The sequence below is a fragment of the Apteryx mantelli genome, chromosome 8 (assembly GCF_036417845.1).
Source record: "Apteryx mantelli isolate bAptMan1 chromosome 8, bAptMan1.hap1, whole genome shotgun sequence".
NCBI lineage: Eukaryota > Metazoa > Chordata > Aves > Apterygiformes > Apterygidae > Apteryx > Apteryx mantelli.
In genome coordinates, this window is record NC_089985.1 from 20,854,953 (window position 1) to 21,143,310 (window position 288,358).

Sequence of the window (288,358 nt, forward strand, 5' to 3'; positions counted from 1 at the left end):
CATGGTGTAATTTCTTCCAGGTTTTTCCTCTTCCCCTTTCTAAGACAGTAGAACATAGATTCAAATACTTGTTCTCTATTATTCAAATAAATAATCACAATTCCTCCAGGTTACTATCAACTGACTTTTATGTAGTAACATTTTGGTTAATACTCCAAGTCCTATTGCTGCTTATAATACATAACTGAGATGTTAGATACTGACTATATGGAGTTTTCCCTTACAGGGTAAAGCTATCAGAGCATAATGTTAGTATGTCATGTTTGGGATGTAACATGGTACATTTTTAAGCTCATCTTTAGGAGATTTAAAAAAAAAGACAAAAAAAAAAGATTTAAAAGCAGATTGCTTTAAGCATGGACTGTTTTTACTGTATGGAGGGAAAGAAGTGACATTTATGAAAAGTTACTTTGTATCAGCCTCCCATTAATATAAACTGCTGAGATGTTAATAGCAAAAATAAATACCAGGTTTTCATATTGTGATAGTGCTTTATTTTTTCTCACAATCAATTTCAGCAAAATGATTACAGAAGAAGAACAGAGATACAGATTTGATGGTGCACTTCATTCCACATACCCCAATACATAAAGGATCCCAAAGAATCAAACTTACATAGTCTTAAGGGGAAAGAACGTATCATCTAAGTGTTTTTTGGAAACTGAAGTAGTGATTTTTACTTTGGTGAATCTGAATTCCTAAAGCTTCTAATTGATGTTCTCAGCTGCCCAAACACATGCATTTTATTCTATTTGCTGTCCTGTCTGTACTCATTTTGCTGTTAACAGTAAAAGAAAAAAAAGTTTTCATTTTACACACCACAGATTCTCAGCATGCCAAAGGAAAGCTAGACATCATCCTTGAAGTTAAATCAAATCAATCAGATGTGACAGAAGGATCCTCCTGTTCACCAGCATATTACACATCCACTGAAATGTAGTGCAATACATCACTGAGGTATGTTGAGTTTTGCTTTTGTTAGCGTGTTTGTTTGGTTTTTTTAAACCCTACAAGTTTGAGTTTATCATCCCCATTCCTTGGCACTCAATGATGTAAGCATCTTTACTAGGATCTTCTTCTTCTGATTTTGTTACAGTAAATTTGGCCTAAAATGAACAGGATTAAAAATATATATCACTAAACATGTTATAGTATACATATAATATACACGTTATAATACACATATAATATACATAAATCTTCAATATCTGATGTCTGATAATCTATTTATAGTTTGTGCACGTGGAGAGATTTAACTGATTTCATTAAAAACATTTAAATGAAAGTGGTAAAGGTATCTAACCACTCTAAAGGCATTTAACTATAAAATATGTTCACTTTCTACTGGTAAACTCCCATATAAATATTGTAGCAACTATTTTATCAATTGTCCTCCATGAGGGAAAATTCAGTTCACAAATCCTGCTAAAATCAGAGTGAGTCTATACAACTCACACTTCCTAGTGTACAGGATGATAACAGATTGGTAAAACTTCCTCAAGTTTTCAACTCACCTTTGTTAGCTGCTCTGCAAAGTGTATAGCAGTTTGAGTATGAAGTGTAATTGGTCCACTTTTCACTCTGGACACCCCCTTTGCTAACGCCATAAAAATGATCAGCTGAAAGGGTAGATAAAGGCAATTATTAAATAACTATTTAGATCCTAGCAACTTACGGAGCAAGATCAAAAAAGAAAAGTGAAGCAAAAACATGCAAAACATCTGTAAATGAAAATATGGTTCCAAACTGCGAGTAGTCCACAACTGATGTAGGTCACTGCATTTGCCTTGCAGCGTTAAAATTTTATAAAAGTACATGGTGCTGAGTATTAAGAGTGATCCAAGATTCAAGAAGCTTGGGAAATTACTACTCTAATACATATCATAGAAGGGCTGCTACTTTTCCACAGTCGAATTTGCTGCTGAATTGCTGTTATTACATTTAACTTTGCCCCCACTCTAAATTTCACCAAACTCACTTCAGATTCCAGACTGGTAGATTACCTTGGGGAGGAGAGAAAACTCAGGAAGGGGGTTTTGCATTAGAACACTTAATGGTCAGGTATTCACCAGGTATTAAAAAATCTGATTTGATTTAAAAACATCACCATGACACACACTCTGTAAAGCTTCATATAACTCAGAGCAGTCCCCACACACACTGAATCTAGCTGTGCGATATTTCTACCAATTGTATTGCACATGCTCCAGAAAAAGCAGGATGGCTTCAACACCTAACTACTTCCTATTATTCTGCGTAATAGGAATGCGTGGCTGGGTGCTTACAAGCTAAGAGGTGAGGTAATGTAACCCTATCTAGGATAGTCCAAACTTTTTCAGGAACTGTCACTCAAAATACGATAGTATGTGGGGGGAAGGGTCTTTATTCTGAAATGTAGTTATGCAAGGAAGTCAAACAGGAACACCTCCTGGATATTTTCTCAACACACTGAAATACAAACCTCTCTCTTAATCTCGTCTTTAATACATGCGAAGAGAATGCTATTCTTCCTCTGCTATATGGCATGGGTTTAGAAATAGCAAGTGCCGAGTGGGAGGGAATTGCTACCTCTTTCTTCCAGACAGAGATACAGTCTAACTTAGAAATCTATATCCTGTTCTTTCACTGCTCAGATTTAAATTCTTTACAAGTAATACATATATCCATGTCCTTGCTATACTTCATCTAAACATATATAGGAGCCTTACTTGGTCTTGCAGAGAGTCATCCACAGCTCCACCATGTTTAAGATTTCTAAGCAGTATCTCCGCTGCTTCAATGCCAACTTTGTCAGAATTCTTTCCTAACAGAGAAATCCGGGAGATTAAGATGTGTCCAATTATTATTTAACACTTAAAAAACACAGAAAACCAAGAAATGACAAACAACTTTTTAAACCTTATTTCCATACTCTTGCCTCCAATGTCCACTTGAAAAAAACTCCTCTCTTATGATGAAGTATAGTTCATACTCCCTAAGCAGAGGGAAGCCTGTAGCCTTGCATACACTTAGAGAAACATTTTATTCAAACCAATTACAGCTAAAATCCCTTCTATACCTTTTAATCTAGATACACAACTAGATTCAGTGCTGAGCAAAAAACTCACAGGTAAACCACAGCAAAGATTGTATGTTCTTAAAATGCAGAATTCTTTTCAACTCAGTGACCTTAACAATCCATTCAGATAAAAGGTGAGTTTAAGAACTTTATAAATTTGACTATGCAGAAGCAGCTTAGAAATCTATCAAAGTGTAAAATTCTATTAACTAAAACCTGTTGATTTCCACTACCCTTTATTACTAAATAACATCCATTAAAAATTAAACTCAAAGCATCAGACCTTTGAACAGATAATACTTCAGATTCCTATTCATTAATCGTACATTAAGTTAAACCTGAAAGAGGTGTACTTCACACTACTCTTACCTCTCTTGCCAAGTGATGACCCAGCTAACAAACAACCTGTTGAAGTCTCTGCAACAATGCTAAACAGAAAAATCAGAATCCGTATTAAGTACAGAATTACTCACATTACATCTTATTTATCAGAAAAGTAATCAAGATTATTGTATTTTGTTTTTAAATACAGAATTTTAATGTCACCATCAGTATGGGGTTTGTATTTCAGTGTGTTGAGTGATCACACAGGAAATGTTTTCTCCTTTTGTCTTTTTTTCAGATATGAAGCAGGACTGTACTTATTACCCTCCCCGACAAAAAAGGAAAAAAATATTCCTCCTGCAAATTCCTCCATGCCAGGTCCCACTACTCTCCCCCTTTGTTGCAGCTCAAGAATTCAGTGAATGGCAGTGCTAGTGAGATAATATTAACAAAGCCAAAACCATTGTCTTTCACACCTTCCAAATTTAATCATTCAGATACTTATAAACAAGCGTTAAATGTATTTAACATGTAGTTAATACACATTTGTAGGAGAAAAGCTTCCCTCACCTATATAATATTTTTAAAGGTTTTTAAACATAACAGGGGTTTTGAAATATCCTAATATATATTCTTGCTTTTAAAAAAAGACTATCACTTTTTATGACTACTTGTGTGTCTTGAGAAGATGTAGCTAATCAGTTAGCAAGGTTACAAGACAGGTATTAATAGGAAGTTTTGGTTCATCTCACATTATTCCACTTCCAGTCCCAACAGCTTGATCATCAGGTTCTCGAACCGGCTGAATGTTAATGTAAAGATCCCTGATTTCTTTTCTGATGCATCTCACTGCTGCTGATGACATGTCTTTTGCCAGCTAGCAAGGTAAGAGAAAAAGGAGCAAAACGTTAATTAAATTATACTATTATAATAATACTTTTTCCTCATAAGCCTAATTATTACCGTGGATCCTTAAATAAAGGTCTTCCAAGCTAAAAAGAGACCAGTTTTATTAAGTAAAAAAAGCAAAGGACTGTTATAAACCACTACAAGCACTGAACAAGCACTCTTCTGAGAATTTTCTCACAAAATTAAAGTAATATTAAATACTAAACAACTGATAGATTATAGTGATGTACATAGAAGCTTCAATACCAATAGAAATTCAAGATTTTTTCCCCTACACATATATGGATAGAGATTTATTTTTAGTCTTGATTACTTCAAGATATTAGATTTTAAAAAATTAGTTATTATGTACAGGATATACTCTGTAAATCATAATGTATACAATAACAATTTTAGATCATAGGCAACTGAGGGCAAATTAAGTTTATCCTATCCTTGGGATCCAATAGGAAAAAAAGAAGATCATAGTCTGTATTCATAGGCTTGGAGATTTTAAGACCAAAACCAGCAGTCCGAGGCTCTTCAAAAAGTAACTCTATTTCTTCTCTCCCTTCCTCAAATGCTTCCTACCCTGTATGTGTGAGAAGGAGCCCTGAGGAGATCCTGCCACTCATTCTCTTGTAAACACAAACAGGACAGGAATAATGGAAAGGAGAGGTAAAAGGAAGCAAATTCATCTATGTTTTGTCTTTGCCTAATCTACCCTTAACTTGTTCGACTGATGCCCTTAAAAATGGTTGAAAAGTCTGATTTAGTCTGATATCTATACATTACTAGTGTACTATAGTTTACCCGTAAATCTATGAACAAAGGCCATCACTTCAGATTTAACATAATTCATGCATGTATGAATTATACCTTAAATCAGATTTAAAATTTCCCACAATCTATGCTAAAGTTTTCTGAACAGTCATATCAAGGACATCATTCTCATTTCCTATTTTAGGTGCTACCATATCGCTATGCAATAAATGCATTTTAGAAATAACCAAAATTCTATTTTATGGCCTGAAAATTTGAATCTATTTAATAAGGCTACTTTGGTTTCTATGTGAAAGAGTACATAAAACAGGAGCAACAGAGCTATGTTATACAGATTACATACAATTCAAATATTTGTTTTTTATATATATACACACACACACACACACACACACACACACACACACACACAGAGTAAAGTTGGATACTTCCAGAGCCATCACCAACACTCACTTTTATAGGCAGTGCTCCAGCAACAAATGCTCTTCCATATATCTTTGTCACAGTGCCGCGTTCTGTTAAATTTATTGGGCTCAACTCTTTGACTGGTGACATTTGGACTATAACTTCACCACCTCCTTGGGGATAGTAGCCCCTATTTAGAAATAGTAATCAGATGTAAGTAAATGCAAAGACCAGAAAGAACAAGAAGATAGCAAGAATGCTCTTCACACTATTTTATTATGCATCTTTTGTTCTCTGTTACTACACATACAAACTTTGTTGATGTGTGCCTTAGAAATATTTATAACAGAAATATGTTCTCTAACAGTATTAGCTCATAACACGCATTTTATTAACTGCCTAAAAATAGCTTAACACACATTTCTTCTTGTCTGTAACCTTACAGTTTGTTATTTGCGTTGAGACATACCTAAACACAGACAATAACCCCTGAGGCAGGAAATAAGTGTCCTGTATAGCTAGTGTCATAAAGGACATGTTGTGAGTGTGCTTAGTTTCCTAATGATTGGCATCCTATTCCCTATTACAACACCACCAGCCTCACTACCTCCCTCTTTCCCACAACAGACCTCAGTTCCCCATCCAATACTCCCAGCTCCTTCCCATGCCTACCAACTGCCATCTCCACAAGAAGCAGCCCACCTTCTGGCTGGTTCTGAGCTTGGCATGGACTCACTGACTGGTGTATTTGGCCTGCCATAAAGCCAGCTAATGAGACTGTACTTCAGCCTTTCCTTCATGATTGTGCTGCTTTGAATCTTTTGTTATCTTCTCATGTAGTAAAATTATAGAAATTTCAGGTCTTTGAGACTAGAAGCAGTACCCCTCTGTCAGGGTAATGCTGCTTCTAACAGGCTAAACTGGCCAAAAGTTTGGCCTGGAAGAGGTAGAAGGAAGAAAAGGACAGCTGGCTGGACAGAGTTCCATACCCCCAGTTTTACTTTGAAAATAAGATGAATAATGAACATGGTATCTCCTTTAAGATAATAATTAAGATAAAGCCTCCTTTCAAATGGGTAAAGTGCAGCTCAGATGTATCTAACAGACCTGATACAGTCTCTGCTGAAGCTGAAAGACAAATGACTGTCTCTAATAACCATGGCATCTAAAACTTTAGGTTCTGCGATGCTTTTTTTCTGGACTTTGAAAGGGAACCCAAAACACTTTGTTAGGTGCCTGGACTCTCTACAAGTCCAGGAGGATACGCATAACTAGCAACTCAGAACAAGCTCTGTAATGGACCGCTTGCTCACCATGCACTTCCCTCTGAGGTAGCCAATAGTAAATATTAAAACACAAGCTGGAGATGCAGCAATGAAAAAAGACAGGAAAGAACTATATCACATTCATCATGGGGTGACAATACACACAGGACAGCTAATACAGATTAGTTATTGTATTACAAATTCATCCCTTGTCTTGATTCAGGGCACCTTGTACATGTGCCTACGTGCTCGAACACTGGCTCAGTAAGGCTGCTTCTGCCATGTGATTCTACAACTCACCTCTTTCTTATGTCACAATTGAATGTGAAATTGAACTTTTCAACGATTGGCTTGAAAACCTGAAAAATAAGCATATATAAAAACACAGGATGAACGTATTTTGCATTTACCATTTCCCACCATTCTATTCAGTCTTCAAAAAGTAAAAAAAAAAACAAAAGAGATGTTCAACATGAAAATTTCAGTTACATGATAAAAAAAAGACAGCCAGTCTCATGCATACAGCTTATTTGAGGTTCTTCATACTTTATTCTGAATGGCACTTTGTGCTAAAGGATTCTTATATGGAAAGAGGAGGAGAAATCCCTAACAATTTCACAGCATTTCTAGAACAAAGAATCTATTTTAAGTGAAATTATCTTTAATAAATAAAACCAACAGACAAGTTGCTGTTTCAGGGAATTCTATGAAGCACTGGTTGCTCTCTAAATATAATACACTAATAGTGTAATATTCCCATGCCGAACAGGTTGGTGTTCATTTCAGTAGTTTACCAAGTAAACAGAGATATTTTTCCTTCATTTCATTTCACAGTTTAAAGTACAAATAAAATTGCAGTAAGAGCAACAGACGTATAGTAGCTACAGTGCATATATATGCATTAAAGATGCATCAAGTCAAAGAAATTGTTCCCTACCATGACTGTGTAGTCTATCTGAGGAGCCATCTCAGCATTAGTCCCACCTTTTAAATGAAGTTCTGATGGGGAAGCAGCAAACAGCACACAGGGCATTGCTACCTGCATCAGTAGGCACACGCTCCTAAAAATAATCACAAGATACTCAAATGTCATACAGCCATAATCCATGCAGAATCATTAGATATCAAAGGCAAATGGTTTTGCAGAGCATTTACATAAGTATCTAACTTTGAACATTATCTATTAAGTAAACTTATTACTCTTAAAAATACTAATTTAAAACTTTATGCTCTTAGCAAGCCTAAATATAAAATTTTTTTGTTCTACAGTAATTGCATCTTTCATATTCCTGTTTAAAATAAAAGCAATATAGTTTACTTAATATGCTGACAGTACTAAGAGAACTGTATGCTTAGTTAGCAGAGGGGAAAAGTAGAAAAGGCTTAGGCAGCAATTTTAACGTTTATTTAAGAATAAAATATTTAGAGAACTATAAAATTGCTTAGAAACTGCTCATTATCCTGCACAAGAAAATTCAGGGCATACAAAAAATGCTTTGATACATGATTCTGTTGTTGAATCCCTGCATATTCCATAGGTAATAAAAACCTCCCCAAAATATTTTTTCCAAAAATGAGTTAGTTCTGCAAACCAACTTGTAAAGTTACCTCACAGTTGTTTTAAGGATTATTTTGAATTGTGAAAATAATTAGTAATCACCACTAAACTGAGGAAAACTTGTTTTTGTTTTCTTAAATAACCTCTGAACATTTGTGAACCATATTGTTTTTCAAATTTTTTGCTTGTGTCCAATTACCAACCCTTCTGCAACGTTGCCTACTCGAACCTTTTTGTGTCATGTTTAGTAGCTTGTTTGTTTATGCTATTGCAGCTTATAAAAATAATTCCCTTAACTTAAAGAAAATTTCAGCTATGTCTAACGTAGCTTACGCTGCCAAGTGACCACTCACACCACTCTTGTAGAGCTAAACTGATTCTACTCAGTTTTGCAACAGATTCAAAGATTGAAGAACCCAACACAGAAATACAGAATGCAAAAACACAGAGACAGAAAATAGTGGATAGACTATGTCCCAAATTCCAAAAGATGAGTACCCCCTATTGCATCATTATGTCCCCAAGTTAAATCTCAAAATTGCCTTTATTATATAAATATGATTAATATTGAATATATTATCAATAAATATATTGGTATGTCAGTTGAACATTTTGTAATGTAGTATAATGTACAGATTTGTGAGACAAAGCTCAACCTAATTAGTTGCATTAGGCCTGATATCTAATGCACTAATGTGAGAAAATAGGGGACAAAATTGTAAATACATGGACAGCTGTCTTTTGCTTGACATTAATCAAAAGTGTTCAATTTATAAATCAATCATAGCTTTAAAACTATTGCACTTGCATGTACTTTATTAACACAGATCTTGCCTACATTAAGGCAAGAGAACTTAAAGTAGTAAGGTTCTTTGGCCAGATGTATCAAGCTCAAGCAGCACGGATTAAGGCTCATTACTCATGAATTAATGTTCTGTTTTTATTTTTTGTCATAATTTTAAAGTTACCAAAAGCAGTTAAGAGCAGTGACTAGCCAGTCATTATCCATGTACAAAGACATACCCTGCTGTTTTTGTATCTGCTACGTGGGTTCCACCTTTGATCTTCCCAGGAGTGAAGGTTATTTCTGTTGAACCGATTTCTCCGCCCTGCAACTTCCCTTCACATAAATCTCGAATCATCTCCAATCCAGACAGATGTTGAGGCCTTCAAGTCATAATACTACATTAAAGATACATGCAAGTAGACTACATATTCTTGTTACATTAAAAAAATTACTAAACATCAACTAATAAATACTATGATTGCAAAATTCAGGCCAAACAAGCATCAGAAATTCAATCTTGTTCCAACAGTATTCCTCCTAAGTTCATGGGAGCCAAAGGAACAGCATCCATTTATTAGTTTTTTTTATATGTGCAAGGAAACTAAAATGCAGGTGCATCCATGTCACCAGAATGATCTCAGTTTCACTACATTTTGATGATGATGCTATGTAAAGTATAAATTCATCTAGTAGCCTCCAACTTTCTCTGGCTTAAGGGCTATTAGTCAGCTAGTAATATTCTTTGCTCTATTAGGCAAATATTATTTTTTTTAATTTTCTTACATAAGAGCCATTGTGAAATAAGCTGGAAACCATTCCTTGGACTTCTTCCCGGGGGGTGAGGAAGTGCAGCTTAGAAAAGCAGCTCGGTTTCAGGGAGCCTAAACAAACTACCTGGGAGCTTCTGCCTCTCCTGGACATGTTTTAAAGCCCCAGAATAAAAAAGTTGAAAAATTACTATTACGTATAAATACTGAGGGACCAGTTTCCCTTACTTATAAGTTAATTTTGTCCCGAATTAAGTATAATACACACTTCTGACCTTTATATGTCTTGGTCTAACAAATGTGATGTCAGTAAGGGAGGGTGTCACAAATTAATGGAGTTAATGACGGAGCAGATTTCTACAGAGAAAGAACCTTAAATCGGGACGAGGAACACGAGTAACCTGCTTTTGAGGTGTCTGGTAGCTTTTTAGCTCACTGCGACGGCCCCGAGACACGCGGATCGCTACATGAGCCGTTCTAGCGCAATCCGCTCCCTGAGGGCTACGTGATCTCCGCTATATCTAATTTTCCTCCCACGCAGCCTGCTTCGCGCCTCGGAAGATACTGCCGGGACGCTGCGCGAACGGGGGCTCCCCGCGGGGCGGGGGCGGGGCCGGGGGCGGCCCCGGCCCGGCCCGGCCCTTACCTGAGGCCGGGCTGGCTCCTGCCGGCCCGGATCCTGCGCACCCGCAGCGGCAGCCCCAGGAGGCAGCTCAGCGCCGTGGAGACGCGCAGGATCTGCCCGCCCTGCAAGGAGAAACGGCGGCTCAGCAGGGGCGCGGGCGCCGCCCGCCCCCCGCCGCCCCCCGGCGCGGCCGCTGTCCCGGGCGGCTCGGCCGGCCCGCGCTCACCCCCTCCATGATGCCGCCGTCTATCTCCACCCGGTCCCCGGCCATGGCTGGCGGCGGCCGGAGGCGCCTCTCGCGGAAGCCGCCGCCGCGCGGGCAGGATCCCGGCCGGGCCCTGCGGACGGCGAGGCCCCGGCGGAGCAGCCCCTCGAGTGGCGGCGGCTGCCCCGGCGCTCGCTGCCGGTGCCGGGCGGCGGCGCTGGAGCAGGCGCAGAGCGAGCGCACAGCCGCCTCCCCGCCCGCCCAGGGGCGGCTCCGCGGCGTGAGGAGCCGCCGCCGGGTCCCAGCGCCCGGCAGCCTCGGGGCAGCGGAGCAGAGAGCCGCGCCCCCGCGTTAGCGACCCGGGCCCGGCCGGGAGCGGGGCGGAGGCGGCCCAGGGGAGCCCCTGCTTCGAGGCCGCAGGGCCAGAGCGGTGCCGAGCCTGAGCCCGCGCCACCTGAGCGCTGGCGAACCCGGCACCCGGCGGCCGCAGCCCCGCGGCGTCGCTGGGAGAGGCGCGGGGAAGCACAGGCGCGCTGGCCGAACCGACGCGCTCTGCAGTTTGTTATCGGCCTCTCAGGGAGGGCTGGGCCCTTGGCGCGGCCCCGCGCTGCGCAGCGGCCGCGTTAGCAGGGCTCCGGGGGGCGCCGGGGCGGGTGACTCCCGCCGCCTGCTCGCGGAGGCAGGACGCTCCTCCCGGGGCGCCGCTCGCGCTCCCCTGGGGGGGGGGGGCTCCCGCGCCTGCTGCCCCCCGCCGCCCATTGGCCCCCGCCGGGGGCGGGTGCCCGCCCCTGCCGGCGGCGGCCGGCGTGGCTGCGTCCTGATTGGCCGGCCGGGGGGAGGTGTGTGGGGCGTGGCGGGGCCTGGTCCTTCCCAGAGTAAGATGGCGGCTGCGGCCGCTTTGAGGAGCGGCTACCGGACCGCGGGCCGCCTGGTAAGGGGAGGGGGGCCCCGAGGGTGGCGGCGCGCCCGGTTAGCCCGTGAGGCAGCAGGCAGCGCGCGGCGCCCCCGCCTCGGCGGCGCCTGAAGCCCCGTCGCTTCCTCCTGCCCGGGCGAGAGCGGCAGCCCCTCAGTGCGGGCGCGACGCCCCCGCGGAGCGGCCGCCGCTCCCCGCCGCCCTTTCGCCGGCCCGGCGCCGCGGCGCAGTGGCGCAGCCCAGCGTGGCCCCGCGGCCCGTGAGCGGCGGCGGCCTGCGGTCTGCTCGCCGAGGGGACGCGCGGCCCCGGCCGGCCGGCGCCGGCCTCCCGGCCTCGCGTTCTCGCCGCCTGAGTGTTTTGCCGTTTGTGCGCGTTTTCTGTGAGAGAAGCCCGCGCCTCCGCGAGAACCGCCGGCGCCGCCTCCGCTGCTGTGCGCGGTGCCTCGCCTTGCCTCGCCTTCCCGCGCCCGCCCCGCGCCCCCTTGCGCGCCGCGTCCCCGCGGACGGCGACGGGTCACGGCACGCCCAGAAAAGGGACACGTGTAATCCCCGAACCCCGGGAGCTCCGGTGTTTGTAGGTTGGATGGTTGAGGCACATTACCACGCTTCGAGAGGTGAAGCCGCTTAATTGCTTTTAAAGACACGTGTAATCTCTTAAACATATATCATCACGAGCAGTTACTTCATGCTTTCCGCTGCCTTCTGTGCTGTAGGCTGGCTGCGGCATCGAAGTGTTGGTTTCCGATTATGTTACTGCTGTTCTGGGAATGTCACAAAAAGAAACATCTTTTGTGCCATAATCCGAGTGAAAGCAAAATTAAAATCATTATCCATTCTGGTTTCTTGTTGTTAGGTTTGCACTTAGTAGTAATACATACATTGTAAAAGTGTAGCAGTGAAGAATTTTTTTCAGTGATACTTTTGTAATTATCTAGTTTTAAGTTACATATGACTCATTCTGCTAATCAAAGAACCTTGGAAATAGCTGCTTTTTAGTCTTCCTTCTAACCAGACTGTCTACTTTCGAATCCAGAGGGAGGTTCTGATAAATTGAAAATGTTCATCCTATCTATGCTGAACGTCATCCTCGCATCCTTGCATGCCGAACTGTGTAATTTAGAATTGGCTATTTATAGCGTGCATTAGCTGCAAGCACATTTTAAATGTTACAAGAAACTAATTCTTCCTCTGACCATCATGGTAAAACAGTGTCAATATCCAAGAAATAAAGTTACTGTTATAATTTTAAAGTGTCATATTTTAATATTCTCAATGGTCTTGCAAAGCTGGCAAAGGGAAGGACAGCCTAATGGTGGTTGTCCATAGACATGGACATGGGCTAAAGATTGTGAAGAACAAAAGAAAGGAGTCTGGGATCCTCGTGTTAGATGGTGGGGAAAGGAGAGTCATGTAGAGACTAGGATATGGTGCCAATTTTTAAGGCTGACTAAAATACACTAGCAAGGATTTTATTGATTTAGTATATAGGCAACTATATATGTGGAGATACAGAATAGCTATGCAAAATGTATTAATAAATGTTCATTAAAATGACTCAATATGAGAGCAAGTCAAATGAGTTTCATTGAGGAGTATCCTTTAATGTGAAATCGTTACCTTTGAACACAATTTATTCAATTCAACTTTGAAACTGAGTGTTACTTCATCAGGTAATCAGTTGCCTGCAGGCTGAATAACAACATTTTGTTCTGAGGACAGCAGTAGATTTCCAGGATCAATGGTAATTTATAAAAGCGCGATAGGCTTCTTCTTAAGGAATGACCAAAATTAAACCAGACAGGATCAAGGCAATTCTCCCCCAAATAGTGTATGCTCCAGGGTTGTCTTTGTTCAAACTTTAAACCTTAAGAAATTTTGTTCATCATCAGTGGCTGATGAGTCTTCAGTATCAGTGAGAGACTGGAGAAGGCATAAGCCCCCCTAGTCTCTTCTCCCCGCAGTAACTCTGCACTCTCAAGACTTGTGTAGGAAAGGTGTTCTCTTACTGCAGCATCATTGCCTTATAGCGTAATAGTGGTGACATAAACATAACTGGTAGTACTGTGCTGGTTGGTTTTTGTTACCTTCTGATATTTAGCAGTTGCATGAACATGTACATCTCATATATACCTATATATCTACATATATATGAGTTGTATATATAATGGTATGGATATGTATATTGAATTTAGGATTAATTTTGTCTTTTATATGCTTTTGTTATTTCCTTACTTTGCTTTACACAGTTAATAGTATTGTGATGATTAAATGCTGAAATGAATAAATAAAGCCTCTTAGTTTATGGGTTTCAATTTTTCAGCTTTTAGAAAGGAACACGTTGTTATGTGGAGAGACTGGGCACTGTATTATTGCTTTAATATACTAACACACCAACTTTCTGGTAAAGATCAACTACAGACCAAAAAGACAGATTTAGTTTTACAAAATGCAGTAGTTTGGAATTATTCCTGCAAATATAAATTGAAACAGTTCTGAAACTCTTCTGTAACAAAACCAGTCTGTTTTTTTGGCAGTGACATTACTAATTCACTATCTCCATTGGTTGCCAAATGTTAAAATCACATGGAAAGCATTATGAAACTTCACATTTATAGATAGTTCAGAGGTTTGACATGCTGCTTGTGATCATCTTCACAGGTAAATATTGAATCTTTTCCATGTAGGGGCACATTAAGAGAAAAGAGTTTTATTTTAAGTTTGGAACAAAAAGATCTTGCTGGACAAAAGAAAGTAACCATGGACTCAGATAGAAAGAAATACACAATTAAAAATAGAAGAAATCTGCCTTGGGAAAACATACATTATGTGCCAGTTTTATAAATTAATGAAAATTTTAAATGCATCCATAAAATAAGATTTGTTATAGCTTACAATTGTCATTTTACCTGAATTTTTGTTGTGAAAATTGTTTGGAGGACTAATGAAAAGGGATTACTGTTTGTTCATGATAGGAATGAGAAAAATACTTATTCTAGATCAACAAATACGATCTTAGTAGCAGGTAGCTGAAAAGTAGCTCAACATGACTTTGCAGTGTCCTTTAAGGTAGAGTGTATTGTATAAATATTTGTTCCTAAAAGAAAGGTAATATTTAAATGTAATTTGCATGCTAGATCAAATAATATAGAAAATATGTATGTTTTCAATTCAGTATAGTACAGTCTTCTGGATAATCTGCATTTGAAATGTGCAATATAAACGTGCAAAATTTTCCATTGTTTTGGGGGTAGGGTAGGATAATCAGGAAGTTTCATATGCTTTGCAATTATTTGAAAGGATTATTAAAAAAAAAAAAAAGGAGTTAAAATGAACTTTCCCACACAGGTGTCCTGTTTTCTGGCTCTTCTGAGAAGATAATTTGTAAATTTTACAGTTTTGAGCTACCTGAGGTACATTGTAGCACCTGAATTTTTTTCATATCTCTAAATTAATTAGAGATTGTACCTGCAGATAATTGGGGTTTTTTGGTATTAATTTTATGTCACTCTAGGACAATGTAACACCAGAATTAGATTAAAGAAATCTTACTAAATAAGAAAGGGTCTGAACTAACTTCTAATGCGTTTAATGATAAAATGCCTGTTTATGTCAATGCAAGTGCCACTGGCTTTGCTGTTGACCAAAATCATGACTGCTGTGATTACATGATGCTTTAAAGCATAAAGTTTTGTATAGAGAACCTTTCAGAAAATTCTGTTGACCCTTGAAGTTGATTTCTGGATAAATATAATTGTAACCATGAAAAAAAAGCACCTCACACCCAAAAAGTCAATGAAGTTAATGTAAAATGATACTTACTTCAAGATGTTTGTCTTCTATATTTTAAAAGAAATGAAAGGGCAACTATGCCCTCCAGTGTGAAGTTCCTTTCTAATTAGTATTTCTGATCAACCTTTGCTTGGAATAAGAACCAACAGAGAAAAATATACTGATTTTTCCCACTGTCTAAGGGACCTTTCCAGCATTCATTCTGCATGAGACTGTTTCATGTGGCTGATGCAGTTATTGGGGTATATTCTTTTGTGTGTGTGTCCTGATTAAAATAATTGCTTAAAGAAACTATCTGTTGCCAGATTTTGTCATGATTTTTGTTAATTGATTGTGTTATTGTGGCTTTGATCTCCCCTGTGATGTATTATTAAAATTATTTAAGGACATGGCAAAGCTTATGCTAATTTAATGATCATTATACATTCCATACCCATTTAGTATAATTGTGTTTTCATAAGAACTTCTCTAAATAAATTAGAATTGAACTATTTTAGTTTAGTTACTGTTGCATCAAGAATATTAAATGAGCTCTGCCTTCCTCAGTGCAATATTTTAACACTTGAGACTTTTCTCCCCCAGGTTTGTGTTCACCACATTAGATCGTGCAGCAGCATTCAGTTTATAAAATCAAAATATGTGTGCCTGTTTGACAAATCTGCCCTCAAGTTTAGTCATCAACAGCGATTATTCAGAACATCTGCTGGTAATCTTTTTCATACTAAAATAATTTATTTTATATTGCTATTTTATGAGTGTTATGTTAGCAGTTTGTATATAACTGGTATATAGCATATTTTTGATGCATTCAAAATTTTCTGTGTGATATCATATATTTAATATTAAAACTTTTTATTTTTCCTCATTTTCTGTTTTAAGTTTCATGTGGCCAAATTGTTCAGTTTAAGCTTTCTGACATTGGAGAAGGGATTACAGAGGTGACTGTGAAAGAATGGTAAGCTCCACTTTCTTAGAAACATACTAAGAAATCAGCAACTAGTTTAACAGCTGTGTTATTCGTTAGTCACCTGAGAATACATTTTCTGGGTTACTGGTGAATTTTTTTACATTTTATTTTCCATATTTTGAAGCCCTGTATAGTCTGAGCTTTACATTTTGTTTATCTGCAATCTGGTTTATTTGGGAGGGGAAAAGATGGAGGGAATAGGATGTCCTAACTGCACCTGTAGGTAGACTTTCTTTCAGTGATTAATGTTTTTGGAGTGCAGGAGACCTAACTTTTAATTATACTTGTTGAGCTGAAATTTAGAAAAAAATGTACTTCTCTGGAGAAACCACAACAAAATTTTATCCTGCAGTACTTTTCCAATTACTTTAAAAAAAGATTTGAACATGTAAATTGTTCCTAAAAGGCCATTGATAAATAGATTAAACAAAATCAAAGTGTCCAGTGGGGGAGGGCAGTTTTGGAACGCTTTGTTCTTTGTATGAATAGTTGAAGATACCCTCTTTGCACTGGAGGCAGTGTTTCCCACTTCTAGTTTCATGTCTGAAACTGATCCTACACTGGTCCTGGCAATTTCAAATTGAGACCTTCCTTAGCTTCAAACTAAGCAAAGCTCATTCTTATTTTTAGACAGTTTATAATCCGTCAAGAAAACTCGGCTTTTTTTTAGCTAAAGTAACAGCAAAAATATAAATGTGATGATATTCTCAATCATTGCTACTTTTCACACAACCAAGAGTTCTGGAGTAGTCTGCCAAGATATACAGCAAATGTATCCATTATGTATAGTTTGGCTTCTTATCTAGAATACATTTTCACGTTGTGTGGATGTACGTAATGGAACTTATCAGAAGAATACACAGCGTAGATTTTTAAACTTAATATGTTTTATACCAGCCTGTGTCTTTTCTCTTAGGTATATTAAAGAAGGTGATAGTGTGTCTCAGTTTGATAGCATTTGTGAAGTTCAAAGTGATAAAGCTTCTGTTACTATTACTAGTCGTTATGATGGCATCATTAGAAAACTCCATTACAATTTAGATGAAATTGCTTATGTTGGAAAACCATTAGTGGACATTGAAATTGATGCTTCAAAAGGTATTGTAAACAGTTTTTTCTCTTGCATGTTTTGTATTTGTTGTCATAAAATCATCAGATTGTCAGTAGATTTTTTTCCCTTGAAAATGTTAAATCTGTTTTTTTTTCTTCTATAAAGTCAAGAAGAAAATTAAGTAGAAAATACTTTTATTAATTCTTCTGTGATATTTTATTATGATTTAAAATCTCAAAAGTTGGACATTTCCTATTGAAAATTTAGCTCAAGCAGCCTTTAGCACTGCTATGTTCCCATCCATAGTAGCTCAAAGTAAATATTAAAAGCTTTGGTTCTCACAGAGGAGAGAATTTTCAGGGAGGAATTAAAATACAGTGAAAGAGAATGGCGGAAATGTCCACCTACCAAGGTCTTGGAGGTACACAGTAATTTTTGCTGTGAATCAGTGATCTCGTGAAATTAGGGTTATGATTTTACTTCAAGACAAGAGAGTTCAATTCACTGCTGGAACCTGCGAGGTCTGTGAGGCTCGAATGAGCTTCTAGTCAAATAATGGTTCACATACAGTTTGGATATTTCAGAATATAATAAAAATAAGAATTATATTGCAATTTGAAGAACATTTCAGTGTGGCTTTCAGGGCCATGTTTGAGGACTCTCACTTCACTAAACTCCCTGTTCCCATTTCATCTCATCAAGGAGCCCAAAACTGTTCAGACCCATACCTTATACCATGACAGACGTTGCAGTGCGACGTGGTTGTAGGGTGACTGGACCTCTTGAAGTCCCTGCCCACACTGGGTGGAGGACCCCCTGCTTTGGTGAAATTCCTTCCATCATTTGCTCCACTCCTGGGATCATCTGAGCCATAAAGATCCTTGCATTTCTGCAGCAATTCTGTTCTGCCCTGGTGCTTTGGGGGGAAAGGAGGAACAATATTACCTGGGCAGATAACCTGGCACTGGCCGTAAGGCTAAGGGAGGAAAAGCAAAACCTGTGGTCCAGGGTGGAGCCTGACCAGTTCTTACAGAGTGGTGCAGTTCAATGGAAGGCTAATGCTGGCACCACTGCAACATGCACGCAATCATTTTAGCATTGTGTACATTTAGAGTCATGACGATATAGTACCTGACACTGTGATATGGACCAGTAGCTTCAGAAGAATGTCTTACTGCTTATTGCTAGGGTTAGAGTTGGAGGAGTCAGGAGTGAAGGGGCTAAAGAACCACACTTTTAACTCCACTACTTGTGAAGGAATAGGCAGCTGCTTTCCTCACACCCTCCAGGTATTTGGCTGCCACAACAGATGCAAGACACATTTTTGCATCAACAGATGCAAAATGCCTTTGGCTCTGCTCATCTCTCTGTTGGTCTAACAACTGAGTTACTTGCTAGAAAGGGAAGATTTTTCAAAGGATGACTAGAGAGATCGTGAGAGAGGAGAAAATGGAAAAGAAAGTAGAATTTTCTTAGGGATCTTGTGATTCCCAAAGTGCCACTCCTTAGTTGGGGAACCTCTGGTTTAAAAAGCTCTGCCTAGAGTTTGGATTTGTTTAAACCACCTGAATTTTAAATAATTTAAAAACAAATTTAATAAAATCATATATAGTTTTTTTCTGTCATAAAATAACTGTACCAAATAGTGACATGCTCTCCAAGACATTTTCTTCCTCTACGCTAATCTTTGGAGACTTTTGTGCCGTATCAAAATAAAAAGATTACAGATAGAAATAACTGTGCAATTTCTCTCTTTTCTCTTTATTTTAGTACTGGAGAGATATTTTCACTGGTATGTTTTTCAGGCTTTCAAAAATTAGAAAATCTGCAATTCTTTGAGATGAATTCTCTTACTTTAAAATTAATGTAATTTTTTAATTTGAATTAGTAATTCTGAATAAATTTTCAAGGTGTACTGTTTCTTTAACTTTTAGGCATAACAAAAGTAGTAATATACAGTTTATTACTGGTTTGCGAGTCTTTCTTCAAAGTGTTTTTTGCATACAGAAGAACAAGAAAGCATCCAAGTTTGAATAAGCTTGTTTAGAGAGAGGAAAATAGTCTTTAGAGTTCCAAGAAATTTAGCTTTTTGTTGCTTTGCCTATACCTGCTATGCCACTTCTGTAATATATGTTAATCAAATATTCCAAAATATACATCAAAAGAAAATAAACAACCCATGATCCAGGTGTCCATGAATTTGCTGGTCTTTGATTTCAGCTCTGTATTTGTAAGTATTTTTATGATTTTCCTTTCTCCTTTTTTTTCTCTCTGGCTCCTACGTGTGTATTTAACCATGTTTGTCTAGAAACACACAAGGTACCCAGTCACTGATAGATCACGATTAACCTTTGCTATTGCAATATCCAGTACTTTGAGAGGTAGCTAATACTTCCTTTGCTGGTTTCTTTTAAGATATTTGAGAATTTGTTCAGCTTTATTTTTTACTGTCCATTTAACTTTTGCTTAAAGTAGGAAATTTAAGTTTAAACTTAAGTTTAACTTAAACAAGTTCCCATACTTTACCCTCTATTTAGCCACTACAACAGATGCTTATAGAGAACTGTAATAAAGTTAATATTTTTCTTCCTGTTTGCAGGTGTTGCCCCAGAAGAAGATGTTGTTGAAACACCTGCTATGTCTCATGAAGAACACACTCACCAAGAGATAAAAGGTCATAAAACATTGGCAACCCCTGCAGTTCGTCGTCTTGCCATGGAAAACAATGTGAGTTCACTGAATCAGGTCCTGCTGAGTTTTATCTCTCTTCTACATACCAGTTTGACTAACCAGGAGAATGTTGGTCTAAAGGAAAGTGCAGTGAGGAAGACATGTTTTCAAATATATTTCAAATGTATAAAAACTGTCATAAAGATGAAGAGAATGATGTTTTCACTATGATTATGGTGGATATGAAAAGAATAACTGGGCTTAAGATGCAGCTAGGACACTTGAGTTTGGAGATAAAGAGAACCTTTTTAGAGGTAAAAATAAGGAAGCACCAGAATAGATTCTTGGGACAGAGGAGGGAGGAAGGGAAAATGGAATCTCAGCTTTAGCTGTTTTGTTCTTAAAGTCTTCACATTTGGATCAGAAATGACATAGGTGAGGTTAATCTTGCCTGCAGTAGAAAATGGATTAGGTGACCTTTTAAGGGCTTTTCTATTTCTGTTTTCTGTGAATCTGTGAATATTCTATTGTTTTGGAAAGCTTGTGGTGCATTTTTAGGAGAAAAGTAAGACAGTAAATAGAGAAAATTAAGTGACAGATGGCTTTCCTCAGATAAATTTTTCACTATTGAGCCTGTGAGGTAATTAAGAAGTAAGCCATATCCATTGTTCCTCCTTAAAGTATGCAATTAGATATCTAGAGGGACTTTTAGATGATTTGAATGGTGTTCATAGAAAGGGAATAAGTCATAGAAAAGGAAAGAAAATTGTAAGTATGTTAGATCAGTACCTGGAATAATTTTTAATTGTAATTCACTTACAATGTGGAATTTTTTTATATTGCTGTAAAGCAAAAATGTTATAGCTTACTATGTATCTTTCAGATTAAATTGAGTGAAGTTGTTGGGACAGGGAAAGATAACAGAATCCTTAAAGAAGACATACTCAATTATTTGGCCAAACAGACAGGAGCTATTTTACCTCCATCACCAAAGGCTGAAATTATCCCACCTTTGCCAAAATCCGAGACAGTGCCAGCTGCTCCAAAGGACAAAGCACGTAAAATTCCTGTACCTGTTTCCAGACCCATTGCATTTTCAGGAAAAGATAAAACTGAAGCTATAACAGGTAAACCATGAAATATAAAATCTTGAAATAATGTTCACAGTTACTAACAATAGATGTTACTCAGTGAACATTCGATTTCTTTTGATGGAAAGTCTGTTTTAGTTCATTATCCTGCAAGTCTGCTGAGACAGTGAGAAATAGGAAAATATGCTTTGCAGGCATGTGATGTTTGAAATTATTATTTTATGAAATAATTGTTCATGTTTTGGCTGGAGGGAGTTGGGCTGTAAATTGCACTTGCTCATTTTTAATCCATGTTTTCTCAAATATGTGGTGAAATGGGTAGGAATTCTGAAACACTTGAATATATTGCAGTATGAGTCATTATGTAATTAGTGTCAAGGCACAGCGAGTATAGGTGTTTATTAGAGCTTAAAAGTAATGAACTTCAGCATTCAGACTTGTTCTGGACAAGAGTGCACAACAGAAGGTGCTGATGTAAGAAAAATCACATTAAAAGAGGAAGAAATGAGGTTTATGCTTGCCTTCAGGCAGTGTCAGCATGGAGAGGGTAGAAAAAGCAGTGTAGATTACTATATTATAATTTCAAATACATACATACGTAGGAGAAGTATGGAATAATATAATCTGAAATATTGCAACTGTAAGAATTAAGTTTGCATGTGGTGACTAACTGTTGATCCTAAAGTGAACTTTACTATGTCTTTTTCTTTTTTCTTTTTCTAAGTTTTGTAATTTTTTAAATGAAACCAAATAATTGAAACTTCACGATAACTTCCCGGCAGTTCATTTTGTTGGTGTAAGAACTTAGTGAATATTTTTCAGGTTTTCACAAGGCAATGGTAAAGACTATGAGTGCAGCCTTAAAGATCCCTCACTTTGGTTATTGCGATGAGATTGATTTGACTCAGCTCATTCAGTTGCGAGAAGAGCTGAAACCTCTAGCACAAACTCGTGGAGTTAAGCTTTCCTTTATGCCCTTCTTCATAAAGGTGAGAAATGCAGCAGAGTGCTGTATAGACCTCTAATGCAGATTTTGTCAAAATTTTCTGATTGATTGACTGCTGTTGTAGCTTTGAAGTACATCTCTATCATTTGAGTAGTCACAAGTCACAAGAAAAGTCACAGCTTGTTTGTTGAGCCACTTATCAATTCACTATTGGGATTGTAGTAGGGTTATATAATATCTAGGAAAATTTTTGAAATATTAATGGTGAAGGATAGAACAGTTAAATCATTACTCAGTAAGGGTCTAAGCATCACTGAATATTTCAATTTGAACTAGCAGAAACAGATCTTGGAAACATCAGTATTTTTTATGAGCTCCATTATCACACTTGAAATGCAATTTCTTTTTTTATTTTATTTTGTTGGTAGTGAATCCCTCAGGTGAATGAGCGCATCTGCTTTGTTATTCGGAAGACCAGGCACTTGAATTCGTTTATTTGCCACAGTTCTATTTCCGGCCATTTCCAGCTGTTGACATCACTGAAGGCTGAACATATAGCTTAGTCTGAAACTTCTGATAATGCTATTTCAGTTAGAGGGCTAATTAAAGACTAATTCTGCTGCCTCTTTTTTCCCAGGGAATTAATATTACTTCCTCAAAATAATTGTTATTTAAGTGGAGAGCTAAGAATGACATTGCTGAATCTCATAAGTTTCATGCCAGGATATTTAATTTGAATTGTGAAGCAGGAAATACCAAATGCAAATTCAACTTTGATTGTAATTATAAAGAGTGATTATCCCTTTTCCATGTCTGGTACATATTTGTTTTTTGTAAATTGTCTTTTTCTTCCATTGTCCTAATCATGACAGACTATAACATACAAGGAGGGTTTAGGAGAGTTTAGACCAAATTTGATTCCATAGAGGAAATCCAAATCATTACTAATCGGAATTGTCTCCCACTGTTGCTTCCCTTCCATCCTTGAGTAAGAATATTAATGTAGCTGTTTTAGTTGCAAAGTATAAAAATCTATCTTTTTTCTTTTATATTTAACAGGCAGCTTCTCTGGGATTATTGCAGTATCCTATTCTTAATGCTTCTTTGGATGAAAGCTGTCAAAATATCACATATAAGGTTTGTAAAATCCTGAAAAAAGTTATGAGCAAAATCCCAAACTAAGAGCTAACAAGGGTACCTTTTCAGGATGTCTGAGCTAATTATAGGAACCTATAGCTTGTAACAAAATTATTATGTTGTGCTGGAAAATAATTTGCGTATCCAGATTCTGTCTAAGATTGAATTAGATTTAATACAGATCTGATTTCAGCAGTAATTTTTTAGTAATGGCACAGTGGTTCTACTGTTCCAGCTCTAACCCTTATGTATTAAAGTCATCTTTTAAACTCAGTTTGCTAAAATTTATTTAATTTTCATAAAATGTGCTGGACTGATACTTCTGGGCAATGAACATCTATTTTCTTAAGGGATGTTGCATATATAGAGCAGTGCAAATTCCTTTTATGTTGTTTTATCAATATCTCTTAGATGAATCCTTATATATTCCTTCCAGAAAATGCAAAGATAATTCAGTTTCCATTTTTTTTAAGTCTAGTAGTCTCTTTCAGACTGTTAGTCATTTTAGGACGTTTGTCTGGATAAGAAAATATAAAATATTTTCAGTGTGAAATTGAATCCAAAATTTTAGATTTCCTGGATGTGAAATTGCCAAAATCAATTTATGCTTACTTTCCAGATGTAGAAAGCTAATATTCTAAAACTTACCTCCCCTCCTCCCCTCAAAGTAGTATAGTGGAGTTGCTTAATACAGACAGTACTTCCTTGGTTAAAAAAAAAAAAAAAAAAGTCAAAAGCTTTCAAGTGCTTTCTTGTGTAAAATAAGTTTTATGTTGACTGCTTGTGTTAATGTCTGGTTAATGAAACTTATTGTAGGCTTCGCACAACATTGGAGTTGCTATGGACACAGAGCAAGGTTTAATTGTCCCAAATGTGAAAAATGTTCAAGTCTGTAGTGTATTTGAGATTGCTTCTGAATTAAATCGTCTACAATCCCTGGGCTCTGCAGGCCAACTGGGAACAAATGACCTCACTGGGGGAACATTCACCCTTTCAAATATTGGCACAGTAAGTACAGGAAAAATGAGAACTTACATCTGAAAATTGCTTCTGAAATGAATATCCTAATGAAAGTTTAATATGCAAAAAACAAAACCTGTAGCAATTCATGCAAGAAGCAATCTGCTTTTTCAAAAGAATGATATAATTATTCCCTAACTAATATCCCCAGCTTTTTTCCTTGTAGATTGGTGGCACTTACACCAAACCAGTGATACTACCTCCTGAAGTAGCTATTGGAGCGCTTGGAAAGATACAGGTATATTAATTTTATCTCAGTGATGTGGTCAATTAACTGTAGCAAACTGAGGTCCTCTTTAATGCATATGTAACACTGAGTGTCCCTTTGTATATTGTTCTTATTTAAACATTTCCTCTTTATGAAAGAGAAACTGCTTAGCTTGTGAATGGAGAGTTTTACAGTATTTTTAGATGTCTATGCAGACATGAAATATGTAAATAGAAATCTTTTACCCCAATGGTTCATATTTATTTTCTAGAATCCTATAATATTTCATTTACATCTCTATTTAGTCTCCTAGTTATTAAGAAACAACGTAAATATATTTTTACAAGTCTTGCAGCATGACTCTAGCATTTTTGTTATGATCAAAGAGAAAACTTGAAAGTAGAAAGGTATTCAGATAATCAGGCTTAGCTTCATAAGCCAGATAGCCAAACCTATTACAGAGCTTCAAATGGTAAAGGCAGTTCTTATTTTTTGAATTTCAGACTTAAATTCTTTAATACAGACATGGAAGGTCAACACTGGAAATAAAATTAGTATTAATTAAAAATACTTTTCCTGTGTTCTTCCTATAAGCCTTTTATTTAGGGAATGCTCTTGGGAAATTGTCACTTTGAGCACTAATAGTGCAATAAACTATTCAGGAAGAAACTTCAGTCAAGAAAGGTTTTCACTACTTCAGTATTTCCAAGATGGTAGAAATAGGATATGACTGTTTATAATGTAGGTTAGCAATATATTCAAATCTGCAATACAGACAATAATGGGAAAATCTTTGTTTCATGAATGGCACTACTGCTGTTTATTTAATTTAGCAAAATGTTAGTACATATTTGTTAATGAAAGTATTTAATATTTATTTTTCCATTTTATTCTATTCTCTGATTTTTAGGTTCTTCCTCGGTTTAATGGAAAAGGTGAAGTATTTAAAGCACAGATAATGAATGTGAGTTGGTCAGCTGATCACCGCATTATTGATGGAGCTACAATGGCCCGGTTTTCTAACTTGTGGAAATCTTATTTGGAGAATCCTGCTTCAATGCTGCTAGACCTTAAATAAAGGAAATTATGGCTAGAATATGCCTTTAAACTTTGCAAATTAGACTGAATGAAAGCTGGCGGTGCTAGCACATGCCTGTTGCTACTCACATTATATAATTGTTTTATGTGGTTAAAAGTTCTCAACAGCTGATACCAGTCTATCAATTAATTGTTACATTCTTTTAAATCAAATTACTAGTGCTGTAATTTCTTCTACAGCAGCCTGTCAAACTTAATAAGTCATGGTGTGACTCCTGAGTATGGTGATGGAAAGTCTTTATTTTGACTTTTAAAATATATACTGATGTTAGGCTGATGTAACTGAATGACAGTGATCTACATGTCTGCAATATTTTTAAATTGATTAACCTGTTTCAAAGGGAAATACTCACAATTCTTCCTTGTTGGACACACACCTTTATTTTAACAAAGACAGAAGGTTATATCCAAGTTCCTGAAGAAGTTATGCAAAAATCATGTACAAATAAAATGCCTTTTGTGCTTATGTTTTAAGATGTCCAGAGAGCTTTTTGTTGTTTAACTGAGTTAACCTCTCCTCTCATGTCTTTCTCTAGTCCACTTTTTCCTGGAGATGACTTGCACAGGTACTCTTTATCAGATGATAAAGGGAAATGGCATGTTTACTCAAATGTTTACTCAAAACGTTTACTGACAACCATCAGGGCCTTATAAATACTCTAGAATATCTTATATTTTTATAAGCTGAAAGTAGTTGAGGTCCTTAAATACTTTCCAGTTATTTTTGTTTCTTATAGAAAGCAGCTGTCTGTAAAAAAGGATGACTCCATTTGTTATTCCATCAATAGGTAAGCATGTCAGTAAACAGAATTTGTTCTAAAAGCCTGCATCACCTTGTATTATTGATGTTTGGATACTAGAATTTGACAGATTAATACAACAAAGAATTAATATTAGCAAAAATACTGTATGAGATAAGGACTTTTTAAATTCAGATACAAAGCAGATAATGAATAGGTTTCAAGCTAATGCCTTCTGAACAGACAACAGATATGCTGCTTTAAGGTAAACTAAACAGATGGTGAGGATTGCAGTGGTTATTTAAAAGGAGATGCAAAGAAAACTATTGGATATAAATACCTTCTATAAGTATAACTTGCAAACAGACATAGACAGACAGTTATGTGGCCTGAATAATTAATTTGGGAGGCCTTTTCTCCTTTCTTTAAATGTATCAAAAACTGTCTCTACAGTAGCATGCTCCCAAATTGTAGACCCAAGCAGTCTACAATAGTCTCTTGCTGTGAAGATGCAAGACATGAGCAACTGGAGATAGAATCTCTTCTGTCCTTGATGCTGAGACTGAGCAGGAGGAAAGCTGATAGTGTAAGGGGAGAGCATACATGTGCACTGCTATTTATATTTCTATTGTGATATAAAGGGCTTTTATATACATCAGTTCTTGCAAAGTTTGACTAATATATTGTGCTTATCACCTATTTAATTTTCATCAGACTTTTTTATTACTAATAAAAGTTTTCTAAAACCACAAAGAGTTGTAGTAATACTCTTTTTATTTGAATTTCATGCAGGTAATCCTGTACAGGTGACTCAGTCTTCTATTTGTTCTTATCTTAAAGAACGTACTGCACTTGAGACTGCCAAAAGGACAAAGCCTAATGGCTACTCTCCTACAAGTGTATTGTTGTGGTAAGGGCTTAGTCTGCCTAGTATATTTTTTAACCTTATGACCATGGGGGGAAAAAATGAGGAAGCATAAGTATATGATAGAAAATGATAAAGTGATTTTAAAATATTTCAGACAGAAGAATTTTGCTAGCAGAAAGAGTTTGAAATTTACATTGTATCTCAAAACTCCAATAAAAAGGAAGGGGTTTTTTTGGCCTAGCTCTAATTCTCTATCACTTTCAAGGAGGAATAAATTAAGTAGTTAGATTTTTAATTATGATTTTTCAGATTAACAAAAGCATTGTTTAAAAAGCACTGTGGGAATTAAACCAAAATCAAAAGAAGAAATAACTATACCAAAACCGAAAGAAGTAGAAGGTGTTGGATCCTGTTTGCTGTTGGATAACTTGTTTTTCAAAAAAAAGCTTAGAAGACTGAAATCTGAAGTAGTTAGTATCTTTTAAAATATGTATTGGTGTTCGATAGTTAATAATGGCCTGGAGAACTCTTTTTACTTTCCATTGTTAAGTTCTATGTAGTAATGCTAGAATCTAAGGTAGTACATATCTAAAATAGTAAGGTAAAAAGTGACTGAAAACTATTTCTACTAGATGAGAGTTTTACCTAATGAATGAAATTTTTAATTTCAGCTTCACATTTTACACTCTTAAGTGCATTCTTGGTTAGAACGATCCAGTTTTATGGCTTCTACCTCAAAGAGTGATCTGTGTTTATTGCTATCTCCCTGTTTTCATTCCAGTGAAGAAGAAGAGTCTAAACACCAGAAATAATAGCAAAGTTAAAAGGTATTAGTCTAAATGGTCCATCAAGTCACTTCTAATATTTATTGGTGGTTTATTCTAACGGAGTTATTTGTTCTATTTTACCTTCTTCAATGGCTCTTGAAGAAAACTAATGTAAAAAATGTTTCATGATTGGGAGCATGAAAAGGAGTGAGTAATAACCCCTCTGAACAGCTGATAAAGTTTAGTTTTCAATCTGGAAACTTTGATAATTTGCACTAAAATTCTTCAGGATTCCATAGGCAAAAGAAATGAGTAAAATGCTTAGCGATAAAATATTTTTCTAGTCTAATTAATCTATGTTGTTGTTTAATAGCACTTTTATAATACTGACTAAATATTTTTGTGAAGCTCAGTTATCTTGCAGAGGAATGTTAGAAGAGTAAAACAAGTAATTATCATTTTGAATTCAAAACTAGCTTTTTAAAATTTCATTATTGAGCATAGCAAGTATTCCATTGTTCTTTTTGTTCACAATTAGTAACTTTTGTTAATCCCATAAACAATTTATGGGGGTCCAGTCATGTTCAGCAAACTGGGAAGACGTTAAGAGTGGTAAAAGCTCAGGGGGCTTTGCCGAAATGCCTCATGTGATGCTTTCTATTCTCAGCATAGGTTAAAATTAGAACTAGGCTGATATTACATTGGCGTCCAACTGAGAGTTCTAAATGGTTGTAGTAGTACAGACAAGATTCATAACTCATCTCTGCTCTTGCCCAGAAAGCAATGAGTTATGGAAAATGTTTGAAAACCCCAAATAATTTAGGTAAGTTGTTCTTAAACTCTTTTGGATGATTGGTGGTGAAGTTGTTGAGAGATCTAGTTACATGGGAGTAAGTTTGCAGTTGTTTGAGAGCCACACTTGGGAATTTACTTCTGAATTGTTGGCATGGTTATTATTATTTTTTTATTTTCCTGACAAATCATAAGATATAAGAACAAGAAGGTTTTGATGATAGTCCTGTTATTATATAATTAAATCTCCTTGAAAACAGAAGCCTATCTATAAGGCCTCTTATATTTCATGATTCTAAAGCAGTGTTTATTAAATAAGCTGCTTTTCACTGCAAGAGAGCTGCCAAGTGTAAAATTTCATTAAAAAAAAAAATACTGTTTTGACTGTATAGTCCAATACTGTCTTTTGTGGTACAGGTATCAAAAAATATCTCTTTAAAGTTTGGCACCTCATTGTCTGTTTTCTGCACAATGTATATAAAAAGATTTTTTTTTTCTACCTTAAAAGGCTTATATTTAGGAAATGTCTATAAACAATGAGAAATGATAGAACAGGTAGATCAGTTAATCTCAGTAGAAGGTTACTCCTAAAAAATAAGCCAATTTAAATTGCAGCCCCTAATCAGAGCAGAAAGCTTCATACAGTGTTTTAAGTCATTCCTGCTGCATATTGGGATGAGGAATGGGAAAGATAATTACTGAGGACTGCTGATGGAGAAATTAATCCCTCAAAGTACAGCATGTAAATGTGATTACATTTATGTAGGGGAAGGAAAGAGGATGCAATCCATTCTTTACAGGAAAAACCTCAATCCCTTTTTAGGAATGCAAATGCCAGAGTGCATTGTGTCACGCTGTGGATGTCATTTGTGTCACCTGTCAAATCCTGCCACTTTCCCTTAACAAACAGAGAACAGTTAAGAACCATTGATATCAAAGGATTGGACTAGATGCTCCTTTATTCAAGCATTGTAATTTGATTTTATGCTGTCTTTATAATGGCAAGCAGTCTTTACAATTTATGTTTCTTATTATTTGCTTACCCATACCTTTTTAATTAAGTGATTCAGTATAATCAGGCTTTACAAATAACCACCTTCGCAAGAGAAGTGGTAAACATAAAACAGAATGCTTACCAGTTTGAACACAGAAATGTTCGTCAAGCTATTTGAATACCATGTTTGCTTATCCATGGCACTTGAAAGTATAATAGTATATTTATGGTGAAAAAATAGCTCTAAAAGACAGCCTTATAACAATTATTTCAGGGAAATATTTTATGGAAAGTCCTGAAATTCCACTTTCGTTGTTATCCACCTGCTTATCTGGAGGAAGGCTATCCTCACTTTTCAAGTTTGAATGCGTACGTAAGACAATGCTTTTCTTACTTATCCCCTTTATTAGTAAAAAGTTTGAAACAGAACATTTAAATCAACTGTGTTCACAGTACAGATGTGCATGGCTGCTGGCATGAAGTTTGGCCCTCCAAATTTAGCTGGATATGGATGTCTTAGCTCCAGTTCACTTCCAAACCCCTTGCTCCCCCCCATAAAAGGACTGACAGTATAATATTGGCAATAAGGACACTCCTTACAGGGGTGCAATCACTGAGATGACTGAGTATCCTACTTTGCTGCTGTTCAAGATATTATCTCACCAAGGAAGAGATGACTTCAGAACAGTAGCCTGATTTTTTTTTTTTTCAATTTGGATCCTGACATTCAGGAGAGTAGCATGAAGGTTCAAAGAGCAGTGTAAAAAGTTTAAAAAGCCTTCTTCTAAAGTAACATATTATTAAGTATAAAAGAAAAAATATGAAGAAAATTAATACAACTAAAATATGCTAACTTATTTCCAATGTAAACTGAAGGTTTTACTTCCTTATGCTTTCTAATTTATTTTATGCCATTGTTTATATTATTATCTAAACATCTTTGAATGATCCTAATATGTTGGTTTAGTGACCTCCCATGATGATAAATTCTTTAGCTAATTGTTCAATCATTTTATTGAAAACTGATTTTTAAAACTAATTAAACACCATTTTTTATTATGAGAAAATTTAACTCGATGCAATTATCTATTTTGTAAAGAGAAAGCAGTTGGTAAAATTCTGTCAGCTCTGTACAATAACTATATTTAATAATATAATCAGGTAGGAATGGCAGCTTTTTAATTTGCATGTCACTGTTCCCATCTGGTAGTTGATACATGCACTGATGCATTGAGCCTGAAGTTCACAATCAGACCCTGTGACTGAATCAGAACATGTAAGAATCATGACTGAAACTGCTGTTTGTGGTGGATCATTCACTGCTGTGAAGACACTTTGGGAAGTGAGAATACAGAAAATAAACGATGAATTACGTAAAGAAAAGGAATTCAGACAGAGGTCTGCAGGAAGGTAGGTAAATTGTAAATACTTAGTATGTGAAAAGCTAGACCATATGCTACATTACAGAAGAATATAGCTGGTGTTTTTAAACTCATGGAGAATCTAATTCTGTAATTCTTACTCCAGCAGAATTCCTACTGGTGAAAATCTAACAGTATGTTCAGATCAAACAAAGAATTGTGTTCTGTCATAAAAGAAAAAAACATACATACTAAATCCACCAGGATATATACTACGGAACAGTAGCTTCTCAATGCAGCTGCAGTAGCATAAAGAAATTTTTCATTTGTTTTTATAATCTGCAACTGATTATTTGAAATACTCTCCACTGAATGTTCAACGTATTAATTGATGAACCTAGTGTAAAAAAATACAGATTGTAAAATCCCTCTCCAGTGTAGACACCTTAACTAGTGGAGATGATTGAATTTTTTATGTTTTCTTCTCAGTGGAGGCATTAACGGGGTCACTTGGTCGTCTCTTTGGTCAGCTATTTTGTGAAATGTGAAGAAATTTAGCATCTTTGGAATCCTTCCTCATTTGTCAGGTGTGTTTGAAATGGAATAACAAAATCAAAAGTTACTCATGGAAAATGCAAGCAGAAAAAAAGAGAATTAGCATAACTGCATGAATTTCCTTTGGAAAACACACTAAAAAAACCCTAGCTGATTGTCTTTGAAAGCACTCTACATTTGGTGGAATTGGAGGCTTTCTGTTTAGGAGATTGCTTCAAAATGAATGTCTTTGGAACCATCATTTTGCATAACTCTGTATTTCTATTGCCCTGCTGAAATGTGATAAAACTGAATTAAGTCATGCCTTTCTTGTGACTGGGTGGATTTGAAGAACAATTATGCTGAGCTGCAAAATATTAGAATTCCTTTGAATTACTTCATTACTTTATATCCTGGCCTTCCCTCAATTAATAGTATATCTGGCATCCAGATAAAGTAAGTGCTTGTTTGACCTCCAAAAAGGCTATTGTTTCTTTGTTGTTCCCGAAAATAATGGATAGTAATTATTGACTGTATACATAGTTGCCCCACTGACAGATCTTCTTTCCCTTGTAGACTAGTCCTTGTCTGGGAAGAGAGAGCCACTTTAGCAAAGCTTAAAGAAAAAGTTATTAATGAAGATGGGAGAGCAATTTTAAGGATAGAGGAAGAAGAATGGAAGGTAGTGTTGATGGGAGTGAACGCTGCTTGGGTTGAATAATTGATGCATTAAAAAACCTGTAGTATTTACATCCTTACACTCACAGTTATACTGTTTTTAATCTATGAATTGCTCACAGTATGCTCTGCTAACAATGAACTGAGAGATGCACTGTTGCTGTGCCAGTGTAAAAGCAAGCTGATTTTTATTCTCAAATATTAAGTATTACTCTACAAAAATATAGCCCAAAAGGCTTTTCTGCATTAGAACTTAATTACATTTTAAATTATGAGTTTAATTAGGTAAATATTAATTTTATTAACACACTAGATCTACTGGAATATTTCAGTGTGAAAAACCTTTGTGTTAAGATAAAATGAAAAGATTTATTAGTGTTATTTTCTCTTTCTAAAAAGGAAAATAACCAGTAGATTCCCAGAATACTATTATTATTGTTTCTGATGCATGGGGGGAAACAGGTAACCGTAGATTCAATAACAGAGAGGAATCTAAAAATCTCTTCTAAGCTACAGACCTGGTAGCTTCACCAACACAGAAATGCAGAGGCCAGTTCCTATGCAATGAAGAGATTTAGATCATGTTGAGGCCAGTGAAAGAGTGATGGCCCATCCTGCAATACTCTGGTGATCCCTAGGCCAGTGTAGGGAAGCTCTGTTCCCTGTTAAGAACTTATTCCATACAAATGCTGTAGTTTTTCTATTCCTCTGTGCTCAAATGCTCACTGTTTTCCTTAACAGAACAGGAAATACCATTTAGATCACCTTTAAGAGCAAAAAGCTTTTTAGAGCTGTTTCATCTTCGGTTATATTTGCTGTGTATAAAAAAAAAGCAAAAAAAAAGGCTGAGGCTTTTCAAGTTATGACAGCAGTGCAGATATATAAATCCTGGGAGCAAAAAGTGGTCTGCTTAAATCTGTGGTCAGAATGACCCACACTGATGGAATACTTTTTAGAATGTTACAGTATGGCTTGAGAAGAAGGAAAGATTTATTATTTTTAGTACAATATTAAACGTTAATGTTTCCAAAAAAATCCTACTTTAAAGCCTATTCATATTATATGCTAAGACAAATTTCTTCTTATTCTTTTTTCTTGTCTTAGACACTACCTTCATGCTTACTGAAACTAAGCCATCTCGAGGAATGGCATCTCCACAGAACTAGTTTACAGAAAATACCTCAGTTCATTGGAAGATTTCGCAATCTTGTTGTTCTGGATCTATCGCGGAATTCAATTGAAAGTATACCTAAAGAAATTGGTGAGCTGTGCTTTCTTTTGTTTTAACCCACTTTTCTAAGAAAATTAAGCTTATGCAAACATGCTTTTTTTTGTGCACCTTTTCTCTCTAACCATCCTACTGAGTAGTTAGAAAACAGATGATGCAAATTTGATAGTGAGATAGCTATCTTGAAGCCACTGAGTTCCTAAAAATGTGAAAATACAGATGGAGGAGACAGATGTTATTAAAGCTCCCCATGAGAAAAAAGCTTGTAAACACACCAGATACTAGGCATGAGAGAACACAGTTAAGAAAATGATACTGAAAAACAGGCTTCATGTTACACAGAATCACAGAATGGTTGGGGTTGGAAGGGACCTCTGGAGATCATCTAGTCCAACCCCCCTGCTCAAGCAGGGTCACCTAGAGCACGTTGCACAGGATTGCATCCAGGCGGGTTTTGAATATCTCCAGAGAAGGAGACTCCACAACCTCTCTGGGCAACCTGTGCCAGTGCTCTGTCACCCTCACAGTGAAAAAGTATTTCCTCATGTTCAGATGGAAGTGTCTGTGTTTCAGTTTGTGCCCATTGCCTCGCGTCCTGTCGCTGGGCACCACTGAAAAGAGTCTGGTCCCATCCTCTCGACACCCTCCCTTCAGATACTTGTACACGTTGATAAGATCTCCTCTCAGTCTTCTCTTCTCCAAGCTAAACAGGCCCAGCTCTCTCAGCCTTTCCTCATAGGAGAGATGCTCCAGTCCCCTAATCATCTTTGTAGCCCTTCGCTGGACTTGCTCCAGTAGTGCCACATCCCTCTTGTACTGGGGAGCCCAGAACTGGACGCAGTACTCCAGATGTGTTCACAGCGTGAGTTGCCTACGCTTGTAACTTTCTGTAGTACTCAAGCGGAGTGCAGTTCTGTACTAAAAAGTCCCCAAATTCTACCACTTGAATTTCAGTGCATCTTTGCTGCAGTGAGAACACAGAGCACTTGTATTATGATACCAAGATAATACAAAACAATTAATCTTTTATTTCAGATGATACAATAAATATTCAGGTTCATTCTTTCTGATTTGTGCTCTCTGCAGGCCAGCTGACTAGCCTCCAAGAGCTGCTTCTCAGTTACAATAGAATTAAGTCTGTTCCTAAGGAAATAAGTAACTGCATCAGTCTGGAAAGATTGGAACTGGCTGTTAACAGGAGTATCTGTGATCTTCCTCCTCAGGTTTGGGAAAGACAGGGGTTTTTTTTTAAATGTGTATTTTGAATTTATCCAAAATGGATTCTCATTAAAAGTTGAACTCCATGTTTTCAGATTTGCTTTAATACCCTAATTTCACAACTACTCCACAGAAAAACATAATATGACCAATAGTTATATGAATAATCAAACTGAAGCCACATGACAAGGACATATATATACCTGAATATTTGCAGGGGCCAGTCTTTATTTTGTCCAGATAAATGGCTTGGTGTAGAGCATTTAAAGGATGGTGATACACTTGATATTAATTTGTTGAGGCTGAAGGTCTTTGGTGATTTACTCCAGTGGGGATCTGACCCTTTAGCACAGAAAAGTCCCCTTTTAAAGTTGAGAATACAAATTCATTCTGCCATTATACAATTATAGGTGTCTTTACCAGGGCTACTAGTTATGAAAAAAGTTTGTGTGATTTAGACAACCACATATGCACAAAAAGTTGATCTAACTTTGTTCTGAGAAGATGTTGAAAGCAATTAAGAAAGAATAAAAACCCTTGCTCACCTACTGTTGGGCTCTAATTTGGGCTGACCTAGATGTGAAGGAGACCTGCATCTTAGATAGAGAGGCCAAATATGTAAACCCCTTTACTCATCTGAATTTTTAAAAAAAATAGTGGTGATAATGGTTGATAACACTCAGCAGCCCACAAAACTGGGTCTAAACAATAAAACCTAACAACAAATCTTCATATAGAAGTATGTACTATTAATCAGAATCCAGTATTCACTAAATACATGTGGATACAGTTTACATGATATAATGTAGAGCAATAGCTGTTAAAATGGCAGCTAATACTTATTTCTGTCCTAGTGAGACTGTGGTGATGTGAATACCTGAGCTATATAGTTTAAATTTAGCCTTAATTGTATGTACTTGAGCTTGTACTCAGTGTTTAGACAGTTGGACCAGATTTGCAATAAAGCGTCATTGCATCACTTCAACAGTATAAAAGCACCTGAAAGCATGATTCACCAAAGGACTTGCGTGTTACAATACTGAATGTGATCCTTAATTTTTAGAATGTCTTGTCATAATCATAGACTTCACAGCACTGGAAGTATCTAGGCTCACTCTAAAAGTCCATAGTCCACATAGTCCATGCAATTTGATCTATAAAAAAATAAATGTTTGATTCATAAAAACTTGAATGGGGAATCACCAAAACTGTAGGAAACACTGAGGAATTTCTTTAAATTCCTTTTCTTCTCAAGGTTTGGGGTATACCCACACTGTAGTCATGACTTCGAGCTTCTCAGCAGTTAGGGAACTCACGACCAGGTGGGAGATAAAGTTCTTCTGCCTGAACAGTTTCAAACCTACCTTATCAGGTGAGTACTGCTATTGTTAGGTAACATCAGCTAATGTAACTCAGAAACCATTCAGTTACAAACTCCAGAAGGTCTTTTTTTTTTAATGCTTTTAAATTGTGTCTTTCTTTCAGTCAACATGATTAAATCACAGCAGTAATGGAACGTTTACACAAACCTACATTAAATCTTTCTTTCTTTTCAGCTCAGTGACTTAAAGAAGCTTTCACATGTAGACTTGTGCATGAATCAGTTTACTACCATCCCCTCAGCTCTTCTCAATATGCCAAGTCTAGAATGGTTAGATATGGGGGGAAATAAACTCCAGGAGCTTCCTGATACAGTTGACAGGTAAATAAAACTCACATTTTAGTCGGAATTCCATTGCATTGAAATTCTGATGATTAAATTTTATTTCAAAAAGTGACAAAATTTTAATGTTGACTTCACAACAAAATAAGATTCATCATCCCTAATGTGGTATTTCTGATAAGATGGAATAATCTATTCAATAAATAAATGATGAATTCAGTATTGGTTATCAAGTTAAATGATTTTTTGTTATAGAATTTTTCAGCAAGCAATTTAGATGATTATCTTGGATATGTTTTTTTCCTGAAAATTTCAGTATTCTTTTTGAGACCATTATGTGACTGTTAGAATTAATCAATTACTCTGTATTAATGATTGGTAAGATTAATTTTCTAAATCTTGATTGATTATGCAAATATCTATTACAGAATGGAAAATCTCCATACTTTATGGCTCCAAAGGAATGAGATAAACTCTTTGCCAAAAAACATTGGTAATATGAAAAACCTGAGTACACTTGTTCTCAGCAACAACAGACTTAAGGATATTCCTGCTTGTATGAAGCAGATGACAAATCTGAGGTAAGAAAAACCAACAAAACTCCAAATAAAAGTACTAGAAGCTAAGTTTTAAAGTCTCCCTTGAGTTGTAATGTCAGAGAGTGGTACCTAAAGAAGTGGAGATAGAAAACGCATGTCCTCAGTTGTACAGATGGGCACAAATCAGCACAGTTGCACAAATTCACAACAGTGGAGGATCCGGTCAATAAGGCTTTGAGTAGCACAACCCATTTAAAGAAATAAGCTGTGATCATTATGGTACTAAAGGTAAAAGGAGATTGTTTAATGTTTTCTCATCTCTGAAAGGTCCAAATTCCCACTTCTAATAGGTCATTTAAAATTCATTCTAAATCCAAGAGCCAGGAGAAATATTATGTGAAGAGCATAAAACTCTTGGCAAAAAAGCATGAAAAGCCAAGCATTCAGAATTAAACAAAAGGGATTAGCTATTAGGATATGGATGAAACTCTCCTGTACTAGGTTAGAAAAACTTAAAAAAATATATATATAAATTGTTAACTGATAGAATTAGAAAAAAACTTCTGTAGTGAAGAGATTTTGTATATTGTGACAGGAAATTTCCGGTTATTTGTATTTTCCTTTAAAGCAGAGAAAGAATACTAGTCTAAGTATATCACGTCTAATCCAGAAAGGCAGCTCCTCTGTTTTCAGACCATTTTGGAAGGGGATTCAGGCCAAGCAGCATCCCTTTTAACAAACATACACAAGCATAGCTGCCCCAGATGTAATGTCTAGTCTGTGGGGAGAGAAACAGAGAGAAAGGTTTACTTTTTGTGGCTACTATCTCAAATGGTGCTGGGTAACTGTTCCAAAATTAAATGTAGGTACGGGGGTGGTTTTCCTGAAGTAGGGACATGTCCCTCTCCTGAGGCTTATCTGGAGAAGTAGGAAAGGGGCAAAAACATTATCCTGGGCACTCTGTAGCAAAGAGCCTGAGGAGAGCACTCAGGCCCAGGTATGCGTGGAACAGCTAAAGGCAATGGTCCAAAACCAGAGGCAGACAAGACTGGCTATAGCCTTGCAAAGACGGGAAGACACAAGCATTTGCATTCTTGTTCTCAACCACTCATGTAGTTGTGGAAGCTCAGTAATGCTGACACTGGGGTGAGAACCTGCAGCCAAATTTATGAGGCCTGCAATGTTTTTCTCCACCAATCGGTTACTATTACTGTAAGAAGTCTTCTTAGCTTAGTTTACTTAATAGTACTAATATATTGGTGTTTTTAATAGAACGAAATAGTTGTAAGACTGCATCAGGAAAACTACCCTTAAAATTATTTTATTTTGCTCAAAATGCTATTTGATGGATCTTAATTCAGTTTCAAAAGTGTTGTTCTCTCTGGACAAAACCCATTGCAAGAGTAACTTTTTCTGATGAATTGTCAGATTTGTCAGCTTCAGAGACAACCCACTGGAGTTGGAGATAACACTCCCTCCATGTGAGGACACAGAAGAGGAGGAGGAACGTGAAATGTTTGGCATTGAATTCATGCACTTGTATATTCAGGAGTCACTCAAGAAAGCAGGTATGACATTTTTATTAATTCTAATCCCTCTAGAATAGAGTGAGGAACTGGATAAAAGAAAGGATACATATAAAAATGAAACATCAAGAATCTTCTTAATAAATACATTTTACAAAATCTGTGAACAGGTTTGTATTGAGGGCAGGGGCTCTTTTATCAGCCCCTGGCAAACAGGTCTTTTTAGGTCCGTCCCTGACAGAAAATGCAGTCAATAAAAAAAAAAAAAAGAAAAAAGAAAAAACGTCCAAATCACTATGACAAAAACAATGCTTCTAGTAATCTCCAAGGTAACAGCTAGATTAAATTTCTTTTCATGTTCAAAGGTTGCAATAACAGACCAAAATGAGCACTTTTGAACAGATGTGCAAGTAGGCAGCTTTGTTACTTGCAGAGAACTTCACTCATTGAAGACATAAAAAATTTTCTCTCATCTTCCCTCTCTAGATCATGGTTTAAAAAATGAATGACTAAAATGCTTTTGATTTTTAGAACTCTATCTAAACCAGTTTTTCTCCTAACAATATTTCATAAATGCAAATTAAAATTAGATTTAAATTTATTTTATTAGCATAAATTAGCATCTCTTATCAAGATGACAGCCAGTTTACAAATAAGTTTTCTTCCTTAACATATTCCCCTAGTAGCATGAGCTTATGAAATAAGTATCTAGCCACATATAAATAATTTAAAGAGGAAATGCACAGCTTTCCTGAACTTCAAATTGGAAGCAAATTAAGTATTTTAACTTCTCTTATTTTTAACCCATTTGTTTTTCAGAAAATCTGGAAAGTTGCACTTCTGATCCTTCTCCTACCATAAATGCTAATGAATAAAGAATGTGAGTTGGAAGAAAACATCAGATATACTTCTTCCTAACAAAGGGTTCTGCAACAAATTTCAAGTACTCTAAGGGATTTTATTTTCCCATTGACAAGAACTGGTTTGCATAGTTGCAATTCCCAGTGAAACTGGGAAATGTAAAACCTTTTCCTGGGTTCAGGAAAGACTTGATCAGGTTTTCTGTAAGCACTGAGTGTGTGAGTAGGTTTTTAATAATCTAGTAAATTTTGTAGGTTTTTTTCTATCAATTCCAAATCTATTTCCTGTCATGCAGTTGGCTCTGGTATCCAAGACTGCCTTGGGACAGCTGTCAACAGTATATTCTCCAAGGACACAGCAGACTCTGTATAATACTGTAGTGCGGCCTTATATCCTCTTTGTTGTAAATATTCAATCCGTCCATGGTCAATCAACAGTTTACAGAGGCAACCTATCTCCTTTCGCTCTTCAACAGTAAGTAGCCTAGTTTCAAAAAAAAAAAAGGGGGGGGGAGGGGAAAAAAGGACAGCATGTATTAGAGGAATAGTTTTATTAATTAACTTTAGTAGTTAAGCTTAGAAGAATGACTCAAATCATTGTAAGTGCATTTCAACTTAGGCAAACATGGCTGTCTAAATATTTTGAAATGTACATCCATTACAATTATGTTTTTAAAGTACAATGTTTCTATAAAACATGCTTCTATAAAATGAGTCATATAAATGTTTCTGTAAAATGAGTCATTCTGAGGACCCACAACTACTTTAGCGCTATATATAATTTTGCTTTTCTGCAAGATTTCACATGCTAGAAAAAAATCACGTACCCTTGCAGAGTGTCAGAACCACCCTCTGTTTTACTGTATGCTTGGTCATGTTCTTCTGTGTTGTTAGTTTGATCTTCACTCTCTTCATCATTCATAGAAGATTTGGTTATGCTTTCTCGCATGCCACAAGTGGCCCAGCTACTCATTCTCTGATAATAATGAAACTCCACTGGACCAAGTCCTACTGATTTAAAGAACTCCCTGCCTACATAATGTGTCCAATCACACCTGTGATGGCAACACAATGCAATAACGATTCCAGCTACAGGCTTAGAGTTTTCTAATGTATCCTCTTCGTTCCTTTCATTATCAGTAGAACTGTTAGAAGCCAGCTCTGTCTTATCACTCTTAGAGCGTTTCGGTACAGGCTCTTCATTTTCTCCATCACAGCAGGTTGTGTAACTTTCAACCAAACATCTCAAAGCAAGATCTGGGAAAAAAAAATAGATGTACTGAAAAAATCTAGTGAACACTGATGATGAACACTGTGCCATTATTTATACAGCCTGTATAATGGTTGGGAATGTTCTTCCCACAAAGAAGAAAACTTAAAAGATAACTTAAAAATTACAAGCATACATAAATGAATATTATGAGACCTCTGGAACAAGTAAGGGCTAATTACCTTGAATATTTGTTCTACCCAAGTCTATTAGATATATTTTGGTTAACAGAGTGACTTCATGTAAGAGAATCTCCTCCCTGTAGAACATGCATAGAAGTTTGACATCAAGAACACAATCTATTTAATACGCATATATACGTCTTAAATGCTTGATAGCACCATCTTTGTAATAGTACTTATATGTGCATGCAGCTATGTCATATTTGAGATGTCTTTTTCCACTTACTAGGGATATAACATTAGAAAAAAAATGCATTAGTTGAAAATTATCAGGACAGTACAATGTTCTTCTCATATCTTTACGTAGGATATGTGTTCAAATGGAGCCAATCAAATTTTAGAAAGAAAAATATTTCAGGATAGAGATAACAGTGTAAGAAAAGGATACTTTTAGTGGTTTACGAATACATGAAAAAAACCTCAGCTATTCTTTGTTTTACTCTATAAAATTAGTAAGGTTTTACTCCTGTCCAGAGTAGCCTTGTGACTACTATTATCCAATCAGTGTTCCACTGAAGTCAATAGATATTTAGAATATTAACAGCTACATTCACCAACAAAAGGCTAGAGGGAAAGAAAAGCATTAAAGAACTGTTTGGAAGATCATTCCAGTCAGATTATAAGATTTAGCATGCTAACTTTCTGTAGTTAATATATATATAATTCATACCTGTTGCAGCACCGCACAAATGCTTCCCAATTCCTACCAAGGGTAGTTTTTTTTCCTCTAAAATAGGTACCTTATCTGAAACAAACAAACAAAAAACAAGCCCAGAACTTTTATTATTACAGTTAAGGCAATATTTTTCTGGATAATATAATTTCAGCACACTCAGTACAAAAAAGAATAAATGTTTACCACTACTAAAAATAGAGTGGTCTGTATATTGAAAGGGCAGACATTTGTAAGCTATCAAAGGGAAAATTAATTTTCTCACACAAGTAAAAAGAATCATAAGCTGTGCCTGAGAAGCATATTCTTCTTGTTCTTAAAGAACTCAACATTATCCAAAGGCAAAGAATGTACTGTAATGCTGTTACGCATCGGAACAGTTTTGCTTCTGAGCAGCAACAATAATATGTAACAGTAAAATGATGCATCAGAGAACTTTGGACTGATTTTCCTTAACAGAATTATCTGTAATCCAGAGATTAGCTGCAGCTAAATAGTAATATAAATACTTTGCCTTTTATTAAAATACACTACTTGAAATACAGGATTTTGTATTTATGCTGATTAAGATAGTTACTTTTATCCAGTTAACCATGCTAGGCTTTCTATACTACCTATGAAACATAAGCATGACTTTAATGCATCTCCTGTTGCCAGGTGTTCCCACATATTCTTCACAGGTTCTGCAGTAATATTTGAGATTTGCTTCATTCTGCACAGCTAAAATAAACAACGCAAAGGTATATAATCCTGCAACTTCTAAAAACCTTTAAAAATGCTTTTTTTGGGTTGGTGTTTTTTACCCATAATTAAATCCTATAAACACCTCCGAGCAGAAATTTGTAAATCCTCCATTTAATAATTTAGAGATAGAAACATACCATTAACATGTCCAAGAAAACACTGAGAATAATCTTCAAAAACTGATAAATTTATGCATGCTACACAGAAATGGATCTTGGACTCTGGTATTCAAAATCCATAATTAAGCCTGTATCTCAGAATTATGCAAGCCAAGAATGAACTTACTTAAACATAAGTGTTGAATATCAACTTGAAGCCTTTCAAATATGGAATCTTTCCTTTTATGTTTTCCATCCACCTGCGTAAACAGAACTATGATTAAGTAGCACTGGCCACTAAAAATTATAACTCCGCTTCAGTTATCAATACTTGCCTTTGTCCCTTTCAAATACACATTTGCATGTTTTCAACATCAGACACCCGGATTTTTTTTTCTAATAAAATTACTTTGGCAAAGTATAGAATGTAGACAATCACACTTCCAAAAATCTTAATGTTTCAAAGGCTTTATTTGACCAAGGTAGGTCATTTCATTGTTATTTTTGAAGATAAAAAGCAAATGCTACTATCTTCAGTAAGAACAGTTTAAAAATTATATTCTGCTAATGCGACAGTATTCTGGCTTACCTTGAATCTTGCGGTTGCTCTTTCCACAAGCAAAAACTGAACATTTTCAGCATTTTGCAAGGCAATATCAACCCAATGAGACAGCTTTCCTCGCCCAGCTCCAAACTCAACAAAACATCTTCCTGGACCAAGCAAATGTAATTTTTCCATGTTACCTAAAATAGAAGCCTACAAACGTCAAAGAATTATTTATGAATCAACCAAATATATACTGTGTATGGTAATGTCTTCTAGAAAAATGATTATTCCACCAAACTGCAGAATGCTTCTTCAAGTTCTATTCTGTAATAACTCCTGACACCTCTTCCATGACGGTAAGGGAAAAGATCTTGTGTGTACAGAGGAAAGGGATGAGAAATTCTAGCTAATCAGCATCATGCTGCCCTTCTTCCACTTCCCACAAAACACCATCCAGAAGTTTTTAGAATGGATTTCTGGAATTGGGTACACGTCACAATAGTGTTCACTGCTGATTCTCAAAGTAGCCATCTAAAATATGGGTACTGCATGAGACATTTGTGAAGCATCACTGTCCTTAGAGCCCTGTCTATGCCTGCTACAGTTATGCATTTTTTAGTGCAATGGAAAGTAGAGGGCAGGAAAGAAGTACAGAAAAGAGACATTTCTCCTATTTTATATTTTTTTCTTCCCAAAACTTTCTATTTTCCTACAGTATGCCATCCATCTCCCTTAAAATTCCTACTATATACACAAAAAAGGTCAGAAGGCAAACTCAAACTAATTCTTTTTATGCATCTTTTATGCACTCATTTTTATGCATCTTCCCACAACTAGGGAATTTAGTCTCATGTCTTATAGAAAAAAATAAAAAAATTCCTGTTACTTCTTAGTAAATATAATATTTTACCTTTGTAGCTTGAATTTATTTTAAATCAACATAAAATAAGAATATATAAACAATAACTCAGAAGAACCCCAAAGAGTTTGTAATTTATTTCAGGATCATAATAAACTTTTGTTACTAACATTTAACAACAAAGCAGCTATTCATAGATTCTACCTACAGACTAATATTTGAAGAGCATATACGTATATCAGATTTCCTCTATATGAAGTGACTAGTATTATGCACTCACAACAGTTGGAATTTACAGCTGTATGTCTAAATTTTTTTTAGAGATATCTATAGCTATTAGTAAGACAATGACCATACCTGTTGTTTCAAGTGTTTGAAAGCAGATTCTCCATTCTTTGGGTCATTTAGGGCTTCTTGTAAAGCCTGATGGGACAGTATTTGTTCCTTAAGGTGAAGTTCCAAGCCTGCATGCAAATGCAAACCTTTTAGGTATAGGTTTCCAATTTAAAGGGTTTCTGTTTTTTTAAACACATATATTAAAATGTTCAGACATGAGCCTAATTTGTGGCACTAACAAAACACACTGTTGGGAGCATGAATCTATCATCAGATATTTATAGAAGAGCTGCAATGTTATCTCTAGTGATATTTGAGTGGAGAATCAACACAAACAAAAAAGGTAGGGAAATAAGCTATATGAATGAATGATCAATGTTTTACCATTCTCTCAATCTATTTTATTCTTCTGAGTAAAATCTAGCTATGAGGATTGCCTACATTTTGATGATAATTATTCCAGATGTGTTAAATGCCAAATGTATGCTTCTCTGTCAACCTTTTCTCTTCATCGATACTTAACAGCAAAAACAACAATGAAATATTTAATCAATTCTATTTAAAACATCTTATTTTCCATATTAAGTAAGCTCACCATTACTTGCTTTTTTCAACTTGGTAATTAAGTCCTCCAGCTCTTCTTTAGATAGAGAAGAGACAGGCATCTGTTTAAGAAAAAAAAACAAACAGATAAATACAAGACTTTTATATTTGCCAGTTTTTTAGTTATATGACAAATTGCAACATGTTATATAGGGATCAAGCTTTAGAACAAATAAATGCACTCACTTGTATTTCTGGTATTTCTGCTACATCTTTTAAACCTGCATTAATATCTTGAACAAAGTAGACCTTTAAAAGAAAGAAAATAAATCTGATTCTGTTTATTACCATGAAGCAAAAAGCTAAATTCTTCCATGTTTTTACCACACTGTACATGGCAATAGGAATCCACTGCAAAAGAATAAATTCCAAAGAAAATTCTGTTTTCCTAGGGAAAGGTCTGATCCTGAACCCCCAGTAGCAGTGACTACTCTGACACATTTTGACAAGATTGAACATGCTCATAAGAATTAAGCTGTTACTGCTTACTAGGCTGAATCCAGCGACAACTTAAAAGTTTCCCAGGTAATACTAAAGGTGCACTCCTGATAAAGCTGAGGGAAAAGAAGCCCTCTTCTGTCTGTTGAGACAGACATCCTATCCCTTCCTCAGCACCGGCTGCGAGGGCCAGCCTAGCTTTCCCCAAATCCCTGCTAGCTGGAGCAGGCGGGCAGGTGGCTAGGGCAGCCAGCTGCCAGAGGCAAGAAAACACCCGTAGCTTCCCTGCTCGATTTGCTTCCCGAGAACAAGCTCTCCCCGAGCCTCTAAAATGAAAGATTTGGAGGCGTTGTGAGAGCCTGTTCTCAGAGAACGTTTTTGAGAAAAAAGAATTCAGCATTTTTATCTATAGCTAAGAGAACTGAACAGTTACATTGAATTGCAATGGAAGAGGGCCTAGAAGACCAGGAGCACGGCCCATGAAGTCCACTTTAGCAAGCACTTATTCAGTTTCTGTAGCGTTTCCCACTGTAGCACTCGTTAAGATTGCTGTTTTCTTGCTCATGGCTGCCATCACCATCATAAATCTATGCAGTGCCGAAACGTTTGGAGTCTTAAATCTGAGATGAAGTGATGCTGGATTTATGCTGCACTTACTGGCTTTGGCTTTTCTCTTGAATTACATTTTTTTAAATGCTTTTGTAGTTGGTCTTCATATACAGTGCTAAAATACAAGTGGAAAGAAATGTAAGTGACAGTATTTACAATGGGAACATCGCTGATAAAAAAACAGGAATTGTATTTACATGTACTTACTGTTTTGGATCAAGAGGGCAGGGAATTCTTTTTCTGTCGTTTTCTTTCTAGTTTTAAGGGAAGAGCATTAGCACTTCAGCACGCAGCCAGCGCTGCCGTCTCAGCAAAGCCGCTGAGGGGCAGCGCACCCGCCCGCCCGCCGCAGCTGCCGGCGAGCCGGGGTTCCCCCGCCCGCCCGGCCTTCCCCGCCGCAGAAGGGGCCTGCGGCTCCGCCAGGCGAGCCCGGTACCTCCTGCTGCCCGTGCTCCCCGCAGAAGCGGCGCCCGGGAGCCGGCACCATCTTGCAGAACCGCTTCTTCCTCTCCACGAAGTGGGCGCACCGTCCCTTCTGCGGCGCGGCCATCTCAGTCCCAGCACCCTCTGCGGCCGCCGGCTCGGCCTCCATCTTGAGGCTCCTCCTCCGCGGGAGCCGAGCGCCAAACTCAAAGCGCAAGATGGCGGCGGAGAGTTTGTTCAACGGGCCGGTGTGCGTGCAAGTGCGGTGCCAGGGCTGCGAGGAGAGGTGAGGGGCTGGCTTGAATAGCGCCGTGGGCTCTGCCGCGCTCTCATTTCCGGCTGCAGGGAAGCTTTGCCTTCTTTGGGAGAGAGGCGACGGGCTCTTCCCCCCCGCTCTCTTCTTCTTGCCGCTCCCCGCCCTCCAGCTGCGAGGCGCTGCCCGCAGCGCGGGTGGGGAGCTGAGTTGCTGCTTGCGCCGCTCCTGGGCCTGTGTGTTGGAGGGAAGGAGGGTGGAAATCAGTGAGGGCCGGGGCGGCTCCTCGGTGGGCGCTTTGGGAGGGTGGGAGCATTGGTGGGGGCAGAGGAAAAGCGCCCGGTGTTTCTACAGCGACGCTGCGGGAGGAGGCGGCCTTCCCCACAGGCGGCCGCGGGCTCGGCTCCCAGCGGGCCCCGGCAGCGCTGCGGGCCCGGCCGCGGCCTGGGGTGCCCGGGGAGGCGTCTCCGCCGCGCCGCCTCGAAGCCCGCGGCCTCCTGCAGCGCGTCGCCCCCGTCGTTAGCGCCGGCGGGACTTAGGTCTCAAGCGGGTTTCGCCGAGAGGTGAGCGGCTGTCGGCGCTTCCGTGCGGCGGTGCAGGGGCCTCACGCAGCCTTAGCGGCCGCGCTGGGCAGCACCGGGCTGGGCGCCGGCGGTGGACAAAGCCCGGCGGTGCCGCCTGTGGACCCCATGTTCAAAACGTGGTGAAACTAAGAAATAGGGCCTTGCCCCGGCGGGCAACGTGCGCGAGTCCGCGGGCCGCTCGGGCTTGGCGGCGCCGCACTGCGCGCAGGCTGGCTGCCCGGGGGAGCTCTGTAACCAGGTAACTTCCCGGGTTGCTCAACAAGAAGCGAGTGGAAACCAAGGTAGCGCTGTTTAAATGATAAACATAGGCGGTGGGGGAAAAGCGTGTTGTTTTCATTAGAGTTAGGAAACTAAAACCAGAAATTCTATCGTGGATTATCACGTTGCTCTCCAAGTGTTTTCTTTTCCAGGAGGTTTGCAAATAGGGATGTGACAGACGTGTTGTGTTGCATTTCTAGTTTGGGACAGCTTTTCATGGAACAGCCAAAAGCTTTTTTTTTATCAAAAAAGTGCCTCCCTGCAAACTTCTCTCCCTGTGACCCCAAAGCATGGCAAAAGTGTTGGTATGACAATTTGTGAAAATGACGATTTCACTCTGGGAAATTGGAAAATTTCTGCTGAAACTTATTAACAAAAGTTTTAGTTTTGGACAAGTAAGAGCACTGGAAACTTCAGCCAATCAAAAAACCTGACCTGACTGAGGGGCTGTAATGCTAACTGAAATTGTGGGCCTTTCAGATTCCTTAATAGTAGTCATTGTTAGGAACTTTCTTGATATTTTTGCCTAAATTTTTATTTTCTAGATGTTGTCTGATTCATGTTATGTACCTAGGAATATATGTTATTTGAGGAATGTTTTCTTGATTTGTGAATATGTTGCCTTTTTTTGTACACAGGAGAGTAAATGTTCGAGTGAATATTGAGCTACTATCAATTTCTAATCCTGTTCATAAAAAGGTGCGTTAGTTATTTGTGTCATTCAGTCTTGTATATATTTCACTGTATAATAGGGAAAATGGGCAAAGGAAAAGCAGAATAAGATTTTAATATGTCTGTTACTTGACCTCATTTTATTTTTGGTAATGTTTATTGAATAATTCAGTTGGTTTGATATGAAGGCTTTTTTTTTTCTTGCCTTTTTAGCCTTCTTTCTTAATTTCACTGTTTCATTGATCTAACTAAACTTGAGTATTGGGTATTTGAAGACCCTGACAAGAAGCAGAGTTGAAGCATAAGAGCAGTTTTGCTTTAAATATGCTCAATTCTTATTGAAGACTGTAGAACAGCAGTTGTCTTTTTTCATTAGTTAGGAACAGAACTTCACAAAGACAACTCGCTTGTGGATGCAATATTTTGCTTTTTATCAATATAGATGTTAGCATCTTTGAACGTTTAGGGTTCATCCCAACATGATGGGATGGGGGTAAGAAAGAAGTAGTGAACTAAATTTGTAGTAAAAAGGATTTTTGTGAAATATTAGGGAAAAAGATCTTCTTTCTCTAGGAAAAACAGCATGAAATTGCTATTGGAGGTTATAAGATCTGTTTTATTGTATGTCTAACTTTAAGTCTGCCATGATGTTAAGATTGTTGATAGTCATTAGTTAGTGGTAGGGTTAATGAAGCAATATTTGTGTGTAAAGCAGTACGGCATTTTTAAAAGGTTCTGCTAAGTGTTATAATATGAATATTAAGTGTGAAGAAGTGTTCAGTTAAGGACCATGTACCTGGAAATCCAGTTGGGTTCATCATTTTTAGACTGATAACTTCCTACACTTGGATCAGTGCATGGGAAATAAAACCAAACAGGCTTTCTTACCGCACTTGATAATATGCACTGGGTTCCTTCTTGGGACACTTACTCTGGCTGTTTTGTGGTGGCAGGAGTTTTAACATAAACTAGCTACTTAGAAAAGTCCCTAAGTTTGCTTATACTACAAGAGTTACATCAGTGTTTCTGGTATCTGATTTACCTAAAATTGTTTCAATTCATGTGTACGTACATGTGCTACAGTCACACTTCACATTTATGTTAGAAGAGCTGATCAGGTTTCTAGTCTCTTTTCTTCCTCTCTGTTAGGAAATACTATATTCTTCACGTAGGTTTGAGCCGCGTTGCTAGAGAGCAGGTGCCTGGGCCTAATGCTCCAGGTGTTTTGCATAGCCCCAGCCTTGTAGTGCAAGACTGGTATTTACAGAGAAGGCAGCTTTTCCAAAACACTATTTTTGATCTCTAGTGATCAAATTGGCTTATTTTTAAAAGCTAAGCAGTGTAATGCTACAATTTTCCTGATAGGCTTACCGGACTTTAGCTGTATGTGATTTTCTTTTGCTTAGCTAAGCTCTGTGTTCAAATATATAAACTGTTTAGGAGGTATGTTCTCAAACTGCTGAAAGTATGTCTTAAAAAAACTTGTAGTTTTAGGGGAGGACGAGAGATGCATGTTGAGTAAGATTTTACTCCTTTTTAGATACCAGAAACAGACTGGGAACAATGCATTAGTGATTTACTGTAGCGGGCTACTTACTCAGAAGTGGGATATACACATTATTTCATGCTGGGGAAGCATAGTGAATAGTTTCCTTTCTGTTAATTAAAAAAATAATAATAATAATAAAAAGATTTTGAAATCTTTGCTGCTGAAAGCTAAAGGGTTTTCACCTGGTTTATTTTTGTGAGAAATAGTTTTGCTGTTTTTCCCATTGTAATATTTAAAAATTGAATTGTGTTAAATGTTAACTTTTTTCCCCTTCTAAATTATTTGTCACAACTGTAGCTTATTTTTGGTAAAAAGTAAAAATATTTAATATACTGTTTACAGTATTCATTTATGATATTTAAATGATCCTTACAGAATGGTTTATAGTATTTAAAATCATATTTAAATATCTTTCTCTTTAGGATTTAGCTGTCCGATTGACTGATGATTCTGATCCTTTTTTCCTTTATTATCTTGTCATATCTGAGGAAGATTTTCAAAGGTAAATGAAGTTATAATGTATCGTTTGTGAAACATTTAGAAATAGCAATAATGAAAGGATATTTTAATCTTAGAAAGGTCTACCTTAGAATTTAGGTTTTCAGCATTTTTCATCTGTAGACATTTTTTCTTTTTCAGTATTTTGGTAGTATTGTTCTCTTTGACCAGCCAGTGAAACAGTTGAAGTATAGGAAAGTGGTTGGCTCAGGCTTACACAGATGAATGAGAGAATCCTGGTGTTAAGTTCCCTGCGTAGCTACAGTACCACAGTTTTATCACACTACTTGCACCTTCTGTTTATCATCACTACCTCTTATAGATTGTTGTGTGTTTGTAAACTATTTACAGAACTAATTGCAAGAGGAAAGTCTATTTGCATGAACACAGATTTACAGAATTGGGCCTTTGCCTTATGTTTGTTTTGCATTCTAATTGCAATGGTGTGTCTCAGTTTATTGTAATTACTCAGAATTTGATCACTGGATTTGGGCACTGGGCATGAAGAGTTCAGTTAAAAAAAAAAAAAAAGATCAGCGTGTGGTCATGGTCAAAAGGCAGTGTTTGTAAAACATGTTCAGAAGAAATGTTTCATTATGTAAGATCTGACTTACACACACCCTGTTGAAAATCAGTTTCTGCCTTTGAGTTTAATACATCCATAGTGAGGGTGCACAAAATAAGCAAGTAGGCAGATAAAATCTTTGAATGATTGAATCTCCCCTAATCTGCAAAGCATTGTCCTTTGCTCCTTCCACATGCCCCTGCCTGATAGCCTCACCATACTGTGCTGTAAGGAAGATTCTTACTTAAAGGAATATATTTGTTCTGCCACAATAAACTCTTTTGGTGCAGCCTATTTGCAAGAATTCTTGAAGTTAAAAATAACCTCTGGTGATTATTATCCAAGACATGATCACATTTCTTCTGTATTCAGGGTTGAAAATAACATGCTAGCAAACTTTAATAGCATGATCAGGAAGAACTCCTTCTGCTAGTGTAAATAAAATATTTCATAAATAACACCTATATGTAATGTTAATGTTTGTTTCCTATCTCTTTACATAGTTTAAAATCCCAGCAGGGTCTCTTGGTAGACTTTTCTGCTTTCCCGCAAAAATTTATAGATCTACTTCAACAATGTATTCAGGAACAGAAAAAAGATATCCCAAGGTAGGTAATAAATGGGTTAGGTAATAAATGGGTTACCATATATTTGTGTGTGTGTGTGTGTGTGTGTTTCAAGGTCTTAAAATACATTTGTCAAACACTCGAAGACTGAGAATAGTCAGTAGAACAAGGATAACTTAACCTTACCCTGGAGGCGTCTAAATATCGATCAGTGGAGGTTGCTGACAAAGCCTGAGTCTCAGGAGGCCTGAGCAGTAGTATCGATGTTTAGTAACGGTCTCCCTATCTGAGCTGAAGATAAGCTGGCAGATGTGTGAGGATGCAGCACTAGGGTCTGCTGAACAGCCGAATGCTAGGAAGCTAATCTGAATTTGAAGGACTGAGGAGTAAAGCTTTCAATTTCACAGGAGCAGGCAAGGTTATAAGGTGTCCTGATAAGGGCTGTCTCTGTCACTTTACCTAAATTGAAAGACTGTTTCTGTTTTGTGTTTTTTGTCCTTAAGTGTCATCATGTGCCCAAATCTGTTGTGTTACCTGGTGTACAGGCTCGGAATTACCCCCTTCCCCCCCTCCCCCCAACAGTGCTTAATTCAAAAATAAAAACAATTATGTAGTGTAGTGTTCAGATATTAATATGGGAGGGGAAGACCTACAGTCTACTCTTTTCTATGGTAGCATTTTAGTATGTTATTTTCTGTGTGTGAATACTGAGAAAGCCCTGTCTAGATGGCCTATCTCTGGGAGTTACACCGCTTCCCAAAGTACGTATTATGTGCTGTGAATTTTCTTTGGTAATGGGATACATAAGTCAGGAATTTGTTTTCCTTGTGAATTTGGTTACGAATGCCTTATTTGATTTTTGGATTCCTAAGTCATTAGGTGGGCTCTTGAAAATTTTACAAATAACTTATCTGATTAATTTCGTACATTTGTAACAAAGTGCAAGCATTTTAGTTGTTACTTATTTGTAGTATCAACTACAACGTAGGCATTGAATTTATTTTTTTCAAAGAAAAACTGAACAGCCTTTTTATTACATGTATAAGAGTATACTTTATTTGAAAATAGCTTGTAGGATCTACAGGTAATTTCAGTAAAGAAATATGTACTGAATGTGTTGGGTTATTTTTGTTTTTCCCCTAGGTTTTTGCTGCAGTTAGTTTCTTCAGCATCTGTTCTAGATCACACACCTGTGTCTTTAAATGTGGTGGAGACAAACCCTTTCAAACATCTTACACATCTCTCTCTCAAATTCCTACCAGGAAATGATGCAGAAATAAAGAAGTTTTTAGCCAGCTGTTTGAAATGCCTTAAGGTAGAGTGAAGGTTTGTCATAGTTGCATCTAGGCCCTGATACTGTATGTCTTTAAGCATGTTTTCAGTCTTACTGCTTCAAAAGCGTGTACCAAATTGTGTGAATTGTGTTCTGGTTTATTTTTTGTTTTAGTTCACATATGACATTGCATGCAGTTATTTGGGTGTGTTATAAAACTAAATTGTTACTGTCACTGTAGCAATGAAAATATTACACGCGTACGAATGCTATAATTTGAACTGGCAGAAAATCAAGTATTTCATACATGCAGTGCATGTAGTATGCAGCTGTTGAATGCTTCAGCATTTCTTGCTTCATAGCCTTGTGCTGACTGTCAGTCCAACTGCAGAAGTGAAATACTGTGAACTTTGACTCTTAATTCTGCAGCTGGCTCAAAGGAAATGTGTGTGTATAAAATTCTAAAGCTTTATGGCCTTCAAAAGACTAGTCTCTGTAAACAACAAATGAAAATTGTAAAGTTGGTGCAGTTTGGTAGCATGCCAGGTTTTATTTAATAATTAATGATCTCACAGTTAGATTAAACCCTTTGGCTATTGTCTGTATTTAAGTTTCATAGATAGAATGGAATTTCTCTTTACTGTGCTGCAATGTTTATAGCCACCTGATAAGCTATTGTAACAAAATTTACAGTATTTCTGTTCATGTTTGTTCATGCAACTCCTTTGTAAATCTTTATGATAAGCTCCTGTTTTCTTATAGAAATTTGATAAGGGTTTAATTCGGGATTTTTACCTTGTGAGCTAATTTTTTTTTTTAACTTATGAATTATATCTTACTCTATGAAGTTTATTTAAAAAAAAAAAGTTTTGCCACAAATGCAATAGATATGTGGTTGCTTAGACAAGATATGTTGATACAATGGAAGCTGAGTACTTCTTGTATTTTAGAAGCTAAAATACAAGGATTTGAGTTGATGTCAATTTATATATAGGAAGACAAAGAGATATTGGAACAAAAGCTTAGGAAAACTGAAGAGGATTTTACCAGGCAGTTGAGCTACACTCAGCAGGTAATGTAAACTTTACCTTTCCTGTTGTAAATTGCTTGTACTTTACAGTTTAGATGAACTATGCTATATGTGAACCCACATCATAAACTGTAGAATTCCAGTAGGAAAACTTATATAATCAAAAAAAATCAAATTCGATCTTGTTTTTTTCTTTTTTTTAAACCCTGTGGAGAACATACTTCTGGTGGGCTGGCTGGCTGTGAGGATTAGCCCCTGCCTAGCCAAGACAGTGGACTTGGGAGTGAGGTGAAGGGAAAAGCACAAAAGCAGTCTATTGTCACTTTTCTTAAGGAAAAAGTGAAGCATACAACTGAACAACAACATTTAGTTCTTACTGTTGATTTTTGTACAACCGTAATTTATATAGCAGTGCGTGTGTGTCTGTCTGCACACACAAATATGTGTGTGTGTATATATATGCTAATGTAAAGGCACATATTCTCTACATATTCTGTGAATGGTTGGAAATCCTTGTATTTCCAAAAACTGTGAAGCTGTGATAGATAAATCAGAAGTCTTGATGTTACCTTACTGTGCCACTGTTTGATTTCATAGTGGACCCAGCAGTGACTTGACATTTGTGTTTAAAGAGGATGATAGCTACAGGTCAAGGTGATTTTTGACCACCATGAAACAGAAAAATTCCATTAATGCTCCTCTATTGTAGCTTTTTTGGGGGGGGGGGAGATGTTTATCTAACTCATTTTTTGCAGCTTCTATGCAATTGGAGCCACTAAATTGTATTTGCTGAATTGGAATGCAGCATCACAATTTTAAAAGAGAAAAGATGCTGCTATTTCTTTTTCTATCTGCTAGAGCACTTTTTATTTAAAACTTTTAGAATATATAATGCTGGAGACTGTTGGCAAACTGTTTTTTAGTCTTAAGTAATGATCAGAAGATGATAAAATTGGGAATGAAGATTATTTTATCCAGAATGTCAGAAAGATGCTGATTAGCTTCTCAGTGTCTTACTTTCCTGTTTGTAGAATGAACATACATTTTAGTGTCTGGTGTGGAGGTTCAGACTTTTTGTAATAGCCTCATGTCCTTTTAAGAAGCAACTGTAAAGGATCATTCAGTATTGATACTTAATTTTTCAAGACTCTTTATGCTTTGTCAAACAGAGCTTGTCAGAAAAGAGCCAAGAACTAGACAAACTGAAAAATGAATGGACAACATATACCACAGCTCTAACAAACACACACACACAGGAACTGACAAATGAAAAGGAAAGAGCTCTCCAGGTATGACAACAGAAAAGAATCAACAATAGTCTTATACACTACATTAGTAGTTTCTTGGTTTAATTTTCAGATTTACTGGACAACTACTTAGTTTGCTTTGCTTCTTATTACAGGCGCAAGCTCAGTACCAGCAACAGCATGAACAACAGAAAAAGGAGTTAGAAAGTTTGCATCAGAAGAGTATTCAGCAGTTACAGAACAGACTCTCAGAACTGGAGGTCATCAATAAAGATCTAACAGAAAGGAGATATAAAGGAGACTCCACAGTTAGAGAACTAAAAGCAAAGCTCTCTGGAGTAGATGATGTATGGCTTATTAATTTCCATAACCAAGCTTCTTATTTTTTAGAGCATTAACACTGCCTGCCTATGCATGTAATATATTGTCAGATCAACTGAAAATATAGCATATTTACTGTGTCTGTTCAGCTCCTCTATATCTGTTTAAATTACAGACTTCTATTTTTTTTCTTTTTTAAAAAAAGTTCTTCCCAACATTCTAGGAATGCCAAAGAGCAAAGCAGGAGGTGCTGTCACTGCGTCGGGAGAATACTACTCTGGATGCTGAATGTCATGAAAAAGAGAAGCTCATTAATCAGTTACAAACACGGGTTGCTGTTCTGGAACAAGAGATCAAAGATAAGGATCAACTGGTTTTTCGAACAAAAGAAGTACTGGATGCAACACAAGAACAAAAGGTTCCTTTAAGTTTCAAAAGAATTCTCTCTAAAGCTCTGTAGAGCCTTGTTATAGATTACCAAATGTTATGAATGTAGCAAGTTTCCAAATGCCATTTAAAGATGCTAAATTTTGGCATCAAAAATATGCTTCAATATTTTGTGCTACTTCAGTAAACTTACAGTGGTACATCTTGTAAACAAAAAAAATGGATGAATTGGGAGGTCCCTTTATCATTTGTTTGAGATACAAGGCTGAATTTGTTGTAAAGACTGGATTAATGCTGAAAGAATTACTGAAGTTCTGTTTAAAATCAGAAGTGATGTCTATCACGTATCTGTCATTAGCACTATAAAATCTTTTACATTCTTTTAAAGGTGATACTAGAAGAGAGTACAGAAAAGAAGCAAAGTCATATCGAAAAACTTGAGACAACAATTAAGTCGCTGTCAGCTGAACTTCTCAAGGTTTGTTGAGCATGTCACTATCCTTATGAAATGTCTTCCTTTATTTTTAGGTGTTACTTATTTTCAAAATATCTGATGGTTTTTATAGGCTAATGAAATTATCAAGAAATTACAAGGAGATTTGAAAACTCTAATGAGTAAATTGAAGTTGAAAAATACAGTAACAATTCAGCAAGAAAAACTGTTGGCAGAAAAAGAAGAGAGACTTCAAAAGCAGCAGAGAGAACTGCAGGAAACTGGACAATCTCTGCAAATGAAAGAGCAGGAGGTACTGTGATAGACTAACCCTCTGTCTTGTAAACACTATTGTGTGGAGTGTGTGGATTTTTTTAAAAAAACTTAAAATATTTTATAAACAAGAACAGTCTTAATTTTTTTGATTCCTCTCCAGTAGTTAACACACTTGTTTAAATGTATAATTAATTTTGCGTTTTTTCATGACAAACTGATTTGTAAAAGACATCCATCCATATGGAAGAAAACTAAAATTGCATTGCTCAGAGTACTAAATAACAGAATAACAAATGCCTCAACAGTCTTTAGAGGCCATATTCAGGTGAAAGCTGGTGAAGGGGGAAAGAACAGGAACAGAGTGAACTTGTCTTTCTCCCCTTAGATATTCCCCTGCTTAAGATCCTTTTATTATTTACCTGTAGAAAAGTTAAGGTTGGAAAGGTCTCTGGAGGTCACCTTGTCCAATCTCCTGCTGAAAGGGTTTATTTTAAAAGAATCATCATACTACTTCTATATAAAACAGGATTCAAACTTCTGTAAATAATCTTAGAGGAACTCTTTCAGATTCCTAACCTTTTAATTTATACTATAATTTTGCTTCAGTTTCTAATAAGTAGTATTCCTGATGGTGTTAAAATTAGTATGGGAACATTGCAGGTTTGCAAGCTACAAGAACAGCTAGAAACTACAATACAAAAACTGGAAGAAAGTAAGCAGTTATTAAAAACCAACGAAAATGGTAAGTTTACATCACTTCCTTTCTCCTTGTGTAGAACAATGTAATAGTTGTTACTGAAAATTAATGGAAGGCAAATATTGAGCTGTGAGTATTGTCAGTTTAGCAAATAAGTTTGTTTGCAGTGGGTGTGCAACAACCTAGAGCTGCAGGAATACTTGTTTGCAGCTGGTGGTTGTGGTTGCTTGGGGGTGACAGGCCACCTCTGGCAGTACGCTACCTTTAGCTTAGCTTAGCACGGACAGGAGGGAGCAGAATGGCATGTGGTGGGGAAACTGCTTGGATAAAAGCCTTTTCAGGAAACTAGGACTTCTAGTGATGCTGGAGCTTACAGAGGGGAAAAAAACAAAACAAAAAAACCCAAAAAACCAGACTGACTTGTCACTTTATTGAGGAACTGCTACTTGCTATTTTATTTGTAATAGGTAGGAAGCGAGCTTGTTGTTGTTGTTGATTTTTCTCCTCCCCTGTGCAGTAATCACATGGCTAAACAAACAGCTGAATGAAATTCAGATGGCAAAGAAGTCAGAGACTTCTAGCAGTCCACATGGTGGTGGTAGGACTGGCACTTCACCTCAAGGCATGGTAAGATGCAAGTATAAATAACATATGGTTACTATGTAGTCATTATTTCCTGGAATCTGTAGCATAAAAAAAGATGCTTTCATGTTCTTTTGGACCTGTAGCCTATTTTTATGAAATACACTTGTTAATTTTGGAATTTTGAATTGCTACAGAAAGTTATTTTAAGTTGTTGCTTGCTTCTCTAAACACTTATTTCTGTTTGTCTTGCAGCTTGACCGACCATCCTTTCCTAGCTCAGGAGTCAGTCATCCCATTTCTCCTTTATATGCACTCCAGAACTTTCCTGAACCAGCATGTAGGAAAAGCGCCAACCCACAGTGTCCGGGACCAAAGGCAGGCATTATGACTTTTTTTGTTTAGCTAAAATGTGAGAGCATAAAATTTCAAAGTGTAATGTTTGAATCTTTCCCAAAATGCATACTGACTGTATATCCTACTGCTGTTAGACTCCACCTTTCAAACACGCACTTTTATCACTGTTAGCTGGTAATAAATAGCAAATGCCTGTTTTAGGGCTTTTCTGCATGCTATACTGCACACAAGTGCTATGCAAGGTATAGAAACATTCATCCCTTGTGCACTGGGTGCACTGTCATACCTGGAGATGCTCAAGTTATCCTGTAACTCTTCCCTTTCTGCAGATTCAGTTTAACCCACAGCTTCCTAAAATGAATCAATGTGCAGATGCTCAGACAGTGACTGCTGCAACTGGTCATCCAGCAAATAAAGAGAAGTGAGTATCTATCTGTTGTGCTTTTTGTTTTCTATAAAGCCATGTCTTCTATGCCTGTCCAGACCTGAACAAAAAATGTGCACTGCCAAGCTAGTTCTGTGAGCTGCCTTTATCCAGCGACATGTTAATGAACTTACTCAGCCTGACTTATCGATGTCAAACTCAGGTCCATGCTTTCAGGAGTAGGTCCTGAGGAACAGCAGCTGTGTGTCCCTTCTGATGCTGTAGCTACAACTATCAGGTGATGGACCAGTCACAAAGCTCCAGTAGTTCTACACTGTTCTTATCTACTCAGTGATGGTTTATTTTTGTGTGTTAGAATCCATAGGAACTTAGTAGTTTCAGTTATGTGAAACTTTTTTTTTGAGTCTCTACCTGCACTTAATGCATTGCTAACTAACTACAGTTACTCTAGATTTTTAAGTGTTCTTTAATTATTTACTTATTTCTAGTGATAATTTTGGGCTGGAACCAAAGTATTTCAAGAAAAAAGATGACAGCATTCCTTTACGAGGGCTTAGTCAAAACGCACTTAATTCAGGTACGTGTGAAAACAGTAGAACAAAACCTTGTTTCAATGTATTTAGAGGGCAATAGTGATGGCTGTATGAACAGTATCTTATTTCTGATCTTTGACAGAGTATTTGAAAGCCTACTTATCAACAAAAGCACAACCATCACCAAAAGCTGCAGTAACAACAGCCTCTGCTTATTTTCCTGGATAGTAGACAGTGTTTTTAAAGTAAGAGTTCTTTAACCCATTCAGGGGATTTTTGGATGTCTTATAACTATTAAATAACTCACTTCTTACAGGTGTTGTATCAATGTGACCTGACTCTTTAGTAAGATCAAATCTGCTTTCTTTGAGAAAGTTAGTTATCTTGACTAATTTAGATGACTTTTCAAGTCAAAACAGAGGGGGGGAAAAAAAAAACTTATAAAGCAGTCTCAGCCTTAAAGGCAGCATCTCTCTAGTTAGTCCTGCACCGAATTTTGACTTGGTATTAGACAACCTATATAGTCTTCCTGAAAAAACATGACTTCTTGTTGTAGGAATTGGCAAGTGTGGCTCTGTAAGATGAAAGGTATACTCTGGCATTCCCTGATCAATAGGGAACATACTTTTGTATGAGTACTTTTCCTGACTTATTTCAGAGAGGGGATAAGGCAATATTTTCCAGCAGTTTCTGGAACATGTGCAATCCTTCCCTCCATTTTAATTCTGAAAATTATTTGCCTGATTTGGGAAACAGGTTATTTGAATAAGTGCACCTACACTTGCAAATAAGCTGGTTAATACTAAGGATCCTAAATAGTGGAATCATGTTATAACTTCATTCTATGCCTTTTGTTGCTTGGTGTCCCAATAAAGAACTGGCATGCGAGTATTTCTAACACCAAAATATGTATTTTTCAAAGACCGCTTACATACTTCTAGTTCCTAAGTATCAAACTAAAGGAAAAGGTATGAAATCTTTAAGTGCAAACAAATGATTGTATATTTAAGTGACTTGTCTTGCAGTGTAAAATGTGTATATTTGTTTATAATTATCATTCATGTTAATGTATATCCACTTGTTTGGAGATGTACACATTTCAGTGGAAATATTAAATGTTTTTTTATATCAACTCTGTTCCAATTAGTTACTCTAACAAACTAACATCATTTCCACTCTAGTGAAATACCAATATGAGGTAAGTCTCATAATAGTACTACTTAGTCACCTTATCTTTTCCTGGAGTTTCTTTCCCAGCTCATTCTTTTCCTCATGCAACACTGCATTGCTAGACCAGCACTGAGATGTACTGCCAGTACAGTCCCCAGCTGCCAACCACCCAGTTCTAAGGACAGTGCCTCTGCTACTATTTCTAGTTTCTTTAGCAGGTGGTAAATATAAACTAATGTGAATTTTGAAATAAATAAGCTGGTATCAAACAGCAATCTGGTAATTAAAATGTGATTATTTTCCATATCTCAGTCCTATTCTAATTTAGATTAGTATTAGGACTGGAAAGACCAACAACAAATTTCAGGATAAGGGGAGCAAAACTCTAGCATATTAAAGGTTAACTTTATTATTACTGACTAGTTTATGGAGACTTGTTTATAAATATATATGTATAAAAAACCCACTTTATTCCATTATAGATCCTTGAGGAAAAAGAAACAGCTGTAGTCAGTTTGTGCTGCTAAATAAAAGGGAAAGTCTCCATGTGATAGATTACAAGTTTGTACCTAACAGATAAAATAGAATACTGGCCTTAGACTCCAGGCTTTTTTCACACTGGCTAAAGTATAATGCACATACTAGATGATTTTGATTAAGGTTTCAAGAGCCATTAACAATTATTTAAAAATTCATTAAAATATTCAACTTTATTAACAGTATATTTACATATTTTTTTTCCTGCTCTTGGTCAACCATGGTGAATGTTCAAAGGTAAAAAAGCATTTAAGCAATAACCACAAGATGAAAACATTTTAAACCTATACAATACTTTATACACAAATTTATACAAAGAAACACTTAAATAATACAACTGGACACAAAAATATACACTTTTAGAGAAATTCACATCAGTAATTGTATAAAGCTCTTCTGTACTAAGGGTCCTGGAAATTTAGGACTAAAACATTAGCTCTGTAAAGTAAAAGGGTTATTGTGACAGTCCTCAAAGGCCACTATATATAGCACACTGACATATTCTCAAGGCTATCAATCAGCTTATATTTCAGTTTTGTATTCAAGTTTTGAGGTCCTTTATGATTACGCAAACATCAAAAATACAGTGGTATATAATAAACGGTACTTATGAAAGCAGAGTTTTAGAGCCAGTATTAAAATGTTGTAGGCTCAAAACACCCACTTAATATTTAAACAAATGTTTGATACTACCATTTATTCAAAAATAGAAAGAGTAATGCACTTACATAAAAAGAACTTTTACTGTTCAGCAAGCATGTTCACATGATTTTTTATATTAGTACAAACATAAAAAAATCTGTTTTTATGACTTTTAGAATAAATGATACCAATTCACCTTTTCGCTACTTGAGTACATTTACATTAAGGCTTTGAATCATCTGACCCAAGATTTTACAACATTAAAATGAATGGGTCCACATGGATGCTAGTATGTCTCATTGAGACTTAGCATGAATAGAATTAAAGCTCACCACCTTAAGAAAACAGGACACATGCTCATATGTTGACTAAATATATATATTTTTTTAGTCTCTGAACTAGGATGTAAAGTTTAATAGTAACAGTATTTCATGGCAAGAGACAAGTGCTTAACTTTTTTTTCTTTTTTAAAGCAAATTATTAATTTAATGGCAACATCTTTGGAGAAACTTCCAGTTTTCTTGTAATTCCTACAAATCTCATGCAGAAAGATATTTCTTAAGATTACCTTAAGAAATTATATTTTTGATGGAAGTGGAATGTGTATCCCAAACTGCTGATGAAAAATTTTAGAAAGTCTTCCTGGATTTTTTTTGTCATACATTTGTGTCTTGCAGTAATGGTTCTTTAGCTTCCCCAGGAGCTTGTGGACTGTGGGGATGGCTGTGACTGCCACAGTGTTTTTTCCAGTTGCTGGACCGTACATTTAGGTTTGTGTGTTCGGGAATAAACAAGGCAACAAGTAGAGCCAACAGCACAGAGCATGCTCCAAAGAGGAACGGGGGTCCAGGAATTATAGAATTCTGAAAAGAACAACAGGAGCTATTATGGAGCCATAGACGTGTGTTAACATATTAAGCTAATTGCACAAATTTCAAAAGTGGAAAGAACTTTTCCTGCTGCTCTTGACCTCTCTCTGTGTGGTCTCTTAGAGAAAGAAATCTGGAAAGAGTGTGTGTATAGCTTAAGATTGAGGAAAGGCAGCAACTGGTACTTAATGCTTATTAACTCTCTCTTCTAGTGCAGGTTTTATGAAGCAACACAGCTTCAGCAGTTGCTTGACTTCATATGCTTTTGTACCTTTCAAATCTGTGCTCCAGAGTCATGTGCTCCTTGTGCAACACTTAGATTCCAGTGTAGCACATTCCCTCTGCTAACTGTAAAAACCCAAAAGATTCTTTTCCCTCCTCCCCTCAAGGCACAGGAGGGATGGTAGCACATGCATGCGGCACAACTGTATGACAGTACTGCAGATTAGGTCTCTTGTAGCACAACAGATAGATAGGTGTTTTCAATCTTGTTCAATTTCACTGCTCTTGAAAGTGAGCTTTTTGAGAGATCACATTAAAAAGCTACCACACCGAATTCTACAATGAGGGTGAAAGAACAGATTCTTGCTTTTAAATCAATCGATCGGATGCAGCCAGACAACACTGAAATATTAGAGCAGAAGAAAAATGTCCCTTTGCCTTTACTGTCTATAGCAGGGGATATTCAGAGATGTACATGATTACAGCTTTTGCTTTCCTTAAGACATCATAAGTAATCTAGATTACTGTCTTCCTGGTTGGAGGAGTGAAATCATTCTAGATTTTCTTTTTTTAAATTAGACATTCATGTATTATGTCAGTCTAGAAAAGTAACTTTCTGTTAGAGTCTGCATTGTGAAATGACTTGCAGACCTGTTTCACAGAAACAGATGTAGTGGATACTTCTTTAAAAACAATAGATACTGTAGATAAATGTGATAATGAGACAGAAAAATGGGTATGCATACTTGTAAGTTAGCCAGTAAGAGTGATTCAGACCAAAGTATACTGATACAATTAGAAGTATTGTATATCAGGAATATGAAGAGTTTATATTCAACTGCAGGTAGGTGTTATTTTAAAATAATTAAGAGGTATTTAAATAACTTTTTTCCTGCTGAATTTCCATAACTAATAAATATTAGGAACTAAAAAATACAAAGCTTGTTCAAAAGACTAAGCACAACAAAACCAAAATGTACAGTACCTGAAAGGTAAATACAGTGACAGAGAACTGCTCAGTGAGGCAAAAGAACAGTGGGCTTCTGTCATTATTAGTCCATCCTTCCCTCACCCAGGTAAGTGTCTCAGTCTGTTCTTTTTACAGGGCTCAGCAGGAGTCTAATTATCAGCTACAACTCTTTGAAAGTCAGACTACATCCTTGTATCTAGTTAACAGCAAACAGATCAGCAAGCCTCCAAAGAGTGAAGCAAGAAGCCCTTTTTACATGCCTCACTGACAGCTAACATGACAAAACTTTAAAATAGTCTCAGGCTTAAGAAGGGACAGGAACATAATTTCTTTCTTGAATTTTTTTTTGTAATTAGTAAGTAAAAAAAAATACCTGTTGTAAGTGGTATTGTGTGGCCACACTACCTCCTGATGGTGTTTCAGGCAGTGGGAGTTCATTCAGTTCAACATGGAATATATAGAATATAAAACCATAAAGCGCCGGTCCCAAACCATTACACAGTCCTCGAATTCCTGTTATCATCCCTTGAACAACCCCTGGAAAGAGTAAAATATACTGTTATCTACCTATATTTATATATATGATTACAAGCAATCAGTAAGACTTTTATTCACTTCCCCTTCATACTTATGCAAACAGGAAAGTGTCTCCAAACGGGGTTGTACCATCAGTAAAAATAAACAAGGGGTTAAACTTTTAAGTAGTTTGGATTGTAACATTTTGTGACCTATACTCAAGGTATAGTGGCTACTTTGTACCAAGATTAAGGCTGACTCACTAGTGCTATCAGATACCCTGATATGTCTGGTTTCACAACATTCTTTTTGACTAGAATTCAAAATATTAGGACACAAACCTACCCTGTTGGTCAGCATCAGCAGTTCGGGAAACTAGTGCGCTTACAGCTGGGAAGGTAATACTGGACATGGCTGCAACAGCTCCAGCTGCCCACATCATCCTGCAAAAAACCAGACAGACTCAAGGTAACTGCTTTGCATGGAAAACATTCTGCATTCAGAGCTCAGAATTCATAGCATTAGCACAAAAATTAGAAAGGATTACTTCTGCAGGTCAGAACATTGCAAAAGCTAATTCAGTTACCCCTGTTGTGCTTTTTTTTTTTAAATTTAAAATCTTGTGAAATAATTTTAGTAAGCTACCAGTCTTACCAGGAGCTTAACCTTTACTCAGAAAGCCTTGATCATGATCTTTTGAACTTTTCTGGAGTAAACGGTACTCAGATTAAGAGGTATATCTGATGTAGCTTCTGCAGCATTAAAAATCATGCAGAAGACATCCAATTCAGGATGGGCAGTTCTCATCTGTGGCTAGCCTTCCACATGAAGAAGAAGGAGTTACAATACACAAAACCAAATTAAAAAGATGCTTTGACAATGTAAGACAGCCAATTAATCAAGAAAATCTGACTGGGAAATGACAAGGACAAAGCACTTTTTTGGAAACAGATACTGCCGCATTTGAAATTCAGAATCTTTTCAAATGAAAAATCTGTATACTTGGGAAGATTAAAGTAATTTTTTTGCTGCAGCACAGGGTATGCCTCTTAAAACACCTGGATGGTTGTCCTGACAGTGACTCCTTGCATACAGCCAATTAACTTAATGCATCTATTCAAAGAGAGCACAGTGTTAAGATTCTTTAGGTAGGCCAAACCTCCCTCTTGGCAATGGTAGTGCTGAGGAGAAAAAAAAACAATGAAAAAATTTTTTTTCAGTCATGAAGCTGATCATTTTTATATAATAGTTTTTCCCCCCTCTGTCTCCCTTGGACAAAGGACAAAATGCAGAAAGATATATTCAAACAGTAAAGGGAGATTTACATACCAAGGTTCCGAGCCAAAGCCATACCATGCAAGCTGCAATATTTGAAATCCTAGACCCAGTAGGATGGTGTTTTTATTTCCAATGGATCGCATAAGTAAACTCAACACTATTGTCTGTCAAGGACAGGGAAGAAGTACAAAACACAAAAATTAATATTTTATTGTAAATGTTAAATACATGCAAGTAAGTCAGTGAATTAAAAAAAGGAAACTGAAATTCTCCAGAAGCCATATCTGCAAAATAGGCAGGAGTTTCTACCAAAAAATTAAAATCATTTAACATGTTATATGAACAAATCATTACTCCTTCCTTGATGTACAAAAAGGATTTAGTTTTCCCAACACAATACACTTAATAAACTTAATAAACCAAAAGTCTGAAAAACTTTGGCAGGCTATTATTTTTCATCTAAATTAGTTAAAGGAAGAGTGCTAATCAACTCTTAGAGGCTTAGAAAAACAGCTATAGAAAATGTGAGGTACATTTCTGGAATTTCAGTATTATGGAAGTTCTCCATAGTGCTTAGTTCTCTTTTGAAGTTACCGAATCAATGAAATACATAGCAGTAATTCACCTGTGCAATAATGGAAAGAATCCCGAGGACTGCTATAAATGCTGCAACACTTTCAGATGAAAATCCCATTATCTATATTAAAAAAAAAAAGCAATTTGATTGTTGACAGTAAAATGTACATTGCGATGTCGCCGATGTCGGGGGAAACAAACAATACAGAAAAGTGATTCAACCGATACTATTCAAGTACTCCTGAACTTGTACAACAATTATTCTTTCACTAAAAAAGGAAAGAGAAAATAAAGGAACATAAATGGAAAGCAAGTTAACAGAATTCCCTCAACAATAAAGCACTGTAACATGGGGAACCTCCTAACCCAAGATGAATGCAAATGATTACAAAACATGAGAAAGTGTTTTATAATGCATTCATCTCACTCCTCTGTTTTCTTGTCTCTAAAAGGAGAGGAAAACAAAAACAGCAAGAGGACTAAAAACAACTACTGAAAACTTTTAAATAAAACTAGTTACTACATTAATTCAGCAATATCCAAAACTTAACTATAAATTCACATTTGTTCAAATCCATATCAAGATGTTAAATTACCTGTCTGAGGTATAGAAAGAAGCTGGAATATTGACCTGCCTCTGGGAGGTAGGAAAGAAAGACTGTTATGCAGATTAGCAGCACAATTGAATCCTGGCCAACTTTCTTCAGTGACTATGGCAAGAAAAACAAAGTGTTACAGAACATTTACTCCCCGTGTTCAGAAAAGTATACCTAATCAGAAACTGAAAAGCATGTAAATTAATGAAGCTAGCATGTGGCACCACCGAAACATTTCCTGCACATTTAGCAAGACTGTTGGCTAAAATATTAGCAGAAAACAGCAGCAGTGAGAGATCACCCTTAATGCTTGATAAGCATAAGCTGGGTTTTGTGTCTGTCTGTCACCCCCCCCCCCTGCTTTTTAAGAACTTGAAACATTGTAAATGCAATCTTTTTTGTCTCAAAAACTCAGTATCTACAAATGCCCAAATATCCCGTATTGAAGTAGCTTACTGCAAACGGGTCAGCCTGTTCCCAAGAAATAGGTGCTCCCCAGGATGCTGGCCTCATCTTCTCCGGCAGTGATTCTGGTACAGCAACAAGAATAAAACAAATGTCTAACAAGGCTATTGCTGTAGCCAGGACTACGACCAAGCTGTCTCCATAGACTCGACCAAGGTAGGCACCAATAGCAGGGCTGGTAACTAAACTTGCTGCAAAAGTTGCTGAAACCTAAAACAAATAACAGCTGGTAAGAATTACAGTGATAAATGAAAAGTATTATTTCCTAATTCTTTTCTGATTTTCAGAAGCCTAATCATTCTATTCAGGCAGTGATTAAAGGTAACTTTTTTCTGCAACTATGCAGGAGCAGCTATGTATTTCAGATGGCCAAAGTTTTGAAGAAACACAGGTTTTTGGACAAACTGGATAGTAATGTGAGGCTCACAGCACTCACATGTCCTGACATAATTAAGTTTAACTAACTATCCTGCTGTCTGCTGGTATCTTTGGAAGTAATAAGCTGTATTTCACCTGCATACTGGCAAAATATGCAATGCCTGCTGTTAATCAAAAAGACATTACCAGGAAAAACTGTCCATGTATCAAGGACACATTAATAAACTTAATATGCTGGTTAATTCAACTCATTACAATGGAACTTCAGAAAGTAGTTTTCGATTAACTACCAGGACTTGTTATGGAAGATGTTACCTTTAAACCTTTAAAGAAACCCTCTCAAAATACCTCAAATCCCTAATGTGCACAGGCAGAAAGAAACTAGTTAGTCCCACATCCATATAATAATAGACTGTAACTTGGATGTAACAAAGCTGCTAACCCTTAATGCATAGGGCAGGGGGTAGGAGGAGAGAAGGGAGAAATGGAGACGAGTTATATGAACTTTTAAGTTATTCAGCTATATTTGTTTTGAGTTAAAGCACAACACAGCAGTGTGTTTGGAAACATGAGCAGAATTAGTCAAGATATACAATGGCAGCTCCAAAATTATCCAGAAACAAAAGTTTAGATTTTGAAAAGGTGACAGTGGCTGAGTAGGACTGATGTGAGAAGTAATGGAGGAATGAACTAAAGCCCCTCCAATGACGCAGTTAATGCTGATAACTGTGAGAAAGGCAACATCTGAGAGATATTTTAACATGGCTGTATTATATTTAAGCTAGAAACAGAATATTCAAAAGGAGATACAGGCCTGGAATGACAAGGAAAATTAAACAGAAAAATCCTACTCCAAACTAAAACTTATTTGCCAAAGAAATCAATTTTGAAAAGCTTTACGAACAGAACTGTTTAGTTAGTAGTAAATACCACAGGAACAGAGCCAAAACCTAAATACATACCAACCCATAGGCCATACTTCTTTCATGTTCTTGGGTTATGTCTGCTACATATGCAAAAACCACAGAAAAAGTCACTGCAAAAACTCCAGAGACAGAAATAACAGCGAAGTACCACCTAAGAAGTAGTAATAAAAAAAATCAGAACAGCTAAATAGAGACAAAAAGTCTCTATTTACAATCCGAATACAGTTCAACAATAAATTATCTTGTCCAACTTTTCCTGACAAACAGTAAAATAAACTTTGGTATAGCCAATGTGAATATATCTTGAACAGTTGTGCAATTTCTCCTCCGTGCGTTAAGCACAAACAGCATACTTTTGTAACGTTTACAAAAAGCTGCTGTGATTAAGTGCTTGTAAAAAATCTACATCTTAGTAGACTAATTTTGACTGGATGCCTATGATGCAAAGCAAATCAGAAAGTTCATTTTTGAGAATTCAGGCTTTGAGATCTCTCAACATTAGTCTCATATTTACGCCCAGACACTAGCACTGATTTCATGCGAAACCTTCATTTACACTTAGAAGCAAGCTATTTCCCAGAAGAAGGGATGAAGAACGAATCCATGCGACCAGAGAGGAAACAGACGGCTCACCTAACTGCCTTTGCCCCGTGTCAGTGCTAACACCACAGTCTATTATTTCAGATACGCCCACAGGTACAGCGCAGGGGTGGTCTAACAAACACGGCGAATTCTGACTCGGGCACTGCCTGGGAATGTACGTGCCAATTAAGAGCTTACTAAACTTGCACAGAGTGCGAAAGCTGACAGATTTTAAAAATTGAGAAACCAAAGTATAATAAAATTTGAACAACGTTTTAGGTTATGAATGGTTACTTTTGTGCATTAGGTAAGGATAAATACACAATAAAGACCTGCATGAATTCACTGGACTGTATTCCAGTACATTTTTGCAAGTGCACTGAAGAAGTAAGGGGGCCTATAGCCCAGGGCTCTAAGTCAGCAGCTCTTAAATTTTGATCCAAGACGTTTGGTTATTATATAATGCTAATACTCTCTTATGTATTCTCTTGTATATTTGTACATTGTTTCTTATATATATTATAGAAAAGAATATATAGAAATATCATAGATGAAAAAATATATAAGAATACATAAGAAAGAGTAAAGTCTAGTTTGAAAAAATTTACTAACCATGGGCTGATCTTCATTAGTGGTATTGGTGCACAGGTGAAAAATACTGTTAGCAGCAAGAAGGACTTTCGTCCCCACACATCAGACAGGGCACCTATGAGTGGGGCACTGAGGAATGATAATAAGCCCTGTAAAGTAAAACACTAAGTTAGAACTGCATGGTAAGAAGCATGACAGCCAAATGTACTACAAACTGAGAGCAGACTGGGTTTCATTTTTACTGAAGTTGATTATTATGTAGTGCAATACATCAAAGGCAATATGGTCAAGCATTCTTGATCTTCTGTCCCATGCTTGGTTACCTAAAATTTGAGTTTTATTACACCAGAGTACCCAAAACTCAGAACAAAGATGATCCAGTCATATTAGCAGTTCCAGGAACTGTGTTTTATAATTTTATATCTTTAGAAGTCACATAGATGTAAGTAATTGACAACACACTACTTGAGCAACAAGCTCCAAATGAAAAAAATTCTCACATTTTAACACCATTTGTGTCTTCTGGGATTAGTCAACTGACTGTTTTTATTCTTTGGTGAACTCAAACACAAGGTACAGGCCAAACAATAACTTAGCGGAAGTAAAATGATGCATTTTTAGTTTTTTTGGCAACAGTTTATTCCCACATTCTATTTACAACTTTAAAGCTATACTGAAAGCCTCCTGAACATTTCACTTAACTGGCAGTCATTTCTATACTTCCCACCATTCATTTTAAACTGTACTTGCAATTACTTTAACTTTTGTCACCCTACCTTTACTCCTTGAATTAGACCATTCATTAGAAACGTATGTTTGGGGAAGGTTTCATGCAAAACCTAGAGAAGAAACACAAACATTACATACTGCGTTGTCATTTACACAATATTAACTGTAAGTGCTGTTCATGATGCATCCAGCATCTATGGTGGCATATGGTAGCGCAGAAAGTAGTTTTATATTTCCATGGATATATCTCCAAGGTTGAGAGAGAGAGGTTAAAAAGACTTGGAACTTTAAGACAGCTAAAGTTAGGCAAGATTAATCCACCCAAAACACTGAGAAAAAAAAAAAGGGGGGGGTTGAAAAAAGCAGGGTCTAAACCATTACTTAATGACCATTATTTTCAGGTTCACTATCCTATGGGGGTGGGGAGAGGCAGAGGATATGTACATGGTCTATTTCCCCACTCCTGCTTTGCAGAGAAAGAATATGAGGAAAAAAAATTGATAAAAGTACTTTTTTAAGACTTTTTGTAGATGTTTACTGTACTTACAAACTCAAGCTGAGTTTTTCTTTCTCATCATGTGGTATCTGACCAAATATCTAGATCTACATCTTTGGATAAACTCAACTCATATGGAATGCCTTAAACACAATACACATTTCTTGACCATCACGTTACAGAAAATGGCGAGTTAGTAACAAATAAAATATTCTTTTTAAATAAAAGCTTGCAGCCTCCCTTTCAACAGCTAGTACAGTTTACATGTATTCTTTTATTTTATTGGTAAGATACCAAAGTGCCCTTTTCAAAAAGTACACACCACTAATATGATATAAAGTTGTTGCTCTACCTATGACAGCATTGACATTTCAAGAAAGTACAGTAAAATGTCTTAATGCAGAACAGGAGTCAGCCCTGATACATGTACAATGCTGAAATCTGAAGGGGGGGGTGGGGGGGTGCCTGGGGAACCTCCTGAACTAAGTATGTGTATCTATCAGCTTTGTCATCTAAGTGTTTCCTCCCTCTCTTGTCTTAACTTTGCCTTTATAATTTCTACTCCAGCTTCTCTCCTTTTTCCTCAACTTTGGCTATTACCAGAAACACACCATAAATAATCCATGATGTAACTTTCATTCACATGGATGTTCCTTGCAGGTTTTAGCTTTGCTGGATAGAGGCCTCAGTTCTCTCAATGCTTTAGGAAGGATTAATTTCATCAAACTCCAAATTTCAGCATTGCTGAAGCTTAAATAGACTACCTAGAACCTAGAAAATTAGCTCAAACCAGACTCCCCCCAGGCTACTCTGTCCTCTGTCATGGGTGGGGGAGACATGGTCATTCTGAAGTGTCTCCCTCAATCCAGTGACTAGACCCTGGATGTGTAGGTTAAAAGAGGGACCTGTCTTCAGTCTGGCTAGTGTTATGAGAGAGGTATTGCATACAGAGACTGATTCACAGTTTATATCCAAGAGACTGCTCACATGCTTAACATCAAGTTACAGAACTGCAGCAAGATCTCATTTTAGATGGAGTTTTCTTGAAGATCTTTTAGTCTTTGCTCCACTTAAGTTTCTAAGTATGTGTCACATGCAAAGATCAAATTCAAACAGAGAGCAACCAACTATAGTGGAAAAAAATTTGGTACAAACATATTGATGTGAAAGTCTCAGTAATTATAGGAGGACTTCAGTGTTAAAAGGATCACTGTAAAACTTCTGTTTAAAGCACAGCTAGGTGAAAGAGCTCCCTACCTCTACACCACCACCTCCTGCTGGTGTAATTTTACCAAATTTCAAGTGTATTCTTGCCTTTAAATCTCTAATGTGCAAACTTTTTGCAGCATTTTGGATGGAAAAATACTTTACAGGTCTTACAAGTTTCACGTCAGAGAGCATTTATATGTAAGCTTCAGTGTTAACAGACATGCACATAAAGAGTTATGTCACATCATTACACAGTTTTAATGTAAGTAATTTTAAATGTTTGATTCCATATAATAATACAAAACTTTTCACTTGCAGAACAGAGCAGGTCAATGACATAAAAATTTCATTTAATTCAGAATTAAGATGTTCAGTGCCTTTGCAGTAATCTCCCACATAGCAAGAAAAAGTTTAAGCATGTCACTTACCACCAGAGTGGGTGCTGTTAAGAGTCCCCAAGCAAAAAACTCCAAAAATATCACTATAACAGCATGGTAGACACTAGGTGAACCTATTCCTTGAGGCTAAAACAAGACATAAAAAAAAAAAAAGCGATTACTACAACACCTATGACAAGCTGTCACACTCATAAGAAATGCATCTCAGCATTAGAAACAGGAAAGTTAAGAAACGAAGCAGGACTCTGAACCTCTGAGTCCTTGAGGTACTCAAGCTAACTGGCACAAAGGGAAATTGCCTTCTCAACCCTTTGCTGCAAAATGTCCTGAAGTGTCCTAATGATCTGCAGTGTATAAAGTGTATTCTCATTTCAAATTAAAAAATAAACCACTTATACTGCCACTCTGGGAAACAAGGATGCTGATGAAAGTGGGAACGGATTCTTCTTAGAGAATCTGTTTTTTTTTTTTTTTCTTGAGGAAAAACTGACACAATGCTGCATGGAAATCAAATTTTCATCATTTCAAAACACTGCAATGTTCACACTCAGTTACCCCAAAGTCTAATTACTTGGTATATCAGACAACTTTATAGTATTTCTGTTAGTAAAAGGCAGCACGGCTAAGCGCAAAACTTTCATAGTTCTAAATCAAGAAAGAAAAATTGAGATAAGGAAAGTCAGAAAGGAATCACAGGAACAGCACTGACAGTTTCCCAAATAGTTTCCCCAATACTGAGTAGCCGCAATATACTTCAAACGTAGCAAGAGATCCGCACAGATTTGAAATAAGAAAATTCCAATTCTTTGGTGATTTAGTATAATCAAAAGCAGCTTTTGAAGAGAATGGAGGAAGAGAAAGCAAGAGCAGGGGTAGGACAGCCTGCTCATTTCATATACTCTGTAAATACTACATGCATGCCACAGCTCATCATTTGCAAATTGAGGAAACATTGCAGAAAATATTTTCATATTAAAGTAGTAAGAACAACTCATTGGAAATCTCACATGCATTCTTTAATCTTAAAAGCCCTGCCTTAACATCTACTTTCCTGGCTCTGTGTGAAGATGAGTTACTAGTGCAGTGGCACTTGCTTCATTAGACCTCGCATTTATATTGAGTAAACACATGCAGGCTGAAATTCTCAGCTTCTTCTCAAGAAAGCTCAGGTGGGATCTTCTCAATGTGTATAAATAGCTGACAGGAAGGAGTAAAGAAGACTGAGTCAGACTGTTCTTGGAGGCATTCAGTGACAGGATGAGGTAGAAACAGAAATACTGGAAATTCCACTTAAACATATGGGGGGAGGCCTTATTTATTTATTCAGTTAAACTGTGAGGGCAGTCAGACACTGGCACAGGTTGCCCAGAGAGGCTGTGGAGTCTCCATCCTTGGAGATGTTCAAAACCTGCCTCGACATGGCCCTGAGCAACCTGCTCTAGTCAACCCTGTTTGGAGGAAGGGAGGGTTGGGGGACCAGAGGCCTTTGGAGGTGCCTTCCAACCTCAACTATTCCACAATACTAAGTCTAAGTTGGATAATACTCAAGTCTTTCTTTTATTACAAAATTTCTGCCACTCATGCCAGGCTTTTCTTTCAAGATTCTGATTATTTCCAACCCAGGAAAAATAAGCCTTTAGAACAAAAATATACTCTTGTACCAGATTCTGTAACTTCAAGAAGTTATTTTAAAACAAGTCAATTCTCAAAACATATTCTCATATTCAAAGGCAGAAAATATCCCAGCTAATGTTTTCATTACCTAACAACAGTCTAACAACTTCATAGCTTCATCTAGTGTTCATAATTCATTTTTTTTTTTAAATATAAAAATACCCAAGTTCTGTATAGTTTTCAGTGAAGTTTGCACTCTGTTTTTGAAACTGCTGGGAGACGCTGAATGCAGAAACACAAGCATCACCGGATACATCAGTATGACATCCTTTCTCCTCTCTTGGCAAATAAAAGTTAAAGTTTAAAGGGACACCTGGAAGCATATTCTGTCTAAACCAATGATTACTCCAGTGAGAAATTCTAAAGCACAATGTTACATGAGCAACAACAGTTAACCTGCTTCTATTATTCATCCTAAAATACATGCAAGTTTAACATTTGTAAAAGCAGAAAAATATACCCTGAAAAACATCAGCATCCATCAGTGGAACTAGTTTTGCTTCTTACCACTAAGTAATCCAGACAATCAGTCACCAGTTTGATGAACTGCTAAGGTGATTCCCCCCCCCCCCATTGTTCCAAAAAGACAAACTGAATGACTGCCAGGGCTTTAACTTGCCAAAATGTCTCTTTATTTAAGACTCTCTTGAAATAATGATACTCTATTTAATAAAATGCACATCTAAGCCACACAGTATTATACAGTGGAAAAAATACTATTGGCAATGAAAAACACGTCATAAGTAACACTACTCCTCGATTAAAAGAAAAAATAAAGTCAAGCTCCAATAGCCAGAACACTTCACAGCTTCCTTCTTTTCAAGGGGAAGCGAGGCAGCAGGAAGAAAGCCCAAAGCCCAACACACTTCTTGGCTCCCAGCTAACCTTTACGGGACCCCTCTGATGCAGAGGTGTCCCCGACTCGCCGACCTCTTTCCCGGGAGCGCGGAGGCCGAGGCGGAGAACAGCAGCCGGCGGGAGCCGGCGCTTCGCCCGCCCGCCGGGGCCGCGCCGTTCGCCCCAGCGGGGCCGCGTCCCGCTCTCCCGCGCAGGCACCGCCCGCCTCCGTCCTCCCCGGCTACCGCGAGGCCGGCGGCTGCCCCGAACAGCAGCTTCCTGGTGCCTTTTCCTTCGGCAAAGACTCACTTAAACCGTCTTCGAGCACACGCAGGGTGCTCTCGTCTAAGCGCGGGCGACCGCCACGACCCGTTCCTCGCTCCCGAGACGGCGCTTACCCGCACACTTGCTCCCCAACGCTGAACCTAACCGGGCGGCGAGCGACCGCCAAGGAGGCCCCGGCAGCGGCAACACACCCGCCCGGGGTGCCGGCGGCCAAGCTCCCGGGGCCGCGGCGACCCGCGGCACGAAAGAAACCGGAATCGCCCGCGAGCTCGGCCCCGGCGGTGCGGCCGGAAGGCGGCGCGGGGCGAACTGGCGCCGCCAGGCCGCGGCTGCGAGGCGGCCGCCCCGCCAGGCCCCGCGCCCCGCCGCCCCCGGCCTCACCGTCCCGCCGTCCTTAATGATGATCTTCTTGGCCAGCATGATGCTGCGGTTCACGGCGCGTTTCTTCTTCTTCCCCCCCTGGGTCATTTTACCATCCTACAGCCCCGGGGGGGAGCGGCGGGAGCGACGGCGGCGTTGGGCGCCCGCGGCGCCGGACCCTCCGCAGCAGCCGGGCCTTCGCCTCCCTCCGCGCCGCCACCCTCACGCACCCGGCGCCATCTTGGCGAGCAGCACCGGGGGCAGCCGCCGCCGCACATCACGCGATCGCCCCATTGGCTGGGCGCTGGCCACGTGCGCAGCACGCCCCGCCCAGACGAGGGCTCGCGGCGACGCCCCTCGCCGCTGGCTTCCGCCTCGAGGCGGCGGCGGCGGCAGCGCCCCCGCCCGGCCTGGCCCGGCCGCCATGGCGCGGAGGCCTGTTGCCCGCCCCGGTGCCGCCGCAGGACCCGGCGGGGCCGGCACTGAGCCACGGGGCGGTAGGGCCTCGCCGCCTAGTTTCCTTTCAAAGAATTACATGTTTACCGTTTTTTTTGAAAAAAAAAAAAATACACACACACAAACACACATACATATATGTGACCAGCGATAAAAGCTGTACAGTCTCAGCGAAATTCAGCACACAAAGAAACAAGCATTTTGTCATTTGTAACGTGGCCTACAACGATGACGTCCTGGCTCAGTGTGAATTCACCAGGGACCCTGACCCTGCCCAGGCGATTAAGAAAATCGCAGCCGACTGTACCTGCCTTTCTACATTTTCCCAAACTACCACCATCTTTTATCACACCGATCCTTCTTTCATACTGCTCAGGATACGTGACTCATACAATTTGTGCCTTACCTAGAGGACACTGAGTTTGTAGCATACGTTATCTAACACTTTCTCTACCCTGTTTCTTACGCCTACATGAGCGGCAACTCTCTGCCTTCGCGCTTGTCCCCTTCCAATCAAAGCCAAAGGATCATTTCCACCCTTTTTACTCCTTCTTCACAGCAGCCAAGGGACCTGAGAGAAAGGAGCAAAGAGAGGCAATTCTTACAGGATAAACCTGTTAGGTGTCCAAGCGCATTTCTAGAGCCAAAGTACACAACCATAGCTATGATTCATCTCAAAAATCCAGCTTGGAGACATTCTGCTTTCTCCCTCTCAAGTTCTGAAGTCAGTCAATGAAAGCTTTAGTAACTTTACACTGGCAGGCCGTTTCACAGATTCTGCTTTACCGCACTCAGGCTGCGGGTAATAAGATAACAAGGATTGCCTTTCACAAGAGATACCCAAAGTGGAGAAGGTCTTTTAGAAACATTTATTATTCTGTGGCTCGTAGTTCACATGTCTGGCAGCACTGAACACAGCGATACCTGCCTGTGCCCACTATAAACATTCACTGTCTCAGGCCCAGCTCTCCAGCCTGTATCCACACACCAGTCTTTTTGTACGCTCTTTTATGGCTCCATCTTCTTCACCGAGACTTGCCCCTTCCAGCCCTCCTACTGCATACTGCTATCTCCCCAGCACCTGCTACACCCCAATTTCTCCCCAGGCCTCAGCTGCCTGCTGCCCCCAGCTCCCCCTGTGCGAGCGTGGCTGCCCTCCCGAGCCTCGACCCGAACATGCGCACCTGAACTCGGGTTCGGCTACAGCACCAAAGGCGCTCGGTTAGCAAAGGGACATAGAGCTCTGAATGCAGGAACCAGCTACCAAGATTAACTGCTATTTCAAGTCAGGAGACTCGCAGTGACTACGTTTGGACAGCCGTTTGCCTCACGAGCAAGTCTGACTCACTCTCTCTCGCCTGCCAACAGCCGGGCTACCTTACTGTTACTATACCGCACGAAGGCTTTGCCTCCAGAGTGCCTGCAGACTGCATTACCTCACACAGACTTGCAGGTATCCCCATAGGCAGCTCATAAGAATTGAACAGGCAATGAGCTGAGCTTACATGAGTTTACATGAGCTTACATGAGCTTAAATTAAGCTATTAGCCTTAAGACCAAGCATCCCTGTTTCTCCATTATGATGCAGCTTTTAAGGAACTTAGAATTTCATGATGCATAACCCTATTTGGGTCAAAGGAGTTAATCTGGTCTCATGGTGAGACAAGGGCAGGCGGACTCTAGCTGAGGATACAAACTGTAGATTTACTGGGCTACCCATAGGGAAAAAGGTGTCACAGGCTTGCAGACAAGAGTGGGCCTCAAGGATAGCACAGCCCTTATACAGTAGCCATGGCTATTATCAGTCATTTGTTACAAGTCTTAATAAAATTATGCCAAGTATGCAATGTTTTTGTGGAAAAATCCCATGCTCCAGAATTTCTTACCCCTTTATTTGAAAAGGAAGGATGACCTAAAATATTGGTATGGTTTCAAGTCCATTCCTTGGAGAGAGTGTCATTTTATTTTGGTAGGAAAGTCACACACAGAGGTATATGACATGTAAGGAACTCAGGTTAAAAAAGTTAAACATAACTAGACCTCAGCAAGGAGATTTTGTAACTAGACAGATTAAAGGGCTGTTTTTTTCATCCATATATCAAACCGACCCTTGGTACTGATGTCATTATCCCAAAATAAATGCATCTTAAGAGAAATATCAAGTTTGCTCATGCAGGCTGAGCAAATGATTCAAGTAAAAATTCCTAAATTCGGAAAAACCTCTAGATAAACACAGAAATGTGTCTTGCTTTTGCTGACATGAATTTCAACCACCTGCACTTGTCTGGATTGAAATTTCAAACTTCACTTATCTAAATAAATCCTGAAATAATCCATTCTGCCTTTATTTAACTATGAGACAAATTCTTGGCAATCATTTTATTTCCTGAAGAGAAACAAAGCAGTTTTGTCTGTGACACCTAAACACCCATATTGTTCAACCTTCTATACAAAGTAACTGAATACTACTGTCTGTTAGATACTATCTTTTTGGAAGCAGAATGAAAACAGAGTAATTAGTTATATATCCAAGGAAAACCTTGCTTCTAAAGCACAGACAGACAATGGCTTCAACAGTTACTTAGACTGTAATTTCATTCTTGCCACCCAAAGGCGTAAAAAATTCAGTTTAAATCACACTGCATGTGATCACTACGATCAGAATGGATTTGACAAAAGCAACTGACGGAAATAAAGAGTTCTGAAAATTATTGATGCGTAACTGGTAAAAATGACCCAATTTTATTATAAATCTCTCTGGAAAGGACAGAATAACATGTTATTCACCATCAGTAATAATGTGTTTGTGAACTCTGCTCAGGTCTTCTGATATATTGTAAATTATAGCTAAACAAAACTCAGCTTTTAAATTGTAATATGAATCAAAGAATTCTGTTGTATTCTAGAGAGTATATTATGTACCAGCTTTCCACTGCTATCAAAATTATTTGAAACAGGAAAAAAAGCTACTGAATCACCAACTGCCCCTGGTAACTTGTGGCAAAACTCCTCTACTAAGGATTACAGTGTTTTACAATTGCACATCACACTTTGGTAGTTTACACCCAAAGCTCCTGAAAAATTTTACAAAGAATTTTCCGTATTGGAAATTTGATGCCCAGGGACTTTGCAAAGCGACTTGCAAAAGTCACATAAAGAGCTAAGGAAGATGCAAGCCTAGAGTGCACTAATCTGCTTTTCAGATATAAATCAGGAGTATTTCCCTTGGAGTAAAAACAGTGAAATAATATTCTCATTTATACCCATGAAGCCACGATTTCTCTTTTTGTGATCTGAGTCCAATTAAAAACATCTAAATTATCAGATTCCAAATAAAGCTTTGAAACAATACTTGTATTTTGGTAAAAGAAAATATAGCAGCATGTCAAGCCAACGAAAACCAGTATCACAGATATCAAAGTGGTCATCAAATCAGTTTAACTTTCTTGCTCATGGCTAAGTGTCTAAACTTAAAGAATTTAGCAGCTTTTAAGTTATTTACCTGAAAAACTTCAAGCTACTGTCACAAAGATTATTATTGTATATAATACCAAGAATTATTTTACAATAAATCTTCATGCAGAAGTTCTTCTACTTGCTGATTTAAGTCTTGAAGGTCACAATATGATTTTGTTAATATGGCTAATATTTGATACATTTTTATCACCATAAGGATGCTGTTTACAGTAAATCTAAGGCACAACAAATAAACCTTACTGTATCAGTGAGTTGTGTTAGCTAAACATCTACTTGCCATATGCAATACAACACATGACCAGTACAATACTGATCACTGCAAAGGAGTCAGGAGAGTGAGCAGACCACAACAAGACCTCTGCGTTGAAAAACTTCCTTAGGCAAATTTGCTCAGTACATTTGCAATTGTACGGAACTGCATGTGTTTATGCCACAAACATCATCCTCCCAGGAATCCTTTCACTAGTGGCAGCGTGACATTAGGCAATGCAGTCTTTGCACAAGTTACAGCATAAATTTTTGTTCAGAAGCCCCTTTACAGAGAGCTGTTTATCCTCTCACACTACCCAGCCTGTTTACTTAAATTACACAAAGTAATTCCCACTCCCTGCTATAATGCAGGGAACAAACCACGCACTTCAAGATCAATGATAGGAACAGCAAATTTGGCAACTCTCTGGCCTCGCGCCTACACTGTGGGAAATTAGATCAGATGTTCCCTACCATGACCAGCAGAGAAACCCTAGTCCCGAACAAGGAGATCAGGGTTTTCAGGCCAGAAGAGAGCGCAGAGACAGTCACAGAAATACTGCTGGAATATGATTCACAAGAAGTCATGATACAGTGGTCAAAAAGCCGCCTGTCTTGCCCCAAAATAAATTTTTGGCAAAATCCAGTAAGTTTTAAGTTAAAACATACCATTAACAAACATCTAACCATAGCCTTTTTGGAGTTTATAGAGAACTAACCAAAAAATTCTGTTCTGGAATAATAAAAGTTAAATAAAACATTGTTTCCAGGTTACCTAGGTTTTATTTTTTCTAAAACATGCAAAAAGGCAACCCTCTCAATTTATAAAGATCTCAAACAGTTTTATATCATATTCTCAGTAAAGCTTGTACTTAATTACAGCCAGTTTGTATATTACTGTAAGTGACCTTATCTGCACATAAAAAGAGAGATATACTATTTTACCCCATTATGGATAAAAGAAGACTGTAATAGATCATGTAAACTGCATTCTATGGTTCAGCAGTGTTATACTGAAAATAACCTGCTTCCAAATTGCTGGGAAGCACCATATATTAAAATTGTATATGGTGTAATCACACAGAAACATTAACATATAAAACTCCTATGAGTACCCCAAAAATTTTCAACAACATATGAATATATAATTTATATTTGGGCTCATATATTTAAAATATATTGACAATAAAGAAAAACTTAAAAAAAAACGTTACTCATGGCAGCACATATAGATACAGGTTTAGCACATAAGCAACTGTTACTCAGCTATAAAGTGCTAATGAAATCAATATGGCTAATTATTGGCAGAACAATGACGGAAGGTTCAAAGAAATAGTTAAAAATGTCATGGCCAAATTCTACTTTTGGATGCAAATGCACAGCAGTCATTCAAGAATGAGCACTGTACTGCACCTTGGGACAGATTTTTCTGCTTCTAAAAGAGTTATTAATTCACCTGAGCAAGAAATAACTAGAAAAAGTTATAAATTCAACTGAGGAGGAAATTTGGATTCACAGTAACTGGGGCAGAAGATATCACCTAATTAATACAATGTATTTTGTTGCATTTCCCCTTGCATTTTCCCCCCACAAAATATCTTCACTCTAGATATCTAAATATAATGAGCTCACCTGGACAGAGTGAAACTCTTTAGTTCTGGCATAACTTCCTGCAGAAAAAAATTAACATTAAAAAATGAACAGGACAATCAAAAAGTCAAGAAAACATTTCTTAGACTTACTTACAAGAACTGAACACTGTAGGTAATGTAATATAATGATACACTACCATATAAATGGTATAATACCATGAACACTACCTTTTAAAAACCACACAAAAAAGTTTTTTTTTTTATCTCATTATTACAAAAATATGCATTTAGGAGATTAAAAAAAAAAGTAATAATCTTCCTCATTCATGATATCTAGCAAGAAAAACTGTCAACAGGACAGAAATTAATAATGAGTTCAAATTTGAAAATGATTGCTTAAGTACAACAGAACATGAATGGCTGATAAGGAAATATAAGATGAAATTTACAGACAGCAAAGAAATTTATCAATTTTGAAACAGTTTAACAAAATCCATTACATTCTTCTGAATTACAGCCATAAAAATAAGTTAGGAACACAAAACAACTACATATTCTTAAAAATCAATGACAGGACTGCAGGAATGACTGAAACACAAGCATATACTACCAAAATAATATATATTTCTTGAGGAAAAATATGGCAATGTTTTTAAAAAGTTAGAGTAAAAACACACATTACTTTGTAGAAGCAGGAACTAGAACTTTAATCTACCCATCATTATTAAAGCAAACAAAAAAGGAGGAGCTGTGTCAATTTGCCTAAAACAAAGAAGTTTAATAGAACTATAAATTTATATATGAATTCTTTGAGAAAAAAAAAAAGATTAATGGGCACTTGTGGATAGCACAAAAATACAATGTTTAAGGAAAAGTTTACCTTACTTAATTACACTCAAGATTTTTTCACCATGAATTGCTGATTTATTTTGCTTTCAACATAGGTCTGACAGCTTACTGTTATTTCAACATTTACCATGTATCCCAGAGATTCTAGGGTAAAAGTACCAAATACCCAAGTATTCAATAAATACCAGTACTCCCATTATGCAAGTCTTAAAAACAAAACAAAACACAAAATTCAAGTTATTGCAAATAAATACCTTGCTATAACTTTATAAATATTTAAATAAAATTATGATAACTATAGGTTAGCCTCCTAAATATACAACTAAACTAACAAATCCATGGTCTTTTTTTTCTTTCAGAAAAGCAGTTCAGAAAGCCAGATTTATTTTTGGAAAGTTATGACTCCTACAGATTGCTTTTACGGTGAACTCAAAGCATACTATCCTCCGTTTCCAAATGTTTTGTACTAGCTATACATCTTTGGTTAGTTAATGAGTGGTAGAATTAAAACTGCCTCCCCCCCCCCCCCCCCCCGATCTGAAGGTATCCCTATGAGAAAATGCACATGGGCTCTCAAATTGCAAAGGTCATGAGGTTTATGAGATCAGGAAATTCTCCTCAAATCTTTTCTCTTCCCAGAAAGCATATATGCGCTTCCCTCTTTCTAGAGCATTGCTTTTCAACCTGAAGGGCCTAAGAGTATTTGTAAAGGGCTAAGGAGAGGCAGGTAAAATAATGCAAATTCATACATCCTTCACAGCAAGAATGCATACAAAGTGTTTAAAGGCATCCACACCTCCACTGGAAAATTTAATGAAACTGTAAATTGAAAAAGTGGAGTCACTGCTCTAAAGACAGGATTTACTGTTCCTTAGTACAGTAGGTATATTGTAAGCCATGAGATGACTTACTCTATTCAAAGGCAAAGAGAACAGATTTCTGTTGTTTCCTTTAAACTGATGCTTAAGTACATTGGTGCATATTAAAACTGGGTTATATTTAACAGCACTTCAGCAGTGTGGTGATTTTTAGCCCATTTGCTTCCTTACTGTGCAACTGGTTATAAAGTGTTCTCAACCTGCTTTTCTCTCTTTCTCTCTCTCTCTTTTTTTTTTAAGAAATTTCTCAGGTAACCAACCAATTAATATCACCTGAACATTTCCTCTACTGTGACTCATGAAATAAGTATTACTGTTCAGCCCAAACTCCAATTCAGACAATATCACTACCAACACTTCTCAAATCATTTCAGAGAATAACGCATTCTTCCCTTCCTGCACTAAACTTTCTGTGTAGTAACACTGTAAGCCACTATGGCATGCATACATTTTACCTCACACTGTATTTCAGTAAAGTGACTATACATAATTTGTGATAGATTTTGCCACATTGAGTGTTATAGGTGAAAGACTTAATATTAGAAGTAGAATGTCTATTTAATGTAATTTGGGAGAATTTTGACCACCTATTAACACTGCTCCTGCTACTATGGCATGCCAGGGTAGATTTACAGTTCAGAAAGCTTAACAAACCCTTGGCATAACTCGGAAAACTTTTTTTTTTTTTTTTTTTTTAACTCCAATACTACAAACAAGCATTTGATAACCCATGTTAGCACCAACAGAAGAAAGTAGCATTCTTACTTGGCTGATGTAAGTGGAATTTTTCCTTCTGCATTTACAATACTTCATTAAAAAAATAAATCTCAAAGCACTTTTATGAAATCCTCTCTTGTCAATCCATCACTAAGATGTTCTGGAAAGCTGGATGACGTACTTCAATAAACTTTTAAAAACATCTCTCATCACAATGTTTTCGTTAGCATAAGAAAGAAATGAAAAAGAGCATGAAGAGGGAAAAAAAAAGGAATTAAACATTTTCACCACTTGTCATTCTACAGTTAAGAGACTGTTGATATCTTTTCGTATAAAATCATACCTTTACAAGTGTAACCCATGGATGAGAAGTCACTTTATATTTGCCACATTTACATTAATACCCGTTGTGAAAAGGCCTCCTGAAAACAAATGATTAAGAAAGCTTTTTTTGTTCATTAGTTCTGCCATTTTTTGTGTTTGCTTCTGGCGATACGTAAATACTTTAACAAGCAAAGTATTCATAACAGCCTGATTGGTTCTAGGTTTTGGGGTTTGGGTTTTTTTGGGTTCAAAACAAAAGGACAGCATGCTTTTATATTAACCTATTGCACAATAAATTACATTTCCATTAAAGTAATTCCACCACTAGACTGAATAGCTCTAGAGAACCCATTTTGGTCTGTTGGCTCAAGGACTCTAAGCCAGTATGTACAAATGTACTGAAAAAGCCTTGGAGAGAAAGCCTTCATGAGTAAACAACGCTTTAAAAACAAACAAACAAACAAAAAAACCCCTCTGTAACAAAGTACAGTACAGCATACAGATGATATACTGTAATGGCTCCATATGGAGCTGTTACAGACAACAGTAATGCCTTTAAAATATTTATTATGGGCGTTTTTTTTAAAAACTGTAGTTAAAAAAAAATAAAAATCCCCATAGGATATTTAAAGCATAAAAACTACTTTAAAGGTTCTACCAACAAGTTGATTTATAATCAATAAAAATCAAGGAATGAACATTGCATCTGAGCAAGCACTCCATCCCAACCGTAACCATAGTGCGAGGTTACTGCAGCAACCTCTGGCCTGTGCTCACAGGGTTCCTGGGTCCGTGGGAGCACTAATGGCCATCCTGAGGAAGGCTGGAGCACTGCCACAGATTTCTAGCTTTCACTCTGAATTTCTCCCTTTGTGTACTTAGGTGAGAATGTTAACATTCTCACAATAGTTTTATATACGCAACAGAATGCAGACTTCTGTTATTAATCAGCCTTCTAAAAATATAAAAATATTTGATATTGTGAAAAGGTCTTTCAATCATACTTCAATTTTCACAGTTTTAATAAGGAATTCTAATTAGAACCATCACTTTAGGACTACGATGTATATTCAGTTGATTTCACGTAAATGGACAGTTAAAAACATATCTACTAAGATTAAATATAGTCAAATTGCAAAAACATACAATCTGACAATGTTGTCATGTGCTCTTTCAAAGAGTGCATAGGACGTATCTGCAGCAGTCAAAACAGTAATTTCTTTTGATGCAATCCCAGGCCGAAGCTGTAAACATTCCTAATTGCAGTTTCTTGGAAACTTTTTGTTCCCTTCAAGTTTTTATTAGTGAGTTGCACTGGGCTTTCCCCTGCCATTTTTTCCCATCAGTTACATACAGTATCATCATCCATCTTTAACTCCTCTGATTGTTCAAAACTACTCATAAGTACTTCTTCATTAGATTCAGCGTAGCAACCCTTCCCCTCCAGCGCACAATGCCAGCTCCCACACGCCACTGTCAGCGAGGCACCAACACATGATCTTGAGAAGCAGGCTGGTACAGAAGTCCACTATGCCTTAATGGGATTTCCTGCAGGCTTCGGATCATAACCGTACAGGAAAGTAGCTGCTATTACAAGAACGGCTCCGAAGAAAAAGACGCTAAATAGAATAGGGAAGAAAAGAAAAGGTTAGCTGTTTTTAGCTGATGAAATTTTATTAGGTAACACAATCCAAAATAAAGGATATTTTTTCTATGAGAATATAATCAAGATAAGTTATATCTGTCCAATTTATAATGAATGATTTGCCTTATTTTCTTGGAGAATGATATAGGAAAAAATTGAAAGGAATTAACAAAATTGCATCCATGAACAAGCAAAATAATGTAATATTTTACTGACATATTCTGAAAATTAAACAAAAATCCAGTTTCATGAAGCAACTGCCAAAGGAATAATCAAACCAATATTATATTTCTTTCTTTTGACCAAAGCGATATGCAAAATGCAAGCTGAAGCTAAAGAAGCGCAACTACTGTGGCTACCTAACCATTTTTAATGTTTTATGTGCATTGTGTCAGAGTTATGTTTCCTTAGAAGTCTGAAGTTTGTGTCAAAACAAACCACTGCTTCCCAAAAACCAGTCTGCAAGTCAGTAAATCTTATTTTTTTGGCTAATATGACAGATACATAAATATTTATACAACAGAGATAATAAAAGCATCTTCCGTATTGAAACATAAGGGCCTTTCATGGTATTTAGATAACTACAGGTTTGAAATAAAATATCCAAGGTCATTAGACAATAAATACACATTTTAGAAAAGAACCCTGTTAAAAAGACATGCTAATATTCACAATTTGATTTTCTGAATCAAACACTAAAGAACAGTGGTGCGTTACGTGATAAGCCTTCAGAGAACACAGCTAACCTATTCCACGTTTCACTGCAACACATTTGAGCACGTAGGTACTTATATCTATTATCACAATCAGAAATGTTTGTTGAAAAAAAACAGGTAATGAGTTTGTTCAAATAAATTCAATGTGCATAAGCAACATAATAAAGATTAATTCTGATTAACAACTCATGTTAATCAAGTTTTATTAAATGAGACAGAGCCAAGTTTTGCATGCTGCTAGTTGGCTCCGTCTCATTTAATTATTTACCAATGTTTCCATGTTGATCATGTTTGCAGGGGGTAGCAAGTTACTTATTAATTTCCAACTGAACACAAAAAATTCTTAAACCACGTTCCATATTTGTTTTTGTTTAACAGGACAAGTGTAGACTACTTATAATCTAAAGTCTTAAGTCTAAAGCGTTCCTTTTTTTTTTTTTTAGCTCCCAATAGTTGTTCTAATCCCTTTTTTTGAATGTTAAAATAAACTCCTGCAAACTTTGCAAATACTACTTTTAGATAGAAATAAGTTTCTTTGTATCAGAAATAAAACTAGTCAAAATTATTCAAAATATTTTTACACTTTGAGTATGCGTAGCGTATGTAGGGCCATTATAAGCAACAGTAGGTCCTATCAATGTATCTGAAAGTAGGCACATTGCTTTTAAACTCCATACATTAACACGCACTGCCAAAATAAAAGTCATCATTCCAGAATCTATCAATGTATAAAACAGCAGTGCACATAGCTACTAAAATCAGATTCACAAAATGTCAGGTTACAGTGTGCTGGGCCTGGAACCATATACTATTTTTCTCTCTTTCTTGGTTAAATATTTTAATTATTAAATATGGTATTGGCTTTAGAAAGAAAAAATTGTCTTTGGACTACCAGACATCCCTGAGCAACTAATCCCTGCGGTATAATTTCCACGTTTGTCCGACTGCAATTATCTCTTTCAGAGACTGTTTTGAGATTGGATAAAAAGCCATACAAAAAGATTATCCTCCCTATCGCTGTTCAGCCATAACGCATCTTGTGATGAGATGAGTTATGGAAGATATGTCCATTTAGAGGACAAGGAGGAAATCAGAGATGGGCAATCCCTTTTTCACAGCCTTATCCAGAAGAGCCAGCAGGGGGGAGCCTGGTTCAAAGCGTAGAGCCATACCAACCTCAGCCACCTATCAGACCTAAAGAGAAGTGGCTTCATCATAAAAGCAAAGTAAGACCCAGAGAACAAAAAAGGGGAGACAGGGTGAAAACAGGGTTAGAACAAGGCCAACTAGAACAGAGAAAAGTACAAGCTGAACAAGCTGAGGGAGAATGGGTAGAGAGGAAAAAAGATTTCGGTACATTAAAGAACAAATGGTTAAAAAAAAAAAAAGAAGAAGAGAAAGGAAAAGTGAACTAAAACACAGAAGCAGTAAGAGAGTGGTTCACTAAAAACTGAGAGGAGATGTTCAGTTATTCCTGACCTGTGGAGGACTGGATTTTAGAGAAAACTAAACCTTGCCATCTGTACTGCAAAATTTAAGCATAAAAGTTTAGTTTTATAATATGCCATAATTTATGTGAAGGTTTAATCTAAGCCTTTTATGAAGTGTAGCTTGGATTGTTTTTATTTATTTTTGCACTTGTATCTGGTAAGCATTGAATTTTCAATACTTTTTTTTTTCCCCAGTACACATGGAAAATAATTCTTACCTTGTAGGGACAAAATCTTGCAGCCAGAAATAGGAAATCAGTGTTGACAGTATAATAGAGAGAGATGTTGCAAACCCCTTTAAAATGTTGTCTGCATATTTTATAACAGCAGCAATCACAAGGCCTCCAAGTGCCTGAAAAAGATTGAGGTTCAGATTTGCAACCCTATAATTTCAATGAGAGCATCTATTTTAACAACATGCACTTACTTTAGGAAAAGCTTCTGTCTGTCTCTAGGAGCATTACAGGTGTTACAGATATGCACTGTTGAAGGTAACTATTGGAGAAGCTCTTCATTCTCCAACAGAGAAATCATTGATCATATTACCAACATAAAATTAGTGGAAAATGCTTATATACATGTTTTTAGCCACAGAAGCAAGAACACAGATTTTATTAGTGTTTTTTTTTAATATTACAAAAGAAATAATATTACACACTTTTATTTTGCACAGTACTTAATCATAATAATTATTCAAAATTTTCCAGACTTTTATTTATTTAGAGATTTATTCTAATAGTGATGGACCAGACTTTTGACTATAGAATTCTCAGTAGCTTTAAGGGCAAACATTAGTTTCCCCTGTCATTTATAGAAGAACAAATCCCAAGTGTCTTCAACAGAAACATGTGATTTTAAGAATCTTACCTGTAGAACAACAACTATCCAAGTGAGTTTATTATATCCTTGAAAAAATCCATTCTTTGACAGTTGTTCTCCATCATAAATATATACACCCATCAATCCAAATATGCTACCAAAAAATCCTGAAAGTGAAAGATTGATTGATTCAAAAGCTGCAGATGAAAAAACATGCAAACAGGTTCCTTGTCATCAAGGCCTGCTCACCTATGTAAAATTTTAAAATAGAACTGACATTTGTAACACCACCACGTTTAAATGCAATCAATGTTCAGAGAGAAATTCTCTTTTAAAAATAAGTTTCCATACTTATAACAGCTTTGATTGTTTCATTAGGACATTGTTATAGACTTATCTTACATTGCTTCCTACTGGAATGGGATGATTTTTGTTTATGGTATATAGTCAAATTCACTTAAACACAGTTTCATTTCTCCTGAAACTAGTCATGACCATAGGCTGAAGTCACAGTATATTCTGGAGAGAAAAATGGGGTAAGATTTCAGAGGAGGAGATGGTCACTGACACAGCAAGAGAGGGACTTACAAGTCTGCTAGTTCAGACAGGGATCTGGGAAGTGGGATTCCTCAGATCCAGTCTCTGGCACAATGAATGTTTACTAGTAGACTTAACCTTGTCAAAAAAAGAAATTGAGCTAAGGTGAAGTTTACTTGGTGAGAAGGGTGCTCTTCTAGAAGATGGGAAACTGGTTCTAATCCCCTCAGGCTCCTCCATGGTTGATGGAGGCTCTAACCCTGAGCAGGAAGAGGGGGGGAAACGTCTATGACTCTGAACTTCTGTGAAAAGCTGACCTCTATTTTCACTGTATTTCTTTGCATCTGAAAAGAAGGACATTGTTTTGAGCTAAATAAAACCTTTCACTTGACATGAAATAAATTTGTCTGCAGACAAAATAAGAAAACTTACATTTGATTCAAAGTAAACCGATTGCTTTTACTTTCTGATTAATATGCTAAACTCAAAAGAAATCAATTATTCACAGATCTCTAATATGAAATATTGGTATGCATTAACAATTCCGTATGAAGACAATTTTCCAAAAACTATTCAAATAATTGTTTTTCAATTTATTCTGCAGGAATTCTGAAGGATATGGACATGAAAATCAGGTTAGATGTATGTTTTTGTTGTTTGTGCTTTAATAAAAGCTCTATTTAAAAGCTCTTGCTTATGACAGACTTGCTCCTGAATGATATATTGTCTTGAATGGGTAGCTGTATTTTGCACTTGCAGAAAGGAGACATTAAAGTATTTTTGAAACTGTGATCTCATATTTTAAATATTTTCTAAAAGCTGCATTGAGAAATCCTCTACGAAATATGACAAAATTCTTTTCATTTCTCAACTGAAAGCAAACCTAATAGGAAACAGATTCTACTAAATTCTGTATTGAGGCAAATAAAGATGACTGAAAGAGTAAAAAATGTTTTTCTAAAAAAAAAAAAAATTCAAGTGATCTGATTCTCACTACTATCACATTTATGTCTTCATACCCCACAACCCCAGTTACACACTACCTTAGGCAGTTTATGTTAAGGGTCAATCTGTTTTGATCTCACTGTTTTCACAAAGCAATTATTGGAACATTCAACATATCACCAGGCCAACCGTCAAACTGGTAAACCCATTTGATTTCATACATATTTTTGTGCACTGTAGAAAAGAAGTCTGAAGAGTGTTTTATAAGAGATCATTGATTTTTCATCGATTATGAACATTTATTTGGAAATTGTTTCAGATATCTGCACTACCATGTGTCAAAGTGTTTTTAGCATGGAAATTCAGAACAATAATAGTCAATAATAGTTGTCAGCCTCTCTCCAAAGCTATATGGACTGGCAGCCCATATTTGAAACAAGCAAGGATTGATGCTTGGGTTTTGCTTTTCACCTGTTCCAAATTCAAAGCCATTCAAATTATACGGCAAACAGGTACAGGGGCTGTAGAAAGAGGGGAGCATAAAGGGTTCTGTTCAGATACGGGAGTGAGGGTAGCTGGCCCTGGCTAGGCAGGGTGGAAATGGCCACAGCAGCGTGAGGCCAAGCAGAAGTAGGGCTCCCAGCGCAAATACACTCTCTCTGTTCCTGCTCTTGGCTTTCCTTGGCAACAGATTTTACATTATAGCTCCAAGCCAGCACCAAATCCTGCCTCAAATCCTGGACCAAGCCCAGCCACCTGTCCTTCCATGCCTCCAGACATTCCCTAGCATATCCTTTCCTGATGTATCCCTAACACCCTGTTCAAGAAACCTTAGTTTAAATACACACAATTTCAATGAATATTAGCAGTTAGTAAGTAGAGGTTTGGATTCCCTCCTCTACCCTCAAGTTTCAAAACATTACAGACATGTAAGTGAAACCATTCATAATTAAAATACAGCAACAGGAAAAAAAGGGGAAAAAATATTGCTTTTTGACATTTTGATAAAGAGTCTGTACCAAGGTGTTAGGAAGTTCAAATTCTGCCAAAAGCATTTATTTAAATATACAATAAATATAATTATTGCCTACAGGGAAAGACTAGAGGGAATCCATTCGAGGAAGAAGGGCAACTCCAACAATCGGTTATGCAAAAGAGGAACAAAAAAAAATATATATATATTGCTGTTGTGGGATTTCCAACCCCATAAATTGGACAAGATTGCTTTGAGGTGAGCAAAAGCCCATTCAAGAAAAGGGACCAATTCTGCCACCATTAATGTCTAGGTCTTCTAGACCCAGAACTACAAGTAGAAGATATTTACTTATCAGTAAGTGCATAGTAGGTAAGGCTATTAGAACAGTACAGCCCTGACATTTGTACTGAAATAATCACAAGCCGTTACCTCAGCTTTATTTATACATGAAGCACAGAGTGTTTTTTCTAGTTTGTATTAAAAATGCCAACCTATAAAAACTGTCTACCAGGTATAAGAGAAAAAAAAAACATTAAAATGTCTCAAAATACTGATTTAGAAACATATTTTGATTTAATGCTCCTGCATTTTCCAAAAAATGGTCAGATGAATTGCCAGTGCTTTTGAAATCTATGGAAGAAAAAACTGAATTAATACTATTGCATATATATCGATATACACATACATACATATATACACACACACACACAATATAAATATGAATTAATTTAAATGAGTTCGTTTAAAAGACAAGCATTTTTAAATACAAAGGATGCATAAAATCCTGCATAAGACACATTCTATAGTGCATTTTAAATACAAATTCAATGACCCGATTCTGTAAGAAATTACAAATACTCAACCAACTTAAATCAAGAACTAGGTTGAGATCAAAAAGCAATTCTTACAATTCCAGCTAGCAGAGTTTACAATACTCTTATTCCAAGCTTAAAACCCCCCCCGCATTTATGCAGAACACTGAAATGTTTTTGATATTTTTATAGATGTTTTCTACACATTTATCTTAATTCTTCTGAATGCAATATTGCTCTAAGAGATGACTAAATTCAAACTTACCAAGCTGAATGTTTCTGATCCACACAGACTGTTTAGTTTCCTTTAAAATTTTCTCAAAATAAACCCCAGCAAATCCACTAGAAAAGCATGCTATAAGAACTGCCATCAGGCCTACAAACTGAGATCCTGCTGAATGCTCCTTAGCAGCTGTTGCTTGAGAGTCTGAAGGCCACTGGATGCAAAAACAGTTATATAAACTTCACTCATACAATTAAGTCATGAGCATTTATAAAATGCAAGATTGTTTTCTAGCAATAGTAACAGTTAATAAATACAGACAATCATATGCTAGTACAGTTTTATATTTTGCACTGTACATATTTTAAAGAACTACAAAGCCACAATTTTTCTTTCTACATTTTAGTAGGGAGTAAAATTGGGCCTTAACTGAGAGAATTCCCATTAACTTACACAGGCTCAGGATTTTATCCAACATGTTTTATAAACTGGCACTGTTTCTTAGTCCCAGGATGACTTTTATCCTGGTGATGCACAGTGACTGACTTTTGCCATTTGAAAGTTACCCACTTGTTCTCTACAGAAATATAGGCACATTCAGAAAACCACTGTCATTTGAAAGAGTCTCTCTTCAGTGATTATGCAGAGAACTAAAATAAACTGAATTTTGGGAAGCTAAATCTCACCATATACCTAATGCTTGCAGAGTAAAATGCAATGCTGTGGACAAAAACATACTGAAGAGTTGTTAAGTACTATCAGAATTTTTGGTTCCGAATTTTGTAATTATTAAATTTTAAAATTATTTAAAATTTAATTTGGAGAATTTATTTTTTAAGTTTTAAATAAAAATTTCTAGGATATGCTAAAAATTCTTAGAACAGTCTCTATTCTCATGATCCTGCTCTCCGAAAAGTACAAACTGCTGTACCTGTATCAATTTAGAACAGAGGCCACATTTGCCTCTTGAACAGGGCCAAATGAATTTGCCAGGCTGAAAATATGTCACAAGACAAGCAGCAGGCCTGTGCTGGCACAGAAGGTCTGGGAATCCAAATCCTTGACATCAGAAGTGTGCTAGTAAATACTGCTATCTCTGTGATTGTCAGGTTGCTCTGGATGCCGTCTCGTTCTACAGTAGAGCACTGGGACCACAAAGAGGTGTCACCTTTTGCCTGTGAGCCTCATCTGGCAATCTCTAGCCTTGGCCAGTTGTGATTTGTAACTCCTGGACATACATTGGTTTTGGTGTGCAGCTGGAAGAATCAGGAACTGTACAGTCATTATAGAAATCCACATGCCTTGAATAAACACATTAAATAAATACAAACCACCTGTTAATATTTACCTGCACAAATGCCACTCCTGTCATCAAGATTACTAATGAAAGCCACTGGTATACACCCAGTTTCTTGCTTAACATGGACACAGAAAACAATGCTGTGGTAAGAATTTTAAGTTGATATGTAACCTGAAAAAAAAAAAAAACCACCCACAGAAAAAGTTATTATCACAATATCCATGTTTTTGTTCAAAACCTGCTGAGAAATCCAAATATACAATACCTGATAGGTAGCTGCATCTAGGTTTGACAATGCTACATATAGCAAGTTATTCTGAAGAGTGTAAATTCCTGATGGAATAGCAAGTTTGAGAGTTTCCATGGGCTTGTTAAGGATTTCATCATGCAGCACTCTGTTCAAAGTCCGTAAATTGCACTCTACCCAAAGAAATAATAAAAGAAATAGATATTTACTAAACACAAACCCTTTCCCCCCCAAAAAAACCCCAAGATAGTTATATTCTGTTCTTTAAGATTGTTGATCCCTTTTTATAGCTATCATAGCTATCAAAACTCAAAATACTAAATTGTGTGTTTGGTTTTCATAAGGCTCCTATATTTAAAAAAACAAAAATTGCCTGCAAAATGTCTAGCTGTAGCCTGGAATACCGAAACTATCATTCAAAATATTTTAAGTAAAACATATTGATGACCATTTTACATTTGGAGAAGATGCATGGAAGAAGATCACCTAAAAATGCAAAAGTAGATTCTTCTTCAGTTAATAAGATTCTCTTATACTTAAACCCTCAACTTTATCTGCAGTCTCATCTGCGCATTTAATTGACTATGGAACTATCAACAATTAAGCATGTACAATGATATTTTTAAACTGTTGAACACCAAATACATATGTCAAAGAACTGGAAAATTCAGTATAAAACACACAAAATAAGAACTAGAGTAAATCTGAATATAACTTTTTCTGAGCTTAAAACTGTGCTGCTTTCTGTAGCAATGAAAGTGCTTCTTCTCTTCCACATCTGCACGACTCTGCTCATCGCAGGCTTTCACATTATCATTCATGCTTTGGACACACTTAAAGCTTTTCATTTTTTCCTATTGCTACTTACGAATTTCATAAAATGCCTGAGCAAACACAAACTTCAAAGCTGTTAGTAGGAATCTATTCTTGCATTCCTCAGTACCCACACCAACATAAAGAGTCAGCAAATACACAACATGTTATATAGTGTGTTGAGAAATGAAGCGTGATTAGAGTCTTCCCAAGACTATTTCCTAAATGAGAAGGGAAATGCTTTGTTATATGCCTGTACTCAAATGTATGTTTTGCAGTTGCCACTACAATACAAAATATCAATTAGGAAAATTATTTGGTGCAAAATTTGACACATACTACTGTCTTTGTAGACCAATAAAACACAGGTCAAAATCTTCAGAAGTTCAGCAATAACTACTGCGGTGGAGGATAAGTAACGAGGTCCTTCTTCTTTCAGTGTCCGAGAGTAACGCATGGTCAAAACTAAACTTGTGGTCTGAAAAACCAGGATGCCCAAGGAAAGGTATTTTAAATTGGTAGACATTTCTTGACTTTCGCTTTCCTGAAACAGAACAAAAAACCCAAACACACACTTAAAAGTGTGACAGGCATTTCCGTTAAGAATCAGAATATTAAAAAAAGTTATCCAAGGAACTCAGCCAGCAAAGCAAAACAAATACCAAAAGAATGAATATTTACTACTTCAAAACAAGTTACTAACAAATTAAATTAGTAGGTCATACGTAACAAGACAATTCGCCCCCCCTTAAAAAAAAAAAATCTTTCAAAGAATAATCCTTATATGAGAAAGGTGTGACAATGGTCTATATTTTCACACAGTGTACTGACAGAAATATTTTAAAGCTGAATCCAGAGGGGAACAAACAGACACTTTGATACCTAAAATAAGCAGAAGAGAAACATTCTGTTCAACAGTCAGAATTGCAACATACCAGTTACGAATAATCAATTATTTTCATGCCCAAAGATCTGGTAAGAACAACAAACAATCTGATAATAAAAAAAATCAACACTTTAAAAATGTTTTTCAATATCACTACAAATGTGGAACCATATTATAATAACGGGAGAAGTGATAATTAATAGAGGAAATTAAATGAAATATACGTGTAATAAAAAAAGTCATATAAGGATGCTAACTGATAATTAGTTTTCCAATTTTGTGAAACCAGTTTGGTTTCACATTAAGAAATCATCCAAGTTCAACCAATCATGGATTTCTCTGTGTAAGCAAAGGCTCAGGAAGTCTCTTCAAAGCGAGGAAGGCCCACACTGTGGTAGGGCACAATGCCCCATATCCCTGCTGCAAGGAACTCTCTCTGCTCTGGGGACATCTTCTCGTTCTTTCGCCTCTCCAAAATTTTTCAGGTTGCACTCTCTGCCTTGCCAGATGACATAGTACCAGCATAAGAGATGGCAATGGTTGGGCTGCTTTAAGTTAAAATGAGAGTTGTATCTGAAGCTGGAGAAAATTTAGAGTTGTGGGGAAGGAAGACAAGGGCTAGAGAGGCACCAGGGGTGACAGCACTAGCTAGTCCTGTGCTGCTGCTTATTCTACTCAGAAAGAGTTGCGTGTAGGGATCTGTACCTACTTTCTCAGACTGCACTGAGCACACCACAAACCTTACACCAGTAAGGCTGCAAAGTATTCTCTCTGCCAGGAACTTTCACAAAGTTGATTTTATTTGCCAACAATTTAAGCACTAACTTATTACAGAGGACTAACAAAGAGTACAGAGAGCATCAAGATTGTTAATTTTGGTTAGAATCATAACTAATACGCATTTTTAAATCACTTTTTCAATTACTAGTTACAAATACAAATCAAAATTAACTAACCCCAATCAGACATCTTAATGGAACATGAGTTCTCCCTCTGTATATATGAATGCCACATATGTTACTAACTTACCAATTAGAGAGTAATTATAATGGGCAAGATAGTCCATTGGATCTTAGCTTCAGAAATTTTTGAATGTCTTGAGTTTTCTAACTATACTTATGGATGTGGATAGCATCAAGCCTAAATTGTCCCAATAAAGTTACCAGGACTATTCTATCTGTTTTAAGCAAAGCATACGCTGAACCCTAGGAATAGGGTGTCTCAAAGATAATCCAGCTGATCCTTACTGAAGGTATTAAACTGTGTCTTGAAATTCATCTCTGTATGCCTAGATACGTCTGCTATATAAAATAAAAACAGACAATAGCAAATAGGAGAAATAGCACTGAGAAAAACTAACTACTCAATGTCACTAAATGACATATGTAAATAGAAAATAAAATCTTATCTGTACATATAGATTAGCAAGAGCAATTCCTCAATGCATTGACTACGCCACAAACCTTGCACTAAAAAAACTGTATCACCATTATCTCTACCAGGAACTTTCATATAGTTGACGTGGCTTTCCTTACCTTTGGCCACCAATTTATTAATTAACTTTGTACAGAAGACTAACGCAGAAAGCAATTCTCATTTTAGAAGCACAATATATTAGAAGGAAATCCAAAAACATACCGCTGGTATTCAGAATATTATTTCATTTTCTGCTATTCTTCCCATTAAGTATGGAGAAGTCCCATATACACAGAAATTAATGCTATCCAAGCAAAATTAACAATGACTGCCTTTGCTGCCTAAATATTCAATAACAAAGCAACGTTTTATAATGTCAAAGCAGAAGCAAATCAATAATTAAAAGTTAACAAACATGTTTTCAAGTAAAAGAAAAATAGCGGCAAGTCAAGACAACTCTTGTGCTTCTCACCTCAGAAGTGTAAGACCTGACACATGCAGTACTTAGGGGATGCACAAGCCAGAGCTGTCCTTATATATGCCGCACATCTACAGGTACACAAATCTTTACTCCGAACTACCTAGTCTTGTGCATGCACCTGAACAACGTGCTGGTACTGCTAAATATTTGTGGCTGAAGATGTTTTTCACTGTCTGCATTTCTCTAGCTCAAGAAGTACTTCATATCTATTGTTATTGTTTTTTTTCAGAGATTGGAGAGCCATGTTATTCAAATTTTTGACTTGCATTTATCTTGTTCTCAGCTTTGATATATTTTCTCCAGTCAAGTATATGAAGTCAGCTGAATCCCTATATGACATGGATACCTAAGAGGTGTTGTAGTAACCTGCACCTAACTTTGAATCACAGGCAGACACAAAAATATGAACCATATATTTGCATCCTACATAATAACTTTGTTTACAGCAAGAATTATATGCCTTCAAAGACTTTTTAAAAAGTCTATTGGCAAAGGAGAAAAAGATGCCTGGATGCAGAAACACACAAGGATTCTTTTAAGGAACCTTAGAAGATATTTTTGTATGAAGCATGATCTCATTTAATTCACAGAGTAAATGAATTGAATACTAAAGATGCAACTGCAGAGGATGGTATAGATCAGAGATTTAAAGACATGAAGGAGAAGAAAACTGAAGACAAAACTCAAGATTTGCTAACATTTGTCAAAGAACAGGTTCTGGTGAAATAACCCATTACATGAAGATGATAACTATGGAATTATGTATCCCCAAGAACAAAATGGAGGAGAAAATCAGTTTGTCAAGCAGAAATGTTTTTGAAGGATAGGTTTGCTATAGCTGAGAGCAAGGAGGAGAAACAGAAGAAAAGAATGGTTCCCCTCAGGAGACAAAGAGAAAGTCAGACAATGAAAAAGCCAGAGATCATACCCCTTGAAGGAATACCAACAGCACAGAGAAGACAGAGGGAGAAAAGGGAAAGCAAACAAAAATCTTCAGAGAGAAAAGAGAGAAGTGAACTTCATAAAAAAGGCATGCCTATGCTACTGGAGAAGACCAATATTGCAAAATGCATATTTATATGAGCCAACTTGCTCAAACAATTCCTTCCACCTTTCCCATCTACCTAACTTTTTAGTATCAAGAACAGACAATCTGGCTACACAAATTGCAATATATCGCTAAGGTGAACACTAAATTTCATAAAAACACACTTATAGATAATGAAAATTTTAAACTCTTCAACTTCCAATTTTCAAAATGCTTCTGAACAAAATGCAAATAATGGGAACGCACATCTCTGCTGAACTCTCTGACCCACATTTCGGCATTCAACAAACCTGTAAAGTGACAAAGGGTTTTTACAAACCTTCATAGTTCTCAGAGAGCCATTCCTTAACCTTCAAAATAGGTCACAGCATCAGAAAATAATGTTCATATAATACAAGCATCTATTTACTAAGCATCTTAAAATGCAATTTTAAACATGTATCACTAACAGCTTATTTAGGATGAGTGAGCATCAAAGTATTCAGCATCAAAACATACCAACAGACAACAGCTTTATTTAAAAAAACACCAGCAAAGCTATAAGGAACACATACCACAGCACTATCTTGAACTGTAGTCATGTCTTCATTAGCAATCCTAATCATGATTTCAAAAAAAGAGGAACTTTTTCACAGTAACTCTATCAATTTAATCTTGCTTCCACAGACAAATCCACAAATCCATCTTCTCCTATTCATCAAGTGGTTTTGAAGTCACACAATGTGTCTCAAAAAGCTGCCAGGAGCAGACCACTGCATTTCTTTACCAGAATTCACTAAAGCAGATTCAGATTTTCCAAAATACACACAAAATGGACTCCAAATGTCCTGTTTAATAGACATTCATTAAAAGCTGTCTTATCAGTGGTCAGCAAGACAGGCTTGTAGAGAACAGGTGCTTCAGCTTTCATGCTTTACTTAAAACTAGCTGGTTCATCAAGCAGGAACTATGCAGTTGTGAAATTTATATATCTCAGTCAAACAACCACCCTCTGCTAAGCACACGCAATACCTTATCAGCATTTCCTCTCTTCTCCTCCTGCAAAATAGCTGCATATCCCTTCATAAAACTCAGTGCAAACTGGAGCTGGACCCAGCAAAGCAGCCAAGTACAGAACTTTCAACAGCCAAGTTGTCATCAGCTGCTGTTTCACAGCAGGTTTAGATTTACAGATTACCACCAGCAGAGGTGTAATCGTTCTTCTAGTCACAAGTTCCTGCTACACCCCTTGCAACAGATTGTGCAGCCATATGCTAAATGAACCAACCTTCAGTAACAGCTCACATTTTGGCTGTCTTAAATCAATATTGAAAATGAAAGTTCCTGTCATATTTCTTGTACACAGGATTACACCCAGGTTTAGATTTCTTATTGGCCTTTGGACAGACTACTCAGTACTCTGCAGGATGCATCTGTGCCACACAGCGCAGTGCTAAGCACAGATACACAAACAGATTTACATTTGCAAATTCAAAAACTCGAAGTTGAGTAGTCACATTAATACAGTGATTTTACGAGGCTCATTACCCTCTCATCTTACTAACCTAGGTTAAAAAAAAACCAAACACCTGCTTCTGCCTAGTTACTCAGTATACCATGTAGACACACCCTAAAATAACAGCAACAGCCAGCAACATATAATGCAGAGGAAGAGGTTAAGGGCAGGCCTATACAGAAAGTCAGCATGCACTAAGCTGAGATAGTGTTTACACTACGTGTAACATTCTACTTCAGTTAACATTGGTGGATAAAACACAGATATTATTATGAAGTATTGTCCTCCTTAAAAGTATAAGGGAAAAGAATCTGGTAAAGGTTTTACAGCATCAGGAAACAGAAAAATATATACAGGAAGCAATAATTTCAGCTGGTAAAGTAGCATGTTGTGCAAAGTTTGAAAAATATCTTTTAAAAGGAAGCAGATTTTCTGAAGTGGAAAATCACATACTTCCATTTCATAAAATTCATTCTGACAGAAGGAATTAATTTTTGACCTACAGATTTTCATCTCCTTTAGCAACTTCTCCACAACAGGTTAAAATTTAATATTTTATGTTTTGATTTTATATCATCCCTATACTCTCTTTCCTGAAATACTGGTAAAATTTAATGTTTTCATAAGTATTAACTCAGGCCAAGAGAACATAATCACTTTGGCTTAACAGGTAGTAAATATACTGTGTATATTTTATTTTCGCTATCTGTTCTTGAACAAAGTTTGCTGGTATTAACAGGATTTTTGACATGAGCAGTAACAAGAAGATTACGGGACTTTTCTTAACCTTAAGACTTTTGTCTTTACAGATATGATGGTATAAATTATTGATCCTCTCAGCTGCTATATATCTAGTAACAGAATCTTGTTCAAAATTAAGCTTTTGGTTATGAGTTTATTCTATATTTGAGCTTGCAGGAGGTCTTATGAGATCTGACAAAATTACTTCAGTTTGAGATATCCAAAACACTAAAAAAAGAGAATTTTGGAAGGAAATATGAATAAGCTCCTATTTTAAAAAGAAGTACCTCTATAGTCAGAACTCAGAGACTAGAGTCTTCTGATATTTTCCAAAGGAGGCTGGAGCTCTGCTGCTTATTACGGAGATCCTTTCAGCAAGCGCAGCCTAACACCATCCTGCGAGAACTAAAGGGCAGAGAGCAACCACACAGGTCCAGGCACTCCCACCTTTCACACAACGCAGATACAAATATATTGAGATATAGCAAGCATAAGGCTGTGAGGTTCAACTTTGTCTAGCACAAAGTATCTCACTTGATCAGCATGTTTTAGACTCAGCGAAATATTTTAAGGTTAGGGTGCCTTACATTTTCACACTTTTTTTTATTATTAAAAAAGTTTCATGCACAAATTATCCAAATGTCATGCATTTGGCTCTGCATTTCTTCTGCATCAATCACACAAAGTTCTTTCATTATCCCAAACTATCCAGTATTCTGCCTTGTATTTCATTAATACAACCTGAATTAACAGAAACTTTTTCTTACAGTCAGTGCAGCTGGCTCACTTTTCATTAAATTAATTAAATTTCATTTTCCTTAAGTTTCTGAAATTTCCCAAGAGAAGCCATCACCAATTTGAGAAACACTACCTCAAATGTGTAAAAGAAAACTTGAAAAAAGAATTCAGCATCCAACAACAACAAAAAGTTCCATACACTATCCAGACAAGTAGATAAAAAACAAAACAAAAAAAAATAAATTAATAGCGAATTCCAGCGAGTCACATAAAAGAGCACAAAAGAGCAGATTAGATTCACGGATCTGACTGAGCAATCCACAGTAAAAGCCACGCCTGCTATTAATTTGTATTTTACCTACGAGGTAACAAAAAGACGTGATAGGCTGCATTAAAGTGAATTTAGGGATTATTATTTGCAGGTACCTAGCACCTCTCAGAGTAAGATGCAATTTAAAAGTCATGTAAAACAGTTTTCCATACATCTCTTGTCATGCTGTCTACAAATCAAAGCGTGTTTAACAGTTATCACTGATACATCTTTCTAACATGCCCATACAGACAGAACCAGAGGAATTCATGACAGAGGGAAGGTAAAACGTTCTGCTGTTTCAGGCTCCCCTCCTGCAATCTACACCTCGCTGGCAGAGCCTAGGATTCTGCATAGGCAGGAAAGCAAAAGCCTTCCCAGATGGTGGCCTAGGGATGCACTGTAATAAGAATAAAAGCATACAAAGTAACAGAAAATGGTGAAATAAAGCCCTTCCACATGCTATGGAGTTCAGTTAACGCTTGTATTATTTTCTATTGATTTGCAGAAAGATTTGACATGAAAATAACTTCTACTGGCAACTATTCCATTACTCCTCCCTCCCCTCCCACAAGCAAAGCTAAATTAAAAAAAAAAATTACTAACTATTATTATGCTTCCAACCTTCAAAGCAATGGCATTACTTGAACTGCATTCCTTCCAGCTCAGCTGTGAAACATTCTCACTGCTGATGGTCCTCCAGAATAAAAAGCTGAGTTATAGGTCTTACTGCTATTGCTGGCTGCTATTTCATTTTACTATTACAGAGTATAAAAATGCTTAACCAAACAAAAGGCATTTGCACATTAGTTAAAATATAAAGCTGAAGAGAATTAGACAATCAGGCTCTTAAAAGAAAGAAAGAAAGAAAAAAAAACCCAAGGGCATAGTTTATTAAGTTCCAGGTGCCAGTACGCCAAGTTCTGTGTCTGAGATCTGCCACAAAATAAACGTTGACTAAGTCTACCTCATGCAAAGGAAGAAAAAATGTGAAAAGTCAAGTATGCTAATTTATTCCAGTGGAACAGGTATGGACACACTTCCTGTGTATTCTCCTTGAAAGCAAGACAGCAAATTAAAGAAACAGAACTGCATTCTCATGTTTCTCAAAAGAAATATGAGCCTAGTGCTGATGCTATACTTAGACAAATATAATAAGAAGCTGGCAACAAGGAGGAAAAGCAGACAAGAAAGGTGGAGTAAGAGTTAGCTCACTGAACTTGAAGAGCCTACTTTTATAAGTCTCTTCCTTCTACAGTGTAGCATGTGCATTGCTCTTCCCTGTGCTGGAGAGCGTACAAATAACGCGCTATCTGCATTACAACTACAACCCAACTACATTTCTCACAGGAAAGTTCTATCCCATAAATCTTTTTTCAGAAGCTATCAGAGTCAGTATAGTCTTCTTTATATCTAAAAGTAGTATCTAATGCAACAACACAGTTTATGTATGGGAATCGATATCCCAGATGGTTAATGAGAACGCACAGACCTTTCAGGATCTAGTAAGTGCTGCTGAATTAGTATCCAAACAGGATTTTACATACATACTAGTATTTTTTTTAAGTGCCAGATTCAGACCTCTGTCACTTAACAGTGCATTTCCCTTACCCTTCCTCACCCCCCACCAACACATTTAATCCTTCATATCTATGGAAGATCTTTATAAACCATAATAATGTTGTAAATATTTGTAATAATCTCAAAGATTCTCCTTCTCATTTTAAAATATCTCTACTAATCTACCATCTTCCATCTACCTCGCATTTGACATAGATTCCCTCCCATAAGCTATTCTTCTCAACTGTCCCTCCTCAAATACATGACAATTTAATTTTCATCTAAATCACTGCAAGTCACTTCATCATTTTAAAACTTACCTTGCTCTTTCTTTTGTTCTTCAGTCTGTTACTCATTCTCCTTGCTGGACACTTTACAATGCATATTAAGTACACTACGTAAAAAGAAGCTACGTTTTTCTTTCCTCAGTGCTTGTATTCTTCAGCAGAAGCGTTATTAAAAGCAAATCCTGTAGCAAAGTTTTTCCTTTCTTTTCTAGCAAAAACTGAACAATGAAAGTTTTGTTTTCAAGTGAAGGTTCTGTTATGGCAGTATTTTCAATTTCTCCATTTATATTAAAAAATTCTTAGCTGGTGAGGAAGATTAAGAACATCACTACATTCAAAATAATACTTTCACGACAAGGACATCAAGCATAACACAGTAGAAAATCGATGGACCTTGCTCCAACACAGGTATTTAGTTCCCTAAACACAACCCTATCTTGCACTTTTCAAAATCATGCTGATACTTTTTAACATTTATACACAGAACAGTTACACATTTAAATGCAACTACTAGATCAACCAATGATTTCTTCTTAACTTTGCTTCAAAAACCTAGACTTTTGCCAAGCTCAGTGGAGGCTTTATCAGTGATTCACTGGCATATCATTCAATCGGGAAATTCCAGCATTGCCAAGTCTAACAAATGGAACGCAATTACATATTAACTCATGTCCAATTTCAGACTGCTGTAAGTTGCCTGGGACTCAGGTAAGGTTTTCTTACATGTTTACAGAAAACCTAACAAAAAGCAGACTTAACACTTATATTGGGTTTTTTTTGATGATCTCACAAAGCTTTTTTTTTTTTGTGGGAAGAAGTTTGTCTGAAAAAAAATCTCTTTATTAAAAAATGGTCTCACAGTTCTAATCTATACATAAGATAGGAAAAGTTGGAAATTGTGAATCTTAAATGTGACATTTAAAGTTCCCTGTGACTAGATGTTCTTTTACTTTATCCTTTATACCAAAACTAAGAACCCCAAAATAAGATTTGACTGATGAGCATTTGGTTTGGGTTGATGAGTGTTAAAGATTCAGCTACTGAATATAAACCTTCAGTGTTCAGGCAACTCGGGCCCTCACTGAACTAAATCTAACATCAGTACTTCTTACAAGATGAAGACTTCCTGTATGTGCACAGTAGTGCAATAGTTTTATATTGACACAACAGTCATTGAGCCAAACTCTGCCTGCCAACATAGAAATTTGATACAACCTGCCTTACTGCCTCTCTCTTTTCAAACAGTACATACACTGTGTTCATTGTATAGATCACAGGACAGAAAGATCCTAGTAGCCACGTTTAGACTCCAGGAGCAAGAAGTCATTCAGTTCTCAGTTTTAGTTCAAGTTTCCACCCCTCCACAAACATACACATGAGGACAATACCGGGCTAGGCATAAAACGAGGCACTGCCCTAATGCAACTCCAGCAGATATACCAAGCCACTGATGTAGCTTGAATTAAGGTGCTGAAAGACTGAACACTGAATACAGCTGTGGTTCAGCTACAGTTCACAATAACAGAATTTATGAATTACTAATCAAGTCTGCATGCTTGAGGCAGTACAGCCACCCTCAATCACAGTGACCTAGTTTGAGTAGAGTGACACAAACTAGATACTACAGTGAAGATAAATAAGCCTGTAGACACTTTTGCAGAAACCTAGTAGTTACAAATAAAATTAGACATCTAAATAATATACTGTCCGAATATAAGACAAGAAAGTTCAAAATTTCAAACAAGAAAAACCCAAACTCTTAACTATCTTACATTCATTCTTAGGCTGGATCTTAAGAGATATAGATTTTTTAAGAGCCCCTCTTCTCCTTCAGAGATGCCCTCTATTGACACAATCCAGCTGTGCAGCCTCCTGAGCTCCTATGAAGGCACTCAGTCTGCACAAGCAGCATGCATATGGGCCTGAACTCAAGTATCAGATGAAGAATAAGCCCAGCTTGCAAATAATTCAAGAATATTAAGAGAGGAATAACTGTATCTAGCAAGCCTGTCCCAAAGATCAAGGATGTGTTGCCCCTGCCTAACATTGCCAAATCTGGAAACGTTTTAAGCAGATACATGTGATTTGATTCCCCTGGGTACCTGGTTAAGATGACCCCAGCCTTGTACCTGTTATTACAAACATAGCAGCGTAACTAGCATAAGGAAAGTAGGCTGCGTAGGCACCCTGTGGTACTAACAGTTAAGAACACAGAACCTGTCCTAACAATATGTTGCTCTTAATAAAGCAAGTTTGTCTACTTACTACCATCATAGCCTTATCCAGAACCTGCACTTTCACCACACACTCTACCTCTACAAACCAGAGCATCATGTTTCCTTAACCCATGGATCCTTAGCTCTAAGAATCGTAATTTTTATCATGGGTTTTCACTATGTCTAAGAATATACAAGGCAACTATGAGTTACAGATTTCCAAAAGGAAAAGGTCATTGTAAACCAGTTTCTCCACAGCTATCATCTGCTTCAAACTCACCCTGCAGCCTTTAAAGAAATTTGATGTTGCTTATTCTTTTATAAAAGGCAGGCCTGCGTCATGGAGCTAGAGTCTACACAGAGACAGTTTTTGTGGAGTAGATCCTGTGTAGTAACAGAGTAGAGAAGGACTGAACAGGTCAGGCCCACTGGGTCCACATACGTTCACATCAGTCACCTGCAGTGCCTATGGAGGAAGGCAGCACTGCAGGTTTGGGAAAAAGTAGTCTACCAGGATGTCAACCAATATTTATTTTAACCCCCACTTCGCCTGCCTGCACATTTGTTCCTTGAAAAGTGAGGGTTTTCTCAGATCCCAACTCTCCTATTATAGAGGCCAACATGACAGATAAGCTTCCCACTACTGTACTCACTCAGTTTTAGAAAAATTTTGTCTGTGTCCTTTATGCCTCAAATAAAACATCCCTGCCATTGCAGAAAACAATCTCAGTTTTCTCCCTGGTTTCCAATTCTCCCTCATTTTGATTTACAAAATAGTTTATAGCATTCACTAAAATATGATACAACTTGAAGTATCTTTCGGCATTTATCTTCTGCCTTCCAGTTTATTCCATAATATGCATTATTTTATCTTACTATGTTCATTATCTCTGCATTTTTTGGTTTTCTGACTTAATCTGTAAGCTTTTGACTACTACTGCTACTACTACTGTCTTTCTAATTTACAAAGCCCAGTATGGAATCGTGGTGCTACAAGGATACTTGTAAGGTGTGCGTTTCTGATAATCTCACATACAGCGCTGTAGCAAGTGCAGCGAGTGCCTTCTGAGCAGAGCACCTCCAGCACCCGCACCTCAGAGGCACCCAGGCGAGCCTCAACTACTAACAACAACGATGCAGCCGTTAACCCGGTCTTTATCCCTTCCCGACTCCACAGACAGCAGCTTCCCCACAGCAACTCCACCGCCGCCGCCCTCCCCAGGCCGCTCCAATTACAGACGTTTCTCTCAGAGCCCCCCACCCGCCCGCCGCTGCCGCCACAGACCCGCTTCCCACACGCCCCCAGCCGCACACGGCCTCCTCTGCCCCTGCCCCGGCGGGGCTCGGCCGCGCCCGGCCCCAGCCCAGGCCTCCCACCTGCAGGGCCCGGGCCGCGGCCCAGCGCGCCCCTCGCCGCCGGCTCGGCTCGGCTCACCCCGGCCTCCCGGTGCTTCCGGGTGCCGCGGTCCCGTCCCGCAAAAGCTCCGGCTGCAGCCGTGGCCCCGCCCGCTCCGTTCCCAGGGCCGCGGCGCACAGCGCGCCCGCCCGCCGCGGCCCCCCGAGCCGCCGCCGGGGCCGCGGGCAGGCGGGAGCGGCGGGGCCGGGGCCGGGGCCGCGGCCGCGCCATGGGGAGCAGCGGCGCGGGGCAGCGCCGGCCTGAGGGAACCGCGGGGTGGGCGCTGCGGGCCGCCCCCTGCGGGGGAAAGGGGCCGCGGGGCCAATCCTTGCGGCTGAAACGAGAGCTGGGGCGGACGGAGGGGAAGGGATCCACATCTCTTTTTCAAACGAGCAGTTACTCGCACCGGCCCCCGTTGCTGCCCGCGGCATCGGCGCTCCCGCTGGGGCCGCCCCGCGGCCGTTGCGACCGTTGGGGCGCGCGGAGGGGCTGCGCGGGGTCGGCGCCAGCCGCCCCTGCCCGCCGCCACTTCGGCCTTTCCTCCCCTTACGAAACGAAATTATTCGTTTCATTGAAACGAATCTGTTTATACGGGTATTTCTACAGTGAATGACACAGGAGCGTTTGGTATGAAATCCGTGGTGCGTTTATTAAAGAAGTGCCGTGCGCGTTCCCAGTGAGGTTCAGAACCCTAAAGAGAGCTCGCAGGGCCTGCGTCAGTCTGCTACGGAGCAAACTGTCCCCCAGAGCGTTAAGATTTTATTTGGGCAGAACTCCTATGGTGCTTGAATTAAGGCTTCAGATATTTAGATGGATTTACTATTTGTTGACAATGCACAGTGCATCTGGCAGAGTACAGGACGAATAGGTGAAATTCTGGTCCCACTGAAAGTAGCAGCGTAATTTGAATGGAAATAGATTTCACTAATTATAATGGTAAATGTCTGGAGACAAATAAGCATATTAGTAACAAATACAATTTTAATACTAGGCACATGTTCAATAAAACATTAATTAAAGTATGTTTTTGAAGAAGGCACTTTGTTAACATCAAACATTAGCCTACCATGCAGTTAAAACTGTTACAGCAGTTGTACTAGGGGTAATACTACATAACATGTATTATCATGAATACAATGAATGCACTACTGTTAACTACCTGCCAGCGCACTGGTCACTGCACAAAGAGAAGACCACTCGACCAGTTCCAAAAGAATTTGCTGCAAAACATGGAGCTGTTTTCAGACCTAAAGATTGGCCGTGATTTTCTGTGACCCCATTTACTGTACTGCTGTGTAGATTTCAGCATCATTCTTGAAGTTGAACTTGCAGATATATCAGGTGTCACAGGTTAGACAAAATACTTGAGAAAAGGAGCCAATCCCAGAATTCTATCAGTTTTATGAACTTAATTAAATTTCCATTAATTTCCAATGAAAATGTTGTTTTCCAGCACTTTACAGGCTATCAGCCTAATCTGGACTACACTGCCTTCTGTGCTGCTCTGCAGAACTCTAGCCATTTGCAGTTGGTTTGAATAGAGTTTAATATTTCTTTGCTCTAGGCTGTTTGACTTCTCTGATGGATGAAGTTTAACACTGCCCCCCAAAGTTTCAGAGCCATGAAATATTTGTTCTGCTTTGCAACCTCCATATTGAACTTGAATATAACTACAACAGACTAAAACAGTACTCTGATATTATCTTAGCCTCTCTTGTTCTGTCTCATGGAGGGTTGCTTACCAAAAATTATAATTAGCTTAATTTTATGTGATGATGACCAGTGGCAGTGCTCGGTTTGCATATACAGCAATTTGTTTCATCCCCTTCAACCCCCTTTTTGGTTACTAACCAAATATTTTCTAAGCAACAAATCAAATTTCAGTTAGGTATTCATCACATTCCTAGTTGGAAATAAAAAAAAAAATCATATCGGTAGGGCACAATATGCTCTGTTAAATGATGTCTAAAACACTGATAAAACTAATGACACCTACTAATTACTAAAACTAAAGGTAAACTAATCAGAGGCATGGCATATTAACCAGACATACAACATAACAGCCAAATAACATATGCTAATTTGACTTAAGTTTGTTTTTTTTCTTACATCAAGTAATTAATCTAGTATTACAGAGTATAATCCATGTCTAGGATGCCAAGCACATCTTCAGAAGTTCATATAGACCACTTTGATATGGCAGCAGAGGCAGCAAAGGCACTCAAAACACTCAATAGCAGCAGGAGTCCAGGACTGGAGTGTTTCCCAGCAGAGCTCTATAAAAACAGAGAACAATTTGATAAACCCAATTCAAAATAATTCCATTCATTACTATTATTAGAGCACAGACAGTTTCAGAGAAATCTCTTATTAGCCTTGTTTATTATGTAGGCACTTTGTTAAAAGACCATGTGCCACACCTTAAGCATGCATAACCAACAGGTGTTCAGTTTTCAAATGATAGGCAGGATCAAAACTATAAAGCACTTATGTGGTCCTACTTTTCCTCATTTTTGTCGAAAATATTCCTGTTTATTATGTTGTACATGTATTCTCAAATATTTATTCAGATACAGGAATTTAGTCAGATACCTCACTGTATAAACAATACTTCCAGGTTTCTACAATCTGTGTAGGAAGAAACCAGTAGAAACCACAAGGAGGAGAAGTACTTACCACTTGGCTGCCCCCTGAGGAAGATGAATTCTGCAAACAAACAAACAAAAAAATCTAGAAGTGTTCCCACACAATGGTTTTGAACACACAGTTTTGTCTGTGATCAATAAAGGTTTAACAGCCTAACATCAGAATGGTTTTAGGTTGTTTAAGCTAACAGCTTTGCATAGATGAAGTAAGTAGTTGTAGTTCTACACTGTTTATTCCATTTTACGTCTGAAAAATTCAGCTAAAACTGATGAAAGGGCAAAGGTCTATTTTCTTCTCTCATTCCATTACCATATTGCATACAGTTTTCATAACTATAGTTGAAAGAGAATGTTAAAAATTGAGGAGTACTGAAAGAAAAACAATGCAAAAAAGGATAAAGACACCTGCTAGTGAAAGACACAAAAATCTAGTTTATCAATCTTAATCCTAATCAGGATTAACTGAGCAAAGCCTATAAAAATCTACACAGGAAACAGGAATTTGAAAATAGAGGATAGCAAAATGTAACAAGGCCAGTAACTGGAATGTTAAGTAAGACAGATTCAGGCTTAAAATAAAGGTTTTTCTTTATGTAATAGGGGGAGCCAATATTAAAACTGCTTCCCCAGGCTGAGGCCAGATTTTCCACAGCTGTTTCTTTAAATATGCTCCAGTACAAAAGGAATTAATACACAATGGTCCCTTCAGACATAATCACCCATAAAGTGCTCTATTGACCATCCAAGTTCCTTGTTTACTAAGAAAGATGACAATGCGGTGATGAAAGTGTTCTTACCTGTTTACCAGAATAATTGCTTCCTGAAATAGAAGAGCCCTGTAAAATAATTAAAACCATTTATTTTTGTTGTAAGAGAATCCTAATGAATAACATTTGACAGGCACACAGTACTCTTGAACATGCCCTGAATATTGGTAGTTCTGGTACTGACTTTCATTTTAACTTTTTTTCTTGCACTTTTTTCCCTCTAAGTGAATGGTCTCAAATAAGCACAGCTGTGTCCTCTTTATTCCATGAACAGTGCCAGAGGATTTTCAAAGCAGCATATCATTCTAACTGAACTACAAAATTTGAAACTGAAACAGCTTCTGATTATTTATCCTAATATTTAAATACATCATCCTTAATAGAATGAATACCAATGACTAAGTAACAGAGTATGTCAAAACTTTGTTATTAGGAGGAATGAACACTGCCTCATCCTTGTGTTCAGGCTTGAAGACAACATTCCATTTTAATTTATTGGCCAGTTTTCTGAGACATATATCATTGTAAAGTAATTTAAAATCTTGCCCTCATTACTGTTACCTATTTTAAATACCAATATCCACGTTTCCAATGTGGTTGTGGAATACTGAAAGGAAAATATTTTGAGGAATACCCTTACTGGCTTTCCTTGATGTCTGCCTCCTGAGGAAGATGAACCCTGAAAGAAAAGATTAATATCCTTCTTTGACTCTAAGCCTGTTTGTACTTAAGTATATTCTTGCTGTCTGGAATAAAGGACCACAGGAGAATGAACACTATTTTGTGTCCAGTCGCCTCAAAATACCAGGGAAAAACTTATCTGAAAATAAGAATATTTAACATATTTCTGTTACAAGTGTTCTTTTGAATGATGCATATTAGTCAAGGAGAATTTAATTAAAAATTCTCAAGAAAAAGAGTTGTCTTGTAGTAATAATGTGTTTAATATATAGAAAGGAAAACATAACAAGGTCCAGTTAAACATTAATTTGCTTGGAATCAGTCTACAGCTAGCTCTGAAAAAAAGGTAAATGTTACAATAGTCTTTCACTCTATAGCCCTACTTGAAGAAAGCTTTAACAAGGGAGTTATCTGAAAATAAAAGTGGATGCTGAAAAATTAAATATTCTACAAGATTCTTGTTCATTTTTTTTGGCAAAGCTGCTCTTCTTATTTGAATGGTATTGCCAATAGGAAATCTTTGCAAGCAAAGACTCTTTAAGAATGTCATCAAATATGTTACACACAGAGTCTCGCTTTCATGATTCAAGTATATGACAATGTAACAATTTTTACCAACTCTTTAATCAACAGGGGGATGAAATGCATTTAAAGTAGTTGAAAAGTGAACTCTGAATATAAAGTGTGAGATTACTATGGATTAAAACAGAAGCCACTGTTCAGAAAAAGTCCCTTACATATAATAAATGTCCTGTATTCTCCTCCATGATTACTAGAAGTAATCGGAGAATGACGAGAAGTTCAGTTACCGAGTAAAATGCTGGCTCAAAACTATGCAACTGAGTGAGAATAAATATTGTGTTCACATTTGCTGAGATTATCCCAGATAAGTAAATTATCTAACACTCTTATATATTTACCCTAAGTAAAGTGATTCATAGAAAAATGTCTGGTCTATAACTACCTGGATATAATTTTTCTTCAGGCTTACAAGAAAAAAAATAAAGGTCAGTATGAAAAGTTTTTACTTACTGGTTTACCATGTGGTCGGCCTCCAGAAGATGAGCCCTGTAAGAAGAAAATCAAACACCTATTACTTAAATGTAAGACATTTTTATTTGGCCAACAGTCACAAAGCACCTGCTAAGTCCATTCTCTGACAGAAATATATGTATATAAAGTGGCTTCTTTAATTATGGGTCTGTTCAAGACAAAAACAAAATCTCTATTGTATTTGTTATTTTCTGCTAGATGAAACATGCATTTAGAGGGTATCATGTGTATTTTTTTTCCTCATTATTCCAAATATTCTTTTGGAAAGAATGAGATTTGTTTGGAAGCATATAAAAAGTGAGTTATTTAGATCCTTCCCTTCTCCATGATATCAGAAATGCTCTGCTTAATAGAGTCATACTGAAACTCAAATGCTTGCCTATGAAGTAAAAAGAAATTGAATTGTTTTTTCAGTATACCAGAGTAAAGACATTAAGAAGAGTAATACTAATGAAAAATATGTTCCTCCCCCTTATTAAATAGCTATCCATTACATCTTTTAGCTGTCTGGACTAATAAGCTTTCACTACCTGTGACAAACCACTAAGTCTACCAAGGAAGATGATGTTCTTAGAAAGGGTACGTAGAGAGTTGGTTACAGTAAGAGATTGGTATTGCAGCTGAAGATGAGAAAAGAAGTATTACTGTGGGTAAAAGACCAAAATTTTATTTTCAAAACAATATCCATCGATTTGTTTTGCACCAAATTTCCAACAACTTAATCTAAGCTAACACAAACATGCCTTTCTATTAATGGAATAATTTCAATATAATTGAAAAATGACACAGAAAAGAGGTTCTGAACTAGTGTTACAGTGGTGTGAAACTGAAACACAAAAATGGCTGATTAAATTATCACTTGACTTAAGAGGCATTCTAAAGTAAAACAACTGAAATTGTGATCTATGCAGTTTCTTTAAATGAAGTTTGTTGATGCTATTTCATTTCAGTTACTCAGAAATATTGACCGCTTGCAGATATTTATTGAGAGTAAAATGACTCTGAAAAAATTGATTGGTAGTAAACCCACTGCATCATATTTTTCAATTAATAAATTGCACGTAGGAAAAAGAGCTTAAAAATGAAGAAGAGCTGCTTACCTGTCCACCATACTGACTGCTTCCAGAATAAGATGAACCCTGTAAAAAGAATGTGAAACCCACAACTTCAACTTTTGTAAATCATTTTTTAAAGTACCAACTAGCACCAAAAAACCCTGGACCTAATTTGAACAACATTCATGACATCAATTAACTGGAAGACTCTTGCACAGTTATTAATGCAAAGGAAAATGGCGACTTATCAGGAGACCACATTAGCAGTTTATGCAATGAGATGAATCCTGTGGACTTTTCTTATGTGTTATTTCCAGTTAAGCAGACTTATAAAACTGCAGAGTAAAATCTTGTCTCTAGTGAATTCAACAGATACTTTATAAAAAGATATGACTGAAGTGTGAAGAGACTGATTCAATAAAAAACAAATACACTCTACAGATCAATTGTGACTATCCCTTTGACTAAACTAAACTCAGTACTTAATGGCTTCTGTGTGAATATGGCAACTGAGCCAAGTTCATCCTGGAGAAACTAATCTGTAAATGCTGAAGAAATATTGCTTACCTGTCCACCATGGTAGCTGCTTCCTCCATAAGAGCCCTGTATTAAACAAGAAATAGGAATAGTTACTTTTATAAAGTTCGGTCCCATGTAGAGGACAAACGTAAGAGAACATCTTGACCTACTGTATTGGTCAAGTCATTTGCACTGATTACCAATATACTTTTGTATTTGATGGATTAAACAAGGAAAGGACTTAGTTTCTATTAGTTCTTATTCCTTCAGATTGTTTGCTTGTAAAGAGAAGTTAGCTAATAATTTATATGTTGTTTCCAGCACTTATGATGCTCAGTGGTATATTAATGGCATGCATTTTTTGTTTGATTTCATAATCTGAGAGAAGAAATCATCTAAGCAATTATGGCTATACTCAGACAACAGTTAACTGAACCCTCCTCAAAAGTAAATTAGGTTCAAAATTTCCCATTTCAGCACAATGTGAAACAACTTTTATTATGTATATAATTGCACAGAAAGAATTAATTCAAGGAATGTAGTTGCTTGGGAATTTTCCAATTACACATACTATGAAAAATATACAGTAGGCAAAGAATACTTACTGAATTTCCACCAGGACACAGACATCCACCCTGTATAACACAAAACCAAACTAATTTTCTAGAGAGTGCATGACTAGAAGAGGTGTTTGGATTAGCAAATCAAACTCAAACCTTCATATTGCAAGAAAACAGACCATAAAATCTTGCTCATAGACTCATCAAACTCCATCTAGAAAGTAGTTTCTCCCTTCACCCTCCTTCCAGGATAGGAGTGCAATTACTGATCTAATATTTAAATATGGTCTTCTAATTTCTCACTTTAAGTTATGGTAAAAGCCCTACACACCAAAACAGTGTAAAAAGTTCTGAGTGGTACTACAGAACGTGTGATTTTTTTTCTTAAAGACTCCAGAGCACCTGGACTACATGCACTATTCTTTCATGCTACGGTTGTTACGGAAAACACTAGAAATGACTTCCAGTGGAGGATTACCAGGTGATTTCTACTCTGAGGCAACTAACTGAGAGGTGGCCAGCAGCTCAACATTTGGTGCCTCGCTTTTCACATTCAATCTGCATGGGATGGGTAAGAGGAAAAATATTTAGCACCATGGCGGGTACAGAAGCTCAAATACAACTGCCATCCAGACAGATGGCTGCTCTGGCCTCAGGGATCTCTGAATGACACGGAAAAAGAAAACAATGGGCTGCTGAGACTTTGGGCAAGAAGGACAGTGGTGAAGGAAAACAGTTTTTGTGAAGGAAAAATACTCAAGGTAAATTGAGAGTGACTGATATGTGCAATAACTGAATGCTGTGGAAAAAGAAAAGCATACCTGTCCACCAGACTGGCTGCCTCCCGAAGAAAAGCCCTGTAAAAAAACAGAAACTATTTATTTCTGTGTTACTGAGTAACATTCTTCTCTGTTGTCCTTGGTCTTTCAACTTGCTCCTGTTTAACATAACCTCAAAAATGTGCTTCTTGGATCCAGGGCCAGTTTAAGGAAGCATTTCCAATGCAGTCATGCAGGCCCCTGTAGCACTCACTTATATCATGATCTGACATACCAGACCAATGCATATTTACCAATCTTCATACACTTCTGCTTAAAACTATTCTTTCTTAGGATGTTCCTTTTTGCAAAAAGTACAGAGGAGTCAGTTTTCTTAAAGTACTGTGCACCAAAACCACATATACTATGAAGGGAGAGATTTTACCTGTCCACTATACTGGTTGCTTCCTGAAGAAGCCATACCCTAAAAAAATGAGAAAGCATTTATTTTTGTTGCAGGAAAACACACTTTTCTTTGTCTTCCATGGATTTAAATGCCACAGGAATGTGAACACTTCATTTGTGAGTATTTTAAAATCTAGTGGCCTTTAAAGTGGCTACTGTTTAAATAGAACAGTAGAGTTTAAATCACAGGCAGCTTCAGGCAGGTGTGAATAGAGTGCAGCTGCACTGGATTCGGTGCTCACAGCAGCCTCGTATGTTTTACTTTCGCTTGTGCTCTGACACAGCAGAGGGTCTTACAGTCCTCTATTCTGACTATTCTGACTTTAAACCACCCCTTTATGAAGTACCCTATTTAGCACAAAATAGAAAAAGAGAGAAAGGTGGACCACAAAAGTAAACCCTATAAATGAAAACACAGTTCTCACCTGTCCTCCATAATGGCTGCCACCTGAGAAATATGGACCCTGAAACAAAGATATCAATTAGTTTTCTACCAAAAGGCTTCTTTAAGGGTTTTTTTGAAAGAAAGACAATTTTCTTTTTCATTTGTACAATGAAGGATTACAGAAAGATGAACACTCCTTTGCTCATCCCATTCCTTTACGTGTTATATGTAAATTAGGGATGGGCTGCACCATATGAATCTTCCACAACATTGATATCAAGGAGCGATCATGGGTTATTAGGATTCTACACAGTTGTGTTTTAGGACACTCTGTTGGGACTCAAAACCTCTTTCCCCTCTAATTCCCTCTCCAATAAATCTGATGATAAATGTTTTCAGTGACCAAGGACCAATCTGCTGGGGAATTCACCCAGTACTAAAGGCTATACCGCAAAGTAACATCACAAATCTTCTCCACCTTCTGTTTCAGAATGGCATGGAACACCTTCCCTTATCAATTCTTGACCTTCTCCCCCTTCCCTCTGGGGAGCTTCCCTCCTCCTTCCGCCCACCTCTCTTTGGTAGAGGACTCTCTCTCCCAATACAAGCCATTCCCTTCCTGAGACACCTTGCTTCTCTCTGATACTAGCTCCGCTCTTGCACTTTGCTGAGGGAAGGAAGGTATTCCATAAATTGAGGCACAAGAGGAATGCGATCTGCCTCCAGCCACTCCTTTCCTTACTGTCAGAGTTAAGAGACCATGACAGTAGCAGAACAGAAAATGGGCCCAGAATTAGCAGGGCTGGACAGACAGGAAAACAAAACCAGAACTGTATTTACTGTGATACAAAAGAAGTACTGGCCATTAATAGTTTTGTACTGCTTCAAATCATATACCTTTAGACCATGATACACCTAAAACCACATTAAATAGAGTTTATTCAAAATATTACTTTTTGCAGTCAATATAAAAGTACCAAGTTTTTGGGGAAAAGTGTGTGTTGGATAAAGATTACACGGCAAGAGATTCTCACCTGTCCACCATACTGGCTGCCTCCTGAGAAATGTGAACCCTGAAGAAAAAGAATTAAATATCCTCTATATCCATTTCATGAGACTTCTTAAACAATGGTCCATTTGAAAGAGAGGTATCTAATTTCTTTCAGTGCAAAACTATGAGTGGGCAGGACTAGACTGCACAAAAAGGCATGTGAGTCTCATTTGCGTTTACCATGATGCATCAGAAGTTACATCTCCTAAAAATTCTCCTGTGGTTTCATATCACATACATTTACAATTACTATATACCTCGTAGCAAATAAAATAGAACATGTAAAATCAGTCTACTTAAAATGCTCTTTTATGTAGTATAGAGAACTATTAATTCTCTTGGATTAAATCATAAACATTACAAGAGAAGAATTCTCACCTGCCCACCATGCTGGCTTCCTCCTGAATTGGGTGAACCCTGAACAACAACAAAAAATAAATAAAATCTTCTTTACTCCTATTTCATGGGCTTTTTAAAATGTTGGTCAACGTGATGGAGACATACTAATTTATTTCAGAAAGACATGACATCTTACTCCAGAGAATTGTATTCACACTCAAGCACATTTATGACCTAGTCCTGCAAACATCAGCAGCCAAATGAGACAACCATGTATTTCATACTGTGTTTATTCTTAATCTTAAAACAAGTTCAGATGAGGACTGTATTTGTTTAAACATGGTAGCAACATAATGCCATAGAGAAAGATCTACTGAGAAGATTTTAGCTTAAGATAAATAAGGTTAAGGTAGACAGCTGGGTAGACCATGAGTAAGATACAAGATACGCATAGGGCAAAATTACAAAAGCAGGGACTATTAATGCTTACTTGTCCACCGTAACTGCTGCCTCCGTAAGATGCTGATCCCTGGAAAGATATTGAAAAACAGATATTTCTGTTTCATGATGTATCTTTAATTCATAGGTATGAGAGGCAAAGTATCTGTATTTTGCTATTTTATTGTTTTGTTTGTAAACTTTGCAGAATAAACTCTGTATTTTTGTCTTCCTTGAATTCACAATGCTACAACAGAGAATGGATCAATATAAAGTTTCTTGAAATATTAAATTGAGGTAGCTATCTGGATAATCCTTTACTTGATAACAGTCAAATACTGGTAAAACAAGCATATCATATAAAAATATTAAAAGTAAAAACTTACACGTTCTCCATACTGGCTAGCTCCGGAGGGATAGGAACCCTGCAAAAGACATCAAAGAAATGAACTATCTGCCATAGGATCTCCCTAAATCAAAACATGAGTCTCCTAGCAATGGGAGCAAGAGAACAAAATAAGAGTAAATACAGGTTAAAAACTAGAGTTCAGACCTTATCAGATAACCTGGAAAAATACCTGAGCTGCCAATCCATACTGAAACTTCTACTCTTGTATTTTAAGAGTGCTTGTTTCCCTTGATAGCTATATAGTAAAGATGACACAGTGCTCTGAGGGCATTGTTTTCCCTTTACTCTGCAGATATAATACGGAAACCACTATCTCTTTGGATAGAAGTTGAATTCTCTTCCTTGCCTTTTCACATTCCTCAACTTTCCCTCAGAGATTAAGAACAACAAATAACAACTTTTTGCACAAACTAGCACATGCCACTATGCCTATCAGACAAGTGCTCATTTGATGATATTCTTTTGGAGAAAACCACATATACATTGATTGAAGGGTTCTTATTGCTCCACCAATATCAATTCCACCTGAAAATGATATGGAATAAAACAAGGCAGTATTCAGCTTAAACTAAGTTTTTTTTTCATCAAGTCAAACATCATGGCTTCAAAATGTACATCCACAAAACAATTCTTTTTGCTTGGACACGATTTGTTTTCCGTGTTTTACATTTTTCTTTCTTTTTTTTTTTTAATGACATACATCCTCTATTTCTGGTGAATCACCATGTGGTGCTGTTAATGATGATACTTGAGCAAGGCCCACACCTCTTCCCTGTCAACATGCTTTGTAATTGTGAGTTTGACATTCAAGAGCACACCGCAGCATCAGTTGGGACTTATGATAGTCCTGAAACACTTTAACCATCCCCTCATTCCCTCTGTGCCTTAGCGTGAGCTCTTTCTATCCCACACTGGAATCTGCCACACCAGCAGGACATGATGTAATTCAGGTGGCCAGCAGTTGCCAGGCCTAACAAGCTCTTGCACAGAGACCCAGAGAAGGATTCCCCATGTGAAGGAGGAGTGCTTACCGCTCCACTCTGATTGCTGCCAGATGGCGAGGGCGAACCCTATAAAATATTAGAACCCAGTTATTTCATTAAACATTTCTGTTTCCTTTTCAGCAAGGGTAGAAGAGTTTCCTTATTGGGAAGGTTTAAGACATAGGCTGTAGGATGAGCAGGATTCTTTCAAGTTCTCCGCTCATTTCTGGAGCGAGGCATTTCTTTATGTGGAAGGATTCATAGTAGGCCAAAGCTAGCAAGAAAGGGTTGGTTACCAAACTGGACTCTGAAACCAGATCGGGCAAGTTTATTAAAACCTCATACAACAAGAGGTCTCTTCAAAGAGGGGAGATTGGAATTGTTTTTCTTCTTAATGGAAGCAAGGCAATTGGGAATCAAAAAACATTGCATTTCTGTTGTTTCCCACACTTATTTCTAGAGTAAGCTTCATTATATAAATGTCGCAAAAAATAAAGGCAACTAACTAGTGGCTAAGAAAGCCATTGCATACCATTTTTAGGATGTAACAAACTCAAAGAAGAGTTTACTGAGTTTTTGCTCTTTAAACAAAGTTCCCATATCAAAACAAGAGTATTTAATTGAGTTTGTAGATAACCATCATTTTCCAAAGTGGCAAGCTGGCTGTTCCTTTGGAATGACTGCTTACCTGGCTATTGTACTGGCTGCCTCCAGAAGACGATGAACCCTGGAAAAAAATACAAATCGGTTATTTTTCTCTAATAGAACTACATTAAATCAAGACTTTTTGAAGGACAGTAGTATATACATTTTTATTTTTAATTTTTCTGTTTGGGTTTAAGCTCCACTCAAAATGTAAAGTCTATCCTTCCCTATTTTGCTAATCCACCTAAAAATTAATGTGTACCTGTCCACCCGAATGGCTGTCTGCAGAGCCCTTTCAAAAAAGGATGAACCAGTTACTTCACTTCAAAGGGTCTGATGGAAGGATAGGTAGCTTACTACTTTCAGTTTAAAATTAGTGAACTCACTAAAGAATGACATACCTGCAAAAAGCTTTGAATATGCATTCTTCATATTGCTTCTGACCTTCTGAGTACTGCTGGATTTCCACAAGATTTGCTAAGCTCATTATGAAATTAAACTCTTTTGTGTTTATTATGCAAAGTTAAGCATCTATCAGAATTGTGTCCATCATAAAGAACCCTTACTGTACAAAAAGGTGTCTCAACTGTACACTAAACAAGGTATTAAAAGACAACATTCTGAAGTGGACTGCAACATGTAGTTGGGGAGGAACTAAGATCTACATTCAGTACACAAAAGCCATTTTCCCATGATGAGGCACTGGGTGCATCTATTGTAGCATTACGGTACAGATCAGAAGCATGCCTTCAAGACAAATTTCCTGATTGTCCCCACTCACTGTAGTTTGGTTTGCATCATGGAGTGATCTCAGAGTGAGTGAACTGGAGGTGCTTCAGATGAAACTAAATTGGAAGATGTTCTTCAGGAGCACACTTAATATATTCCAGTAGCAAATGGGCTTTGGGTCCATGGGACCAAATTAGAACTACACCCTCCACCCAAAAAATGTGCATAGTGTGGCCATCACTTCATCAGCATGGACTGTTTCACTCTGTAGATCTGTTCCTATCAGTTTGCAGTACTCATTGATGTAGACAATAGCCACTATGTTCCCTGGTACAAAGCTCTCACTCCCCCTCAAAAGATCCTCTTTATACATGATCCCTGATTCAGAACTGCTGCCCCAAAGAACAGCAAAACCACACCTGTCCCAATCAGAAGTTCCAAATGAAACAAATCCTACCATTTTATCAATAATATGAAGGATCTAGAACACAGATGAGGAAGGATATTTTCCTGATTATAGATACATACATGTTCCTCCTTCCTAAAGAGAGCACAAGGCCAGACCTATTTGTCACATAGTATTAATTTTTGCATGGTACATTTATGTACCTGTATCCAAGCCAGTTTTATACTAGCTAGCAGTCTGATAACAGCACCACAGAGTTCAGTGCTAGATACAGAAAGACCCAAGTGTTTTTTCTACTTTTAATACAGCATACACAGAGCTCCAGTGACATATGCTGCATGACTTTCTACTTGTGATGAACACAAGTGGTCTTCGCACAGGTCTCTCCTCCAAAAGGGTTCTTTTCCATATGAGAGGGCTAACATCATGAAATTACTGATCTATGAAATACTCAGAAGTGAATGATCTGAGAAGAATACAAACATATGAACCCATGTTCTTAGGTGATATTTTGGCATAATTACATGGAAGCCAATGGAACTGATTACCAATCAAGGTAGATATTTATATTGTTGGCACAAACACAGGTTTGTGTTCGACACACATTCAAAGAACATCCTTCATTCAAAGACTTCTCTTTGAATGAATACCATTTCAAAGGGAGAGAGGAACTGTGAGTGCTGCACAAATGTCTTATGTGTATTTTTAGTTGTAGCTAAGGTAGGTTATTTTCATGAGTGTATGATTTCTATTAGACACTGACTCTTTTTAACCTCTGTAGCCATTGTATTAACGAAACAAACACAGGGCACCCTGAAAAATTTGATGAGTACTGCTTACATTTGCAGAGGAATCACTTCTGGTTAAGGTAGGGGATCCACCCTGTAAAAAAAACCAAAAAACAAAAAAACAAAAAGAGGAAAAATAAAATAGCCTCTGCTTTTGATCATAAACTAAACACAAAATTAAAACTTAGAACAGCTCTTCTATGGCATTTTTAAGGAAAAATATCACAGTCTGAACTTATATTACACTTCACTTACTTTACTTAACTTCCCAAAATGGCCAATAGTCTTTTTTGGCCTGAAAGACTGTAAATCACAAAGAATCGTTTTGCACCCACCCATGTCTGATTGCCTAGAAAACAATAACACTATCCAAAGTTCAGGAATCTCCTTTGCGTATTACAGGTTGATTGACCAAATACTATTTGCTTTAGAAAGCATTTATTACCCTATTTCACAGTCTCTAAATAATTTCATATGGACTTTTCTTAAAAATACAAATGAGAAGTGGCTCTGACAGATGTTTTCATTTGGTAAAGACAGGTTTCTGAGGCAACTTTTTATGGCTGGCAATTTTGTAGAGTTCATATTTTACTTTCCCTTTGTGATAGATTTTTCCTCAATTAACTCCGCTATTTAATGCAATCATAGAGGGTTCTGTTCTAGAGGAAAATATTACTGCTTTTCTGTAGCTTTTTTTTGAGATGAGATATACAAATATTATACGACAACTGAAAATCACTATTCAGTAAATATATGTTGCTGTCAACTGTGGGGGCACTGAATTCTTCATTTTGGCATAATGAGAATCACAGAATCACAGAATCACTGAGGTTGGAAGGGACCTCTGGAGATCCTCTAGTCCAACCCCCCTGCTCAAGCAGGGTCACCTAGAGCACATTGCACAGGATTGCATCCAGGCGCATTTTGAATATCTCCAGAGAAGGAGACTCCACCACCTCTCGGGGCAACCTGTTCCAGTGCTCTGTCACCCTCACAGTGAAAAAGTTTTTCCTCATGTTCAGATGGAAGTGTCTGTGTTTCAGTTTGTGCCCATTGCCTCGCGTCCTGTCGCTCGGCACCACTGAAAAGAGTCTGGCCCCATCCTCTCGACACCCTCCCTTCAGATACTTGTACACATTGATAAGATCTCCTCTCAGCCTTCTCTTCTCCAAGCTAAACAGGCCCAGCTCTCTCAGCCTTTCCTCATAAGAGAGATGCTCCAGTCCCCTAATCATCTTTGTGGCCCTTCGCTGGACTTGCTCCAGTAGTGCCACATCCCTCTTGTACTGGGGAGCCCAGAACTGGACGCAGTACTCCAGATGTGGCCTCACCAGGGCTGAGTAGAGGGGGAGAATCACCTCCCTCGACCTGCTGGCAACACTCTTTCTGATGCACCCCAGGATACCATTGGCCTTCTTGGCCACAAGGGCACATTGCTGCCTCATACTTAACTTGGTGTCCACCAGCACTCCCAGGTCCTTCTCAGCAGAGCTGCTTTCCAGCAGGTCAACCCCCAGCCTGTACTGGTACATGGGGTTATTCCTCCCCAGGTGCAGGACCCTGCACTTCCCTTTGTTGAATTTCATGAGGTTCCTCTCTGCCCACCTCTCCAGCCTGTCCAAGTCTCTTTGAATGGCAGCACAGCCCTCTGGCGTATCGGCCACTCCTCCCAGTTTTGTATCGTCAGCAAACTTGCTGAGGGTGCACTCTATCCCTTCATCCAGGTCATTGATGAAGAAGTTGAACAAGACTGGACCCAGGACTGACCCCTGGGGGACACCGCTAGCTACAGGCCTCCAACTAGACTCTGTGCCACTGAGCACAACTCTCTGAGCTCTGCCATTCAGCCAGTTCTCAATCCACCTCACTGTCCACTCATCTAACCCACACTTCCTGAGCTTGTCTATGAGGATGCTATGGGAGACAGTGTCAAAAGCCTTGCTGAAGTCTAGGTAGACAACATCCACTGCTCTCCCCTCATCTACCCAGCCAGTCATTCCATCATAGAAGGCTATCAGATTGGTTAGGCATGATTTCCCCTTGGTGAAGCCATGCTGACTACTCCTGATCACCTTCTTTTCCTCCACATGCGTGGAGATGGCTTCCAGGATGAGCTGCTCCATCACCTTTCCAGGGATGGAGGTGAGGCTGACTGGCCTGTAGTTCCCTGGGTCCTCCTTCTTGCCCTTTTTAAAGACTGGGGTGACATTGGCTTTCTTCCAGTCCTCGGGCACCTCTCCTGTTCTCCATGACCTTTCAAAGATGATGGAGAGGAATAACTTCTATCGTGCCAGCAATATTTATGCCACCAAAGGAACACTGAACATAAAATTAACAATACATTCAAGTAAATAAATAATGTAATAATGTAGAAACAAATAAGTCTGCAGCTAATTTCCCAATTAAATATATAGTAAAAGAAACAGATGACGAACAAAGAAAACTTACAGAGCTCCCCCCGGAACAATCACATCCACTCTGTAAAGAACACAGAAAATGTGTAAAATCTCAGGAACACAGCACTGAAAGGGACTCTTGTTACAACTCAAATTCCTTTCTCTACTATCCTAGGTATCCAAAACATAAAATTACATCCATAACTCTCCAAATGCCTTCTAGAAATTTGTTTTTGTTCTCTTCATCTCCTATAACTATTTCTGCCCTTACCTCTCTGATGGTGTAGAATCTTCTAATTATATTATCTTCAAATATGTTATCTGTAATCTTTATCTTGAAAACCCTGCTCACCAAAACAGTGCAAAAAGTTCTGAGTAGTACTACAGAACGTGTGATTTTTTTTTCTTAAAGACTCCAGAGCACCTGGACTACATGCGCTATTCTTTCATGCTACGGTTGTTACGGAAAACACTAGAAATGACTTCCAGTGGAGGATTACCAGGTGATTTCTACTCTGAGGCAACTAACTGAGAGGTGGCCAGCAGCTCAACATTTGGTGCCTCGCTTTTCACATTCAATCTGCATGGGATGGGTAAGAGGAAAAATATTTAGCACCATGGCGGGTACAGAAGCTCAAATACAACTGCCATCCAGACAGATGGCTGCTCTGGCCTCAGGGATCTCTGAATGACACGGAAAAAGAAAACAATGGGCTGCTGAGACTTTGGGCAAGAAGGACAGTGGTGAAGGAAAACAGTTTTTGTGAAGGAAAAATACTCAAGGTAAATTGAGAGTGACTGATATGTGCAATAACTGAATGCTGTGGAAAAAGAAAAGCATACCTGTCCACCAGACTGGCTGCCTCCCGAAGAAGGTGAACCCTGCAAACAGTTATACTTTCATTTAAAAGATCTTTCACTTTGACATATGTTTACCAGCTTAATTATGTCTGAAAATATCAATCTGGTTAAGAACCCTATTTTATCTACAGAAAGTTTAATGAGGATTTATAAAAACACAATAATCTAGAAATTTACAATCCTCTCTTGAAATATGTACATTGGAAATAATACAATATAATGTGAAGAAAAATTTCACACCTGCCCACCATACTGGCTGCTTCCTGACGAAGATGAGTCCTGAAAAAAATTGAAAACCAATTAACTTCTGTTTCAAAAATACTCTTTATATCAAATATTTATTACTTGCATTTGTTGCTTAGTGTTACATTAATACATGAATGGTATTCTGACCACTCTGCTTCCATTTGGACATTTATATAAGAATACATGAAAAGGTATTTCAGTATCAAATTAATTTTGTTCCAGGATATACAACATGAAGAGTCAAGTTTTTGTATAACAGGTACCTTAGGTCAAAAATATAAAGAGTTGCTGTTTACCTGTCGACTGGAGTAACTACCACCTTGAGAAGATGATCCCTGCAATAGGTAAAGCCAGGTTATTTCTGTTTAAATGGGCTTCTTGAAATCAAGACTATGTTGTTGAAGTCATATACACACTTATTTTTACTTTTATTTGCTTTAAAAAAATTGTCATTTGATTTCACAAGACACTTATGGTGCCACATGTCAGACAAATTCCAGAAACAGATAAAACAGTTGGGCATAATTTACTTGTAGAAGGTCATTTTTTAATACAACAGCCACTTTGGAGGAGAACTGTAAATAATGAATAAAAGTGATGCTTACATGTCCACCTGATTGGCTGCCTCCTGGTGAATAAAAATCCTGTAAAAAATATATTGTAAGTACATGAAAAAATGAAATCAGACCTTCTTTTGTAGTATGGAAATATTATGATGGAAGCTGAACACTCCTTTTTGCCTCTCCATATTCCTCAACTTTCTGTAACGGATTGTTTGAGATCAACAAATAACTTCTTTCTGCACAAATCAGCACATGCCTCTTTATGCCTATCAACAAGTGCTCATTTAATGAAGATGGGGTAAAAATGACAGGAAAATGGAAGCCCTTGCAAGTAAGTCAAAGTGCAACAAAGCAAAGGGTTTCAGTTAGAATAAACGCTGGATGAAACAGAGTATGGAAGCCTTCTGCAATAATGCAATGAGTCAAAAGGCTGAAACCTGAACAAGTAAACTATGGCACCATGCTTGTAATTGTGAGTTTGACATTCAAGAGCACACCGCAGCATCAGTTGGGACTTATGATAGTCCTGAAACACTTTAACCATCCCCTCATTCCCTCTGTGCCTTAGCGTGAGCTCTTTCTATCCCACACTGGAATCTGCCACACCAGCAGGACATGATGTAATTCAGGTGGCCAGCAGTTGCCAGGCCTAACAAGCTCTTGCAGAGAGACCCAGAGAAGGATTCCCCATGTGAAAGAGGAGTGCTTACCGCTCCACTCTGATTGCTGCCAGATGGCGAGGGCGAACCCTATAAAATATTAGAACCCAGTTATTTCATTAAACATTTCTGTTTCCTTTTCAGCAAGGGTAGAAGACAGAGAAAACTACTGCTTTATTTGTATGACTTAATTTTCTGACCCTTCCTTGTTGGGAATGTTTAAGACAGGCTGTAGGATGAGCAGGATTCTTTCAAGTTCTCTGCTCATTTCTGGAGCAAGGCATTTCTTTATGCGGAAGGATTCATAGTAGGCCAAAGCTAGCAAGAAAGGCTTAGCTGACTGATGAAACCATTAAAAAAAACAGAAAATCTGAATAATTAATGGTGATCTGTTTAACCAAGTGTATTTTCTATAAAAAATTGCAGATATTTGCTATAGAGTAATAAAAGAATGAGATCTCATCTTAATCTACATTACAATAGTACAGGGGAAAACATCAGTCCTTTAAAAGATGTCCTGGTACACACCAATGTTGTTATACCTTAGTTTCATATGGCACCAGGGCCTTCTGTAGTAATATATTTTAGTTCTGCTGTAGTAATAACCAGAAGAAAATTTTGATACAGAAACCCTGTGAGGAAACTGATAGCACATAATATTTGCAGCTGAACTGGACATAATAACCCTTAGTGGAAGGTGTTCTGAAGTGCACAGCTGAATTTATAGAAATTTATGGAGAACAATGTCCTACTAACCAGGACACTGAAAAAGAGACTTTGTAGAAATACAGTTAGAATAGAATCCATTGCTCGAGACTCAGTGAAAATGAGACTTGGAAAGTTTTACAAAAACATAAATCAGAATTAATGGGAAACATGCTTTAGTCAGGAGAAGGCATGTTCTTAAGCAGAAAAGCAAATAGTGCTCATCATACGACATGAAAACAGACCATCAATATGCAATATGTAAACAAAGAAACTTGAATCTTCTCATGTATCTGGCATTGGAAGAACACAAAGGAAGTGAGTATAATGTGAACTGAAGATGGAAGGAGAGGAAGTATAGTCTCTGCAGTAGTAATCATAAATGAAGTTGATTTGTAAAAAAGAATAATATGAGATGATTAAGAACATTAAGGACATTAAGGACATCAAACAAGATGTGTTTCAAGAAAACTTGAATTTTAAAATAAATCTGGATGTTAAGAAAAATTGTATTGGAAAATTTTAATCTATGGGAAGAAATAAGAGAAGCAATTATTATGATAGTCCAGAATAATGAGTGTTTAAGAGATATACTACAAAGGAAGTTAATTGCAAAAAAAACAACCCCCCCCCCAAAAAAACAAAAAACAAACAAAAAACAAACAAACATGAGAATAAGAATGGTTGATCTCACATGCTGGTAATACTGCTGTTGTTATATTATTAAATTAGTGCTATTGAATTAACTCCAATTAAATCATTGGAAGTAAGAAGAATCTGGTTGTTTTGTGTATTGTGGACACATACTGATGCTAAGTTTTAAGGGAAATCATGAAATAGAGGAAAAGAACCTCATTTTTAAATTCTGCTTCTAATGACCAATTCACAAACGTGTGATTGTTACAAGTCAGAACTGTAGTTACTGCAATTCTAATTGGCTAAGTCCTTATCATACCATACCAGAATAACATCACACAATTTAAATCTTCACATTTTCCTTTAACTTCTTCTATAGAAATAATACCCTTTTTAAAAAGTTCTTGAAGCAAACTACTAAACATCACAGATGATTAGAATCTGTTCTGAAGGTGCTCTTGAAGATAAGATGATGTGAGATATCTAAAGATCCATGTAAGTACTTAGATTTCTTAAAAGGAAGTAAATTTCCAGATTGATACACTTGAGAAGAAATGCTTACACTTTCATCAGATTCACCGCCTCCTATGGAAGGTGAATCCTGTAAAAAATTTGAAAAGCATTTATTTTCATAGGAAAATGACTCTTTTTTTTTTTACAATCTTACTTGTGGAAAGTATAAATAATCAGAATAGAAACAATAAGACACTTAGAATTTCCAGTTTTACCTAAAACAGAGAACATGCAAGAAAAGGAAAAACACATAAGCAAAAGGAAGCAAAAAGGACCTCTCAGTCAATTTGATTTTTTTTCCTGATCCAAATATTTTGGATATCCCTATCTGGTAATGATAGGGAAATAAGATTTGCAAGCACTTGAGGAAAAGATTGATAACAAACCTGCACTCACAATAGATTAGTTTTTATTTGAACATGAAGATAAAAGAGAGAACTACAAAGCAGGAAACAGCCATAGTAGATTCCTTTAATAAAATAAAATGTGTGGACATAGCGTGAACAGAAAAGTTTATGGTAAAAACCTAAGTATGCATAACAGGTTCATATATAAACCTTCCAAACGAAACTACATTGTCACGTGAAGGACAAAGTGAGATTGGGGATCTGTTCTTTATTTAACAAATTACTTATTATAACAAAATGTTAACAATAAACCTAAGTTCATAGAGCACAAGGCTGAATACAGCAACAGAGGCTGATATACGGACCTTGCTTATGATAGCAAGGAAAGAGAATGTAGAATGACATACGAGAGAGGTTTTTTGGTGTAAAGGAGAGTGAAGGTGTAAAACAACTGAGAACTTACTTTTATAAAAAGTGAATGTTGAAAAAAAAGTTTTGTCAAACGTGTGTTAAATGGCTAGATAACATTTAAATCTTGCTCATATTTTTACTACCTTGTAAGAATGTCAGTTGCTGCTTAAGCAGAAGAGGTAAAGAAAGGATTTTCCTTGTAAACATGCTTTTTTGAGAAACATTTTAGATGAAGTTAATTTGCAAAATGGAACATTCTTTACATTCAAAAATCCCATTTTCTGTTTTATTTTTAGCATCCTGCACTAGAAGTAGTAATAAGATACATTTTTCTATGAAAAAAGAACCTAGGTTATAAGTCTTTCATTTTTAATGAATAATTTTGTATGACTTTGGGTGGTTAAAATGCACTGCTAAACAAAACAGAAGGAAGATGGTTTCTGCAGAATGATCCTACAATGAGATTTACATCAGTAAATCAGCAGGTAAATTGAATACAAACTTTAAATATAGCATGTCCAGTCCCCTAGATTTTCAACTGCTTCTGCATAAGTAAGGCATGTAAAGGACACATCTGAAGTCTTTTTCCTTCTGATTGAGCTAATGCATAAACAATAATTACATGGGGGAGGAAATGTTGTACTAATTAACAGATTAAAAATCACATTAGCACAGTAAACAGGATAATATCTTTAGTGCATCACTTTCCCTCCGTTATGGAAAAATTTGGAGTTGCAAAAAGATAAATAAAAGTAAACAGAAACAACAGGTAAAATGACATTTACATGAGCATTATTTACAAATAACGGAAATAAAGAACCCAGTGCACAAAAGAACCAACACACTTAGCTTCAGCACTTCATGTATAAGAGAAATAATACATACCTGACCATAAGGTCCACCACCACCGTATGTGGAAGATCCATCCTGTTCAGAAAACATAAATCATTTCCATATTGCAAATGAACATTTCTTTTTGAAAGGTTACTGTAGGGATCCCCTTCAGGGAAGATTAAAGAAATAAGAGGATTTACTTAGTTATCAGAATAGCCATTAAGAAACTCATAGTTATTTCCTTGTAAAAGATTAATTTGCCTATTAACAAGTGTGAATCTCAACTCATTTCCACTTTTGAAGAGATCTTCATCTGGCTGATAATTCAAAGCAAGTATTGTTGAGGAGAATAAGCTTTAACAGGTTGGGGCTGTTAACCTTCGCATTTAACATACAACAAACCATAACCACATTTTACATACTCCCCTGCAAACTTTCATGTTGCTTAGTTAGGAGTATATTCAATTTTGCTCCTCAAAGATTAAAAAAAAGCTTAATTGAAATAAAGTAAGAGCCAAAATACAGAATATAACTGTATATATAGGAACCAGGCTACTGGCCCTCAGCACCCTTAATTCAAGAGGAAAAAAAAGTATATACCTGACCATAGGATTCACTGCTGCTGTCATAGACAGAAGACCCTCTCTGTAGAGAAAACAAAAAAGGTTATTATTTTGATTCTCTCAAGAAATATTTTTCCTTCTTTTCAGAGGAGTTTAGGAACCAAGATAATAGGAGTCTGTGTTATCTTACCTGTCCGTAAGATCCACCAGGATAGAAGGAAGGTCCTCCCTATACAGGAAATAAAAAAGGTTACTGTTTTGTAGTTGCAGTGTTCCCTCAAGAAAGAATTTTCAACTGCTCCTGTGCAGGGACAACAAACAGAGTATTTACCTGGTTACCAGAATAAGTGCTGTATGAAGAACCTGGCACTCCCTAAAAGGAAGACAGAGATTTCACATGGAATAGAGAAATTGTATTTTCTTGCAAACAAGATGGTTGTTTAAATACTAATGCATCAAATTTTCACTTTCACCCTTTGAGATGACCTTTATGTTCTATATAAAAATTAAGACCAATACAGTTAAAGTGGAAGAAAGCTTTTGGCAATAATTTTCTTAGCCTGTTGAAATTTGAAATTCCTGTTGAAGCCTGCTGAAATCCCCAAGCAAGCTGTAGATACCATTCCGTATTGTGCTCTGTCAGACTGCACACCACTAGGTTACAACAGGGCTGATTTAAGTTTGCTGCTCTAAAACACAATTCGCAGGTCCATAATTACAATATTTCATGGCAACCACAATATCAGGAGTCCAGGAAGCAGGGCAGCAGTAGTCTGTGTTACATTTACAAGGGAGGAAGAACGTTCACCTGTCCATAAGATCCACCAGGGTAGAAGGAGGATCCTCCCTGTACAGAAGACAGAACGGGTTACTGTTTTGTAGTTGGCTACTCCTTCAGGAAAGCTTTTAGACAGAGCTTCTGAATAGGGTGATTTATCAGAATGTTTACCTGGTTACCAGAGTATGCGCTGTGTGAAGAACCTGGGGATCCCTGAAAGGAAAAATACAGACTAGCTATTTTCTTGCAGACAAGATGGTTTAGATAGCAAGGTGCCCGATTCTGACTTTAAGTCAGTATTGTTAAAGTAGGGGAAACCTTTTGACAATAACATTTTTGGCTCATTGAAAGACTTCCCCATGGAAGTTATAGATACAATTTTGTCTTTTCCTCTGACAGATTTCACGCTATAGGTAATGTTATGGTTGATTCAATTGTTGGGTGCTTAATTATGGTATTTTATAACAGCTCTTGTATGGGGAGTATAGGAACCAATATAACAGGAGTCTGTGTTATTATTACATGGGAGAAAAACCACTAACCTGTCCATAAGATTCACCAGGATAGAAGGAAGGTCCTCCCTATACAGGAAATAAAAAAGGTTACTGTTTTGTAGTTGCAGTGTTCCCTCAAGAAAGAATTTTCAACTGCTCCTGTGCAGGGACAACAAACAGAGTATTTACCTGGTTACCAGAATAAGTGCTGTATGAAGAACCTGGCACTCCCTAAAAGGAAGACAGAGATTTTACATGGAATAGAGAAATTGTATTTTCTTGCAAACAAGATGGTTGTTTAAATACTAATGCATCAAATTTTCACTTTCACCCTTTGAGATGACCTTTATGTTCTATATAAAAATTAAGACCAATACAGTTAAAGTGGAAGAAAGCTTTTGGTAATAATTTTCTTAGCCTGTTGAAATTTGAAATTCCTGTTGAAGCCTGCTGAAATCCCCAAGCAAGCTGTAGATACCATTCCGTATTGTGCTCTGTCAGACTGCACACCACTAGGTTACAACAGGGCTGATTTAAGTTTGCTGCTCTAAAACACAATTCGCAGGTCCATAATTACAATATTTCATGGCAACCACAATATCAGGAGTCCAGGAAGCAGGGCAGCAGTAGTCTGTGTTACATTTACAAGGGAGGAAGAACGTTCACCTGTCCATAAGATCCACCAGGGTAGAAGGAGGATCCTCCCTGTACAGAAGACAGAACGGGTTACTGTTTTGTAGTTGGCTACTCCTTCAGGAAAGCTTTTAGACAGAGCTTCTGAATAGGGTGATTTATCAGAATGTTTACCTGGTTACCAGAGTATGCGCTGTGTGAAGAACCTGGGGATTCCTGAAAGGAAAAATACAGACTAGCTATTTTCTTGCAAACAGACATTTAAATATAAATGAATCCAATTCTGAATTTTGTTCCAAAGGGACATTCCTGTAACCATTAGAAGAGAATACTTGCAATTTTTGTTGTTAAAGGTGAAAACACCTTTAGCAGGAACTTTTTAATTTTAGAATTCTAAGTTGTACTCAGTAGACTCTTCTTTGTTATAGAGAAAGAAAATCTTAGTCCCTAATCATGTTTTAAGAATTGCCAAAATATGGAAATTTTGAAAGCGTAACTACAGAGTAAGATTTCAGCTCATGACTGAAAGAAGAAAAATATCCATTATTACTGTCACATCCCCTTTACATAGAAAATAAACAAAAAATATAATTCCATAGTTGGATTGTTTCCACAGAGAAGATGTTTAGACTGTGCTCTTGTCATTAGAGAAAGCTTAGAGGAAAAGTGGAATAATTGCAGTGTGAGGAATTTGAGGATCCATATAAGGGAACACATTGCTTCCCCTTTCAAACAAGATGATTTAAATATGAATAGCTTGGACTCTTAATTCAGAATCTTTTCCAGCTTTGAAGACACCTTCGTGTAACTGATAGCTTTTAAGTTCAGAAGACAGTTTTTTGCAGGAATTTTCCTCATGGGCTGAAGAATCAAGGAAGACATCTGTCTTTTATGTAAAATTTAGGAATGTTTGTTTATGTATGCATATACATGTATCTATCTATATATACATGACTATAGAGAGATATACATACAGATCCTATTTTTAAAACAAAAGTATAAGAAAAGTAATTTCTCTCAATTTTAATGATACCCAAAACTGCAAATTGACCTAGACGTTCAAATGCAAAAGCCACATTAACAGAGAAGACTGGTTTTAGCTGTCCATGCAAGGGAGAAGAATTAGTTACCTGACCGTAAGATCCACTGTTGCCACCATACACGGAAGATCCACCCTGTTCAGAAAATAGAGTCATAAGATCTTGCAAATGGACAACTCTTTCAGGAAAGATTTTTGTATAAATCTCCTGAGCTAAGAAAATATAGCTACTGTGTGAAAAATCTGGGGCATGCTGCTAGGGAACAATAAACCTGTTCTTTGCTTATAAATAGCCTTGCTTAAATAGAACATATATGATGCTCAGTTTATGCTCCTTTTCTAGTTTAAAAGGTCATGTAATTAATAATTCAGGCCAATATTTTTGAAGTACAGATTACATTTTTGCACAAATCTTCTTAATATGTATAAGAATCTCGGAGTTGGTGGTAGACTCCAGTTTATTTTTTTCTACTTAAAATTTTTAAATCTAGTGTTAGAAATTTTTAAATTTAGTGCTAGAAGAATGAATAATTTATTAACACATAACAAATAAAATGTAATTTTATTGATAATTTTTTGGCTAAGAGTTAATTCTAATTAGATATGGAATTATTTAATTGTACTTTAAAAACAGTATGTAGAGCCTTGGTTCCTCCTGTGTAGGAGAAAGAACCTGCCTATTGTAGCTAGTGTATTTACAGGCTCATCTTAGGCACTGTTACTGCCATATGTAGAGGATCCAACCTGGACAGAAAATAAAAATGAGTCCTGTTTTTAGATCAGAGTGTTCCTTCAGAAAAGACTACTGAACTGTACTGCTGGGTGAAGGCAAAGATCAGGACTATTGCTACCTAGTTTATCCTAAATTCATTCTACCAACTGACACTAGCAGAAACTTAAACAGGGAGTTTCCTGTGTATCAAAGAGCATCCATCTGCACTGAGAACTCTTTTTCTAACCCACCAAATTTAATGTCCTTCCTTTTTTACCTGTTGAAAATTGTTGTTTGATAGTAACTAAATAGAAAACATGTTTAACACCTCCCCAAATACAAAAGCCAAGTTGTGTGGTTTGCTGTGAAAAACTAAGCTTATATTTTTGCACCAATTTAAGAACAAGAGGGAAAAGGCCCTATTAAACTGAAGACTTGCATAAAGAAATCCAGCCATTTCCTTGCAAATGAATTTTATATAATATTCATTTATTATTATTGATATGGACATTATGATCACACAACAAAGAAAAGAAGTTTTTCCTGATGAAATTTCAGTATTAGTTACTATATAGACTAGATTATATCTTAAAACAACATGTAGGTCAGAATTACTACTCAACCTCAAGGATATGAAAGGCAGTTTTTTACCCAACCAAAGTTTCTCTTACTATATGTTGAAGTTAACCAGAACATGCTCAGAAACTAGTTATTTCTTTATACAATTAGTTATTTAAATAGCATGCTGTTTTACAGAAATAGTAAGTTATAATATGTTTCTTGTTGAAATTGAAAACAAAAAATACTACACCCTTCAAAAGGGCTTATGTAAATACAGCTTCAAGAAAATTTTCTAAAATAAGTTTTCAGGCAGAAAATAGGTGACTTCAAAATCCATCTGCTCCACATTTTAGAATAGGGACAATTTTAATCTGTATCAACCAAGAATCAAAGTAATGGGTATCTCACATTTTGTTACTCTAAAATATTTCCAATTACTTAAAACATAGAAATGCTTGTGTTTTATAGGGTAATAAACATGACAGATTTTAGTAAATAATTCATTGGCATATGATACAAAGATGTGCCTATCCCTAGCCTCCCAATAGTTGCTGTGCACTGCTACATTTATAGCTGGAAAGGAAGGGCTAAAAGTGCATTGCACTGACAAAGGAAGAATGTTCAGCTGGCTAAAAGCCAGTACAACCGTAACGCCCATGGAACTACCTTCTTTGAGATTTTCCTGGCGTGGAGGCATTGCCAAGGAGGAAAGCTTATCCAGTACCACTGGTCATGTAATTGCAATGATTCTCTTTATAGGAAAGGAACAGTTTAAATACTAATTTAAGAGATTATCTTTTGAAATATTTATTAAATTTTGACGTTTTAGGCACAGCATTTTCTTGCACCAGTGAGAAGTATAACAAACCTAAGTAAGCAGGATGCAATTAAATTTGTGGTTACTAAGATTTTCTGTACTGACTCTGTTTTTTAAAAGCAATGAAGAACTAGCATATAACTGTCAACTGACAGAACATTTCGATTACCAAGGACAGTTATAGAAAGTTAGTGGCCAATTATTAATTATGCATTTACAGTCAACTGGAACTGATTGTTCCATTTCATTGTATATAATTCTATCCATACCAAGGAAATTATCAGTGATGCTTGGTTTTACCCGTGGTCCATACTTACTGAATGATTAATTCAAAATACTCAAATATGTAGATGAAAGTATAAATTCAGGAAAAAAAAATTACCTGTCTAATACCACTGCTTCCATCAGGACAAATGCAACCACCCTGTAGATAAAAAAGAAAACAATTATTGCTTTGTGAAAGTTTGAATAAAATCTTATTTCAGATGTGAAACTCTGTTTAGGGGAAGAAAGACTGTGGAATTACAGAATGGCTGTGACCTTTCCTATACCTAGAATGAATATGAAGGCAGCACAACTCCATACATTCAGTGTTTGCTTTGGAGATTAGACTGACATTAAAATCTTCCAATGCTATGTCTCAATGACAGGTGCCACATCAAGAGAGAACTATCTGGGAAGTCAAGAGTACAGAGAATCACCTTTATACCTTTACCAATATAACACAAGTGAAATTGCAACAGTCTTGAGAAATGATTTCAGGGAGTCACTTCAGATAAAAGTAATTGAAACAGGATCATTTCACTTACAATTTTAATGCATAACATTATCAAGCCTGCATGCAAATTTACAGGACTTAAACTCTGACTCCTGAGTTTAGATTAATTATTGGGAACCTATCTGGTCAAGACTAGACAAAAATAGAGAAAATCCTGACCTGGCTACTTGATCCACCACTGGTTGCAATAAATGATCCGCCCTGTGAAGAAACCAATCATTTTTTATAGAAGCATTTTATCAGATCTAAAGCTTACCTAGTAAAAGAACCTAACCTGCATATAATTATGTACTGAGATGTAAGGTGACAAACTACTTTACTGCACTAATCAATATCATCTATTCAGACCTTTTTGCCTGAATTAATTGTGAAAATGTAAATTCAGACAAAGCTTATTAATATGGATACAACCCTTAGAGAATGGATATCAGGAAAACTAATGAACAGAGATGCTCACTGGAGCTCAGAGATCTGAGTGTACTCTTGAAGTAGACTTCAAACTCTCTGAGAAAGAGAGTTATACCTACATAATGACGGGCATAGTGGGATCCCAGACCTCTGACTGAAGCTGTCAGGCACTACTACAATACAAAATATTACAAAAAAATAAACTCAGGTTCCACTCTAGATCATTCAACTTTCAGATGACTCTATAATATAATATACTACTAGAGCAGTATGTAAGTTTACTGAACATGAAGAGTGAACCTACTTTTTGAGACAGAAGTAAACATTTGCTAAGTTTTGCTAAGTTGTACCTTGTTATCAAATTCTAAATAAAATAGAATTATATATCTGGCCATTGCCGTCACTAGAGTAGGACTGTTTCTAAAACAGATTCTAAAACTATTTCTTTGTAATAAGGTGTTTTCAAAATATAAAAACATTATGTAGAGAAACACCTGCAGTGCTTACCTGCTTAGTGGAGTGAAGGACAGAGGAGACAGCATATTCTGGGCCCACTATCATTATTTACAGCTGTGCAAAATTATAACATTAAGTGGAAAATGCTATCAAATCAAAATAGCATTCTTTTACACAGCTAAATTAGTGGAACCTAATTTTCAGAAATTGAAATATGATTTACTAAAAAGCTCCTTGCTATGAGACCATGCAGCAGACACTGTTATTACCTGGAGGTTGGTGTGGTTGCTGTTTGAAGCAGAAGATCCATTCTGTAAAGAAATGAGAAATTACTCATTTTGCTGTAAGTGTAACCATTAAAAAAACATACTTCCATCGAAAAAGAATTACCTAACCCTAAACAGAATGCTCTCTTACGGAAGATAAATTCTTAACTCTTCTTTTTGTAAGTAATATACCAAGCAGCTGTAACACCAGCAATAGTTCAGAAAAAGTGACAAGTATTGTTTACCTGTACGTCATAGTCTCTTTTGTTCAAAACATGTGAAGTATCCTGTAAAAAAAACAAAGAAAATCTTTATTAAGGCATGAAAAGTCTGATATATATGATCAGCTATAGGCCTTTTTTTAGTTGCATTTCTTATTTATAGCAACTCCAGAACCTTTAATGCATACATTGATTAGTAATGCCTTATTATAAAATAAAATGTTAACTGATCATAGTTTTTATGGGCTACTGTGGAGTCTTATTTGAAGCTATGCAATACACTTCTATACCACCTCCCAACACACTGAGCACAATAAATTATCAAACATTATTCTTACTTACTTCATTATTCTATCCTACTTCAGCTAAACATTTTAGCTGTTCTCTGTTTGGATAATACTCTTATAATTTAACTAACCTCAGTTTGGATCAACTCTGTATGTGCTTCCTGAAGAAGAAGCAGCTGAGTTGTCCAGTACCTCATAACAGGATTTTCATGTGTTTTTTTCATGTATATACACACTTCCTTTAAAGTAAAAATCATTCAAAGAGCAAATGATAGAGCTCTTTTTTATTTTTTTAAATAGGAAACTAACAATTAGGGCAAACATAATTAGGGAAAAAATAAGTATAATTAAGACAAAAGTCCTATAAGCAGTGGGGAAAAAAAAGTTACTTACACGTGCAACAACTTTCCTTTTTGAACAACCAGAACTCTGTAAAGGAGCCAGAAGCCAGTTATTGTTTTATAGGTGGAGCAACCAAACAAATTACTTTCATCAAAAACCTATCCAACCTTGTCAAGGTGGCATATGCAGCAACAGGAAAATGACTGGAGTATTCTGACTGACCTCACTTTCACTAGATTACACAGTGGAAAGCATTTGTATTAGAGGTACCTGAAAATAAAAGTACAACTACAACTGATAGACTAGTTTTGGAGTGAGAGAGGAAAGTGTCATTTATCTCCTGAAAACCTCATATAGCATGAATAGTAATCAAAATCAAATCAACCTATTTCTTCCTATGAAACCAACCAAAAGTTTGGACCCAACTGCATCACAATACAGACCTAATAAACTGAGTGTTAGTAATGTCCTCCCTACCTTCAGTGTTCTTTTCAGAATTCAGTATGAGATAGTACAGCATAAAACACAGTTTGCTTACTAAGTTGTGTCTACAGTGCATTCAAAGGGTGATTCCAATTTTAAATAAGCTGGTTTGAGTATTGGTAAAGATGTAGTAACAAGAACAAAAAGCTTGTGTTAAACTCCTCACCTGAATATTAGCCAGTTTCTCAGGAGTTTTGCAACCTGTCTTCAGCTTCATGCTGCCACAGCTATCATTTTGTTATGGGTAAGAGTCTTAAATTGCATATTCTTAGGCTATGCTTTTACATTAAGACTCCTTGATAAGAATTGCCTGCCTAGCAGAGTTTAATGTCTCCCTCAGCGTAACTGCTGTGGTTTAGAGCACAATCTGTGTAATGAACCTGTCTTTTTTTTTTTCTCTCCTTTTTAAACACAGCACCACCACCACCACCATCCCCCCCGGTATCCCTCCCTTTGTATGAGTGGTTAAAAGCAAATTCTTTTGCAATGATGTCCTGCAACACACCCTAGATAAGAATAAGCAAGGGAATAATAGCATCTTCCATGGGCAAGGGAGGCTGGGACAAGACTTTCTTAAACAGGACTTGCTGCTGAAGGAATTGTTTTGCAGAACCTTTTGCATTAATGCAGTGCATGTAAGGTAATACAAGCAAAAGTGAAAAATGTTTACAGAAGGCTTTATTTCTTATTATCAATGTTTGGTGCAGTACTAAAGTAATAGAGAAAGTAGAGGGAAAATAACAAAGCACTAGAGCATATGGCTGAAAATTGAAGGCAAACAGCTAATGACAGAAAGTGACTCTAGATGGCGGTATAAGAAAAGGAGGCTGCAACAGATGAAAAAAGCTTTTCTATGAACAGTATAAGAGTACGAAAAATTTTCATTCATTTACACAACAGTATCTTTGTTTGATCACAATCTGTCCATATTAATCACAGTTTCTACTTGCAGGACAGAACAAAAGTCTTGATGGAGAGAATCTCACCAGAGGTAACTATTATCTTAAAACAGCACTAGAATATATGCAAATCCAAATTAGAATAAGTAACAAAAGCCCAAGGCAGCTACTTGCCTCACATATAGAGATGGTTAATTCTCAAAGAAGTATCTGGTCAAAGTGCATATACCAGGGTGCCCTTTGGTTACTAAAAACTGTGTTGGTATATTGTACTAGAAGTATTGGGCAGTTGCAAGTAATTGTGCAACAGCCTTGAGAGCCAGCTGACGGGACTCACTACAGAGAAATATAGTATCAAATAGCTGTATTCTTTAATTAATATTATGAAGGGTATTACAAAGCTACACTACAGCTAGAGGCCCACAGGTCTAATATAGAAGTGTTCAGTTACTAACACTGTCATTAATCATAAGAATCCGAATATTGCAGAGAAGAAAAAGTACTTACTTGACCATTAGCACTATATGTACTGTCATTCTGGAAAAGAATAAATTATTTCCTTCTTTAGGAAATTATTTAAATATAGTCAGCTTACAGAATCCTGATTCTTTCTAATGCTATGTACAGGCATAACAAAATAAATCATACATGCTTAGTCACTCACATCCCCCACTGCCTTGCATCTTGTCTGTTTAAGTAGATACAAGTTACTCTGAAATTTTACAATTCCACTCTGAAAAGCATTTTACACTTACTTTAACTAAGGAGAAATCTAATGTGAAAAGCAGTGGAATATCTGCCACTGTATCTCTTTTCTTTCCTTCATTGTATGTATGTAAAGATTGGCCATTTTCTTTCTTGGAAAATTACTGTAAAATGTATTGTTACATTTTGGGCCAAAATTTCTGTTAGTGCAAAGCCACTGAAATCTTTTTATCCATATTTCATTTCATCAAGTTAAATGCATTCAAAAGATCAGCAAATGTAACTGTTATCACTCACATGACAATTTTCAATAAAACCCCAAATGTTTCAAATGATTGTTGAAACAGCTATTATTGTAGGGACTAAACATTCCTTCTGTGTAATTCTGCTCAGAAGACTGCACCTAGTAGTGCAATAGCTTCCCAACTATATAAAATGTTGTGATGACAATATATTGGAGAAAGCATACTCACATCATCGCAAGCATTGGGATTATCATCTGAAGAATCCTGTGAATCCTAGAAGGACACCAGATACCAGTTATTTCCTCATAAAAATGGACTGTTAAAAATAAGTTTGTCTGATCTTGGACTCTGCAAGATACAATTGAGACACACAAAGAAAAAGCTGCCTGGTTAAACTAAAAGTAAAGTAAGATTTTTACAGGGAAAATAAAGAGTCAAATACATGTCTGTGACAGTTGCTCTCAGAGAATGATCCATCCTGCAGGAAAAAAAAAAGACCAAACAAGAAGAGCACAGAAACTATTATGTTCCTATTACATTTATGAGGAAGATGATGCAATTTTGAGTAGGAACTACAAAAACTAACATGAAAGAATATATAATTAGGCGAAAGAATGAACTGATTACCTGATTATCACCATAGCTGTCTGAGGAGGATGATCCACCCTTTAAAAGAAACAAACAAATAAACCAAAATCAGAGAGAGTGAAGATACAGAAAACCTGATTTTGAGCAGAGACTAAAGCTTGTATGAAATGAGGTATAAGTAAGGAAATAAAGTTTTACTTACTTGGCCACCTCCAAAGTTCTGCGAGGAGGATCCACCCTTCAAAACAAACAAGCAAAAAATCCTATATCAGAAGAAATTATGATTTTGATCGGGGACTATGAAGATGGAATAAACAATTGACTCAGGTTTCTTTGGAACAGACATCATTTTCTAGATAACAATAGCTATAGTAACAGGATCTGAATCAAATATGGACCAGAACTGCTACCTAAGAATGAACAACCATAATCTGATTAGAATTTCTTGTCAGATATGATGAAAAATCTTACCAGGAGAAAATCAGGGTCTACCTACCTGGTTGCCACCATAATTTTGTGAAGATGATGAGCCACTCTGCAAACAAACAAAATTAGAATAAATATTACAATATTACAGATCTAATTTTGAACAGAGATCATGGTAGCTGTGTAAAGTACAATCTCAGTGGGAGGAAATAAAAACCTACTACTTACTTGGCTACCACCATAGTTTTGTGAGTATGAGCCACCCTGTGAAAACAAAACAGCGACAATTTACAACACCAGACGACTGAACTTGATAAGAAACCACAGAGCTATCTTTATTAGGTTACCAAGTTCTTCTATGTAAGTGGAATTACAGAGCTGATACTAAGCATGTTTGAAGGGGATGAGTTAAAGACTGGAACTGGAGAGACTCTGCAAGAGTCTATACCCTCAAGACCAAGGGAATTATATGCTGAATTAGAACTGCTTAAAAAGCATTTAGCAATGGATAATAAAGAGCTACCTACCTGGCTACCACCCTGTGATCCATCCTGTAAATTAGACAAAAATGATGCTTAAATGATGCTTTAATACTTACTGTTTGACTATGGATTATCTGAAAGAAAGCTGCTGGTACTTGCTTAGGGGGAGGAAGGAGCAGAGAAGGATACACAGCGTGATTTCTGACTCAATAAGAATGAATTCCTAATAGTGTAACAGCAAACACTAGATGAGACATAGGTCAAGGGACCACAAACATTTACTTTTTAATCAGCATCCAGAACACTGATGGCTTTCATTCTGAACAGTCTCTAGAGAATCTATCTTTTCTTCTCCTGTAGAAAACCTGACTTACATGAATTGAACGAAAAGTTCCTCTGGTGGCATTACTACCGAGAAAGTTGCGAGTTTGTCAGATACACTGGCTTTGAAGAGATGGTAACTCTTTGAGGAGATGGCAAACATATATATTATATACAGCATATTAAACCATCTGATTTTTCTGTGTCTTAGCTGGTGGAAAATCAGTGAGAAAAATCAAGAGAAGTAACAGGAATGTAAAAAAAGGATAGTCTATTGTTGTTTTCTTAATAAGTTTTAATATTTATAGAGATCGTTTCTTTAAACGGAACAGAAATCTTGTAAGATAGTGTTTGTTAGACCTCCAGCAGCGAAACTTGCAACAAATGCAAATGTAGCTAGCTATACTTTGCTGCACTAACTGAATGAGATTTTAAGCCAGTCTCACTTTCAGGAACCTCAAGTGACTGTTCTAAAATACTTCTCTGACATTTGATGGGAAAAATCCAGAGGGATGCTGGCTAGCTCCAGCCTTGATTTAAATACTGCCAGTTCAGCAGCTCTGCAAGGGACTTGTTCTTTTCAGAATCTGGCCAAATCATCTTATAGATCCAGGTATTTCACAGCCATAATGCTAGAAAAAAGGGGGGAAAAAAAAGTCCCCACACCCCTGCAATGCTTCTGTGTATATGAAGATAGTGAGATCTAGTGCCATAATTAATAAGATTACATGGATTTGCACTCTGTGAATCTGAGGTAGGTACCACTTGAGTCCATGGCAAAACTCAGTTTGGATAAATCTTAAAATCAGAGGAGGAAGGTCATTTACCTGGTGGCAGGGATTGCTATCATATGAAGTACCCTGTTGAAACAAAAAAAAACAAAACAAAAAGTAAATCCCCAAATTTTCACTTTCTTCTTAAAATTAGAATTAATGTAACAAAACTCAATGTAAGGCTTTACAGTAGGTGAGTTTTATTTTATCTTCTAAGTTTGTGATTCTGCCCCCGACACTCTCATACCTACACACTCACAAGCACCAAATCGTATGCACAAATAATTGAGGCAGGATTACTTGGGTGCAACATGGAAAGTGAGGTAGGCTGGCAATTAGGGTCTCTCTGTATCATCCTCATTCCTCTTGATTGGCAAAGATGAACTGGTTTTTGGACAGTCCTTTTAGGAAGCAACAGTTATTGTGGTATGATCTTTTACCTCAGAACCTTGCTAGCTTCACCCATCATAAATCTTAGGCAAGGTTGCTGCTCACTTTCTTTTGTTTCCTTGCTTGGAGTTATCTTTGAGCTACAATCTCTCTTGCTGTTGGGATAACAGGATGAGAACTGACACACACAATGTGTTGTACCCGGGTTGCCATCCTCCTGTTATTAGAGCAGAGGTCTTAGGCTGATAAGTCATCTGTGACACAGCTTTGGTGGAAGCCACATTCCTCAATGTTCATCAGTTTCATTACTGTTAATTGTGTCCTTTGCTACTGACGCATGCCATTTTTAACTCTTGCTGTACTGCTACTTATGATGCTTTTACACATGCATTTCTAGTCATCCTTCATTAATACCAATCTTAGTATTTCTGCCTCAAATTTCTGTACTTTTTTCACTCGCATTAGTTTCCCCAATATATTTATTTGGGCTTAGGTTTACTATTATGGCCTCACCTACGCCCTTTTCCTCACCTAGGATCTCATCACTGAAGATACAGTCTTTATACTATTGCAGGCATACACAAGGTGAAGTGGAACCAGGATAAGAACTACTGATCCTAACTCTGCAGGAGTCACTCTCTGTTCTTATCATATTGTATGGGAACTAAGCAGAGCAACATCCAAAAATCAAGCCCAAGCAAACACATTATCTATGTACTGAATAGATAGATGAATCACGTGCTGTATGTCTTCTGTGTGTAACAGTATAAAGGAGAAGCCACTTGACTTTGGTCACAATGTCCAGAAATGTCAGCCTTTCTTGATCTCTGAACTAGATAATCACATATAACAATGAAGAAAAAAAAAGTGTCCACTAATCGACATTATACAACTTATTGAAAAATATGTAACTAGTAGACAGAAGGCTGGGTTTTGTTTTCAAACAAAGTTTGAGAGAAAGGGGACTTACTTGTCCACAACCACTGCTAACACCTGAAGAAGGATATCCACCCTGTTGGAAAAAAAAAGCAGCTCAGTAATTTATTTCATTTTATATAGATTTTATATTTAAATTCCAAACAATCCAAATATTCCTTTTCCCCATTTGCAATATAGAAATAAGTTTTAAAGGACTTTAGTTGCTTGACAGCTTAAGAGGAGGAGGACCAGCTATGTCCTACTGTGAATTTTCTTATAAAATATTGTGTAGGTTGAATATTAAATTGCATCCAAAATGATGACACCTAGGCGTATTCCTTTTTTGCGGGAAAGATCTAATTCAATAAACCTATTGCTCCTGGACCCATAGAAAAATAATGTTAGCAAGTCTTAATTCCAGAGAGAATGTAATATTATTTCAATAAAGAAATCCCACAGAATTCTTAATGCATATTTAGTAACATCATAAATAAGCAGTATATCCCTTTATAATTTAACTATGATATGAAAAGGAGTTAATATGATAATAAAATTACAAAATAAACTCTGTACATTTTCATGTCCAAGAGCTGTATACACCCAAAGAAACATCAAATTCTGAGTGACTGTATAGCACTTCTGCAGGGTCCTAACACTCCACTTGCTTAAATGCAACATACTGACTGGTGCTTACCTGGCCATAGGAACTGCTGCCTTGAGGCTGGTAGCTCTGCAAGAAAGGCAAGAATTCATTTGTAAATAAAGCCGCACTCTTTGCACAGCTGCAACAGCAATGCCTTTTCCCATTAAAGCTTCCTCTGTTCCGTATTATTTTTCATACTTTCAATGCTACGACTCAAAACCAGGACTATTCAGCAACATCAGAAAGGAATAACCCAAGCCCAAAAGCCAAGCATCCATTCGCAAAGCAGGCCACGACAAAAACGTTCAATACGTTGCAGCCAGAAAGCCTAACCGGGCCATAGGACTGGCTGCCTTGGACACCCTTTAAAAAAGAGAAGATAACGATCGCCTTGGCCAGCAGTCTTTTCAAAGAACATAATGGCTGTGCAAGTACATCTGCACAAGCGCTTTGCGCAAAGGCTCTTCCTGGCTCAAAGGAGACAGGGCAGTGTGCTATCACCCGCGGGACACATTGTCCTACTCACAACAAAGGTCACAAGTCAAACTGAGACTCAGAACACCAAATGAAACACACCATTCATACACATCTGCCAGTCGTGCTGGCCACAAGCGAGATCAGTGGAGAGCTTCCTACTGAAGATCAGGTTTGCTTACCTGGCCGTAAGAGCCACTGCTGCTCCCTGGGTTACTTGGCCCACCCTAAGACAAGGACACCGTCCAGTTACTTCCCCCTCATAAGAGATGGATCAGCTCCCAGACTGCTCTAGCAGAAGCAAGCACCTACGTCCTAAAGCTGCACAAGGCAGAGTGAAGGGCCAGGTTTTCCTCCCGGCAGCCACTACGATGCTCAGGGAGACGATTTTGCGTGCCGGGGTTCCAAATAAACAAACAGCGTGCAGGCTACTCGTAACCGTGGGAATACACGCTTTCAGAGAAAACGTCCTTTGAATTTCAAATTCTGAGTGACTGTATAGCACTTTGTGGTGCCATGGCACTCCCCTTCCTTAGATGCTGTGTGCTGAGCGGTGACTCACTGGGGCTTACCTGGCCATAGGAACTGCCACTTTGAGGCTGGTAACCCTGCAAGCAAAGAAAGGACTGATTTGTAATTATTGCATTTGCAAAGTGGCTGCCTCTCCCTCGTCTGTCTCTTTGTGGAGAAAGAAACAGAAAAAGACAAAGAATGTAGTGACCCTGCTTCCAGCGTAGAATTATGTTGATATGTCTTATTCCTGATGAGTATCCTGACACACTGCACGTATCAGAATGCACGGTACATTTAAGCAACCACAGAGCAGTCTCAGGCAGGACTCAAGTCTTACGAAGGCTTTTCTACTTCAGGAGGTAGATGGAGCACAAAATTTTCTGGTTATGTTTCTCGTGCCTGCTATTTCTCATACGCTGTGTTTGGATGGCCAGTCTGAGGAGGTGCCACATTAACTTCTTACATTTGTGTTCTTGGTGGGCCCCACTTACACAATTCCCTTCCTCTTAGTGAAACGGAAGGTGACACATATATAAGAAAAAAGTACGTAAGGAAGAATCCTAGGGAAAACATCATAGATTCATAAAGTGGAAACAAAACCATGCAAGTAAAAGCAGCAGATCAAATGATTTGGCCAGGTTACAGCCTGATCAACCCTGAAATGAAATCAACAGCAAGGATCCCAGAAGGATCGCCTTCTGCAAGTCCTTCTGTAATGCAATGATCAGTCGCTGTAAGCAGCGATCAGTTGTGATGCATTCCACTTTCGATATAATGTCAAAAAAGAGCAGACAGTTAAGGTACACGCACACCTGTGCCAGAGCTGGTCCAGGAACAGTTGCGGAGACAGGGATTCCCCAAAACAGACCTAAACCACTATGCCTATTTTTTGCTAGGCTGGCATTAAAATCCTGTCAGAATTCCTGGCTATCTTGGGGCTGCCTTAACGCGCACATCAGCTGTAAAACGAGGCAAGGGTTCATCAGCTGCAGGCAGTAAGAACAAATCTGTCTCTAGCTGCAAACGTGAGCCAGTGTTCTTTAGCTCTTCGACACTGTTTCTCTGCACTGAGACCAAAGTGGACAGCGAAGAACTGATTAGAATTTGTCTTATATCACATAAGTCAGCTATAGCAGGAGCAACACCAAAGAGCCTGTTTCTACAAAAAGCTTTGTAATTCCATGACCATGGAAAAGACCGCCTGGAACTCATGCTTCCTACAGACCTCCACTTCAAAATGTTCACAAGGGGATTCATTTTCACAACAAAAGTTACGAAATGCACCAAGACTAGGTTTTTATGACTCAGAACACAAAATGAAACAAAGCATTTAAAAATCTGTTACTTTTGCAGGGCCCTAACACTCCACTTGCTCAAATGCAACATACTGACTGGTGCTTACCTGGCCATAGGAACTGCTGCCTTGAGGCTGGTAGCTCTGCAAGAAAGGCAAGAATTCATTTGTAAATAAAGCCGCACTCTTTGCACAGCTGCAACAGCAATGCCTTTTCCCATTAAAGCTTCCTCTGTTCCGTATTATTTTTCATACTTTCAATGCTACGACTCAAAACCAGGACTATTCAGCAACATCAGAAAGGAATAACCCAAGCCCAAAAGCCAAGCATCCATTCGCAAAGCAGGCCACGACAAAAACGTTCAATACGTTGCAGCCAGAAAGCCTAACCGGGCCATAGGACTGGCTGCCTTGGACACCCTTTAAAAAAGAGAAGATAACGATCGCCTTGGCCAGCAGTCTTTTCAAAGAACATAATGGCTGTGCAAGTACATCTGCACAAGCGCTTTGCGCAAAGGCTCTTCCTGGCTCAAAGGAGACAGGGCAGTGTGCTATCACCCGCGGGACACATTGTCCTACTCACAACAAAGGTCACAAGTCAAACTGAGACTCAGAACACCAAATGAAACACACCATTCATACACATCTGCCAGTCGTGCTGGCCACAAGCGAGATCAGTGGAGAGCTTCCTACTGAAGATCAGGTTTGCTTACCTGGCCGTAAGAGCCACTGCTGCTCCCTGGGTTACTTGGCCCACCCTAAGACAAGGACACCGTCCAGTTACTTCCCCCTCATAAGAGATGGATCAGCTCCCAGACTGCTCTAGCAGAAGCAAGCACCTACGTCCTAAAGCTGCACAAGGCAGAGTGAAGGGCCAGGTTTTCCTCCCGGCAGCCACTACGATGCTCAGGGAGACGATTTTGCGTGCCGGGGTTCCAAATAAACAAACAGCGTGCAGGCTACTCGTAACCGTGGGAATACACGCTTTCAGAGAAAACGTCCTTTGAATTTCAAATTCTGAGTGACTGTATAGCACTTTGTGGTGCCATGGCACTCCCCTTCCTTAGATGCTGTGTGCTGAGCGGTGACTCACTGGGGCTTACCTGGCCATAGGAACTGCCACTTTGAGGCTGGTAACCCTGCAAGCAAAGAAAGGACTGATTTGTAATTATTGCATTTGCAAAGTGGCTGCCTCTCCCTCGTCTGTCTCTTTGTGGAGAAAGAAACAGAAAAAGACAAAGAATGTAGTGACCCTGCTTCCAGCGTAGAATTATGTTGATATGTCTTATTCCTGATGAGTATCCTGACACACTGCACGTATCAGAATGCACGGTACATTTAAGCAACCACAGAGCAGTCTCAGGCAGGACTCAAGTCTTACGAAGGCTTTTCTACTTCAGGAGGTAGATGGAGCACAAAATTTTCTGGTTATGTTTCTCGTGCCTGCTATTTCTCATACGCTGTGTTTGGATGGCCAGTCTGAGGAGGTGCCACATTAACTTCTTACATTTGTGTTCTTGGTGGGCCCCACTTACACAATTCCCTTCCTCTTAGTGAAACGGAAGGTGACACATATATAAGAAAAAAGTACGTAAGGAAGAATCCTAGGGAAAACATCATAGATTCATAAAGTGGAAACAAAACCATGCAAGTAAAAGCAGCAGATCAAATGATTTGGCCAGGTTACAGCCTGATCAACCCTGAAATGAAATCAACAGCAAGGATCCCAGAAGGATCGCCTTCTGCAAGTCCTTCTGTAATGCAATGATCAGTCGCTGTAAGCAGCGATCAGTTGTGATGCATTCCACTTTCGATATAATGTCAAAAAAGAGCAGACAGTTAAGGTACACGCACACCTGTGCCAGAGCTGGTCCAGGAACAGTTGCGGAGACAGGGATTCCCCAAAACAGACCTAAACCACTATGCCTATTTTTTGCTAGGCTGGCATTAAAATCCTGTCAGAATTCCTGGCTATCTTGGGGCTGCCTTAACGCGCACATCAGCTGTAAAACGAGGCAAGGGTTCATCAGCTGCAGGCAGTAAGAACAAATCTGTCTCTAGCTGCAAACGTGAGCCAGTGTTCTTTAGCTCTTCGACACTGTTTCTCTGCACTGAGACCAAAGTGGACAGCGAAGAACTGATTAGAATTTGTCTTATATCACATAAGTCAGCTATAGCAGGAGCAACACCAAAGAGCCTGTTTCTACAAAAAGCTTTGTAATTCCATGACCATGGAAAAGACCGCCTGGAACTCATGCTTCCTACAGACCTCCACTTCAAAATGTTCACAAGGGGATTCATTTTCACAACAAAAGTTACGAAATGCACCAAGACTAGGTTTTTATGACTCAGAACACAAAATGAAACAAAGCATTTAAAAATCTGTTACTTTTGCAGGGCCCTAACACTCCACTTGCTCAAATGCAACATACTGACTGGTGCTTACCTGGCCATAGGAACTGCTGCCTTGAGGCTGGTAGCTCTGCAAGAAAGGCAAGAATTCATTTGTAAATAAAGCCGCACTCTTTGCACAGCTGCAACAGCAATGCCTTTTCCCATTAAAGCTTCCTCTGTTCCGTATTATTTTTCATACTTTCAATGCTACGACTCAAAACCAGGACTATTCAGCAACATCAGAAAGGAATAACCCAAGCCCAAAAGCCAAGCATCCATTCGCAAAGCAGGCCACGACAAAAACGTTCAATACGTTGCAGCCAGAAAGCCTAACCGGGCCATAGGACTGGCTGCCTTGGACACCCTTTAAAAAAGAGAAGATAACGATCGCCTTGGCCAGCAGTCTTTTCAAAGAACATAATGGCTGTGCAAGTACATCTGCACAAGCGCTTTGCGCAAAGGCTCTTCCTGGCTCAAAGGAGACAGGGCAGTGTGCTATCACCCGCGGGACACATTGTCCTACTCACAACAAAGGTCACAAGTCAAACTGAGACTCAGAACACCAAATGAAACACACCATTCATACACATCTGCCAGTCGTGCTGGCCACAAGCGAGATCAGTGGAGAGCTTCCTACTGAAGATCAGGTTTGCTTACCTGGCCGTAAGAGCCACTGCTGCTCCCTGGGTTACTTGGCCCACCCTAAGACAAGGACACCGTCCAGTTACTTCCCCCTCATAAGAGATGGATCAGCTCCCAGACTGCTCTAGCAGAAGCAAGCACCTACGTCCTAAAGCTGCACAAGGCAGAGTGAAGGGCCAGGTTTTCCTCCCGGCAGCCACTACGATGCTCAGGGAGACGATTTTGCGTGCCGGGGTTCCAAATAAACAAACAGCGTGCAGGCTACTCGTAACCGTGGGAATACACGCTTTCAGAGAAAACGTCCTTTGAATTTCAAATTCTGAGTGACTGTATAGCACTTTGTGGTGCCATGGCACTCCCCTTCCTTAGATGCTGTGTGCTGAGCGGTGACTCACTGGGGCTTACCTGGCCATAGGAACTGCCACTCTGTGATGTTGAGTACTGGCTTCCTTGTGGTCGTGACCCCTAGAAGTCATATGTTCTCTTGTGAATGTTTTCTTGGTTGCATGCAGTGCAAGAATACTGATAGATATTTGCATTTCTGTGGCTAAGAGCTAGTCAAAGAACTTTTACACTTATGTTCACACTGGGAATATTCCTATGTTACCTCATAACAACATATGCTACTATTATATCTGTATTTGTTAATTTAGCATTCGTCATACAGACAAGTAGCTTTAGCTCCACGTTTTAACTAATGCTGAAAGGCCTTGCTGCAGATAGTTATCCTCTGTCTGCACTTACGATTCTCCATCACCCTTGATATGAATAATCAGCCATCCTCCACAACTTCTGGATGGAAATTTTTGTTCTTTTATATGCGAGGTCTGAATCTAGCAGTATGGGACGCTGCAAGACTGAGCCTTAAAATGCTACCCTCACTGCCATGACTCATACACAGCATTTAGAGGACACATTGAGCAGAATACAGTAATTTCACTTGAACTAATCACACATGGAAATGCATTTATGAGTATTTCAAACAAAAATATTTGAACATCATTAGTAATTACAGCCAACCACTAGGGAATGCAAAGATGATAATTTTATGAACAAAACCCAAAGAAATAGATATATCTGCAGCCTGCAAAATACTTTAAAATATATATTTAATAAGAAGGAAATAAATTGTTTCCAAGTTGTGCTGGCTCTGTTTTTAGTTAAGCCTACAGGAATATTTCTACCCCTTTTTAAGTTCACTTACCGGAACATAAGTACTGCTGCTGCTGCTGCTTTGTTGTCTTTGTCCACTCTACACAGAAACAAAAAAAAAGTCATTTCTTTTTAAGAGGAATTGCTTATGTGCTGAGACATATCCAGAAGCCTCCCTATTCTTAATTCTACTCAACAATTTGAAAGCCAGAAAGAGTGAATTCCTTATTTTCTTCCTTCCTTTGTGCCATCTTCACATGCTACAGGATTCATACTTCAGTACAAGGATCCTTCATATATAAGGTGCTGTAAATATTTATACATCTTGATGCCATTTTCTTAATGAAAATTCATCATATAATAAAGCTTCTGATTAATTTTGTGGTAATTCAAGTTAGTTTAAATAGTTCTGCCCTTCAAATACATCACAGAAATCTCCATTAAACTCATATGCATTTATATTCATATTATGTCTGATTTTTTTAAATAAGTAAAAGAAAAATCAAAGCTCTGTCAAAACAAAAATTGTAAAAATCACAACTACAATTTAACCAAATGAAAAATCTTTGCAGGGAATCTCTCAATTCCCATAAACTGTGTGGATTATGAGAGCAATCAGATATTCTTCAGTTATACATATAAACATTAAAAACATTTTTTTAAACCTGTGGAATCAAATCTCTATATATTTAAATTTAGAAATAAAACAAAGAAATCTTACTCCTTTCTCTGCCAACATTCATAATTAATTATGGAAGAAGCAATGACTGTCAAAGGACAAATTTCAGCTACTATTATCTGCTACAACCCTTGAAGAAAACTGAGAATTTGTTGTCACAGTCTGAAGGACTATCATATAAAGGAAGGGAACCAAAATGTGAAGAGTGGCAGGTAGATTAAAACTGCAAAGAACCCAGAAAAAAAAGTCTGAGTAATATTCATAATTTAAAAACATAATCTTAAAGAGTGGATTGTAATCTACTTTCCAAGTGTCCCATTATCAAGAAGAAATGTTAGAAACACAAGTGAGAACAAAAGCTTCATGTGAGCACTGACTAGCAGGGTTTTAAAAATATAACAAGGAACTAGTTATTTCCATATAAAAGAGACTGTTTACATGAAGTACACAGGTTATGATTTATGCATGTTTGATTTAATACTGAATAACACTGAAGCTCAAATTCTAGAATTCCATCCATCTTCCAGAGCAGATTGAGATGGTTAAGTTTTGCAAATTCTGAGAGCACTAAGGAATTAGGACACAGAGGTTTTCATGTTTTATGACTGCAGAAAATAATGGCAATGATCTTGAATCAGCACACAAATAGACATTCTCTTTCCTGTAACCACAGAAATGCATCTCCTAGTTCATGTTTGTAGTTTGTCTGCCTTTTAAGATATCCATACTGATTTATTCCCAGAGAGATGAATGATGGTTCAGTTTCCTGAGATAGGGGTTGCATTAAAAACTCAAGTACACCGAGGAAAGAATGTTTACCTGTATTATGATCTTAGTAGCAGAACTGCCCAAGCTCTGTAAAAAACCAGAGACCATTTAATTTGACTTAAAAGGCAATATATTTGAACAAAAATTACCAAGTTGTTCTTCTTTGCTTAGGAGAACAAAGGACCAAGTAGCATGTGTGATGTACTAAGTAACATATTTCCAACATCCAGATAGCTTAAACATTAGTATATCCTAGCTCTGATGGTTTGGGGAAGCAGTCTGATTTCCTACGCTTAGCATTTCTTCTTCTACAGCTTTTTGAAGAGCACAGGCTATACTCTTTTGCACTGCCAGTCAGCTCAGGTTTTCCAAACGTGGTGAGTGAATCCATGACACCATCATTCCTCTAACCTGTCTCACTGTCACCTGCACTGGGCATCTAGTCATAGAATACCAAATACACAAATTCAACTCCTGACTCAGTCATATTTATTTTGCTGAATTCTGGGGCATGAGGAGCAAATGTAAAAGGGTAACAGACACCATCCTGAGGCACAGAGTTTGGCCCTGTAATAGCTGTATTATTATAGAACTGAGAAGAAAAGGTATGCTTACCTGCGGGTAGGTATGACGCTGCAAATGAAACAAAAAATCTTTAATTATTTTATACAGGGACTTGTCTAAACAGAAAACTGCATCAGAAAAAAACCCCCTATCTTTTGGGTGCAGTAAACAATCAAATGTGGAGCATTCCCTATTAGGTCTGTCTCCACTGTAGTAATCCCCATTATGAAAAGGTAGCATATGAAAGGATAATATAGAATGAATGTACAAAGCATTTTAATCTTCATTCATGTTAGAGCACACCTGTTTGAGCAGAAATTGGACATCAGAAAAAAAAAATATTTATATATTAAATGTTATTTCATACAAACTCACTTTAACTTACTTAGCAAAACTTACTTTTGGCTGACCATATGAACTCAAAGCAAGCAATCACAGTGGAAATTTAATAGTTTAAAAATACAAGTGGAGGTGAATTTACAAAAGAAAATTTCAATAGTAACAGAAGATCAAAACCATTCAAGAATATGGCGGTTATATGCATTGAGAGATCTGGAATCTGCAGCTAATTTAATCTCTCTGCCTTTACTAAAAGCAATCATATAACCATGAGCCAGTAACAGACTCTACACAATGTGGCTGGCTGAGACTTTTAGTTATTGCATTATTGACTTTTTTCTGAAGATAATTACGTGGCTAGTATAAAGCCTGTCCACCCACAAGAACTCACCATACAACAGTAATCTTTCTGACTAGTTCAACGTGTAACTATCTGAAAGCTTGCTGAGTCAAAATACTGAGGGTTCTAGAGAAAAGCTGCTTACCACAGGTGGAAAAGGGTTGCTGTTAGCAATGACCACTACCTATAGAGAAATCAGAGACAAGCTGTTTACTCATCACAGAAGTTATTTAAATATTTAAATGTGTCAGAAAAATGAAGAGTTCTGAATTACCTAAATTTACAAACTTTGATAATGCCGATGATCACTTTTATAAAATACTATTTTTATAAACAGTTCTTATAGTATGTTACAAGCAAAGAAGAATATATTGATAAATATATATATATATATACACACACACACACACACACACACACATATATATATATAAAGAGATAAAAGACTTGTTCCCAGCCAAACAATGACTCAACTGTAGAGGCTGGAGCAGGATATCATATATTGTACCGTATCCACTGGCCCATATTATGTATCCTTTTTGATCTCCCATCCCACACCCAGACTCAATTCCTTTTCTCTTTATTCAGTATTACACTAAAGAAAGTTTTAATATACAAGTCATTAAAAAAAATGAAGCCAAATGCAATTATAGTATCTTCTATTTAGATTTTTAATGTTATTTTTCAGATTAGAAGCTTTTATTTGTTTAAAATGAAAACAGTGCATACCCCCAATGGTGTAAACATTAAGAGGAGAGTTGGTGTTATCACAAATAAAGAATTCTAATATAAAGCAGGAAGGAGTATTATGTTTTTAAAAAACAAGTCATTAAAAGCAATTCAGTATACAGCCAATTCTTAAAGGAATGGGAAATTAAAATGGAAAATTTATTGTGAGGACATGAATGGGTACATTGTGTTTACTAAACATGCCATAGTATTATCCCTGTGTGTTCTGGCAACTGTAAATATGATGAGTCAAATTCAATAGCAATGTGAATTCTATTGATCTTACTTGCCTTGGGTCACACTTATCCCCTGGTGCTATCTTAATAATTAAATAATTTATATTTTTAAAAGTTCTAATCAGGGTTCTAGTATCTTGAAAAAAATCCCCATAGACACGTGTGAAATGTAATCACTTTATGTACAGTGAATTCAACCATCAACACAAGTTAGCACAGCACAGTATTATTCATCTAATAATTAAGCCTATTCAAATTATATGAATCAATCTGAATTAAAACTTTGAAAAGTCTTAGCTGATAAAAAGAACCGTAGTATTACTGAAATAAAAGGAGTTATGCCAAGTTACATCTGTAAGATATTTTTTCCCTTTGAATTAAAAAAGAGTGCTTACCTTCTTACTGGAATCTGAACTGCTTGCAGGGACAGACTGTAAAGAATACAGGAACCAATTTTTTGCTTGGGAAAATGTCTGACAAATTAACTACAGCACTACTTTCCATAAGAATGGTATAGCTAACAACATCTCTCTGGCGTACCAAACAAAATAACATTCTGAAGAAAAACATTAATGTATACACAATTAATAAATGAACAACAAAAATAAATGTGCCAGACTAGGAAGAGGCATAAATCAATTGGTTTCATTTGTTTTTTCTAGCAATCCCAATTATCCTGCTAGTTTTACAAAGTATTGCATGAAAGTTGCAAATATTTCAAGTAACAGATTAAACTGAAAGTCTGTTTGTAATAAAAGTAATTTACTGCTAGAAGAAATTTAACCTCCTCTCCCTTAATCAAAAAAAACCATAAAAAAAACAAACAAAAAACTCTCCTGTTGAAACACAAGCTGGAATAAATAGGACCTGCTGGAAGAATAGAAAATTTTTAAATTAAGCATTAACTTGCAGCCAAGTTTCCCATTTCATGAACCCACACATACAGTTACATGGGAAGAGCTACAAAAAAATACTTTGAATTTGTAGTAACTAGCAAAGACCATAATAAAAATAACTGGTGTTCTTTTAGAGAATAAATGTAGTTGAATTTTTGTATAAAACAGAAGTAAAGAATTTCTAATAAAGATGGTATTACAACATACTAAGAATGTGTTACTCATCTGTTGAAGTAATTTCCAGAGATGTTTATTAGTTAACCATTTGAGGACAGCCCTCCCTTGAATTTGTTATGGTATGGTAAAAGTTGGGCGTAACTGCTTGGTTTCTGAGTAGTTTAGTAAGGTGAAACTGAAAACACACTTGAAAACATATACTTACCTGGCCATAGGTAAGACCAGGGCTATATGAGGATGCACTCTGAAAGCAAACCATAAATAAATTATTTCTTTATATAATGATTTGTTAAAAAAAATAAAAAGGGGAATTATGATATCCAGAAGTCATCACTTTTAGCCTTAGCAGACATACACATCAAATCAAACACTGATTTCAACTACACTCAAATAAATCTATAGCAATACTAAAGAATTTTGAATTTATTTCAAGAAAACTGAAGCAAAAATTTTCCTACATTCTACCTTAGTCATAATATTAATGTTTCTCTATCACAAATAAAATTTATATTTACATACTAAACAAAGATACAGTATATTTAACATTCATAAATTTATATAATTAGTTATCTATTTAAAATTAATCACATGCTTAAGTGGTTTTCTTGGTCAGGGCTTCAGTTCCTGAGAGGTATTAGAAAGTATGTTATCTTTCTGATAGCTCTTTTACTTGTTTTGATTTTTTTTAATAGAAAATAATTCATGTTAGAATTTAAAAATAAATCTGCTTTATGTGAAAAGGTAAGAAATGAAGTTGACAATAGCACTTTCTCTATTAATTACAGAAGTATTAGATTAATACACAAATAAATGTTGTCAAAAAATCAGATAATTTTATAGGACATATTATGCAATACCCAAGAGAATTCCTCTAACAGATGAAAAGCATTAAGCAGTAAGTAAGGATTTTGACATTTTGGTAGGCTAACAAATTAAGTGTTTATAATAGCTGATGAGTAGCCCCTAATAATATAAATGATTACACTCTTGGGCAATGACTACACAACACCTTTTCAGTTCTGCTTATTAATTTCAGAATAATACCCCAGACTGCCACCATATTCCTTAATATATTTATGAAGAAAAATATAGCTCTGCAGAAGTGAGTCTAATGCAATTTGCAATGAATCGCTGAATTAAGAAGCACAATAGTAGATAATCAGTAGCTGAATATATAAATAAACAGCTTACATCTTTGCAGGCATGTCTGCCGTATGCATCAGCAGCACCTCCCTAAGAAGAAAAAGAAACCAGTTATTTCTCTACTAAAATTGTATAAGAAGAAAAGGCAAACATTAGACAACCTCAGTTCTGACTGATTCTTATGGGGAATATGTAAGGAACAGAAGAAAAGATTATTGTACTCTCCACTATTACTGTGCGAACATCCACCCAGGCACACCAGCTCTTTATATATTAATGATTTTTCAGTGGTACTCAAGAAATGTTTAAAGCAAGCACTATCAAGAAATTATTTTAATAGAAATACATTATAAAGATTTAATATAATGCTTGTAGTTCAGTGTGTAATGTGTACATGCAAGTTTGTAAAAATTAGGAAGCTGAAACTGAAAAGGAACAAAAATTAACTCTTTTCTGATTCAGAGTCAATCTAATATAAAATTTGAAGGTTTAGCCTAGATAGTAATAGTTCCTATTTTAAAGTAAATCTCATACGTTATTAGTAATATAATCAATAGTCTCCCCACAAAACTGTAATTTTGTTCCTCTTCACAAAAACCCAACTCACACTGGGATGAATTTTACATTTTAGAAGTACTGATGATATGAAAGTTTTACATTTTCAAAAATACTGCCCTTATATATACTGAATAGTCTCCATTTTTCTAGTTTGTAGTGCCAACTAGGGGTGCTTAGGCACAATGTTAGAACTATATGACTAGTTCATTTTTGTTGTACTTGCCATACTATGAAAAACAAACAAAAAATATGTAATTGACATAAAAACAGTTGACTTGAAACAGTGCTTCATTTACCTTTCCAGTTTCTTCTCATTTTTTATATTGAGCAAATGTTTAAACAAAGTAACTTTGAATTGAAAAATAAATCTTATCCTGCAAATGCTGACAGGAAACCAAAATAATTACATATATTTGACATCAATTTGCAAATATTTTAGCCAATATGACGGGTCATCATTTTGACAAAAACGCCTCATCTGAGAAGTTTTTGATTTATTCAGCACCTCACTAGCGTGTTTTGTACCTTTCACTGAAATTTCTGGACCACTGGATTGACCCGTCTAGGATTTATAACTTCACAAATATTCCTGATATGTGGAAGAATAAAAAACTGAAATGGCCTTATTCACTGTCGATATGTGGATGATGAATTCTGAGAGGAGGAGCAAGTTAGCACATACAGACACATGGGTTTTGTCTTGGGCAGAAGGGGAGAATAGACGACCTGTATAATGACTGTAATACACCTGTAACAGATTACCTTTCCAGTCCTATTTTCATGAGTCTATAATCTATATGTTTCTACATCCTTGCAACATCCTTGTTTACCAACTGCTTCAAATCGTTGAATAAACTTTCATATTTATCTTCTCCTAGCTCTCTCTCCACTATTTTCAATTTAAAACAGAAATTCCCAGTTGAACACTGGTATAAATAACGTAACTGAAAGCTAAGAATTAATATAAAAATAGCTATATTGAGGAAAAAAAAGGAAATGTGAGAAAAGTGCTTACTGGGGCACATCCACTCTTGCTTATTGAATAGACTACTCCACCCTGAAACAGAAAAGTAGTCAATTATTTCCATGTAAAAAGAAAAAAAAAAGAAAAAAAGAAAAAAGGAGAAGAAAACAGATATTACCAAGTCACTGGCTGGATCAATTCTATTTTAGAAGGAAATATTAGTCATCACCTGGATTTCATATCACTGCCCTTGCTCATGTAGCCTTTCAAAAACCATGAGTTGTGTACTAAACAGTCCATATTTTAGAAAAAAAATTAATGACTTACAGTAGTAACATAACAAAATAACATGCGCAACCCTCAGAAAAGAATATGTATTATGTATGAAAGAAATATGAAGAAAATCAGTGTTTAGTTTATACATCAATATAATTAATATTTATCAAAGCCTGGTAATTTCACTTAGAAATAGTGAATATGAAACAAATGGAATACTACCAGATAATTCACTAATAAATATACTGACTAGTAAGTAGTAATAGATATATCTTGGAGAAGCTTAGTTCAAGAAATTAAAGACACATCAGTAAGTATCTGAAAGTTCAAGTGCAAACAGGCACATAATGGCAGTGAAGAAAATTAACTAAAAAAAAATTATTCCAAACCAAGTATATATTTTTGTGATTAAAGAACTGCAAGTGGTTGTAAGAGTGCAGACATACTCAATAAGTTTTAAAAGGCTACCTAGACAATGAAATTACCAAATATTCAACTATAGGAATAATCTAGTGTTAAAAGTAATACAGACAACATACTGGAGTTTTACTGTATATGTGAATATCCACAAGTCAGATGAAATTCTGAGAATTTTTTGCAAATATTTGTAGAGAAGATAGTGAAACACAGGCGAAATTGGTCCTTTTATTTTGATTATCCAAACAAATTAAATAAGGAAAATACTTTAAAAATGAATTAATAGTAAGTACAGATTCATTTTAATTATGCAAAATGTCTCTAAACTACAAAACAGATGACTGTGTGCTGTTTGTATGCACATGTGCATAAACAGGAATCTTCTGGGAAGATGGAAGAATCTTTTTTTTTTCCCTCAAAAAGGTCAGGTTAATACTTGATAAAATGCTTAATGCTTGAAAGCAGAGGTGGTGAAGTTGAAAGCAGAGGTGGTGAAGCATCATGTAAATATAGTGATAGCAAGCTACTGAGTTAAACAGAGAGGAGGTAGTTGAACCTAGTCCAGGAACTGAATAGACCACTTGGTGGATGAATAACTCATCCTGCGTTAACTAGCAGAGACATTATTTCAATACTGTGTTAGATCACTTCAATACTCTGTACCTGTAGAATTTTAGTTGTCCAAGGTTACTAAAGGAAAATTTACAAATGCTGGAAGTTAGTATTCTTACCTGACCACTTTTATAGTTGTTCTGAGAGGATCCGGAGGGTCCAACCTGTACAGAAATCAGAACGCTATTATTTTGCAGAAAAGTGATTTTTATATAAATGACTCTTTCAGGATAGAAAGATCTACTTGGTGGGAAAACAGAAGAACACACAAAGTCATTTTTTATCACTTCATTCCACCAACTGATACTAATAAAATTACTTCAGAGATTTTTAAAACCAAATAATCATAACTATACCAACTGCTCTGGCTGGTATAAAGCAGCATCATTCTGTTGCTTGCAGAACTATGCCACCTCACCCTGGCTGAACATCTGGCCTTATATACTTAATGTCCACCATTGAGCAGCAGACCTACACTGGCAAGATCACTAAGCAGTGCCAAATTAAGCCACAGTCAGACGAAAATCAGAGCCTTTAGTGACTATGTAATCTCTAGAGATTATGAAATGTAGGGCATACTTGCTGGGAGGAAGGAAAAAAGAAAAAGAGGCTTTTTCATTGAGCTGAAAACAACAGCTTTTAGGAAAAAAATCAAATAGTTAAGTTTTATATATAGATCATGATTTGTAAAAGGCAAGGTTTCAGAGCTGCTGAAGTAAGTGATCTTGAAAAGATGTGTAAGCAAGCACTATGGCTAAAAAGTGAAGACAGACAAAAGAAAATTCGTATTAAAAAATTACTCTAGGTTTTCTAGAGAGAAACTGCAGGAGGAAATGATAACAAGACTGACAACCATTTAGAAAGTTTGGGGATTTTGTTCTCCCAAGGGTAAACTGCCAACAAGAAAAATGAATTCAGCAACAATAGGGATAAGGATGTGACTAGAAGCAGCTTTTGACTAGATTTTGACATTTTGGGCAATTAGCAGTAAATCAATGTCTTTACAGAAAAATACTTACCAGGACGCATCCACCTTGTGGTGTATAAGTCCCTCCACGCTGTAAGAAAGATAGGTTCCAGTTACTGTTTACCGACTGCTTTTATAAATACCAAATTATTCTAAACAAAAAAATAAATTGAATTTACATTCATGGTGTGAGCGAAGAAATCAAGTATCTGATTGCCTGCAATACCTTTCACTTTGTAATCTGATCTCAGAACTGATGCATCTCTTTAAAAATAAAAATACATTTTTTGTATTCGGTTTTGCATGTAAGCATAAATGGGATCTCTGCTGGGAAAGAATTTGAATGGAAACATATGACCTTCATGCTATAACCATGAAACAACTGCACCAGTTGGATAGGAATTCTCAAACTGAGGTAACTGAAACATGGGAAATTGCAGATACGCAGGTCTTACCTTCATACATTCTACTTCTATCATAATCTGTGAAAACAATAGAGGAAACAGTTACAAACTATTTACTCTATAAAAAGCTTGTGTCTAATTGTTTTTATTGGAAATAGGGAATATATCTGGCGAAGTGCAGGACAAGAAAAAGATGTGAATTCTGGGTTAGATCACTAGATGACATAAATCACCATTGCTCCAGTGGAGAACCAATACTGTAGTTTTGAAGGGACTTTCTTTACTTTACCTGTCTTGTTTAAGGTGTTTAATATGAGGAATTCTTAGCAAAAATGTCAATTTTTTGACATTTTGACAATTAAAATGTCAAAAATATCTACTGATTTTGTCAAGCTTAGTTAATGAATACATGACAATGAATGTATATTTTATATCGTCAGATATTTTGTAATTTATCGTATTAATTTATAATATGCAAATGTACTCAAACCATACCTTCCTCTTACTTTTTCCTGTCCCATTAACTGACTTGGAATGTGTAAGTGTGACAGTTTTGCTTTGAACTCCGACCCAAAATTTCTCTAGATCTTGAACAACAGTTGCACTAGAGAGAAAATAAAATAATCGTTATTTATTTCTTCCATCAAAATATTGCCAAAATCCAATAAACTCGCATTTTTTTCCCCTCAGCCAAGAAAATCCACTCTATTTTGATCAACAGAAGATACATGAGAGTCACACAGGACAAGATTGAAAGGAATGTCATTATTCTCCAGAACACTTTTACTCTGCAGCTCCTGTATTATCATCCAACATCGTTTTAAGGATAAGCAAAATAGACGCTGAGAAGGAATAGAAAAGAAATGGAAATTCTGCTAAGAAGCACTGACTCCTGTGGGGAATATTAGCCCAAATATCCATAAAGTTTGTCAGACCTCCTTCCCATTCAGACAATCTCAACCTATGATGGCAAACTGATTTTCAGGCATTAAGTGGAAGTGATCATGATTTTGTGTTCTTTTGCTCCTTTTTACATTCCTCAAGATTTAATGAGGCAAGGCCAAGATGTCCCCTATCATAAATCTACATTTCAGACAATATTAAACTATCAAATATTTAATTTTTTTTCCAATTACATCAAATACGCATTTTGTTAGACCAGGTATTACTTTTTCTTGCAGAATTGAAGCTTGTAAAGCAATACAAAACATAGTATAGACCTGTCTTCTGCTGTAGTTAGTTCATGGGTCATATCCTCAAGTCATGAAAGAAGTATACCAGACAATTTAGGGTAATATTGTCTAAAATGAATAAACTGATGTTTAAATTTTTCTTTCAAGGGTTTCTACCTCAAACTGTTATTCTTCCTCTGTTCAAAATGAAAAAGTAGTAAACAATAACAATGTAACAATCTGAATTTCACTTATTCAGGGCAGTATTTACATTCATATTGTTGCTCCTGTACATAAAGAGGTCACAGTGTAAAAAATGGTTATTCAGCTAAGATCCACTACTAACATTGTGCTTAATATAATTATTTACATATATTAGGGTCTGTAGGACAGGGTTGACTTTGTTACTTTCTATAAGTATACCTTGAAATGGAAACCATGTTATTTTATGGATACAATGGGAAGGTATGCCAAACTATGAAACAAAACATGATTGTGGCAGCATGAAAACATCAGAAGTTGCTCTTAAAATGAAAGAGCAACATAGATCAAAGAAAATCATGACAAAATTTCCCATGGAAATAAATTTTCAAGGCAAAAAAAGAAAATTATTTACATAAATTGAAGATCTCTACTATCATGCGGTGCGATCCATGTCGCTGTAACTTTCTGTTTCACATCTGAATTTGCATGACTTACTGCTGAATTCTGCAATTAAAGGAAAATAAATGTAATTATATAAGACAGGAAAGTAATTTTTTGTGTATGTACTTGCCTGTATTATTAGGGAAACTGCTACAATGGGTTAACACTGATATCCTTGTAAAATGTGCCAGGCAGCTTTCACATTAGATTTATATCTCATGCAGAATATACATGTATTACTTGAGAAAGTCTAAATTTTAAGCTCTGTTGATGAAATAACTTTGCCATAGAAAATGGTCGCTTTTTATCAATATTGATTAACACATTTAAAAGGAAACCAAGCTTTAGTAAGTACTCCAAAGAGTGAACATGTACCGTCACGTTATGACAATCCAAGCCTTTTGTGTTTGGATCTGTAATTTTAAAAGTACCAACAGGAACATCTCCTTCCACTTCTCGAGCTTGTAGATGAAATCCTTTAAAGCCAGCCTCTTTAAGGGCTTCTAAAGTCACTGCGAAAACAGACATTTTGGAAAATGTAAGTTGAAACGACTTAAATATTTAACAATACATTTCCAAAGCACAAGATTGCATGTACAAAAATGACTTAAGACCTTTTACAATTCCAAAAAAAAAGTTACAGTTCTTATAAATAATCAAGAGAATGACAATAAAGAAAAGAAAAAAGCTTGAAGAGGTATTTGTAGGTAACCAAATATATTTGTAAATTAAATATATGATTTACTAACAACTTTAGAAGTAGTTCTGCTCTACCATATTACTAGAACATTCTTATGAATCTGATTTGCTACCCTATGCAAGCTCAAAATAATGCCTGATGGCTGTAGTGACTAAAAGCTTATCTATTTTCTCTGTCTGATTAGGCTTTCAAAGTCAAAATAGCTATGTGAGAAAGAGAACTGCATTTTTTCTACCTCAGTTTCAAAAGAAGGGCCCAACTTCTGGCTGAGTTTGAATTGCAGAACCTTTTTCTTTTTGATGTGTTGCAACAGGATAAAGAAAAACAAAGTGGTTTGGCCCTCATGGCCTAGATCAAATATGAAAGAATCAATAATTATCAACTCAATTTTACTCAAAGTTTGTTACTGAAGGAGCTCAGAAAAATATGGAAGAGCACAGTTTCATGTTTTGTGTATATCCAAATTGAAATTAAATTTGAAGAGGCATAATCAAAATTGTTATAATCTATCATAAATTTGCTCAGGTAATGCCAACATTAGGTACTTCTGCAAATACAGTTAGAATCACGGTTTCTGCCCAAAAGTATGTGCAGCCACCAAAAATAAAGATAAGTAGATAAAGGACAAAAGAAACTGGAAATGACACAGAAGTCCAGGCAGTGAGCAACTATGCCTTGACAATGTAAGAACACCTGCACATTTAGCCTTTCAATTTGCCATCAAGCTTCAGTCTTGGTTAACTGATTTCTTCCGGGTCTCACAGAAGGGTTTCACAGGAGGGATGACACCTGCCACTCAAATGCAGTGTTAAAGCAAGCACAGATGTGACTAAGAGTGAGGGTATGTGGTGTGTCACAAGTGAACACAGCAACACGTTACGTGGAAAGGCAGCATAATGCAGCTCCCTGGAAACATGTACTGCATGCTTGTAATTTGAGGCAATAAAAAAGGGGGGCTAAAAAAAGAAAAGCATGGTTAGACACAAAGAAAGTAAAAGGCAAAGTTAGTAGCATCTGAGGATCAGTGTTTATGTCACTGTAAACCCTGTACAACCTGGCAGAATCAGTCTCCGTATATTTAAATCTACCCATCATTCTGCTGACAAAACTGTTTTGAAAACACCTATCAGTGCAGTAATCTAACAGCCCTTCTGTGCTTGAAGGAGTTATTCAAACACGTTTTTCCAAGAATGGCAGTTACAAGAGGCTCTAATGCTTCTCCATCCTTTCCCTACATATCACTCTCCACGGAAGCACAACAAAACTACTGGGCTCAGGTGAAAGAGAACAGCTGGACAGCAGCTACTTAGTGACTAATGCTCTTTTTGAACTACTGAGATATAACAGTGGAAATCTGACAGATTATAACTCACTTCCACTCCCATGCTTGTTCTAGCAAAAAAGCTAGAGAAAGAAAATACTCACAAGTCACTTAAGGAGTCACACCACCAAGAAAACATGCCATCATAGACAGTTTGGAGAAACAAGGTTTTCCATCCAGGGAGCAACTCAAGATTAGCAAGATAAAAAAGTGGTTTAAGCCACAGTAACTCCACCTCCTGCAATTTGATAAAATCTGGGATGCAGCTCTTACAAGCATGACTCAAAATATCCCACTCTGAGTCATATATACTGCATCCTGAATTTTTAGTTTCCTGTAAGATGACAGCATATGACTATCTAATAAATGGGATCCCTTTGTATTGCAGAGACCAGATGTAACAGCAAATACAAAGTTAAAGAGCAATAAATAATGAAGTCCAGTTTGGCCAGTTGTCTTACTTGATTTTGATTTTGTCACAAATTTATAGTATGAAATTGTGATATTTATTAGATGGAAAAAAGGAAAAAATACACTATTTTAATATTGAAAAATTATTTTCAATTAATATAATTGATATAATTTTCAATTCTAGTAACTGAAAGTATGTTTTCAATGTATTTTATACACATATAGAAAGCACATTTAAAAAAAGAACCACTCCAAAAAAGAGGAAAGGAGTATCTCAGGTATAGACAAAAGGGAATGAAAAAATGAATACATTTTAGTTACACTGTGAGGGAAATGGGGGGAATTCTGCTAAAGACAGGTAATTCTTGGAGACGCAGATAAAGATTTAATGTCATCTAGACTATTTACCTTGGATTCCATTTCTTGGTTCAATGTTATCAAAAGATAGAGCAATAATGTATGGTGGTGCAGATGTCTGCGGTTCAGTTTCATAGTTTGGTAACAGAGAATCACAATCAATTGAAGTATTTGTCTGTGGAAAACCAAGGATTCTGGGCAAAAATATCCCACAAAACAAAAAAATGAAGCAGGAATGTCCCTTCATCTGTGGAAAAAAATAGCACATATAGTCTATAATAACTTCTTTTTAGTAGTTATCATGATTGACAAATATCTTCCTTTCCCCAGAATATTCCCACTGGAAACACGACGAACCTAGAAAGCTTGGCTTTCATTGCATTCATATATTTTGAAGAAAATGAATTAAAATAAAAAAACCTATATACTTTGACAGAACAGTGCAAAAAATGACACAAATGTTTCCTCTTAAATACTGAATTATTAATTGAAGTTAATATTCTCTGGTTACATAACAGCAATACCTGACAATCGTGTCTGCAGCACTAGGGCTTAGAAAAGGCTTCAAACAAATCACCCCATTGTTGAGTGAACAGTTTTAGTTCAGATCCCTCTTCATTCAAGACCTAACAAAGACACAAGACTTGGTCCTGTAAACTGTGTCTTGTAGGTACAACCATGATTGGCATGCTCTCTTTTGTCTCCTTCCTCTACTCCCACTTCCATGAGACAGCCACAAAATCTGTCGTTAACTCTGCTGGAAAACTCTTAGAAGCTTTTCAAAATATCTGTTTTCCAAATGACTTAACAAAGGACTTCCTGGAAGTCCTTTGGAACTTCTTAACAACTTCAAAATATACTCTAATAAAGAGATATTAAATTGTTAGTGCACGTTTCACATGGGTTAAGATTAAATTACACTCAGTACAGGAATTCACAAAAATAACTAAGAGGCAGGACTGAAACGTGTCCAGGCTTCAAGGACTGTTAGCAGGGAAATGAGTCAGGAAAGAAAAAGTACTTTCTGTATAACTCAGTTGTAGTGTTGACACTAACTGTAAATTCTTTCATAAAAGAAAAGAAAACGTTTCCTAGCAGTACTCTTGGGCATTTAATACCAGATTTTATGGCCCATGTTCAAAGTCTAAACATCAGCCACGGCACCACATAATTTGTAACATTAAATCTTATGAATATCTTACTGTCCCAGTTAAAGATGCTGATACACTGTTAAATACCAAGAAGTATTTAATAGCCCTCTCTATTTCTTGTGTCTGTCTGCCACTGGATTGCCTGTGTGACACAATAGGTAGTATTAGAGTGAATGGAGATATTTGCTTGAGATTTTTTAAAGCATTTCAAACACAACATATGTCTGATTTGTATCATCTACCTGTATATCTTGTATATTAATACATAAAACCATTTGGATTTATATATGCTAATGAAACAAATAACAGAAGCACCTAGAAGCATGGGGAAAAACCGCAGAAAGCTAATGCAAACACCCATAGGCTTAACTCTGATATGAACTTTAACACCTTTCTAAAAAGCCACTGTGTCAACAGTTAATAAAACAGGTGACTGTGAAATGGATGTTGAAAGATCTCCTATAGGAAGATGATGAAGGTTGGTGCGGTGTCACAATCAGTAAGTGTAATGAGCAATCAGGAAAGTTATACAAACAAGTTACCATGTCTTTAAAACCCATGGAGACTATCCCTCCCAAAAGTCTCATGAAAATGCCATTTAAATGGGATCCTTGTAAGCATTACGTTTGGGTATCAGTCCGTTGGGTGCGGTTATCCAGCCTCTTGTGACTATTTTGACAGCGGCCATGTCTAATTAAATGTTAAATACAACATGTAGGTGCTATTATATTAACTGCTGTGGTAAACAGTGATTTAGTATGAAGTAGTCTATGTGTTGTTGAAATCTTTGTCTGACTCATGGTTAAGAAGAAAAAACTCTGTTTTTAATTAGATGCTCTATTTCAAAGCATGGAATCCTTAGCTCAGCTGGGATTGGAAAATCTTTTGGAGTTGCACTCTGCAATGAAAGAAAACCAGACTGAAACATCTTCTTTCCTCTTTTTCTGATTAGAAGGGAGCCAGAAACACAAGCGCAACAAGTTATAACATGGCTGAGATGCCTTCGCTTTGCATCAGCTCTCTGAGTTAACAGTTAAAGGACAATCCTAAGAGTTTAATCATGCCGTCCTTTGGAACTAGATTTAAGGTGAAGAAGAAACATTGGCATCTTACAAAATTCCAAGTCCAGACGTGAGGCAGAAGCAGAAAATAATTTCCATGGAAACTGAGTTCCAGTACATATTCAATGCAAACATGTTAACTTGCATCACACTTTTAAACTTTTCTCCATAGAAAATATAAAAAAAACCCCTAGAAGTAAGAATTTATCAAATAAAAACACAGGGAATTCTGGTAAATAAACATTATCTGCAAGCTTCTAACTGGATATAGTTATGAAAAATTAATTGTATCCTCAGGTATAGACAGTCAATTGCACCTGAGTTCAGATGTCTGAGCTGCTTTCATCTGATGGAAAAATTCCAGTGTGTTTCCTATTTTCTAATACAATCCCTTCTTCCTGTGAGCCTACATGGCCCTCATCTTTGTAGTACCTGAGCTTCTACCTTGGGAATCTTATTCCACACTTACGGACTAATAAGACTTCAGGCCAACAGTTGACCCCCTGAGTGCTATTTAGTTATTTAACCCTATCCCATTTAAAGTCTAGTGGACTCAGGAACAGATACTCTGGTGGTTTGCTTTCCAAAGCCTTGGGCAAACTTCTGAACAGAGACAAAAGTTGTCCTTTAAATATAGAGGATTTAATTAATATGATAAATACTTCTCTGCAATTTTAGAAACAAGGGCTTGGCAATCCCAGGATTAGCAATCCATTTTGCCAACAATTTCAGGTTCAGTCCTCCATACCCCTTTCTAACCCCACTCGTGAGTGTTTTCCTCCTTTCTTTTTTCCTCCTAAATGCTCCTGAACAGCCATTACTCTTCAGCCTCTGAGAACGACTATCACCAGCTAATGCGCACCCTTCCCACCGCCTCCCATGCAACACACCTTCTCGACGGAGGGCTGGTGAGCAGGCAACCTCGGGTGCCTCTGCGGTCGGTCGGGGTGGAAGAGCTGCAGGCGGCAGCGCGGCCGCCGGGCCAGATGAGACGGAGGAGGCGAGCGGCTCCGCCAATGGGAGGCGAGGCGGGGCCCGGGCGCAGCCAATGGCCCACACAGGCCCTGCCTGGAAATGGGGACACGGCCGGCGGGACGGGCTGCCGGATGGGCGAGGGCACGGCGCTCCTCGCCCTGACTCATGCCCCCTCTGGCCTCCAACCACGCCGTGGCCAGAGCAAAGATGTCCCCTGAAGAGGGACAGCCTGAACCAATATGCCGATTCCAACCGACACAATTATGCAGTACAGAAAAACTTACTAATATTTCGTGAGCAGATTAAGAATTCTATACCAGTCTCTTCCACTTGCCATCAAAGTATTCTGCTGTTAGCTTTTCACTCTTGTAATACAGCTGGAAAAGACATGGAAAATTCAAATCATCGTAATGAGGCTGCTTTATCTCCTGTACCTTGTGGAAAGCCTGTGAAGTTATTGCATCTGACCTGCATTAAAAACAAAACTATTTTTTTCCTCAGAAATATTTTCATAAATTCTCTGTTGAAGACTGGGAAAAGGGCAGAAACAGGACAACATATGACTGATGTTTCTGCTTAACCAGGAATACCAAGAAATCTATGAACTGAAGACCATCACAAAAAACTTCTTCAGCTTCTTGTTAGCACATTTAAAATGCACTTGAAATTCAAAAAGATGATGGCATTTTAGGAACTGCTTTTTTAAAAAAATTTTTTTAACTAATTGAATTCCCTTTCAGTTTATCACCTTTAATTAGTGAGAAGCATTTTATTTACATTATTTAATTATGAAAGACACTACTTACTATCTGTTACTATCCACTGAGGAAGAGATCATAATCTTCCTCTCCTTATGGTACCACCAAAATTAGCATTGATACCAATGTCATGAATAGCAATGAAAATGAACGCTACATACCACAAATGCAATAATACTGGCAACATAGTCAAATAAATCAAATAAAAATGGAATATCAGCTGATTACACCAGGAGCAAGTAAACAAAGAGATAGGATCTTACAAATGCATATTTACAAGACCTTTCTTGCATAAAGAGTAGTGCCTCTGTGAAGACTAAATGCCAGCAGAAGGACTGCAATGCCTTCGCTACCAACTAGAAGATACTGCTTGGTAACTGGCGTGATCAGAGCTGTCACTCCAGTCAGCTCCGAGCAGCACTGAGTACTGCACGAGCATTTGGTTTGACAGGCAGATATATAAATGACAGACAATGAATTGCTGCAATCCTGGTAACATTATAAAGAAGCACAGATAGGACAAGCAATATGTTTATGTTGGCTATAACACTGATAAAATACTATACTGAACAAGCGGGTGAAGACTCTGACCTGTAGCTTACAACGTGGGGGTTGTAAACCTTGTGTCTCAGCTCATACACAACATATTGTTTGTGGTTTATTTCAAAGAAACAGCATTTCCACTATAGCAGACAGAAGACACTGATACAGCAATGATACACCTGTATTCCAGAGTTGCCAATTAAAAAAAGTGTTTTTCAGGTCTTCACACTTGTGAGGACAATTTTGAGATCATAAATTAAATACTGAGATCATAAATTAAAATAAATACTGAGATCATTAATTAAACAACTAATGGTGACTTCCTGACTCTGGCGAAACTGATTACAAAGTTTACTACGTACTGAAACTCCTGTGTGAGTGCACGCAGATCAGCTCTATGCTATATGCATATGGACTGCCCTGGTGCTTGGAAAGCTTCCACTGCATATTTGTCTGGAATTTCTTAGGCGCATTTTTGTTTGAGATTTCTGACCGTGTGGCAGCCCACGTGGGCAAGTCTTTCTCTAAAACAATCACGCTAGCCTGTGCCACCAAAGGTGTGTCAATTGATTTTAGGAACAAGCCAGGGAACATGGGAGAGGGGCCAGAGCCCAGAAATCTGGGAGGAGCAAGATTCCTCCTGGGTGGAGGATGGAAACTTTAAAAGTTGGGTGGTGGAAGAAGGGGAAGCCACCTACTCACCTAAGCAAAAGAGTATCTCCTTGAAGAAGGGACTGCAAACCCTAGCAAAGTTTTCTAGAGATACTGTTTCTACCAAAAGCTGTTCATACCAAATCAGACCAAGCAGCCCGTGGCACAGCCCTTTGTTTCCTTTGTCTTCGCTGACCCCAGGATCCACAACTGTCCCCTTCAGGGAGGTTAAAACCTTCAGGATGCTCTCTGCAACTTCTGTGCTAAAGTGTATTTTTGAGCTGGTAAAATACATGGCAACTGGAAATGCTAGGAAGCATAACAAATCTTCAACTAATGTCAAAATACATAAAAATCAAGGTAAAAGCTGAAAGGATTATTTGCACCAGTGTTTGGTATCCTTATCAAACTGCTATGATGTTTCCAGTATGTAGTATTGGTATGCTGCCGAGTCTTGGACTTTGCAGCAAAACTGACAGTCTGTTTGCTCTGATACATAGGGAGTGCTGGGAGAAAATGAATGGTAACACAGTAAGCACCCCAAAATTATTCCAAAGAAAGTGCACAGAAGAAGTGCAACTTCTAGAACGTGATCTGCAAGACTACAAAAGTGTACTGCGCCAAGAGCAAGGTTGTATACAAACGTGTAGGTCAAGCAAAACATTAATCACATAATATACACATGTTGTTAAAGGTCAGGTTCAGGATATGAAGAAGTGAGATTATAACCATACACATCTTTTGTTGAGACCTCCATACTGACTCTATGAAACAACAGAAATGGCTAGGAAGAGAGAAAAATAAATTATTTCTTTCAAACGCTATTTTCCATAATTTGACAAAGAAAATTATTATCAAACATCCTTGCCTCCTCTGAAGTGCCAGCTGCTTTCCCAAGCTCTCCCAGTTGTTTTCTCCTTGCTCAAAGAGGGAAGGCCAAAAAAAATTCCTGTAAATGTTAAAAATTAAGTTTACTTTCCTAAGACATACTTTTAAAATCAAAAGGAAATTTCTGCAATTTAAATCAATGCTTATATCCTACATTTTCTCTCCAAATGAAAGTGGTTTATTCAGTGTATATTAGTGATATTTAGAAGATATTATCATTGCTGCAATCCTTTAGCATACTTTCTATAACTCGAAAGTACTCAACCCAAGTTACTTTATTTTGAAACATATTCTGTAGGCTAAATTTACTGCTGAATCTTACTAGGCTTGGTGAATTTTATTATAATGATTATATGGAGAGATATATTTAATAGTATTTTTTTCTGTAACTGCATTATACTAGCGTGTCAATACCTACATCCTATGTCTAAGACATAAGTATATACCTAAGTATAGCCATATTTTTGTCTACAAGTCAACATTATACTTTGTGTTCAATGCTTTAATACTCTCTGTTTAAACCAATGCTTTAATACTCTCTGTTCAAACATACATCAGCACACATAACACACCAGAATTCCTTACTGCTCAGAATAGCTCTAGCTACAACTAAGCATACTGTTCTTCAAAGAAAGAAATGTATATTACATTAAAACAGTGCTTTATAAGAACCAACTAAAATATATACAGCATATTTCGCACATTTAAAGAAATAAATTACATATACTCTTGATAAATGTGTAACTATCAGATAATTTAGCAAGACAGTAATTTATACTTGTTTTTCTAGGAAAAAAGAAAAGAAAGTACGAAAGTTATCTTTTCTCCTGTATTAAAATTCTTCTACTCCTTGTTGTCTTTAATTTCTTGTCTTTATTAATGTTAGAATGTTTCTGGTCTGATTTAAACTCTGCCAACATCTTCCTAGCTCTGGTGCTCTATAAATAACAATAATGGCCCACACCCTGACAGTCTTAGTTAGATGATGTCACTGGGAGCCTTAGAGGAGAATTTGTGAGTTAAAAGAAAAAAAGTGTTTCACTTGACTGTGAAAGAACACAAAGGGAATGATCAAATGGATCACTTCTACAGAACTTTCTGACATTGTAGAGATGAGGGTGAAAAAGAGCTTAGCAATGCTACATACTTACATGCTGCTCAGGAGAAAAAACTGACAGGAGCAGCAAATACGACAACAATGAAATATGAACGTTGCGTTATCCTATCTCATGCATTGTGCAACCTAACACATAGTATTGTCCCTGTGTGTTTTTAAGGTGAGTGTTTGGGTGTAGCTGCAAACATACGCAATACTTCATATAAGCCACAGTCACTTGTGATTAACTACCATTTGTTGGTGATTTACCAGACTCCCAGACTCTATATTCAGATTTAAATAAAGAATTTAAACATTTATTCATAGAACAGAAAACATATTATAGAAAAGGGATGTGACTACAGAGATATACAGTCCAAAAGAAATCTGGAGCCTTAATATTAACAATCAAAATTCATTGTTTTCACAGTCACGGAGAAGCTAAATGGTCTTTCTTAGACATATCACCTACTGGAATTACTGAAAATCTCTGTTTGTATGTAATTTGTATCTGTGGATCCAGAACACTTCAAGCACAGTTTAAATATGTTTACAGGCTATTTGTAAGTCCCTGTGGCCAAGAGGATTCACCTGCATAGTGGAGTTAATATAATGCATATATATGCATGTACAGTCCACTTATGAGTGAGCAGCTAGGGTTCAGTGATACAAGTTCAGCTTTAAAGCTTCTAGCAATCCAATAGTACTGCGTTAAAAACAACATAGCTACACTGGCTGGTATAAATTCACTTTGTTGATGCACATTCATTCAAAAAATTCTGACTGGTTAGACAAATTGAGCTTTGGCTAATTTGACAGAAATGTCGTTGCATGTCCATATCTGATCCCCATGAAATTTGCACTGATATGTGATCAAACAATGAACAGAACAGGTATTAATAACCACAGAGCTGCAGCTTCTAAGAATCCCTTAGGCCAAGAGGGAGATGCTCACACCAGTGGAAGGTCCCTTGGTCTTCAAAATCATCTCAGACACTTGGGATCTACTTCTCTGAAACCACAACTCAGTAGAAAGTTTATTACCAATCTCTATGTCAACCTATACAGGATACTCCCAGTACATGATTTTAGTTTCAAGGGCCTCAAGTTCACCATTTATATCAGCCAAAAAGCAGCTATCATAGGAACAGGCATACTTTTCTGGCAGGCAGAGAGGTTGTCTAATCTTTCCTACCAACATGTGCAGAACTACTTGAATACAAGAGCATAAAGGAAACAGAGGAATGACGGAAGGAATGATGGGCTCATGTGGTTTCTGGTAATATCAGATCCCCAAGGAACAGCCAGTTAACAATATATTTTCCAGAGCATGATCAAGATGTTTGATATTGTACAGGTTTCCAACAATAAATAATAACACTTCCATTGCATCTTGTCTATTAGTCTCTGAACACGCCTTACAAACAGTAATGAAGTAATCGCCGCAGCTCCTTCTGAGGCAGGGAAGTATTATTATTACTATCTAATTTTACAGATGAGGAGATCAAGTCACAGAGGGATTAAGTGACTCGACCAAGGTCATACAGAAAGTCTGCTGCCATTCATAGTATGTGTCAGTCCTTGTCAGCACTCAGTGACACTCCCCGAATAGTTCACTCAACCCTTTTCCCTGCGTAGGCCAGCATCTTTAAGATTTCATAAGTATCACCTTCTATCCTAATCTTTACTGAAAGAAGAAACTGTCAGCCCAGGTGGGAGTCAGGCTGAGCATGAATCCCAGTAATGGCTTTCCTATTGTTTCATTTAGGACTCCTGGATTGTATCTTGTTTTCACTTTTGCCAGGAATTCCTCCTAATGGACTCCTTTGATTTAAAACTAGGGAGCTAGGGAGGATAATACTGCAGAAATAGACTATACAATAAATACACACAGTAATTATTTTAAAAGATACATATATTTCTCTCATTACACAACACACATGGAATCCCAAACTCCCAATTTCTACTCTTGCACTTACAAAATCCACCTTCCTTCTCTAGCAATACATATCAGACAGCTCAAAGTTTCACAGTTCATGTCATCAGACAAATCATGAATAGTACATTTCCTTTTGTATACACTGTTATACTACAGATGTAATCCTCAAAGTATATAAGCCTTACAGTCAAGAACAGCAACAATAATCTTAAAAAATTAAAAGCCACAAGCTAAACTATTTCACTTTTACAGTATCTTTCCAACAAAGATCTGTTGTATTTTTATTTGTAAGCTTTTATGTGTACTTCTGCTTAACTAAGACGATGCATTTCATAAGTTGTTCTTTCATTGTGTGCTTCTGTGCTAAAACAGTTAGTGTACTTAGTTTAGGTGATGTTCAAGGTGAAAATTTTAAGTACATAGCACGTCTCTTTCTTCTTCCTGGTAAAGCAGAACTGGAAGTTTGTCTTACATTTTCAGTTGCTTAAACATTGTCTTAGCCAAGGAAACTTCTTCTCATCTTTCACACTTCACTTGTTCTGTTTCTGAATTTCAACAAACACCCTGACTCTCTTGTATCAAAGCTCTGTTTTGTATACTTAACAATGGAATATTCTCTTTTTTATTGTTTAAAAACATTTGTTAAATTATAAACCTTGAAATTACACAAGACAAAAAGATTCTGATAGCACAAATACCTTTAGTAATCCAATTTACTTTTAACCTACATTAAGTTAATTTGCATTCAATATGCATTTTAGAAAACAGTTTTTCCACACCAATGTCTTTCATAAGGTCTTATCAACATGACAGACAATATATACTGTGAACAACTCTGAAGTAAGATGAGGTCAATAACTAAACAGTCACTGTAGACTGTGGAAGACTCTGGTCGGCCCTTAAGGAGAGGCTAGCTGTGCTGGCCAGGGCAGGAGAGAAACATTATTCTTTCATCTGCATTAAACTGTCAGTTGGGAAACTGAATGCAAGCCCATGAGCCAGCAGTTAAACACTGGCCTCATCACATATAGTAAAGGAGTGAGCACGGATACCATTTCTGGATGAGCCACAAAACTGAGCTGTACCTTTTTCCCCCACCAGGAAAGAGAAAACACCATCATCGCCTGTGACCCGCACAGAGGACAATGAACACAATACACTTTCTCTGTCTGAACAGAAATGGTGAGATTCACACATAGCCAAATCAAGAAGATGAAGAATGAATCAGGATGTTCAGGACTCAAGCCCAGATTAACAGCTGTTTCTTCTCTCATGGTCATGCTAGACTTCTGGAGGTGGGGGCTGCATCAGTGTGCTGAAATCCCCTTCCCTCCCCTCACCTTCTTCAAATTCAGGTCTCAGACTCTTGCATTCTTTACCAGCTGTCTTTACTTAGGAGCATTCCTATACCAATAATAGCTCAGTTCCTCCATTGTGTTAGTAGAAGAGAAGCAGAGCTGCTTTAGTTTTTTATTTCACTGACTCAGTAATCCATCTTTTCAGTTCATGCATTAGTACTGCTGTTTCAAAGCCAGGAGTGTTTACTCTTTTGGTAGAAAGAGTCATTTTACAAGCAAAAGCATAGGCAGGAGAGCTGGGAGCGCTGCGGTCTATTCCTTGCTCTGTCACCAGTTTCCTGTGTGACTCTAACAAGTCATTAATCTCTATATGCCTCATCTAGAAAAACGGGATAATGGTATTTAACTATTTCATTGGCAGGCTTAATCGTTGTGAAATGTGCTGAGCTCCTTGGATGGAAGAAAGGTGCTGTCAGACTACACAGTAAGAGCATGATTATAATTCGTGGGAAGGTTTTAGAAGAGTCACTTTGTAACATCAGTATCACAATTCTGCATTACGCATAGAAGCCTGGCTAATCAAGTGAGTCACTGATCAAGAAGTCTGAGTTTTACTTCAGTTGTACTATCTGTGCACACCATCCCTCCCACAAAGTGGAGACAAATAGTTAACATCTCATACATCTATGGAAAGCAATACCTTCTCCTGAAAATCTAACTCTAAGCAACACCCTACAAAAGATTTAGAAACAGGCCTAGTGGCTTTGAACTACAGACTAGGGGCTTTGCTGCAGACCAGTGTGTCCCACAATGTGACAGATCAGAGTCACAGATGATAGCAGAGTACAGATGAATATTAGTTCCCTGTTGATTTTTCCTCTGATATTATAGATGATGTTAGGTCTTGAACTAATGGATCTGACATTCACATATTTTTAGATGGGAACATAGCTACAGATTCTGAGCACATTTGTGAAACTGTCTAATCCATGAAGTCAGTGGGAATTGCAGATGCATAGCATCCCTAAAAAACATGTTACCTTAATGTATGTCCACCTATGCTGGGCAGTTCTAACTTTCCAGAGGCTCACCTCTTCCCAGTGTCTCATCCTCTCCCTCCTTCTCATCAGTTTCCCATCTTAGGTTTTTTTTTTAGGTTTACATTCCTTTAATTCAGATGTGGGTGTGCTATCAGATACACTTCTATACTAATTTGGCCAACATAACAAGAAAAATGTCATGCCTATCTCCTACAAACTCAACTTATGCTGACAAAATGGCTGGTAATTTATTTTGGGGAAACAATTTGAAACTGATGCTTCTGCTTCCATCATTCCAACCATCATTTCATTTGTTATGAGGGATTAGCACTGGTTACCTAAATCCTCTGTGATGTTTTAATGTTGGCATAACATCAGTAAACACGCGTTGTTTTCCTCTTCAAATTATGAGGTCACTTGAGGTAAATACATCTGTTTATACACACTGTTGGTAAATACCTGATTCCCCACAACTGATACCTTTAAAAAAAATCTAGATATGCACGAATTCACTGAGGTTATAAACCAACAACCAGTACCTTGACCAACAGGAACTAACATTCCATTTTCTCATTTGAAGAAGGAAATCAATCAAACATTCACTTTCACCAAATGCATATTACTATATAATGTGGAGTTGGAACAGCATTATGTACTAGAGAGCACAGTATACAAGAGAGAGAAAAAGCTATTCTTGTATCATTGTCTGCAGAACACATTGTCAAAAGTAAGGCATGGCTCTCAGAGGATTACTAAGAATGTTATTACAGCCATAGCAGAAAAGAAGTCTTCTAATGGTAGTGAAACTAGAAACAGTAGCACTGGTCCTATCAATCCACTCAATTCACAATGCCTTAGAAATTTTACTGAATTTTCTCTAGGAAATACTATCTGTCTATAGGAGACTCATATTTCAGAAATAACAGGAGATTTTGAGAGAAATGCAAAGTTGTAGTATCATGATATCAAATACAGGGCAGTTTGCTAGCTGATTGATTTTTAAGATTCCATTAAACCATTTTGCAACCTCTCCACAGTGTCATAAAGAGCTGAATAAGGATCCTCTCCCACCTGAGTCACATCTCACGGTTTCATTTTTTAACGATCAGCAGAACCCACAACATCAGATTGGGTCCTACTGAACTGCTGTATGGTTGCAAAGCGACCAACTCTAAGCTGAGCCAAAAGATATCATTTAAATAGATTTGTGGGCAGAAGCACTTCTGTGTTCCACTAGAAAATTAATTCAGCACAAGTAGAACAGCAGACCTGTTACAACACACAAGTGGCCAGAGCCCATATGGCAGGTCTACAGGTTAGGATATTTGTTCTACAATCAGCATCTTGGGAAGCACACAGCAAATAGGTAGGTAGTCAAAGTTTGAAAAGAAGAAAAATTTACTGTTTACTATACCAATTTTCAAAAACTTCATCACAAATGAGTGTTGAAATAGAACAGAGAAGCTGGATCTACAGATAAGTTGTGAGAAGAACTAACACAACCTGTGGCAAAAAAGACACAGATGAATCCCCAATAGCTATATAAAGTCCTCAGGTTCACAAGAAAGGCGGCTCAAAGGGAATTTGTAACATAGGACAACTGTCTTTGTTTCTGTTTGTCAGTATCCCTTGGCAGTAGCTGAATATCACGCTCTGTTACTAGAAGGGTTTAGAACATTAGGTAGATGATAAATGATGAACTATTATGTTAAAATTCTAAATTATATATAGAAATACAGAAGGGACTGCTCCTGATGTCTCACTGCTTTCTGCCCATTTCTGTGCTCTCTGAAGACTTTGGGACAAGGTTTATTTTAATATTTATGCCTTCTAAAGTGCTCAGTACAAGCTGTCATTTGACAAACCATAGCTGACACACTACAGGCAACAGTAGTTAAGTCACTGGAAAGCTCCTGGACTAACTGTAGTCCAAATTGTAAAAACAGGATTCACCTATTTTGCAAAGACTGCCATAAACTGGATATAGTGACTGTGACAAAGCCTATCTAACAAACACCCAGAATAGAAGATCATCTACTAAAGCTGGGGCTTGTATAGTATGTGTTTACACTCTAAAATCTGCAGTTCTAAAAATAAATCAGGTCATGTAAATTCCAGATATTGACTTTCAGCAAGTGGAATGCACTAACTACATTGTAGAAACTGGCATCACTGACAGGACTGTACAAATCCACCATTGCGAATAACAACAATATAGACATTTGCAACTGAGAATAAAAGCCCTACTTTAGATTCAGAAGGCAGTGCCTGCCAGCAGGACCTAACACTCATTGCAGAAAAATGTGAGCTTGGCATGACTGAGGTAGGCATTATAAAATGTACAGCTGAGAGTGGATAAACTGGAATGGGCAAGGTGAAGACTATTAAAATCTGGCCTATTTCCTCTATTGGAACACTCAGTGAAGGACTGCACAGGGAAAAGAAGATACCATACAGTTGGTATGTAAGAAAAATAGTAAAAATAAATCACTCTTTGGAAAAATATTAGGAAGAAGAATATGTATGACAAGTTTAGGTAAAGAGGGAAAACATAAAATGGCATTTAAAACATTTAAGGAAGAAGTTACAGATTACTAATTCTCTCCTGAATTTTGCTCTTGATATGTATTCAGATATATGAGTAGAAAAAAAGGGAAATATTGCATAGATTACCCAGAACAAAATCCCCTATTGATTCTCTTTCTATCTAATTTGAATCATGTGAAACTATAGAAGATATACCATAGTATGCAGCTACAGGAAACTACTGGGCCAACACTGTGGAGCTCTTAAATCACACACACTCTTGTGCCTTGCTCAGAAGGTAGCAGCATACAATGTTTGAAATGAGAAAGGTAGAAGGGGAGACAGGGAGTTGGGGAAGCAGGAAACCTGCAAGTTCTCCACTGGACTGAGACTGGACTGAGTACCAGAAGTAGGAACTGTAAACACTATGGAATTTCCAGATTAACACTTCCAAATGTTCAGGCCTGTACCCCAAGCGACCCTAAAGTAAAACTAAAAAAAAAAGAAAAGAATAATACTAACCATTGCCTTCAAATCCAGCTCTTGCCCCTTCAGCTCTTGGTATAGCAACGGAAGTCCTTTGAGACCTTGAAGGTCCTTGAAAGTCATAAGCTTCCTATAGTTCTTCCAATATAAGCCCCCAATACAGACAGTCAAAGGAGCAAGTCATAGATAACTGATAGTCATAGAAGTCATAGATGTCAGTCAATGGCGTACCCCACCCTCAGAGTGAAATTCGCTCCTTTTTCCTATATGGACATTATATGTTCGATAGATAACTGTGGGAAGTCAGTAATTTCAGAGCATAAAAATTAACTTTCACTGTAGTTCATATGTGTAATGTATGGTGTTAATAAGTTTAAAGTAGAAAAATTAACTTCCTTTATAATTCATTTTTAGAATAAACCTCAAATGGCAATGCTTATGTGGTTAGCTGCAAGGTACCTAAAGTTTTATCCACTTATAATTTATACTTTGAGAGCGTTTAAGTGTCTTCTAATTGTAGACAGCTGTTTTGTTGGAAGGTTGCAACTCAAAATTCAAGGGCTGACACTGACCTGTGTGGTGATGACTTGGAGCCCTAGGGAACTGGGATGTCTCTGAAATTATTATCATGACGGCTGAGACACATCACAAGATACTCTGGCATCTCGGTTAATGTTAACCTCCATCTTCATTCCCTCATTATAGATGCACAAGCTAGTTACGGTATACAAGTTCCTCAGAAAGCTGTGGGAGCTTTATGTAAAAGAAGAACAGAAAAAAACCCCCCCATAAATTCTGGGTAAATTTCTTTGGATGAATCCAACTGATAGGCTTTTTCAATTTTATTTGAGCAACACAGTATTGTCAGTTCTCATGATTCAGTAATGAATCTCTGAATTTGGCAAGCTTTTCTTTAGGATCTGAAGAAAAGTGATTATATTAGGTTTTTTTTTCCACTCCAGTTATGCAAAAAAACCTCAACCCTGAAAACATCATCAGTATCTTAAAGATTGAGAACAGTGAATATTATTTTTTAAATTTCATGGTTTTGTATGGTTGAATTTGCAATCCTGGACCTAATCTCAGTGCTTTTACTAGCTAAACAAGTTCCTAGCTAAACAAGGGGAGGACTGTCCCCTGCTGCAGAACTCCCTCCCACCAGAAATGACATCACACCAAAATGTAATTATTCCTTAGGCTTTGGGCTTAGAATGTTATCCATGAAATAGCTACTGACCTGGAATGCTGCTTGTGGACATGACAAACCAGACTTAACTTCTCGTAAATAAATATCTTAGATCTTGGTCAGGAGAGGCCTTTCTTACAGCTATGTAACGATTTCTTAGAACTGCTAATATATTTAAGAAACGTTAGTAATAATAAATTACAACAATTTTCTTCCGTTTACTGCTAAGACAGGAAGTGTAAGTTCGGATTTATTAAGAGACAAACTTTTAGGTAGGTTCTTATTTTAATCAGAGCCTTTTTGACTCTCTTGTGTATCAGAAATCTCGCAAAATGCAGCTTTTTGGACTTCTGGATAATACAAGAGCAAGACAGACACTTTATGCAGGCTGCAGCATTGCTGAGCTAGACTTTTTTCAGCATGTTGATAAGTCTGGAATAGGGCGCAACTGTGAGTGAGTTTAGTATTGCAACACAGGAGCAGGTTTAATCCTCACACTCCTAAAGAAATAATGGTCCAATACCTCCCTGAATTCCATCTAAGTAAACAGGAGTGGTGGATAACAACTGAGATAGTCCCTGAAATGGGAAAAGAACAAAAAAATGAGACAGATGAAAATATATATATAAGTCAGTCTCCAGTACTTAACAGCCACTGTAATCCAGAAACTAAAATGGAAAGTACAGCACTAGTGGCACTCTGATTCCAAATAGCCACAGCTATTTATTTTGATAGAGAATGTAGAGATGTGTAGAAGGAAGAGGGATTTACTTGCAGAGGGAGTGCTCTGTGTTTCACCATATCCTGTTTTGAACAGCTTCATTAGGCTTACCCTTCAATTAATTTCAGGAACAGACCTTGTGGCACCTTAAGGATATCTACTCTTTCCTGACTCTGTGCTCCAGAAACTCACAGTGAATTGGTGATCCTTCTAGAACATAAACTTCAGCTGTTTTCCAAGCTAACCAAGGCTCAAGAAGGCAAACTCTTTGCTGCATTACAAAGTCCTAGATCAAAGCATTAGTCTTGAGTTGGACTGTTGGTTACTTCCTGAGTTACTTCCTACTTCATTTTTTACTTGATTTTGGAGCTTAGCATAAAAAAAAAAACCTCAAGAAATTGTTTGCCTAAAACACAAAAAGCAAATAGATCATACAAAATTGAAGCTCTAAAAAGCACAGCATAGCATATACTATAAGGCAGCCTAATACACTTTCAGTTGGCAAGACTGGAAACCATAAGCTACCTATAGAGCAACCTATTGGAAACATATTGGAAAGGCTAGAAGCAAATGTTTACGTACAGAATCTACAAATATTTCTTAGCATATTTTTCCTAATAAAACTATTTCTAAAAAAAAATTATAAAAAGTTAGGTAGAGTGTGAAAGAAAATGTATAACTGCGCTGAAATTTTAAGTATTTTTTTTTTTTTCTCCTGAGGCTGAATAAAACCACGATCCTAAAAAGGCTGCTTGGGAACCAATAATATCAATGTCACCGATAGTACCAGCAGTGGTAATTACCCTCTCTGCTTGTGAGCATACCAAAGTGATACATAGTGTTATGAAATAGGAGGGTGCCTGCTGCAACATATCTGCCAATCTAGATGAAGGACCCTACTGTACTCAGAACTAATGGAACAGGAGAGGTGCAGGTACACTTATACGCAAAGATGACTATTTATTTACATGGCCTGGGAAACAAAAAGTTAGGTGTGGCAGGTTTGGGCTATACCTATTATCACTTCAGCAGCTGGCTTTCTATGCTGAAATCAGTCCTGTGATACTAATTATTTCCAAGGGCTTGATTGGGTGGGGTAGCATCATAACCCCATTTTCAACTTTTTATCCAAATTATTTTTGCAGTTCCAAAAGCAGACTTGTCCCAAAGCACTTGCAAATTGTATGATGACAGGAAATGTACTTTAAGAAAATGATGGAGAAGAACACAGAGGCTGGCACTTATCAGTGGCACTACAAGCAATATGCTTATTCTGTATTGATAATTTATGAGAATTCTGATGCATACCAATATCTGACCATGTTTATATGGGTAACTGAAAATAACAATAACCATTTCTGCTCCACTTCTTCATCCTTTTAGAAGCAGAAGAAAAAAATTTGCTGGATGGCTCTACTACTTCATTTATACAGATGAAGATTTCTGAATGACTTAGAACTAGAGCACCTAATCTTTTCTTGGATGTGAGATATTTTTAACTTTCAGATGAAGGCATGAGTACATCTCAGCATAGTTAAGATTTGCTACTGCTGATAGTCAATAATTTCCTTATCTCCTCAACTTATAAACTACTTCTAATCTACCCAGAGGAACATCATTGTGCAAGCAATCATACGACCGCAATACTAATATGACATTTTAAAATCAGTGTATAAAATGGTCAGGGAGGAAAGAATTTATAGCTGTATCTTCACTGAGCTCTCATAAGCCAAATATAGCTCAAACCTATAGACATTTTTTTCCAATTTACAGTAATTATTATTGGGTTGTCTCCTAGAATTTTGGATGCTCAGAACTATGTATGAGATTACAGAATCTGACTCTACTTAACATTTTTAAAAGATGACAATGCAGATCCTGTCATACAGATGCAGCTATTCAAAAAAGATTAAAAAAAAATCAGATCCTATAAGGACAATTTCTTTTTTCATATCTATACATGTGCTTACCTACAAGAATGGTGGCCTGTTACTGTTTTTATCACCCCATCCTTGGCAGAAATACTGATTTACTGCCAAGGTGCACTCCTGTTCCAGGGTCTCCTCTATGTATGCCAGGACTTGGATGAGCGTCTTGCCACTCAGGAGTTGTCAGTCAATCAGTCTAGAGAGTTTTCACAGGTATTCACTGACTGTTTCCTAAGCCCTTCCTTTCACTCTGCCTGGCAGTGAGAAGCCACGACAGGATGTGTTCGTGGTGCTTCATCACCAGATTTGTATGGAGTTTTCACTTTCAAAGGCAGAAGAAGCAGGGGAAGTCCCACTCCTTCAACTGCCCAGATTAACACTATAAAGAATACCTGTGTAACAGTTTTGGTTCAGAATTCTTAACATTTCTATATGGTAAATTTGAAATCTCTCTACTAAAAAGACTTACTTTCTATAGACTGTTGAGTTCTCAGGGCTGGAACAATGTCTTCCATTTTATTTCAAAATATAAAGCAAGCCTGGAATCTTATCTGAAATAAATTAAGAAGAAATGTGAGAAATCCAACAACGATTTAACTCTCTAGCACAGATTCATTTTGCCTAGAAAGTCCTGTAGTGCACTCTACCTGGGATATGATGACATCCCTTATTTAATTATACCTAATATAATAATATACTTGATAAATATATTTAATGCACCTAATACTGTATTTGTTTTTATTCACATTGCATGACAACAGATAACAGTGGACTAATGGTTAAAATGTCAAAGGAACATATGTAATTCAGGTGGGAAGGGACCTCAGGAAATCTCTAGTCCAACCTCCTGCTCAAAGCAGGGCCAGAAATGAGGTCAGACAAGGTTGCTCAGAGCTGTGTCTAGTCAGGTCTTGAAAAATTCTAAAAATGGAGATTGTGACCTGTTGTGCAACCTGTTCCAGTGTTTGACTGTAACTTTATCTTTACTTTGGGAGTGCTCAGCTTCTTTTCTGGGCTAATATAACACAGTAAATAATGAGCTTCTCTCAGAATCAGCCACTATCTAGAAAACATCTCTTTAGAGATACTCAGAAAACAAGTGCTTCCTGTGAGGCTGGGAGACAGGGAAGAATAATGAAGAACAACATAACCTGGGACATGAGCTTGATGCTATTGTTTTGGGCCAATCCTGTAAGAGTGAAAAAAAAAAATTACATTGTATTAGAAAACTCTCTTGAAGCTGAAACATCAAAGTTTTACCCAATTGCAAATAAATGCTAGCAGAAATGTAGGCTTAATTTACCAGGCCTGTAGTGTTAATTTCTGCTTTTCTCTAAATTTTGCTGAACATCTTGCTTTGGGGTAAATATTGTATCAATGTCAGGATGTTACTTAATAAAATGATAGCAGCTGGCATCAAGCACTTCCTATAAGGATCTTCATAATGTTAAGATTATCCCTGTAACCTTAGTTAACGGTAATATCATCTTTGCTTTGAGTTTTTAATCCAGGTTGATCACAAGTTTTAAAATAACATGCATGTGCCACTGTTTATCTAATACCTACATCCATTATTAATTATGGCATTTAGCTTTTACAGTACAAGCTAGCCTGCCATTTTGCAGTAAAATGCTCAACCTGAGGGCATTTTTGTCTCTTTGTGACATGAAAAATGTGAACCTGTAATCCCATTACTTCCAAACTTCCTGGAAATACCTAAGGCATTGATGGTTAAAATCCTACTGATTTAGGAAAAAATTACTGAGGGAGAAAGGAGACAGAAAATTCTTTCCTCAGTTTAGTATAGCTATGTTTTCAGGCACATCTATACTCACCAATCTGCAAGAGTTTGTCTGAGATGAAGTCTGTTAAAGTAATTCCCCTACCTCTTTTCTACTCATCCCCAGAACAAAAGCATCTGGCTTCTGTTTATCATAAAAAACCCTCAGAACAGATCATACACCATATGTCCTGCAGTGTTGCAAGTGGTTATAGAGCCAGATTTGCCCAGACTACTTGTTAAAAATAGTGTAGATATCAGACAAAGGACTAGAGTCTAAAGATAAACATTTATACTACTTGAGGCTTCTTAACCTTTCCTTTTTTGACCTCTTCAGTTTCTTCACTCTTAATCAGCTTCCTGCAGCACCGCTGACACCTCATTCAGAGAGAACATGGTCCTCCCCTGTGAGCTGTCTTCCTGGCTTGCAATGTCAGTACTGAAATCCTTCATGTCCTTCCAGCAAAACTTTTGACCCTGAGTCTGGATCGACAAACTAGGCCTTGGAACATCCCCAAATTCTCCACCGTAGAGACCAAACCAAAGATAACGTAACTGTTACTAGACTCGGGAATCTTTGTTTTCTCAAGTACTTCACCGTCAGATACTTTGGTTTCCTATGTAGTATTCAAGGTATAGCAAAGTGAATGAAATTTTGACAATGACATCTGATTTCCTAGACAAAATAATAACACGTGCTTACACACAACTTCCAGTTTGGTGAGGAGGAAAATCTGTTTTTTGAAGGACTGCAGGAACAGAGTACACATGGAAATCTGATTCCTTTCGTTGTTTCATTATCACAGAACCCTGAATATAAGGTAAGGGGCAAAAAGACACCCAAGCATAAGAGAAAAAGCAGAAATGAGCCAAAAGGAGCGTAGTGATGAAAACACAGCTCCAAACATATAAACAGAGCCTGTTCACAGGGAAGCATGACTCATAGAGAACCTGCCTGGGAAATGGAAGAAAGGAGTCCCTGTTGTATGCAAGCCAGTCAGTCTACAACAGTAATGAGGTACGCACGCTCTATACATTGGAGAAACACAGCTGCCCTTAAGATAACACATTTATCTGAAATATATAAACCACTTCAAACTAGTAGTATTCCCTTCCTTGTACTAGCCATGAAAAAGCTTTGAATTCAGAGCTTACTTAATTACAAATACCGAACTTGTTAACTATGGCAAAGATCATGGTTTTTTGAAGTGGTCACTCTTGTCCTTCCATCTAATTGTCCCCTTGGGTCCTGCTATCACTCGTGATGTTATGTCTAAGTGTGAGATTATAAACTTTTGGAGGCAGAGACCAGGTATTACGTCTTTGAAGCACAATGAATCCTAATTAGGTATAATCAATAATAATTATAGGTAGGTAACAGAAAATAGGAAGGTGAGGAAAAGGAAATGGCCAGGATTATAATAATTGCTTTGCATTAGGACTGATAGGGAAAACTAGTGGGAGAAGCTGACCATCCTAGGAAATAAGATAGCTATTTGAGTTTTCAATAGAGAATCGAAATAACCAATTTAAAGTGTATCAAGAGTCATAATAAACATGTTTTATAACTTAAACATCAACAAACTCTGGAAGTGAAGCTATGTTTTCTTCCTACTTGAGGTATGGGTATCCATGAGGGTTTTGCTGTGGTAATCTCTTCGGAATGCGGCAATTATCACCTACCTGGCAAACTGGAAGTGTTGCACTCCTCTGCTAATAAACCTCTCCTCCATTTCACCAGAGGAGAGGGAGGAGGTTGAGGTGAGTCTTTAGTGGAGACAACAGTCAGACCCACAGAGTATTCTGCTGGAAAGGTGAAGAAGCACAAGGTGTTGTTAACCTCACAACAGAAGATTTAAAAGCTCTCCATATGGAATATACAAGTAGTAGTCTAGGTAAAGATCTGAAAAGCCAGTAAACACCAGCCAGATACAAGATAAGTTAGACAAAAACAGAAACTGAACTCCATGACACTCCTGATCTACTGCTTTATGTTCCTACTGAGTAGCAAATTTGGCAGAAACATTGCTCAATGCCTGCTTGCTAATACAACACAGGGTTTTTTTCATTTTCTGGCAGACTCATGGTTAAACGCTACACACCCAAGTGACAATTACACGCTACTGCTATTTACTGCTTTCCAGTCCATAAAGAAGTCATGCTACAGCTGTGTAATGGTATCAGTAGATGCATATTGGCATATATCAGCATAGTGCTAGAATTTCAGAAGTCAAGTTTTACAAATAAAATAATGTTTTATCTCCTGACTGGTATGATCCACCACCCTGCAGTGATTCACAGACCGAGAATTCCTGCAGTAATTCAAGAAAACGCATTACACTATTTGCTATAGTCGCATATTCATACTATTGTTTGTACTGCCTATGCAAAATATGCATTTGTACTTCCATCATAGGCTTCTATTTTTAAAGGGTCAAACTATGTCTACATCCACAGTATGAAGTATTAATCAGATACTTTAAACTGTCACCGTGGATAATAGTTTCAAGTATTGATTCAAACAAAGTAATACAACTGTGTAGAAAAAGAGAACAAGAGAGAAGTGAAAAACAGGACAGAAGAAGGGAAAAAGGGAAAATACAAACGTCTCATGTTAAAGACCTAATTAAAAGGTTTATAATATCAACTTTTATCCTTACCTTAGTTGTTCTTCCTCCTTGCCTACAGACAAGTGTGCAAGAAAAAAAAAATCCACTCACAATTCTGGGGTATGGAAGTAGACATGCAACAAAGCAAATATTCTATCGCATTACTGATAATAAAAATAGTAATCTTGTGTTCTTCTTAATTGCTTTTTCAAAAGTATAGGGAAAGAAAAGGCATGGTAGTACCCTTGCTATGAAGAAAATAAAGGTTTGACACATAAGGTTAGTTTCCTAAAATAACTTTTTTTTTTTTTTTACATAACTAGCTTTGCAAAAATATGCATATTTCAATTACTGCATTTTTCCTTAAAAGACCAGAATTTGGTTCAGAAAACACTACAATATTAAAGTGGAATGGAGCTGTTGCCTACAGGAGAGAAGATTCAGATTCATTGTATAAGGAGTCATGCTTACTGATGACGGTGAAAACATTTGGTTACACCATCATTTGACTAGTACAAGACCTACAGCAACTGTTTGCAAGTCAGGCACAGGATTGCTAAGTGATTTGACAAATGTAGCTTGCAAATGCTACTTCAAGTCCCCGGATGTAGCATTACATTTAGACATAAATCTTAGAGACATTTCTTCTCAGGCTATTTAGAATAGTACTTTATTATCTTGTTAACAGGGTGAATTGAATTCCCACAGGCTACTCTGAAAATCCCAAGGTAGAAATTATCTTTAAATTAAAGTTTCTGTTCTCTCCAATTTTATTTTACAAAGACAACAAACAAATATATGAAAGGACTAAGAAGCCTGCCTTGAACAGGCTCTGAGAGGAGCCCTGGACAGCACCTGGAAGAGCAGGTCAGAGGCATCTGACTGATGCCTGGAGGCCTTAGGAAGAGCTCTGGACTAACGACACGGCACCAGACGTACCAACACGGTCCTCAGAGGCCTTGGAGCAGTCCTAGAGATGGGCAGACAGACATCAGAAGAAAACAAGAACACCTTTTAATAGCTGTCACAATAGGTCTGATTATAGGCTTTACAAATTACAAAATTATCTGGAAAATGTAGTGGTCTAACACATCTCCAGAGATTGGAATAACTTGCTTGAAATTGCAGCCCACCAAAAACACATAAAACTGATGGCTAGCACTTAAAACAGCAGGACAGATGCACTTTGCTTCTTTCAACTACACATTTAGCATTTTTTCTTTTGTTACTGTATTTTACATAAAACGCTCTGAGTCACTTAAATGATCTATCATTTCACATCACTCTTTTTATATTCTTCTCTTACCAAGTCCTTAAGTCTGGCTAGATTCTTTTCCTACTGCTGGTATTCTTGTCTAGATTTCTCCATTATCTGTTTTCATTCCTAGAGTATTAGAATTATTTGTATTTAACAATATCACAAAAAAATCTCAGGCCTACAGTTCTTTCCTACTAGGCAAAACCAATAAAAGCATTCACAGCAAATTCAGGCAACTAAGCCTAAGTGCTATGCGCTTCTCCTGTGTTCCAAGTCATTGCATCTTTTCCGGGAAACAATTATGAATTTCTTGATATAAAAGTGCCACTGACACCTTTTTATAACATGCTGATAATGGCTGGGACTTCTTGGCACAGAATGACCGTATAAGATCTCTGTTTGTGGAGTCACTGTTTCTCTACCCTATAATGTTTTATGGAAAAGTAGATGGAAACTTAAGGGGATTTTATACATTTCCAGATTGCAATTGAGTTATTTTCAATTACACTTTCATCATTTTTAGCCTCACTGTTTGCAATTGATTGTCCTATAAAAATGCTGTGTGTAAGCTGAACGCCATTAAAAATATCCATATAACAAAATACTTATATTAGAATAACCACAGTTATTGTGAAAGACTGCCCCTAGAATCATTTTCAGTTTCCATATTTAATTTATTTGTACATAAACACATACTAGGCAAAACCACAAGCACAATATGTAAGGAGACAGATATACATGTAAGCAATTACAGCATCATTAGATGAACTGCAAAGGAATATAATAAATGAATGCATAATATGTACCTGTTTTCATATCCTCGTATTTCCCTTTCTTTAGTAGATAGATTCCTGAACTTTAAAAATTACTCAAAATTACTCATCCGCTTCAAAGAGCTACCACTTTAAAACATCAAACTGTCAAGGATATACTCCCTTCTCCTTCCCCTAAATGGGAATACATAATTGAAACACTTTTTAAATATTAAAAAAAGAAAAAAAAATTACAAGTTTGACCGGTGGGACGAGGAATAACACAGGACTAGGAACAGAGACTTCAGCCATTAAAATACAGACAAGTGAGTGTGACTGTACAGAAGTACACAGACTTTCACACCTACAGGGAAGAAATGGAGAACTGAATTGCCCAGTCATGTCCCGGTCTTACAGGAAGACGGGGAACTGGCGCCACCTTCTGCTACAAAGCTGGAAATGTTAATTTTTCAGCTATGATAAGAAGTTACACTATCTTTACACAACACAGCATCCCCAACTTTCTAGAGATGTTCCCCTGCAGTCAGCCCACAGTGCTAGTCTCGAGGTTACTACACTTTCGTGTCAGACACGTCTGACATGGTTTCTAGCATTGGTCCACAATGTTTAAATCAATCATCCATAAACATCCACAAAATGTATATGATAGCCTCTCAAAATTCTCCTCCAAACTCTCCTCAGATGTAATACTACAGAACATCTTGACAACGGTTAAGCTACTAATGACCTCCAATGGCTGCTCTTGCCAAAACAATGCTCCCTCCTTATTTTGGTAGTCTCCCGTGTGCTAGCCGTGCAGCTGTTAGCCCTAGCTTTGCATTGGGAACCAAACTTGCACCGTGTATTAATAAGCAGAGAGCACACTACAAGTCTAGGCTAAAAGTAGAGTTCCTAGGGACAACGGCTGTACAAACAGGTAAAAGAATTTAAAAAAACAGCTTCTGAGTGTAGCCCATGTAAGAACAGATCATTTATTTTGCAGAAGCCTCTCCCTTGGGTTGCCACTAGCAAGAAAGAAAGTAACCTTCCTTTCAGTTTTCCTGAATTTTTAACATGTGATTGTGATCAAAAAACACTGCAAAAATACTTCCTCTGTTATCATGTAATCCCATTTTAGAGCACTACACTTTAGAATAACTCTGTTTTTATAATGTTGGTGAATCCCGAGTGACTGCAAATATCTTTGTTCCATTAAAACCGATTAAAAGGCAACATCTTATGTTTCCCATCACTATATAAAATTAGGTTTCAATTTATTGTCAAAGCCTGACTCAGAAGTACACTGAAGTACATTATGAACTCTCTAAAAACAAAACAAAACAAAAAAAAGAGCCCACATGTATACTGAAAAATTTAGCTCCATTTTGTGTGCAATATTGTTACATAATGAGTATATCTTACATGTATATTAAGATACTTGCCTGCCAAGAAGTGCTTGCCTTAAAACATTTTTCTTTTTTTTATCTCATACTTTCATTCTATTTTTCCTCCCCATTTTTTTCCTTTACATTTGATTTTCTCATGTTTTTCCAATGAAAAGCAAAGACTTCTGCTTTATATCTGTTTCCAAAGGTCTCTTTTCTGCATGAAGTTTTCTGTCTTGGAGAAAAGATTTTTTGATGCCGATTTTCTTCCAGCATGTTCTCAACATTTATGCTGACAAACATTTTACATGGCTAACCACAAACCTAGAAGCAACTCAGTCTGGATAAAAAAAAAAAAAAAGAGTTTCATATGCTGGGCTTATACAAATAGGTACATCCAGCCAGATGTGGTCAATAAAGATAGTCTGTATTCAAGCATAAGTTTGTAAACACGGATGCAGCTGTACAATGAGAATTTACTAATTCACTTTGTCTCGTTTGGCACACAGACATGTCCTCCCTTCCTCTTTTTCTCTTTTCCTCTCCTCTATCCTTTTCTGTCCCCTCGATTTAGTCTTATTTGTCTCTAATTCACAATTGCTTTCCACTTCCACTCTTCTTCCTCTTTGAAGCCAATTAGCACAACATATGTAAATATAGACAACGGTGTGTTACCAGTAGCACAACTACAAAACACAGCTCAATGGGTCAAAGTAATCTCTTCAGATATCACACAAATTCCAGAGTTTGTATTCAGCTTGTTCGTACACTAACTCAGGTAACAGGCATGATAATGGGTCAAAACACAGAAGGTATCTGCAGTCCCTCATGTATCTAAATGGCAGGGCAGATCCTTCAGGAACTTGGAGCCTTGATCGTCCGAATCCGGACCCTTGCCAGGCTGCAGTGCAATTCTCCTCCCTCCTTTAAGGGCACCTTTCATGCTCACTGAGAAAAGACGCTGTGGGTAGAATGGGGTCTCCTCTGAAACTGCATTGAGATGTTGCCATGGTATATAGCTAGGCACAGAGAAGGGACGTACTCCTGGGTCTCAGAAATTATATGTAGCTTACATGACTTGCATAAACAATTTTCCCCATTTGTAAAATGTAGTCAGTGATAGCTACCTTCATTTGTATAGTACTTTGAGATTATTATAGAGGGTGAACAGTCATCTGTGGATGAAACGTTGTAAATAGCACAGACACACAGCAAAGAGATAAAAATTTTTAAAGAAAAGGATTCCTCAAGGCATAGGCATTACACAGTGAGACAAACACATCAAAGACAACGACACTGTCCAAGGGCCCACCAGAACTCAAGAGGCTGCAGCAGCATAGATGGCTAATAGTGTCACCTCACTAATAACAAAAAGCCCCATTTATCTCTCTCCATATTGCTCTCATACTGATTTTCCTGCCATCAACTGCTGGCCAGCTTACACTTTTTCTGCTTTGGGATCTGACTGTGTGAGACACTTGCTCCCCTTAAAAGAGATAACTCCGGTTTTTGACACACCTGTACTTTCCTGCAGAACTCAGGACTAAAGCTCCAGTTTTAGTTTAGTGAGCATCTTCAGTGAAGCACCTAACGCCCACAGGCGCTGAATAACCCTCAGGGTTGAGCTCTCCAACACTACTACATTAAAATGGCTATTAAGTTCCAAAGTTTGCATAACAAACCAAACATTCATCAGCAAGCACACCTTCCTTCTCCTTACAATTTAAAGGCACATTAAAAAAACGTTTACTGTGAGGCAGGGAAAGTTTCACCTGGTTTCCTCACAGATTTGGAGCTCAACTACAACGAAACGCTCCTTGGCCGGGAAGGTGCGGCACCCAGCCACGGCACAGCATAGCTGTCGTTGTTAAACAACGACTTACACAGCTTCGTGACAGGCTGCTGCCGGCTCGGCTCAGGGCAGCCGGCAGCGCTGCCTCTGGGGCAGCCGCCGCTCCCGCGCTGCTGGGGAGGCAGCGGGCCGCGGCGGGCCGGGCCGGGCCGGGCCAACGGCGCTCGCGGGCGGGGACGCGCTCTCAGGGCCGCTCCCGCCGCCTGGCGCGGCGCGGCGCTGCGCTGCGCAACGCCGCCCCCCTCCCGCCGCCGCCTTTCCCGCCGCCGCCTAGCGCCTCATGGCGGCCGGCGGCAGCTGAGGCGACGGCGGCGTTCGGCTCCGCGGGAGCCGCCTCCCGCCGCGGGGCCTCGGCGCGGGGTTCCCCGCCGGCGTCCCGCCCGTGCCCGCTCCCCGCGGCCCTGCCCGCGCCGGCCCGGGCTCGCACGCAGCGCCGGGAGGCCGCCTCCGCACGCGGCTCGCCGCCATGGCGCCGCTCCTTGGGCTCCCCCTCGGCGCGGAGCCGGGAAACCGCGCCGGTCCCCGGCGGCCTCGGCCCCGGGCAGGGCGGGGAGTCGGGCCCGGAGCGGAGAAGAGGGGCCGCTTTCCAGCGCCGCCTTCAACCAGAAGCGACTTAGACGGATCTGAAAATTTCCGACTGAAGATGTTTCCCAAACTGGTATTTTCAAACCGAATAGGAGTTTTCAGTGGAAACCTGCCTAGTTACCACATTTCATCCGCTTTTGTCAGCCAACTTTTTGACTTGATGGGGGGTCCAGACGGTTGGCAGCGCTCAGGCTGGCAGCTCCCCCCCTCCTCGGCAGCTTGGAAACGATCCAGAAGGTTCAGCGAAATGTCATCGCAGCATTTCCTTAACCATTTTTTTAGAGGTCATCTAGTTTAAAAATATTGCACACCATGATAACATGAATGACTTTCTTAAAGAAACAGAGGATTCAATATGCTTCAAAATGCTTCAATAGAGGATTTAATTTTTTAAAAAAATATATGATGAAATAGGACAGTTCTAATAAAGATGTTGTGATAGGTGATAATTTGTTACATCAACTCGCGAAGTGATTTTACCATGAAACTAGGCGCTAAGTACGGGCTATCACCACAATGATTGTACTGAGCCAGCAGAGCGATATTGTATTGTGAAATGTATGCGCGCGACCTGAAGGGCACCACGCACAACGCAGAGGAAGACCCCAGCTTTCATCCCGACCCCCCCCAGCAACAGCCGGCGCAACCACAGAAGTTACAGGCATATAAGGGGACTGTGAGCGGGGGATTGCGCGCGCCGTTGGTGGAGCAGGAGACTCCCCGGCCGCCCAGCGCTGTTTTGCTTACTTGTGACTTGCTCAATTATTCTATTAAATTGGAATTTATGCAACCTGGCCCGAGTGGTTGTCAATTTGTTGCGTTTACCTATACCAATTTGGTGCCGTGACTCGGATACAGGCTTCCCTGGTTTCGGGACTCTGACTCAGGGGAGGCGCCCCATCCCGTCTTCGGATGGCCCCTGAGTGGGTAGTTCCCCTACCAGAACCTGTATTTCCGAACCCTAAATCAGGACAAGTAAGCAAAAGAACTGCAGTACCCCATAAACTTTGTGCACGAAGATCCGAACGAAGACTCAGGATTGAGTAAAGTATTGGTAAGTGGTTCCGTTCGGTTGGGGTGGGATCCCCGGAGCACGTCTAAGTGAGACGTCCCCAAGGGACGAAGCGAGTGCGGACCCTACAGTAGTGCGGTTCCCATTGTCCGCGAGGGCGTGGGCCACGACCTAGGGGAGCGATTGAGCGTGTGTGTGTGTGTGCTCCGGAAGATGGGACAGAAAAAGAGCAAGTCTTCTGATCCCATAGAGGGCTTTACAGTCGATAGCCCTTTAGGATTAATGATTAAGTATTGGAACGATTGGCCCTCCCGAAAAGGCAAAAGTCGAGAGAAAATGGTACATTACTGCATGCAAGTATGGGGTGGGAAGCAGATTAGAAGAGACCCCCTTTATTGGCCAATATACGGGTCTTTTGAAAACTGGATATGTCAGGCCCCAAATATATATGTGAATTCAAAGGAGCCCTTTAGTTTAGAAGAAAGTGAGTATGCTAGTTTATGAATAAGACCAGATACTCGGACCATGATATTTACCCTGAAAGAGAAGGGTTCGAGGAAGAAAAGCAAAATATTGGAGGAACTTCCCGTTTCTCCTCCCCCCTATATTCCCTCAGCTCCAGCTCAAAACCCAATACCAGCCCCTCCTCATAGCCCCCCCCCAACGACCCCAGACTGGGATCTAGACCCTCCTAGTTCCCCAGAAGAAACCCGAAGGGTCACGAGGAGTCATACGAGGGGAGGTGGGCGACCTGATCAGCTGTACCCCTTGCGAGAACTCCCCATGGGAGGACCGCAACCAGGGATGGGTTTTGTGTCCGTGCCCCTGAGTTCAGGGGATGTACGGGATTTTAAGAAGGAAATGGGGAATTTATTAGAAGACCCTTTAGGGGTGGCTGAAAAACTAGATCAGTTTTTGGATCCTAGCCTTTATACATGGGAGGAATTACAATCCATCTTAAGCATATTATTTACAGTGGAAGAAAGGGAAATGATCCGTAGGGCTGGGATGCGGATTTGGGATCAACAGCACCAACAAGGTCCCGCAGCAGATATCAAATGGCCCACCCAACGGCCGGACAGGGACAATCAGAATGCTGAGCATCGGACACATATGTCCGATCTAGGAACCATAATAGTTCAGGGAATCAGGGAATCTGTTCCCAGGGGGCAAAATATTAATAAGGCCTTCATGGAACAACAAAAAAGGGATGAGACACCAACAGAATGGCTTGAGAGACTTAGGAAAAACCTGCAACTTTATTCCAGGGTAGACCCCAGTACCCCTGTGGGACAGGCTCTATTGAAAACACAGTTTGTAGCAAAGGCCTTTCCAGATATCAGAAGGAAGTTAGAGAAGTTAGATGATTGGCAAGATAGAGGACTGGACGAATTGCTGAGGGAAGCTCAGAAAGTGCATGTGCGAAGGGAAGAGGAAACTCATCGGCGGCAGGCAAAGATTCTGGTGGCAGCAGTCCGAGAAGGACAGAGAGGGATCCAGGCGCAACCCCCTAGGTCGTATAACGGACCTAAAAGAAAGCCACCTCACCAAGAAGGACAACCCAGAGAAGTCGTGACGAGGGACTTGAGGCAGGTTGAGTGTTTTTATTGCCAGAAGAAAGGGCATCTGAAGAGGAATTGCAGGAAGCGAATGCAGGATGAGCAGATGTTCCAAGAAGATTAGGGGGGTCAGGGGCTCTATCTGCTGGGGACTCATAAAGGAACCGAGCCCTTGATAAAATTGAAATTGGGTCCCCAGCGACAAGAAGTAGAATTCCTTGTGGATTCTGGGGCAGAAAGATCTACTGTTCAAACGGTACCCTGGGGGTGTAAACCATCCCCAGAGAAACTACAAGTGATAGGAGCTAAAGGAGAACCCTTTAAGGTCCCAGTAATTAAAAATGTGAAAATAGAATCAGACTCTCGATTAAGTGTGGGATCCTTTTTATTAGTTCCCGAAGCTGAATATAATTTACTGGGCCGAGATATGATGGTTAGTTAATAGAATCAGGGCCCCTAGACAAAACTTGGTCGGCCCAGGCTTGTGAATTGTATGCGGTTTTTAGAGCCTTAGAAATTTTAAAAGGCAAAATAGGGACTATATACACCGACTCTAAATACGCTTATGGAGTAGTACATACATTTGGGAAAATATGGGAAGAAAGAGGACTGATTAATTCGCAAGGGAAGAATTTAGTGCACGAAAAATTAATTAGAAAAACTTTAGAAACTCTGAGGGGACCTCGGAGAATCGCGGTAGTACACGTTAGGGGCCATCAAAAGGGCACATCTTACCACATAAGGGGAAATAATCTAGCAGATGAAGAGGCAAGAAAGGCAGCTTTACACCTATTGTCTGAAGGAAAGGAGGGCCAAGATAAGCTGGATACCAGGATGAGTTTTACTAAACAGGAAACAGATAAATTACGACAGATAGGAGCCCTAGAAAAAGAAGGTAAATGGGTGTTGCCCGATGATAGAGAAATTGTATCCAAAGGTGTGGCTTGGAGAATCATGAAAGAATTCCACCGACAGACTCATTGGGGAGTGCAAGCATTAGTAGACCAGTTTGGAACCACGTATATGTGCATTGGAATATATGACATAGCAAAAAGACTAGTGGGAGAATGTTTGACCTGTCAGAAGGTTAACAAGCAGCACCTCAGAGAAAAAGTCCCAGGGGGACGATCAATAGCCAAGAGGCCGTTTGAGAAAATACAGGTTGACTTTACAGAACTCCCGAAAGTGGGCAGGTATAAATACCTATTAGTTATAGTAGATCATTTAACTTACTTTATAGAAGCCTTTCCCGTAGCCCGAGCTACTGCGAAATCGGTAGCCAAGATATTGTTAGAAAATATTATACCCCGGTATGGGAATGTATCGGTCATAGACTCAGACAGGGGGCCACATTTTACATCCAAAGTCATTAAAGAAACATTAGATCCTTTAGGGATCAAGTGGGAGCATCACACTCCTTGGCATCCTCAAAGTTCGGGAAAGGTAGAAAGGATGAATGGGGAAATAAAAAAACAGTTAACGAAGCTAATGATGGAAACCCAGATGAATTGGATCAAGTGTTTACCCTTAGCCTTGTTGAATATACGAACTCAGCCCAGAACTGACACAGGAGTCTCCCCTTTTGAAATGTTATACGGGATGCCATATGATTTAGAAATACCAAAAGAACATCCTAAAGTAGAAGAGAGATTATTACAGAAATATATTACAGAGCTTATGAAGAGAAGACAAGAATTGATAAAGAAAGGACTAATAGTACAGAGACCTCCACTAGATGTAGCCATTCACCGAGTTAACCCTGGAGACAAGGTTTTAATTAAAACCTGGAAAGACTCATCCTTGACTCCCCACTGGGAGGGACCTTTCCTTGTCTTGCTTACCACAGACACTGCTATTCGCACCGCAGAGCGAGGATGGGCACATGCCAGCAGAATTAAAGGGCCGATCTCAGAATCATCGTGGGAAGCCTTTGGAAACCCGGACAATTTAAAAGTAACCTTTAAGAAGAAACCTAGAAACCTCGATAAGTAAGACCACATTTTGTAAAACCTCACATTGTATTTGTTATCCCTTTGTGTGTTATGAATGTAGGATTTGTAAGGAGAAGTAGTGGACTCATTGGTAGTACGGGTACCTCCCTAGCGGCAGTTGTCGCCTTTGTTATGGCAAATTGACCTATTTGACATTAAAAAGGGATCTCAAGAAAAGATCGGTGGAATGGTGGGAAGCTTTTGCTAAAGGGGTACAACCAGAGAAAGGTTGTACCTACGCCAACCACCCCGATCACATAAGGCCAAAATTGAAAACACCAATTGGAGGTGGACCGTGCCGTATGTTGAGTGTCACTCTGGAGAACTGGGAAGCCTTTAAAAATCCAAAAAGCTTATACAGGAGGTTCCCCTGAAGAATACGGCTGCTGTCGAGAAGACGGTACACCCTGCTGCTCTGAGCAAAAGAGTAGGCAGAGGAGACAGAGACGTGTGGAAACTGTGGGGATTGAGGCCGATAAGCCACTTCCTAAGCAGGGATACCCAAAATTGTAAGGCCCAGACTCTTTAAAGTCCCAGAGACACTTGGCATCACGGATCACCCCTCCAAGGCATTAAGGGTTCGTAAAATATCCGTTAGCCCAGCCATGGGTCCACTACTCCTCTGGAAGATGATTGTGCTAGGCTTATTAGGAAGACGAATCAAAGGGGGAACATAATATACACCAACCCCTTAAGTGGTCATTAATAAGGTGGGAGGATCAAACAGTGATCCAAGTACGAAGTGTACCCGGGAGCCCTACATTCACAGCTACTTTATGTGAGTTGGGGCCTATTGAACCATGTCTAGATCATATGGGGTTTTACTTTTGTCCTAGTTCTAATCCTGGGCAAGGATACTGTAAACTCTTATTATTGTGCTTATTGGGGATGTGAAACTATAGCCTCTGATTGGACTCCAGAAGCAGGGTTAGATAAGTTTTTATCAGTAAAATGGGGACCTTCTGGGTGTACCCCCCCCCTAAAGAGGATCTCCAGCTGGGGTATCGGGGAAATCCCCACTATACCCCCCCGGGAACTTGTAAACATTTAGTGATAAATATCACCCATCCGGAGGATCCGGGATGGTTTTTGGGAAAGACCTGGGGAGTCCGTTACTGGGAGTCCGGGACCAATAGAGGTGGATTAATTTTCATAAAGAAAGATGCTCCCCCTGGCACAGGAGGCTGTTGTTCGATTTGATGAACAAATTAAAAAGGACCAAAACAAAAAGGGGGGATTGTGATAGGTGATAATTTGTTACATCAACTCGCGAAGTGATTTTACCATGAAACTAGGCGCTAAGTACGGGCTATCACCACAATGATTGTACTGAGCCAGCAGAGCGATATTGTATTGTGAAATGTATGCGCGCGACCTGAAGGGCACCACGCACAACGCAGAGGAAGACCCCAGCTTTCATCCCGACCCCCCCCAGCAACAGCCGGCGCAACCACAGAAGTTACAGGCATATAAGGGGACTGTGAGCGGGGGATTGCGCGCGCCGTTGGTGGAGCAGGAGACTCCCCGGCCGCCCAGCGCTGTTTTGCTTACTTGTGACTTGCTCAATTATTCTATTAAATTGGAATTTATGCAACCTGGCCCGAGTGGTTGTCAATTTGTTGCGTTTACCTATACCAATGTGCTAACACTCTATGTGTCACAAAATCACCTTGTGGTATGAAGCTTTATTTTTAGGAAGCAATGCAGAAAAAACTAAATCTGTTCTCCGTAGCACAAAGTAGTGAACTGTAATTAATGGCAATGTAAGGCTTACCTGTAAAACATTCTCTCTTCATATAAAAAAAGAGTTCAAAACCACGAAGGTTCTGCTGCTATCAGAACAGTTTCTATGCCGAGTAAGTAATAGATTAACTTGTAAAGTTTACCTGAAACCTAAGTTTTATTGTCTCACAAGCAACGAGGGCACCTATGAATGGTACTTCAGGCTAAAAGGACTTAATTTCTTCCTGTCTGGGCTAGCACAGTCCACCGTGTATTATTCCGTTTCTCATCTACCAACCGTAAACTGTAAGGCAGTTACAAACTGCACAGGGGCAACGTTTAAACCAGAATTGAGCCATCAGGAAACAACAAATAAATGGAAAATAATAAGCAAATAGCTCATTACCTCCCTCAGACAGCTAATTATTAGAAGAAAAAATCATCCTTGTTCACAGAACTAGCAGACAAGTTCACTGTAACTTGGAAATAGGACCACGATGGGGCAGCAAAAATAGAACCTAATACACAAAAAGGAGAGGGACAGGCGCCTCTCTGGCAGGATGCAGCAGCGGACTCAGCACTCTTCTACCTCCACATTGCCTAAACATTTTCTGAGCAAGGAGAAAAATGGAAGTTCTAAAAAACTCAAGGCCTCTCCCTTTACCCACAGAAGCCTTTCCTGAATGGCCCAAGGAAGGCAAATATGCAGACGACAGGGAGGATCTTGGTAAATCTGAGAGAAAGGTAGCAAGTAGTAATGCAGCCATGGGTTGAATGCAAGATGTTTCAGTTGTTTTGAGGAAGTGAATAATGCAGCCTCTATGCGGAGATGGAATTAAAGATAGCACAAATTCACACCTTCCTCACTGCAATGAAAGGAAGTCATTTATCCCCCCCCCCCTTGAGATTGCATGCAGAAAGTTACTTAACAGAAGTGTGGCAGCTGTTAGGACTGCTGACTTCCTTGGGGATTTGTAACACCATGGTATAAAATGAGAACCACAAAATAAATTTATGGTGGAAGGGACATCTGGAGCTCTTCTGGTTTGAGACAGCTGACATTAGCTCATGATTACGTAGTATTTTTAAGAGCTGATTATTGTTGGCAATACTTGTTAGTATTTGACCTAAGAAGTTCATGAGCTGCTAAGGCGTGTAAAACTGCAAAACCCAAGCAAGCATCATCCTTTATGTAACATTTGGCTTTTCTTTAAGCTACAATGAAAAAAGCTCAACTCTTACTGAATAAAAGAATTTTATTTTGTGCAGCTCAGAAATAAATGAAGAATGATCTGTTTCTAAAATCAGTAGTTGCTGTGCTAGACAGACACGTGTAAAATTCAAGTATGCAAGTCTTTCCATTTTACATTACAACATGCAGTGCTAGAGTAATACATTTTATTTGTATTCTCAAGTTAATAATCTCTGAATAAATAAGTTATTTACTTAATAAAAACAGTGGTAACAGTTAAAATCTATTTCACCTGAGGAAAAAAAAAGTCTTGATTGCATGCAGGTTAATAAACACCAAGTAGTACACAGTGGATCCACAGTTCTTTGGTTTACTTACAAAAATATTTTACTGATTATGTTACTGTAATTCTTTGAGTGTGTAATATAAATGATAGTAATGAATGAAAATACAATTCAGGACCAAAGTTTCAAAAGGTAGTCAGCTATTTTTAGGGGATTATGACAGGTACAGAGTTTAACTAGATGAATATCAGCTCGTAAAATGTTAGATTTAACACTGCTTTCCTCCCTCTTTGTTTCTAAATTGTACAGCTTGACTAGAAGTATTGAATAGGTTTGTGATTAAGAAAAAAAACCCATAACAGTTGTAACCTCAAATCTTACTTTTGTTGCTAGTCAACCCAGCATTTATCTGTCACTAAAACTGTGCAGCTAATCAGTGCAGAAGCAACGTTATAAATGTGCATGTTTAAAAATTTCATAACATGCATTTGTGTAAACACATGTGATTCCTCTTTTGAAGAGTTATTAAGTTAGAAAAATAAACAGTGGCAAATATGCACTCTGCATCAATTGTGCAGTTTCCAAAGCTTTCAAAAGTTATCCATGATAAAGTGGGGAGATTTTAATGAATAATTTGTCCCAGATATTTTTCAATAATGAAAGTGTGTTATTGCCAGTGTATATAAGTTGACATCTTGTGGAAATCTTTTTCAATGGTCATAGTTCTTTGACTCCACTTTTAATTAAAAATATTTTCATCAAACAAATAAGAACAATTTTTTCTACCATATTCTTCCCAATTTCTAAAGCACATTAGCAATAAAATGTACCTTGAAACAGTAAACTAGAAATAACTGTCTAGGAAAACAGTCAATAACTAGTGATATAGTGGGACATAAACCTCAATATCATTAACAAGAATTTGGGAAAGTTCAGTTCATTTATTTTAAAAGCACAAAAAGCATATATATATATATATATATATAATATATATAATCTGCTGCTGACATTTCGGTAAAGTTTTTGATCAAATGACATCTCTCATTCATTCCACCAAGAAAGCAAGCAAGTTTCCCAAGCCATCTACTATAGCAGCTCAAAACTTGAGGTGAAATATGCACTATCCTTAACTGTAACTTTTAAGTGCTGAACACTTCAGCAACAGAGTTCAAACACTTAAGTTTATTATTAACCTTTCAAATAAATAGTGTGTTGCCACTTCTTGCAGTTCTTCTATCTTCAGTCTATTAACTTGCCCACCAAAACACATTTCCCTGAATAAGATAGCACACTTGCACTGCACTTTAAACAGGGTAAAGAAATTTTAAAATATAGATTTAATAAAATATACACAGGCTGTAATTATAACAAACTAATAACATGTAGGCCAGGTTTTTATTTTCAGTGTATGTCGTTTATCATTAAGAAATGCACATCAGTTCTGCTTCTCCCCTGCTGTGATGCTGAAAATGTTATTTTTCAGCCTTGCTTTCTTCCTATTTATTGCTCTAAGATGGAAGATTCATATGGATAGAGTTGGGAATTACAAATGCATTCCCACCAACTACCCTTCAGCTTGGGAACACTGAATTGAGGTCAGATAAGGGCATATATGTATCTAAATATTAAAGAACATACATATTTTACCTAAACGCCATTCCCAATGAACTACACAGATTTTAGCATCTAAGTTCAGAAGCCTAGAAACCTCATCTTCTCTTCTCTGTGGAGGTAAGTGAATTCCTTTTCCCACTGAAGTTAAGAGAATTATTTCCACCTGCTTCAACAGAGCCAGGATTTTACTATGGATAAAGGGCTGAGGTGACCATGTGTCTGATGCATTAACTGAAGTTAAGCCAAGAACACTGGCTTCTGGACCTTTGACCTCCCCTAATATATATGCTGCGCATTGTATGCACATGTGCATGTTTCTTCTGATTTCCTCATGGTAAAAAAAACAGATGTAAATGAAGAAATAAATTGACTGCATGGTCCACAACATTTAAATAAATTTATAAATGGATGAGCCCGGGATATTACCATATCATTGCTCAAGAGTTATAACTCCCAAAGTAATTTAAAGTTCTTGAAAATTTTATGTATGACTTTGTAAGGTTAGTTTATTACTGTATTCTTAAACTTTATTTTTGTGGTTACTTAATGCAGTGTTCAACTGAATGCATACAAAGAACCCCCCTCCCAATACAGTTCAACAACAAACATATTCCACCTTCATCAGTCTATGGTGCAGTAGCACAAAGCACACTAAAATCACAGATCTATAGGTTAGTCTACTCACCTTTAAGCATGCGTGTGCAAAATATCACTTTATTTTTGAAGAGACAAAGGAAAAAACATCACCAGTGATAGCTTGAAAAAGCTGTTTTTCATATTTTTAGTCTAGGAAACAACCATCCCACTTTGTTACATGTAAGATTTTAATTTGGAAACTCTTAAAAAAAAAAAAGAAAAAGAAAAAGAAAAGAGCTACTTAAAATAAGCTTGTGCATATTCCTAAAATTGCTCTTTTCTAAAAGTTTCTGCATGAAGTGTGCACTGCAGCTAATTTTGTCATGGCCAGATTAAAACAACCCACAAAATCAAAAAAATGCACAGGCATAGTGCATAGGAGCTGCTGGCATTCAGCACCTTTGAAAGTTAGGACACAGCTTAAGTGATTGTGCAGAACAGGACACTTCCATTGCAGTGTGAGCCAAGTGTTCATTTATGCCCCATTATGAGAAGACTGCCCAAGTTTCACGAAAGCAATCTAAAGCAGCTTCTACAAGTCATGAAGGACTTCAAGGATCACGGCAATAGACCAGGCCTGACTTTCACAGCTAAAAGGACAATACTGGCCGTTTTCATTGGTCAGTTCTGGAAGCCCCTTCCAGGATGATCTGATTAAAGAAAAACAAAATACTGTTGTTAGATTACACACTGAAATTAAAAGAACGTTTTATTATAAAACCTTTCAGATGATGATTTCAGTAAGAAGCTGAACACTGCGACTAAAAAGCTTTTTTCCCTACAGACACAATATGGTATGCAGTAATTGAGTTCCGATTCCAATTTTTGCAGCAGCTGGGAATTGTAGTTATTTGCGTGGATATCTCTCCTTCAGAGTGGACTCTTTGGTACTATTAACATATAAGCTTGTGCTACACCCTTTTCACAACTGGAATGTTCTTCCTGTCTCCCACTCATCGTTTTGCAGCTGGGAGAACCTGTGATCTTTGCAATAACTGGTATTTCAACTATGCTTGAAACTTGGCAATAATGCTAAAAAGTTAATTAGGCTGGAAGATTCTGATTGTATAAACCTTTTTCCTTCATAGGGGAAAAAACAAAACAATATAATTATAGAAATACTTATAAATTCTTATAAATGGATTCTTTGTAAAAACTTGTAAATTCTGTACACAAATGAAATAAAGACAGAGTAGAAGTATACTACTTAAGTAGTAAAATAGAAAAAAAACAAGAATAACCCAATAATGTTAATAAAGTTATTTGGTAGTACTAAATCATGGATGGATATTTTACAGTATTTACTGCAACCAGCTGGGAAATACCTTGTGTACCATTGTATTAAGAAATTATAGCTGAATATTCAATTAAACATTGTAAAACATGTAACCAACAATCATATGCTATAGGCATACAGGATTCTTGTCATGACTGCTGCTTTTAACTCATGATGCCTTATGACCATATATTCAAGTTGTTTAATGATAAGTACAGTATCAGTTTGTAAATATATTTCAAGCAAGATTAAAAAAATCTGAAAATCCAAAAGAAATGCTGAGTGTTTTTACTCAATGTAAAATATAGTTCAGGAAAACAAGGTAAAAGACCAATAACAAAGAAACCAGCTCTATCAAGTTTCACTGCTACTATTTCTTGCTTTTACATAATCAGCTTATTTTTTTGGATTAGTTGCTGGGCAAGACAATGAGCTGTTTGAAAAAAAATCTCTTTTCCTCCTCATATGGTTAGACAAACCCTTCTGTCATGTCTAGTCCTACCGAAATCACCCGAGTTACTCATATAGGTACAAATAAATGCATGCATGAACTTCAAATATGAAGTACTGGGTTCAGTGTTTGTAGAACAGAGTATATGGAAGAGGTGTTAAGGGGAATATCTTTGTTTTGTTGCAGAAATCCTTGAGAATGAAAAATACAATAGAGGGAAAATAGAGGGAAAAAATGTGTTTTAAAAGGGAGAAATCAAAATGCAAAAGAACATTTAAGAAGGACCAAAATTGCTATAGCAAGTTCCTCTGTCTTGTTAGCGTAATAAGAATATTAAGAATCTGAAATAGTCATACTAATTTGCTCATTTATAACATGTGAAATCCTACAATATTTTGCATAAGCTTATCTATCACAATTTTAACCTGTCACTACTAGCCCTTTCACTATTTGCTTTGCAGGTTGTTTTAAAAGTCAAAATGTTTCAAAAATACACATAACACTTTTTCCTGACAGTCATTTTTTTGTAGGAAACTAGACTCCTAATTTTTATATAAATTTTATTTCCCTCAGACTTCACAAGGGTAAATATTACTAATTTAAAATCTGAAAAATACTAGATCTTAGCAGTACTCGAAAGCATGAGATCTGCAATAGCCCATTCAGTGGTGAACTCTGTATGTAGAAAGCGGATGATATTTATATTACAGATCTGTACTTTTTACATGCAGTTGTATACTGGATACCACTAACTTGAATGAATATTTTGAATGCATGTTAGTTGGTGTCCTACCTTTCAAGATGAACATAGTGGCGAGAAAGAACATTTTTAATCAAAAGTACAGTTTTTGCATAAATCTCTGGACCAATCAACTTTGAGAAGTACAGTTTGGCACGAAGAAAGTATCCAATAGGCCACAGCCATTCCTAAGCAAAGAATGATAAGAGATGATTATTATAGCTGTCAGTTTGAAAAAGTGACATTTTTTTTCTGAGATGGAAGAAACAGACTCTTACAGGTCCTTGGTGATAATTAAAACCTTTGGCTACATTATAGTTGTCATTGTCAAGAGCATTGTCATATATCCCACAGTAAACCATATCACTGCAAGAAAAAAAAAAGTAGAGCATTAAGACAAATTGCACAAATATCTGAAAGCAGAAATGAGTCAAAAATTTGTCATAATTATGGCATTTACATTTTATGATGGTTACTTTATGCAAGTCAATCAAGTTCTTCATTTTACATGACAACAGATTTCCAAATACCATAATAATAATAAACTAGTGGAAAAATGGTCAATATCTTGGAATGACTTGTATTCATAATTTTGTCTTCCTTTTATTCAAACTGTAATGATGCACGCTATTTCATATATATGAGAATGTATCAAACTCAAATTCAACATCTTTTATAATACCAAATTTGACATGCTTGCTATGTGGCATCCAAGAACACCTAGTGATGTCTACATAAGTAAAATCAATTTAATGGACTTTTAGAACAGCAAAATATTTTGTCCTGAAGTATTTATTACAGCTTTATTTCACAGGCATATGTAAGAACTTTTTTTAAAAAAAAAGCAGCAGACTGTCACCACCCATCAAATAATTTCTATTGTCTGGTTTTGTGATTAACACTTGTTCTTACATCTACTCTACTTACTCTGGGTCTAAAGTTTTCATGCCTAATGGACCAAGTAGTTTTTCCTCTGCTATCTGCAGAGCTTTCCAAGCTTTCTGAGGTGTGAACAGCTCAGGGGCCTAATAAAATAATTGAGATTTAATCAGTAAATGCTGTGCATGTGCAAACATAAGACTGCTTATATGAATGTTAAAAAAAAAAAGACCCCCCCAAAAGCGTAACTATTGTATTACTGAGTCAAAATACAGTTATATATTTTATATTGCTTTTCTAGAACACACGAGCCAGAGTAAGCAAGAAGATAGCAGATGGTTACTGTGAGAGGTTTTTGGGTTTTTTTTTTTGAGTCATCATCTTTGTCAAGTATATTTAATATCTTTATGAAGCCCCATAAAGAGGGGAAAAACAAACAAACAAACCACACAAACCTAAAATACCCCATGCTTTTTTAGCTTATCTGAGGGAACCACTCCCCCCCCCCAACCTAACCTTAAAACACATTAAAAACACTGCACACTTATCCTAGTGGTACATTAGACTGCAGTCGCATATAGGCAAGTCCTATCAGGGGCTGTATTTTTAGGGGATGTTCTAAGAGGGATCAATACTGAAAGTATGCAGAGATGGGGGAAAGAAAAAAAAAAAGCTTCAAAAAGTTATTTTAAGCAATGAGTCTTCCCTGATCTAATGCCATGCAAATGTACGTTTAAATCAATAACAAAGAAAATACTTTGAAGTGCATTTTTTCCTCTCACTTACCACAACCATCGCTATTGTAAAATTTGGCCTGAGTTGGTAATCGCACCATGGACTTGAAGCTCCATAGCTGTCTTTGTAAATTCCACGTTTGTGAACGAGTTTTGGATGTTTTTCATTAGGATCTGCTGGGTTCTCAGAGACAAAGAACAACCTTTCAAAGTGTCCTTGAATTTTTCTGTTCCACTCATCATATGTGATAGTCTCCTCCTTGCCTGCAATATATTACATACAGGTTTTATTTTCAGAAACAGTCACAGTGGTAGCAACAGAGGTATGCTTATGCCCAGTCTTACCGTTTTGCCTAATTTTAATTGTACTTAAGTGATTCCTCACACAATGAAGGCCACAGTAGCATTACAAAAAGTCATTATTTACAAGTTGATAGACAAACAGATAGACAGCAAAATACTTTTATATAAAAGAACCAAAATAGTTTAGTATGTGAAATTAAAAAAAGTATTATTTATCTTACTACCACCACGGTTTACCAAAATTAGCAATGCCATTAGCAAAGGAGAATTGTATGTTTATTTCAGAAGAACTGGAATTTGTCTAAATTTCTTTAGAAGGTTTTAGTGGAATTGTGCTAGGGATAGCCTCCTGAATAAGCTGTGCATACATCTTAGATAAGCAATGATATTATGAAAGAACCATTAGTTTTGTATTAAGCAGGTAAAAGAGTATTACTTGCTTTTCCTCAACAAATAAACCACAACTGGAATACAGCAAAAAAGGACAATACTACCAAAATTTAAAAGTGGTAGGCAAAAAAAAAAAAAAAAAAAAAAAAAAAATTCTAGGAACTAACACTAAGAATATTATTAACAGACAAAGCATAGATTGTGAATAGAAATTAAGGCCAATTTTAAAATAGAATAATTGGTATATGAACGAAATTTAAACTCAATTGCATGAGGTTAATGACAGTAGGGAGTGTACAAACATCCAAATAAAGTCTAAAAATGTTGCTTATGATTCTGGAACAACAGACTGAAGCAAAGTCATAAACATTATTTCTACATCTATAGATTATAGAATTGCTGGGTTCTGAGTTGTCTTACTCTAGCCATAGATTTTAGGAAATCCTGAAATAAGAAATAACTTAATGATCTAAGGACTTGTACTGTCTAGGACAGATACGAAGAAGCCTTACATTTGCATTTTCTAAAACTGAATAAAAAGAATCATTAAGTTGTTTCCTAATATTACCTTTACTAAACAGCAAAATGGCTTCACACAGCATATATATTCACTCCTGCACTGTAAGTGTAATCCTACCACTGACATCCATTTGAGAAGTGGTATTTAGGCTCCCAAATTCTTTTGTGAATACAGAACTCAGTATGGAATAAAGCATTTGAAATAGTCACAAGACAATATTGACTCTGAAAAATTTCTTTTTGTAATGAAAGATTTTAATCATACAGGATATTCCCTTAAGTTTTTCTCCTCTTCCCCTAAACCTTTTTGAGTGGTTTGATAATCATCAGTGATGTTATATGGCCAGTATTTCACTGTTTCAGTTATTTTCATACTCTGATTATACAGTTATGAGATGTGCCTGTTTACCGTGTCTTTTTATGGTGACTCCAGGGTATGGAAACACATTTTTCTTAAATAAATCCTGCAACCAGTGAACAGTTGACTTGCACAGACCAACAATTTCCACAGCAGAGCCATCTCTAGAATAATAATCACAAAAAAAGCCCAAGAATTATTTTAGGAAGGCTATTAAAATTACAGATTTTTTTTTTCTCAGATACCAGTGTATTTAGAAACTGTATTTTTCCCACTGTTTATTGCAGCCCACACCATAACTGATTAGAGAAAGTTAACTATTTATCTGAAAATTTTATAGCAGGTCTATTAAGTATTTGGCACATGCATTCCCATATGTTCTCCAGGCATTTTCCACTGCATGAGAACATTATTTCCATCATACAGAATGTTAAAAAATAATAATAATAATAATAATCACGTTTTCCTTGCTTGTAATAAAACTTTGCCAAGAATCTGAAACCTAAACTGACTTCTATTACTAAATAAGAGTCACCAGTCATCCACAGCATCATTATCCACTTTCAATTTTCTCCTACTAGCTTTGAATACATATTCAATGAAGGAAGCAAAAGTGGAAAAAAAAGTGGAATCAGGAAGATAAACAAGCTATCCAATATGATAATCTAAACAGAAAAAAATAATTCAAATGCAACCCCTTTTACTATAGCCACAATCTACTGATGATCTAAATGCTGAAAACTGTTCTGTGAAAATGAGCAGAGTAGATCCTTGTAGCAAAAATTTTATGGAGTAATCAAGTAAATAAAATGAAGACAAATCCTAAGTGATCTGGAAGACTGAAAAGACATTGAAGTCTGCTTGCCAAGAACTTTATTAATAAACACCACAAAGAGAAGCATTGGAGACATACTGATAATTGGCAAAACTGCCTCAAGAGCTCTTATTTTCACTACAATGCTGTCACTGTGAAGAACTGTTTGCTTGAGGAAAAGTGGTACCTCACTACCTTTATGGAAAAGAACAACAACAGTTTACTGCCTGTAGTCCAGGCTGAAAGTTTACAATCACACAAGCAAAATCAGACGTCGAGACTATCAGCACAGGAATCACATGCCTCTGTTTAATCACATTCACTGACCTGCTTTGAATCAGTCTGAGTGGACTTGTAACTGGTTCCAGAAGCATATTTTGCTGCCTCACTATTTCTCCTCCTATTATACAGATTTTTCTTTAATGTAAGTTGAAAAATCAAGGGCTCGTTTTACTAAAGAACACCTGAAATCAATGTGGCAGAATCTGCTGGGCACAGGAGTTGATTTTTGGATACTTACCCACATAAGTATCTTTCACATAAACTTCATATTGTATCAATTGAATTCTGAATTGAATTTTATTGCATGTTAAAGTATACTTATTTTTCTCTAGTATCATCGAAGCTTAGCCTCTTTAGGGCAGGTCTTGTGACCCCTCTTGGTTCCCAATTAAAATGTCCCACAGTCAAACAAGATGTGTTTTCACTCTCAGCTAGCAATTGATTTGAAACTGATGCTCAAGCTCAAGCCAGAATATGTGCAGCAGTTTGCTGGCATGCAGTAAAGAGCTTATTTTTAAAATGCTTAATCTTGACTTTAATCTTAAACAGATGTTGTAGATACTTTTGAATTCTAAGTAGGAAATATTTGAACTACACAACAATTATCAATAGACATCTGCTATAACAACTTATTCATAGTCATTTCCCTGTAATCTAGTACTGCAAATACACAATTTTTCTAAGTTATGTTTCACTACGTGGATTCAAAAGTTGATTCTGCATACAGAGCTAAATCCATGTCAAAAGCTGAGTTTTTTTTCCCAACACATTTTTTCTTCAGATGAGCAATAACCAGAAAGTTGAAATTAACCTTTTAGTAGTCAAATGGATTGCAGAATTATTTAGCACATCTGAGAGAACATCTCTCATATGTGTTAAGGGAGGGCATAATAATTCTGCAGAAGAATTTCAGGGGGGAAAAAAAATAAAATAAAATCAACCCCACAAAAGCTTAGATTTTGTACCTCGGAGTAGCAGGTATTCCTCTGTTACGAGCTCTGTCACTCTCTCCCATTTTATCCATCCAGGTGCCACAGTTGAACCGGTTCCCTCCAAAGACAAAGCCAGTTGCATGGTCAACACCTGCAGTTACATTAAAACCTGCCAAGCAAGAATATCACATGTGAAGTCCACATGTTAAACAAAACAAAACAACCCCCCCTCCCCAAAACTCCCACAGAAACCAACCCAAATCTCCTGACTAAAGAAAAAAAAAAAAACCCACAAGAGATCTAAGGTGGGTTTCTAAATGCAGCTGTACTTTTTGAGTGAGTTGTAATTTAAAGATGACTTGTTCTACAGCATATAAACAATTGCTGAAGCCAAACAATTAATACATTAAGTGTATTTACAGTAATATTGCTCAAGTAGCATTAGACATGCAATTAATTAAAAAAAATCAACAGCTGAAGAAAATAAAATACAAAATAGTGTCTTCATCTTTTGAAATCCATATCCAATGTTCTATTTATTTGTTACCTTCATCTCTCATGTTTTGATCTATCTGTGGACCAGCATTCCTTTCTCTGAAGTTTATGCCTTCCACGTGTCGTTGCATTGCTTCCTGTATTACTTCATAAAGTGGCTGATCCTAGATTGATTGCATGATATGGGTGATACGGGAAAGGCACGATGAAAAATAAGCAGAAAGGCTCTATCAAATGCGCAAATAGAAGCAATTCTTAAACTTTAGTTTATGTTACTTCAAAAGAAAAGCATCTAGCATTTTGGTAGCGTCTCTGTCAACTGCAAAGGGATACATTTTATGCGAATTTTTAATATACACATTTTTCTCAAGACAAAAGCAAAGCAAAATTTTAGAAGAAAAGTTGATGCTAATTTTCCTTCTTCATCACTAATCCCCCCCAATTCTCACATGTCTAATAAAGTGATGCAGACATAATGAGAAGTGCCTGAAATACAAAATTCTTACTCTGTAATCAACTTTCACCATAAACAACACATAGCAACAGGTTCTTGTTGCTATAAACATTACATTCTTCTATGAAAAACTTATAGTTGTGTTAAAGGCTTTTTAAATCTTAAGTCATCTTTACCACAGTGCCTGCAGGCTGAGGAGAAGAGTCATCTCTTGGATACATCCTAGACACAGGACACCTGAGAATGTCTAATCCATTTGGAACAATTTTACAATAATCCTGGATACACTGAAGCCACCACCATACAGCATCACGACAGTTGAACCTGGCATGTGTTCCCTGGCCAAGCAGATTGGGAATGAGACCATGCCTTAAAGTCCCAGCAAATGCTAAAATTATGTTTCTAGAATGAAAGAAGAAAAATGGTCTTGATTAAGTTACAAGGCCATTATTGTCCCAAATAAGTACAAAGTATACAAATATATTTTAATAGCAAGGTAAGTCAAGGGGACAAATAGAATCTTAATTACAGATGTGATTTGCTGTTGAAAGCTACAAATTACTTTGTTTAGCATGAACTATGTTTACAATAAAAATGCATCTATTATCCCCCCAAAACCTGCAACTTTAATACATTTAAATCAGTTTGTTTCACAAAAGGTGCAACATCTGCTAATATGGAAAAGGTACTTTGCTTTTTCATAGGCTGTGATGTAGATCTAACCCAACTCACTTTTGTGTTTGTATCTTGTGGAGAACTCCATCCAAATTAAAGGATTAATGGAACTATCAAGTCAAGAAACCTGGCTCATATTTTATTTGCTCATTTATCAGATTAAACATTTACATATCCAGATATCAGATTATAACAATCTACAGTTAGCTGAGCTCTAGTACTTACAGACAAATACTAGCAGTCATCAAAATCCCAGGATATACATGCAATCTTGCCTTTCTGAATTAAAATGGAATACTACTTATACTTCAAATTCATATAGCAATAATTTCAAAGTTATTGCTCAGCAACAATGATGCAAGTACACATGAAGCACATCAGTTTGTGTAAGGACAAGCAGTGGTATTACAGGCATTTAAGCTACCTTATCTATACAGAACTGGAGCATCAGTTTCACATCAGTACTAAGAAAACACTTGTTTGCAACAGCTTGCATTTCCTTGCAGATTTTGGCAGTATCCCCTTTTCCTAACTACATCAATACCTGCAGAACAATTTCCAACAATATTAAGAGTCAGTCAATCTTACCTTGCTTCTAGATAACGTCCAGTAATTAACATTAGACCTCTCAGTGCAATAAAGGTATCCCTTCCCCAAGAGCGAAAAATTCCAGAAGAAAAGTGAGGTAAACCTAAAAAGAAATGTCACTGTCCATCTCATTTATTAGTATGGCCAAATTCTCCAAATACACTTGTAGGTACAAACCAGATGGAGAAAATTATATACAGTCACATAGATTACTTTTATTATTTCTTATTATAACAGACTGTTTTCTAGATAAAATTCTTGATAAGAAATGAAATAAAACTCCACATATTTAGAACAATTATCTATATAAAACTTCAAAATCATGCAACCAGATTTCTCTTAAAAACAGTCATATTTTCTTTTTTTGGTTTTTTTTTGATTAAAGTATGTTGTAACCAAATGCCACCCCTCTAATAATAAAAAGGACTAGAACTAAGACAAGATGTATTACAGTTTTTTGGCAAGAGTTCACATACTAGAGCTGTGCCATCTCAGTAGCACAGAAGGGATAAAACTGGACAGCTATAAGTTTCTTCAAACTAATAATATTCTCAGCCACTATAAAGGGAATCCTCCTCCTCTTTTCCAGCAGCTTTCAAGAACAACTACATTTTAATAGAAACATTATAACTTGTAATTGCTAGAATGATTCTGACTGTTAAAGCATAGTAATTGCTACAGTAAAGTCCATCCTTGGCTTTTCCTCCATTTATTAAACTTTTTCTATCTAAAAACAAACAAAAAATTCTACATGGTAGTTTAAAAACAGCCTGTCATGCATACTTGCTAGAACAAAATTGTAACTTCTATCACCTACGAATCCGTCCAAAGTATTCACGGAATAACAATCCATGTAAGAGTTAAAAATCTCAGACAACTAGTGAGTATGTGAAGGGAATATTAAACCCAAACCCTTTAATTTAGTTAACCTCTATGCTTGATTTAAGTGAACAATGCTCATTCTGGGCTTCTTGGCAACAGTAAAATAAGCAAATGAAATGTTACTAAAGAACAGAAACCACAAGCAGTAAAATTCCATGAGGGAAAGACAGACAGCAAAAAGAAAAAGGCCATAACAAGAACAAGACAGAGGCCCTAGAATCTGTGCATGCCAGGAGTTTCTATAGTTTCAGAAAAGGAATGGGCCAACTTACAGGGGGAAAAAAAAATCCATTCTAAGATACTAAACACAGAAGATAATGCTTTTGGCACAGGCAAGCCCCCAGTTCAGAGACTGCCAGAAGCTGGCAGAACATTTAGAGGAATAATCACCGTCTGCTGACCCTGCTTTCACACTCTTTCGTAAGCATCCACTGGTGGCCCCTTTTGGAGATCAGAGGATATTCTGGTTTGCTATCAGTAGTTCCTACATTTTTCTGAAAACTTATAAATAATAATTTCACAGTTGTACTCCATTAGAATTCAATTCTTAAATTCATATCTAAAGTTGATAAAGGAAAATCTATTTTGGGAAGTACATGCATCAACTAAATCATACAGAAAGAGAGAGAATATGGACCTCCATATAGGATAGAATTGGATGTTCTGAAAAATATCTCTACATAAAATGTTTATAAGCCTTTCTTCAAGAACAATAGCAAAAAGGTTGTCCCCAGGAAGCATTACTAGACAAAACCTCCACATTTTTCAAATGGACAAGCCTTTACCCTAAATACAAGTTAAACACAGGGGAGGAATGAAGAGAACTGCTACCTATATTTTATACATGGTTGCTGACACTTAGGTTCCAGGCACAACAAACACGATTTTAATAGTTATTGAAAACAGTTTAAATGTTTTGTAAGACTTATTTATTTATATATTTAACATTGTCCTCACTTACCAGCTGCCAAGGAAACACAGCACTGTTCTTTCTCATTTGTAATCTCATTCAGCCTCCAGGGAACATCATGTAAGGAAGGCGACAGGTCTGGCAGGCAGGAATACTTTCCTATCCCACACATCTGGACTGAACCCAGCGAAAGGTGTTTAACAAATGTTGATCCATTCTGCACAAAGCTGTAATTCAATGTAATTATATTAAAATAACATTGCATTCAGCAACAGTCTTTAAAATGGACTCTTTCATTCACATATGACTTTTACAAATTTTATAATAAATATAACAAACTAACAAAATTAGTTAGTATGAGTATTATGCATTAAGTAACTTTGTACACAGGCTTCAATTTGAAAGTCACTCTTAAATTTTTTTCAGAAATGGCTGCCCAAAGTTATGCCTTAAACTTTAAGTTATTAATGCCAATGGAAGTGTCGGCTGTCCAATACTTCACTGGAAAAGGGTAAGGAAATTAGTCTACTTTGATATCTACACACAGATCTGAAGATTCACCTCCAAACATTTCCTCCCCCCCCCCCACAAAATAGACTACTTTCCACATGATATCACAGTCATACCAAACTCTTGGCCCATTTTGACATCTCTACTTTTACAAAACAATGCCAGCCTGTTTAGAAAGTTCATAACTAGAATAAAACCTTCATTAAACCAATCTCCCTTCCCTCTCCAAGAAACAAAGCAGAAATGGGCATTGAAGATTAAAGAAAGGCTTTCACGAATTAAGCAAAGTGCTCAGTTAATGAAGGATATTTAACTGTGTTAAAGAAATGTTGAACAGAGCATCGGAATCAAGTACAATCCAGTATTCCTCTGCCACCAGGCTTTAAGGAAGCACTTGCACTAAAACTGTAGGAAGAGTGTCTCCTAAGCCCAGCAGATGAATGCTGGCTTGAGGTTTCATCCTCCTACTGTGCACTGCCAGCAGTGGTTATAAATTCAAACCCGCAAGAGACATCTGAGCTCTCAACCTCCTAAAACCACTGCCATTAGAAGATGGATCTGATTTTCACTACAAATTTTACCCTTTTCCATTGGGCAACATGAATATGAAAACATTTTAAATACATTCTCCAACAGATAACATACAAAAGGTGCAACGAATACAGATATCTACAGCTCTCCACTACTACAAGCATACCTAGACATCTGATGCCATGCCACATCCAGAAGTGTTGTGTATGCACCCACTAATATGGCATCAAAGTAACATGGGATAAGGTAACGTGGAATTCTCTTTAAGTAGACAAACATGGCCTTCAACCACTTACCAACCTATTAAAATAATATTATTAGATGTTAATAACACTAGGATTCAAAAACAAGTGCACTCAGGATCCATCTAAATTTATCACAGTTTACATACATTATATGCAAATTATACAACCCAATAAGGTTGCAACTCAAAAGCTGCCATTTTGAACCAACTGCGGTAAGCAGATTTTTGATTGCTGGAAAGGACAGGACTGAAGAGAGAAAGCAAGGGATTAAAAGAACTATCACAAGGCTAAATTATGTATGGCCACTAGAGAAAACGCCTGCAGATCTGAGTCTGGGACTTGGGGTTCTGGAGCTTCACTGTTTTTGTGTCATTAGCAATTACTTGACATCTGAGAAATATTTCTCTCCTTCCGTTCCAGTACTGTTATAGAAGAACATGACAACCTTCTACAAAGTCACTGCCACCAAAGATTCAAACCATGCAGATGAACACTACACAGACGACAAACAAAGCACATGTGAATATATTACATGATAACACTATATTTTTAACCTGGAAATTAAAGAGGGGAAAAAACCTATATAAAACAGCAAAATTGTAAAATTTAGCTCCATATGACTTCAGTATAGCTATTGGCACTTTGTATTTCTGCAAAACAACACAACATTGGCAGAACTCAGAAAAATACACAGACAAAATAAGTAATAACCTCTGAACAGCACTGAATCTGGAGTCTGACACAGTATCATACAGAAACTCCCTTTCTAGAGAAGCTCCTATCTTCAAAGTCAGATTCAGCATTCACTTCAGTAGGACATCCAACCAATTTACCCATTCTTCTGCTTTATATCACTACACTTCTGACTTCAGTACCAAAACAAAGTAAAAATACTACAGCCTTTTTTATTATACTCATTATATAAATGACCCAAAGCATGCCTCCATCTTGTGAACTGAAAAAAACAAAATATTTTATTGCAGAAAAAATAAAAGTGACAAAGAAACATAGGACTGTTTTGTAATGCAGGTAAAATAGGAAATCTGAATTTTGGTATTTCCTAACTTTTCAGTGCTTGATTATGCAATCTTAGTGTAAGTGTATCATAATCATGTATGCCTCAGTAGTATTCATACCCTCTTCTGGAAATACTTACCTAAAAAGTCATAACTTAATTTTTATTTGAGGGAAAGCAAGGAATAAATAGGGAAGGACCATTACAGTCCTTGATGCAACAGCTGACAATGCCCGCCCCCCCACCCCCCCATGCCATACACTTTTTTCACTTTCCTCTTGCTGCCTATTCTTATATAGGGCTGAGGAGAGGGAAGAAGAAAACATTAATGATTTAACTGTCTAAAGGAAATACTTTATAGATGGACTGAATTTAAGAACACAGCAGTAGTTGAAAAGGAAAAAGAAAAAAAAAGTAATTTAAAACCTCAAAGTCACCAAATATATTTTTACTCACTTCTGCACAGGCTCCCGCACGTGAAATCAGACGATTACTGACATAGTCAATCATCCAATCTCCAGATCTTAAATTATCACAAAATGGATGACCCAAATCATTCTTTGGTCTAATGTCTGCCATCACTGACATTAACCCTGAGGATACAAACCCAACTCTGCATTACAGGACACAATTATCACAAACAGCAATTGCTATTTTCAGAGTAAATAGCTATAGAGCAATAGCAGCATTAATTGGATTTAACTGTATTATTTCTCTTGAGCTGCAGAGACAGTTAGGATACAACTCACTTGCAGTTTCCTCTGAGGATGTACTGTACATTCAGGACAGTCACCAAAATCTCCCATTGTGGAGTAAGTAGCATAATGAAATTCATATGTTTGATAAATGATCGACACTTCTGAAACCTGGTAATGCGTAAGGTTTAATTAAAGTGATTTTTCACTGGAGGCACTTTTTTGTTTGTTTGTTTGTTTTCAAATTTAAACGCAAGAGCACTGCTGTTAAGATGCATGTTGAAACTTATTTTGCAGCCCAGACTATTGAAAAAGAGGGTTTCTGTTTTAGCATGTTGCCTCAATTTGATTCCTTAGGGTACAATGATTAGCATGGTTAAGCAGAAACAACATATTGTTTTTTTTAATCCCAAAAGAAGGGAACAGTGGCATAAGCCATATAACAGTACTAAGGGTTTGAGATTGAAAAACTATTTTCTTTTCCTCAACAGAAAAAAAAGGAATGCTGAGATTACTACCTTGGAGACCTGCATACTTCAGCGGTGACCAGTTTGGTATATTGTAACAACCTCCACCATCTTCTTGTTCTTCTGCCTCACACCTATATAGTACTTGATTTAGGTCAGCCAAAGTTAGTTTAGATGCAATACTGGAAAAAAGGGGGGAAAAAAAAACAAACAAACCCCAAAGCAATATTAATAGAGAAATAGAGACAGGATTTCACAAACAAGTTTAGTTTCGTATTTTAGTTAAAATAATCAAATATATACAACTTGCTCACCACTTAAGTCTTGGAAATTAAGAGTCTGACTTTCCAGCAGTTCCGAGCAATTCTGCTCAGAAGTTGAATATACAGAAATACAGATTTAAGAGATTACATATTGATCCCTAACAAACATACCCAAACACTGACAAGCACCCTATGTTGGGAAACCTACTTTAAGCAGCCATTACACAGAACCTGAACAGAGCCTGAGAATCTTCTATTAACCCCTTCTAATGTTACACTTAGAAAAAGAACATCTAAGTGTTTTTATTTACACTTCAACAATCCAGATCCATCCACAGTAATGAAAAAAATACTCTAAATTTACATACTGTTCTTTGCCTCTACTGTAGCTACGTGGTATATTCATGGTTCTACTTCAGAAACTTAAGGAATACTTACGAAGAAAATAGAGTTGTTAATATTGGTGCCGAATGATCATCAGGAAGACTTCCAGATTTAAAATGAGGACTGAACTGGATCAGATGATTGCGGAGTACACCAACAGCCTCCTGTGCCTTTGGGTCGAGACTAACTCTGAAACATGAATGCATGACTTAGAGAAAGCTAGCACCTCCAATAACTTTTCCCAAGCAAGAAATCCTATTGCTCTATTTTCAATGTTTTCAAAACAAGAAATCCTATTGCTTTATTTTAACTAAAACAACCATTTGGCAATTATTGTAACGTACCTGAACACTATTACACTTCCTGGTGTTAAATTTTCAAATTCTATTTCTTGAACGAATTCATTTGGCCCTTTTATGGCAGTTCCAGCTTGCTTTATAATTTTACTGTCTTTAATCTTAGAAAAGAAAACATATTTGCAACTGAAATTTATATGAAACATCGTAAATGATAATATATTATATCAGAGCATGGGAGAAGGAGGCTAATTACCTGGATATGTTCTCTGAGTTCCACTGTGAAATTAGGCAATCCATTTATAAAATGCTCATCTTTTTTGTAAGGACCAGCATTTCTCTCAATAGTTCTAGCCTCAAGTACTACTTCCTCAATTTTTCCTGTAAAAAGTTAAATAAATCATGTTGTAGTTGTTAAGATACTTTACATGCAAATTGATTCTTTTGAAAACATGAAACAAAATCAAAAAACAAAAACCTCACAAAATACAAGTCTCAGTTGCACAACTAAACAAAAACCAAATGCAACAAAATATGTGGAGAGGTGCTATAAACACCCCATAAACATTCATTACACATTCACCAGCTGTGTTATATTTAAAACTGCAGTTTTGTTGTTTTGTAATAAATTACTCATGAAATTAATCATGGATTGAATTAGCACATGTCTTTTACTGATTATCAGCTCTATTAGCTTCTCTATTATCTTTTAGCAGACTCTGTATTAGACCGGCTTCCAAACTGCAGCTACAGATGTTTTCAAAGTATAAACAACTTCTGTCAATATACAAACACAATTTTCTCTATCCTTTCAATAATTTACACACTAAGGTACAAATCTTGCAGCCACTCGTGCATGTCTTAACATGTAGCATGACTGACTAACAAAAATGCACGCGTACACACACATGACTAAGTATACTTAAAAATCAACGTGGAAAACTTCTCTTCAGAGACATTACCAGGTAGGATGTACAAGTTGCTACACATTGCTACTATAAAGTATAGTAAAAAAAATTGCATACTGAATTAATACTATCTATATACTATATATATTATCTATATTATATATAATATTAAATATGATATATTTTTATATATATTTTCTACATATTAACTCATGCACTATGCTGTTGTTTCTTATTAAGCTGTGTTTTAAACCCCCCCAAAAGTTGCATACAAGAAAGCTGAATAGTAAGGACACCCACAAATACCATGATGTTTTGCCTTTTTTCCCAGTATAACACTTTACAAATAATAATTTCCCCCTTCTTCCCTGACAATTAATCATTTTCTGTTAGTTAGTTCTTACCAGTTCACAACCAGAAAAGTAAACAAAAACATATTTTTATGGGAAGCTCAGAGCACAAAGTGTATTCAGAATACAAGTGCCTTTAAAAAGCCTAAAGGATTTAAGTCTATTATTTTTTCTTTAGCCACTTGTGGCACATACATATTGGTACATATAAAAGATGTGTTACACACTGACCATTCAAACATGCAAAATCAGTATGAGAAGTTAGAAGTATGCAGCTGGAATGAATTGAATTTTCTATACACCTGTCATCGCTTAAACATAAATCTGATTACCTGGGATACACATTTCAGGTACTTCTTTACTGTAGAAGGAAGTTTTAGGATCTCTGAAAGCAGTTCGACTTACAGCCACAACAGACTGATGTGTGTTAGGACAGTGTCTCGTCACTGCCACTATATCTTCATCAACTTGATCCACATACACCTAGAAAAGACACACCATGACAACTGTGCTCACTCAGAAAATAAATATTGAGAAAACGCAATGCCATTCTCACTTCTTGCCTGATTAAAGCCTTTAGCCCCCAGCTCCTGATGCAGCCTGTTTATAGCCAGCCTTCCTGCCAAAATTCCTGTTTGGAAATTAGCTTCACCAGAAGTCAGGTGTGCTGCTGTATTCCATTTTGAATAAAACCTCTCTTCAGATACTACAGAAATCTGTAAAGAAATTAAGGTTTAAGCAAATATCAGCCACTCTGAAAATCGGCTGGAGGTCCCAAATATATAATCAATTCAAGTTTCATGTAAAATTCAACAATCCAAAGTAATGATGGCTAGTCAACTGCTTGGAATTTGAAATAAACAACATTAAAATATATATCCCAGGACAAGAATAAAGTTTACTTTTTTTTTTTTTTTAATGATTTAGAAGTTAATTGTAATCACAGACCTGGTGTGGCACTAGCTCGTCATAGCCTTTGGTGCTTCCTGTAGCACAGCATGCCATGGAAACAATCATTGCACTAGGAAGAGCATCGTATGCAGATCGGTGCTAGGTTAAAAAACAAACAGGTACAAAGTGAATCAAATACATAATTCATTCTCTCCTAAATATGCATTCAGCATATAGAAGATGCACTCAATTTAACAGAAGAACTGATTGTTTATCACACAATCATCACTTTCTCAGTCATGCTACTGCAAAAAATTACTACAGATATATTAACAAAAACACCATAAGAGCAGGCCTCAAAAATAAGCACTCCCCACTATTCTCTCTCCCATTCTCTCCTGCAGAACAGAAGGCTAAGGAGAACAGGTGAACAGGCAGAGAGAACCACTTATGGTAGCTGGAATGAAAGAATCAAACAGCTCATTATTAAATACCCTTATACTGTTCTCCTTAAAAGACAAAATGGTGAAAGTCAGCAAGAGTTGTTATAGAATGTTAGTCACTGCATGAAAACCTGAAGATCTGAAACGCATTTTTCCTGAATACCACTCAAACAAAATCCAGATTACATCAAGCCCTCCCATGGTTCAAAAATATCAATTTAGAAAAGATTAAACGTAATATTTAAACTAAAGTTAAGTGCTCACCTGAATTGGACATTCATTATCATGTGTAATATCCATAAACAGTGCATGAGCAATAGCTGGCATCAAAGGTCTCAAACGTGGCTGAACAAAAGAGCCAACAGGTTCTCCTCCAAAACGATAAACTAATCTTCCCTCTTCATGGCTATTATAAGCAGTCATTGCCTCTAAAGAACAAAATCTGTGTTTGCATGAGAATAACTACCACAGAGGATAGCATGCACAGAGATGTTAACACAACATTTTACATTTTTAAGTTGGTGTGTTCAGTAATGGAAAGAGAGAGAGGCAGGCAATTTTACTCTCTAATGTGGATACACAACCTGGAAGTATGCTATTTACTATAGCATATTAAGGTAAAAATGGATGGGGGGAAAAAAAGCAAAGAGATCTGAAATGTGTTCCTAATAGGCATTAAGAAACTCATGCAACAAAAAATCAATTAGCAAGAGACATGATACAGCACTTGCATAGCAAAGGCGTGCTAAAACTTCTTTATTTCTTGCTAGAATAAGAGTGAAATGTTTAGCCTTCTCCAAACTAAGGTAGGCTGTCTCCTCTCAAATTTCAGCTAATACTGTATTTTGTTGATGAGTATCAAAAAAGTCACAATACAAAAACTGTACCTATTACTTTCATACTGAATGTAATCAAAGCGCATAACCCAGAAGAAACCTTTTCTTTGTAAAAAAGCATATCATCTATAATCTCTGGTGGGAAAGAAAACTACATACACAGCAAGCCTACCTCTTATTAAGGAGGTAATGCCCAGACTATTCACAAAGATATTGTCCAGCTCCTCATTTCCTGTGAACAGTTCAGCCACTATATACAAATCGGCTCGCAATTTTCTAGCTGTGTCCAGCATGTACTGCAAAAAGCACAGCCAAAAAAGCCACAGAAAGAGGAAAGGTAGACACAAAAAGGGACAAATTTCAAAGCTAGGCAAGGATTGGACAATGGGAAAATGCCATGCAGCAAAGACAAATAGAAAGCCAAAATTAAGGAACAAAAAAATTATATACAAGATGATACGCAAATATAAGTAAAAATCAAGAATTAGGATATAACACAGAAGAAGTTAAAAAAAACATGAAGGAGGAAAGATAATTGCATAAGCAAAGAAGATATGTTAAAAAAAAAAAAAGCATACCAACATTAGTTTCATGTTAAAAACTCCAATCATACATAACCCTATGCAACTTTCAATTGCTTATTGTACCTCTAATCAAGCTCGTAATTCCCAGGCGGTTGACAAAGATATTGTCAATGTACTCACTGCCCGTGAAGAGTTCAGCTATCACATAAAGATTAGGTCTGACTGATCTGGCTGTTGCTAGCATCTCCTATAGATCATAACACATTTTTAATGGAAGTTATCCATTGTTATCTGTGTATATGCAATCATTAACATGAATGTTAAGCAAAACATAAATGAGTTTTAATATATGCAGTTCATTAAAACAAAATATTAATAAGAGGTAACATTCATAAAACAACATTTGTATTTTACAGAGATTATTTACAGATTGAGTATTCTAGGAAATTCTCAAAAGACTAAGTTAATTACAACTTTGTTTTTAAACAAAAATTTAACTCAAAGTGCAAGAACAGAGGTTGGATAAGACAGGTGCCTTTTAAGATAAGAAATTTCTGCAGGACTTCAGTCAAAGCCTTCAAAGTTACCATCCAAAGATAATAAAAACAGGTGAAAGAATAACAGTGGCTTTGAAATAGCCGAATTTAAACAGCCGCTTACAAGTTGTGCTAAATCAGAGAATGAGAAGATACAATAGCTATATCATTTTGCTAGCTGCTTAAAGTAGTTGAAACCATGTCTAATCACCATCAGTCAAGAAACCTTATTTAGGTTGTGAGGAAGCTTCATTCACATCTGAATTCTGCCACGTGAATTCTGCAGATTTTGCAGCAGCAGCGCAGGACTTATTTCATAGCCAGAAGCTGGTTTATCATAAACATGCTTAATCTTGCGTACCTCAGCTACATGAATAGGTGTTGAGTGACAGTTGTCAAGACGAACACCATGAAAATATTTGGCAGTAATTTCTGTATATTTTTTCATATGTGCCCAGAGGTAAGGACAATCTTCTGGTTTTTCACCATAACGCAGTTTCACGCTGTCTCCCCAACAAATAAGCTCTCTCCTCAAATAAACATTTGAGCCTATAAGGGAAAAGAATTCATTAAGCTACAGTACAGAACATGCAAACTGAAGATGTGATATTTAATTTTCTACTGCTGAACAGTAGGAAAACGTTGTGATAAACTGCAAAAATTCTAACAATACCCATATCATCTCAAAACCTACGTACCCCACACTAATGTATAATTTCAGACTACTCCAAGGGAATACTTAAGATCTATACTGAGACTGAAATAATTTTTTGCTCCGAATTCAAATTCCATTCAATTCTTCAAAGTAGCACCACTGTACCTGAGAAGAAGAAAAAAGGACAGCAGGTGTGGCGTATTCGAAATCATGGTACTTCAACTCCAGCTCTAGGAACTTTTCAGAGTTAGTAATTTATAAAGCAGCAAACAAACAACAAAATTCATAATTCAGATGGTTATAATGATCAGATTCAAAAAAGTATCTTACTGTGTTACTATAAACAAACTGCCACAGCCACAATTTTTAAAATTTAATCTGCTGTTAAAAGTAGTTTCTGCTGATGTAAGACATATTTCCAAAGCACTTTGGCATCTAGACTATTTAAATGGATAAAGTTCCGAAATAATTTTGGTGTATATGAATTTTTTTTTTAACCTTTTATCTGTTCTGGTTTTATTTACTATTGGTTTTGCTTTCTTTTTGATGCAATCAATATACAACCTTTAAAGCTGAGTTTTTCTGCAATTTTCTAAAGCAGATTCAACAAAACTCTTGGATGGATGCTTTTAATTAAACTGGCCTTTGGTTCATTCAGTTCACAAGTAAATGAACACTTCGAAAATAAAGTTGCCAACCTCACTTTTACTGGACGTCAAGACTGTCTCCAAAAGAAATTAGAGTGCAATATTTTAATGCATGGCAAATTCATATCCTATCTTACCCTCACAGGCAGTCCCCATATTTAATTTGGATTAATTTTCTTTGATCATTCTTGCATCCACAAGTTTTATGAACCAGATGCTGAAGGTGCCCCTACTGACAGGTCTGACATTATATATACAGCGCCAACTTGGAAGCCTCCCTTTAGGGGAAAAAAAGTTTGAGTAATGTTATGGATTAGCAAACTTTCAAGAGATTTTCTCCTTTTGACATCAATATTTTCAGCTCAGTCATTAGCAAACATTCCCTTTGTGAGCAGGATATGCATCTCTGTTCTAATGCAGAATACAGGCTACAAAAGGACAGAAAAACAGATCAATCCAGGGGAATCTAGACTCCGCAGAGAAAGACGGTTTGGTCCTAAACTGCATCTGAGGTTCAGCATAGCTTAAAATATCAACTCATGTCATGTTTTTCTGACATAAAAACTACAGATTAAATAACAATTTGCTTAAAGCACCAGTTAAGAGAACCAAAGGAAAAAAAAATTTATCACCAAACAGTGTAACTTTGTTAAGAGTCAAATGTTTCTTTGAGAAATCCTAAAACCCTCTTCCTATCCTGAAAACAATCCAAAGAAAGTATTTGCATGTACTCTTTATTCAAAGCCCTCCAATATGTTTAAGGTAAAGAAAAAAAAAAAAAACCTCATAACCCTCAATACCTTCAAACATAAAAATACTATTTAAGAGCTAATACTTCAGAAATTCATTATGTAGCTTTTTCTTTAGAGTGTAACTACAAGCAATTTTACAATGCTAGTGCAATTATCAACACCATTCTACCTATACAGTTAAGCTGAGAGACTCCACTACAGTGCAGTTCCATGGGTTGCTGAGATCACCTACTCCTTCACTGCTGCTGCGAAGAGAAGAGGTGAGAGTCCCTCTCCCCCTGCCTCTTTCCCTGCTCCTCCCTATCCCATCCCTACATCACCTTATGCGGTCACCTCTCAGCTGCCTTTACTTGTGGCACTCACCGGACCCTTCCAGGAGCCAGCTCTTGCTCACTGATGCAGCAGAACACTACCCACCTTATTACTGCATTAGTTTTCTGCCAGCTTGGTAAGTAAGTAGCTTATAGAAAGTCCAAAAAGTGGCAGTGTTGGAACAAAGTACATAGTAAGCAGCGAAGACAACAACAGGCATGGAGAGACAGGATGTCCCCATTTCAGTGACAGAGAGCTGGTAGTTTGCTTCTGAAATCTTGCAGAACTGCACCTTGAATCCCGATTATATTCAATCTTTCATATGCTGAAGGGGAAATAAAAGTACTATACACTAAACACCTGTCCACTATTCTGCTTTTTGCAACTTCAGAGGAATACATCTGAAAAAAAAGATTGACTAAACTAAAATATCATAAAGGTTTAAAAAATGATTTGAAGTTTCTTTACAAACCTGGTTCAGCAAAGTTTTTAAGAGGATCATCTCCCATTACCCAGCCGTTATGGGCCATGAAATAACAAGCCTTATCTGGCTGATGTATCATAGTTTCTTCTTCCTCCACAGTCAGGTCTTTGAACGGATATGTAAAATATCTATAGAATACACAGGCAAGTAAAAAGCAAACCAAACCAAAAAAACAAACATAAGATAATCTTAACTGCAATTCATTGCCTTTGAAATTAGAGTATCTGCTATAAATTGCCTTTTAGATAAAAACAGATATAAAAAGCAGCTGCCAAACTATAAATGATGGACAGTTATTTTTTTCTATTTTGTAACATGTCTCCAAGGAGGAAGAACAGTTGTTTCCACTATCTTGGTGTCAGCTGATAGTGCAAAAATAAAACTCCAGCCCCTCAGACATACAAGTAGCATCAGGTACATCAAACATGAAAAGTATAGGTTTTCCTAGTTCCACCCCTCTTCCACCTACAAGAGCAATTTGCACTATGTAAGGCTTTAATGTGCCCTGAGTACTGTATCATGCTCTCTAAATTCACATGTTTATCAGTTATCATCACTGCTTAAACAAGACAGTCAATTCACAGATAAAGTGACCACTGTACATGGGAAAGAAAACATGCACTTGTACATATGAATTTTTACTTCTAATGAGCTTTAAAATCACTTTCCCTGTATAGGATTTAATAGTTTTCAATTAAGAAAAGTTACAATACCTGGTAACTAAAGGGTATTTTCTAGTAATAGGACCCAGTTTAGGACCATGACCAGCCAGTCGTTCATAAACCACACTCCCCACAAGGCAGTTGACAGCCTAGAAGTAATTTATGTGTTATTAAAAAACCTTTCATTCATTTGCAATTTAAAACAATTCAGCATTAAAACACAGCAACTATAAGACCTGCTCTTGATGGTGATTAGTTTGTCTGTATTGTTCAGCATTCAGTTCTTCGATTCTCTTGCGAAACCAGTTACAACACTCTTCTATTGCAGCTGGTCCATTGCTTAACAGGTGAAAATTACATCAGAGAACAATTAGAAAAATTCATTTTAAAAACACTTCATAATAAATATACATAATTAAAATGAGTGGAAAACTGTATTTTTCCTATCTCTGAACCTTGTTTGGTTCTGCAAATTTAACTTCACTTCTAATTTTAACTTGTAATCAATAATACAGTCAATACCTGCGTGGTATGAAAGTTGCCAATGCTATATCCATATCTACGGTACAGCCAAGTCGTTTATAATTAGGATCCTGAACTATTTGAAGATGTTGATTTGGATCAGATTTAGTGCTCATTTTGCCTGAGGACAAAATTTAAAAAGTCATCATTAAGTAAAAATAGAAATTACCTTTAAAAGACAAAAAACTGCCATTCTGGCATAAGCAAGACAACCGTTTTGGAGAGCTGCAAAGGAAAGGATCTCTCAGAGCTGGCTGTTCAGAAATAACTGTGCTCAGTTATAATACTGGATTCAGGCAAAAAACGTATTCTTCCTTTTTTCTACTAAATTTTTTTCCTAGCCCAGTCTTCAAAAGCTTTACTAGCTTTCAAAGCATCCACATACGTTTAACTCAGCATAGTAGATTTCTCACATAGCAAAAATCAGGGTTATTTTCCAGCTTGTTTATAAGTTTGCATATAAAGTTTCTTGAATTCCAGCATGCTAATTATAAATAAGTAATTCATGTGCTTTGGCTTTACCTTGAGTTAGAAGGGTTTTAAATTGCTGCACAGCTTTGTTAACATCCACTTGGAAAAATTCCCATAGTTTAATTTTTGGATATATATCTTCCCAGATTATTTTACGGATACACTGAAAAGATAAAAATTATGTTAGTTAATTATGTTGAGGATTAATTAGTGTGATCAAAAAACACTACGCGCTCATACAACTTTAAGGAAAAAAGTAAGCACTTGGGATAAAAATTGTTCTACTAAATTTATCTGCAAAGTATGTATCATATTTTGTGCATCACCACAACCCTTAAACAATGTTAAAGGTTTATTCAGCTATTTAGTGTTCATTAGCATACATTTAGTTCTTATTTACTTACATTCAGGTGATGATCATTTTCAATTAAAGGAGGGACTCCTTTATCGATATACTTTCCTTCAGCCACCATACAGGTCAAGTGCCAGAGAGCTCTATCTAAGACCCAAGCTGGCTTCAGGTGAGGAGAATTTACAAGATTATAGCCACATTCTGGATGCATCCTGAGCCATTCGCTGTTAGCAGCTGATTTTAAAAAGGGGAGGGGTGAAAAAAAAATTACACAGCCTTAATACTTAGTTGCTTTATGCAAACATCTTAACACCAAGAACTTAAGCTACTGTGGCATGTATAATTAGTTCACGTTTCAATTGAGGTCTTCCATTTATTTCAGCCAACAGAAAAATCATGTCTATGCAGAAGTGTGTATTGTTGATACCAATTTTTTTGCAACAGTCGGTCATGGAGACTGCAGAGAAACTTTTTGTTAGTTACGTAAAAAATATATAGTAGTACCAGCAATTCTAAAATACTAAGAAAAACTACATTTTTGTTGCAGGAAATGTATCAAACAATGGATGTGAAATCCCTGGATGTGTTTAAGGCCAAATGTACACCCCGCACCAAGATTTAAGGTGGCCTAAGCTATTTTATATTCTTAACCCTAAAATGCTAAACACGCACACACACACACTCTCACACTCACAAAACTACTAATGAAAAATGTACTTAAATGGGTCTCATGCAGGGAGATGAGTGCACTCTCTGGTGCAAACAAATCGAACACTATTTCAAATCAGACGCTACTCTATTTTCTAAACTTTCCCTATAGCACCAGCAAACACCAGAAACTCTCCCCGCCCCCTCCCCCCCCCAAAAAAAGAATTAAGACTATGCTGAATAGTAAGAATTAACTCAAGTTAAAGAGCCCTCACTTGCAAATGGGTGTAATCTAATATAGACAGTGGTGTGCATACAGCAATGCAGGTAAATACATATAAGGCAGAGAAGATTTTGATTTTTGAACTATGACAAAGAAAAAAACTCAATAGTTAATTTTTCTGTTTATGAAACTGTCCTAAACATGCAGTTTAATGGAAAATAATTTCCATAGGTTCTTCTGAATCTCTGAAGTTGAAAATCTAAATGTAAAATAAACAAATAAATAAATAAAAGAGAGATGGGGAAGGAAAAAACACTACTCAAATTTTAAAATTTTACAAGTTTTTTTTTTTTTTTAGACATTTTTCATAGAACATGTCTTGTCAATCTGTTGTTACTCAAGGAAAATATTCAGTGAGCTACTGTGTCAGAAACATGAAGACAGTCATTAACATGTCCACAGTTGCAGAACAATTAACAACTGAAAAACAACTTTGCTTGGTTCAAAGAAGTTCAAACAAAATTGTCAAAGGGAAAGAAAAGAGTGTACCCTCCCACCCTCTAGTATGAATAACTGTTCTAAACACCCTCCTATATTATGTCTCAAGACCATCAAGAACATGGCATGAAGATCTTAATTTCCACAAATGGTTTGACCTTATAAACATGGAATTCTGCCATCTACAACTAAAAGCATTCTACTTATTTGAAAGATACCGAAAGCAATATTAAGCTCAGGCTGTTAAAGGCTGTTCTTGGCCAATCAGATCTCCTTTGTTTTTTTTAAATATATACGCTACTTCTAAAAAAATATTTTTCTCCAAAAACTAAAGCTACCTTACTCTGTTCAGCTGAGCAAGCACTATGATTTACTATACAGGTCTTCCATCACTAAATAAAATTCTACAAAAAAAAAAACATTTTAATCCAAGACATTAATTTAAGATGATGTCTCTTTAACTTTATTTCAGTTAAAGTCACTGAAAACTCAGAAAAGAAAAAAATATATAAAGTATTTTCCTCTTGCTTACTGAAAAGTAAATGCTGATGAACACAATATTTTGTTTGAACACTTTGAAAAAAACAGCAGCCCAAAAAGGGCAAGTCTACCCGGTTACCAGACAGTTTTCAAGCTCATCTATGATACTCCCTCTAACATGCCAAAGGTGTATCTATATTTAACATGCACATGCATTTATCTTTACTTTTAAAGTTAGGCCACAGTTGTTGGCTTTGTTAGTCTCTCTCTCTCTCTCTCCCTCTCTTAAAAAGGGGGAGAGAGAGAGGGAGACATTAACATCAAAACCCAATTCCCACCATTCTCTACAGTCTAAGCGTTCTCTGCTCCCTTCTAGTGCAAAAATCAAACACCTTGGCTTAACCACTGATATTCAGGCTGAGCTGGCTGACTTTACAATAGGAAGAGAGACCCATTGCCACTTGCGCACACCAGGCTCAGCTAGAAAGTGGAAACTACCAACCAACGAATATGATTGGTGTTTGCTGAGGGCTCATTAGCTGTTTAGAACTATCAGCATTAGAGGATTTACTGAGAGACAACTCAATGTTTTAAGCCTCTAATGCAACCATGCTGCAGAATTAATAAGCGCGTGCAAGTACCTATAATCCACTCAAAATAACTGAGCATGTATTTTATGTGTTTTATATTCAACTAGATCTACGAAACATGTTTTATACTTAAATCACCCTAGCATGCAGGAATGAGCTACTAGAAATTGGTCTTCAGTTAAAACACAGAGAATGTAAAATTAGACTTTCACCTAATCAATCTTCAGACAAAAAGAAACTCAAAAGCTATTTGGCTACTTTCTTATTCCAAAAGTCCCCAGAACATTTACCTCCACAGGTATATGCATCACTACAAACAAATCAACACTCACTGAGATTTAAAAAAATTTAGATCCAAAAGCAAAGTCATCAGATATATCTTGCTTAATGATTTAAGGCAAGATCATGGCTATTTAAGTATTTCTATCCTGTTAGAAGATACTTACAAACATTCCTTCACCATGGTGTAACTTAAAAAAAATAGTTTGCTCATCCATCCTGACGAATTTATTCCAGCTATGAAGGCAACATGACAAAGTCTTTGTGCAAATGTGGCCAAGTAGTATTGTGACATTGTATTTTCTAATAATATCAAATACGTTTCAGACTAATAACTAGTTCTGACTTAGATGTATATAAAACCATTTTCCTCAATAGCGTGCAAATATACACTGGAAAAAGATGACAGGATCTCAAGCATGGCCAGCATATAGAGAATAGCGCGAGAAACTGGACTTTCAGTTGTTAAAGTGCAAGAAATTCTCATTTGATATTGTGTGAACGTTTTAAAGCCCAAATCCCTGAGACAGATAGCGAACAATTATACTTCGGAGAATAATATCAGAACAAACAGAAAAAAAGAGAAACCACCGTACTTTAGCTATGAACAGCCAGGAGAAATAAAGCTTTTAAAGCACTGGCATATCTACATGAATAAAAACAAAAAACAAACCAAAAAAACCCACAAAAAACCCTCTTTATTCACCTTTTCCACAATGATTTGCAGCTTTTTCTCCCTTGCTTAATCAGAGTCTCCTGTCCCTATTCTGCTTATTATTTCCATGCTATATCCAAATTTGAGTTGTTACTTTTCATGGTTTTATTCATTGGAATATTTCTTATTTACCTGAAATAAAACTTACAAAATTAAGATCCTCTCAACTACAAAATGCCATGGAACTCACTGACAGTGAGTTTAAATAATATTTAGCAAGCTGTATTTAAATGTACATGCAGAACCCCATCTAGAAAGCTGTTCCCAATGACAAAGATGCTTTTTGAGATGAGAAGACTATATACTTAAAAGCGGCAGCTACCCCCAGCACAGAATACAGAAGTACCCAGCTGTTTTTTGAATCTAGCTGCATTCGATTTTCCTAAACTATCTGTTTTAGTTGGGAATACAATACACTGAATAAATACATTTCTTAACTATTTATTTACCAATAAAATCTCACAACAAAAGGAATTCTTTATTACTTAAAGAACTAATGGAAATCCTCATAAGAGAAATTCCTTAGGTCAGATATTCCCTGAAGATTCGTTATTTCCAATACTATGCAGATATCCCACTATTATCTCTCTATTTTCTTTACATACCTCATACCTCTTTCCACTCTGTGTTCTCAAACAACTCTAACAACTGTTTTTTTTTTTTTTAAAGAGTTCAGAGAACTAGTAAACAGTGTAATAATCCATTAAAAACAAACAAACAAAAGAAAACAGGCACACAGGCTCACCATCTTCTCCTTCTTGACATCCCCTGACCTTCAAAGTAGCTTTTTCAGTCTTAAACATATCATGAAAATTTGGATTCATGACTGGTAAAATAGTCCTATTTGAAATGCTTACAACTATTTTGTCTCTTGCAAGAAGTTGTAAGAAGAACAAATAAAAAGACAAAAATATTCTTAGCTTCTGCCAAAAAGGCGGCTGGGGATTTTTAAGAATAGTTTAAGAAAGAAAATGAAGTTTTGCAACACTCTATTTTTCATTATTTATGACCATGCTCTTCTCTACAAGAATAATTCCCTGTTTAACAAGAAGTTACTCCATTTATGTTCACCCACAAAGTAAATTCATAACACAGATTCCATTCATTTATGTGCAAGCTGCACACTGCAGATCATAAAAATAAGCACAATACTATGAAAAACACAGAGACGTGTACAAGCTCATGAATGCCCCCTGTGAAGGCCTCTATTCATTCTTTAATTAACAACATGGAATTCTTTCTGCATTCATAACAGATATGTCTCCATAATAGATGTAAAAGAAGGTGGGGTGGGGGAATTAAGGGAAATAATGGAATATAATTAACAGACCAGTCTGGTTATTAACACGCACTGAAATCATACCAGTATGATTGTAGACTACATCTGTGATGCAAAGCATATTCCATTCATTCTTCATTTTTTCCACAAGAGCTCCTATATCGCTCCAAGTGCACTTTTTATTATGACTTGAAAATTCAGTATTTACTTCTAACTGATCAGCCAGTGAATAACAAGATCTAGACAGTCCAAGTTTCTGAAGTGGTGTAAAATGAATCATATTGTAACCTAAGTAACAAGAAAAATAAATTTCAGTAAAAGAAATTCATTGACAAAAGCATAATAAATTACAGTCATAACATGTATTAAAAGCTAATGTTTGGAATAACTGGTGTACATTAATCTGAATCTTCCCCTCAGTATTCTACATAATACTTGTCTTAAAAATCACACTCTCAGTTCTACAAACTTTTATATCCATCTGAAACCAAGCCAATAAAATGAAAAAGTGATTTCCCATACAAGGAAATTCCAAATTCTTGCACTTAAGCAAATATTTTAATCATTCCACCGACTTAAACTGTTAATTTAATTGAACCTAGCGGGAAATATTTAAACTAAAAACTAAAGGACAAATGAACTGTTTATACTGAAGGTCTTCAGTGTAATTTTGTTTTTTAACCACAAGATTAAAAGATATAATTTTTTATATGTATATTGTTATTACCTGTTTCTTTTGCAACTTTAAGCCTATCTTCCCATTCATGAAACGGTCCCAGACACTTAGCAAGGAATGTCTGGAGGGTAACACAATCCAAAGGCAACACATGATTATCAGCTCCAACACGCAAAATTGGATCCACAACTATGTAACCTCCACCACTTTTCTCATTTCTAGGAGAAATTAATAAAATCATCATTGATATAGTAAATGCCCCTTGTACCAGTCAGTTTCAGAAACAGAAGCCAACAAATGCACCTATTTTAAGAACTGAAGCCTACTACAGCAGTCAGCATGTGTGTAGGGGGCTAAACAGAATAGAAAATACTGCAGAGATGTTCACCTCAAGCATCATCTCTCTACTGGACTTACACCAGTGTTTACAAGAACACAATTAAGATACAGAACTTTAAACTCTCTCCAAAAGTGAGATGCCTTTGTTATCGTCTTGGAGACGGAGTACTGGTTCCTGCTTTTAGAATATGGCTGGACACAAAGAAAGCATGACTGCCCATCTTCCATATATAGACTTACATTTGGAGCACCATCCTGTTAAAGAGAGAGAGACCTGGGCTAAACACCCTCTTTAGCCTAAGGGAATTTAACCATCAGCTCCCATCTTTCGGGAGCTCACAACACTAGATTATAACCACTGCAAGAGTTTCACTTACCCAAGACTGAAATAATACTGGTATGACCCAGAAATCTGGAGATCCAGTTTGCAATATTTGTCAGAGTCATCTTCTTTTCCTGTAGGATTGTGCCACAATAATGTCCTGAACTTGCGGCGATCAAACACTTCTCCAGAAGCTGGATAGTTAGTACACACGGTAACATGCTTGCCTTGAAGAGTTGGGCCTAGTCGGAACTGTAGTTCAAAACCTCAAGAAAAAAGAAATTAAAGACACGTTATCAGGAGGACTGGATACTTCTATTCTGTAATAACAGTTCATAATTTGATATTATGTTAAGAAGAAAAGGCACCAATATATCTGTCAAGAACTTCTGCAGGATGGTGTATTTCTACAGCATCTTCTCTCCCTATTTTCCTATCCTTTTCTTTCGCACACTTGACAGTTTACACACAGTCCTTTTCCTTTAACTATATGGAACTATTTATCCCTTTCCCTTCATCACATACATGGCTAAATTATTACAGGGTATTTTCAAATGACTGGAACAGGTAGATGTTTAAGTGCTTGCACAACAACTTTTACTAAGTTACGTGCCAGCCCAAGTACCCTACCAGACAGTCTACAAAATGAGAATTTTGAGTAAAAGAAATCTGTGTATTTGTAAGAGCAAATAAGCAATGATAAAATCTTAAAAGAATTCAACAGTGGCAAGTTCCACCATCTTAAATTAAAAAAAAAAAAAGTTGCTTATGAAGTTGAATCACAGCAGCTCTAATATCAGAGTTCAACTGTTTGAGTACATTTAAATAGGTAAGTATCAACAAGCTCATAGTTTCTCTTATTAACATAATCGTCACTGCATCAAAGCAGTCATGTAAAGTAGTGTTTTTAGGATCTGAACGTCTGTCAGGTAAAACGAAGCTCATTTGATTGCAAAAATCTTACATGAAAAATCACTTTTGGAAGGTGAGTAAAATTCTCTCCGGTACTGCCTTGACATTTCATTACAGGGATTTCTAAAATTAGAGTACAGGGATATATGCTGCTGATATCTTATTTCCTGTAACAGTTATACTGACATCAGGAATGCCGTGCTCAAATTAGCTATGTTCTCTCCGAGACTGCTATCAGTAGAGGCATTTTGGATGTTTGAAATCCATATACTTTTGTGTGACTCTCTCCAATAAGTTTTACACAACTCAAAGGAAAAGTCAATAACAGAGGTTTGGTTCAACTCTGCATTTGTACACTAACGGTATTTTTTTTTAGATTACACAGGAAATTCTGAAAACAATATATTTGAAGAAAATTTTTATTTATATAAGCAAGGAACCAACATATTATTCTTATACTAAACCACTTTGATACTAAGTTCCTAGATCAAAGACCTAAGGTAATTAAAACCAGAAAACTTTCATACAAATAATAAAGATTGCTGTATCCTTTAAAATGGTTACTAAAAAGAGTAGCTTTGTTTTTATGGGCTAAATTTGCTGACCAGCCTGACAGTGGACCAAATATAGGGTTTGGGTTTTTCTGAAAATATATTTAAGAACACTCTTAAACACAGATAATGTGAAGTTCTGGTTAGCATGCAGCCAGAATAATAACAATATAGCATAGCTTTAAGAAGGAGCAAAGAAGGCAAGAAAGAGCTGATGAAGCCTGTAATCCCAAACATTACCTCAGATTTAACAAGGATTGTTAATATTATTGCTTTATTTCAAGTGCCTAATATTAGAAAGGGGAGCTGCAGATCACGCTGCAGATTAACGCTGCCGAGGTGGGTTTATGAGGGTTTTACGGACCAGCAGAGGACGGACCGTGCGGGCAGAGCCTTCTGCCCTGCAGCGGCGACCTAAGAAGCACTCCGCGCTTCACACGAAGCGCGCTCTCGGCCGACCTGCCGGAGCTCGGCGGCCTGGGCCCCCCGGAGCTCGGCAGCGGGCACGGGCACGTCAGAAATAAACCCGTATTAAAACAAGGGGTGTGCGTGCGTGTGGGGGGGGGGGGGGAAGACCGCACGCTCCGAGCCCCGTCCCCGCGGCCGCGGCGCCCACCTTGCTCCAGCCTGAAGAGGGTCTTGTCCAGCTTCTCCATCTCGCCGAGGTGCAGCAGCCGCGTCTGCCCCGCGCTCGGCATGGCGGCCCCGCGCCACAGGCTCCCGGCGGCGGCGGCGGGCAGCGCTGCCGGGGGGGACACGAGCAGACCCCGTCAGCGGCGGCCCCGAGGCAGCGGCCGTCCGGAAACGCCTCACGCCGACGCGCGTTCCCCGCCCGCAGGGGCGAGGCGCGGGCAGGGAGCAGGACGGGGGGCAGGGAGCGGCCCGGACCCGCGACCGCACCGCCCCGGGGAGGGGGAGGGGGGACGGGACGGGACGCCTGTCGCTCCTCCTGGGCTGGGCTGGGCTGGGCTGGGCCGCGCCGCCCCGCCCCGCCCCGGCGCCGCCTGGCCCCTCGGGCGCCGCCCTGCCGGTCGGGGGCCCCGCCGTACACACGCGCGGCGGAGGCGCAGCTCCTCAGCGAGGGCGGCGGCCGCGGAGCCTGAATGGGAGCGGGGCCGGGCAGAGGGCGCCCCGGCAGCACCGGTAACCCACGCCGCCGAGCCCCCCGCCCTCCTTTTGCTTTCTTGAAACAAACTTTATTGGTTCCGCCGCGGCCGCACACGGAGACAGACAGCGCCGGCGGAGCTCCCGCGAGAGCCGGGCGGGGCGGGCAGGGGCGGGGCCTGCCCACGAAGCACCGCCCACCCGCGGCGGCTGTTATCTCGGGGGCCCTTAGTGAGGGGCGGCCCCTCCGCGCGCTGCCTGTGCGCACCTGCCTTCCCGCCTGCGGCCGTGGAGATCTGCGCGCTTCTAAACGGTGCTCTGCTATGGAAGAAGTGACTTGCAGGCCCGCTGGGAGAGCCCCTTTCACACGGCGCGGCCGCCTCGCCTGCCCCGCAGCTCCCGCGCTGGGCGCTGGGCTCTGCCCTGCCGCGGGCCCCCGCGCCAAAACCGGCGCGCAGCCTGCTTTTCCTCATGGGGTGCGCTGCAGAAAAAACCCTGGTGTCAGCTAGAGTTGAAGTGATATAGATAGATAGACAGATAGATAGCATGTGGACAAGAGTAGCAGCTCTGAGGATCTTTCTTTGACCAAGATGTAAAGCAGTTAAAAAAAAAAACAAAAAAAACCCCTTACTTTGAAGAATACTGTCAGCTGAAATATTGTCCCCGACAGCCTTTGCCTGGCCTTGCTGTAACAGCACAATACCTGTAACAGTTGCTGTGGGCCTCTCACCACCGAAATCCCTAACTGCACCCCACTGAAAAGGTCAGTCCTGCAGCTTCAGAAGGTCAGTCTATTTTTATTGCCTAGAACTACGTTAAAAAAAAAAAAAAAAAGATTTTGCTTCTCAGTTTACAGTCACTATGTTACACTATTTTTTGAAAATGTAGTATATTTTGTAGAATTAAGTCAGCAAAACAGAATTTAGACATAACTCTACTCCCAATTATCACATGCCTACCCTTATAATTGTGTCACTTGCTATAACGTGTTCATCCAATTAAAATGCATTTAAGCCAGTCCAAAGGCATTGATGTTTATAGAAACACTTCTACTCACTTCAAACTGTATTTGTTATCTTTTGATAGATAATTTTTTCTTTCCGCTTTCACCCGCTCCTCACTCCGAATGTTTTAAGAAATCTGTTTGTTCCTCATTACAGTTCACATTTTTAGTATTGTTGAGAAAGTTTTTTTTATGTCTGTGTAAGTGAACATGACAGCTTTTATGGCTCCCTACACTATTAAGATCCCAAGAGAGACTGAGGGAAAATCCCTAGGAAAAGCTCCCCCACTGAGTTTGTACAGTTCCCCTAACCTTCACCTCAACGAGACTCAACCATATATGAGCTGAATTTGTTGCTTTCAAACTGGATTATTCTACATGGATGTTTCCTTGGGGCCCAGAGGGATTCTCCCTTCTTTCATATCCTTCCTAGTCTCCTTATTCCCTCCTCAGTTTGCTAGCCTGTGTGCTTTTGTGCACAGGACAGGCTTGCGTGTACCAGAAGCACAACTCTATTGGTATGTTAATTGCTTTCTCTCAATTGGAGATGTGCTAATAGAGGAGATGTAACATAGGGATGGGAAATATGTGAAGTGCCAACAGGTACAGGAGTAGTAGGAACAAAATAGACCCACATAATTGACAGGAAGATGGACCATCTCTTTGCTATGGTCCTCAACAGGCTTCCATGTCCAGAAGTGACTTTGCAATTTCTTTGCCGCAAAACCTTGCACAAGTGCCTCTTCCTCCAGGCTTGCTATCGCGTACTGCAAACAGGGCAGGATTTAGAAATCTCATGGGCTACACATGGAGTGAACTGTTCTAAGAGAAGAAGAGCAAAAAATGCTCACATAACTAGACCCCTTTCATAAGTAGTTACCCTAAAGTGAAAGCTGAATACATTGTCAAAAGCAAGGAAAACCAGAAGGGTTATTACTCAGGGCAATTTCACTGCTGCCACTGAAGTTTCCCAATGTGGATGTTTCATTTCCCCTACTTACTAGAGTTACTAGATTTGTGCTGCACACATTTCCACTGTGCTATACATTAAGACATATTTTGAAATGTATCCAAGTTTATGAGAAAGGATTTTTAATTTTCTGAAGACAAAAATCATTAGGAAACCAAACTAACATACAGGCTTCTGATTCCAAATCCTGAAACACTATTTTGACAAACTTTTGTTACAGCAGCTAAAATAGCCATCAACAGTCTACGTGAAGGACTTGATCCACTACAGGATCAAAGTTAATTAAGTACTATGTAGTCACTTAATTGTTAGAGCAGTATCATCTCATTGGCCTTCAATTCACTTTGAAAAAACTCACTGTTACAGAGCAGACTGAATAAATACATATTAAGCTTAATCAGGAAAGCAGAACAGTCTGCTTCAGTCCTCCTCCATCAACATCACCTGATATGCAGGCACATGGCATAGAGCCTTTGGGCCTGTGTTAAGTGAGCAGAGGTAAACTGAGCCTGCTTTCTGCATATGGGAACCACCCCAGCAAAACATCAGTGCACAAATGCTACCATTTAGCATTACAGATATTGTGTAGGCCGCAGCCTGCAGCAATCGTGCATGGCATTTGCTACACTGGCATCTAAATGGTGCACTACACAGTGCCATTTCACTTTCAGCTTGCAGTTTTTGTGTGTGTGATATTATACACCACAACAGGAAAGGATCAATAGTTGCTTCAAAATAAGAGTGGATACCATATCAATGTCATTAGAAGGAAATAGTTTTCCAGCTTTTTCAAGTATATAAATACCAGAATTCTTCAGTCTCTTGATATATGCCTTCCTAGCATTCCCCCTCGCCCTCATTTTTGTTCTGCCATGCAGTATTACAAGACACTTATTCTTGCAAAAGAAAACCAGGGAACTATTTATTCCATCAATGGCCTCAACACAGTTTGGGAAGCCTGTTCATTTGATGTCTGATCACACTCAAGTCATATTGCTCATGCCTACTTCAAAGTTTATGACTGTAATATTTAGGAACTTAAAGTATTTACATGACAGTCCTGTTTTGTTTTGTTTTTAAATAACAGAGCAAGAGCTCCCGATACCAACAATAAAAGCCAACATAGAACCTAACTGAACTTCTAGCTAAAATTAAAAGCAGATTTCTTTGGCCTGTATGCAGGAAATAAGCAACTGCATAAAATTTAAAGTGATAGCACAGTTTTTGTCAATGCCCCATACTCCTCAGCAGTAAATTTATGAAGTAACACTGTATTATTACTTAAACAGGAAGTTTCAAAGGTGTAGTCTTCTGTCTTTGTCTTCTTATAGGTAGATCTCATTCAGAAGTGCAAATCTGAAAGAAAGCTCCTTCTATTTATTTTAAAACCATATCTTTGCAATTTGATTAGACTATAGCCTTTTCTGTGAGTTAGATCTTAATTATGCAGTGGCTAAAAACAAGTACTGTTATTGGAAAAAATTACTGTTATTATAATGTAATATTACATTGTATACCCAGCAAGAGTTTACACGTGGACCTTGGACATTAGGATCTAGTAGTGAGAGATAATATTGGCCAGAACATAGAAGTAATCACCTCTAGCCTATCTTTCTTTAAATTCCTTCTAAATACCAAAAGAGATTGAAGTAGCCTGATAGGTATGGTAAAGTAGGTTGAAATAAAAACATCTATATAGGTAAGAGATGAAATCCAATGGAGAAGCTAGGACGCTAGCGTGTGCAGTTTGTTCTTACTGAACATGTAAATGCCCTTTATTCTAGTTACTTGCAGTATCTGTTTGACCTTTCAAATATGAACTCGGTGTCATTAAGACTTTCTGGATTGAAGAGACGTTTTTGGTTTGTTTTTAATCCCAGCTCTGCCACTCTTTTACTGCGTGGCCTCAAACAAACTGTGTTCTCTTTGTCAACTTCTGTGTAAAGTTAGACTGATATTAATAATTGTTAAGAAAATTTTAAAACTCAGTGTTTATCTTTAGTTATAAAGAGGTCCAACTAAAATTTTATTGTAGTTAATATGGCTTTTCACATAATTGCTTAAGATAGATTTGACTGTGCTTTAGCTAACAGCATTACATTAATATGATATTAATGCTCTTCAGAGAATGTGATGATTTGGCAAACAATTTTAAACTAAATGTTTGAATGGTATTCTTGCACCGTTTAACTTAGCTGACAAGTGTAAATTCAATTTACTGGACCAATTTTCAATTTAAAAGTAGAATGTATGTAGTACATTCATACAAAATTCATACAAAAGTAGTAATGTCTGAGATATGCTGAGATTTAAGACTTCAGAGTATCTGTTCCTAAAGGAACTGCAATAATATTTTGTCAAGTGGAACTAATCTTTCACTTTTATATTTCTTCCTCAAAAGTAAATGTTTAAATAGTGCCTCTTCCACACTCCAGTTTCTTTAAGATGCTCCTTCTTTATTGTATCAAACAATAGTTAGAGTACCAGGGATATTTTCCTTTTTCATTAAAATCGTAATGTCTACATCTTACCCAGGCAGGTCATTAAGTTCAAATGGTAAACAAGACTGGACTTGTGGCTGATTAAAAAAAAAAAAAATAAGGAAAACCAAACACGTAGGTAATAGTTTCACATAACATGAAGTTATCTGGAAGCTAACACTGAGGTCAGTGGGCTGGCTTTGTAATCTTTCAGTGCGTACAGAACTGGAGCCATGGTAATTTGATCAGACTACCAGAGAGTATGTTACATTGCAGAAGGACAGTATTTCACCAGATTTATGACTTTAGCAAGCATTTGTTTTAAAAGATGGCTCTCATCTCTTTCTCATCTTCATACCTTAGAAGAAATTCCTTTTTGCCAAATCCCTTTCAGTCCCAAGTCTCCTTTCCGTCCCAAGCCTCCTTTCAGTCAGTGTTTCCATTTTACCACAGTACACAAGTTAAACAAGAGCAGCAGAAGCAGAGAAGATGATACAAGAGTGGCTTGCACTAGAATGCTTCAAAGCTAAAATTCAGACTGACAAATCTAATTTTTCTTTTCTAGCAACCAGTGCATCTAACTCAACATTTTCAATAGAACCATCACCAAATGCTAGCACTAGAAATCTAGAGTCCTTACTTAATGTTTATCTTAATGTTATACCTATATAGACCTTTTGGTTAGCCATGAGCTTGAACTCAGCATTACTGCTCAGAAGTAACTTGCTCATAGCTGGGCAGTGGTTCCAACATGAACTCACAGGAGCTGGGAATTGCTGTTGCTCAGCTGTTTGGAGTATCTTACCTCTGTGCAAGCCAGTGGCTCTCTGTTTACTACAGCCGTTTATTAACTGAGATAAGTATGCTGTGCGTTGAATTAAGCAGAGATTCTTTGGGAAAAGTGGCAGGCGGTCATTATATCATAGTGCCTATACAGACCTGACTCAAATTAATATTGAGCAACCAACATTAATTCTGGTATTTCGAATTAGCAAAAGAGTATTTTTTTAAAAAGTTCCCTTTAAGGCAAAGGATATGGACCTCTTAGTAGAAAGCTATTGTGCATGCACTTCAGCTGTTGCTGAGTCAGACTACAGATACAAAAAGAAAGTAGGTTTCTGTGTAGTCATTAAAAGTGGAAAACCTTATTTCACTTAGTGGCTAATGCCATCATGTGGATAATTAGGGTTATTGACTAAAAGAAGTAAAATTAGTTCAGTTTTCTTTTACGTTTAGGTAAGCAAATACTTTTGTATAAAAATGTTTCCCAATGTGAATTTTTGTATGGTACATAAAACAATTAAAAGAAAAAATAGTAAAAGTAGAAAGGGTTGATTAGTAGAGAGGCATAAAGACCAAAGAGAAACATACGTATGAAGAATATTTCTGGAAGTTGGTGGAATTTATTTATCTAGTTTGTAAGTTAGCGGCAAATCTGTTGACAAAATTGATTAGTATGAAATAGTGCCAAAACTCAAGGAAGAAGAATGAAATTAATTATGGAGAAAAATATGTCACCCTACATTATGATTTTTTATCTTTATTTATTTCCCTTGAGATAATCAGGATTGTTTCCATGACTCAAGATTCCCCTCTCTTTGGAAAAAAGCATTATGAAAACTGCTTTGATAGGAAAACTTCTTCCTATCTAAGATAATATTATTGTCCCTAAATACATATTTAGCTAAGCCAATTAGTCTGAAAAGCTTGGAAAATGCTGAAGCCTTGTCCTAGTAACACAAGAGGGAGATCAATAAATATAGGTGTCAGGACAGTTATCTTCATAGAAAGACCTGTCTCCTGCATGTAATTGGCCAGGTCTAAATGCACAGACTTGAAGAAATAGTATAGGAAGATAGAAAAGAACATCAGTCAATATGTAAGATTAGCAGCAGTATTCACTGTCTGCACATCATTCACAGTACTTTAAAAGTTCTTCTAGTCCTGATTATTAATGCTAGTAATGCATTCTTAAAGAAAAGTTAATACAACAACTTCCATCTCCCGTAGAAAATTATTTTCCATAGATGCTGATTCAGACTTGTATAACAATTTTATTTCCACTTAGTCATCATACTTGATGAGGTAACTATTTCTATATATAGACACAGTCTTAAATCGGATTATGGCAATTTATTTTTAAATGCATGCCATTATGTCAAAACATAAAATATTAGTAATAAAAACTTATTAGATACAAGTTATCCATCATCAAAACAACCTGAAAGGGATGCAGCCTTTTTGCACTTCACTTGATTTGAACTCAAGGGATGTCTTGCAGTGATAATCTCCCCAGTGAAATATAGACAAAATTTTGGTCAGTGTATGCATATATAGAACTTGGGCAAGGGCTGACCTTATAAAATACCACAGTTTTGCTATATAGCTATCTTAGGAACTAAGAGGAGAATGGATTACAATAAATCACATAACAACAGAGCTGCTGCTCAGACATAGTGGGGATGGCTCATTGTTTTCCATATTTAGGCTTAAAAAACCAGCACAGTATCAGTATATGCATAGGACTGATCATTCTTTACCTCTAAAATGCAGTGTTCCATCATGGATTATGGACACCATGTCCTAATTTGTTCAGCCCAGAACTGAAGATGTGCAGGCTCTGTTTGTACCACATTTACCAATTTTCAGACACAGCTTCTTCTCAAAGGTCCCTTCATGCCCAGGATAATTCCCAATGAAGACACCACATCATCCTCCAGTAGAAACTCCAGTTTATACACACCTTTACGATATACAGGATGCATAACTTTTGATCATGTTAAGTAGGAACAAAAAAAGGTTAGTTATTTACGCTAAGGAGTATATGGCCTCTGCTACAAGGCTCTGCTTAAACCTTGTTCAAGGTACAGAATAATGTAAGACTTAATACTTTGTTTCCTCTGTCTTGCTTCCCAGGCACACACCTATCTATACATTATAGTAAAGATATAATCTTTGTAAAATATTTATCTTTATATAACCTTTATAAGCTTTTTCCAATTTTGACACCCAGGTATGATAAAGGGACATGAAAAAAATCATACTGTGCAGCTGGATCTGTAAAAAAAATTGTCTATAAAAAGAAAAGAAGTCAGCACGATTCTTCTGGAGTACTATACCAATCTGAAAGACTTCAAAGAAATTTTATTTAGGATAAATGTTTATACTGTGTTATATGTTGTGGAAGGAAAAAGTTGGATGAAGTTGGCCTTCCTTGTGATATATGGTATACATTTTCTCTTTTGAGTTCCTGTTTATCTGAAAGATAGACATAGGAAACAATGCTTTTACTTAAAATTGATATAATGGATATAAATGGATATAATAATGGATATATTATGATATAAATAGGCAAAATGAGTGCAAGACAAAAAACCTGTTTTGACACAAGTAAAACAATAATGCACTCCCAGAAGTCCTTTTCTATGTATGGTACTATCGATAATTAAAAAAGCTACATCTATAAATACAGTTACTATGACAGAAAAAGCGTAAATTAATGAAGAACACTTTATATACCCACAAGAAATTTTGTGAAGTAGCAACTAATTAAAGAAACTACTTATAAGAGCTCCATTCATGGGCTTCACATTTTAAAACACACCTCAATTCTTAGCAAAACAGAAGTAAAAATAGAATTTGTAAGTCTGCTGTATTTTAGTAGATAGTACTTTTTAGAAAGATAAGACTAAGTTAATAGTATTGAGATCACTAGAACTGCTCAGATATAGAAGTAAGCAATTGAATTAATTGTGGCTCCAGGCAAGACATACTGTAAACATGAGCACAGTATTTTTATTGCGTGAGAGGAGTAAAATTCCCTTTTTGCAGAAGGTAGGTCTCTTCTGTGGGAGGCGTAAAATTCCCCTTTCTGCGAAAGGCCAGAAAGAAGACATAGAAAGTCAACTAAGTTGGTTTATTAAAGTGTCTGACTTTTCAGGGAGATTTCTCTTGAAAATATTAAATACAGGTTTTCAGTTTAAATGTTCCTCACTGGAAAAAAAAAAAAAAAATCTCTGAACTACGAGGTGAGACCTAAGTTGATTAGAGTGCTGCCATGAGGCTCCCAGTTGTTGTTCGAGTGAATGGGTCAGAAACTGTGGCAACCCCAGTTACCTCTTTGCCACAAGTGTACGGGGCTTGTGTAGATAAGCCAAATGTGATACAGTTGCGTTTTTAGTTAATAATTGCCTTTTTGTGCTGTTTTTTGTCAGCAATTGAGGACCTTAGAATAAAATGAAGAAAAATAAAGCTTACAGAAGAAGCCTGTGTAAGTAACTGCAGTTTCTGCAGTTGCAGACAGTACATATTTGCTTTGTTGATAAGAAAACCCTGATTTTGCAAGCACGTATATATGAACACCTTTAGGTGCATGAATAGCCCGGCAAGTGAAGTGTGCATGGCAGGGCTGTTGCAAGGGCAGCGCCTCGCTTAAAGCTTACGGGGCAAGACTCCAGTTGCAAAATCAGGACAACCACCAGCACTTCCAATGGTTGCAGGTTGCAAAGCAGTTACATGCCCATAACATATTTGATAGGACCTGAATTCCTCTGAGGACTCATGTGGGGGCAGTGAATTATACGAATTCATGAAGCTTTTCTAATGCGCGTTTCAGGTGTATGCCGCCTGCGAGACAGACTCCCAGTCACCAGCACGTGCGCGCTGGCTTCTGCAGATAAGTGCGCGCAGCCTGCGCATGGGTGAGCTCGACGTTGCGCTGCGGCGTCGTTCGGCGTTTTGGGTGGCCGCGGTGCCGGAGCGCGGCGCTGCGCCCGCCCCCGCCCGGTGAAGGGCAGGCAGGCGCCGCCCTCCGCCCGCTCCCGGCGCGCTGCCCGCGGCTGCCGGCGCGGCTCCCACCGACGCGCCCTGCCCCGCCGAGCGGCGCCGGAGCGCGCGGGACTGCGCGGCTGCTGGCGGTGAGGGGGCTCCCTCCGCTCCGGCTGCCTTGTCCTGGGAGGGGGGCGGACCGGGGCCGGTAACCGGGGGCGGCGGGGCGGGCCGGGTGCCGCAGCCGGTAGGTCGGGAGCGTTTTGGTTCAGCCTGTTCTAGTGAGTGCTGCGAGTGTGCGTATTGCAAATTCGTGGAAAACTATATGCGCTTAACAGAATATCTGAAGCAAGCTGAAGCATGGTGAGGTTTTTAAACGCCTTATATAACTGTGGTGCCTTTCATCCAAGCATTTCTGAATTGTTTTTGAGAGAACTTTTAGGCATGCTTGCCTTAATGAATTTGAGATGTTAAAAAACCACTGTTCACTAAGGTGGTCTATGGCTTGTTTCATGTGAAGACCACACCATGTTCCTCTTGCATCTTGTTTGCTTCTTGGTGTTTTATGATTATTACTTTCTTACCTTGTTTCTTAATTAATGTGTGTAGGAGGTGGCTGCACAGTAATTGCTAAAGTAAATGTGTTGATCCTCTACCTCTTGGCATAATTACAACTATGTCATTTTTAAGTCTGTCTACAACTTTATTTGTCTGAGGCTTCATCATATAGATACATGTCTGCAAGGCTGGGTGCTTAACTGATTATATGCAGAGCAGCTGCCTGGAAGATAGTTAAATAATCAAAGCAAATAAGAGAAGAGAGCAAAATCCTTGGCTCTTGTTTATCCTTAGTGAAATATATGAAGAATATATGTGGGCTTAACTTGGGAAGTAACTTTAAAATTTGTCCTTGAAGTAAAGGGATCTCTCAATTTCTTTTATTTATTTATTTTTTTAATTTGTCTATGTACTCTTTCTTGCTTCAGAAGAACTTCCTCTGATCCTGGGTATGATAAAGGTTAACGCTGTTAGATGCAAGTCAAATAGAAGAAGTTACAATGTTTTATAGGTTGCCCTACTACAAGTAGCAAAACCAATGACAACTTAACTTGGTCACTGTAAAAGAAGGAGTAGTTGTAAGGTAAGTACTTAAACCTACTTAGTAGAGTAAACTTTAGATTAAACCTACTCCTGGAGTTTAACTAACAGTGCTTTGTAACAGTATTTTTCCTAAGGGACATGGCACAGTATCATGTGCACAAATACCGTCTTTTAATACAGCTTATCCTGCTTTAGACAGCATGTTTTTGCTTCACATTAGACATCTTGTTTGATGATGCTCAGAAGAAAAGTTCTGGCCATGATAGCTTTTGCACTTTGAGTTGGCAGTATGTTTATCTTGCCTTTCCTCTCCCCTCCCTCTTTGAAACTAGGTTTCTGCAGCTAATGCTGTTCTAGTAAATAGCTGAAAGAAAGTGACTTCTGTGAAAAAATTCCATGTTTGTGCATGGACATTGTGTGCTTAAGGAACTGGGCTACCCAGGGGTTTTTTTAGCTGTTGATATCTGCAGGGACTGTAGAAGTCTTCCACACCTGCATGAATTGACCCGGAAGGTATGCAACTTCAGTTTGTACCTTCTTTTTCCACACGTTGTCTTCAGGAGGGAGCTGACAACACAGAAAAAACAGCATGCCAGTGCTGTGTACATACAGAGGATTTCCCTTCTTTGTAGATAAAAGGTACAAAAATGAGAAACAGCTGCTTAGATTTTAATTCTTTAGTTGTTCTGGGGTTGATTCTTAAACCACATAGTAAGCACCTAAATTAGATTGCTAAATTAGCCAGCTGAAAGCATGAGTTTTTGCCCTTGAAAAACACAATTGCTTTTAGCCTTTGAAGCTTGCTAGGGGCTCCTGTCTCCAATCTGCCAATGTTAAATGCATCCACCCAGAAGACAGTTGAATTGCTTCCTTCATTTTTCCAATTGCCTCTTTTTTCTTCCTCCTCTCTTCTTGGGAGGAGAATAGGATGACTCCAGTATAAATTCCAAATGTTCAGTCAATCTGAAGTAAATCAGTACAACTGCATGGGTCACTTTACAGAAGTGGAGAGGGAGGGAAATAATAAAGTTGCAGATGTGCTTCAAACTAGTGGGTCCTGAGGCATTTTTCCCATTGTAAATAAGTGTGAAACATGTAGTGGTTTGAGTAACTCTCATAGGGTAGAGATGTCATGTGCTGTAGTACCTAATCTACCTATAGAGAAAGGATTCTTAGCTCTTATGGCTGTCTTAGGTCATATATAACATATCAGTAAGTCTTTGCATAGTACCAGAGTAAGTAAAATGGACAGTCAGTGCTCTTGGGCTGCGTTGTGACTATGGAGCTGCTATGCTCTGCAGCATGCTTGCAACCTTGACTGGGACATTTACTGAGGTATGCTACCACATGGTGTGCACCTCATGCATGTCGGATAGAGGCAAGGAAGTTGTATGTACTCTCAGGCCTTGGTTAATGTGGAAGCATTTCTGTGTAATGCTTTTATCTTGGAAAACTGATCACTGGATAGTGCAAAAATTCTTAAACTCCCTTTTGTTCTTCCAGACAAAGCTTAAATGATACTAAGTTAAGGTAAATGCTGGTGAGTTGCCTGTTGGAAAAATACTGCAAGAATTAGCTTTTGTGTGTTTTCTAATGTCATTATGATTCAGTTATGAAGTTGGTTATTCCTGTTCCTCTTTAGTAAATGGAACTTAAGTTTCTGCTAATTTGTACACTGTTGTCAAGGAGTTGTCCTGTTTCAAAGGGTTGTAAATAAGTCACTATGGCCAAAGCTGCTTCTTACCTCTTGCAAGCTTATTTTGTCATGAAGGACTAAATCCACAATTTATAACAAGTCACATCAGGAATTGAGAGTATATTCAAATGTTTTTAGGTAATAGGCTGTTACACAGATTATATTAACTCAGATTCTCACTTTGAATCTAGCCTTGGTGGCTGTACTTTTGTGGTTTAAGGGTTTAACACAGTTCATGTTCAGTCTTGATTGTCTTAACTAGAAAAGATCTCACTGAGATCTGCTGATTCATTTTTATTTAAAGACAAATTACCTGGTTTTCAAGCCATGTTTCTGGGAGCAGTAAAATAATAGAATGAACAATAGTTCTGTAAAACAGATGGCTTCAATTAACCCCAAAGTTGTTCTTGGTACAAGATTTTGGTTTTTATTTTATTCTTTAAAAGGCATTCATTCCTTCATGGTGAGGTTAAGCATGATTCACATGTTACGCTTAGGCTTTCCTGAATGTAACCTCCTGTAATGAAGACTTTCTATGCCATTAATCCTGAAACTTTTTTTATTGTACCTATGGATTTTGTTGGCAGATTTAGTTGTCTTACTTTCTTTGGTCTTACTGAAAAGGAAGTTTCAAGAAAAAGTTGCTTGCATTCCGCAGTATATGATATGTGCATTTGTTACAAACATTGATACTTTTACATGTGTGTAATTAGACTATCTACTACTATGATTTTAAATGCTAGTTCCTCCTGTGATTCTCTGACAGTTTTGTGTTCTAGGGTATAGCATGCTAAACTTCTAAAAATGCAGCATTCCTGTTACCACCTGAAAGCAAGTAACACTGTTCTTTGTTGAACTATAGAGAAAAGAGAAACCATGTAATCTTGTAGAAGGAAGGATGATTGCTTTATATTGGAGTAACTTATTGCTTAGCAGTGCCTGGTCCTTCTGTGTGTGTTTTTTGTATTTTTGTTTTGTTTTTTGTTAACTTTTTTTTAACAAAACAGAAGATCCATTGTGCAAGTATTTGACTGGCTGGTAATAGATATAATTGCTTATCAATCTTCAGCCAGAGTATAAAGATACCTTTCTTTGTCCTTTCTCAGAACTGCTTATTGCTGGTTCATTAATTTGATTAGATAAATTCCTTAGTTTTTTTTAATATTGTTCATTCTTGAGCTGTTGATGATATATGCTCAGCTTTCTAGACCAGCTCACTTTTTCCTTCACTTGACCAAAGAGCATCATATTCACAAGGGCATGACATGCTGTTTCATGATCTTATAACAAGTGCACATTTAGAGCCAAAGGAAAAATTTTAAACTACTTATATGAGCGAATTCTGGTCATCTTATTGACACTTTCTCCCTTCTTTCTCCCTTTCTGTATATTCAGATTCTGTTTTCTTGTCTGTCTTGTTCACTATGATCAGTATGAGGCTTGTTTTGAACAAGTCTTGGCTGAAGAGTGTGTGCACATTACAGAAAGGGGAGGGAACACAGTGAGATACTAACTGAATTTAGGATCAGTAAATAAGTGATTGTAAACTTGTATTTTTGACTGTCTCAAACTTTGAGTTTAAATATGATTATAAAAATTCTACTGTGTTATAACAAGGGTGTTACTATGACATTTGAGTTAAAAGTCCAGAGTTCCTCAATCTGAAGGAACTAGTTAAGGATTAATTTTCAATGCTTGACTTCTGTAGAATGCTGACCCGTTATACAGTGTTACCTACAATAACACTTTAGGAGATATTTTTCTAAAAGGACAAAATGAATCTTTAGTTAACCACAGAATGACTGGCATTGTAAGAATGCTTCCTGTCTTCCCTCTGCATCTTCTTCCACCTAAGTGGAGAATGTGGAGTGCCAGAACAGATTTCCAAACTGAAGGAAGATAAGGGCTTCTCAAGGAAACAATAACTGTTGTTGGAGGAAGGTTGAATTTTAATTAGATTTAATTAGATTAAATATCCTGTAGGTTCTAGCCCAGATCCTTGAAAGGACATAGAGAAGGTTGTGCTTCTGCAGTTAACCCTGTAAAAATTACTCTCAGCACAGTACCTCTTTCAGACTTCTACCTTCTTCATTCTTCTTTTTGTCTTTCTTCCTCCTTTTCTCTCCCACTTTCCATCAGCTTTCGAGTCAGATGAGTCTGCCAAAGAACATTGCTTGTTTTGTTTGAAATCCCTACCACATCCTCTGCTACTTAAAGAAGAATGCTAAACTCCTCTTGTTCTTGTCTCTGTTGTGATATGCAGCTTTATCTCTTCTGGCAGCAACTTGTTTTGAAGATTTCATCAGTACTCATGCAAGCTGCTTTAATGCCGCTGTTGTGCTGAACCTTACTTTTTGCCTACTCGGCGGCTTTAGTTTCTGAACAAAATCATGTTGATTTAGATTTCTGACAGTTTGGAGAGGAATTGGGACTAGAAAGAAAGATTTACTTTAACTAGAAGGTATAGATAATAACATGTTATCTTGAATATTTGTGAGGAGAAGCTGAGTGTGGTTTTTTTCTAGTTCTTGAAATATGATTGTCCAAATACAAGAAAGTCTACAGGCAATTGTATTTGCTGACATAAAGTTACTAACAAGGTCATATGTTGAAGTACAAATGTGGCATTGCTCTGGATGTTGTGCGTTTCTGATGCTGAATGCATAGAAAATTTGGAAGAAATTAATATTGAGTGTGTAAGATCGCCTTCTGGCATGTCTTGCTCATTTGACTGCTCTTTAGATACCAGGGTTCAGTCTGAAATGGCTCTATTCCTTTCTTATCTTCACATCCATGTGTGCTGTCAGGGAACTTCATAACCTGATATTTCTTATCGCTTGGTACAAGATGGACTTGGCTTCTCCAGAAGGCAGACCTGTTTGCCTGGTATGTGTACCACTAGGGCTGATAATCCACTTTTGTGTCTAATGATAGAAGGAAAGATGTGTTTTGTTCTCTCAGCCTGTTGGACATGCAAACACTTCCTGGTGTTGGCTAAGGCTTTCCATAAATATAGTGTACAACTGTAAACCCTGTATACTGCTGAATAGCAAAACAATTACCATAGCTTTCTTGAAAACAGTATTGTGGCAGAGCAAATCATTGAATGATGAATGCTAAGACTGCACTTTCATATTGCTGTCTTAGGCTCTTCAGGCCTGCTATTCCACAAGTTTTTATGTACCCTGTTCCCTTAAAGAAAGTTTGATTATATAATAATACTGTTGAAATAATTGTCTGGAAGTCAACATCCAAAAGGAGATTGCAGGGAAGAGTCTTGTGCTTGTTGGCAGAAAACTTGCATATTTCTTTGTTTAACTCTTTATATCAAATTCCCACTCTTTTGCATGTATAAAATCTAGAATTAACTCTGTGGTTCATAGTCTTGCAAACAATCACAGCAGTAATTGTATGTTTAAAAAAAAAAAAAAAAGGGAGGGTTCTGACACTTGGCAATTTCAGTCTCTCCGGAGAAGAGCTTGTCACCTGGGAATTTTTTGTCATATCCGAAGAAATAGATGCAAACTGTGGAAATAAATTGCAGTCTGTAATGATGCACAGTTTGGAGCTATGATTAATAAGCAGGTGGACTTGACGTTAGCTGGGTAGTTCCTCAGTTCTGTGGGCTTTTATACATCAATAAAAATGTGTTTTTAAAACTCGTATGTTCTGTGTATTTACACAGATGTTTAAAGGACTTGGATTCTTTTTTTTCTTTTAATAAAAGAAAGGGAGAGGACCAGACAAAGGAAATCTTAAAAAGTGATGTAGCCAAAATCCTCTGGGATAGGAAGAATCCATCGAATTCATGGAGGGATCCATCAGTTATACAGAACTTTGTATGTAAAAGGGGCTGAAATGCAATAGCTGTGAACATTCTTGCAAAGTCTGGCAGTTACCAGAAGCATATATTACTTGCATAGAGATACTGCAGCTGGGACTGGTGTCCTCTCTTGCGTATTTTTGTTTTGAATGTGGTTTTTAAATGTGAGTATTCAGCTAGCTCTTCTAAAGATGACTGGAGGTCTATAATATTGAAGTTGGCTGTATTTCATTGCCTGTGACTCTTATTTTATTCAGATGGAGCTGCCTGGCCTCGCTTTTGCTGTTTGGATGTTTATTTGCCTCTGTGGACCTCTGGATGGTTATCCAAATGGAAGAATAAGAGAAGTCTGCAGTAGCATGATGCCCCATCATGGTAGTTCTCCACAATTGTCACCTGAGCACATTATTACAGTAAATGGGACTGAATTTAAACCAGGGGACAAAATAGAAGGTACTGTGTCCATTGTAGCTGAAGAGATTCAATTGATTTGTTTTTCTTAGTCTGTCATAGAGCTGTTGTAGCATGTCTTTACTCAGGTAGCTATCTAAGCGGTTGAATCTTGTTCAGATGATTCCTATAGCAGCCATTCAGTACTTGTAAGATGGTGTTTCAGTGGTCAGTCTTGAAATCTTTCGTTCTTCCTCTGAAGAATTTTTAAACTTCCTTTTATTTTCCTTCTTGCTTCAGTTAATCTGTCTGGACCAGATTTTGAAGGATTTTTCATACAAGCCCGAGATGCAGAACACTTGGATAGCCCTGCAGTTGGTTCTTTTATATTAGCTGACCAGAGGCTTTCTCAGCTTCTGACGTGTGGCCATACAAAGGTACAGTATAGTGTCATAGGATGGGACATCAGGCATGACGGAGTTTGTAGTAGACTGCATCTGTAATGAGGTAGGACTAGGCTGCGTAATCTTTTTTTGAGCTCAGTAAGTTTCTCAAGAAGCTGGTATGAGCTGCAATACAGAGGCATGGCTCACTGCAGTATCATCGGACTGCAATATCATTACTTATATCTAGTATTATAAAGAGGAGGATGTGCTCCCTCTGCTCTATCAAGGACAGTTATCAATCACTTTCCATACTTGTTAAGGACCCAATATGAAGTAAATGCCTTAACTCGTGACAAGGAAAATTTAGGTTAGTTGTTGTGGAAAACAAACACTAGAATAGGCTATTATCCATAGTATTGCCCTGTCCATTCCTGTTAACGGAGTTGTCCTAGTACCAGGTTAGATCACCATCTTCAACATCTGTTTTTGATAAATTGATTCTGCCTCATGTGCAAGAGATGTGAACTCTGTCTAGATTTTCAGCAACCCATTTGAGCTTTATGAACATGTCTGGCATCATCTGAGCTGGTCTGAACAAATTTCTCAAATCTGCCTGGATGTGTGGTTGGTTGGTTGGTTTTTTCTCTCCACTTCTTCCACCACTTGTGCCCCCTCCACTGATAACTATGTCATGCAGCTAACTTTCTGACCCCAAGAATAATTTTAGTTTGCCTCCTTGGCCTCTGGCACACTAGTTTAGTTCTCTCTGTACAGTCATTCTGCGGCCACTTCATGCTTTTAGCATCAAGAAAAGGATCATTACCAAGCTGTTTCTCCATAAATACAGCAGGGACATCAACTAGTCTGGATTCTGTTTTTCATCCAAAATGCGCTTCTGTCTTAGTGGAATCAACTGGATTAAAGGACCTCTAGTTGTTCCTTTTATCCTTCAGGTTGGGTAGTTTGTATAAGTTTCAATGGTGGGCTTCAAGTTACTTACGACTGACTGGGGGAAAATGAATTGGGTGTCTCGTGCCAGTTAGACTGGGTCTGTGCGGTATAACAGTGCAATATCTGTTCAGGACTTATCTGCAGCCTGTACGATGACTGTATTAGCTAAAATCTCATTAGTGCATTTCTGCTGTGTAACTCTTGATATGTGTATGCTTTCAGAACTCAGCAGTCAGTCACACAAGTAAAGCAAAAAAGAAATACGTAAAAGTTTATTGGATTGCTCCTGGAAATGCACCAAAACACGTACAGTTTCTGTAAGTAAATCCAGTATTACTTCTAGTTTATTAACAGTACAGGTTTGCCTTATTTGTATTTTATGTCTGCTGCAAATATGGGCCAGCAACTGAGGAGCGTCTTCAGACCAAAAGCCTGAAGAGTTGGCACCTTTTGCTCACTTCAAACTCTGCATTAGTGTAGATACTTCTTAGCAAAGGCTTGGAGATGATCACTTTGATTTTTGGGGAGAGAGTAGAAGTGAATTACAAAACTGATTGCTTTTGTGTTTCTAGTTGACTGTTTACTTGTGCATATGAGCAAACATACAATGTTAATCTTTTTTCTTTGTTTTTTTAGTCTAAAAATGGTATGTATACCATCCCATTATACATTAGTTTTTTGGAACCAATGGGTAAAAGCTATGCAACTCAAGTGTAAAGCAAACAATTCCCTTTCCTGAGGTTGCAATTTGTGCCCCAGGGATAAGTCTGTTTCTTGTATTCAGAAGTCCATGTAGTGGGATATTTTAAAATTATTTTTCCATGGAGACTTCAAATATTTTTCCTACTTTAAATGGTAAAATGTTTCAGGGCCCCGCATAAAGGATGTGTGCGTGTTGTTTTTCTTATTTTAAATGAATAAATATGCTGTACAAACTATAAAGCTTTTTCCTTTCCTTCCTCTTCCCCCCCCCCCTTTTTTTCTTTAAGAGCCACAGTTGTGAAGAAATACAAGACTTTCTGGGTAAAGATTCCTGGTGCCATTGTTTCTCAGCCTAATGCACCATCCCCAACAACGCCCTTGCATACAACATCAGAGACTGTATCAACTTCACATCCAACTTCCTACTTAACAAAGCCAGTAAGTAATTATAAAGCTAAATAATGTCATCTTTAATGTTTGCCGTCAATGGGATTTAATTAGAATCCATTGATACAATCCAGGATTTTGTCTTTGTCTCTGGATAGGCAGAAAGAGAAAGATGATGGATGAGTAATTCATGTATTGGAGATTAAGCGCGTAGGCAGCTACTCTGTTGTATTACTTTAGTTGTGCAAACCTGTGTAGGCTAAACATTGTCATGTTTCACACAAATTAAGTCTCAAATGATCTATCAACCTTTGAATTGTCAGCTAAAAGTTATACATACCTGGGAAGAGACATGGAAAGTGCTCTAGTCATGTCTCCTAACTTCCTGTTTAGTAACTGCGTCCTCAAACTTCCTGTACAAGTTCATCTACATTACTGACTTCCATTACAGATTCTTAAATTTTAATGGATTGAGCAAGCATTGTTACTTGATGTCACAGTGTGACTTTTAATCCCCATAATGTCTCATTGCCTCTCAGTGGAATGGTTACTTTAAAAACAAAACAAAAGTCTTCTCCTCTTCCCTTTACCTCTTCCCCCATCCTACAGTTGATTTTTACCTCTCTAAAAAATTAAACTGAAGGAACTTTAAAGAAAGTTTTACTTTCTTTTCAAAACTATAATTCTGTTATGATGTTTTTAAAGTAAAAATTCAGCTTAAATAAAATACAATGTAAAGTTCACCATAGTTTCACTTACTACTCCTGAGGTAAGTGTAGAAATGGTGTAAGAGATTGGTATGTGGAGGTAGATGGGATTTCTTTGCTCTTCCTTGTATGCTTTCTTCAAGAACAGGGTAGAAAGGGAGGAGGAAGAGGGAAACATTCCTTATCTGATGATTTCTTGTTTGTTTGCTTAATTGCCTAGTTTAATGCATCAGGTTGTGGAAATACGAAGTTCTGCATTAGGAACCCTTCAAGCTGTGATCCTGAAAGTGCTTCCTGTTTTTTTCTATCCTTCCGACAAGAGAAGAGTTCAGTACTCATTGAAATGAGTGGTCCCGGTGAAGGATATTTAGCATTTGCACTGTCTCATGACCAGTGGATGGTGAGTGTCCCATTCTCCTTCTGTAGTCACTTTTGTGATTCCAGTAAAGTTAAATTTGAATGGTATTCTATCAAAGCATCCATGTGGAAAACCAAAATGTTGCTCTGTGTCATACAAAGTAGCCTCCCCTGTAGTGCTGAAGAAAGTACAGATGGCCTTTTATAGATGAATATACAGTTTAAGCTCAGGACTGACTTTTTTGTGGTAGAATTTCCCTGTGGATATCTGTCTTGGCAGAATCCAGCCTTCATAATTGGACAGTTGCAGACTGACTTGCAGATGGATGAGCCTTTCTTCGTTGCATAGCCAGGAAAACCCTGCCTGAACCCTGCCTCAGAAGCCATGTTGCAGGGTTTTTTGGAAACCACTTTTATTTCAGCATTGTTTGTATGGGAATTACTCTATCCGATCTTAAACTTTAGAGATCCTTTTCTCTAATCAGTGTTGAAGTGAAGGGACAATACTGTTGACAAATGCATAGCCTAAAGTAACAGCTGTGCAGAGGAAATGCTGTTTATGATCACATCCCTGGTGTGAGAACAGTTGTTTCTTAACACTTTTTTGTGCCTTTACAGCTATGAGACAAACAACTTCAGTCAAAAGAGCGTTGTTGGTTTATTTTTAATAATAACTTCAACCTCTGTCTTATTTGATTAATTTAATAAAATCTATAAATGATTAAAGAAATCTCTGATAATGTGGAAGAGACTCTGAGGAGAGGGAAAATTATAGTTTACCTTTGACTTAATATGTTCTCTCTAACACTGAAGTGTTTGAAAGGTGGTAAATAGTTTAATACAAGAATTCTCCCAGATCCTTTGTTAGTCCATTGACCAGAACTCCTTGCTTGCTGCATTGGTTAACTCAAAGTGCTTTTGGAGACCACCACTAGGGATTTTTATTGGGCTGTAAATATATGAATATATGTATATTTTTAAACTCTCCAGGGTGGTGATGATGCATATCTGTGTGTTAATGAGGACCACCAAGTTAGTGTAAGCACTGCCTACCTGAAGGGACGAAGTCCTCCTGTTTTGGATTCAGAGGTACATCTGAAAAAAACTAAAACTTTCATGAGTGTAGGTTTGAAGTGATCAGTGGTATGTTGCTTCTTTGTGCCTTTGTTTTACACAGCAACTAAATAGCAAGATGGATCCATAATTCTTCATGCTGAGAATGGTTGGGCTCTTTTTTTCCTTAAAAAAAAAAAATCTTTGGAAGTCTGTAAACCTCATTTTAAAAACAGTCATATAGTGGGAAGTTTATGCTATTGAATAACTCTGTGCATGTTATTACTGGTGTAGTAGTCTCCCTTTACTAGGGCTGAGCTTGGAATCTATATGCCTTTGCATTAAAGGTTGGAAGGGGGGGGGATAGTTATGTGCAGGAAAAATGTGTGATAATTGCTCCAACCTTATGTTGCTATGTTGATGTATTGGCATACTTTTTAAGTTAGTATGTAAAAGTGTTTTCCCTCATGTCACTCTTTCCAGTGATGCTTTTGTCTTTTGCAAGATTTATTTCTTTATTTTTAAACTAGTCACCCTCGATCCTGTTTGTCCTAGTGCAACAGAAGGGGCAGGAAAAATAAGTGTTGAAATTGTAAGTTGGAAATAACCTGCTTAACCAGGGTGCTCTAATACAGCAAAAGAGTGAGCTGGAACCTCAATAGTACATAATCTTGTTCAGAGCTACTGTTCTTACCATTGTGCTTTCTTGTGGTTTTGGTGGTTTTTTACCTTTCAGCTGCTTTCATAGAGCTGAACAGGTCTGTGGAGAATGACAGTCATAAGATTTTTATCTGCTATAAATACTTACCCTGTTTGGCTTTCAAGATTAAAGTATGTGGAGATCTGCCCCTGCTATTGTACTGTGATCATCTAGAAACAGATGGGAGCAAAAAGGACGTTTTGGCTATATGAGCATAAGAAAAGTTTTATCTCATGAGACTATTATGGGATGCTGGTTTTGCTTGTTAGATAGAAACAAGCCCAAACACTGTCTGTAAAGGTGATAATTCTGTTCACTTGTTTGAGAAGACTAAATGTTAAATGTCTGCTGTTTCACAGAATGCCCTTGAAGATGTGTCATGGAGGCTTGCAGATGGTGTTCTTCAGTGTTCTTTTAGAAGGAATATTCATCTTACTGCTTATAAAGGGAGGTTTAATCTGGATGCCAGCTACTACATCTTTCTGGCAGATGGGGAAGCTAGTGAAGGTAAACTTGCTTTGCATATGCTGCTTTTCTTTGAACAGCTCTAAACAAGAGCTACCTACCCTAAGGCAAGGTGTGGCTTAACTGAGAATTAGTATCTGAACTAAGGACTCTAGTTTCAAGTTTGAGTGAAGCACTTAGTCCAGTCATCTCTACTGACTGCCAGGATCATGGGTTTGCTTTTGGAGGTTCAAGTAGACTTATGTATGTGTTGCATGCCCACTTGATGCTAGGAACTGTTAACTAATTGAGAGAACTGACCACAACTTTTTAAAATGGAGAATTATTCTTCACACTGTGTGTGTAGTGGAGAAAGCTATTCTTAACAAGGCTGAGTTGCTTCTTGTACATTCTGCATATAAAACAGCTTAGGTAACATCTTAGGTTCAATTTTGATTCACAAAATATATATTATATGTCAGAAGTTTTGTTTGCATGATCATGCTCAGTGGTCCCAACAGAACTTGTATTCATAAATAAAGGAGTAGGTTTGTCTTAAAAGTGCAGTGATTTTCACCAGCCACAAATAAACCACTTTATATCACTGCTTAGGGGGACTAATATATAAACATAATCGTCAGCCTCTGATCACCAGTGGAATGTACAATATCACAGGCCTCCCAGAGGATATTGGAGGTTCCCGCTCTCCCCAACTTATCAAGGCTCATGGTAAGCTGCAACTTTTATCTTTCTACTTCCAGTTCTACATCTGCTGAGACTGGACATTTATGTTTTCCTCACTATTGCAGGGTAGGTATTTCCTCTGATCTTTCTGGCATATTCCTTAAACTTACTGTTAGCTAGCAAGGTCTGAGACTGTAAGAACAGAGTAAAGTTGTTAATTGTCAATTTTGCACTTCAAGAACAGAGTTATAATATTCTCTTTGTCCAGGAAATTGGGCTTATGTTTGCCTTTCCTCTTAAGTTGATAATTAAGACTTGTTTCTGTTTGCCACTCTCTGGTTTTGTTTTAGTTGTGTTATTGTAGCTGAATTCTATTTGAAATGAAAAACACCTCAGTTGGTAGTCTGGAGCCACTGAAGGTAATGAGGAATTTTTTTTCTTATGATACTGGATTTTGAGCCAAGCCCATGAGAGAATTATCACTTCTTCTTTATCAGTGAAAGCCTGTCACAAATGTAGTCTTTCATCCTCTCACTTGTCAGTTGGTAACAAAACTGCAACTCTCGCCTTATCCGCTGGTGGCACTGCAGTGCGTTAAATGCACAGTCATCAGGGCTGCTCTATTGCAGTGTGGGCATTTTCTAATTCTCTTTTGTATGGATGTTTCTGCCCTCTAACGAGATGAATGCTATAAAGTTGTCTGAATCAGGTGATAAAAACTTATCACTGGTAAATTCTGACCATATGCATACTACTTCAAAGAGTGTATAATGGTTTAGTCTGTATTCATACAGCTAAATTACTTGTGTTTACTTTGATCATGTTCCCTCTGCCCCTTCCTCTCCCCCCCCCCCCTTCCATTTTCAGGTACTCTAATGTTTGTTGCCTGGATTACTACAGTTAGCATTGGTGTTATTGTTGCACGATTCTTCAAACCTGTCTGGTCCCATTCATTCCTGTTTGGAAAGGAGATGTGGTTTCAGGTGGGCAAAATCTCCCCCAGCTAGCTGTATGTTCTAGCTCTCTTGTAAACAGAATTAGAACCTACTAGATCAAAGAAATAAGAGATCAACCTTAGTGTGTTGTTATCTTTCTTTAGTCTTTTAAGACTAAATAAGTGCAAATCAGAAGTTTAGTTACTTTACTAATAAAGACAAAGTCTAAAGAGACAATTAGGAATGTTTTTCTTTACAAATCTATTACTTGTATTTTAATACTCTATTGAGAAAGCTGCAGTGTTTCTAAAAGCAAACTTCACTTTCTAGGTGCATCGTATGCTTATGTTGACCACAGTAATGCTTACGAGTATCTCTTTTGTTTTGCCTTTTGTATACCGAGGAGGATGGAGCAAGGTAAGTGTGGGGCTTTTTTTTTTTTTTTCTTAATTTTTTTTAAACTTTCACTTGGTCCAGCCTTTAAATTTATGCTCACTGAAGTATGAGTAGTAGATCCGTTGTTGGCTTTAACATTTCCTTGGCATTAGCCATAATATATTACTCTGAAAGCTGTTTTGAAGCAGGCTGATTTCAAAACCTAGCAACACAAAAGAGGAATGTTGCTGCTTTTAGCTCTGCTTGAAAAACTTCAGTCAGTCATACTTTCCTTCCTTCCTCTTTTCTCCCAAATAAAGTCCTTTCTTGCAGTTTTTTATGAACTGAATCAGTCATCTTTCCAGTTTCTCAGAAAAACTGGATTTGGGAGGGGAATGAGACTTGGAGAGCTGGCTTATTAACTTGGTAGACCTCTTGCCTTCAATTCTCGTAAGAAAAGGTGTTATGAACCTGGACAACTGCATCCAGTGTTTAAGCTTAGGCTGGAATCCAGATAGAGATTGTTTACCTGTTGCTGTCCCTTGTGTTATATTTGGTGCAAGGTGATATCAGAAATTGGAAAACTATGAGAGGAATTTGCATTAAAGGCAGGAGGAGAATGTGGTCACAGGCATGAGCTGACAGCTAGGAGCTAGGAAAATTCAATAAAATGTTTAAGGTGGGATTAGAACACGTAGGGTGAGAGCAGAGACCGGTACTGGCAGGAGTTAAGAAATAGGCCTTTCCTGAAGAAGCAGGATTGAGGATGAAAAGCTCAGAGCAACAGCTGCTACAATCATATTACTATTTGCTGTTCAGCTGGTAGAATTTATCCATATAGCAAAAAGGCAGAACAAACCATGGGTAGGCTTATCGGCATCTTCTGTTGCCAAGGAGAACGCACTGCATCCAGCTGCAGGGCAGAACAAACTCTGGGTAGGCTTATCGGCATCTTCTGTTGCCAAGGAGAACGCACTGCATCCAGCTGCAGGGCAGAACAAACTCTGGGTAGGCTTATCGGCATCTTCTGTTGCCAAGGAGAACGCACTGCATCCAGCTGCAGGGCAGAACAAACCGTGGGTAGGCTTATCGGCATCTTCTGTTGCCAAGGAGAACGCACTGCATCCAGCTGCAGGGCAGGTTGTTATTGTGTCCTGTAGCTACTGCCAATATAAATACAATGCTGTTCCACCACTATAAAGTACTAATACAAGCTTAAGTAAACTCTACAACTTTTGGGTATTTTTCTGTATCCTGATATAGATATGATACTAAAGAAAAGTGTCATCTGTTTAGCAAGCAGGTTTTCATCCATATCTCGGCTGTGCTGTGATGGCCCTGGCAATTTTTCAACCTCTTATGGCAGGTTTCAGACCATCTCCACATGCACCAAGGTACTCAAAACTAACTGATTAAATTTAGACTTAAATTATAGCTTATTAAATCATAGGCACAAAATTTAAACATGCCCATTTTTATGAAAATTTCTTTTGTATTGTTATCTACTTTAGATGTACCTTTTCTTCAATCTGTGAAATCTTGTTTTCAAACTAAGTAATCAACAAAATGCTTTCCTTTGTGTTATAGGAGGCAATTGTTTAACTGGTTTCACTGGAGTACTGGTACAACAGCTAGAATACTGGCTGGTGAGTAGGAGTAATAGTTGTAACTCCCTTTTAAGTGATTTGAGGTGATTGTTTGTAATCTGGGTTGGTGCTCACCTAAAGTGCCTAGACCTGTTAGCATCATGGACATTCAGTTGAGTTCTAGCTCACACGATCTCAATGTGATCTCCTGTGGCATGAGACAGATTACTTCAATCTTCAAATCTAACTTAAAAAAAAAAAAAAAAAATCACAGAATCGCTGAGGTTGGAAGGGACCTCTGGAGATCATCTAGTCCAACCCCCCTGCTCAAGCAGGGTCACCTAGAGCACATTGCCCAGGATTGCGTCCAGGCAGGTTTTGAATATCTCCAGAGAAGGAGACTCTACAACCTCTCTGGGCAACCTGTTCCAGTGCTCTGTCACCCTCACAGTGAAAAAGTATTTCCTCATGTTCAGATGGAAGTGTCTGTGTTTCAGTTTGTGCCCGTTGCCTCACGTCCTGTCGCTGGGCACCACTGAAAAGAGTCTGGTCCCATCCTCTTGACACCCTCCCTTCAGATACTTGTACACGTTGATAAGATCTCCTCTCAGTCTTCTCTTCTCCAGGCTAAACAGGCCCAGCTCTCTCAGTCTTTCCTCATAAGAGAGATGCTCCAGTCCCCTAATCATCTTTGTAGCCCTTCGCTGGACTTGCTCCAGTAGTGCCACATCCCTCTTGTACTGGGGAGCCCAGAACTGGATGCAGTACTCCAGATGTGGCCTCACCAGGGCTGAGTAGAGGGAGAGAATCACCTCCCTCGACCTGCTGGCAACACTCTTCCTGATGCACCCCAGGATACCATTGGTCTTCTTGGCCACAAGGGCACATTGCTGCCTCATGCTTAACTTGGTGTCCACCAGCACTCCCAGGTCCTTTTCCGCAGAGCTGCTTTCCAGCAGGTCAACCCCCAACCTGTACTGGTGCATGGGGTTATTCCTCCCCAGGTGCAGGACCATGCACTTGCCTTTGTTGAACTTCATGAGGTTCCTCTCCGCCCACCTCTCCAGCCTGTCCAGGTCTCTCTGAATGGCAGCACAGCCCCCTGGTGTATCCGCCGCTCCTCCCAGTTTTGTATCGTCAGCAAACTTGCTGAGGGTGCACTCTATCCCTTCATCCAGGTCATTGATGAAGAAGTTGAACAAGACTGGACCCAGGACTGACCCCTGGGGGACACCGCTAGCTACAGGCCTCCAACTAGACTCTGTGCTGCTGATCACAACTCTCTGAGCTCTGCCATTCAGCCAGTTCTCAGTCCACCTCACTGTCCACTCATCTAGCCCACACTTCCTGAGCTTGTCTATGAGGATGTTCTGGGAGACAGTGTCAAAAGCCTTGCTGAAGTCAAGGTAGACGACATCCACTGCTCTCCCCTCATCTACCCAGCCAGTCATTCCATCATAGAAGGCTATCAGATTGGTTAGGCATGATTTCCCCTTAAATGGTTTAATTGCTTATGATCTGTGCATTACATATTAGACATGTTTGGCTAATGTTCACCCCTGTATATGCTTATTTCAAGTGAAGGTTCAAAAATATGTCTTACTCTCACCTCATGGCTTCCACCTCTTAACATGAACTATGGATATTCTCTCTCTTTTCTTGCTGGCCACCTTCTCTGTGGGTTTTAAGTGGCCAACAGGTGCAGCTTTAGGGGAACAAGTGGCTCAGTAACACCACAGACATTGCAGACAAATTTGGGGTAAATCTTTGCTACAAGGACCTGGGGTTTTTTTGTTTGTTTTCCTTTTGAATCTCTTTTTCCTCTTGGAGAATTTGAGGATATTGTTCTTACAGTGACATACCTCAATAATTCAAAGTTATTTAGTGGGAGAGGGGAAATTCACTCACAGAACCATAAGTTGGTTGTCTTTCTATTTTTGGAGACAAGCTTCCACAAGCAGCTTAAGCATATAAATTCAGGTGGCTGTGGTCCTGTTGACGTAGTCACAAATGCTAGTGTTGGTGTGACTGCGTAAGGGACTGATCAGGCTGAAAACTGTCTTGGCCTCTTCTTCCCTCCCTGCTTCCCATCTATTATCTTCCCTTCCTCCTCCCCACCCCCCCAGAGGAACTTTTAGCTGGATGGACACCTTCACCACACTCCCCATGCACCTGTAGGCAGTTTGCAGGAAATGTACTGCCAAAGGTGTTGAGAGTGTTGTCAATTGCCCTGGAGCAGCATCCTCAGTGTCTTTTTTATTATCTTGTTTTTACTGGCTAGTTGTGACTATGTTCTTGGGAATGGATCTACCAGCACTTGACCTACCAGACCCATGGGACACCTATACAATGATTGGTTTTGTAGCTTGGCATGTTGGGATTGATGTTCTTCTGGAAATACACAGCTACTGTCTCATACGTAAAGGTACAAACCCAGCAAAGCTCCTGTTAACTTGTCTGCTGAGGATTGTAAAATGCAAAAATATAACTTGAGTGGAATGAATTTCAAAAGATGTTTGCTGGCCTCTAACTTGCAAACTGAGGGGGATATCTCTCAAGTAATGATGTGATGGTTCTGTACGAAGTGGTATGGGAATAAATCATCTTTCAAGACCAAAGTGTTACAGGAAGACTTTTTATGCCATCTTAAACAGTGGCCTTTTTTCCTCAAATCACAGTACTTGGGGACAGATTGAATGTGTTTGTGTAATTATTTTCCAAGAATCTGTCATTTCTTGCCATGATCTGATCCTGGTTGGGTGGATAGAGCACAGATTAATTTATGCAGATTTAATATGCGTATTATTGTTACAGATTGCTGGTATGAATGACTTGTTGCATGAGTGAAATGATGCAGCTAAATGGTCAGAAACTTAAGCACAAACACTTGAAGCTCTGTGATTGAACAGGGGAACTAAGGTGAAATCCTGACTCCAATATGTCTAGTAAAGAGACTGATAGTAAAGGATCAGAATTTCATTGGAAATTCTTAGCCTTGCTGAAGGAGATCATCCTGCACATGTAAATGATCTATGTCTGGACACATCTGCAGAATTGAAGAAAGGTGATTAGTTAAGAGATTCTGTAAGGTGGCACGTGGAGAAGGAATGATTAGAAAAGTTGTGAATTTAAATTGAGCTGCACTAATGCTCTCCTAGAAAGAGGAATTAGCCTGAAATGTTTGAACAATGACTATTCTTATCTTGGCTAATTGAAAGTATTTCTTTATGAAATCTACTTATTTTAAAAGGAAAGGTTTTAGATCAAACAATGTCTTGTTCAACTCAAAACTCAGTGTTTTGATTATTTGCTCTAGCAAAAGAGGAGACAAAATATTTTGTCACTGCAGTGGCCAAAAATTATTATTATTATTTTGCTCAGCTCAAAAGCATTAATCACTTGTGCTATGAACATAATATAGGTCATGATAGGCCAAATGAGTTTCTTCCAAGTGCTGTTCAAAAACTGGTTTAAGATGTATTCTTTGTTGATTTGATGCTGTATAGGACCGAATTACTTAATTATAGAATCAAGAGTTCTGCAATATAAAACCAACTTCCTGTTAAGAGCAGAGCTAACTACTTTTTTTTCTTCCCACTAACAGCTGAAGTGATAGAGGATGACAGAATACAGATATTGCAGTCACTCACATCTGCAGAAGCAGAGGCAAGTCACCATTTTGTAAATACTACTATGAAATGGTATGATTATTTGTTTAAAACAATAAAAAGACTGACACTTCTATGGCTTTTTTCCCTTTTGCAGGGTCATCTGTTTAAACAGATTGTGTTAGCCATCTATATCTGTGGAAATATAGTGTTCCTCATTGCCTTCCTGGCAGCAATCAACCAAATCTGAAATAAGTCCATCCATGAAAGTCAGAGTTTTGCAATGAAATATTGTGCAATTGGAAAAACAAGGAAACTTTTATATTACAACTTTTCCCTCCACACCTCGCTGAAGATGTAATTGAGCACGATGCATATGCACTATTATTCTTCAATGTTAGGGAGAGTTGCATTCAAATCTATAGAAGGATCCTGCAGTCCTGCCAAAGCTGTCTTCTGATGTGATTTTTAGTGGGAGTCTTTGCCTGAGTAAGGAATGATGTTTGTTTTATTAAGTGCACTAATTTAACTGATTGCAGCTTGTAAGTTAAGAAGACTGAGAAGATGTGCTGAAACACTGTTTTGATAGTCACAGTTCCCAAAACCTTTTGTGAATATTATTGAGAACTGGAAAGACTGATCCCAGATCTGTCATATCTGTTCACTTGTGTTCTAATGGCGTGTTATGTGACAGCTTGCTGCTTGTGATAGTCTTGTGCATTACAAAAAAAACATTGTGACAGTTTTTCACTATCGCAGGTTGATGCGATCAACGTTGTCATGTATCTTTGCAGTTAAATGCAAAAAACATTCCCTCTGCTTTAAGAGCAGTACAAATACAAGCATATGGGTTTGGGAACTTCAGTCCTTTAGCAAAGCCACCATTTGCATCACTCATAAACACTGCTCTGTCCCCCCAGTACTTCTAAACCGTAAAGAGAAAGTATGTCTGCAATACAAGTGCAGTATAAACTAGTTGTTCCAACTAGTAAAAACTCAAACAGAAAGAAACTTTCATAGGATGTGTCTGGATTTCTGCATTTTGCTGTCTCTGGCTACTTGTGGTTTCTGAATTACTTTTCTGAATGAGTGAGATGGACTTATGCCACTTGATGGCTAAACGTGAAGGGAAAATGTTTGCTCAGTAATGTTGCAGTTGTATTTGACTGCACTGTTGAGTGAAATGGAGATTAGGAGTTGGTTTGACTTCAGGAAGGGCAGCTTCTGTCAGTGTTAAAAGAGTTCTCTGAGCTGGCACATCTAGGAGGCTTAAATGTCTTTATAAGAATGTGGGAGGGCATTTTTAGTCCTTAAAAGATTTATCTAAATAATATGAACTATGTACAGGGAATGGAAAGAGACTATGTTCTTTAATTTGCTTAATTATGGAAGGAATTTCTTTAAAATCTCAGAAGTGCACCCTTAATATGCCATGCAGTTACAGTGCTTTGCAGGCAGAGCAGTACACCTGTTCTTGCAGCCCTAAACAGTGTGCTTCCACACTGCATTATCATTCTTGATAATCTTGAAAGTATTGATTTAGCTGTATCACTTTGGAATGTATTTTCAGCCAGGGGCTAGTAAGCTAACTGGGGAAAAGAGGTGCTGGGGGAATTGGATGGAATAATAGTGGAGATGGAGCCTGGCTTGGCGTAGACCTTTTCAGCAACATCCTTCTGCTTTCTGATGGCCTGATCTAAAATATTGATACATGTGGGTCAGGTAGTGGTTCTCTCCACTTAATTAAGCTGTCTATCTTCTGCCTTTCTTCAACTCCCCAAATCCACAATGCAGCTAGTTGCAGAAGCAGTTCTACAGCAAGCTACAAGCCAATGCTCGCAGTCCTGTATTTTCTTCCTTTTGGCTGCTCCAGTAACCAGGTTTGCTGTAAGAGCGTGTACAGAGCTGTGATTAATCCCGTTGTGAGCGGGTATAAGTTGAATTGTCCCCATTCCTCTCATCTGGAAAAGTCATTTGTAGATAGAGAAGGGGAGACTATGAAGAGCTATGGCAAAACCTAGGCTGAAAGGCAAGAAATATATGACTGATCATGTGGGTTTTTTGTGGGTGCTTTTTCTCTTGTTTAGTGTTTGTTAACCAGGGTTTTGGAGGACTCTTTTTTTTGTATGCAATGAGTTTATAGAAGAAATCTCTCAGTCCTAGACATGATTGGTGGCTTTTTAAATTAAAGTCAATGACAAATTCTTTCTGTAACTTGATAGTTGTACTGTATTGTTCTCCTGTGACAATGAATACAGGTTTTTTAAAACGTGAATGAAAATATGTGAATTCAAGCTTTTTTGTCTCATTTTTTACTTAGATGAAAACTATCATGTAAAAACTGGAAAAAGAATAGCCTTGCATAGCAGCAAATGGGGATTGTCTGTTTGCTTTGTAGATGCTTATTTTCTAAATTAAAGTTATCTAGATGTTTCCTGAAGAAACTCTTACTGCAAATGAATGTTAAAATGGTTGCGCTCTCCTGTACAGAGTTGCTTTTGTGTCAAGAGGGAAAGATTCTTGTTTCAAATTTAATACCTGCTATAAAGATCAAAAACTATTAGCTGCTCTTTCTTTCCCAGTACTAGCAGCACTGTGTAGTTTGTAAAGCCTCATGCGGTATTCTGCCATATTTGACTGGAAGCCTTGTTAAGTTTGAAACATGCATGGAGTTTTTTCTCCACCTGTGTGACTAGTAAAAGGAAGCAATGTGTGATTATCTTCTGACTCTCCCAAAATTCTTTGTGTATTCTTAAACAAAAAACACCTGTGGAAGTGTTTGATATCAGCAGAAAAACGGATGCTAGGCAGTTTGGTTCTGGAGCCAATGGTGGCTGCTGTATTCTTTCTCCCCCTGCTGATTGGTAACATGATATTCTTTAGAAGAAAATACCTATTGCTTTACCTCATAAAAGAATCTTACTGAAGTCAGTAGGACTTCTTCACAGAGAGACAGAGAAGGTTTTGGTGTCCTTTTACTGTTGTGTTAAACTTGTAATGATGAATCAACATTAGCATATCTTTTCTTGTGTTCTTCTAGTGTTCTTCTAGACAGGCGAAATCTGCCAGTAAAGCAGAGATTTGTTTGTGATTAGTGTCACCACAAGAAGTTTACTGTTTTAAGGTAATTGTATTTGAGTTGTTATACGCAGCCTCAAAATACCGGTCATCTGCCTTTGTCTTACGCAGAAATCCTGTTTTTGGTACATGCTTCCGATGAAAACTAAGTGATGCAAATAACTTGAGTGCAACTGAATCACTGTTACTTTGCTTTGCTCAAAGTCAACTTTTTTGGTAGCAGACATACAGACTGCATATTAAACTAAAAACGTATGCCTTTTTTCTCTTCCACACAATGAACATACACTGTTTCCTGTGTTGTTTGTCAAAAAAACACCAGATGGAGAGACTTCTTTGTATTTGGTGTAATGGTGTGAGTGTTTTTCCTTCTCCCAGGTTCGAAGGCTAGAGATAGATGACTGACCTTTTATTTTCTATTATGAATTACGACACTATGTGGTGCTCTTGTTCAAATAACAGCTTTTGGGGTTTTTTTGCCTTTAATTTTTCAGTGTGAGGTTGAGACATGCAAGGGATGCCCAAAATGGGAAGAAAATGTTCGTAAATAAACTAATCATAAATATTCTTAAACTTTATTAAATAACTGGATCTTTAAATTCAAGACAGGTCGTACAGATAGACATAAAGAAATGGGTACTTACTTGAAGTTTATGCTTAAACAAACTTTTGTTTGAATAATTATGGCCTGTTTTCTTTAGTCGTGTATGTAAACTGTGCTCTGCACAAATGTGCATACTCTTCCATGCAACTTTCTTGAGATGATTTAGCCATTTTGTACTTTTGATAACCTTCATTGCTCTTCTCTATTTGTCTCTTTAGAGATGGGGTGACCGAAACTACTCAAGATGTAAATATACAATGCCATGCCATAGTTATGTTTTGGTTTGTTTTCCCTTCCTTTCCTAATGAGTCTCCAAATCCTCTTAGCTTTTGTGGCTCAAACATGGAGTTGATATTTTCAGAAGACTATCTAAAATAGTGCCAAGATCCATCCCTCCCTCCCCAGAAGAGGTTGGTGGTATCTACTTGAAAGTGCTCCTTGTGCTATGTACAGTTAGGGTTACTTTTCTTTTCTATGTTACTTTTCATGCATCAGTAGTGAATTTCACCTGTCAGTTTAGTACATGGTAACTCTCTGTCTCTTTGCTGTCTGCTTTGTTTTAAACTGCTTTGAATAATACTACGCTGGCAGGAGCCTTTTTGCCCCTTTTTCCAGATCATTTAAGTTTAATTAACAGTATAGGTCTGCCTTTGAGAAGGAGATTCAAACAAACAAGAAAGAGTAAGGGTTGAAGGTAACTTGCTGCTGCTCTCCAAACCATCTAATAACAGGATAAAAAAAACAAAGCGGACAAAAGCCAAAAAAAAGCCCTTTAAAAAAACCTGAAACACAGGAGAGACATAGAGAAAGTGTAATACAGTTGCATTTATTTGTTCTTATCTATTATTCCACTCTCCAGGCAACCGTCCATGACTGAAATTCTAAAATTTGAGATTATTACCTGATTCACTGTCCCATTTCAGACTGGGAGCCACCAACTCTTTAGAGGCTGTGAGTCAGCTGATTGCTAGCATCATGCCTCAGTGTGAGGTAGTAGCTTCAGGTTCCTGCTTTGAAATGAGGAAGGCCAGCAAAAAATAAAGTTACAGCTGACTTTTGCTGGTGTATAATATCTGAGTCAGCTATATGAGAATAATGCAAGCTGAGATGTATCTATTTAATGAATCACAACAGTCAAAGACCTAGCAAAATAACTATCACACTGATTTGAATATAAGGATGTAGTGCTGTGAGGCATTTCCCCCCTCAAGAACTAGACTGGGATAATCTGACTTGTGTGGTGTTTTCCAGGTGCAGCTGTACCTTATGGCTGCTTAAAGGGCCCCAGCTGCTCCCTAATGTGTTGAGTTGACCTCTTCCTTGGTGGGAGGCTTGAGACTTTGCTGGAGAGCTGTGTCCACCAGTGGTAGCAACTGATGGCAGATGATCCGCAGTTGCAGGGTGGGCTATAGGCAGCTCAGTATTTCTGATGGAAGACTTACACTACTTCTAGATCCCCTGGCCAACCAAAACCTATGTGCTCAGTAGTATTTTCTAGTGATGGACAAGCACCTGCCTGTTTAGCAACCAGTTTCCTGGGAAAGCAGGGCCTTTGGTAGCGAGCAAGCAGGTGAAGCCATGGCTGGGAGGTTAAGCTGTTTGTAGCACTGTGCACTGGGTCTGTAAGGCTCTGGGTGGGGAGCATACCCCTGATGGGGGGAGGAAGGAAGGTCTTGGGATTGGCTGTATTGTCATACAAAAAATAGAAGGGTGGCTGCACTGTGATACTGTAGAAGCATCTAAATACTTAAATGCAGACTTTGCTATTTTTGGTTTGTTTGTCTGTTATTTGAAAAGGAATGCTTTAAATTTTGGCCAAGGTGGTATGCTTGGGAACCAGTCTCTTATATTTACACTCCTTGCTCCTATCTCGCATGTCTAGTTTTTCATTAACTAATGTTTTTATTGGAAAAATGCTGGGATGGCATTTTCAATCAAAAGTCAGTTAGATTGGTACACTTCAAAGTGAAAGAATGTCCTGAGAAGTTCCATGGAGATGTGTTTATCTGCTTTGTGTATATAGTAACACTGTATTCCTTGTTGTGGGAACAGGTATGCACATATCTTCATATTTGCATATACACTGCATTTATGGTCTTGGGAAACTTCCCATTACCGTCAGCAACATCCTGGATTTGATTTGAATGTGTGTAGCAGTTGGTCGAATCTAAAAGTCTGTTAATGTTCATTGGTTTATGCAAAGGCAAAATAACCCAGATGCGTAAAATAAAGGAGCAAAAAAATCATTAAAGTTCAAAAAAAAAAAGTATGCTGAAGAAACTCTTCTTAGCTTTATTCTGCTTTGAGTAATAAACTTTACTTCCATGTCATTATAGCTGTTAAATCACCTTTTTCCCCAGCTTTGCCATTCTCATCCTCAGAGCTGCAAAAAGAAAACAAAGTCATTGAATATTATGACTAACTTTCTGGTGCTAAATCTCCTTATTTAGAATAATGAAGAATACACATACCTCCAGTGGTTAATCCGGCAGAATAAGCATTGTTTTAGTGTTACAGAAAGAAATCAGTAGAAGGCATTAGTTCTGGTAACTTTACAATAAGGCAATACGTTAAGAATTTACTCTATTTGTAAATTAGCACTGCTCTCTTCTACATTTTTTGGTTTTGTTACCTTCACTAATGCATAGCAGACAGAATGGTATTGTCCTTGACTGGATGCTGACAGATTAAAAGGATGCAGGAATAATTAAACAAAACTTTGTTTAAACCAAATTCTTAAGTGAGAGCTTTAACTGCTTGGAAGCTTTTTTCCTTTGTGTTAATATTCACAGAAAAGTTTCCCCTTAGTGGTGTATGTTGGAAATTCCTTATTTAAGTCTGACAGAGTAACTTAGTATGTGTGTAAACATTAGTATGACTGTGGTCTGTAACTGTGTGTAATGTAGATTAGTTTGAAAATGACAGTGCAGGGCAGATGACTAAACACTAAGGTTATTTCTAGAACAGCAATATAATGCTATTGTTCAATATGTAAGACTTTCCATCCCATAATGTTGATCCGAGAGGGCAACAAGAATAACCTCTAGCGCTCCAGCCCTCTGACCTGTTAGTTTGAAGAGTCACTCAAAGTAGCACAAGTCTCTTCCCTTCACCCTGCATGGTTTTCTGTACTGAGAAACAGTAGGGTCAAGGCAGCTGTTTACTTCATTTATGCAGGTCAACAAATGTTGAACTAAAGTTATGTTTTGAATGCTGAAGTTTGTTGCAAATCATGGAAGCCTCTGAGTGTAACCTTATATCATAGGACTGCTGATGTTAACCTTAGCTCTTACAAAGACTCTGTGTATCCCTTGCAGACCAAGGAATTTTGGTGGATTAGGATCCTGGCTATGGTTCGAGAGAGAAATCTGTCAGATACTCGGTTTAAAAACACGTCACTGGACTATTGGCTATATCTTGCTCTCTGCATTATGGAAACTGTGGCATGCCATGCTTTCTTTTTCTATTAAAAAGTTTTATTGCACGTTACTTTCTTCAACACAAATGGAGCTTAGGCTATTGTGTTTTCCAAGGTTGCAGTACTTCAAGTGGTAAGGAAAAAATTAGCTCATCTGGACTAGCTACCTGCCAAAAGCCTTGGACTTTCACTTTTCCCATGAGAGACTGTTCTATACTGTCAGGAGATTTTCCTGCCTATTCAGCTTCAGTTTTCCTTTCTTCATTCATCCCACTATGTCTAGCCTTTGCTCCACCCTAAGTACTTTTCCCTTACAAGTACTGAATCTTCAAAACACTTGCAGACTAATTCATTTGACTGAAACTTAAAGAAAATAAACTCTAATAATGCGTAACACTGGTGTCCTAATTATAGCATTATGTTGGCCTTTTCTCCATATGGTATTTCTGAAGGTATGCACACCTTGAGGTCTTGATCCCCCACCAAGCTCCATAGGGAAGGGAAAATCACTCCCATACAAAAAGATGTAAATTGTGCAATTCTGTTATTTCTGCATACAGATTGGCACCTGAAACATTTCCTCTGCCTCTTAGTTGTCCTTGGCCTTCATTAACTTCTACAGTAACTTGCTCTGAAGGGTCACTACTTTCCCAAAGCAAGATTGCTACACAAGGGACCTTCTCCCTGGTATATCCTATGCTTTCTTGCTTCAAATTCTCTTTCAGAGAGCCCTTGGTGCCTATTCTTCATATTCAAATGCTGCAATTACATCAGAAAGCTTACATTTCTAAGAGGATTGTTTTTCTATTGTATTTCTTGTTTTCTGTTGTATTGCTTTTTGCTTTAATAATGAATTATGAGGTACCAAAGATCATCATCTAGCTCTCTTCACTGGTACTGTTAGTGAACCTGCTGTGCTGAGGCTTCAGTGATTGGTTTGAGGCGGCAGGGGGGGGGGACTTCCTTTAAAAATTAGCTTTTTGTCATGCATTGTTCTAGATATAAGAGGCTTTCCTGATTTTGTTTCCTTTTTAGAAGTAATGATAAAATTACAAGACTGTGTGGAGAAACCAAGTCATTTCCTGGCATTTTTCCCATGGATCAAAATGTCCCAAGGAGTGGTAATAAATAGGCTGGGGCGGGGAGGAGAGAGGAGTATGGCTTAATTCCAGATTCGGCTGGGCACTTCAAGATATTCACTTGGAGACGGTGCTGAATCTCAGGGTGTATTTTTGGCTTCATTGAGACGATTGCAAAACTGCTATTGATTTTAATTGGGACCAGGATTTTTCCTAATTGGCTGTTTTCTCCTTGGTAGAGTATGGTGTAAGTAAATGGATAAGACCAAATACAAATTAATAGAACATTCTCAAATGCCTTTACCAGATTTACAGTTATCCCTCTTCTCTGAAAGCCAGCATTTCTTTTCCACTAACCTCAAAAGAGAGAGGACCCAGACTGTTCAGAGGTTGTCTGTTAGTGGGAGTGGAAGGAAAAATTTTCAGAAGCTTCTTTCAGGAGTCAAAAGTAAGCAAAGACTGGTACATGCTCAGCTAGTATCTCATGGTCTGCATGTGGCCACCAGAACAGTTCTGTTGGCTTATTGTTATTCCTTGCAACCCTCTTCCCCAGGATCTGTTCAGGAACATGTACAGGGCAGGCTGCAGGATGAATGCGTTGTTTTGGTAGCAACCAGCTTTTGCGGGGAGGGTCCCTTCTCCATTTATATGCATGTATGTATGTGATGGGGGAGCGAGGGGAGTGTCCCCAAAACAAAGGGCTGGAGCAGTTGCTGGAATGACTAATCCTGCTTGCAGCCAGCTACTTCTGCTCCTGGTTGCTGGCATAGAGCTGCTGGCAGCAGCCTTGGTCCTGGAGGCCACAGCAAAATGCACAGATGGTAGAATTGGTGCCTGAAGGAAGCAAAGGTCCTGAGAGGTGACAGAAAAGCTAAGTGACCTGACTGACTAGAAAGGCTGAGCAGCACTGCTGGAGTATTTCAGGCTATGTTGTGCATGACCAAATGAGGTTGATGATATTTCTAAACAGAGAGCATCTTTAGAGAATACTTACTGAGCAGCTTTTCCTAATCAATGCATACTGATGCAAAAATACTTGAAATTCCTTATGTGATCTGAAGACCCACCCTCTCTTTTGGGTATACTTGTATTGTAAAGAAATGCTGGACTGCCCAAGTGGCTTTAGACAGGGCCAAAACTTGCACTTTTCCTGCCAAACTCTCAAAATTTTTGGGAATGTAGTCTGGGAGAGGAGCAAGGAGAGAATGTGGGATCAGAATGCCTGATCTTGCTGTAACTCAAATGCAATACTCTTTGAAGTGGAATGTGACTCCTGTCTGAAATCTGCTGCTCTATAAATATGCTTAAATGCATTTTAACTATATGCATTGAAGTGCAATACAACTATGAAGAAAAGATTTCTGTGTTTCTATAAGACCTTGCTATAGTTTTTCCAACCTTTTATTATAAAACTTTGCAGTAAGAAGCAGACATCTTAATATTAAAAGACTAGAAAGAAATATTAAGAAATAAAAACAGATTATACTGGCTAACCACATGTAGGGAGGAAAACTGTTTTGTCATCAATCAAATTATAAAAATGTCTAAATCAGATTATCAAAAAAAACTTGCATGAACATTATTAAGGCAAGGTAGACAACACTGATTCCAGAAGAATGCGATGTAAAGCTGATTACTAAAGAGTTTTTCTGTTTTAAGGCGCAATTTGGATCATCTAGGAAGTAGATAAAATATAGATAGGCACAAATAAATTTAATAAGGAGACAGTGTTAAGAAGCAATGCTGTTAGCTACCTGCTAGTAAATTAAAACTATTCTCCTCATTGAGGTAGCATGAATGGAACTTTTAATTGTCATTTTAGAGAGCCACTGTTTTAATCTTTGAAGATTACTGAAATGGATTTTCTGAGATAGTTTCAAAATTTTGATATGGTAACTAATGCATTGCTAAAGATGAAATACTTCAACAGTAGCAAAATGCAATTGGCATTTGTTAACAAACAAGGGCGAAGAAATGCTTAGCAATTGCATATTAGTCTGTGAAACAATCCAAATGGCAAAGTGAAACAGTTGCTAGCAGACAGTACTGTTAGTTTGCTACATGAGCGAACAGCAGCGACATGATTTTCCTTCTCTGTTACCTGTTAATGAGGGATCTTCAGTACCGTCTCCAGATACCTGGCTGTGAAGGCGAATGTGGTGTGTAGGTGAGCTTAAACGTTCCTCTTGTTCTCGTAGGGAGATGGAATTTTTGTGCGTTGCTGTGTTCAGGTTCCCACCCCACCTGCTCGCAGGGATTGTCTGTGGGACTTCTGTGGTTTTCTGCCTGTTCAGTGGCTGATAAACCTGACTATAGTGGCCTATGGGGTGATATGATGGTTTCTCAGATTTGCTGTCATCTTCATCATCATCACTGATCATGACTAGTTCTGCTCGGATAACCCCATCGTATCTTGACAGCTTTTGGTCTGCTTCTGTATCTTCATCAACACGCTGATAACCCATGAAAATCATTGTAACCGGTTCTGAATCATCCACGTAACATGGTACAGCTTGGACAATGCTGTACTGAATATCTTCCTGATCTTCTTGAGGTGCAGGGGATGCTTCATTAAGATGGCAGGAATTTAAAGACCTTGCCTCGTGATGTTTTTCTCTTGTATTCTGGTAAGGTTTTAATTCCTCATGGGCAGTGTTTCTTTTTTCATTATATATCATCCTGTTCTCAGGATTAGTGTGTACTTTCTTCTCTGATTGGAGAAGTACTGGAGAGGGAGACTTTGGCTGTGTTACCTTTGGGAGATCAAGACCATTTTCTTTATGTTGCTGCATAAAGGGTTCTACCTTACTGAAGAACTCTGTCTGTTGATTGCTAAGTCCATTCATATCTCTTTTTTGTTGGTCTTCCAGTTTTGGTCCAGGGACTAATTTATCTTTCTGAGGAGTAATTGGCCTGCAAAACTTGTTTGCAAACACAGGCTCATGATACTCTGTGGGAGACCTGGAATTTTTTTCAGTTGCCTGCCTTAGAAGGTCCTCCACCTCAACAGGAGCAAGTTCATCCACACCATTTTGTGTTGTGTTGCAATTTGAAGACACTGCATAGACTGACTTCCTGCCATCATCATAGACTTTGATTCCTGTCTCTTTAAACTCATTGGAGGGAAGAGGTATTGTTGATAATACTGTGTTTTCTCCTGTCTTCATGTCTTTTTCAACTTTAATTTCCATGGCAAACAATGCTGTTGGAAGAAACAGGTACTTAAAAACTGGTAATGCAGCAGATGCAAAAAATAATTTGAAAGAGTCCTGATAGTGAGAATGAATGTTAAAATGAATTATCAAATATGTTATACTGGGTTCTCAGTTTGAATACTCTATTCATCCTGTCAATTTCAGGAAGTGGGGGGAAAAAAGCCCAAATTTTGTTTAGAATCCACTTCTGCAAGAAAAATCAGCCATTGAGGAGCCAGTTCTCATTCTGTGATTCTGACTGAGAAGGCCAGGTTTAAACTTGACATCAGGAGATATATTGGGCAATAGCAGTTGAAAGAGCTCCACATGCTGCAAGATTAGAGTCTTGGGCACTCGGGGTAGGAGGCTTTGTAGTCATTAGGAAATAACCAGACTAGATATTGTTGCCCAGTAGGTATAACTGCTGACAGAAAATATGCGATATCTGATACAAAAGGAATAACTACTTAGAGTTATGCTATAGGTACAGGAATGAAGTGCTGGAAGGAAATGTCAATGTTGAAAACATTGTCAATGGTATGTTGCTTACACCAATGTCCTACCTTTCAATTTTGACAATATTAATGATAAAAATAGTTTAAGTGAGAACAACTTTGTCCCATATCTGTAATTAGTCCTAAAAGCATATTAGCTTCAGTTTTTAAGAAGCTTTTTGCAATTATTCATACCTTTGGAGTTAGCAACAAACAATACCTTTTCTCTTTTCTTCATCATCTGCTGCAGCGTGTCCTGCCCTTTTTAGTGCAGAGGGTCTGAAATACTTTGGAAGGTCAGGTATGTTGGCATATATGTAGTCTGCTGTCTCTGAATAAATAAGATTCACAGTGCCTTTAGTATACTCTTACTAACTTGTACAAGAAACTTATTAAGATTTTTGACTAAACATACCTTCTTCAACTTCTGTTTTTTCTGCTTTCACAGACTAGAAAAGAGAACCATATAACAATATAGATGATTAGTCAGTTTTAAGATAACTTCTAGATAGCGTTTTGCTTTACCTGATAGTTTTAACTTTTTGTGGACCTCACTTTATACTGAGGTATACCTAGAGTGGAGACTTCTCAGAACATTTGGAGCGTGGCAAGTGGGAAAGTGAAACTTTTCTTGTCTATTTTGGCGGTATGTTCTGTCTTTCCCTTTGTGATTTAGAGTCATTAGAAATTGTTAATGAAACAGGCTCACACTGGCCCAAGGTGATTGATTTCAAAGACTTCCAAAGGCTCTATTTTGGCTCCCCAGTTTTGTTTATCCCTCTTTATTTTTAAAGTGCATGTTTTTACACACATGCACGCGCAGCTGGAGAACTGAAGCTAAGCTACTTCATGTTTTTAAAAGAGAGCTTAAGATGATTCTCAGATGTCAAAATGACATTTTGACAAAGGGTAATGACTAATAGTACTAAGGCATGTTTCCCTATAATCTCTCTCGGGGAGGCAGGAGAAAGCATGATGCAGTTTAGCTGGACAGAGCTTGAAGGAGTGCAAATAAGTCAGTCTCTGTACTCGTTACTTGTATCTATCTTCTGCTGAGACTCAAAGTTGCTGATTGGTGACAACGGCAGTGCTATTTTTCATGATGTACTATAGATGAGTAATGATATGAATCGCCCTCCCCCCTGCAAATGAGTATAGAGACATTTAGGTATTTGAACAGTATAATTTCTTGTCTCTTGTATTTGAACTACTGTCATTAGACAAAAGCTCATGAACACTCACAGGATCCAGCTAGTTCCTCCCTTACTGTGAGTGTTCATGAGCTTTTGTCTAATGACAGTAAGTGCTGAACACTAAGTATTCACTATTATGATGAATGAGTAAGGAATTTACTTCTGTAATGGTTTGGCACTAACCTTTATTATGTCTTCTGTTGTTTTCTCAACTGACTTAAGTTTCTTTAAAATAGCTTCTTCATTAGCTGAGATTTTCATTTCCTCTTTTTCCAGAGCCTCAATTTCCTTCTCCAATCTGCAATCACAATTCCCTTGATTTAATACCATGAACAATGCTGTAGATTCAATACATCTTGAGTATGGACATTAGCAGGAGTGATTTCAGTCACTCTGACAAATTTCATTCTAATACAGAATTAGCTTATGACTTCAAATACCTCAGGAACAATTGTGAAATTGGAATTATGCTCAGTTTTTTAAAAGATACCTGCTGTAGATTTCTTCTGAAATTACTTTGAAAACAGACTGAAGTTAACATTTTTTCAAGAGGAAATGGAGAAGGACCATAGGCCCTCACAGAATTTCCTCATCTTCAGATGGACTTTTTTCTCATGCATTGTCTCAAGAAACATGATTACTCCTATGTAATTATGATATAGGAAACTAATCCAGTCAGACACCAGGGTTATGACTTTATTCACTTGTCTTTTTATTCCGTATGTGCAATTGTACTATAGATCAGAAGCAGTGCATTCTTTGTCTGTAAGAACATCAGAAGAAGGTTCTTGTAACTGGTAATACGTAAAGGGTTAGAGTATATCACCTCATGCACTATGCTATATGTATCCAAACTGAATTCAGGTGGATCACACACAGAGGAAAGTTCTACTTCATCTGTGACTAGAAGCTGCAATTCCAGAGTAAGAGAAAATACAGACAAAGGTGTAGAGTGCTGATCTGTATCCATGGAATCAAATGGCAATTTCTGAGGAATAGAAATCATGTGTTGATGCATCAGGCTCTTGTTTGATGGAAGTACTTGCAAATAACTAAGAATTATTTTTTGTAGAACTGAAATAGATAAAATATCATTTTCTTTATTTTCATATTAAAAATTAGTTAATACAACTAGAAATCATAGTAGTGATATGTCTTGTAGACTCTTCTTAAGTGACAACTGTAGTTATTGTGTGGTTTTTGAAAACTAAGCAACCTGCATAGCAGAAGATGCTAGAGACATTAAAGTTAGAGGCTTTGTTTTCTGGTTTATTGTTTTGGACTGAGAACAAGGCTTTGTTTTCTGGTTTATTGTTTTGGACTGAGAACAAATACCTAAAATGGATGGGCTTTGTGATGGCATCTTTTCAGCTCTGTTATACCAAGGCAGTTCCCTAGATGGTTTTGCATCTGTGGATGTGGGTGCTGGGATTTCGAAATTCTTTGTTTTGGTAAAATGGATGTAACAGAGCCTGACTGCCAACTTGAGACTTGATCCTTGCAGGGGAGAGGAGGGGAAGTGATGAAAAGAGCAAGATATTGTTGAGATTGGTGTTTTTAGTGTAGCATGCCATGTCTCTGATAGAATAGCTAAGAGGCTATGTAGCTACAGATTTAAAAACTCTAGCTAGTTTTCAGGATTCCCCTTTGTGTGCTAGGGTTTTTAGATGTGTGCCTCCTTTCTGTGTGTCCTTCCCAGTTACTCATCAACACTTTGTATATTTGGTTCTATGGAGGAAAAAAAAAAGCTGTAATCTTGTCTTTGAAAGTATTCACTTTCAGCAGAACAGCAGTGTTACAAGGCACACTGGTTCAATGCACCTAAGACAAGCAGCTGGGGAGGATTAACATTTGCAGTACTTGCTCAAGTAATATCCTCACAAATATTACCAGTAAACTTGCAAGAGAAACTGGGTAGTTCAGATAGTCAGGATAAATGTCACATCGGGTATTAATAACAACCACTTTCTAAACCTGCATTTGGGTGAGATTTCCTTCACCAAGAAGGAATATTTAAGGACTGATTTATCATGAAAAGAGACTTTGTACTTAAGTCTAACCAGTTATAACTTTGCTTTACAAAGACTAAAAATCTACATCCTATACATACTGCATACACTAAACTTGGATATTCTGTAAGACAGTAGGATATTGTCTTGTCCATGAAGACTTTTGGCTGGTGGGCTAACTATTTTCTCTAAAAACCTTTATTATACAAAAGATAGATGAAACCCAGCATTAAGAATTTCTTTTGGGCTGTTGACTTATGCTTGAGGTTTGTACATTATTTAAAAGGTGTCATAGCTCTCTTCCCCTTCCTGCCCTTTTTGTTATATGTTAAAACTATGAAGTTATATGTTTTATTGCGTGTTAAAGCAGAGCAAAATGCTTATGGCATCTTTTTCCTAATAAGTTTTATTTTCTTAAAACTAAAATGTCTGAAATGCTTCTTGTTGGAAAGGTTCGGGATAAAATATCTAATCTCTGTCTGTGAGAGAGGGAAAAAGTTGTGCCCAGTTAAAGCACACCTCCGGGGTGGATCCCGGTGAAATTCTTTTCTCAGATCTGAGTAAGGCAGTGACTTTAAATAGGTGTCCTATATCCTGTTTTTCCTCTTTCTAGTCAGTGCTGTTACATTCTGCATAAGTAAGCACTCATTGGGTTTATAAGTAGAAATTTGTCCTGTAGCCTAGCAGTTAGCAGATCACTTCCTATGAAAGTCATCTAGAATCAAGTCTGGATTTAACTCTAAACTGAGACTTGAACTGAGGGTCTCATGCAGGAGGTGAGTGCCATAGCTTCGGATTCCTTGGTAATCTCTCTTCTTGTGAACACTTTTGAAAGAACTTTTTTTAACTTGAGAGAAAAAAATTTCAAAACCTTTCAAATTTGAAATGTTTTTGAGTCCATTTCTGAAGATGATTGCAGCCAACTGCAAGTGGTATCTGTAATTGCTTTGCTCAGAACAGTTATCAGTGAATGATCTGACCCAAAGTTACTAAAAAAAGTAATGATGGACTATACTTCTCATATGCTAGAAAAAGATGTTATGTTCTGACTTATTCTTCAGTATGTGGTAAGGTGCACGATACCACACTAAAGTCAACATCACTAATAGAAACCTGTCTTCTCTTTAAAGCAGTAGGCAGACCAGAATAGTTGAATGCAGGCTGGCAGGGGAGCATTATTTACTGCTGTCTGTGTGCTGCTTGAAGAGCTTAAATAACACTGTGGCTGTTGCCCTATTCAAGCTCATAAATGCATAAAGTTACAATAGTATCATACTGTGTGGATTTTTAGCTGTTGGTGAGAATTTCCTCTTTTTTGAAACACAGAATTTATCACAGTCCTCAGAACTGAGTTGTGAAGAAAAATGTATCCAGGATGAGAGTAAAGGCTTAAAAAAAAAAAAAAAAAAAAAAAAGCAAGCAAGCAGTTGACATTTTCGCCCTGCACTTTGCAAGATGCCCTTAAGACCCTATTCAAAGGTATTGATTATAGTGCTGAATTTAAGAGTTTATGATGAGGAGGATAAATATTCTTGGAGGGCTATAAAAGAAATCAGTGCAATGTCCATATGCCCTATTTCTGCACTTCTTAGAGAATAGTATTTGTATAAAAACCCAATATTTCAATATATTCCACAAGATTTGATTGCAATATTGTCATAATACAAAAATTAATCATTAAAAGCTCATACAAGCATAATGAGCTAAAGAATCATTAACTTTTACTATGGGTTTATTTCAGTCTGAACTCTAAACACACCTAGACATGTAGATGGAAGAAGAGGAGAAGGACTCTGAAAAGGTATATGAAATCCAAATAAAGAGAAGAATCCCATATGGTTATCTGGGAGATCAAGAAATGTATTATTTAAGCTTATGTATACTCACACACCCATACTGACACCTGCTTCATATGGTAATTAAGAGTGTGTAGTGTGGTTGGACAAAAATTCTCATACCATGCAATAAGAATTGCATCTAGACTTTAAAAGTATCTCTTTTGCACTTGTACTTGCACATACACATAAATAGATGTTATGGTTCATTTTCAGAGAATATTGTGAATGTGCTCCCCAGAACCTGTTGAAAGGAAACCTTTAGAAGATGCAATCTATTTAATTCAAAGAAATCGGGGTCCTTTCTGCTTTGCGCACCTGAAGAGTTAGGCCAGAATATCACTTTCTGGTGTTTAAATTAAATCTTCAGAAATTTGTAAATACTCTGATATCATTATTATGAAGTGTTAGAGTCTGCCTTTGTTTAGGAAGGATCTAGCAGTTACACTAGCAATTACAATGAGAAGCTTCCTTTTGACAGTGGTGCCACGTTGCATGGAGGAATGGAAGCATGACACAAGTACTGTATTAAAACAATTCTCTGGGTATTTTCCTTCTGTTTTTGAGTAGCATTCATTGTTGAGAGGGGACCGTAAGAAGCATGGAGGTGCAGATTAAGGAACAAGCTTTAGAAGTTGAGATTCTAAATTGGAGGTTGCCCTGCTGCAGCAGTAACTGAATTAGGAAATTCATCAGTGCATTTCTGACTGCTGATGGCCACCAGCTGGTCTGCCGGGGTTGGCACCACTGCCACCCCCAGAAGAAAAATCAAGAACACTAAGGATGAAAAGCAGATCAAAGTCCCCTGGAGGACACCAGACTGAGAGGAAAAGGCAGCCTAGCAAGTCCTCACATGTTTTGAGGTGAGTCAAATGCTTTAGCAACTCTGGAGTCTGTCTAGCCTGAGCCTGCTTTCATGTATTACAGTACAAACTAGTTGAACAGTCCTTTAGTAACATGATGTTGTTTGTGCATTTTTAAGTATGTTGTTTAGCAACTAAATCCATCAAGAATGAGTGCTATTTGCTGTAAAACTAAATGATAAAATGATAGAATACCTTATTTTTCATTCAGCTTGTACCCTAACCAAGAACATGCTGACTTGGCATTCTGTAACTTCTAACATGTAAACAAGGTGAACATACTGTGAATGCTCTTCCTGTCTGTAACCACTGAGCTAGTTGTCTGCAAGGTGCTTCAGGTCACTGTTAACTTTTATTATTGATACAAAGAATGGAACTCTCTTTTTATCTTAAAACAACCCCACCCCCAAATCATAACTGAATAGCAGACCTATACAAGCTCTATTGGACACCCAAGGAAATGTTTCAAAACAGAGATCCCATTTAGGAGAGCCATGGAAAGGTCCATGCCACTATTTTAAATAATCTGCCTACAACTACAGGTAATTGTCCTCTAAGCAGAAAGAAAAGACTGTTCTAAGGGCACTGCAAAAACCTTTTAAATGCTTTAGATATATTTTTATTTACTTAAAATCAAAAATCTGTCCATTGGGGTGGACAGAATATATTTGATTATTCAACAGTAAGGTTTAATAATTGAATACATAGCAGAAAGAGTTCTACTAAGCTTCTAAACAATACCTTACTGCCACTGCATGGCAAGTGTATACATGATCAATATGTCTTTCCTTGTGAGGTAGGTCAAAGGTGTGACTGCACATACGTGTAGTTGAGCAAGCTTTTGCTAGCTTGGATGCTATCAATGGCACTGCAGCACTGCACAGTGTCTTCACAGTGCTTTTGATTTTGTACTTTTTGGTGGACTTTGTTCATGCTGAACTCTGCATTGCTTGGTTTCTGTATCTGTGCTGGCTGGTTTGAAATTGGGCTAGATATGTCTAAGCAAGACATCATACTTGGAGTGCAGCGTGGATGTGTCTTTGGAGGCATTTGTTAGACAATTGTTGAACAGTGGTAGAAAGTATAATTTATAGGAAAAGATGCTTGATGAGAATAAACCTTCTCAAATTCCTAGCTCAGTGACCAGTTCCCACATGACTCCAGGTATGTTCTTCTGCCTCCGCTCCCCACCTGTAAAATAAAATGTCCTTGCTGTGCTCCTCTGTGTATCATGAGGATAAAAACTGCTCAAGACTGTAAGTTGTGTAGATTGTGTAGTTATAAGAGTAAGTATCTTAATAATGAAAACATTTATATTGATAGCAAGGTTTATAAATCTCTAAACTGTCTCTAGAACTTCAGCAGTTAAGAAGTGAGTCCTCTCTACTGCAGGATGGAATGTAATCAGGAGCATCTCTGCACTGATCCTCATTTTCAGAGGGCAGGTTTCTGTTCTCATATTCTCTCTATTGTGGTTGATAGTAATTTGCATATGTCTGTAATACTGGTGGTGGGTATCACCACTGATTCTTTTCTGTACGCTCTCTTACAAAACGCATTCACGACAAAAGGAATCAATGCATGCTACGCAAGTACAGCTTCATCATAGCTGTAAGGTTGTTGCCATAAAAGTGAAGACAGCAAGTCATTTTGTGTTGCACTTTGTCAACTAACCTTGTCATTTTATAGTGACATCATTTGTCTGACTTGTTTCACTCCAACTAAACTTGGGGTGTTTTGGATGTGTATCAAGAAGTAGGAATCACTTTAAGGAGGAAGCAATCAAGTGGAGCTTGCCAGGGGAAGGTCACAGGCAAGAAAATTTAGTTGGGCAGCAAAGCTACCTGAGTAACACTGTTAACAACAAGCAGTTGTGGAAGTGCTAAGTTCACCATGAAAGAATCAGTTGCCATAAAAGAATAGTATGTAAAAATATAAAAGGAACCATTTGTAGGTTTTGTTGAGCAAGTGTAGTAAAATAAGTGGCCTTATGTTCTGGGAAAAGAATAATGTTCTTAAGAGGATAATGGTAGACATCTACATCACACATTCCTGCAGTTCTTCCACTGCAGTGCTCATGGCTGCAAATAAAGTCATTTCACAATTTAAATTGCTGATTTATGGTCAGAATCTTAGTCATCTATATACACAAATAACGTTATTTTTGCTTTTAGGTAATTGAAGCTGGAACTGTATAGGAAAAGAATTTGTACCTAATGCCTAATTTTTCTTAAATGCAGGCATATAAATAGAAACTAGTTTAAAACCAAAACAAAACTGTTACCCCTGCATCAGATGTACATGGGAAAAGAATTTCAAAATGAATTTCTAGTGAAGACTGAATGTTAATCAAGTCTGGCAAAAATTCTAGTAGGAATGTAACAGACACTTATTTCTGTAGCTAAGCTGGTTCAGGCTCGGGGTGCATTAAATGTAGAGCTCAGGAACCTCAGCCCTGTCTGGTGTAATGTGTGTGTCCTCAGTCATGTGATGCAGTACTAGGCGTGCAACCTTCTGTGTCATAGGGTATCTGTGTCTAGTGCTTCCGCTTATTACAAAATGGAGATAGGCTGAGACATTACTCCAGGATCCATGTTGTGATTTATGTAAGCAAGGAGATATAAGTGATGGTTTGGCACTTTTCATTCCTTCTTCCTTAAAGCACAAATGCGTTTAGAGAGCTTCCTTTAAATGCCTCTCAACTCTTGGATTCAGTCTGGAATTAAAGTGGAAGGAATGTTCCCTTGTGATGCTGATTTGCCTCCTCAGAATTAAAGGAAGCTTTTAGGTTTGAAGCTCCAGTTGGATTACTCTGTTTTACTACTTGTAATAATGATAAACTCTAGTCACACTAAAGAAAAGTTTATATGGCTGTATTCCAAGAACTAAAATTTTCTGTGTGTGTGTTCAATTTTGGTGTCTCAGGAAATAGAAATTAAAGGCTACTGAACTGAGGAAAAAGGCAGGACAATAATTACAAGAACAATATCAAAAGACCCTACAACCGCTGTTACAAGCCTAGGATTCTGTGGCATGTGGGAATGGCATTACATATGTGACTTACCAACCCTATTAGAAACATCAGGAGGTCACTATTAAGAATGCGGAGTCATTTCCAAAGAGAACATCCAAACTATAATTTTAAAGATTTGCTGTAATCTCTGAACTAGTATTGTAGGAAGGTTTTTAAGTCATCCATTCCAAATCTTCCCAGTGATAGGACAG

At 37.6% G+C, this 288,358-nt stretch overlaps 10 protein-coding genes across 28 annotated transcripts in view; 4 read left to right on the forward strand and 6 right to left on the reverse strand.

Moving 5' to 3' along the window:
• Positions 1–471: 471 nt before the first annotated feature.
• RTCA (RNA 3'-terminal phosphate cyclase) lies at positions 472–10,899 on the reverse strand. The gene is made up of 11 exons (XM_067300846.1): positions 10,687–10,899; positions 10,482–10,582; positions 9,305–9,448; positions 7,661–7,784; positions 7,024–7,082; positions 5,507–5,648; positions 4,135–4,259; positions 3,428–3,486; positions 2,709–2,803; positions 1,515–1,619; positions 472–1,106 (listed from the first exon to the last, which is right to left on the reverse strand). Exons 1-11 carry the CDS (start codon positions 10,729–10,731, stop codon positions 1,008–1,010), a joined length of 1,098 nt encoding a protein of 365 aa, XP_067156947.1. The 5' UTR covers positions 10,732–10,899; the 3' UTR covers positions 472–1,007.
• Positions 10,900–11,534: 635 nt separating this feature from the next.
• On the forward strand, positions 11,535–26,029 carry DBT (dihydrolipoamide branched chain transacylase E2). The gene is made up of 11 exons (XM_067300848.1): positions 11,535–11,596; positions 15,950–16,073; positions 16,247–16,322; positions 17,251–17,432; positions 19,985–20,112; positions 20,939–21,182; positions 21,969–22,135; positions 23,152–23,229; positions 24,046–24,237; positions 24,416–24,487; positions 25,368–26,029. The coding sequence occupies exons 1-11, from the start codon at positions 11,546–11,548 to the stop codon at positions 25,533–25,535; spliced, it is 1,482 nt and encodes a 493-aa protein (XP_067156949.1). The 5' UTR covers positions 11,535–11,545; the 3' UTR covers positions 25,536–26,029.
• A 101-nt stretch (positions 26,030–26,130) lies between these two features.
• LRRC39 (leucine rich repeat containing 39) lies at positions 26,131–39,365 on the forward strand. Its single transcript, XM_067300851.1, has 12 exons — positions 26,131–26,343; positions 27,088–27,205; positions 27,945–27,990; positions 29,991–30,085; positions 30,927–31,126; positions 32,188–32,293; positions 33,394–33,550; positions 34,604–34,740; positions 36,292–36,437; positions 36,827–36,979; positions 38,366–38,505; positions 39,283–39,365. Exons 5-12 carry the CDS (start codon positions 31,002–31,004, stop codon positions 39,336–39,338), a joined length of 1,020 nt encoding a protein of 339 aa, XP_067156952.1. The 5' UTR covers positions 26,131–26,343; positions 27,088–27,205; positions 27,945–27,990; positions 29,991–30,085; positions 30,927–31,001; the 3' UTR covers positions 39,339–39,365.
• Positions 39,366–39,599: 234 nt separating this feature from the next.
• Positions 39,600–46,309, reverse strand: TRMT13 (tRNA methyltransferase 13 homolog). Of its 2 annotated transcripts, XM_067300850.1 has the most exons (11): positions 46,119–46,309; positions 45,890–45,936; positions 45,731–45,797; positions 44,822–44,884; positions 44,628–44,697; positions 44,054–44,160; positions 42,880–43,047; positions 42,478–42,550; positions 41,446–41,520; positions 40,151–40,580; positions 39,600–39,807 (listed from the first exon to the last, which is right to left on the reverse strand). In XM_067300850.1, exons 1-11 carry the CDS (start codon positions 46,272–46,274, stop codon positions 39,612–39,614), a joined length of 1,452 nt encoding a protein of 483 aa, XP_067156951.1. In that variant the 5' UTR covers positions 46,275–46,309; the 3' UTR covers positions 39,600–39,611. The 2 variants fall into 2 exon arrangements, with proteins under 2 accessions (XP_067156951.1, XP_013816756.1); XM_013961302.2 differs by lacking the exons at positions 45,731–45,797; positions 45,890–45,936; positions 46,119–46,309 and adding an exon at positions 45,507–45,715.
• On the forward strand, positions 46,282–59,703 carry SASS6 (SAS-6 centriolar assembly protein). 2 transcript variants are annotated; one of them, XM_013961304.2, is made up of 17 exons: positions 46,282–46,391; positions 47,839–47,899; positions 49,844–49,923; positions 50,988–51,092; positions 52,194–52,365; positions 53,318–53,395; positions 54,523–54,642; positions 54,756–54,947; positions 55,145–55,339; positions 55,697–55,786; positions 55,875–56,054; positions 56,678–56,759; positions 57,232–57,341; positions 57,552–57,674; positions 57,983–58,074; positions 58,527–58,615; positions 58,714–59,703. In XM_013961304.2, the coding sequence occupies exons 1-17, from the start codon at positions 46,324–46,326 to the stop codon at positions 58,797–58,799; spliced, it is 1,923 nt and encodes a 640-aa protein (XP_013816758.1). In that variant the 5' UTR covers positions 46,282–46,323; the 3' UTR covers positions 58,800–59,703. The 2 variants fall into 2 exon arrangements, with proteins under 2 accessions (XP_013816758.1, XP_067156948.1); XM_067300847.1 differs by lacking the exon at positions 46,282–46,391 and adding an exon at positions 47,369–47,505.
• Positions 59,704–60,432: 729 nt separating this feature from the next.
• MFSD14A (major facilitator superfamily domain containing 14A) lies at positions 60,433–83,802 on the reverse strand. Of its 3 annotated transcripts, XM_067300853.1 has the most exons (13): positions 83,144–83,802; positions 80,692–80,729; positions 71,752–71,847; positions 69,666–69,728; positions 68,911–69,038; positions 67,753–67,867; positions 66,404–66,622; positions 65,948–66,061; positions 65,401–65,472; positions 64,827–64,939; positions 63,843–63,940; positions 63,355–63,518; positions 60,433–61,783 (listed from the first exon to the last, which is right to left on the reverse strand). In XM_067300853.1, the coding sequence occupies exons 1-13, from the start codon at positions 83,175–83,177 to the stop codon at positions 61,577–61,579; spliced, it is 1,461 nt and encodes a 486-aa protein (XP_067156954.1). In that variant the 5' UTR covers positions 83,178–83,802; the 3' UTR covers positions 60,433–61,576. The 3 variants fall into 3 exon arrangements, with proteins under 3 accessions (XP_067156954.1, XP_067156953.1, XP_067156955.1); XM_067300852.1 differs by lacking the exons at positions 80,692–80,729; positions 83,144–83,802 and adding an exon at positions 74,899–75,130; XM_067300854.1 differs by lacking the exons at positions 80,692–80,729; positions 83,144–83,802 and adding an exon at positions 73,558–74,256.
• Positions 83,803–83,828: 26 nt separating this feature from the next.
• SLC35A3 (solute carrier family 35 member A3) lies at positions 83,829–106,580 on the reverse strand. 4 transcript variants are annotated; one of them, XM_067300858.1, is made up of 9 exons: positions 106,556–106,580; positions 94,282–94,486; positions 93,148–93,302; positions 92,931–93,053; positions 91,625–91,796; positions 88,944–88,970; positions 88,138–88,256; positions 87,489–87,622; positions 83,829–85,038 (listed from the first exon to the last, which is right to left on the reverse strand). In XM_067300858.1, exons 2-9 carry the CDS (start codon positions 94,466–94,468, stop codon positions 84,948–84,950), a joined length of 1,008 nt encoding a protein of 335 aa, XP_067156959.1. In that variant the 5' UTR covers positions 94,469–94,486; positions 106,556–106,580; the 3' UTR covers positions 83,829–84,947. The 4 variants fall into 4 exon arrangements, with proteins under 4 accessions (XP_067156959.1, XP_067156958.1, XP_067156956.1 ...); XM_067300857.1 differs by having other exon boundaries at positions 106,498–106,570; XM_067300855.1 differs by lacking the exon at positions 106,556–106,580 and adding an exon at positions 102,938–103,017.
• A 95,145-nt stretch (positions 106,581–201,725) lies between these two features.
• Positions 201,726–238,039, reverse strand: AGL (amylo-alpha-1, 6-glucosidase, 4-alpha-glucanotransferase). 4 transcript variants are annotated; one of them, XM_067300859.1, is made up of 33 exons: positions 237,774–238,037; positions 235,750–235,960; positions 235,085–235,251; positions 234,442–234,645; positions 229,698–229,879; positions 229,345–229,456; positions 228,823–228,943; positions 228,537–228,639; positions 228,352–228,449; positions 227,627–227,766; positions 225,150–225,337; positions 223,901–224,024; positions 223,157–223,320; positions 222,507–222,608; positions 222,122–222,274; positions 221,891–222,041; positions 220,557–220,681; positions 220,349–220,461; positions 220,059–220,193; positions 219,409–219,539; positions 218,652–218,788; positions 217,102–217,235; positions 215,946–216,121; positions 214,103–214,205; positions 213,016–213,241; positions 212,438–212,549; positions 211,924–212,059; positions 209,914–210,026; positions 208,345–208,556; positions 207,607–207,704; positions 206,958–207,045; positions 206,734–206,867; positions 201,726–204,863 (listed from the first exon to the last, which is right to left on the reverse strand). In XM_067300859.1, exons 1-33 carry the CDS (start codon positions 237,853–237,855, stop codon positions 204,746–204,748), a joined length of 4,593 nt encoding a protein of 1,530 aa, XP_067156960.1. In that variant the 5' UTR covers positions 237,856–238,037; the 3' UTR covers positions 201,726–204,745. The 4 variants fall into 4 exon arrangements, with proteins under 4 accessions (XP_067156960.1, XP_067156961.1, XP_067156962.1 ...); XM_067300860.1 differs by lacking the exon at positions 222,122–222,274; XM_067300861.1 differs by lacking the exons at positions 201,726–204,863; positions 206,958–207,045 and having other exon boundaries at positions 206,756–206,867; positions 237,774–238,038.
• Positions 238,040–238,748: 709 nt separating this feature from the next.
• Positions 238,749–268,006, forward strand: FRRS1 (ferric chelate reductase 1). 9 transcript variants are annotated; one of them, XM_067300865.1, is made up of 18 exons: positions 238,749–239,046; positions 247,330–247,414; positions 248,468–248,622; positions 254,359–254,554; positions 254,792–254,928; positions 256,051–256,145; positions 256,818–256,968; positions 257,845–258,024; positions 258,972–259,070; positions 260,094–260,241; positions 260,791–260,907; positions 261,730–261,845; positions 262,128–262,214; positions 263,469–263,566; positions 263,760–263,818; positions 266,040–266,183; positions 267,363–267,424; positions 267,524–268,006. In XM_067300865.1, exons 4-18 carry the CDS (start codon positions 254,359–254,361, stop codon positions 267,614–267,616), a joined length of 1,782 nt encoding a protein of 593 aa, XP_067156966.1. In that variant the 5' UTR covers positions 238,749–239,046; positions 247,330–247,414; positions 248,468–248,622; the 3' UTR covers positions 267,617–268,006. The 9 variants fall into 9 exon arrangements, 8 of the variants coding, with proteins under 8 accessions (XP_067156966.1, XP_067156969.1, XP_067156965.1 ...); XM_067300868.1 differs by lacking the exons at positions 238,749–239,046; positions 247,330–247,414 and adding exons at positions 247,562–247,630; positions 249,143–249,221; XM_067300864.1 differs by lacking the exons at positions 238,749–239,046; positions 247,330–247,414 and adding an exon at positions 247,562–247,630.
• Positions 268,007–268,119: 113 nt separating this feature from the next.
• The window catches only part of PALMD (palmdelphin), a 31,865-nt gene continuing 11,626 nt past the window's right edge, over positions 268,120–288,358 (reverse strand). The window contains exons 5-9 of the mRNA XM_067300732.1: positions 280,610–280,724; positions 279,649–279,682; positions 279,454–279,564; positions 277,647–278,747; positions 268,120–273,431 (exon numbers count right to left, since the gene is read on the reverse strand). Of these exons, the coding sequence (XP_067156833.1) occupies positions 273,388–273,431; positions 277,647–278,747; positions 279,454–279,564; positions 279,649–279,682; positions 280,610–280,724 (1,405 nt within the window). The 3' untranslated portion in view covers positions 268,120–273,387. The remainder of the gene's footprint in view (positions 273,432–277,646; positions 278,748–279,453; positions 279,565–279,648; positions 279,683–280,609; positions 280,725–288,358) is intronic.

Bases quoted from the DNA above. Each gene is read 5' to 3' on its own strand.
- RTCA (XM_067300846.1), bottom strand. From the start codon at position 10,731: ATGGCCGGGGACCGGGTGGAGATAGACGGCGGCATCATGGAGGGG. The intron at 5,649-7,023 runs GTGAGTTGTAGA...ATTTCTAAATAG, and splicing joins AATTGTGACATAAGAAAGAG to GGGCTACTATCCCCAAGGAG. The intron at 3,487-4,134 runs GTGAGATGAACC...TTTTCTGTTTAG, and splicing joins GGGACTGGAAGTGGAATAAT to CATTGTTGCAGAGACTTCAA.
- DBT (XM_067300848.1), top strand. From the start codon at position 11,546: ATGGCGGCTGCGGCCGCTTTGAGGAGCGGCTACCGGACCGCGGGCCGC. The intron at 16,074-16,246 runs GTAATCTTTTTC...TTCTGTTTTAAG, and splicing joins ATTATTCAGAACATCTGCTG to TTTCATGTGGCCAAATTGTT. The intron at 22,136-23,151 runs GTGAGAAATGCA...TATATTTAACAG, and splicing joins TTATGCCCTTCTTCATAAAG to GCAGCTTCTCTGGGATTATT.
- LRRC39 (XM_067300851.1), top strand. From the start codon at position 31,002: ATGACTGAAACTGCTGTTTGTGGTGGATCATTCACTGCTGTGAAGACA. The intron at 33,551-34,603 runs GTGAGCTGTGCT...TGCTCTCTGCAG, and splicing joins AAGTATACCTAAAGAAATTG to GCCAGCTGACTAGCCTCCAA. The intron at 36,438-36,826 runs GTAAATAAAACT...TATCTATTACAG, and splicing joins CTTCCTGATACAGTTGACAG to AATGGAAAATCTCCATACTT.
- TRMT13 (XM_067300850.1), bottom strand. From the start codon at position 46,274: ATGGAGGCCGAGCCGGCGGCCGCAGAGGGTGCTGGGACTGAGATGGCC. The intron at 45,798-45,889 runs GTAAGTACATGT...CTTGTATTTTAG, and splicing joins TGCCCTCTTGATCCAAAACA to CACTGTATATGAAGACCAAC. The intron at 43,048-44,053 runs GTATGGTCATTG...TGACGTTTGTAG, and splicing joins TCAAACACTTGAAACAACAG to GCTTCTATTTTAGGTAACAT.
- SASS6 (XM_067300847.1), top strand. From the start codon at position 47,417: ATGGAACAGCCAAAAGCTTTTTTTTTATCAAAAAAGTGCCTCCCTGCA. The intron at 51,093-52,193 runs GTAGGTAATAAA...TTTTTCCCCTAG, and splicing joins CAGAAAAAAGATATCCCAAG to GTTTTTGCTGCAGTTAGTTT. The intron at 57,342-57,551 runs GTAAGATGCAAG...TTTGTCTTGCAG, and splicing joins GCACTTCACCTCAAGGCATG to CTTGACCGACCATCCTTTCC.
- MFSD14A (XM_067300852.1), bottom strand. From the start codon at position 74,985: ATGACCCAGGGGGGGAAGAAGAAGAAACGCGCCGTGAACCGCAGCATC. The intron at 66,623-67,752 runs GTATGTATTTAG...TATTTGTTTTAG, and splicing joins GAAGTATGGCCTATGGGTTG to GTTTCAGCAACTTTTGCAGC. The intron at 66,062-66,403 runs GTAAGCTACTTC...TTCTTGCCATAG, and splicing joins AACAGGCTGACCCGTTTGCA to TCACTGAAGAAAGTTGGCCA.
- SLC35A3 (XM_067300855.1), bottom strand. From the start codon at position 102,973: ATGAGTAACAGACTGAAGAACAAAAGAAAGAGCAAG. The intron at 93,303-94,281 runs GTATGTGTCAAA...TTCTTTGGGTAG, and splicing joins ATTGGTCTACAAAGACAGTA to AGTGCAATTTACGGACTTTG. The intron at 93,054-93,147 runs GTATTGTATATT...TTTTTTTTTCAG, and splicing joins TAGATGCAGCTACCTATCAG to GTTACATATCAACTTAAAAT.
- AGL (XM_067300859.1), bottom strand. From the start codon at position 237,855: ATGCCGAGCGCGGGGCAGACGCGGCTGCTGCACCTCGGCGAGATGGAG. The intron at 234,646-235,084 runs GTAATAACAATA...CTTGTTACTTAG, and splicing joins TAAAGTTGCAAAAGAAACAG to GTTACAATATGATTCATTTT. The intron at 206,868-206,957 runs GTAAGAGTCTGT...TTCTTTGCTTAG, and splicing joins TTAATTATCACCAAGGACCT to GAATGGCTGTGGCCTATTGG.
- FRRS1 (XM_067300863.1), top strand. From the start codon at position 253,126: ATGGACTTGGCTTCTCCAGAAGGCAGACCTGTTTGCCTG. The intron at 253,165-254,358 runs GTATGTGTACCA...TATTTTATTCAG, and splicing joins AAGGCAGACCTGTTTGCCTG to ATGGAGCTGCCTGGCCTCGC. The intron at 261,846-262,127 runs GTGGGCAAAATC...TTCACTTTCTAG, and splicing joins GAAAGGAGATGTGGTTTCAG to GTGCATCGTATGCTTATGTT.